Source organism: Gobio gobio (genome assembly GCF_949357685.1).
Source record: "Gobio gobio genome assembly, chromosome: 24".
Lineage (NCBI taxonomy): Eukaryota > Metazoa > Chordata > Actinopteri > Cypriniformes > Gobionidae > Gobio > Gobio gobio.
In genome coordinates, this window is record NC_137120.1 from 37,405,516 (window position 1) to 37,691,367 (window position 285,852).

Consider the following 285,852-nt stretch of genomic DNA (forward strand, 5'->3'; position numbering starts at 1 on the left):
CTCACCACAGTGACTCTACAAAAATTTTACGATGCGACGACAATAGTTTTTGTGCGCAAAAAACATCAAAATAACACCTTTATCCAACTTGTTCTTGTCTTCCGTGTGTGTCTCCACGACGCATGCGCGAGAATATGACGCAGATCCGGCGTTCGGACACATGACCCAGAAGCGATTTGTTTACAAGCAGAGGAAGACGCGCGTGTCTAAGCTGTTGAATTCTACATTGATCGTGCTTTAGGTCTCGGCGTAGTTCTCAAAATGGGGTTAGAGTGTGCATTTCATGGATTCCCGAACCCCGGCGCTACGTCATATTCTCGCGCATGCGTCGTGGAGGCACACACGGAAGACAAGAACAAGTTGGATAAAGGTGTTATTTTGATTTTTTTTTTGCGCACAAAAACTATTGTCGTCGCATCGTAAAATTATTGTAGAGTCACTGTGGTGAGATGGACTTTGTAACGACGTTTTAAGTGCCTTTTATGGGTCTTGTGAGTGTAAATGTACTGAATGCCAATGGAGGCCTATCTGAAGCCTTTCTCAGCCATCAGCTTTCAACAAAAATATCTTCATTTGTGTTCTGAAGATGAACGGAGGTCTTACGGGTGTCGAACGACATGAGGGTGAGTAATTAATGACAGAATTTTCATTTTTGGGTGAACTAACCCTTTAATTTAAGATTCTTTAAAATGATAAATATTATTGTGTGAAGGAAGGCTTTGAAAGTGACCAGATGTGCACAAGTTTTCCTTTCAAGAGCATTTTGTCTTTTGAGGAGCTACTGATAATCTCTGTCCGAATGTCTCAGACAATGTAGTCATAGAGGTTTCAAACGTGGCCTTATCATCCTGCTCGGTCGAGCTGCTGTCCCAGCCCTGTCGAAACAACGTCTGTGCTCAGGGTACCGTGACTCTCACCGCTGTTACTGATTTCACCCGGGACGGGAACCGGGCCAGCTTCCTTTCCACTCAGTCCGCCGAAGGCAGCCCTCGCCTCTGGAGAGGTTACAACCCTCCTGCACTGAAGGTTAGCGAGACTTTAGCGTGCATCTCCAAATGTAATATTAGTTGCTTGAGTGGTTTCGCACTTAATTAATATCTTTAATTTAATAATAAAAACACAAAGTTCTCTTTGAAATGCCCTTCAGGACAATTAAGTGTTTGAGATTACAATATATTTACATCTGTAATGTTTTCAGGGGGACTTGTCAAAGACTTTTCTTGCTTTTTTTGCAACTTGACCCATGATGAACTCATTTTCATGCTTCTTTTCGCCTAAAAAAATCACTTCCTTCCTCAGTGTTTTTCGCTCATTCTCTAGTACAACTATCTAAACATTCTTAAATCAAAATACATTTGCTACAAAAGAAGATATTAAGGGCCAGATTGACTAAAAAAGGGCAAATTAGCGTGAGAGCGCAATTCCGTAAAAGCAGTGTTAATTTTGACAGCAAATTTTGATTTAGTTTTAGTCATAGTCTTTTGACTAAAATGCCATTTAGTTTAAGCCATATTTTAGTCACCTGAATTGTTTTTAGTTTTAGTCTAGTTTTAGTCAACTAAATATCATAAGATTTTAGTCGACTAAATCTACAGTAGATTTAGTCGACTAAAATCTAATGAGTTTAGTTAAATTGTAATACATTAAGCATTTAAGCATTACATAACTGACGGTCACTTGAACTGACATTTTAAAATTAAAAATACACGAAACAGAGCTCATTTCACTATTTTGTTTGTTTTTTAAAAACATCTATATAGTTTTTATAACTTTGTATTTCTGTTTTAGCGAGTAGGCCATATCAGGTTAAGCTAAAGCTTCAAACAAGTTTATTTATTTTTTCAATTTCAGTTAAAATTTATTTAATTTCAAGTAATGAAGATTTTTTTAAAATGGTTTTAGTGAACTATTATAACCCTGATACTTTGACTATGAATTAAATGGGAATTAAATTAAATACAGTTTATATACAACGAATATATAATGCGTGACTTTTAATTACAAACAAGCTCGAAATACACATTGACTTTTATTTTGAAATGTATGTGCCTTACTATTGCAGTTGCAGGAGCTCATTCAAGTTCAGATGAGGGAGATAAAATATGCATTGTTACAACCATCTAAAACATATCATTATCAGTCATTATTCATCAGCATTAGTTCATAAACAATTGCCTGGCATAAATGTGCGCTATTCATTGGTTGTGAGCCGCTCTGGAGCGCTGGATTGGGGATGCGTGAGCCTGTAGAAGCGCAACAGCGGCGTGTTTTCCAGCGGTTAGATCAGCACGTTCAAATCAAATGTGCGCATCTGTTACACAGGATATCCGTTCTGACTGGATCTCTTCCCTAATCGTCCCTCCCTAACATTGTCATCTCGTTTTTATTTGTTGACGAAAATGACAGTTGATTTTCGTCATAGTTTTTGTCATCCAACACTAGTTTTTATTTAGTTATCGTCTCGTTTTCGTCAGTGAAAAAAGGTTGTTGACGAAAATTATGACAAATTATTCGTCAACAAAATTAACACTGCGTAAAAGCACCAATGGGAGTGGACAGATCTGCGCGTGATCTACTGACGACAAGCAAATGAATGAACACAGACGCAGCCGGATCATTTCCATAATGACCAACGCAATCTACCCGTAGCGTCTGGTTTAAGACATGCTTTTTTGGCCGGTAAATAATGGGAACATCAGTAGATTGATGAGCGCAAACCTTTGTAAATAACCTTGCGTGATTCAATTAAATGCTCTCCTCCCATAAATTTTGTGCCTGAAAGGGAAAGTTCAGCCACAAAAATAACCCTGTCCACGCCTTTTCAGCGCTAATTTATCACTGCGCGTCTTTAGTAAATCCTGACCGTAGTTTTTTAAAGGTGCACTATGTAACTTTTCCGTCCACTAGAGGTTGCCTATTCAAAACAAAGGCGTAGTTTAATGACGCCAGGTTCGAGCGCAGAATCTTGGGACATGTGGTCTTCACCTCACAGCCGGTGGGAAAGAATCGGGATAGGACTCGGGCAGAAATCATGTTCATGGATGTGATTATTAACGTTACTGTAGTAGAAGCAGAGCAGGAGCGAGTGTTGTGGAGCTGAGGAACCGCTGGAGCGATTGTTAATAAGATGAACGCAACACATGCCTCACGAGCAGTGGGACTTTTATTATGCCACAGTCGCCGGCGCCATTTCCGCTTTTCCGGTCATGAGTATGAGGTAACGCAGCTCTGTTTATCTTATTACACACATTTGAGTGTGTTTAAAATTATGTTATGACGTTACTTTGTGCGTTCGTTCGGCGGCTGCTATGACACTTGTTCACACTGCAGTGAGAGTAAAGCGTTTCTGCAGAATAAAACCGGAAACCGAGGGGAACGCGGATATGACGCCACTGACAGGCGACTCCCTCACACGTCCCGGTTCCTTGGTTAAAATAGCAATTTTCTCACGATTTACAAATATTTGTAACACTGACTATTTGTAATACAAATATTTGATTTACAAATATATTGTAAGTACTCAACTGAACAAAATATATAACACTGGTCTAGTGGTTTTTGGATATTTTACTAAAAAAATGATACATAGTGCACCTTTAACGCAAAAAAAAGGTTTGCGCTTGCGCAAGCTGTTAGTAAATCTGGCCCTAGGTCTTGTTTCTGTATCAAAATAAATCATATACTTTAAATAAGACAAATTGTCTGCCTGTGAGGTCAGAAAAATGATCTTGTTTTCCCTTATTTTTATTAATTATTGGTCTTAAAACTAGCTTATTTTTGAACAATTCTTCTGAAAATAAAACTTAGTGCCAGATTTGCTAACAGTTTGCACCAACGCAAACCCTCTTTTTGTATAAAAAAAACTACTGTCAGGATTTACAAATGATGCGAATTAGTACCGAAAAGCCGTGGAGAGGGTTATTTTTGCGGCTGACCTTATTGTATATGCATTAATAGGATTTTCCCTTTTCGGGCGCACAATGGGAGGAGAGTAGGGGCGGCATTTACGTATGGCAGTTGCCATACCCTGGCGTTCAGACAAGCAGGGGAAATAAACCGTTTCCTAATCAGACGCGATGCGACAAGATTTTAAGCGGCAAACCAGACTCGACCCGAGATAAATCAGTCAAAAATCACAGCCAATCAGAAGAGCGTGTGGGTGGGCTCTCTCTGCAAGGGCACTGATTGCATTCGCAATTAAATAGATAATATAGAATTCCTAAATCTTACACCATTTTAGCATGATTTTTTTTTTTTTTATCATATAAGAATACACTGGTTTGTTTACCTTGAGTGACATAGTTTTTTCGTTTCATTTATTTTCAAGATCTGAGGTGAATTATCCATTGTTGCGTTCAGTAAGGCTATGTCTATGAAAGTCACGAAAAATGATATTCAAACTCAATTTAAATTCTTTTTACATTAAATAAAGCATATAATCTGCAATTGTCATACTTTGTATGTTGTTCCAGCCACAATGCAGAAATAAAACGGTTTGTAAAATAGAATCGTCGTGAATCGCTGTTGCGGCTGGTTAGTACCAGAAACTCTGATTAACATGGAAAAGATTTCTCACGAATCACACATGGTAGTTTACTAAGGTTTACGCTAGTCAATTTTCTGGTATTTTCGCCATTATTTACTGCCCAAAAAAGCATGTCTTAAACCAGACACCAATTTTGGTGCTCTTGGTAAATTGCGTTGGTCATTGTGGAAATGATCCGGCTGGATCTGTGCTTTAATTTGCGCGTTGTCAATAGATCATGCGCAGAACTGTCGACTCCCTTCGGCGCTTTTTGGGGAATTACGCTCTCACACTGATTTGCAAATCTGGCCCTACATATCTTAAGTAATTTTTCAAAAATACTGAGTAAAAAAATCTTTAAAGTAAAAGTGTAGTGTCCAGCCATGGTTAGCTTTTTTGTAACCCTCAAGATTTGAAGTATACTGTGACTCGACCTTACAGCTCTCATAATTGACCCCTGCTGAAAGAAAGAAAGAGCCTCTAATAAGCCACACACCGAAAGGACAGACAAGAATAGGGTAATTCAGAAGGAAAGAAACGTAAACACACATGGACCGCCAGTCTTCCTAAATAATGTGTCACCACCGGCCCCAGACCACCATCTGTGTTGTCTGTAAACATGAAAGCCGCTCAGTGCCCTTTAATAATGGGAAGAGACTGTACACTTCAGAGTTATAATTAGGCTAGAGCCGGCATAGTTCCTCAATGATTATCCCCATCAATGGCATCTAAATTGCAAATGTTTTGAGAGCATAACACCACTAAGTTAATTCCCTAGTGAAGCGAGTCATTTTCGTACGAAAGCTGTGGATTAATTTGCACTGCAAAAAGCTGCCAGTATGAATGCATCATTAACAATTTCTTCCTTTTTCTGCTTGCAGATCATAGTTCAAGATGTTCCAACAGCGACTTGTTACTCCCTGACTGACCCTCATATCATTACATTTGATGGCAGGTAAAATATTTATGAGTTTTTAGACAGTAAATTCTTTTTTTCTTGTTGCTCAACTGGTAAAGCATTGCGCTAACAATGCCAGGGTCATGGGAGCACAATTAATTTACTGAAAGCTTTTTATTTCGTCATTGGCATTTACTCTGTATGTTTTGAATTATTCTATATTGCCTATGATTATTTTCACATTAGTCATGTGACTTTTACAATACAGATGCTCAAATGGTACATTTTCAGGTAATGAGGCAGGAATGTAAAGGTCATATTGGATTTCTGATTTGTGTGGCTCAGATGTATCGCTTGTTCCCTTTGAATTTGGCTTGGAAAAGAGGGATTTTATGAAAGTGTATCAGAGTTCAAGATGTTCCAACAGCGACTTGTTACTCCCTGACTGACCCTCACTTCATTACATTTGACGACAGGTAAAATATTTAGAAAATTAGTTCCTTTTTTGCTTGTAGCTCAACTGGTAAAGCATTGCACTAGCAATTCCAGGGTCGTGGGTTCGATTCCCAAGGAGCACAATTGATTTACCGAGAGCTTTTTATTTCTTTATTGGCATTTGCGCTGGATGGTTTCGATTATTCTACATTGTCTATGATTATGTTGACATAAGTTGTGTGACTTTTACAATACAGATGCTCAAATGGTACATTTTCAGGTAATGAGGCAGGAATGTAAAGGTCACGTTGGATTTCAGATTTGTGTGGCTCGGATTTATCACTTGTACTCTTTGAATTTGGCTTGGAAAGACAGATCTTTATGAAAGTCTATCACAATTCAAGATGTTCCAACAGCGACCTGTAACTCCCTGATTGACCCTCACTTCCTTTTTTTACTTGTAGATCAACTAGTAAAGCATTGCGCTATGAGCTAACAACGCCATGGTCGTGAGTTCGATTCCCAAGAAACACAATGAATTTACCCAAGGCTTTTTATTTCTTTCTTTGACATTTGCGCTGGACATTTTAAATTGTTCTAGATAGACTATTTCAACATACAGTAAGTTGTGTGACTTTTACATGACAGATGCTCAAATGGTACATTTTCAGGTAATGAGGCAGGAATATAAAGGTCACTTTGAATTTCAGATTTGTGTGGCGCAGATTTAGCACTTGTACTCTTTGAATTTGGCCCAGAAGGAGGGATCTTTATGAAAGTGTACGGGAACTGTCCTCATTAGTGAGTATGTCCTTGACAGATGCCGGCCCTGTGCCACAGTTTCCTCCAGTAGAGAGGCACACATGACCCAAATGGACAATAGATATAGATTTAAACGTACACTCAAGCTAGATGTATTGAGCAATGTGTGTTTACAATGATCCAAACGAATAGAGCAATAACCGCAAAGTATCACGGTCACCATCAAAGTAAATGATGCTGAAACTGTCCTGTGAAAATTACTGCCTCTGTTTCGCTCCCTCAATTTCTTGCTCTTACAGTTCTTTTTAAATAGTCTCTTTCTTCCTGCCTCTCCTCCACTTTGCCATTACGTTCAAGCAGTCCTCTGAGATGTTGTGTTCAGCTACTGTCTTGTATTTAAAGGTTTTTTAAGTGCACACTGAGGTTTCTGAATTTCATCTGTTTTAATCACCAAGACTTTTTAGCACAGCAAAAGAGAACAGAAAAAGAAACAAGATAACTATCAAACTTAGGAGCAATACTGGATGCGGCTGGATGTATCCATCTGTGTATCGTACATCCCCAATATTTACTTTGACGAAATTGAATGTAAGTACTAATCAGTTGTTGTTCCACCCAGGCGCTATGAGAACCAGGAAACGGGCACGTTTTTGCTTTATAAGAGCATGAAGCGTGAGTTCGAGGTCCACACGAGGCAGTGGGATTGTGGGAGCCGACATTACACTGTGGCGTGTACCTGCGGCTTGGCTGCTCGAGAAGGCAACGAGGTTGTGACCTTTGACATGTGCAACGGGCAGCTGCAGGAAACACGCCCGCACTTGTCCGTCAAGGCCTTGGGACCATCCGTGACCAGTCAGATTAAGATCAAGGAGACACATCAAGGGAAGAAAGTCACGGTACGGGTTACATTCCAGTGCTGTGGTAGCTAATGATATTGACTTAATGTGGATAGGTTTTAAAAATAAGAAATGTAAACATACGCTGCAGTTAAATGTCAGACAAAACAATCCCATCAAAGAAAGATTGTGTTTCACTTCTGAACCGAAACTATCGCAGTATTAAATATATTAGATTTATATTAGTGTGAGGACATGACCAGAGAAAAAGGCAGGAGACACTGCTTGTCGTCAGCTTAAAGCTTTTATTTACAGACTTGCCATCACCACATCGTGATGCCGGAACCTTACAGGTGACCTTCCTCACGGAAGTCCCTCACCAGCCCTCTCAGAACAGACAAACTGAATCCTCTTATGCTGCAGGGTTCAACCATTTCACAATAAAGGAATAGACAGTGTATATACACATACACACATAAATACATAAATAAACCTTAACATGTGGAAGTAAAACATCAAAATACAAATAACAAATATTACAAGAACCAAAATACAAATAATAAACAATACAATACATTTAACAACATAAACAACTGGAACAATGAAACAATGACCCCCCCTGCTCCCACTGGACAATAGGCTATGCCTACATTACCCAGAATCCCTCAGAATGGCATAAAATGAGGAACAGGAAGGCCGCACTTCCTCTTAAACCCCACCCCCGGAACCATGCTGCAGCCATGAACCAGGAGACAAAAGGTAAACTTAGAAAATGTCACCATAATGCTAATGTAGCAGTTCTAAATAAAGAAATAAAACAAAAACTCTTGGTGTCTTATCTCTAATCTAAATGTGCACTTTTAGACCAGAAAAAGATAACCACAAATCATATTTGTACAAACAATAAGAAACATAAACATGTATACAAGTAATATAAACCAAACAAACATGGGGCCTATACAAGTATAAGAGGTTACTTATGAGATCCTCACATCTTCCCCCTCCCCCAAACTCTCGCAAGGTAAGCGAGAGAGAAAATCAGCGGTCACGTTTTCCGACCCTGGCCGATGTCGTACTATAAAATGAAAAGGTTGCATAGCCAAACTCCAACGAGTTACACGAGCATTGGTATCTTTCATTTTGTCAATCCATTGAAGCGCTCTATGATCAGTTTCAACTACAAAATCTCGTCCCAACAGGTAGTATTTAAACGAATCAAGAGCCCATTTCAGGGCTAAACACTCTTTTTCAATGACAGAATACCTTGTCTCACGAGGATACAGTTTCCTACTCAAATAAGCAACAGGATGAAACTCACCTCCCTGCTCTTGTTTCAAGACTGCTCCCAATCCCACTTCAGAAGCATCTGTCTGAAGAACAAACATTTTCTCAAAATCAGGACTGTACAGGACAGGATTAGTCACTAGGGCATCCCTCAAATTCTGAAAAGCTAGTCTGGATGGTCCAGTCCACTGGATTTGATTTGGCCCTGCCTTCCGTGTCAAATCTGTTAGGGGAACCGCCCTAGTGGCAAAATGCGGTATAAACCTCCGATACCAACCAGCTAGTCCTAAAAAAGATCTAACCTGTTTTTTCGTACATGGAAGTGGGCAGGTCTGAATAGCCTGTATCTTCTGGACCTGGGGTTTAATAACACCATTACCTAATACATAGCCCAAATACTCAGTCTCACCCTTGGCTATAGAGCACTTGGCAGGATTGATTGTCAAACCAGCATCCTTAATTCGCTGAAACACTGTTGCAAGATGTTGAAGATGCATCTCCCAGCTATCACTGAATATCACAACATCATCAAGATAAGCTGCAGTAAATCCACCTAAATCCTGCAAAACAGTATTCATTAACCTCTGAAAGGTAGGAGGAGCCCCGTGTAGCCCGAAAGGGAGGACACGGAAATGCATCAGACTTGTAGGGGTACGGAAAGCAGTCAATTCTCGGGACTCAGGTGATAAAGGCACCTGCCAGTACCCCTTACATAAGTCTATTGTACTGATAAATTTGGCTTTTCCCAACTTCTCAATAAGCTCCTCAATACGGGGCATGGGAAAGGAATCAAATTTGGACACTGAGTTTAGGTAGCGAAAATCAATACAAAAACGCAGACTCCCGTCCTTTTTCGGGACCAACACCACGGGGTTACACCATTCACTTTGAGAGTGTTCAACAATGCCCATCTCCTGCATTAACCGAACCTCCTCAGTGAATGCTGACACCATCTTTTCGGGAATACGGTAACTCATTCTTTTCACTTGAGCATTCGGTTTCAACACAATTTGATGCTGAATAAGAGGAGTGCAACCAGGGGTACTTTTAAACAATTCCGGATCACATAACTCTTGAATTTGGTTTTTCCTCTCCCCTGATAAGTGCTCAAGATCAACTGAGGAGGTATTCTGACTCACCGTTAAATACTGCTCTTCTATCTCCTCGTCGTCTTCCACTAACCGAATCAAGTTTACACTTGCAGCCTCTTCCTGTGGAAACCATTCCTTCAAGAGATTAATATGCAATGTTCTATGAGAACGTGACCCACCCGGAGTGACAATTTCATAAGTTGTAGGTCCTACCTTCTTAGTAACCTTGAACGGACCCTGCCATTTACCCAACAACTTATTCTCCTCTGTTGGAAGCATGACTAAAACCTGCTGCCCTACCTCAAAGGACCGCTGCCTTGCCTTCCTATCATACCAACATTTCTGCCTACTCTGTGCTTCTCGTAAGTGTTCTGATGCTAACTTTGTCATTTTCTCCAGTTTCTCCCTCATTTGCAACACATAATCAATGACATTCACCTGATTCGATGTCTGTGAACTTTGCTCCCAGGACTCTTTCAACAAAGACAGAGGACCCCGCACATCATGTCCATACATCAATTGAAAGGGAGAAAAACCTGTAGAAGCCTGTGGAACTTCTCTATATGCAAAAAGTAAGTAAGGTAACCACTGGTCCCAATCAGACCCTGTGTCACTTACAAATTTTCGGAGCATTTGTACAAGGGTTTGATTGAATCTTTCTACAAGACCATCGGTTTCGGGATGGTACGGTGTGGTCTTCAAACCTCTTATACTCAACAACTGATAGACCTGTTGCAGTAACTTTGAAGTGAAATTGGTTCCTCTGTCGGTCAGGATCTCTTGGGGGAAACCTACTCTAGAGAAGAATTGAACCAAACAAAAGGCTACAGATTTTGCTTTGATATTCTTTAAAGGGAAAACCTCAGGATATCGACTTGCATAGTCACAAATTACTAGCATGTATTTGTTACCTGCTTTACTCCTCTCTAACGGGCCAACAATATCCATGCCTAGCCGTTGAAAAGGGACCTCTATTATGGGCAAAGGTATCAAGGGAGCTTTTGGAGGAACCCGAGGGGCAGTAAATTGGCATTCTGGACATGTCTTACAAAACACAGCTATATCCTTAGTCATCCCTGGCCAGAAGAAGTGTTTACTGATTCGGTGATACATTTTACGACGGCCCAAATGACCAGCCCAGGGGATAGCATGCCCCATTTTCAACACCATATTGCGTACACTCATGGGAAGAACCATTTGTAGTCTGTTTTGGGTCTTACAATACAGAAGGTCATTCTTTAGACAAAACGTGGAACCCTTAAAGGCCATCTCTCTGCCTTGGTTTGCTATTACTCTAGAATACATGGGACCAATTTCAACATCTGTTTTTTGTAGTTCAGACATATTAGCAGGGATCTGCCACTCCAAATTGAATTTTTGTGAACCTTCCCCCTCTGTGACTTGCACCACGGTTCCTTTGAACTTGTCTACTCTTTTTTTCTACTTTAGACTTTACCGGTTTCACTGGATGGGTTGGAATATCAGAGTCATAAAAAGGAAGGCATGTCAAGGAGTTTGTCTCATTCACCTCCTGGCTCTGTTTAGACTTTGCACGAGTTAACACCATATTACAGGAATTATTTGGCTGCAGTAAGTCCATTAACACAGGAAAATCATGACCAATGATCACAGGATATGGCAGTTTTGGTGCTAGACCCACTTTCATTAGGTAGGATTGCTCATTAACCCCTAAATATACCTCAGTGGTCGGATACGACCGCTCTTCACCATGAATGCATTTAACCATAACAGGGGAATCACTCTCCATAAAACATCCAGATACAAGATCGGTTTCTACCAAAGTTTGGGTGCATCCTGTGTCTACCAAAGCAATCACCTTTTTACCATTCAGTTCTACAGGAATTGTGACATCCCTGGGTATTGGAGTAATGCGAGATTCGGGTATCATTATCCGTGGAACATAACAGACATTGGTAAGCTTTTTATTCAGGTTTGGACACATTGGTTTCTTATGGCCTAACTGGCCACAACTAAAACACCTAATAGTCCCCACTGTAGTTAAGCTAGACATTTCTGTTTGTTTCACCAATCTTTCCCCCACACTCTTACCCTCTTCTAGCAGTGAGGTTGTCTTGCGATAGGAAAGCTTGTCTCTTGCCGTCTTCCAGTGAGCAAAGCTCCAAGGCTCAGTCCTTCGCCTGGCTGCCACAAAGACATCCGCCAGCCTGGCGGCCTCCTCAGCAGAAGATGGATCATGCTCCTTTATCCAGGTTTGTAGTTCAGGACACAACATTCTCAAAAACTGTTCCAAGATGATAGTCTCTGCAAACTGCTGTATGGTCTTCTCTGCAGGTTTCACCCACTTGTAGAGCAAGTCCTTCAACCGGACATACAATTCCTTGGGAGATTCCTCCATCAGCACCTCCGTGGAACGAAACCTCTGTCGATAGGTCTCAGCATTGATAGAATATTTCCTCAGTATTGCCTCTCTCACCTCCACATAGTCACTCGCTTCAGCCACATCCATAGCCACATAGGCCGCCCGGGCCTTGCCAGTGAGTAGAGGAACTAGTCGAATGGCCCAATCCTCTGGAGGCCATTTGCACACGGTAGCAATTCGCTCAAAGGTAGTCAGATAATGCTCGATGTCATCCATCTCACTGAGCTGCTGCATCTTTGGCTCTTTCAATGGACCCCCAGCAATTGGCCGTCGAACTCCATCAGAATTTCTAGACGAAGTGTCTGGACCCTCACTCTCCCCAGGTGGCGGATTTCCCAGTGAGGTATGCTGGCTCACTTCTCCCTGCAGTAAACGAAACTGATGTTGCATGGTCCTCCATCTTGTCTCTTGTCGTGCATTCTCTTGTTCTTGACGATTGGTTTGCTCTTTTTGATCTACCAGAAATTTCTGGAACATATCCTTGAGCTCAGCCATGTCCTTCGAAGAACTCTCAGAGGACATCTGCTCCACAACACCTCCACTAGCCCCATCATCCTCCCCATCTTCTCCGGGGTTTACTCGAGCTAGTGTCTCAGCACGTGCCCGTTTTGGTGCCATCACACCTGTCAATTTGACACAGCAATGCTCCTCTTCTGGATTATCCCACCGCTGCCACCATATTGTGAGGACATGACCAGAGAAAAAGGCAGGAGACACTGCTTGTCGTCAGCTTAAAGCTTTTATTTACAGACTTGCCATCACCACATCGTGATGCCGGAACCTTACAGGTGACCTTCCTCACGGAAGTCCCTCACCAGCCCTCTCAGAACAGACAAACTGAATCCTCTTATGCTGCAGGGTTCAACCATTTCACAATAAAGGAATAGACAGTGTATATACACATACACACATAAATACATAAATAAACCTTAACATGTGGAAGTAAAACATCAAAATACAAATAACAAATATTACAAGAACCAAAATACAAATAATAAACAATACAATACATTTAACAACATAAACAACTGGAACAATGAAACAATGACCCCCCCTGCTCCCACTGGACAATAGGCTATGCCTACATTACCCAGAATCCCTCAGAATGGCATAAAATGAGGAACAGGAAGGCCGCACTTCCTCTTAAACCCCACCCCCGGAACCATGCTGCAGCCATGAACCAGGAGACAAAAGGTAAACTTAGAAAATGTCACCATAATGCTAATGTAGCAGTTCTAAATAAAGAAATAAAACAAAAACTCTTGGTGTCTTATCTCTAATCTAAATGTGCACTTTTAGACCAGAAAAAGATAACCACAAATCATATTTGTACAAACAATAAGAAACATAAACATGTATACAAGTAATATAAACCAAACAAACATGGGGCCTATACAAGTATAAGAGGTTACTTATGAGATCCTCACAATTAGATAGAGTGTATGATCCCTCATTGACATGCAAACTCAGGAAATCTCAGCCATGCTCACTGTGAAATGTATACCGTTCAAGTTTAGAACGGGCAGGTTTTCAATTTCTTGGCGAAACTGTCTGAAAAGGAAACACAGATCTCATCTGTTTTTAAAAGAGGCCTTTTCCCTGCAAAGTTCGGTCTCAACAGACCATCGGTCTGTCATGTGCAGCAGATGTTGTCATTGTTGCATTGCGACACAGTTAGAATGAGCAAGTGTTTTGTGATGGCTTCATTTATTTAGATTTGTAATATTCTGATGTAGACTCTTGACAAATCACCACTAATGTCCTCGCAAACAGCTGGCAGGGAAATGGGATCTTTTACTAACATGTGCATTTAGTTTATGATTGAAGTTGGTGTTAACTGTATTCAGTATTTCAGGGTCTGCATGGCCTGATTTTGGTTTAATGTTTAGCGTTAAATATGTTCAAATTTAAGGGATTTTTGTTTGACCCCTGCAGATCGTTTTTGCCTCAGGGGCATTTGTGCGAGCAGACGTCAGTGATTGGGGAATGAGTCTGTCCGTCAGGGCTCCAAGTCAGGACTTTAATGCCACCAGAGGACTGTGCGGGTTATTTGACCGGAACAGCCACAATGACCTCCATCATCCTGCAGGCACAAGCCACCGTGACAAAGGCCTAGTGGAATTCATTCAGGGCTGGAGGTAATGCTTTAACAGTAACCATATAGTCTCGATTTTCACGAGAAACATATACTTAATTGATCTCTTGAGTTTAAGACGGGTAATAAATCTAGTCAGAACCAGAGCCGTCGTGAAATGGGCTACTAAGGTCCTCTAAGGCAGGGCTCTTCAACTTAGGAGGGTTAGTGTCCTGCAGACTTTAGTACCAATCCCAATTTAACCCACCTGTAATTCTGAACCCCTCCCAGACAGCAACATAGTGTCCCCCCTACATCTGGTACACGTGGATTCCACATGTTGCTGTCTGGGCTTAATTAGCTTGTTTGTTTAGGGTTAGAGCTAAACTCAGCAGGACACTGGCCTTTCGGAACTAGAGTTGAAGAGCCCTGCTTTAGGGTGAACCTGCGGATTTAACTGACGGGCCTGTTCCGAAATATGCTGGTAAGAACTAAGACCTAAAAGACATAAATATATGCAGATATATGTAAGTTTCCAAGCTCAAAACTTCCGTAAAAGATGCCGAACAAGTGGGAGTATTTAGGAGACTTGTTCAGTTTCAGATTAGAGTTTGCATCACCATTTAACCTTGATTTGCTCGTTTTAATGTCAAATATAATTAAAGTAGAGGAAAGCCTCTAATCTAATGGGCTAACCTTTCTCGAACTCTAAATCCTCTTTTGACGCAGTGCTTGAGGGCTTAATTCAAAGGCTGATTTGAGACAGTCATATTTTTGTTTTATTTCTCCGTGTCAGGATCGCGCCTGGGGAGAGCCTGTTTGACAGCACGCCACCTGCCGTGGATGAGGAGATAAAGTGGAATTTCTGTGCTTGTCAAAAGGAATACAGCCTGTCCCTCCATTCAACACGCACCTCTGAAGGCCTATTAAACCCACCTCCCGTCTCTCGCTGCCTATCTCACGACGACACAGATTACATGTCCCTGTTCCCCTTCAAAGATGCCACTGCTGAGTACGCCGTTAAACCCATCTCTGCCCGTAACGTCCAGAAGCGGGAGACGTTGGTTGAAGTGTTAGAGTTTGCCAAGATGAAAGGTGCTAAACTGAAGTCTCAGGTGTCCCAAGGTCAGGCAGACAACTCTCCTTCTGTAGAGGAGTTAGAATTGGACTCATTATTTAAAGTTGACGCTCCTCACTTGAATAAATCTAAGGTGCCCTTACTAAGTTTAGGTGGAAGGCCTAAGAGACAAACACTTGACTTTCTGCCCATTTACAACGTCCAGGCCCTAAGCCAGATCGACCTCGAAAGTTTCGCCTACTTCTTTCCAGATGACCACCGCTCTTCCAGCCGTCCAGCTGCCTACCCTTCCTGGCCGACACCTAGTGGCCTCACTTCTGCCAAAGCTTTGGAGGTCTGCCAATTGGCCTTGGCGAACTCAACTGTGGGCACGGTATGCAAGGGTCTGCTGGGTCGACGCCTGGAAGAAGCTGTGGATCTCTGTATCCTGGATCTTCAGTTGAAAGATGATTTGGCCTGGGAGGACGCACTCGTGCCCTTCCTTGAGAACGAATGTGAGAGAAAGTGGCTGGAGAACCGGACCCATCGTTCCCAAGAAGCTTCCAGACCGTTGGCGGATATTGCAAAGGCCCTACGTTGTCCGAACTTCTGTAATGGGAATGGGCAATGTGAAGAGTGGGGATGTCAGTGTTATCCAGGCTTCAGCTTTTACGACTGCAGTCTCACCATCAGTAAGTGATTGTTTTGATATCCATCTGTTGCTTCAAATGTGGTCCCCAGGGAGCCTCGATTATCAGAAAAACTCCAGGCTTAACGTATGCAAAATATCCATCAATAAACAGCCATATGGGGTATTACAACATGTTTTGTGTGACATACCTGCAGGGGGTTGTGGGGTTTGAGTAGGGACCACATTTGTAGATCAAAGTTGTCTTTGAGGTTCTGTTCAGGTGGCCTAGGGAAAGTCTACATTTGTTCTCACTCTCAATGGACATGATGGAGTCTCATCCATCAATCCTTTATTGTGCATTTGAAAGTTTTCTACAAAGGAAGTGTGCTCCAAGAGGAGTTTTGTTGATCAGAGGTTATTCATTCACAGCCCAGGGGACTTAATGCTAATGCTATGTTTGTTAGGCATCAACTTTAATGTGTTTTCCTAAAGTTTGGTAAAGTTCCTAAAATTTTGTCTTGGAATAATTTGATGAGAAAGGTTTCAGTTCATATTGAGATCTTAGGAATCTCTGTAGATCTGAGCATAGATTTTGAGACGCTTGAAATTATTAAGATATCTCAGGAGAGGTTTCCTTCTCCAAATCCTTGCAATATCACTTCCGGGTGAAATGCAATGCACTGCATTTTAAAGGAAATGATGAACAGATGATTTTTATTGCCTCTGTAGATAACACTAGAGCTTGAAAGTTATGTATTGCATGAATGGAAGTTGACACATTCAGCGATTTATCATTGCATTTACAGGCATTGTTTTGTAAGTGGATGACTGTCTAGCAGTGTTGGGAATAACGGCGTTATAGATAAACGGCGTTACTAACGGAATTACTTTTTTCAGTAACGAGTAATCAAACGAATTACTGTTTCTTCCGTTACAACGCCGTTAGCGTTACTGAGGGAAAAAAAATGCGGCGTTACTATAATTGAGCTCATTGAAGCGGTTTTCATCCGAACAGGCTCTCTGTCAGTCGGACCTGCAACGCGCAACGCGCGCGCGTTGATAGGTTGAGTTCACACACACACACCTATGACGCACACGCATATGCCCAGTCAGCGATGGCAGTCCAACGACTTCAAAGGTAGCTTTCGCAAACTGAAAGTATAAACGCTACTTTTCCCTCGTTGAGGTGAAAGGTAAGAATGTTTATTGTAACGTGCAGCTTATCCCCAAGAAGAAAGAGTCTCTCCTCGTCGGTGGAAAGTAATTCTATTTCTAATCTAATGAAGCCTCACGTCATCACAGCCACAACATTAGTGGCTAAAAACCCAGGTGATAACGTGAGCTCCACTACCAGAGGAGTAGTAAAGAAGTACTGATACTATTTACACAATATTTACACTATAGTAGGTCTACTGATAATATTTACACAATATGTAGGCTACACTATAGTAGGTCTACTGATAATATTTACAATAATATATTGAATTTGACAGGTGTCTCTCACATTGTCCCACAGCAACATTACAATAGTGTACATTAATGTACAATGTTTTATAATAATAATTTATTCTATTTAGTATCCAATTCATTCATTTAACATATTTAATATTGGGGGCATCCAAGTTATTTGACATATTTGAACATTTGAAGGAAAAAAAAAGTAACACATTAGTTACTTTCCCTGGTAATTAGTTACTTTTATAATGATGTAACTCAGTTACTAACTCAGTTACTATTTGTAAGAAGTAACTAGTAACTATAACTAATTACTTTTTTAAAGTAACGTGCCCAACACTGCTGTCTAGTGATGTGATGTTGTATATCTATGGGTCAGTACTTTCACTGCTCTTTTGGCCAAATGTGTGTGTACTTGTGCCAATGTACAGGATTTTAATCAGTGTTCACCGCAGCCGCCATTACCAGATGGTGGCCAATGTGCCAGAGCATTTCTGTGGCATTCGATTTTTTTCCCTGTGCCAGCTCATTTCATCAAGTCATTTTAGTGTCTTGTTGTTTGTGGTACGCTTTCAGTTCCTTTTAATTATGTTTGCTTTGGATGCTGTTGTTCTGTATTCCTTTTCTTTACACTCAGCAAAGAATAATTTCCTAGTCCCTCAAGCATGTCTTCAAAGAAACCGCAGATGGCGTGCGTTCGTGCAAGTGTGTTTTTTATTGATTATATGAATTATTTGAATTGATGTATGGAACAACTTTCGAAATGGCAAAGTCGTTGAGCGTGTCTATCAACTGATTGTTTCTGGCAATAGCGGCGAGGCTCAGAAGTGCAATTAGCTTTCCCAGCCAACCTTCATATCAATGAGATATTGTTATGCAGGTATGCTAACGCCTGGCACTGTGCCAGACGCCCATGCCCGCTCTCTGATTAGCATTGGGATCTTTGCTAAGCCGTTATCTCCCTCGACGTTTTTCGCATGCTCCCTGGGGCTGACTCGGTGACGAAATGGGAGTTTTAACACAAATTAGCGAGCAGATTAGGAGCGCTAGAGAAGGCTGTTTATCACAGACTGATGTTTTTCAACCTCTCCGAGAGCGAGCTCTGATTTATGGTAACCGCGCTAGGATCAACGTGCAAGGTAGCACAGGGAGGACGGCTAGATAAATCTGCTTAATTGCCCAACTGATCATTGGCTGGTGCCTCTTCCACATCTGGGAGCGCCATTCGTTCATTTTTTTTCTGAGGCCCATGACACATTTATGCTTAAGTGTTTTTGGTTGACTTTATTTGCACTTCATCCAGTCAAATGTGGATTTTTGCTGGTCTTCACTTTGTTTGTAGTTAGTGATTTGTGAATATTATGTTAGCATGCTAGCATACTATTATTTCTCCTGTATACTGTGGACTTTATGCTAGTTTTCTGCATACAACATTAATAAAAGAATGCGGTATGCAGAGCACGCTGTATTCCACACTTCATTGGGATCAACCTGGCTTTCCATTTCCAGATTGATGAAGGAACAGGAAGTAATTACTACCGCTATTTTTTCATCTCTCATTATTTGATTGGAAAGCCAAAATGTAAGATGTTTTTACAAGAATCAATTAACATTTTTATCTTGTGATAACTGCATGCCACTGTTTTACTTACAATATATTTTTTAAATACTATACAGTATAGTAACTATATAACTGCGACCCGTACACACATGCGCAAGAAAGGAATGTTATTTCACTATTTAAGATAGCCCGTCGACAGGCCGGGCTTAGGTTTTGGTAGCTCGTCTAAAAAAAAAAACATAGGCCCGGGATGTTGGGCTTTGCAAGCCATAACGTTACAAGTCCGAGTCTGATCCCGAATGAACCAATAACACCTCAAATAAAGAATTCTCCAGCCTGTGATAGCATGCTAAGTTATGTTCAGTAAGACACGTACACATAATCAATACGATCTATAACAATGCAATACTATCACATTTAAAAAAGATGTTTTACTCACATAAGTGTGTTGCACCATTCCTGTCGGATCAAATATAGAAGGCACAGCATTGTGTTTAAATCTCAAAATGTCTGCAAATCCAGTCTCGACCTGTGTCCTGTTTGAATGAAGCGAACAAACGCACAATGTCTTACACACGTGAGCTGGAACCGCATGTTTATGCTCGGTAGCGCGATCCGTTTAGCTCCACGAGTCGGTGGGCGGGGCTACAGAATCAGGCGTACATATTTATCTGTTGAGGTGCCGTTTCTGTATTCTATGACGTCAATGGTCGATATATTCTGAGATTGAGCGTTTTCTGGGCCTGGTGTCAATAAAAGCTTTTCTTTGACTAACAAGGAAGTTTTCAGCTCCGAAACGTACAGGATATTCTTATATCACAATGTACTTTTATATATCAAAGGCTCAAGGGAAAGTTGATTTCTCAATTCATCACCCCTTTAAAGGGTTAGCTCATCCAAAAATGAAAATTCTGTCATTTAGTTACTGACCCTCAAGTTGTTCCAAACCTGTATAAATGCATTTGTACTGCTGAAGATATTTTGAAGAAGATGGGGGGGGGGGGGATTACTATGGAAGCCAATGGGGCCCATCAACTGTTTTGGTTACAAACATACTTGAGGGTGAGTAAATGTTGACAGATTTTCATTTTTGGGTGAACTATCCCTTTAAGTTGGCATAGCAGCACATGTGCTATGGTACATTGAACCGTGATGTTCATTTGGAAAATGTCCCATGACATTAACCGACCACATCCCCCCTCTCATCTTTTCTTTACTATAGGCCTACTACAAATATCCAAAATAGAATATTGTAATAAGAAAATGAATGGTTGGAAATATGAAAGGTATAGCAGGGCTAATGTAGTCCCATGACCCTTTTAAAGGGACAGTGCACCTCAAAATGAAATTTCTGTCATTATTTATGAACTTGCGATGTTCCAAAACATTTTTCCTGCATGTAGAACAGAATAAGGGCCTTTGAAGCCCTTTTCTGTATACTGAGAGAACAACCAAGAACAAATAACACCATATGTGTTTGGAATGGCGTGAGGGAGGGTGAGTAAATAATGACACAATTTTATTTTTTGCTTGAATGATTCCTGTAGTATAAGAATGGTGCATCCTGGGTACATTTTCAGGCTGTGATCGCCATTAGATTCACCTCAAACTTTGATAAGGGGGGGAGAACTAAAGGGATTCCATTTCAATGAAGAAATGAAGGCTCTACTACTCTTTATTTCCCATAATTCCAAGTGGAGTGGAAATCGAGTCTATAGAAAAGGCAATCAGACCAGATTCAATACCTCTGCATATCTGGGTTTCGTTCAATAGTGGAACAATCTGGAAAACCTCACTATTGCTTTCATTCAGTCGTGATATTCAGCAGTGAGGCAGAGGTCGCATTCTGTTGAAAGGACTCTGCATGGATTCATCTCGGACAGTTTTTTTTCTTTTTTTACAGCAGGTTCAGTGAGTCACCCGATCGCTCCTCATTTATCATTTCTCTTCAAACATAAAGCACAAGCATTCGCCCTTGTGGCAGAGATTAAAAACTCCTGAATATCTCTCACGCTCCCTTCCTGGCCGGTCAGGGACAGTGTGTGAGTGTGTGTATGTGTGTGCGCACACTGCGTCAATGCTCGAGGCTTGTCTGGTTCAGAACTGCATTGTAGGAGCTCGGGAACAGAGTGAATCATGGGAAAGTCTGAAAATCACCTCACTGACCTGCTGAGCTGGAATTTTTTGATCTCCGAGGCGATTAGGAAGGTGTATCTGTGGCACTCCTGTAGTGAGGCTTAAGCTTTTTTTAAGGTCCTAGATTTTTTGGTAAAGCCATAATTGTCCTTAGTTCAATTGCTAATAACATTTTAATCGCTTGTTAATTGATGTTAAAGTTAAATAACATGCTAATTGTTGGACTCAGATGTCATAAGTAGCATTCTATAAAACGGGTCTTGTGCAGTTAGAATTTTTTTCGAGTCAACATAAGTATATATATACGTATACATATACATTGCTGTGGGAACTAGGGGTGCTAGAGCCAACAGCATAATTTTCCACCTTTATTCATTATTTTGTTTTTATATGTTGTCGAATATGGTTTTAAGACTTTGAGAAGTGAATATAGGCTTTTTCAAAAGTGAAAAAAAGTGAGTTACATGACTATGCTGGTTGAGGACCAGCATGTCTCAGAACTCATTTGACATGTATGCATGTTCACGCAAACCTCTGTGAAAAAATAAATATAGAGTTCTTGATTAAAACATTAATTTGCAATAGGGGCTGTTCACACAGAACGCGTTTGTTCCATTCGAATGTGCTACTTTTGTGGTAGCTGTGGTACTCACTGCAGAGTCAAATGACATCCAGCTCCTCCTCTCTGGAGGTCGAGTGGGGTGGAGGGGTAGAGTTTTGGGTAGGGTTAAGGCATAGTCTAGCTCCACCCATTAGGCCCCAAATTACATTTGCTTCTCCTCTCTGGACCGATGCGCTCGCATCTCGCGCATAACACAGTATTCCAAAAAATGCGGCGCTCAAGATAAAATAACTTCAGCTTCTAAAATGCGTCTCGAGACCTTGTTTTTTTTAGCCATTCTACTGCCCATTTTTTGTTTTTTTGTTTTAAAAGTTTTGGCTTTCTGTGAGAACCGAACACGAACTCCTGAGCGCCAAACTACATTTGAATATTATAAGGTAAGAAGCAGATTCTTTCTGCTGCCGCCATGTAGTGAGCGTTCTCACATAACTCTGTCCTCATATATATATATATTAGTGCGATAAAAAAAAATAACTAATTAATGGCATTCTTTTCTGCAATTAATCGCGATTAATCGCAAGTTTTTAATATTTTGATATTGTAAAAATGTCAGTTACTCTCCAAATGAATAAAGAAACAATTTAAAGACAGCATATTTTAAATATTTGTTGTAATGGCATCTTTTTATGAATGAAGGCCAGTATCACTGATACTAATGTCTCTATGAAAAATGAATGACATTACATTACAGAATAAATGAAAGCTACCAATTTCAACATTTATTAGGCTTTGAAAAAACTACTTTTAATTTAAGTGAACTTAAAAAAAGCTTTACATAAACCCATTATAATAAATGTTATATTTACCCGTGGCCTTCCCTGTTAGTTATCAACACCATTCTTAAGTGCATAAATAATACATTAAATATAGATTAATCATCTTTTCCCATCTGTTCCCGTTGTTCTTTGATGAACATTAATGACAGACAATATTACTGACTGCTGTGACTTTAAGATCGGCCGCTGCTGAACATGACGCTGATCTGACGTGCTGTCCCGCGCATCTCATTTTCTCACGTTCATTTAAGACGTTATTTAACTCATTCAAGATTCCTAATATGAGAATACTCAACAAAACTGGCATTTTGGTAAAATTCTCTGTTGTTGTTATTGTTTGTTCAAGAGCGAAAGAGAACTCGATGTGTGCACGAGACTGACGCGAGTCCGTCTGTGCGTCAAGTGTGTGTGTGTCAGGGTGTCCCAATGAGCTCACAGACGCACCCACACATACAGGATATTGACATACAGCGCGTTCTGTTCTGTCTTGTCGTGCTTAGATTGTTTAAAAGCATTTACATGAATAAGAGCGTGATCATATAATGTAACGCTAGGCAAAAATGGATATAAAAACGAATGCTGCGTTAAATACTTTTAATGCATTAAAATGAAAAAATGAATCGCCTGTGTTAACGCGTTAATATGCCCAGCACTAAGAGTGAGTGAGTGAGTGAGTGAGTGAGTGAGTGAGTGAGTGAGTGAGTGAGTGAGTGAGTGAGTGAGTGAGTGAGTGAGTGAGTGAGTGAGTGAGTGAGTGAGTGAGTGAGTGAGTGAGTGAGTGAGTGAGTGAGTGAGTGAGTGAGTGAGTGAGTGAGTGAGTGAGTGAGTGAGTGAGTGAGTGAGTGAGTGAGTGAGTGAGTGAGTGAGTGAGTGAGTGAGTGAGTGAGTGAGTGAGTGAGTGAGTGAGTGAGTGAGTGAGTGAGTGAGTGAGTGAGTGAGTGAGTGAGTGAGTGAGTGAGTGAGTTGGGGTAACGCATTAAAAGTAATCAGATTACTTTTTTCAAGTAACTAGTAAAGTTACGCATAACTTTTAAATTTACAACAAAACATCTAAGTTACTTTTTCAAATAAGTAATGCAAGTTACTTTGTTTTCCCATTTATTGACTGACTCCTCTTCTGTCCCCATGTTGAGAGATATCATGAGTAAGTGCAGAGGCGTTGTGTGAACATGCATTTACTCACCTCACTCACAAAAAAACTGATTCAGTATTCCACAAAATGAGTGAAATGCAAACTCAGAATATTACGCAAACCTGCAATAATAAAAAATATGAAATGACACAAATATACTTTATGTATTTAATCTCACTTTATTAACCAATGGTCTTTGCTGCTGACCTTCAATGATCCAATTCAACCATACTAATAATCAAAAATGACTAGATAAACATTACATTTGTTTTTCTTTTCTTTTTTATCCCATTTTTCTTCAATCCTGTATGGCAGCACAGTAGCCTAGAAATCTAGACGCACACTAGCGGCAGCAAATCTAATTTGCAGCCAGGTTCGTCTAGCAACTCTCCGTTGGCTTGCGAGCTGGAAAAACCAAACTCTGGTCAGGCCAATCACATTGTGTATAGAGTCGGTGGGCGGGCTTAACATAATGACGACAGAGTTGCGGCGGTTCCGCGTGCTACTCTTAAACAAAGAAGCTGGCGAACAGCGGTCTTTCGAATCGGCTTTGGCCGATTGTGATTCACTCACAAAAAAAGGAGAAGGAAAACAATAAGAGATAGGAAAGAAAATGGTCCTCAGAGGAGAACAATTAAGCGCAGAAGTGAGCGCTAATGAATTTGAGCCTCATCAAGGAACTTCCTCCAGATGGTCTCATTTGGTGTAATTTTACACTTTAAAAAAGTGCAATAAAATAATTACAAAAACAAATCGCCCCCTAGCACTGTTTAGGAAAGATATACTACCGTCAGAGATGATCAAGTTCATATTAATTATAAGTTCATAAATTATTTTTGAAGACAAATTTGTAAGTCAAGCAGTGACAGTACCACATCTGAAGAAGAAAATCTGATATTAAATGTTTTTTTTTTTTTTTTTTTGCTAGTGTAAAGGTACAGTACAAAAATCTTGTGGAGTGAATTTTTTTGTGAGTGAGGTGAGTAAATGCACTTACACTTACACTCACTGCACTTACTCATGATATCTCTCAACATGGGGACAGAAGAGGAGTCAGTCAATACATGGGAAAACAAAGTAACTTGCATTACTTATTTGAAAAAGTAACTTAGATGTTTTGTTGTAAATTTAAAAGTTATGCGTAACTTTACTAGTTACTTGAAAAAAGTAATCTGATTACTTTTAATGCGTTACCCCCAACACTGTCTGTCCGTCCGTCCGTCCGTCCATCCATCCATCCATCCATCCATCCATCCATCCATCCATCCATCCATCCATCCATACATAGCTTTTCTTTGAGAAAAGAACAAAGAACGGCACTGAAGTCATTCTTAAGAAAGGAAGATGTGTTCTGAGTTTTCCCGACCGGATACAGCGAAAGCTTAATCTATTGACTAGCTCCACTTCACCTTCTCCATTGCTCTGGTTGGTTGTAGCGCTATCCAATTGCGTGCAGAGGGAATTTGAAAGACAACCGTTTATCCCGCCCCTCGGATTGAGCCCTGCCAAAGGTGTGTTCCCAGACCCAACATCTTGATGTGGTTCTGGCTTGTCAGGCTAGCAGCACAGAGATTTTTGTACTGTACCTTTACACTAGCAAAAAAAAACAAAAAAACATTTAATATCAGATTTTCTTCTTCAGATGTGGTACTGTCACTGCTTGACTTACAAATTTGTCTTCAAAAATAATTTATGAACTTATAATTAATATGAACTTGATCATCTCTGACGGTAGTATATCTTTCCTAAACAGTGCTAGGGGGCGATTTGTTTTTGTAATTATTTTATTGCACTTTTTTAAAGTGTAAAATTACACCAAATGAGACCATCTGGAGGAAGTTCCTTGATGAGGCTCAAATTCATTAGCGCTCACTTCTGCGCTTAATTGTTCTCCTCTGAGGACCATTTTCTCTCATATCTCTTATTGTTTTCCTTCTCCTTTTTTTTAGATATTCACCACTTCTGGCTTTGGCATATCGTCCCAGTGCTTTCATTTTCGTTTGAGTCTCAGATAAGAGATTTAAATAGACCTCCACCCTGCGGAGATCCGAACGTAAGGTTATGCTCTGGTAATAAAAACACTGATTTGAAATGAGCCAAGATGGGAGTGATAATGGCATTAAGCAAGCGTAATGCTGCCACGGCACAGTCATTTCAGCCTGTCGCTGAAACTATATTAAATGTTGTTGTGTTTTATAAGGCCTGAGAGACGCCCAAACAAGCTCGTATTTACTCGTTTGCATTATTCAAGAACCTCAATTATTGAGAACGTTATATTCCCCAGATCTAATTATACTGTAATATTTTCCATATGTAAGGTCAGAATCCAGGAGGCTGAATATTTAGTGATGCATTGTATAGCTTAAAGCTGGGATTGTTTGGTTTGTTTGTTTGTTTGTTAGTGGCAATGTACTTGGAAATGACTTTCGTTTTGGTGTCTTTCAAACTGGCAGTATTGCATTTTTCCATTTGAGTCTCGTAAACTTTGTTCACTGGTGGTTTTCGCAAAGGACGGGGCATTTTCGGCAGGCCGCATTTTGAAAGACTTCACATGAATTTACAATTGAGTTTCTGGGTTTAACTAGACTCCCATAGTGCCTTTTCAATGAATCAACAGACTGCAGACTGTCATTTTTGCAGTCTCATTCGACTGAAAACCTCATACAAAACAAGTACAGGAAAAGTCTGAGTTGAGTGACAAATGAACACATTGGTTTTGACCTTGCGACCCACTTCTGTTTACTCCCAAAATTGCTTACTACCAAGAAAGTGTGTATTTATGTGTGTATTCTTGAATGACTGCGATGTTAATACCATAGACTGTAAAAAAAATGGAAGTAGTGTCTGTGACATAACCCTGTGGTGAAGAGCAGTTTTGACGCGGAAAGTAGGGTCGAGCTGGCCGTTGCCATCTTGGCAGCGCGTCATCTCGCGGATAACAGAAAATGGGCAAAAAGGCGGGACGTGGCTGGAGCTGAGGTGACGCGATGACTAACAGACAGCAGACAAATGGCTATCCACCTGTCACTCAAAGTGGCCACGCCCTTAATTATGCAGAACTTTAAAGCTGTATATAATGTAAACGAATGAGTTATAAAAAAAAATCACCCCCCTCACAGTCGTCATGAAGGGCAAAATTATATATATAGACCAAAACCACAATTTGTACCAGACTGTAGACTGTTCTTCTGCTGTAAAGTTGGGCATTTTAACATGGGGCTCAATGATATTCTGCTCCTTCTGGAGCCTGCCTCTAGTGGCCAGTCGATGAATTGCAGTTTAAGTCACTTCCGTATTGGCTTCAAGAGAAACTGGAGGAGGTTGCCGCTTGTTTAAATACCCATCTGTAGGCCACACCCCTCAGGCAGGCCAAGCCCCTAGAGACTTACAAACTATTACTAATGCTCTTCTTAAAGGGATAGTTCACCCTAAAATGAAAATTCTGTCATTTACTCACCCTCAAGTTGTTCCAAACCTGTATGAGATTCTTTGTTCTGCAGAACACAAAAGAAGATATTTTGAAGAAAGTTTATAACCAAGCAAAGAGAGCAACCATTGACTACCATAGTAGGGAAAAAAATACTATGGTAGTCAATAGTTGCTCTATCTTCTTTGTTACAAACGTTCTTCAAAATATATTCTTTTGCGTTCAGTCAAAGAAAGAAACTCATACAGGTTTGGAACAACTTGAGGGTGAGTAAATGATGACAGAATTTTCATTTTTGGGTGAACTATCCCTTTAAGGTAATTTGAAAACAAACCACTAACAATTTAATTATTTGTTCAGATTATGGACTGTAAATTCTCTGTTTCTTTGGTTTCCTCAGGTCAGCCAATAGAAGTCACCGATCTGGAGAACGGCGGCTTGTGTGACGTACGCGAGTTCGACTGTGACAGCGTGAGGGTTTTCGGGCTGGGTTTCATCGACTCACCTGGCCTTGCGTGTCTCGTGATCAGATTAAAGGTGAGACATAAATGATGTCACTTGTGTTTATTAGGCCAATTTTATATATACATACCGATCAGGCATAATATTATGACCTAATATTGCGTTAGTCCCCCTTTGGCTGTGGGGTCAACATGGATCGGACTTGTTTGTTCAGCACATCCCACAGATGCTCGATTGGATTGAGATCTGGGGAATTTAGAGGCCAAGTCAACACCTCAAAGTCGTAGTTGTGCTCCTCAAACCATTCCTGAAGCATTTGTGCTTTGTGGCGGCGCATTATCTGCTGAAAGAGCCACAGCCACCAGGGAATACCGTTTCCATGAAAGGGTGTACATGGTCTCAACAAAGCTTAGGTAGGTGGGACGTGTGAAGTTACATCCACATGGATGGCAGGACCTAAGGTTTCCCAGCAGAACATTGCCCAAAGCATCACTGCCTCCACCGGCTTGCCTTCTTCCCATAGTGCACCTGGTGCCATGTGTTCCCCAGGTAAGCCACGCACACACACCCGGCAATCCACGTGATGTAAAAGAAAACGTGATTCATCAGACCAGGCCACCTTCTCCCATTGCTCCATGGTCCAGTTCTGATGCTCACATGCCACTGTTGGTGCTTTCGGCGGTGGACAGTAGTCAGCATGGGCACCCTGACTGGTCAGCGGCTGTGCCGCCCCATACACAACAAACTGCGATGCTCAGTGTATTCTGACACCTTTCTATCAGAACCAGCATTAAGTTCTTGAGCAATTTGAGCTTGATCGGACCACACGGGCCAGCCTTCGCCCCCCACGTGCATCAATGAGTTTCGGCCGCCCATGACCCTGTCGCCGGTTCTCCACTGTTCCTTCCTTGGAGCACTTTTGATAGAGACTGACCACTGCAGACCGGGAACACCCCACAAGAGCTGCAGTTTTGGAGATGCTCTGACCCAGTCGTCTAGCCATCACATTTTGGCCCTTGTCAAACTCGCTCAAATCCTTACACTTGCCCATTTTCCCAGCTTCTAACACTGCCTTAAATATCCCACCCACTAACAGGTGCTGTGATGAAGAGATAATCAGTGTTATTCACTTCACTTCATGGTCATAATGTTATGCCTGATTGGTGTATACACACACACACACACACACACACACACACTGTAATGGTTTTTATACTCTACAAACTGTATATTCTCTCCCCTTACACTCACCCTACCCCTAAACCTACCCATCACACAAAACTTTCAGATTTTTACATTAAAAAAAAAAAACTAATTCTATATGATTTATAAGCTTGTTTCCTCATGGGGACCTCAATTTAGGTCCAAATGGTGACACGAGTCACATGAGTCAGTGTGCATTCAGGTTGAAGTCCCCACCGGTATAGAAAAACACACACACACACACACGCACGCACACACGCACGCGCGTTGGTATAGAGTTGGTTTATTATAATAGCTAAGATCACGTTTGACTCTTCTAAATCTGTCTTCTTTAATATTTCATCAAAGAGTCTTTATGAATCTTAGCATGGCTTTTTTTTAATACCTTCTTGCCATCTGTTTGTATATTTAATTAGAAGTATGGGGGTAAAGACATAGGGGGACATCTGATGAAATAAAGAAAGCAATAAAAACTGTAATCAGTCAACACAGCACAATAAGACCGGTAAACAACATGCAAAAGCACACATTACGTGCTGTAATTATCGGCTGGTGGCTCTTTTATTAAATTGTCTAAACGTTTGAAGTGCATTTAATGATGTCAAATCGCTGCCCTGCAGGGCTGGCTTTAACCCTCATAATCTGAGAGACCCCAATAGCTCAAAAAGACATTCTTAACCTTGAATAGGTTAGTTCTTCTGAATCTATGAAAAGTGCATACTTTGACTTCAATAACGACAAGCCAGAGGAACATATTAAATGCATGTGATGGTAAATCAAAGGTTAATTTAAAAATAAACATTTTTTATACAGCTTTTGAGTCTCTGGGACCTCGAAACATGTAAATGGGGGAAAGCATTTTTTAAATCTGAATATGTTCCCTGCATGCTTTCTCTCATTTAAATTCTACTGCTTGGATGTTTCCGAACCGCCCCCTATTCTCGCTGTCTTTTCCCAGGGGGCATTTCACCTCCTGTGCGGGGTCATCCCATTTGAACAAATTGATGTGACATTCATTATTCTAGCTGTTCCTGTTTCTCCCAAAGAATGAAGGGTCAGAGGTGAAAATTGCTCTAATTTACAGTTTTGTCTCAAACATCTGAAGCACATATGCCTGTCCTAAAGTTTGAGTGTATCTTCTGATAAATGTTTGTTGAATTTAAAGGAAAAAAGTCACCTAATAATTAACATTTCGGCATTTATGTCCTCTACACTGTAAAAATAATGGGAGTTTATTGGATGTCTTACAAGAAAATACAATTTCAGTATTTTGATCAAAAATGCCATGTTTAATTCAATGTGTTACTTTCTTTTCTTTGTTCGTTATTCTTTGTCAAATTTTGTGTGTGTTTGTGTAATTTTGTTCCAAACCTGTTTGACTTTCATTATATGGAAAAAAGCAGCCAGAACATTCTTCAAAATATCACATTTTGTGTTTCACAAGGAACAAAGTCATACAGGTTGGGAACACATTAGGTAAGTAATTTATGAAAGAATAATCATTTTTAGGTGAAGTATCCCATTCAATTCAGTGCTAAAGCTTTAGGACAGACATTTGCACTTCAGATATTTGAGACTGTTTGAGTTAAAACAAAAAAAAATAGAGATTATCTGCTGTGAAAAAGAAGTGCGCTTAAGCGTATTGAATGTGCACTTGTAGATTATAAAAAATACTCTACTTGCAGAAAATGTAATATTAATGAATTAAAAGGCCACTTAAAGGGTTAGTTCACCCAAAAATGAAAATTAGCCCATAATTTACTCACCCTCAAGTCATCCTAGGTGTATATGACATTCTTCTTTCAGACGAATACAATCAGAGTTATATTAAAAGTAATATTTTTAGCAGTAATAGTTGCTCTGTTTTTTGAAGTCCATAAAAAATGCATCTGTCCGTCAAATAACGTGCTCACGAGGCTCCGGGTGTACTTTATAAAGTAAAGTTTGGGCCGACTCCGTGTTCAATTTATGGAAAAAGTGTTGAAATTTCCTCTGCCGATCGAAAGACTAACGCGACCAGGTCCGCTCGTCATGACGTCACGTACGCATCTTGAGTTTCACTTTCAACACTTTTCCACGGAAGGCGATTGGCTGGAACTTTACTTGATAAAGTTTTAAATATGGATATTTTTCTTACACAAACGCATCGATTCGCTTCAGAAGGCCTTTATTAAAACCCTGGAGCTCTGTGGAGCACGTTATTCAATGGACAGGTGCATTTTTTATGGACTTCAAAAACAGAAAATTCTGTCATTAATTACTTACCCTCATGTCGTTCGACACCCGTAAGACCTCCGTTCATCTTCAGAACACAAATGAAGATATTTTAGTTGAAATCTGATGGCTCTGAAAGGCCTCCATTGGCACAATGCTCGGTTCACTCTCAAGACCCTTAAAAGGTACTAAAGACGTCGTTACAAAGTCCATCTCACTACAGTGGTTCTACAATAACTTTATAAAGCGACGAGAATAGTTTTTGTGCGCAAAAAAACCCTAAATAACGACTTATCTAGTGATGACGATTTCAAAACACGGCATCATGAAGCTTTGAAACGTTATGAATCAGTGAGTCGAATCATGATTCGGATCGCGTGTCAAACCGCCAAACTGCTGACTTTGGCGATCCAAACTGCTGAATCGACTCACTGATTCATAACGCTTCGAAGCTTCATGATGCCGTGTTTTGAAATCGTCATCACTATATAAGTCGTTATTTAGGGGTTTTTTGCGCACAAAAACTATTCTCGTCGCTTCATAAAGTTATTGTAGAAGCACTGTAGTGAGATGGACTTTGTAACGACGTCTTTAGTACCTTTTAAGGGTCTTGAGAGTGAACCGTGCATTGTGCCAATGGAGGCCTTTCAGAGCCATCAGATTTACACTAAAATATCTTCATTTGTGTTCCGAAGATGAACGGAGGTCTTACGGGTGTCGAACGACATGAGGGTAAGTAATTAATGACAGAATTTTCATTTTTGGGTGAACTAACCCTTTAAAGACCCACAAATGGCAGATCACGATTAATCTTTTGACAGCCCTAATAAAAACACATCTTTTTATGTTTTTTAGCACATGAATGGAGTTTGGATACCTGAAGAGGAAGGGACGACCAAAGCGTCCTTCCTGAGCTCCAAAGCGGTGGACTGCTCCGTCCCGCGACTCGGCAACATGGCCGTCGACACGGTGGACTTCACGGCCAGCGAGCAGCCCTATGCCAGATGGGAGATTAAGGTACCTGTCCATCAATCTCAGGGACAGGGATCAGTCCGAGGGTTCCTGTGATTGATTTTCCACTGCCATTTTTTGCAGCGACTGAATGAATCAAAATGTCATCAGCCTGATAAAAGCAGGTCATCTTTTCCGAAACTTTCCATTGTGATCGAAAGATGAAGCACTACCTTCTCTCCATTGGTGAAATGTAATTACGCACAAAGTCTCCTTCACAGTTGTGGGTTTTAACACTTAAAATCCGGCTGAATTTATGCCGGTGGCACGCGCTGTTTGAGGCCAAGCTAAATGATGCGTACCCGGGCGCTTTAAAATATTATATCTCGTCGAAATCATCAAACCATGAGATGGAGGCGAGCTCTTCCGTTCTGAATGACAGCCATAAAGGCAACACAATCATTTTAATCATCTTTATGCTTTGACGGCCCATACAGGAAGCCAACCTTTAGGTATATGGCTAACATAAACATTCAAAAGTTCATAAACTCAATTCAGGTCTTGTGATCATTGACCTCCTCACTTGGTCCCAAAGTGAGCCTTGATCTATGTGTGTGTGTGTGTGTTAATGAGTGTGTTTACTGATGTAAAAAATGGATAGCTCGTGATGAAGGATCATTAACATAAATTTCAATCTTCAAAAAGCCACAGGGTGCCTCAGAAGGTCAGAGCAAAGACATATCCGTGAGGTAATACATCTCGAAATCCACCTAAACTCCTGCCCGCATTAATCTCAAAGGCTTGTGGGATTAACACTCACTGAGTGGTTGAAAAATTAACCTCGCGTTTGGATTTACACAAACTAGTGCTGCTAAAGACGCTCTGAAGTATTACACGAAGACACGCTTTTTTTGCATCACCTGCCAGTGGCGGATGAACGAAGAAGAAAGTTTACAGACCATAAACATTTCTGAATATGCATTTTGCATTATCTTGATGAAAATTCTATTTCACAAACAGTTTTTTATGCAGTTTTATGTCAAATTTACCAAGTAACTTTGGTAAGTAGCCAAGTAATAAACAGCATAATGTGGAATGCTTGTTTTTTATCACAGAATTTCTGCTGTCAGGGTTTATTTTGCGAGAAATAATGGCTGCTTGACTGCACATTACCTTTTTTACTTTCTTTTTGACCTTGAGTACTAGTATATTCACTCACATTCATGTGTATTTAAAGCCCTCTATCTCTCTTTTTCTTCTTCAGGTGACTAATGATGGTCGTCAGTACAGCGAGGGGAAGTTTTTAACCCTTTATGATGGTATTTGCCAGTTGTGTGTGACTTCCTCTGGACTTTGCAAGCTGAAGGTAATGATATGGTCTTAAGCCAATAGATTTTAAATAGTCGTCCATTACGTCCTTATATATTTCGTCAACAATTTGTATAGGAGATGTGAAAAATACACGTACATGCATGTACACAATACACAAGTTATGGGTTGAATTGTGTTGTTTAACATGTTTACATTGGCTGAAGGAAATGGAAATGCAGCCAAAAAAGGCATTCTGCAGTTAATGACGAACATACTGCGTCTTTGCAATTTAAAGTTGATTATACATGGCTAAATAGATGCACAAAATAAATAACAGACTGATCACAGTTTAGTATGCAAATACATTTTTGCAAAAAATAAGACCGATCACAAATCAGTTTGCAAATAAATAGTGACATTACTGCTGACGATTTGATATTGAAATGGTGATAATTTCTAGATTTTCATAAAATGTAATAATACATTTCTTAATAATTATTTTTCTTTGTATAATTAATGAGATGTATTAAAAAATATAATTTTGAATAATATTAACCATTATTATTGATCATTGTAAATATTATTAATATATACAGTATATAGGTGCTGTCAAATCGATTAATCGTGATTAATCGCATCTAAAAGTTTGTATATATGTATGTGTGTGTGTGTGTGTGTATTTTGCCCCCATTTTTCATGAGCTGAACTATGTACACAAAAGGCTTATTTCTCTCAAATATTGTTCACAAGTCTGTCCAAAAACCAGTCAGTATCTGGTGTGATCACCATTTGCCTCGTGCAGTGCACAAACTTTTAAAGGGTTAGTTCACCCAAAAATGAAAATTCTGTCATTAATTACTTGCCCTCATGTCGTTCGACACCCGTAAGACCTCCGTTCATCTTCGGAACACAAATGAAGATATTTTAGTGTAAATCTGATGGCTCTGAAAGGCCTCCATTGGCACAATGCACGGTTCACTCTCAAGACCCTTAAAAGGTACTAAAGACGACGTTACAAAGTCCATCTCACTACAGTGATTCTACGATAACTTTATGGAGTGACGAGAATAGTTTTTGTGCGGAAAAAAAGCCTAAATAACGACTTATATAGTGATGACGATTTCAAAGCACGGCATCATGAAGCTTCGAAGCGTTATGAATCAGTGAGTCGAATCATGATTCGGATCGCGTGTCAAACCGCCAAACTGCTGACTTTGGCGATCCAAACTGCTGAATCGACTCACTGATTCATAACGCTTCGAAGCTTCATGATGCCGTGTTTTGAAATCTTCATCACTATATAAGTCGTTATTTAGGGTTTTTTTGCGCACAAAAACTATTCTCGTCACTCCATAAAGTTATTGTAGAACCACTGTAGTGAGATGGACTTTGTAACGACGTCTTTAGTACCTTTTAAGGGTCTTGAGAGTGAACCGTGCATTGTGCCAATGGAGGCCTTTCAGAGCCATCAGATTTACACTAAAATATCTTCATTTGTGTTCCGAAGATGAACGGAGGTCTTACGGGTGTCGAACGACATGAGGGTAAGTAATTAATGACAGAATTTTCATTTTTGGGTGAACTAACCCTTTAAGTTAGAAACATGTAATCGCGATTAATCGACTTGACAGCACTAATATATATAAGCAATTAAACATATTTATAAATAATCACAAATGCAAGGAAGACGACAATTCACAATTCAGTTTACAAATGAACTGATGATGGTTTGATTTTAAATGGCAAAAAAGATTTTCAGTATTCTTAGTATTATAATTAATTGTATGTATTACATAAATTAAAATGTAATTAAAAATAATATAATTTATTAATAATATTCATTATCGATAAGTCTATATACTTTGATCTGAATTAAAGGGATAGTTCACCCAAAAATGAAAATGATCCCATGATTTACTCACCCTCAAGCCATCATAGGTGTATATGGCTTCTTTCGGAAGCTAGTTATTTTAGTTTAAGTTTTAAATATGGATATTTTCTTACACAAACGCATTGCTTCGCTTCAGAAGGCCTTTATTAGCCCCCCTGGAGCCGAATGGATATCGTTTATGATGGATGGATGCACTTTTTTGGCTTCAAAATCTTGTCCCCCATTCACTGCCATTATAAAGCTTGGAAGAGTCAGGACTTTTTAATATAACTCTGACTGTGTTCGTCTGAAAGAAGAATGTCATACACACCTAGGATGACTTGAGGGTGAGTAAATCATGGGCTAATTTTCATTTTTGGGTGAACTTTGCCTTTAATTACATAAAATTGTATAAAGAAGAGATATTTCAATACTGTAATTGTCCAGAAACCCCTGTTTGATTTAAAACCCGTTTAAACAGATTCTGAATTGCTTTAAAACAAAGAATGTTTCTAGCACTGTGTTAAAACCAACCATGATTGTCTCTGCACAACTTCCCTTGCGGCCCTTCTGTTCATTTATCCATCTGTCCATCATCCTGAACTTTACATTCACTGTGCGCAAAACAACTTCCTACACTACTAATGGCTTGGATTCTCCACCGGAAAATAAGACGCAGAGGATGCGAGTTTATAGACTCAAAAAGCAAAAAGTCTGTCATAGCCGTTTAGTGTCTTAACTGCAACAGGACAACAGCGATACGCGAAGCCACAAGGGTGTGTGTTGGAAAAACCCAGAAAGTGGATGTGGAAAACAGACAATGGCAGATATTATTCACAACATCGAGACCAAAGAGTGACGGTGTAAGCAATCCCTTGAGCCCCTGATGTACTCGCTCGTTCTTGCGTTCCTTCTCTGGGTTTTCGACTGCCACATGTCATGTAATCTCACGGTGAGAGATGATGAGTTATCTAGGTGGATCCGTTTTGGTCTGTGTTTATCTTCTCTGCTTTGCCGGCGATGTCCTCCGGGCGTTGCGACTTACACGTCCCGCTGGATATTAAAAACTTGAAATATAGAGATTCTATCAGTGCCAGGCTTTATGCTTTGCTGATTTATAGCAAAAACGGTTGAGCTTTATCTCAAAGGTTTGACAGGGGAACTGTAACCGTGAGCAGTGGCAAAACATCTCCACGCTGGTGGATACAGCTGGAATCCTCCTTCTTTCTTTCTTTCTTTCTTTCTTTCTTTCTTGCTTTCTTGCTTTTTTGCTTTCTTGCTTTCTTGCTTGCTTGCTTGCTTGCTTGCTTGCTTGCTTACTTACTTACTTACTTACTTATACATTTTAATGCTAACAACAACAAGGTTGTGAGTTCGAATCCCAGGCAGGGGTGCAAGGTCTGTGCAACAAAAGTAAAAAATAGAAGAAAAAAGAGAAATAAAAAGGCAGAATTGTGAAATATAAACTCACAATTTTGAGAAAAAAGACAGAATTATGAGATATAAACCTGCAATTTTGAGAAAAAAGTCAGAATTGAGATATAAACTAGCATTTTTGAGAAAAAAGTCAGAATTATAAGATATAAGCAAAATGTTTAGAAAAAAGGCAGAATTATTAGAGAAACTCACAATTTTGAGGAAAAAGGGCAGAATTATGAGATATAAACTCACAATTTTGAGAAAAAAAGTCTGAATTATGAGATATAAACTCACAATTTTGAGAAAAAATGTCAGAATTATGAGATATAATCACAATTTTTTGAAAAAAGGCAGAATTATGAGAAATAAACTCACAATTTTGAGGAAAAAAGTCTGAATTATGAGATATAAACTCACAATTTTGAGAAAAAATGTCAGAATTATGAGATATAATCACAATTTTTTGAAAAAAGGCAGAATTATGAGAAATAAACTCACAATTTTGAGGAAAAAAGTCAGAAGATAAACTCACAATTTTGAGAAAAGGTCAGAATTATGAGATAAAAACACAATTTTGAGGAAAAAAAAGTCAGAATTATGAGATATAAACTCACAATTTTGAGAAAAAATGTCAGAATTATAAGATATAAACTCGCAATTTTTAGAAAGGCAGAATTATGAGAAACTCACAATTTTTAGAAAAAAAGGCAGAATTATGAGATATAAACCTGCAATTTTGAGAAAAAAGTCAGAATTGAGATATAAACTAGCAATTTTGAGAAAAAAGTCAGAATTATAAGTTATAAACAAAATGTTTAGAAAAAAGGCAGAATTATTAGAGAAACTCACAATTTTGAGGAAAAAGGGCAGAATTATGAGATATAAACTCACAATTTTGAGGAAAAAAGTCTGAATTATGAGATATAAACTCACAATTTTGAGAAAAAATTTCAGAATTATGAGATATGAACACACTTTTGAGAAAAAAGTCAGAATTATGAGATATAAACAAAATTTTTAGAAAAAAGGCAGAATTATTAGAGAAACTCACAATTTTGAGGAAAAAAGGCAGAATTATGAGATATAATCACAATTTTGAGAAAAAAGGCAGAATTATGATATAAAATCACAATTTTGAGGAAAAAGTCATAATTATGAGATATAAAACACAATTTTTTTTTCTACTCTCATTTTATTGAAATTAAATTTAAAAAAGTTTTTATTAATCGAAGTAAAGCTGAAATTTTATACAATTATATTTTTATATAATTAAAATATAATTATTAGAAGTAATAATTATATAAATATTAGAAGTAAAAACTTAAAAAGAAATGTATTGGCAACTGACTGAAAATAAGTTTAATGGCAAATGTTTATAAAATTACTAAAACTTAAAATCAAAATGAAAAATATAATTAAAAAAAAAAAAAAAAAAAAAAAAATATATATATATATATATATATATACTTTAAATAATACTGGGGTTGTAAAGGTTCTTATGTTTTGTAATATGCCATGTATATAGTTATATGTGTAAATTTAAAATGAATTTGTGGATGTTTTAGTTCTACAGTTTAGAGTCTAGAGTTTTCGTCTTATGGTGCGTTCACACCGGACGCGATTCGCGCGAGTGATTTACATGTTAAGTCAATGCAGAGACGCGAAATGGCATTCTGCGGCGCGATTCGCGCGAATGAGGCGGCGAGAAGGACGCGACTTGAGCGTTTTGAACGCGCGATTCGCGCGAAACGCTCAAGTTGAAAAATCTGAACTTTGGCGGATATTTCGCGCCGCGTTAACCAATCAGGAGCTTGCTCTAGTAGTGACAACTAGAGGAGAAAATCTGTATATTAATATCTGGTTCAGACAATATGATTATCACTGTGATAACATTAAATGACATGAAACACAACCCAGTCTCTTTTTGTTAAATGCAAGTTTATGTATGATCAATAATACAAAAGTATAAGTAATGTATAACAAGCTATACATGAAATAAAACAAACAATGCAGTCAAACATTCAAAGTCAGTGCTAGTAGGCTAACGTTACAACTGCAACATACAGTTATAGCCTAAAAATATAAAGTAATGAAACTTATCTTTGCCCTCAGCCTAAACGATTTGCCAGGGAACAAATTATAGATCCATGAGACCAAAGATCGGCCGTTACAAGACGAATTATAGCTCGAGACACACCACAGAGACATCAGAGCCAGCGGTAGACGGCAGAAGGACTGGCCGAGGAAAGGTTGCCCTCGCCGGCTTTCACGTGCGCTGAGCGCGCTGTCCGCTGGAGCTCACAGCTCCGACAACGGCAGATAAAATGTTCAAATAGGCACTGTTTATGTAAATACACCACAGATTTGAGCTTTAAACAACTACATTATCAACTGAAAAAGTCTTAAAACTACGTTTTGTCACACATTAACAGTAGATGAACAAAAAAAAAGACATGTAAACACAGCCCATGTCAGCCATTTCTCAACGAGACGAGCTGCTGGCGGAAGCCCCGCCCATGACGCGAATTCGCATCTGTTGTGCAGTGAATGTCACGCGCGATTCGCGCGAATTTCATGCGCGATTCGCGCGAGTAAACTCAAAATGTACACGCGTCCACCTTCGCGCGATTAGCGCGAATTATTCGCGCGAATCGCGTCCGGTGTGAACGCCACATTAGTCTTGCAAAAGTATTTTAATGTGATTTAGTTCCCTTAATTTTTTTCCCAGTTATTTATTTATCTCTTAAAGAACTTTTTTAATTAGTTTTAATGAGCAATAATCCCACTTCTTCCCTCTATCTGTCTCTCTCAGGAGAGGACGTGTAATATCGATGGGATGTGTTTTGCCGAGGGAGACTCCAGCCCTTCTGTTCCGTGTCTCCTGTGTAACTCCACGGCCTCCAAATACACCTGGTCCATTAATCAAGGTAGACGCAGTCGATCTGAAGTCAGACGGCAATAGCTCACATTATTGAACATTATCTGTACTTGTTACACTCACACAGCTACAAATAAAGCCACAAGTTTAAACGGCCATGGGACGCGACCCAACAACCTCCTGTGGCACAATCCAATTGAATCTAATTTAGTGCAAAACCATTAACATAAAGATCCGAAACACGAGCTGTGGTCTAGTATCTCATGCTACAGGTGCTCTGAGCCATGATGCTCATATGGCAGACGTGGGTTCGAATCCCATCCCTGCTCTTATAAGGCTGACTGAATGTGACTTGAGTATTGTGTGAGGCACTTAGTGTGTCATTCATTATCGAAATATGAAAGGAAGTAGTGAAGATCTGAGAGGATGCGCTGTCTTTCAGTAAGTTAAAAGCTCACTGCTTCACTAACAGACTTTATTACAGCAGCTAAACCCAAACGTTATATGGCGAGTCAGCTGGAATATGCTCGCTGTGAATTTCTATTAGCTGACATTACATTTTCAGATTTTACAGCGCTGCAAAAAAGGAAGTAAAGCATTAGGTCGTAAACTAGTTTTGGTTTTATTATCGCACTGAGAAGACTTTAGGCTTGTGGTGATGTGTAATATTTCATTAGGTTCTTTTAAATACTGTTTTGGTCTGAGCAGACGTGACATTTATAGGACATTGATGAAGTTTTGGACGCAATGTGGCAAACAGAACTGTAGCGGATGAAGAGTTAACAGGCGTTATTGAGCATGAGCTGTGAACCTCAACCAGACTTTACTGTGGTAAAAACACCTTTGTGTGTCTTATTGATTTTATAAAATGGCAATAAACAATTTGACAAAATAATGTTGTTTCTGTATAATAGTTTATGATTAATAATAATAACAATATTTTGTATTATTATATATTATTATAGTATATTCATATTACATATATTTCCTATGTATTAGTTTAGTAATAATAATGGTTATTGTTTTTATTATATAGCACAAACTCTCTTTTCTTCTAATACCACCACCACCACCACCACCACCACTACTACTATTAATAATTAATAATGATAATAATAATTAATAATAATAACGTATTAATAAAAAGTAATATTATATAGTATCAAATAATATGTTATAATACATTGCATTGCATTATGCATTTAATATTAGACATTTTAATATATATTTATATATTTTTTTATAATTATTGTTGTTGTTACTATTATAAATAATACAAAGTTATAATATATTAATAAATAATAATAATAATAATAATAATAATAATGTTATAGTATATATATATATATATATATATATATATATATATAAAATTATTATAGTAATGATTATGGTTGTTGTTTAATATTTTACTGTATAGCACAAACTATCTTCTTCCAATACTACTACAACTAATAATAATAATAATAATAAAGTATTATTAGTATTAGTATTATTATTAATTACATAAAAGTAATATTACATTTTGTTAAAGCAGCACTAGGTAACTTTTCAACCTTCATAATATATTTTCAAAACTCTTGTGATGATACATCGACTTACACTAGGTTGAATGACACGTCTGCCATAGCCTGACGGGGTCTGTATCGTTTTTAATCGTACTTTTAAACTTCGGGTTTCGGGTAGTAACCCGAGAAAAAAAAAGAACTACAGAATTCGACTGCTTTACAGCATATACGTCACTTCCACCACCACCCCCACTTCCTTAAATTCGGACGTGTGAGAAAAACTATCATTTGTTTGCCGAATGTTATAGTCATGGCCGAAGCAGCACAGAAAAATAAGAAAGCAAAGGTTTTGTCGGAGGAAAGCAAAAAGAGGAAACCAGAAAGTGATCGGATTAAAGGCAGGACGAGGATCAACATTGGGCAGCGTTTGCTCGTTGGTGTGAGCTGAAGGAGGAGGGGCTACATTCTTGCAAGAAAATACGTAATACATACAAAATCATATTTTAGGATACCTAACATGTCTGTGATATTGGTTTATTTGTCTTTCCTCAAGCTATAATGCAAATCGATTTTTCAAATTTGCAGATTCATCTATGGTAGCTTGATATTATAATATTGACGATATATGGTTATTATTACCTACCACAAAAACATTGAATTGAAGTATCATATAGATTCTGTAAAACGGGAACCAATAGACTAGGCTACTATAATGACGCTGGCTTGTAAACGTGAGCATCGCGATCATTTGGCGTTTGAAAAAAATAAAACCCATGAAATTGTATTCATACGACATGCTGAAACATATGCCACTGTACCTGGGATGAAGACATTTCACACGCGACGCAAGCAGAACACCTGCATGTGAACTCCGGCAGTGTTCAGCGCTATCATGGTTGTCATGTCAACAAATGCACGTGCGATGCATCCACTGATGTAGAATGACAGTTTATGACAGTAGTAGAGGACAATACTGTTTCACAACTGTAGGGGGAGCCCGAGAGCAAAAACTACCAAGTGCTGCTTTAAATTATATTATTTTTGTTATAATAATTGTTTACATTATACTTTTAGACATTTTAATATTTATTTGTATTAATAATTATTTTTTATAATATTGTTTTAATAAAAATAATAATGATCATTATTATTGTTATTATTATATAGAACAAATTATATTTTAATAACAATAATGATTTGTATATATAAATAATTACAATTTATTTATATTAAGTGTTTATTATTAATATTATTATCTTTGATTAATTACAAATTACATATCATTATCAATAAATATTTTATTATTATTATTATTATTATTATTATTATATAGCACAAACAGTCTTGTCTTCTAATAATAATAATTAGCATTATTATTGTTATTATTATTATATAGATCAAATTATATTTTAATAAAAATAATGATTTGTATGTATAAATAATTACAATTTATTTATATTAATTGTTTATTGTTAATATTATTATCTTTAATTAATTACAAATTACGTATCATTATCAATAAATATTGTATTATTATTATTATTATTATTATTATTATTATTATTATTATTATTATTATTATTATTATAGCACAAACAGTCTTGTCTTCTAATAATAATAATTAGCATTATTATTGTTATTATTATTATATAGATCAAATTATATTTTAATAACAATAATGATTTGTATGTATAAATAATTACAATTTATTTATATTAATTGTTTATTATTAATATTATTATCTTTAATTCATTACAAATTACGTATCATTATCAATAAATATTGTATTATTATTATTATTATTATTATTATTATTATTATTATTATTATTATTATTATTATTATTATATAGCACAAACAGTCTAGTCTTCTAATAATAATAATAATATCATTCTCAATAATTATTACAAATGTAAATATAAATACACTAATTAATAATGTTTATATAGTTTATATAGTCTTTTTTTTTACTTTATTCATATGAAGTTCAGATGATGAATATAAACAATGTCCACAAACATATCTCATCCAATCAGATAATGTTAAACAGAAATGTTTCATAGCATTTTAATGAAGCCTTAATTGAGCCTTTTTTTTAAAAAGACCAACCACTCGTCATATTTAACATGTACATCTAATATAGTGTGTGTGGGGGGGGAAACACACTAAAAGTTCTTTGGGAATCATGTTGCATTTCAGCAAAACCTCCTCCTCTTTATCCACACATTGCAAGCGCACACACTCCTGCCCTGTGTGAGCGAGAACTGACAGTAAACTGTTTGTTTGCCTGCACTGCAAATGAGCGCCGGACTGATGCTATCTGAAGACTCCACACACACGCCACATTCAGCTTGAAGGAAGATTACAACCGTTTCACCTCACACCCACTTATCTTCCTGCCAGTTATTTCCCTTGTGCTTTCTGCCACCATTCACCATTCTGTGGCAAAATGCAGAGTCCATTCACTCAAGCAGACAAATTACATTTAGACGAGATGATCATCAGAGTAAAATCAAGAAATGCCAATGAAGTGCTTCAAATGAGCATTTACCGAGGAAATTGCGAGAAATAGACATTTTTGAAACAATTAGCATTTTTTTTTAACTTGGTTTGCATTCATAGAAATGGCAACAGAATGTTTATCTGTATTGTATTGTGTTATTATGCATTGGGTTTGTTTACTTTATGATGTCAGAACAGATTTATGGATCCGTGTTGTGGTTAGTTGACATTTCCCCGCCAGAAACACACAATCTCATATACGTCATGCTGCTCGCGAATAAGATTTCGAACACGAGTGACATGTTGGTGCAGAAAATGCTTTCATATTCCAAGATCAGGGTTGGTTTGTTTTCCAGGGTTTTGTTGTGGATAATTGCATGTCACTTAAGATGGATATTTTTGCGCCCGTCGTTGCGATTTTTGTTTGTCAAGTTTCACAAGAAACAAGAAGCGGGAAATAACCGTCGGAAATAAACACATGATGCTGTAAATCAGATTTTATCCCACAAATGTCATCATGCCAGATATTACAAAAACAGATTTTCATTTTGTGCCTGTTTGTTCCATGTGAGACATTTCTCATTTTGCTGTCCAAAAGAAAGAAGAAGAAAAAACATGGATCAAAAAAATATTATATTTGTTTTTGTATTAAATTTTTTATATATATTTTTGATGTTTACATAAATACTTATAATAATACAAATTATTAAGTGTTTAACAATATAACATATATATAATTAATAGATGATAACGCTCAATAATAGATTATATATAGTTTAATAAATAGATGAGACATTTATCATTTATTTATTTATTAAATATGTTTGTATTATGGTTTAAAAAGTTTAACAATAAAAAAATTATAGAAAATGTTTTAAAATTATGAAAATTCTATCAAATCTCATTTGGTCTGTTAGTTTGCAGTTAATTAATATTTAATGATAATAAATGTTATTTTAGTCAAATAAAATTTTATTTTTATGTAATGTATATAATGTATATTCTAAATATTATCGAAATTAAAAGGACATTTTCATCATGACTGTAAAGGGCCTTTCACACCAAGGATGGTAACAATAATGATAAATATAACTATACATTTTTAATAATAGTTCAATTCCATAAGAATAGGAAATTTTATACCACAACTATAACAATAACAACATGAGTTACAATATACTGTAGTTGGAATCACTTTTAGAACTATTTGTTTTCCAGCTGATGAACAATAAAAACATTGATAGCTAAACGTAATCAGTCAACTTTAACTTTTTTTTTAAAGAATACAACTTGAATAAGCAATGTTTTTATCGCTTGTTTTTGCTCCTTTTTTCCTGTGTTTTTGTCCGTAGATTCTGTACTCTTTCATAAGTTGCGTTATATCCCCCCAGCCCCTACTGTAAATCAGTGAAAACACGAAAAGCCGGAAAAATCCATCAATGGCGGGGAAAAGAGCTAAAAAGCATTTTCTTAGCTTAGCAACAAGCTAACATAACGCAACTGGATTCTTACCAAAGAATAAAGACTCTTAAAGGAACACTCCACTATTTTTGAAAATAGACTAATTTTCCAACTCCCCTAGAATTAAACAGTTGACTTTTACCGTTTTCGAATCCATTCAGCCGATCTCCGGGTCCGGCGGTGGCACTTTTAGCATAGCTTAGCATAGATCATTGAATCTGATTAGACCGTTAGCATCTCACAAAAAAAAAATAATGACCAACAGGTTTTGATATTTTTCCTATTTAAAGCTTGACTCTTCTGTAGTTAATCGTCGTAAAACCGACGGAAGTTGTGATTTTCTAGACCGATATGGCTAGGAACTATACTCTCATTCCTGCGTAGTAATCAAGGAACTGTGCTGCCGTACGCAATGATATTACGCAGCGCCTGAAAATAGACTAACTTACGTCAACATCACCAACGTGACAACCTGCTTGCATTTTCCGTCGGTCTTAGTACACGATGTAACTACAGAAGAGTCAAGTTTTAAATAGGAAAAATATCGAAACTCTTTAGTCATTTTTGAGTGAGATGCTAACGGTCTAATCAGATTCAATGATCTATGCTAAGCTATGCTAAAAGTGCTACCGTCAGACCCAGAGATCGGCTGAATGGATTCAAAAACGGTAAAACTCAACCGTTTAACTCAACAGGAGTTGGAAAATTAGCCTATTTTCAAAAATAGTGGCATGTTATTTTAGGTTCACAACAAAGAAAATAACAATAAAGTTTTAATAATCGTTAAAATTATAAGAATAGGAAGTCCATAACTATAACGATAACAAAGGAAAGTTATCGTTGGAATCACTTTCAGAACATTTTGTTTTCATCTGATGAAAGACAAAAAAATTAACAGCCAATCAGAATCCATCCTGCTTTAAAGCGCTTAAGCTTTTAAAGCGACAGATGACAAAAACGCAGCGCATGCTTATAATAAACAGAACTTTATCATGCATTTGCCGTGGACTATACTGCCCTACAAAGGCTAAGTGCAGTAACTATGCAAACACTGAAACTGAGAAAAATGGCTTTAAAGTTTTTACACCAGCCACTCAAACATGTTGTGGGTAGATTAGTGGTAATGGATTCATGTATTGCCTTCTTAGGAAGACATTTTTTATAGATAAAAACCATGACCACCGATGTGATCTTTGACCCCCAAAATGCAGATACTGCACTCTGCCTTTGAATGACCTTAAACAACTAAAACACTATTGCAAAGGCAAAGTGCAGTATCTACAAACTAAATGTGTTCATCCAACTTTTTTTCATGCTTCTTAATACATGTTTATAGTAATAATAAACTTTATATAATACAGAATTTTCATTTTCGGTTGAACTATCCCTTTAATATGGCCGTACATAATTTCCTAGAATTAGAGGTTAGAGAGTAAGTTAACTTACATATGCTTCTTCTCCCTTTAGCCTAACTTCTAAGCTTTTCTCAAACATGTACATTTCCTGTTTATGCTATCTACACCCTTAAAGCTATAATTAATCATTAAAATATAATTATTATGTATTCTTAGCTAGCCTATCTGTGAAATCCAAAAAACTGATTGGCACTTTTTTTGTTTTGTTTATTAAGTAGCCTACGAAATTAGTGCGTGAAAATAGAGTACTTTCAGTACATTATGCAAGTGTACTTTCTCACCTAGTGTGCTTGCTGTCGCCCGGCTGGCGTCGCTAACTTTTAGAGTAACTTTGTCTAACAAGATAACTTTACCAGACCCAGCTAACTTTTTAAGGAGTAACCCCTGTCAATACAATTGGATTAGCTGCCTGAAACGGAGAGATGTCCGAATCAACAAACACCAACGTGATTAAATCGGATTATCATTACGTTGTCAGAGGATATTGCCTTTAATAGAGCAGCACAGGTAAATCAAAATTTGCTAGCGGCTGGCTAGTCAATGTTAACTGATTATAAAGCTGTCAGTTGCCTTACTATGAGTTTATATTTTGCTATCTTTCTTACCAGTCTTTGAATATTTGCGTTTTAACGCGAGTTCAACCATCATTTGGCTGCGGGATTGTGCATTGGTTGGCTTGTTGTTTCTGTGAGTTACGATCGGGGCAAACCGCATACAATCCCCATCGTGACAAGGCTGAAACCGCAGTATCTGCGGGGAAACAAAGCTAGAACGCAGTAACATCACTTACTGCGGTTTGCCTTGGTATTGGCTTGGATTTTGTAGTTACTGCAATTTTGACACGCTCGTTTCTCTAAAACTGGACAAAACTGAACCAGCAAACTTTGTCACAAGACAGAACAGATGTCACAAAGCCCATTTCAAGTCTTAACTCAATTTTGACCAAATTTGTAGTTACTGCGCTTTGCCTTTGGACGGCAGTATACAGTTAGCAACCATTTTTATAGTTATCGTTCTTGGTGTGAACTGCCCTTAAAAAATATAATTTGGCAACTGAAGATCAGCTCTGGGAGTCTGCGATTCCTTCACAGTATTGAAATTCCCCTCTCATTTCCGCAGCTAATCGTTCGCCGACCTTCCACGCGCCACGGGACGGCCTGCAGACCTTTGTAGGGGAGAACTTTGTGTACCAATTCACAGCCACGGACCCAGAGGGCTCGGCCCTACTCTTCCAGCTGGAGACGGGGCCCCCCGGGGCCTCAATTTCCCCGGCCGGGCTCCTCATCTGGAAAGTGCACGAGGAGGAAACACACAGTTTTCAATTTACTGTGTCTGATGAGTGTGATGCCCGGAGCAGATTTACCACAGAGGTGAGAGACATTGAGAGATTGATACCTGACGGATTCTTATGTTTAGGACTGATATGAATTTCTATGAAACTTGACGTACACTTTAGTTTTTTTAAATGATAATATTAGTTTTGTAATAATGATTCAAGCCTCTTCTGTCATGAAGAAGCAGTTCTCATAAAAATTAAAATTGTATAATGATTTAATCTCCCTCATGTCGTTCAATAAAATAGAGAACTGGATAAAATAAAATATAAAATAAAATGTAAACAATAAAATAAAATAAAAACAATAAAATAAAATATAAAAAATAAAATAAACAATAAAATAAAAAATAATTAAATTAAATAAAAAAAATAAAAATATACATAAAATAAAATAAAATATAAACAATGAAATAAAATATAAAAAATAAAATAAATAAATAAATAAATAAAAAATTAAATATAAAATAAAATAATTAAAAATAAAATAAAACGTGTATTAAAAATAAAATACAATAATAATATAAAATAAAATGATAAAAAATAAAATTATAAAATAAAATAAAATGTGTATAAAAATAAAATACAATAAAAATATATTATAAAATAAAAGAGTTTTATTCATTTATTAAAACAGAAGTTATTAAAACAAAAAGTTATAAGTAATTTTGAAAGTACATAAATAAAAAGCAGTGACAATACTAGACTAGATTTTCATAGCATACAGTGTTGCATTTTCAGTATCAAGCTACTTTTTCTAATGAGCAGAGTTGTAGTATTACAAAATGTTACATCACTATGTTTTTGTCATTTTATTGTGCGAGTTGAGGCAATAATGAAATATGCTCTCCTAAACTGTTTCCTCCCTAATATGTAGCATTGGGAAATCGGATTCATTTTAGTGAATCAATTTGTTCGTCACTTAGGATAAAAGTGTCTGCTAAATGAATAAATGTAAATGCAAAGCGTGTATATTCACATATCTCATGGCCTCATTCAAAGGCCTCATTTATTCATAGAAAGATCGAATTAATAATTGAAACAGGATTGCATTGTGGTCCTGTTTTCCTTTAAACAACCAGTGATTTGCTTGCGTGACATTAGAAAACTAAAAATGGTGCATTTTGACATATGTCATTCAGTAATACATAGTATATACCCTATACTATATGAATATGGTAATCATTCAGCATCATCGCACTACCTTAATTTGAGTAGATTTTTAGAGTTCCATGTATGTCAACCATTTTTTTAAAATATCACGGCATAAGGACAGCAGAACTCCCGGATTCTCCCGAGTCCTGTCTCACAGCAAGCCGGTGCAACGAAAGACAAGCGTCCTTTCCATATCCTTTGAGGGCTCTAGACGGCTAACAAGCATCTGCTTCCTGCCTGCTAGCGCTTATTAAAGACTGTCTGAGTTTGAGAAATACAGGCGATTGAGGACAGGAGAGAGAGACTGAATGCAATTAGCAACACTTCTGAAAAACAACACACTTTTGCATGAAGTTTGGAGTCAGTATAGGTACTTCAAATATCAGAAAATAGGGGTTGGAAAAAAGTGTAATCAATAAAAACATTTGACTATTTTATATATATATATATATATATATATATATATATATATATATATATATATATATATATATATATATATATATATATATATATATATATATATATATATATTAGTGCTGTCAGTTAAACGCGTTATTAACGACGTTAACGCAAACCTATTTTAACGGCGTCAATTTTTTTATCGCGAGATTAACGTTCTTTTTGGTCTAACAAACTTTGTAGTTTTTTCACATGCTGTTGCAGCAACTAGTAACGTTAGAAAAACTACAACACCACTCCGGATGTAGCTAGACCGGAAACAAAACATCAGGCACGCTGCGGCTGCCCACACTTGTTTGGGCCATTAAAAGAGTAGACGTGGATGGCAAGCGTGAGACGCCGAAATGAGAAACGTATTATGCCATGGTTTAACTCAGTGGTCTTCAACTAAAAGTGCTTGTCTTGAGCGCTGCTTTCTGCTCTGATGGTGCATTCACACCGGACGCGAATGAAGCGTTTTGCGCGAGTGATTTAAGTCAATGCAAAGACGCAAATAGACATTCTGCGGCGCGAATTAAGCGGCGTGCATGTCGCGTCATTCGCGTCCGGTGTGAACGCACCTGCATGCTTGACCGCGCGTCTGGGTCTGAATGTAACAGTGAGCATTGCAACGTTAACTGTTTCATTAGCCTACGTCAAAAGGCTTCGCGGTCCGGATTTGGACCGGAGTCCGCTAGTTGGCGACCCCTGGTTTAACTGCACTATAGGCGGAGTCCTAGTTTACCTTGCATGTGCACTTTGTAATTTTATTTTGTATCACCCTGTTTTGATCCCTTAGAAAGGGCTGTTGAAGGGGCTGTTTGTGCAACAAAGTATTTTTTTTCACCCTTTTATTGATGGACAGTGTTACATTGTGTGAGCGATTATTTGCTCCAAGTGTGAATGACTGCTTCAAGTGAGAATGTTGGTGTGAAATCGAACACTAAAGTATGCCAATGTTGTTTTCAATAAAACAAACATTTGAACAAAGCAAGCCGATCCACTTTTCTATGTTGATAAGAGCATTAAAATAAGAAAAAATAATGGGACAAAAAGAAATCAAGGGACATTTAGAATAAATAAAAATGTGCGATTAATTGTGATTAATTGTGAGTTAACTATGGCATTAATGCGATTAATCGCGATTAAATATTTTAATCGTTTGACAGCACTAATATATATATATATGGCTGTCAAACCGATTAATCGCGTCAAGTTCATGTTTACCTAATGTGTGTGTGTGTGTGTGTGTGTACTGTGTATTATGTATATATAAATACACAAATATGCATGTACAGTTGCAAGAAAAAGTACCACTTGCAGAAAATGTGAATAACTAAATGAAAGAGATCATACAAAATGAATGTTTTTTTTTTTACACTCTAAAAAATGCTGGGTTAAAAACAAACCAAGTTGGGTTGAAAATGGAGAAACCCAGCAATTAGGTTGTTTTAACCCAGCGATTGGGTTGTTTTAAGCAAACATTTAACCCAACCGCTGGGTTAAAACGTCGTATTCACTGGGTTAAAACAACCCAATTGCTGGGTTAAAACAACCCATTTACTAGGTTAAAACAACCCAATTGATGGGTTAAAACAGCCCATTCACTGGGTTAAAAAAAAACATTCACTGGGTTAAAACGACCTATTCACTGGGTTAAAACAACCCAATTGCTGGGTTAAAACAATCTATTCACTGGGTTAAAACAACCCAAAAGCATTTTTTAGAGTGTAGTACTGTCCTGAATGAGATATTTTACATAATTTTTTACATATAGCCCACAAGACAAAAAAAATGCTGAATTTATTAAAATGACCCCGATTAAAAGTTTATTCTGCAAGTGGTTCACATACTTGCCACTGTATATATTTAAGAAAAATAAATTATATTTATATATAAAATATTTTTATTTATATATAATATAAATTATATATACAGTATATACATGCAAATATTTCTTAAATATATAGATGAATGATTGTGTATTTATATATACATAATTATACACAGTACACACACACATTATGTAAACACAAACTTTTATTTTGGATACGATTAATCACGATTAATCGATTCGACAGCACTAATATATATATATAAATATATATACACCTTTATATTTTTTACAATAAGCTATATTATATGGGTCAATGACATGTATTTTTTGCGTCCGAATTCATTATTTTGTCACATATCAAATTGATCGACAATATTTCCTTTATAAGATACTCTTAAAACATTTTTTTAATTCAATTGACTTTTTGAGTTGTGGTGTTTTAAAGACCTAAAATGTCAGGTGGTGCGACCAGCAAATTTACATTTAAAAGTATCAATTCCCACTGCAATTGCAAAATGAAGTAAGAAATATAAATGTAAACCATTATATAATGTATACAAAAAAAAAAAAATACATAAAAACTCACTATGGAAAATTGTGTTCTGAACACATAGAAAAGTGTCAGTTTATATGAATTGGACTAAAAGTGCAATACATAGAAAAGGGAAAGGGAATTTACCATGTGATATGCATTTTACAATGAGTCATATGTATATTGTATATGTATATTATTTTAAATTAATATATGGTCGCACCACCTGACATTTTCTGGATGGTAAAATGAGAAATCTTGTTTAATAATGAATTAATGCTGTCTTAAAAGCTATAAAACCAATATGAATCAACACCATATATTTTTTGGACATAAAAATGCATTTTAAAACTATTTTTCTTAAAAGTATTATTTTTTATCTTAAAAAATATATATTATTATTCTTATTTATCATTGACCCATTGTACTTTTCTAAATTATAAAATTAAGATACTATATTGTAGGGCTCTAGTATATATAATATAATAGTATATGCATTTTTAATGCAATTTTCAAAAATGTGTCTGTGTACAAATAAATGAAATTAAAAAACAGTATTATACTATATACTTATATATAAACATGGTATTTATATATTTATTATTGATTTATTTATTCCAGCTGATGAACCCAAACGCGTATATATTAAATACATAATGTAAATATTGTAGAATAAATATACTGTATATATTTTTGTTAAATTCCTCGACTTATGTTTAATAAACGTTTGAAATCAATATATCATTGTATATTGTAATTATTTGTAATTACTTAAATAATATCTAAATATTGATAATTAATAATGTTAACATGGATAATTAATAAATTAATTTTAAAAAGTTAGTGTTACATACAGTGTGTGTATGTATATGTGTGTGTGTGTATATATATATATATATATATATATATATATATATATATATATATAATATTATAATTATATAGTTTTTGAAACACAAATTTGACTTGATTACAGGTGATCGTACGGCCATGTGGCTGCATGAACGGAGGGACGTGTGTGACTAACATCAGGTATCCAGCGGGCAGCGGCGAGTACCTGTGTGTGTGTCCGGCGGGTTTCCATGGCGACCTGTGCCAGGAAGAGCTGAACGAATGCGGCTCCGGTCCATGTGGAGCAGGAGTGTGTGTAGATCTGCTCGACGGGTTTGAATGCCAGTGTCCTACTGGACTCACAGGTATATCACAAATTATGTTCAAGTATGTCAGATTCCCTTTCCGTAAAAATGTACGCTAATAACTGCTTATTAAAGGGTTAGTTCACCCAAAAATGAAAATTCTGTCATTAATTACTCACCCTCATGTCGTTGGACACCCGTCAGACCTCCGTTCATCTTCGGAACACAAATGAAGATATTTTTGTTGAAAGCTGATGGCTGAGAAAGGCTTCAGGTAGGCCTCCATTGGCATTCAGTACATTCACACTTCCAAGATCCATAAAAGGCACTTAAAACGTCGTTACAAAGTCCATCTCACCACAGTGACTCTACAATAATCTTACGATGCGACGACAATAGTTTTTGTGCGCAAAAAAAAATCAAAATAACACCTTTATCCAACTTGTTCTTGTCTTCCGTGTGTGCCTCCACGACGCATGCGCGAGAATATGACGTAGATCCGCCGTTCGGACAGATGACCCAGAAGCGATTAGTTTACAATCAGAGGAAGACGCGCGTGTCTAAGCTGTTGAATTCTACATTGATCGTGCTTTAGGTCTCGGCGTAGTTCTCAAAATTGGGTTAGAGTGTGCATTTCATGGATTCCCGAACCCCAGCGCTACGTCATATTCTCGCGCATGCGTCGTGGAGGCACACACGGAAGACAAGAACAAGTTGGATAAAGGTGTTATTTTGATTTTTTTTTGCGCACAAAAACTATTGTCGTCGCATCGTAAGATTATTGTAGAGTCACTGTGGTGAGATGGACTTTGTAACGACGTTTTAAGTGCCTTTTATCGGCCTTGTGAGTGTAAATGTACTGAATGCCAATGGAGGCCTATCTGAAGCCTTTCTCAGCATCAGCTTTCAACAAAAATATCTTCATTTGTGTTCCGAATATGACGGGTTACGGGTGTCGAACAACATGAGGGTGAGTAATTAATGACAGAATTTTCATTTTTGGGTGAACTAACCCTTTAATAGTTAGTAAGGTAGTTGCTAAGTTTAGCGATTGTGTAAAAAAAATATGGTCATGAAGAAGAATATTCATGCTATAATAAGCAACTAGTTAATAGTGAGAACTGGACTCTCTTTTTTATTCTCACAATATTGCATTTATACCTCATCCTTGGATCAATGTTTTGTATTTATTAGTGTGTGCATTTTGTTCTTATTGATTATGAAGCAGGTCATCTAAATAAGCACAAACTCTTGGCTCCGTTTCATTTGAGATCCAATTACATTGTCGTATCTTGCCAAAAAAACCCAACCCTAGTTATGACCGGCGAGCTCATTTAGTTTCTCCGAGCTTGAAAGCAGCCGAATATATGTGGGTGAAAACAAAAGGCTCCAAAGCACTCTTGCCTGGAAATTTCAGACAAACGGCATTGATGTTTCCACACAGTGTCTATTCTGAGATTGGCGGTTGAAATCTCTTCACGGGCGATGTGCGAATTAGTATTTCTCGGCTGAATGCAATGACTGTTGTTGCTTGAAGTTGAAATGAAAAGCTTTCCTGTCAGGACTCAAGCTTTTACCTTGGTGTTTTTTTAATATCTAAGGACAGCGCATGTCGAACCAGGCCAGAAGAGCTTGTCCATTTCCGCTAATGGCAATGGATGCGCGAGATGAACCAACACCTCTGATTGGATGAAAGTTTGTGTTTTGCTGCAGCTCGTAACGCTTCGGGCCTTTGCAGATGGTTTGGACATTATTAAACATCCCCTTCAAACACACTTCTAAGAGAAGCCACAAACAACACAAATACAAATGAAAATATGGACGAATGCCCAGCAGCTACTGAACCCACACAGAGTATCTGTATGCTATTCTGCTACTGGGAGTAGTAAACAGGCCAAAACACAGGGATGAATCGGCCCGGAAATGTTTTATCTTTGCTGAAAGCAGTGTTTGGTATGGATGTTTTAGCAGAGGAAAGAAGTGGCGGAAATTATTATCATTCTCTAGAAACACAATGTTAGTGTTTTTCTGGTCATTTGAATTTCAAATGTGCTTCATATTTGGTTAACGTCAACTTCTATATCTGAGAAGTGCGTTTGGCCACATAAAGCTTAACTTTGAATAACAGTTATCGGATAAAAGGCCATTCTTTCAAAGGTCTGAAGTGTAACATTGACTGTAAATGCTATTGTTTTTCACAGTGACAATAATAAACATATCTACGTGCATATGAATCAAGATATGCTAGTCACACTTTATGAGGAAAATGATTGAGTTGTGACTTGCCGTCACAACTCTTATGGTTGCTTGGCAATGGCTTTGCAGGCGCTATATCATAATTTAAAGAACAAGATATTATTAAATAACTTGCATTTTAAATGAACACTCCACTTGTTTTGAAAATAGGCTCATTTTCCAACTCCCCTAGAGTTAAACAGTTGAGTTTTACCGTTTTCGAATCCATTCAGCCGATCTCCTAGCCTGACAAGCCAGGGAAGCTCTGGGAACACACCATTGGCAGGGCTCAATCCGTGGGGCGGGATGAACGGTTGTAGTGCTACAACCAACCTGAGCAATGAGGAAGGTGAAGCAGAGCTAGATTAAACTTTCGCCGTATCCGGTCGGCAAAACTCTGAACACATCTTCCTTTCTTAAGAATGACTTCAGTGCCATTCTTTGTTCTTTTCTCAAAGAAAAGCTGAACTCAAGTCTTCCAGAGTCGCGGCCAAACTCGATTCAAAAGACCGCTGTTCGCCAGCTTCTTTGTTTTCAATTAGCATGCGGAACCTCCACAACTCTGCCGTCATTATGTTAAGCCCGCCCACCGACTCTATACACGATGTGATTGGCCTGACCAGAGTTTGGTTTTTCCAGCTCGCAAGTCTATGGAGAGTTGCTAGACTACCCTGGCTGCAAATTAGATTTGCTGCCGCTAGGGTGCGACTAGATTTCTAGGCTACCGATCTCCGGGTCTGGCAGTAGAACTTTTAGCATAGCATAGCATTTTACGATAATCCGATAGGGGTGTAACGGTACACAAAACTGACGGTTCGGTACGTACCTCGGTTTTGAAGTCACGGTTCGGTACGAGTTCGGTACAGCAGTTAAATTAATTAAATTATAACTAAAAGTTTATTGAAGATATTGCTGTGTAAACTATATAGGGAGCCCTGGCTTGCACATTAATATTTAAGGTTAACAACAGAGCCAAAACTATTAGCCTAAATTCAGTTGCTATTTATTTTTAGGTATAATAATCAACACTCATAAGCTTCACATAAGGCTGTTTTTGCATTCATTTCTAAATCTAATTTCTAAAATTGTGTTTTTTCTCCAATTCGTTGTTGAAATATAGCCTAATCATTTATACACAGTGAGTGTCATTTTCATGACAGGTTTATTTAAACATACATGAAATAATCAAGACATCACTAACAGGTTAAGTAGAATATAATGAATATATAGGCTAATATAGTACATATATTTAGCAAAATAGTTGATTTCTCCAGTGAACTAACAGCCGTGGACACTGAATGACTGCCTGAGGTAAATGTGATGCAACATTAAGAAATTAATTCATGTTTATTCTTTAGGAAGAGATGATCGCGTTCACAGATGATCGCGTTCACACGCGCACGCCGCGGCCGCTTGAGCTGACGTGTCTACAGTGATCAGTCGTCACATTAAAGAGCGTCAAAACGGCATTTATCGGTTGAATCTCATGATAAAATATACTGAATACTTAATATGTTCGTGTGGGAACTAGGACTGAAGTGTGTTCCGCACTTAAAACAAGCCGACTGTTAACTGCTAAAGATTGCAATCGTAACCGTTCGGTACACACGCGCACCGAACCGAAAGCCCTGTACCGAAACGGTTCGGTACGAATATGTGTACCGTTACACCCCTATTATCCGATATGATAAAATTGGGTATCGTATGACTCTGCATCAAATCTAAAGAGACCAGTTCCGTTCAGAAATTATAAGCAAAAAGCTAAACTTTTCATATCTCCTAACCACTAGGTGGCACTGCGTCGAAACTGTGGGTTGTGTTGCAGAGATATAGCCTCACTTTCATTTTGGCGGGCATTTCATCAAATTCGTATGAGTGTTATTCGAGAAACATTTGGCGAACCAACTTAAATTCCATAACTTTTTTTCAGCATGGTCTGAAGATGATATGGTCCAATTTTCGTGAAAATCGGCCTAGGAGTTAGAAAAAGTAGGGTTTTCTGAAAATTCGGAAAAAGATTTGCATGACAGAAAATTACTTCACAGAGTGCAATCATCAAGGAATCGGAGAATTTTGTTTCTAGCCCTTACAGTTCAAAAGTTATTAGCATAAACATGAGTGCAAATTTGGACAGTTGGTGGCACTAGAGGGATTGAGTTAGACTCCAAATTTGCTCTGGTGACAGGTCAGACTGTCCTCCATCTGTGTGCCAAATATCATAACTTTCCCGCAAGCGGTTCTATGGGCTGCAATAGACTCAATAGCGGAAGAAGAAGAAGAAGAAACAGAAGAATAATAAGAACGCCAACGGATACAAAAGGTGCCTACACACCTTCGGAGCTTGGCCCCTAATAACAATCCTTGTTTTCTGTCCATAGGTGTCACATGTCAGGATGATGTGAACGAGTGCGTGACAGGGCCATGTTTTCCTGGAGTCAGATGTGTGAACGGCTTCGGCTCTTTCAGGTGTGGCTCCTGCCCCCGGGGCCTGGAGGGAGATGGGATCTCCTGCAAAGGTAAGAACCCTAAATTTCTGCCTCTGAAGTCTGCCTCTAAAAAAAAGAGTAAGAACCAAGTTAAACAGTGTCAAACAAAATATGACCCCAGCTTTGTTGCACATACAAAAAGGAGGAAAAGAGTTTTCTTTTCTTGTTTAACGGTCACCCACAGAGGCCAAAGCAGCACAATCCTGCAGTTCTACCCAGGGTTTACTTTAGGGAACACAGGGCTTTTCTTTTCAAAGCATCAAAGTCTCAGCTTGAGCGCTTCCCTTTATAATATGCTCACAGAATTGCCAAACAGAAGTCAAAATAGTGTTTTGCAATAAAACAGCTACATATTTTGACTTGACAAAAATGTGTATATTTTTTCAATATTTTTATTATTATAATATTTTTTATTACATTTTTTTATAAGTAAATAAGTACATTTTATTTACTTATTTATTTTTTTGAATTATATTTTTTAAATATGTTTTTAAAATAAAATATATTTAAAGATTATATTACAAAAAATGTGTAATTACTAAAATGGCTACGACATTCACAATACAATTGACTTTTCATTTTCCGTCAGTCCTTAGCACACGATGTAACTACACACATCACAACATGTAAATAGGAAAATGTTGGCGTTATTTTGTCACTTATTGAGCAGTAGGCTGGCTGGAGCTGTTTACCTCCAGTCTTTGTGCTAAGCTAGGCTAGCGGTGTGTGCGTCAGACAGAGTTAAGGCACGCACAGAGATGGGAATGGTGTGAATGGACTTATCTAACTCTGGGGGATACGGCAAATAAGCTAAAGTCCCAAAAAGTCGGCGTGTTCCTTTAAACAGGCAAATCGCTTAAAGGGAACACCCCCAAAACTATTTTTTGTCATTACTTACTTTTTTGTCATGTTATTCCAAAGCCGGATGAGTTTCTTTCTTCTGTTGAACACAAAAGAAGATATTTTGAGGAATGTTGGTAATCAAAGAGTTGACGGCACCCATTGACTTCCATAGGGGAAAAAACACTACGGAAGCCAACTGTCTGGTTACCAACATTCTTCAAAATATCGTCTTTTGTGTTCAGAAGAAAGAAACATGGGGGGTGAGTAAATGATGACACATTTTTCATTTATGGGTGAACTATCCCTTTAAAAACTAAAGTTTATTCACAATGACTACCCGGCATTAGTCTGGATGCTAGCCGAACTTAGTCCTGCCCACAACATTTGAGGTCAGGAAGTTCGGTCTGGACTTGATCCGTTGTGGAGCAACTATGCTCGAACCAGAGCTGTTCGGACCAATCAGATTGTCAGGGCGGGCTTTATACGATGATGGACAGGTGATCAACAGTAACATCATCATGCACGTCACCAAAGAGTGCTTGGGTTGAATTTGTTTACTAAACGGAGAACTTGTTGTACTCTGTGTATCCTTAAATTCTTTTGTACAACACCGGCAAAGCGTGCGTGCGTGCAGTTGAGTTCTGTTGACAACGCGTCGCTCAACGCGTCACTTACTCCGTTGCACTGATTGGTTGTCGGTCTATCCAATTGAGTGCAGAGGCGTTTTCTTTCCTGGTTCGGTTGAAACACCCCATAATCACAGCCCAATGGAGCAGCATCAGACTCATTTTCTGACTAGAATCTGAGTATGACGACGTCAGGCTAGCCTGGCATGAATTTGTCATCTAAAAGCGGGAAAGACACACTGGTTGTACCACTTGACATTTTTAAAGTAATTAAATAAAAACTTTATTTAAAATCCAATGTGTTGAGACCATAAACTAGATATTTACTACCATCTATTGTTATTGAGCCTTTCTGAGCTTAAATCTCAGTTTGATTGGTTGTGTCTGTTTTACGAAAAGATACGTTGAGTTTGTCTCGCACTGTTGCTCAAGGGGCTTCTGACAGCTGTTTTCCATCCTCTTCCATGTGCTTTGACAAAATGCTCTGCAAATGTCTTTTGACTGTAATCTCCAAGCGATAAATCCTCGTTCACAGGAGCCCCGTGTTCACGGTTTCCCCATCAGAGGGACAACGATTTGATGACTTCTTCAACCAGGCCCGGGCCGCTATTACAAACACAATCTGCGTGATTGCAGCATGCAGAAATACAACAGAGCAGCGAGAGCTGGATCTGCCGGCCCGCTTTGATTATGACCAGCTGAACTGCGGGTGGGAGAGCAATACGATCCAGATGGCAAAAGATAGTTATCCTCCCTGCACACACACGGACACTATGCCAGACTCTGCTCTTGTCCAGAGATAATTGGTAAAACATCTCCTCGGTAGTTTCCATGTGGAGAGAGAGAGAGAGATGAAGTTAACTTCTAACGTCTCAGGTGTGCGGCTCCTCTGACAAGCCGAAGAGATGACAGCCTCAGCACTGAAACTCTTCCGTGAGAAACATTTCAGAGCGGTATAAATTGCTAGGCGGTTGTTGGATACGGCACAAGATGTTCAACTAACACAAGGTATCAGTCTTGGAAAATGGGGAAAGAAAAGAGATTTTCAGTCACAATTTTTCATTCTCCATTGGAAAGCGAAGTGAAACTCAAAACACAAGACCATTTTCGGGGATTTCCAAATTGAAAAGCTTCCCATACCCACATACAGTGACTAAATACACAATTTTGGTGTCATTTTAAAGGAAACCCTTTGAAGTTACATAAAACATTGCTAAAAGTGATAAACATGTAAGTATATGTTGTCTGAGCTGTAATAACCAAAAGAGGCGCTTTTTGATTTTTTTGGTTATAAAGTCATTTTTGAGTGTGTAACTCAGGCCCTGTGTGGTCTAGCACCGTGCAGGCAGTTTGGGCTGTTTCCACTAGATTGCAGAAAATACTGCAAAAAGAATTTTGTCTGTATCATGTTGTATGCCAGATTTATTCAAATGGATCTGAATGGAGGAATATTATATGCTGGGAACAGCCTAAACTGTCTGCAGGGTGCTAGAGCACACAGGGCCCGAGTTACACACTTTCAAAAATGGATTTATAACCAAACAATCAAAAAGCGCCTCTTTTTGGGGGGTTTTTATTACAGCTCAGACAACATATATTTAAATGTTTATCACTTTTAGCAGTGGTTTATATAACTGCAAAGGGTTTCCTGTAAAATTACACCAACATTGTGTATTTAGAGACCACTGTGTGTGGGTATGGGAAGCTTTTCAATTTGGATAGGCCAAATCCAGGCGGAAATGATCCCAGAGTACTTCAGTGTAAACAAGTTACTTTGTGTAAAACAAATGCCAAAGTCTCCAGAAAGCTTCCAAATGGTACCACATATGAGGTCAGAGCTCCTCCATAGACATTTCAAATTTAAAGTAAATACTTGATTATGTCATTCCGGACCCTTATCAGGGTCTGCAGTTCACATTAGATTAGTCTTTTCAAAGGTGCAGAATGTTATTCGATTTTGATAAAATATTAGGAAAACCTTTTTTTAACAACAATATGTACAACACACAGAGATGTAATTTGTACCTTTAGGGGTACAACAGCTTGTCGCTGGGGCGGTACCCTTAAAACGACATCTTTGTACCTTTTTTATTCCTAAAAGGTGCATATTAGTACCTTAGAGTACGAATACGTTCCTTAAAGCCACGTTTCCACCGCAGGAACTTTCCCCAGAAACTAGGAACTTTGGGGTGGTACTCGCAGGAACCGAAGTCTAAATGAAGTTCCAGGTAAATATTTCCCCCTCCAAACGGCCCTGCTCCCGAGGTAGTACTTTTTCAAAGTTCAGGAACTTTCGGGGGTGGGACTTGTGCGCTGAACATGCTGATTGGTTGAACTCATGCAGCATTTTATTTCAACCGCCATTTTTAAAAGTCTTGCGAGGTTGGTTCTGTGTTCAGTAAATATCAGTCTTGCTCTTTCTGTCCGATGGCGCCATCTCACGGTCAATGTCCGTAATAGCTGATAATGACATACTTTGTCTTATTCTGAAAGCTCGTAAAGCTAGATTTAAAATAAGTGTCGCTTTAGTGTCAGTGCTTGTCTCTTTTCCGCGGTTTTGTTAATTACATCTTTAGTAAACCAATACATATCTAGCAAAAGCAGCGCTGCTTGCATCTCCTCCATACTTGTTATTGTTGCAGACAGTATCGCACAAAAATGATTACTGTCCGTCGCTGACTGGGAGGAGCAGTCGCGTGCAGTCCCACGTCTCTGGACTAATTTGCCTAATCTTCACGGTACTTTAGACCGCAGTGGAAACACAGACAGTAGCAGGTCTGGGGGGAAAAAAGTTCCTGTAAAAAAAAGTTCCTGGTACAAATTGTTCCGGATAATTTCGGTGGAAACGGGGCTTAAGGTACTGCTATGAACCTTTTTGTGGTAAAAAAGGTACAAATATGTCCTTTTAAGGGTACTGCCCCAGCGACAAGCTCTTGTACCCCTAAAGGTACAATTTTGACAAATTTTTTCTCTGTGTGAATGGAACTATGGACAATATGCACAACTATGGAAGCTTGTTTCCGCCACGGAATGTAAAAGATAATTGCAATTTTTTAAAAAGTCCGACTTTTTTTTTCACAATTGCAAGTTATAAAGTCAGAACTGTGTGATTTAAACAGATTTTTTTCCCCCTCAGAACGTCTTTTGAGAAAAGAAGTCAGGATTATGATATAAACTCGAAATTCTGAGTTTTTTTCTTGCAATTCTGACCTTTTCTCAGGTCAGAGTTTATATCACACAATTCTGACTTTATAACAATTCTGAGGAAAAAAAGTCGAGAAATAAAGTCAGAATTGTGTGATATAAACTCAGATTTTTCACCCCTCAGAATTGGATTTAACTCGCAATTGCGAGTTTATATCACAGTTCTGAGAAAAGAAGTCAGAATTATGCGCTATAAACTCACAATTTTGAGAAAAGGTCAGAATTGCAAGATAAAAAGTCAGAATTTCGAGTTTATATCATAATCCTGACTTCTTTTCTCAGAACTGTGATATAAAAAGTTACAATTACCTTTTTTAATTTTATCAAGTGGCGGAAACCACCTTCCATACCTCACTTTTCGACTAGTAAAACATTTTATACTCTAAATATATGGTGATTTGAGCAAAATTGTCCACAGTTTGCGAGATTAAAGGGACGACACATTTTACCCCACTTTCTGTCCTTTATTCTACGCTTGTGGCATCAGTAACAAAAGCTGTCGAGTTAATTTTGAATCATCATTCTCTCTCTCTCTGTCTCTCTCATCAGCACCAGCAAGACTGGTCACATCTCGTCCCATCACCTCTCACGCTGTCTCCTCATCCACGGCTCCCGCGGTGCGGCCCATCAGCAAAGTGGCCACCCCCCTTCCTAAAACGACCTCCACTCACCTCTCGACGGAGTCCAACGAAGCTCCAAGCAAGACCCCGGTCAGCAAAGCTGCCACCAGCACGAGTCAAAGAACTGGCAAGTAGTTGTTTCCATTGTTCTTTCTCTACATGTCCACAGATGGCCAGGAAACCAAACCGTAAGGGTTTAGTTTGGAGCCAAATCGCCCACTGCTGGTGCCATGACATTGCATAAAACGATTCTTTGTCTTTCCCTGACGCAGCGTGATGTCCCTTCAATCCCCCTAGAGTCATTTCCTGGGCTGTTTTTTGTGTGTGTGTGATGTTCCCAGGAAATGACTTTCCTCCAGCTGCTAAGCACAAAGCAAGACAAGGCCTGCTGGCATGCCTTTGTGCTCGCACCTCTTACCCTCTCGTCTTGGTATAATGCCTGAAATTAGCGATTCTAATTAACCATGCCAGGCATTCATGCTCTCTATGAGACTCGACGGAGCAAGGTTAGGTAAAGGACGTCTCTCACTCACTATTTCGCAGAGTAATAGTCAAGAGGCACGTAGTCAATTCAGTTGTATAATCCTGCAAGAAAGTGAAATCACAAATGAGATCTCTTCAATATACTGTATAATGTGTTTCTTCTGCAATGAGATGCAAATGAGATTTTCCTAGAAGAAGAAGTTCTAAATCTCTCGATTTTAGAGGAGACACTCTAAAAATTATGACTTATGTCTTTTCTCGGGAGAAAATCCAAAACACAAGAGATAAAAACAAATTTCTCCATTTGCTCTCCATCCAATGTCATTGTTCTTTAGAGATGTTAAAGAGAACTCCTGAGAGTTTTGGAAAAGATATAATGTCTCAAAGAGAGTCTGCGGTCAGTATGATCTCCAACATTTCTCAGCAAATTCTTCTTGCAATCTAAAACTCTTTAGGAGACATATTTGAGATTACTGGAGTCTTTTGGGAACTAACATCTCTGTTTGATCCCCTCATTGCTGTCTGAAAGAAACAACGATATTTAAGAGATCTCCAGAGAAAAATACCTTAGTAATCAATACCAATATTTTCTTGAGTATTTGAAAAGAGATCTCAACAATGTCCCAAATTTCCATAACATTTGCCAAGACACAAGTCCGCACTCGAGAGTCAAAGATTTAAATATTTCTCAGCAAATTCTCGTTGGTTCCTTAAACTCTAGAGGAGACACAAGTGAGATTTACTGATAAAAGAAGCAGACGTAAACAAGTCTCCATTGTATCCCTACTGAAATTTTTAATGGATCTCCTGAGGGAAAAAAAGGTCTTCTGAGCTTTGGATGATATCTCAACAATGTCTGAATGTAAAAGTACCAAAGTCTGAAATTATAAGTCAAAGATCTCAATATGAACTCCAACCTCAAATATAAAATGACCAGTTACATTTTTGAGGTTAAACCTGACGTGTTGCATCATTATAAGACATATATAGCGTGAACACGATTGGGAGTGAGATTTACGATTGGAATTTTGGTATTTTCCTCATACAGACCTGTCAAAGACAAAGACACAAGAAATAGAGCTCACAAGTCATAAGACCTATGTTTATGGCACTTTGTTGCAAATAGCTCAGGGGCCTAACGATATTTGCTGGGACTGGCACAACAGGCCCCTGGAGGACATCAGAATGGGGAATGTAAATTGGCTTTATGGCTCCTCATCTTCCCTCTGTTCTCCTTTTCACTCCCTCAGGTTATGTCCTCTGGGAGTAAAATGGAAAGATAGAAAGATGAGACATCAACCACAGAGACTGGACGGGGTTCCCAAAGGGAATATGTGTACTCTAACCAGCTTTGCAAAGACATCTTTGCAGCTTTTTATTTTTATTGTATTACCACAACTTCATCTTTCAACATTTGCCTTAACAAATTTTGTCCGATTTTTTTGCATATGGTAAGCCTCTAGGGCTATAAAATTAACATAATATAGCATAATTTTGAGACAATTTGGTCTTTGAAGAATTTTGCGAGAAATATTGAGATTTTTGATTACTGTGGTATCTGTGAAATTCTCAAAGAGAAAAATATGTGAAGCAGAATATGTAGAAGGTGTCTTAATTTGATCCCTTCTGAATCCCAATTGCAGTCTAAGAGAAACAAAAGAGATATCAAAGAGATCTCATTTGGGATTGTCCTTTCTTACGGAAAGATGTGGATTGTCTATAATTGACCGATTTAGCACAATGTTTCTCTCACTCTATGCAAAGACCATTGTAATTTTACAAACTAAGAGGGTCAATGTAGACGGGGGACCCCTGTAATTGTTTGGAATTGCTGTCTGTATTTTAAAGGTTATTACCAATGTAGAAACATTCATTAATAGGATCCCAAAAGAGACTCTTACATTTGAGTTACTGTGTGCTACAAGCCCAAAGGTTAAATTAATTCTTGTCGTTCTCAGGTACCCTGGTCGTCATTTTGTAACTACTAATTGAAAATTAAATTAGACAGTGTCCCCAATGGCCATTTGTCCCCAGGCAGCACTCGAAGCAATTCTCCTTGTATTTCGTCGAACCCTCGTTTGCACTTACCTTTCTCGTCTATGTCGTAATTAATGCAGCGAAGGAAACAAAAGGATTGAGATGGAGGACAGGGGGGATTTGCAAAGTCCACAAAGATTTGCTATCCCATGAGTCATCTTTCCCGAAAGGTAGTTAAGGCAAGAGTTTGAGGAACGGGGACAAATAGCATACTCTGGAAAGCCGCTATCATCCTTGGGAGCACCTCATCTCTTGCTAATACAGTCTTGCCGGCTTGCAAATTGCCTGCCATCACACTTATGGAGGAAAATGAGATGCCAAGCAGAGGGGATGCAAGCTGTCACCCCCTCGGCCAATAAATCCCGTCGTTGTCTAAGCGATTTGCGCTGACCTTGCGGAAATGGGACAAAAAGCCTGGGCAATAACCCTTGATATGTGTAATCACAGGGCCGATAAATCTATTTTTAATGGAAGACAGCTGCTAACTCTTTCATCTTTCTCTGCTCCGCTGGCAGAGGGCAGGCTTCTTGTTTTATTTGACATGGCACGTGACGCTCGACAGAACAGTTGCACGCGTCTGGGCGATTGTGAGCAAGATGAGGGCGTACTTATTCAATAAAATATGGTGATGTGACCCCCATATACTGCTGCAAAAATCATTTCCCATGCACTCCAAAAGTGCACAGATGGGTCTTGTAACCTCTATGTGGTGGAGTAATAAGGATGCCAGTTTGTTTAGTGGTGTATAAAACTATGAGGTAACTTTTAGTCTCAGGAAATGAGGTAAAAACGTCAGGTTATTGCTTCACACCTACTGACATCAGCACATCTTCCCTAGTGTACGAGCGAGACCTCAATTTCCCTGCATAGCTAATCCTTCACCAGTCTGTTGCGGTTGGGTAACCATTGTAGAATGTGGAGACACGTGAGAATTGTTGGTAGGAGTTGAATTAACGTGAAAGCACTAGAGGATCCAGAACCCAGAGGGGTTCTGACCCTAGATTCACATCAATCTCCATCAATCAAGATGCTAATGAGTAGGAGTAAATGTTGACAGAACTTAATGTCCATGCATTCAAAATTTGTAGCAAGCCTAAAAACCAACCATGCCATGTTTCTCCACTCTCCAGGTTTTCCCAACGGACTAAATGTCACATTCAAGTGTGCAAGTAGGCCGTGTTTTCCAGGTGTTCAGTGCATTGACCTCCGGCCACCCTACACTGGCTATGTCTGCGGACGATGTCCACCAGGTTACCTGGGCAATGGACGTGCATGCTCGAAACAATCAAAGCATAGCAGTAAGTACTTTTTTTTTCAAACATTGCAGCCATTCTTCTAATCAATGGGAAGCCTAAATGACTCAACTGGAATAAATGCTTTTTTTTCCGCATAAATCTAACCTTTCATTGAAGTAAAAGAATTGAAAGTAGGGGGTAAATCACATTATGAAATAAATGCTTTTCGCCATGATTATTGGTACCCTTTTATTAAATACTTTTTGCAACCTCCTTTTTCCAATATAACAGCTCTGAGTCTTCTCCTATAATGTCTGATGAGTTTGGAGAACACCTGATCAGAGACCATTCCTCCAAACAGAATCTCTCCAGATCCTTCAGATTCCCAGATCCATGTTTGTGCGTCTTCTCTTCAGTTCCGCCCACTCATTTTCTATAGGGTCAGGTCAGGGGACTGGGATGGTCATGGCAGAAGCTTCATTTTGTGTTCAGTCACACATTTTTGTGTTGATTTTGATGTTTGTTTTGGATCATTGTTTGGATGGAAGATCCAACCACTGCCCATTATAAGATTTATAGCAGAGGCCATCAGGTTTAGATTTTTTTATCTGTTGGTATTTGATAAAATCCATGATATCATGTATCTGAACAAGATGTCCAGGACCTCCACCAAAAAAAATAGGCCAACATTAAAGATCCAGCTGTATATTTAACCGGGGACATTGGGTACTTTTTAATCCCAACAGGTGGACTTTAATCCCAACTTGCTGCCAAAAAGCTCTTTTTATAGTTTTATTTGACTACTGAACCCGTCCCGTTTGAATTTCCAGTCGTGTCTGACAACTGAATATACAGAATTTGTTTTTGGATGAGCCAGGAAGATTTTTCTTAAAACCCTCCCAAACAACATGTAGTGATGTATGGGTTGTTTTTATTTTTTTTTATTTATTTTTTTTGGCTTTCTGACCCCTTTCTGACCACTCAAACTTTCCTCCTCACCATGCATTAAGACAATAGACACACATCCGCTTCCAGGCAGATTCGTAACATCTTTAGTTGATTGGAACTTCTTAATTATTAAAGGAACATGCCGACTTTTTGGGACTTTATCTTATTCACCGTATCCCCCAGAGTTACACAAGTCCATACATACCATTCTCGTCTCCATGCGTGCCATTACTCTGTCTGACCTGTCCCATTTACATGTTGTGATGTGTATAGTTACATTGTGTATGGAAAGTGAAAAGTTGTGATTTTGAGATAGGAGCTATACTATCATTCCTGCGTAATAATCAAGGAACTTTGCTGCCATGGGTACCATGTGTGCAGCGGTGCAATGATATTACGCAGCACCTGAAAATAGTCCCCAGCACGCTCTCTGTGTAAGCAGGTTGTCACGTTGGTTATGTTGATGGAAGTTAGCCTGTTTTCAGGCGATGTGTAATATCATTGCGCCGCTGCACTCATGGTACGGCACAAAGCTCTTGATTATTACGCAGGAATGAGAGTATAGTTCCTAGTCATATCAGTCTAGAAAATCACAACTTTTCATTTTCCGTCGGTCTTAGTACACGATGTAACTATACACATCACAACATGTAAATAGGAAAATGTTGCTGTTATTTTGTCACTTATTGAGCAGTAGGCTGGCTGGAGCCGTTTACCTCCAGTCTTTGTGCTAAGCTAGGCTAGCGGTGTGTGCGTCAGACAGAGTTAAGACACGCACGGAGATGAGAAAGGTATGTATGGACTTATCTAACTCTGGGGGATACGGCGAATAAAAAAAATCCTCAAAATCCTGTTGATCCCAAAAAGTCATCGTGTTCCTTTAACCTGATGGTGGAAATTGGGATTTTCAATGCTTTAGCTATTTTCTTACAGCCACTTTCTCTTTTGTGAAGCTCAACAATCTTTTGCTTTGGTTTTACTCATTTTGATGAATGATTAAGGGAATTTGGCATTTTGTGTTTCCTCATATGTATACTCCTGTGAAACAAGAAGTCATAGCTGGAAAATTTATTTTTCCTAGTCAACTTGCTAAAAAATGTTTTAATATTAATGGGAATATACACTCACCTAAAGGATTATTAGGAACACCATACTAATACTGTGTTTGACCCCCTTTCGCCAGAACTGCCTTAATTCTAAGTGGCATTGATTCAACAAGGTGCTGAAAGCATTCTTTAGAAATGTTGGCCCATATTGATAGGATTTAATAATGTGATTCTCCCCCCACTTTCAATTCTTTTACTTCAATGAAAGGTTACATTTGAGCACATTTTTGAATGAAAGTTCAAAAGGATAAAGAATGCAGATTTATTTTTACAGCCATCTTTGATCGTATTTACCAGCGGTGCCACTAATTCTGACCACAGCTGTATATAGCTCCTTTAATCAACACAAAACTAAACTATATAACTTTTTCAAAGTTGTTGCATCATTTTACACGTTACATTTTAGCTTTGTTTAAAAAATCATCTGTCACTGTTTTCCTCTTCAATCCATTCTTAATCCTCCTTGTTTCATCTCCCGAAAGCGTAGAGCTCCAGTAATTAGAGAAAAACACAACGAACAGGAAACAAGGCTGTCGTAATCCTCAGAATGCGACAGGTGCTTTGATACGGTTGATAACTAAGACCTGGAAACGTCTAATGCTCAGTCATGCACAGGCTGCGGCACGGTGGTTGCTGACCCACAATGTGTTTTTGGCTGACGGGAATAGGGAACAGAAAGAGAAATTATGGAATTAGGAAAAGAATGTGTAAACTCATTTAGAGAGGGGATGAGGAAAGACAGTAAAGAAGAGTTAGTTAATGTTTTAGTTCTTTGGTCTTTGATTCTCTTTTTATATTTTGAAAAGCAGAACTAGCAGACTGCATCTTATCCCTTCTTATCCCCAGAGTACAGTATGTTACATTTCACTCTATGGAAATGTTGTTAGATTTCTTAATCTGTTCTTTTGCTTGAAAAATCCCTCGAATACATTTTCCTAGGTTGCAGTATCGCAGCACGACTGTAAAAGCCTTCGGAGCTGGGTAATGACTTTTAATGCATTTTTCCTTGTGAATGGGCCACTGCTGGAATCATTCCTAATAGTGCCGTTATCAGGAGTGAATCCATGAGCAGCCACAGTGGGAACTAGAAATGAAACAGCTTCATTTTGCTAATTCCCTCATTGTCGCCACATGCGGCCTAGATTCCTACACACTCAGAAACGGCAGCGTCTCTCTATTGTTAGCATTGCGTCTTTGTTCCTTGCTTGTGGATAGGGGACAGAATAAATCTTGAGCGGCCACAGCGACTATATGTTGTGAATGAGTAAATATACCAGCATCACCAAAGGTTTTAAGCTAGTACTAAGCACTATTGCATCATTACTGCACTTCTGGTGGTCTCATTGTGTAAAATCTTCAAAGGTCTGTTCAAGATCTCCAGAGGATTTTGGTGAATCATAACTGCAGAATACACTGTCAATCTCTTCCTTTCATTTTGGTGTTTTGTTTTTTTTGTGCTTGGTAATGAGCCTTACCGTGCCAAGTAAACTTTTAAAAGTATTTACTGTTCATATGCTTGACAAGTTGCTTGCAATCTTGCGTAATAAGCTTATCTTCTCATCTAGCACCCCGCTACTCACCGCAACTGACCCAAGCCAAGAACAAACTACCCCATGTCTCGCACAGCGTTCCCCATCTGCACCTCCCCGTCCTTCCCTTCAGGCAATCTCAGAGACGCCTATCCTCACCAGTGAGGACCCCACACCATCAGGCCACCTATCACATTCCCCTCCCGCCAACCTTTCCACCTGTCACAGGGAAGGGGGAATTGGCGCTTATGGCGGGACACACACCTGCCTCAACCATCAGCAGGGGTCGACTCCTCCCCCACTCTCACAATCAACTGAATGTTCTTCCAAGTCCAGAGGAGCGAGATGCTTCATTTAAAGTCTCGGCACAAGGATTTGCGGGCGTCACGCCAGGAAAAGTCACTTTACCTCACACTTTGAGGCATGTCGAGGCACTGAGGCAGTCTCCAAAGCAACCTAGTCTGGTCACAATTACTCGATCTCGACCTTGGACACCTCCAGACAACCAGCAACCCCTAACAGCAGCCCTAACCTCCCTATCCTTCTCCTTCTCTGAGTCAGAGTTCTCCGCAGACGGAGGCCTTGGAGCCGGAATCCAAGACCCATATGAGACTCAACCACTGCCTCAGGAGAGCTTCACCTACCTTGGTGAACAAAGCAACACCAAGTCTCTGGACAACCAACCGACTCTTCAGAACCGTAAACACCAAAGCAAGAGCACAAATGTGGTTCTGTTGGAGGAGAGAAGCTTCACCTGTGCAGATGTCCCTTGCTTCCCAGGTGTCCACTGTGAGCTTGCAGGGGACGGGCAACCTAGATGCGGGCGGTGTCCTTTGGGGTACACAGGAGATGGCAGAATTTGCAGAGGTAATTTTAGATGTATAGATGACTTTTCTTCATTATGCAGTCAAAGTTAGAGTTAACGTTAGAGACTTATCCATCACATAAGCCCCGTTTCCACCAAAATTACCCAGAACAGTTTGTCCCAGGAACCCCCTAGACCTGTTGCTGTCTGCGTTTCCATCGCGGTCTAAAGCACCGGGAAGATCAGTCCGGTGGCGTAGGACTCTCCTCACATATTTTAGAGTGGTATTAAAAAGCAACTTCTAATATATAACAAATATTCATGTATAATACAAATTTAAGATGTCTACATGAGTTCTGGGTAGGTCTAACATGGTTGGGTAGTTTGGTCATGTGACCACACACACTTATTTCTTGGTACTGCCATCTTAACATAATGATGACGTGAAAGCTCAGAAATGACAGGCAAATTTTCTAAGTTAATTTTTGAATAGCTCATACATTTTTTTGCACATTAATCATGAAAGGGTTATTTATACATACATATTGAAATTATTTGAATACATGGTTTATTCTGTTGTCAGGCTGCAGATAAATGAAGACGGTCACAATTGTGACCGGTGGTATAACACAGGGAGTCTATGTCCACTATGTCATTCTGTGTTATTCACATGAAATCTCTTTAAGACTGAACTGATATCTATCCATCTGTCCATCCTTCCGTCTGTCTGTCTATCTATACTTCTGTCTGTCTGTCTATCTATGCTTCTGTATGTATATACTTCTGTCTATCTATACTTCTGTCTGTCTCTGTCTATCTATACTTCTGTCTGTCTCTGTCTATCTATACTTCTGTCTGTTTGTCTATCTTTCTCTTTAAGACTGAACTGATATCTATCCATCTGTCCATCCTTCCGTCTGTCTGTCTATCTATACTTCTGTCTGTCTGTCTATCTATGCTTCTGTATGTATATACTTCTGTCTATCTATCTGTCTGTCTGTTTCTGTCTATCTATACTTCTGTCTGTCTCTGTCTATCTATACTTCTGTCTGTTTGTCTATCTTTCTCTTTAAGACTGAACTGATATCTATCCATCTGTCCATCCTTCCGTCTGTCTGTCTATCTATACTTCTGTCTGTCTATCTATGCTTCTGTTTGTCTATCTTTCTGTCTATCTATACTTCTGTCTGTCTCTGTCTATCTATACTTCTGTCTGTCTGTCTGTCTGTCTGTCTATCTATACTTCTATCTGTCTGTCTATATACTTCTATCTGTCTATCTGTACTTCTATCTAGCTATACTTCTGTCTGTCTGTCTGTCTGTCTGTCTGTCTGTCAGTCAGTCTGTCTGTCTATCTATACTTCTTTCTGTCTGTCTGTCTGTCTATCTATACTTCTGTCTGTCTATCTATACTTCTGTCTGTCTATACTTCTGTCTATCTGTACGTCTGTCTGTATATACTTCTGTCTATCTATACTTCTGTCTGTCTGTCTGTCTATCTTTACTTCTGTCTATCTATACTTCTGTCTGTCTGTCTGTCTGTCTGTCTGTCTGTCTGTCTGTCTGTCTGTCTTTCTTTAAACTAATTGATGGAGGTTTGTCATTTTGTAAGTTCATTAACACCATAGACCTTGACTCTGTTCAGCCACTGGTCACAATTGACAAAAAAAAAAAAACATTTTTCATGGACTTTTCAATATTTTTTTTTACATAATTGACATTGATTGTTTAATATCCTTACAAATACCATACAAATTCATACACGTCATCTCTGGGGAAAATTTGGGATTAAATGGGTTATCAAAGCCTGAACCTTGTTGTCGGTCCATCAGTCGTATTTTTTTAACTCAATTGTTGTTTCAAATAGCAAACAACTCACTTACTACTCGCACCCCAACAGACTTTTAAAAATGGTAGTTGAAATAAAATACTGCATTAACTCAAACAATCAGCATGTTCAGCATCCAAGTCCCACCCCCAAAAGTTCCTGAACTTTCAAAAAGTACTACCTCGCGAGCAGGGCCATTTTGAGGGGGAAATATTTACCCGGAACTTAATTTAGACCCTGGTTCCTGTGGTCGAAAAACACAGAGTACCACCCCAAAGTTCCTGGGGAAAGTTAGCATGGGCAAAATTACCTACTTGCACTGTCACTTGGCAGTCCCCTAAATCTTTGTTCCTTATCCACCCCTAAAGGGCACATATTAGTACCTTAGAGTAGTAATATGTACCCTTAAGATACTACTATGAATCTTTTAGGGGTAACTAAGGTAGCCAGTCCAATCTGAACTACCAATATTTGGATAGTAATTGCCAATTTTATATGCTGGTCAGTGAACAAACTGGGCATGAGGTCTAAACTTTGGAAAAGTATGCAGCAGTTGAGTTTAAGACTGACAACTGACAGTAACTGGTGTAAACAATAAGCTCATTCCCCGAGCATGCTCTAGGCATGAGGAATAAATACATTCCTTGAGCTCCATCCCGTGGGTTCGTGAACCTGAGAAAATTAGGAGCAGTGGGGGGAAGAATCTCCAGAAACATGTTTGCTATTGTAACCCCCATGATATTGCATTACTGTCGAAATGTACTCAACACAATGCTTACTTATGCATTCATGAATTTATTTTCAGGCACCGTTTTCAAGGTATGAATATAGTGTAAACAGGTGTCTTGTGTTGAGCTCTAAACATGTGCCGCGAACGTGTGGTGAAAGTTACCCAACTATTCAAATCAGCCCTGTAGTTTTCAGAATGCTCCAAGGAAGAACTTAGGGTGAATCTTAAAAAGCAAGCTAATTATCTAAAAATATCACACTAGCGTCACCTGCACTCTTACAACAACTCGCTTTAATTCAAAGTGAAAGGCACACATTTAAAATAGGTACAGTACATAAAGATTCTCTATATGCTCTTGCTTCCTGTGCTTCAAGCCGCAGATGGAGGCAAATATGTGTTTGCGTGTTGATGGAGTGAATCTGACCATGTGTTATTTGCGTTTGCATGCCATTTGTGCCCTCAGCCGTGTGCAGACATGCCTGCGGTAGAAACATGGAGTGTGCGGCCCCCAACACGTGTCGCTGCAAGAAGGGATACACTGGTCCCAACTGCGAAACAGGTTACGAACACACACTGTTGTTTATAATATTGTGAATATGGTCATAGGGCACCAACACTTGTATGGAAATAACGCAATTGTAGAATAATGTCATTTTGGATTCTCACAGCTATCTGCAGTCCAGCCTGTCTGAACGGAGGAAAATGTGTCGCGCCTGATGTATGCGATTGCATGTCAGGTTACCATGGAGAGACCTGTGAAAGCGGTAAGTGTGTATTAGGGTGACCAAACATCCTGTTTTCCCAGGACATGTCCAGTTTTCAAGTCCTGTCCAGACCCTAATATAACAATTTTCTATCCATACAGAGGGGGCATACTTTAAATGTTTTGAAATTAATAAGGAATCTTTGAGTAAACTTCGAGTATCATTTGAGTATCTCATTGCCGGGCCGAGTGTCCTGGTTTTCGGTAATCAAAATATGGTCACCCTAGTGTAAGGTGACCAGATTTCTGAAATGGAAACCGGGGACATTTCCTATTTGAGTAGTCAAAATATCACAAAAAATCTAATTTGTTATCATCTATTAAAGGGTTAGTTCACCCAAAAATGAAAATTCTGTCATTAATTACTTGCCCTCATGTCGTTCGACACCCGTAAGACCTCCGTTCATCTTCGGAACATAAATGAAGATATTTTAGTTGAAATCTGATGGCTCTGAAAGGCCTCCATTGGCACAATGCACGGTTCACTCTCAAGACCCTTAAAAGGTACTAAAGACGTCGTTACAAAGTCCATCTCACTACAGTGATTCTACTATAACTTTATGAATCTGCGAGAATAGTTTTTGTGCGCAAAAAAAAAAAACTTAAATAACGACTTCTATAGTGATGACGATATCAAAACACGGCATCATGAAGCTTCGAAGCGTTATGAATCAGTGAGTCGATTTAGCAGTTTGGATCACCAAATTTCAGCAGTTTGGTGGTTTGACACGCGATCCGAATCATGATTCGACTCACTGATTCATAACGCTTTGAAGTTCATGATGGCGTGTTTTGAAATCGTCATCACTAGATAAGTCGTTATTTAGGGTTTTTTGCGCACAAAAACTATTCTCGTCACTCCATAAAGTTATCGTAGAACCACTGTAGTGAGATGGACTTTGTAACGACGTCTTTAGTGCCTTTTAAGGGTCTTGAGAGTGTACCGTGCATTGTGCCAATGGAGGCCTTTCAGAGCCATCAGATTTACACTAAAACATCTTCATTTGTGTTCTGAAGATGAACGGAGGTCTTACGGGTGTCGAATGACATGAGGGTAAGTCATTAATGACAGAATTTTCATTTTTGGGTGAATTAACCCTTTAAATAAAAAACGGGGACAATATATATTTTTTGTTTTTTTCCATTGTTGAAAATTTACCATGGTTTTATTATAGTAAAAGTGTAGTAACCATGTTTTTTTGGCTAATTGATTACCATTATTATAACCACAGTTTTACCACAAATACCATGATTAAACTATGGTTAGAGTAGTAAAACCATGGTTCATTTACGTAAGTGTGGGATCCCTATATTATTATTAACATTAATAATTATTCTGATTGAGTTTGATTATTACGATTTTTGGTCTGGTTTCAATACAATTCACTGCACCTGCAAAAAAACAAAACAAAAACAAAACAAACAAACAATGAAAACAGTTAATAGTAACCACTTTAAATCACAAGCCAAAAATACATTACAAAAGTAAAACAACATAAATATGATATGATGAATAAAACTAGGCTACTTAACAAATATAATTGTATTTAATACTTTAAATACAGTATAAACTAGTGAAAATGACATTTTTTTTTACTTCAAATGTTTTGGTTGTGCTTGAAAATAACTTATTTTAAGCATGTGTTTAAGTATGTGTATTCTGCACATGTATTTGTTGCAAGTGTAATTGTTTAATTAAAAAAAAACAAAAAAACATTTATAGGCCTTTAGTTCAGATGTGTGGTAATCACTGCTTTGTGACTGAGGAACTTTTGGGGACAAAACAATCCTGCACCTCTTGAGGCTCTGTTATAAAGCACATACTTACTTACTTTTTGTTTATGAACCATGATTGGCCTCCTTCATTGCTAGTTGGCAGTCAGGTGATATTTACAAATTTAGCAGGAGACGTTTTAAATGTATGTGGGTTAATATTGCGATATTGTGTGAGGTGCAAATCTGTGCTCTTCCCATAAAGAGGCAACCGTGCCAAATAATCCGTGCAGGCTTGATGAGTAATGTGTTAGCTTTGTGTGAAATATGACTGTATTTTGTGTGCATTTGGTCGTATGAATATCCCCGCAGCTCTCTGCAGTTTGCCCTGCCTGTACGGAGGCACCTGTGTGGGTCGAGACACCTGCTCATGTCCCTATGGTTTCGTAGGGCCCAGATGTGAAACCAGTAAGTCCCGATAAATCATGTTTGCTTGGATTGCATGTGGATGCTTACACCCCTAGTGGCCACATGCGGTATCACGTGTGTTTTGCTTTCAATTACACAGTGGTGTGCAACCGTCACTGTCAAAACGGAGGGAAGTGTGCATCACCGGATGAGTGCGAATGTCTGGCGGGGTGGACGGGACCATCGTGTGAGACAGGTGAGAGCGTGTGCGGTTGGCTCCCACTGGGACCAATCTCTTCTCACTAAATCCATCATATATGTGTGTGTGCTGCTTCCTGGTGGCATTTAGCTGATGTAGAACCTCTATCCGTTAATTTTTCATTCCGTTCTGGCGGCTCAGAGAAAACACCAGCCATTATTCCAGCCTGATGATAACTTCCTCTTGTCCACCTGGGAGGATCAGTTACTATCAATTGAGCGGAGAGCCTCAGAGTAACACATTTTGTTTTTTATTCACATTAATAACATTTTCCGGAAACCAATATACATCAACTCAGACTTTCCTAACAAAGCAAAATGGTGATGCAATATAATGTTGCCACAGGCAAATGTTTTAGGAACAAACACAAAGCTCCTGAGCTTTGCATATTGGTTTATAAATGAATTGGTAATGTTTAAAAAGATTACACTTACACTTTCATCTCGTATTTCATTTTTATTTTACTTAAAGGGTTAGTTCATCCAAAAATGAAAATGATCCCCTGATTTACTCGCCCTCAAGCCATCCTAGGTGTATATGAGTTTCTTCTTTCAGCCCAACACAATCGGAGTTATATAAAAATATGGCTCTTCCGAGCTTTATAATGGGAGCGAATGGTTTCTTCGATTTTGAAGCCCAAAAAAACAAATCCATCCATCCATCATAAAAGTAATCCATACGACTCCAGGGGGTTAATGAAGCAGATAAATATCCCAAACTTTATAAACTAGAATCACAGGCTTTCGCTAATGGCCGTACGCGAGTCTAGTTCTGGCTGAAGAGTGAACTCTGACCTGACGCATGATGTAGTGATGTATTTTTAATATAACTCTTATTGTATTCGTCTGAAAGAAGAATGTCATATACACCTAGGATGGCTTGAGGGTGAGTAAATCAAGGGCTAATTTTCATTTTTGGGAGAACTAACCCTTTAAGCTTTATTTCGATGAATTTAATGAATTTTTAATTAACAAGAACACTATTTTTACCTCTAGCACCCCCGTAGAACCGGGCCTGGAACAATAACTTGCATTCTGTCTGGACCACTATCGTCAAAGATGATTAATTGCCTATTAGCATACAGTTTGGATTGGCGGTATGGTTCTGTTCTGATATTATTAAAGGGTTAGTTCACCCAAAAATGAAAATTCTGTCATTAATTACTTACCCTCATGTCGTTCGACACCCGTAAGACCTCCGTTCATCTTCGGAACACAAATGAAGATATTTTAGTTGAAATCTGATGGCTCTGAAAGGCCTCCATTGGCACAATGCACGGTTCACTCTCAAGACCCTTAAAAGGTACTAAAGACGTCGTAACAAAGTCCATCTCACTACAGTGGTTCTACAATAACTTTATGAAGCGACGAGAATAGTTTTTGTGCGCAAAGAAAACCTAAATAACGACTTATATAGAGATGACCGATTTCAAAACAAAGCATCATGAAGCTTCGAAGCGTTATGAATCAGTGAGTCGATTCAGCAGTTTGGATCGTCAAAGTCACGTGATTTCAGCAGTTTGGCGGTTTGACACGTGATCCGAATCATGATTCGACTCGCTGATTCATAACGCTTCGTAGCTTCATGATGCCGTGTTTTGAAATCAGTGATCACTCTAAGTCAGTCCTTCCAGAAAAATTTGGCTTTTGTTAGTGATTGTAGCGGGCAAAAATCCTTGATTTATGCGGCACGTTTTCTTAAAAAATGCGATGGATTATGCCGGATATTTATGCAATTTTATGCAATGAAATTGCGGGAACTTGCAAAAACTGCGGTTAGATGAAAAAGAGAAAAAAAAGTGTTTCCCCCAACACCCTGTTCTCATTAGGGTACTATCTTTATGTAAAGAGTCATTTCTTATTACTTCCTGTGATAAGCAAGCACTACATCACAGAAAGTGCTGGGAATATTTAAGTTCTCATCTTGTTTTATTTCAGACCTTAATAAACACTTGGCTCAAACTTACAAAACATTGATGAGTCAAACAAGTTCGGTAGCTTTACAAAAGGAATATGCTACAACTTCTGTAAAAAAAATAAAATAAAATATATTTAAAAAAAAGTGTGCTTCCTGTTTTACAGACTAGGCTATACAAAACAGACATCTGTTAAAATAAGTGCTTCCAATGCACAAAGTGCAATCTCTTACTGTAACGTAAATGTACATACTACTAATATACTTACAACTGAAAGGTTTGTTCTGCGTTCAGTGAATATCAGTCTTGCTCTTTCTGTCCGATGGTCGTCTCAGCCATCTCACGGTCAATGTCCGTAATAGCTGATAATAACATACGTTGTCTTATTTTAAATCTAGCTTTACGAGCTTTCAGAATACGCTTTAGTGTCAGTGCTCGTCTCTTTTCCGCTGTTTTGTTAATTACCTCTTTAGTAAACCAATACATAACCAGCAAAAGCTGCGCTGCTTGCATCTCCTCCATCTTGTTATTGTTGCAGACAGTATCGTACAAAAATGATTACTGTCCGTCGCTGACTGGGAGGAGCAGTCGCGTGCAGTCCTACATCACCGGACTAATTTGCCTAATCTTCACGGTACTTTAGACCGCAGTGGAAACGCAGACAGTAGCAGATCTGGGGGAAAAAAGTTCCTGTAAAAAAAGTTTCTGGTAAAAATTGTTCCGGGTAATTTCGGTGGAAACGGGGCTTTAAATGTACAAAATAATTCGGGAATCTAGTCTGAAACGAAACAAAAACCAGTATTGGGGGTAACGCATTACAACTTGAGTGACGTAATATTACCTTTTCCAAGTAACGCATTACTTTTCAAATTTACTTTTTCACATTAATTTGACTGACAGCTCTCCTGCCCCCATGTTGAGAAAAATAAGTGCAGAGGCGTTGTGTGTGAACATGATGGTTATTGTACTTCCAGACTAAATGTGAGCATTTATTTATCTCACTTGCACAATAAAGATTCTGTACTCCTCAAAATGAATAAAATCAGTCAAATGCAAAATCAGAGTACTATGCAAACCTCCAATAATTAAATGTTAAATAAAACAACTATTTTTATGCAAAATCTACCTTTATATTTAATTTACCAATGTCTTGCTGCTGATCTTTGATGATGAAAATTACAAAAAAACTTTTTTCTCCTGCATCCTATTCTACCATTATCCAGAATGGCAGCAGAGCTGCGCCCTCTACTGTTCATGCATGAATTTGCATTTTTACCTCAGCCTGGGGCTTATTAATTCTATATTTTGGTATGAAGAGGTCTTTACCGTTGCACAAAAATATAACTTTTTTTGTTTTAAACAAAAAAACAAACAAGCCCTGCCCAGGGGAGAAAAAGTAACGCAAAAGTAACGTAACGCATTACTTTTCTTAAAAAGTAACTAAGTAACTTAGTTACTTTTTAAGGGGATAACGCAATATTGTAATGCATTACTTTTCAAAGTAACTTTCCCCAACACTGCCAAAAACGGGACAGGATATCACAAGATGTGACCCTAAAAAGATAGTCGTGATGTTGCCCATCACAGTTCAGTACAGGCGTCAGAACCGCTTCTCGCTGCAGATCTTCAGTTGTGTGTGTGACGGAGGGATTCTTGACGCTCTTTTGACTCCTTTACACATTTTATAAGCTCTTCACGAGTTCTCAGCTGGTCAAAATATCATCATATGTAGGTTTCGCCCATGCGACAAGTGCATTTATCCACACATAGCATTGTTTTGGATGTTCCGTCACAAAAGATACGTAATAAAAGCCGACCAATCAGGTTGTGAACATATCCCCGTGCCTTAAGGTTCGGTGTCAAAGTGCCAATGTAAACGCTAAGCGGACCAGGACTAAATGTCGTTTTTTTCATTGTAAATCATTGTTTTTCGACAGCAGAGCTTATATTTTGATCTCACAAACACTCACACTTGCGAGATTCGATCAGAAAACAACCGTGTGGGTTTCATTCATGTTTTATTTAATACGTGCATTTGTCTCCAGCTCTTTGTGACCCCGTGTGTCTCAACGGTGGGACCTGCGTACGTCCGAACTCCTGCACCTGCCAACCTGGTTTCTACGGGGCTCGGTGTCAAAACGGTAAAGGCTTTTCTTTTCGAATCAACTATCCTGATGCATTGCCTTGTTTTTTTGAGAGCGTACAGAGGCCAGATATCAATTTCTTAACAGGGTAGGGGTGAAACATGACTGCGCTTTAAAACGATAAAATGGACCAGCCCTAAAAACCATTTGGATTCTATTGAAGTCTTTCGCTCATGTCGTAGCCCCAGATTCAGGATGTTTGATGTGTATATATCGATTCCTCCATAGCAGCTCCGTGTGGTGAGGAATGATTCACTTAATGGCTTGAAACGGTCGTCTGGTAAAGATGTTTTTGATAATAGGGAATGACTCTAATGTCTCTGTTGCTTCAAGTTTGGGTGAAACGTAGAAGCTTTTAGAGTGTGTTTTCATGGTCATGTCAGATTCGCTGTCGTTTCTTTCACCTTCCAGCTGTTTGATGCATCCATCATCTGTTCAAAGAACACCTGTCCGATATTCATTCATCAAATGTACTTCTTTCTTTCAGCCGTGTGCAGTCCACCTTGCAAGAACGGCGGTCGCTGTATACGAAACAACATCTGCTCGTGTGTGGAGGGATACTCTGGGATGACGTGCGAGAAAAGTAAGTGTATAACCACAAACCAAGCTCCAACCGTAAGCTTAAAGTTGTGTGCTTCCCTCATGTGAAACGCATGACACACGACGGGAGGGAAATCAAAGAATTTGGAAGAAAAGCAAGAGTTGTTTTGTTGATCAAAATGGCGCTCTGGGAGCCAAGACCAGACTTCACTCGAAGAGCTTGCATATGGCCTGTCTGATCGAGGAGGAAGAGAGATGAATCTGAGCAAAGATAGTGGGTTACTTAACTGTGAGAATTATGAAACATATGGGATCGGGTCTGGATTCATTAATTTGGTCTCGTTATGTGAATATTCCAATTAAAATAACATTGAAGAACTGTTGGCAATGTCCTTAAGTTGAGGTCAAGTGTACAAGAAAATCCAAATGTACTTCACACTAGAGACAGTAAATGGCAAATTAATTTTTGCTTTTAAATACAGTGGGAATAAAGAAAATGTTTAATAATAATGAGGTAAAGGATTTAAGGGGGGGAAATAAAATAGGAAAAAAACTAATGATTCATTTATTAAGCCATGGATTAAAAAAAAAAAAAAAGTATTTATATTAATATTATTATTATTATTATAGTTATGGTATTATTAATAAAAAATAAAAAAATTGAAGAAATTCATAACATAAACATTTATGGTATTAAGTCATTAAAAACATATAACTTATGAATAATTTATTAATAAAACAGATTAAAAAGTTATTAATAATATTAAAACAAATGTTCTACTGCTTTGCTTTTTTTCATTATTTAATACATAAATGTTTCCAATTGTATGTTTTATTAATAAATTATTCATAAGTTATACGTTTTTTTAATGATTTAATATCATAAACATATTATATATCATATCATATCAATTTATTAATAAAACATAAAATTAGAAACATTTATGGTTTTAAATAATGAAAAAAAAAGCAAAACAACAGAAATTTTGTTTTAATATTATTAATAACTTTTCGTATCTGTTTTGTTAATAAATTATTCATAAGTTATATGTTTTTTTAATGATTTAATACCATAAATGTTTCTAATTTTACATGTTTTATTTAGTCATTTTCATTATTTTTTGTTATTGCTGTCAGGGTTTAAATCAGTTTTTCAGCCCCGAACTCTAAATTATGGATTGGATTATCTGACTTTACCCTGTTGGTCCTAGTAAATCCAAAGCTTTCACCTTCCCATTTCTCCACAGGTGTGTGTGAGCCAGTGTGTATGAACGGAGGTCGATGCGTCGGACCAGATGTGTGCGACTGCGCGTCAGGCTGGAGGGGAAAGAGATGTGATAAACGTGAGTACCAGACCTTATCCTGAAAAAGACCTTGACGTGTCCACCTTACCTCACATTAGCAAATGTTAAAGTGTGAAAAATTCCAGTTTACACATGAGACCCATCAGTCACAGCGATGACCCCGGTGACCCCGGTGACCCTGAGCACATGGTCCACTTTCCAGATGATTTAATTGGCTCTTTAAACATAAACCAGTAGTTATATGACATAGAAATCACACTTTTGATCATGTGTGCCACAGGTTTGAGCCTTGTTTCTCTATCTGTTTCTGTCCCGCCAGCTGTTTGTCTGCAGAAGTGTTTAAACGGAGGTGACTGTGTGGGGCCGAACACCTGCCACTGTAGTCCCGGCTGGAAGGGGACTCTCTGCCAAATCCGTAAGTGAATCCCATCTCAAATGTAATCGATTCACCAGAACCACACTGTGGTTAACCTCCAAACATATGCACTTCACTTGCTTGAGTTCTCGGTAAAAGAATTTAAAGAAACACGCCACTATTTTTGGAAATTGCACTCATGGTACGGCACAAATTTCCTTGATTATTACGCAGGAATGAGAGTATAGTTCCTAGCCATATCGGTCTAGAAAATCACAACTTTTTATTTTCCGTTGGTCTTAGTACACAACGTAACTACAGAAGAGTCAAGTTTTAAATAGGAAGAATATTGAAACTCTTTGGTCATTTTTGAGCGAGATGCTAACGGTCTAATCAGATTCAATGATCTATGCTAAGCTATGCTAAAAGTGATACCGCCAGACCCGGAGATCGGCTGAATGGATTCAAAAACGGTAAAACTCAACTGTTTAACTCTTGGGGAGTTGGAAAATGAGCCTATTTTCAAAAATAGTGGAGTGTTCCTTTAAAAAGCATCTCTTCTGTTCCTGTGCTCAGCGGTTGTTGGTGATAAACGGACAGATCATCTGTGTTTGGCAGGGGAGTAGGAATTCATGTTTACTACTGAATGTAAACCGCGACGAGTGATGTTCTCATGAGGGTAGTAGATGGGGAACAGTTTGAAATGCCTTTTCCTTAAGCTTGACCTGTGTTATTGAATAGATATAGATATAACTTTGATTTTGGGTCTCTTTGGAGTGTATGGGCCCTATCATACACCTGGCGCGAAAGTGTTTTTTGCTAGTTTCAGCCTGACGCAGTTATCATTTTCACATCCAGTGCCACTTTGTTTAACCTTTGTTTAACCTTTGTTTAACCGTTTTGAAATTTTAAAAATCACTGTTTCACCGGAATGATATGAAACTTGGTGACTTCTCTAGCATTAGGTATGTAAACACACAAAAAAATTGGGGTCATGATTCGAGCAGGCTAATTGGTCGTAAAAAAAAAAGTAGCGTTCATTGTCTTCGACCGACCATAGGAAATGAATGGGAAATCGGCAAAAACACAAAAATTATCTGAATATTTGTGTGTACAATCTACAAATCGTCCACGATGCTGAAAAAAAGTACACAGCAGTAAAGGGGTGACACTCTGAAACATCAAGAGTGTGATATTGACACATCTACTCACACACACACACACACACACACCTATGAAAAACTGAACCTATGAACCACATTTAGAATTTTTGTAAACACACAAAAAAATTGAGGGCATGATTCGAGCATGCTAAGTGGTCGTAAAAAAAAAATGCTCCCACTTGTGCTCTTCGGTCAAAAATGACAACATGACAACGAAATTAATGGGAAATCTGCAAAAACACTAGCCTGGGAAAACCCTGACAACTTCCGGCAAATTTAGATTTGCTCTGCAAGTAGTCTGGCAAAGAGTCCATTCAAACCCATTTCTAAACCCCAGAAATCACGGCACCAATCAGAAACGTTGGGGCGGGCTTTACACGATGACGACAGCGCAGCGACGTTGAAGCAGATTTGCAGCTGCTGTGGAGCATCACTCGTTCGAATCAGCTATCGCGTCTGTTTTAAGCGATTTAAACTTCTCCTTTACCCGAGCAAAGAACAACACTCGAAGCCTTTATATCTAAAAAAAGATGTTGTCGCTGTTTTACCGACTGGATTCGGCAAAAGTCGTGTGGAAAAACGAATGGGTCTTAGCAAGAGTCCTCTGGTAGTGTTAATGTTTTACAAAATATAGTTTTAAGTCCTTTTCAGGAGTGAATGAAGTTGTTTAAAGCTCAAATCTGTGGTTTATTTATAAAGAGAGCGCCTTTTTTTAAATTTGATCTGCCGTTTTCGGAGTTGTGAGCTCCAGTGGTTCAGCGGCGCTCAAACGATTATTGAGCCCGCCGAGAGACGCCTTTCCTCGGCCAGTCCTTCTGCCGTCTGCCGCTGGCTCTGATGTCTCTGTAGTGGTTAAACCGTCTCGTCTTGTGTAGATCTAACGGCTGATCTTTGCTCTCATTAATCTATAATTTGTTCCTAGACAGATCGTTTTATCTGAGGGCAAAGTGAAGTTTCATAACTTTATATTTTTAAGATATTAAACTTAACCGTTGTAGTCTCCTGGCGCTGACTTTGACTGAATTGCTTTATTTATTGTATAGCTTCTTACACCTTTTACTTATACTTGTATAATTGCTATTGATGATCACACATAAACTGACATTTAACAAAAAGAGACAGGGTTGTGTTTTGTGTCATATTTAATTTATTACAGTGATAATCATAGCCTATATTATGTGTGTGTGTGTTTTTTTTAATGTAAACGAAACGAGGCTGGGTTTTTTATATCTCGTTTTGTTATAAACATGCATTGAAGATATGCATTGCGTGCACTACATATACAAATATATACTGAGTGATACTGTCAAGAGCATAGTAGGCGGACTAGTGTCCTCCCGTCCTCGGGAGTTCGTTCTCCGGAGTCAAACTTGGTAAGTCACGGACGCAAGTCAGAAGTTCGCGTACGAAATATGTCATAAAACACCACTACCTCATTTTATAAAAAAATAAAAATTAAACATAATAATAATAGCCACACGAATGTGGTTCAGGCAACGCGTAGCTAGGCCTACATTGATTATCTTATATATTTATAATAAAACGAAGTATAAAACACCCTGCCTCTTTTTGTTTACATTTTAAAAATAATATATTAAACATTAATATGTGGTTTAGGTAAGGTGACCAGAATTCTGAAATGGAAACCGGGGACATTTCCTATTTGAGAACACAAGTACAGACAAGAACGCATATTGAGAAACGTCCAGAGTCAGATGTTTCTCCGTCGCTCTGCATACGTCATCTCCCTCATCGCTCTGATTGGTTTTAGGTCTATCCAATTGCGCCGAGAGGCATTTGAGCGACGCCCGTTGGTGACGCCCCTTTGGAAATGATTTGTCTATGAAGCTTTGCCAGACCATAACTCAGTTACTACTGAGAATGGTCTGGTTTTAACCAGGCTACAAAAACACAAATTCACAGAAAAAATCTATTTCTAACAAAACAAAAAAATCTAAAACTTTATAATAAATAGTATTTGAGATTTTTTAAATGTATATATTCAAATCCAAAAAAATCATTAAATGTGTTCAAAAGGGGAATTCTCAAGCCTCTCCTTAGAGACCTCTAGTGATTACAACCATGGTGGCATGATTTCTTAAATAATTCCAAAAGAGGGCGCAAATCTGCCTTCAAAAAAAATATTTTGAAGGCCTAGTCTCTATTTTAACCTGAAATAATGCAATAATCAAAAAAAAAAATTTTTACATTTTTTTTTAAATAATTTTCAATGGCAAAAATAGACCATAATTATTGCATAAATATTAAAAAATACCATCAAATCATCTCAAAATACAAAATTAAAAAGAAAAATAAATTGCATTGGTTTTACTTGGGTGGAGGAAGTTACATTTTTAGGTGTCCGGTCACTTATGGTCGGGAAGACAACCAATGCAACCCCTAAACGAAGAGCGCCAGAGGGTTAAATAGAAAATGCAGTCACACCCATCTGTTCGCCCATTGGCGTGCTGTTCTGAAAACCAGTTGTGTTCAGGCGCATCGTTGGCGTGTTGCTATTTTGAGGAACTGAAAACGACCAACAAAAACCTGCTCTCAAGTCAATAGCGCAGTATTTTTGTGTTTTTTAAATTGCGCGTTAGTAATTATTAGCGTTAGTTGTTATTACACACACAGGGACGCGCAGCAGCACAACAAACATTTAAATATGAAAAATAAAAGATTCCTCTCTGGAGAAGCGTTCAGTCTTTCCGCTCGGAAATTCCTCCATGTAAATAGCGAATCCATCATGGTGTGAGCGCAACTGGCTTTTAAAGGGAAAGGGAGATGAGACTCTGATTGGTTTATTGCACGTTATACCCAAAACACACCCATGACTCATTAAGAGACCAGGTACAACCCTTTTGGACCATGTGCCTGTGCACCGACCGTTTTTTTCCCATTGTTAAATTTTTGGTAAAGTTTGTTGTTAAAACATTATCAAAAACGCTGACGGGGAAAGGGTTAATAAATGGAGAAAAAAAAAATATTTAGGAAAAACATGTACTGAGGAATGATTTACAATCAGACCAGGGTTATTTAAAATATATAATATATTGAGTTTTTTCCAGTATCATTTGCATGTTTTTCATTTCGGCCATCAAATTAGCACATCCCATCAATTTCCATATCTGTACTAAACCTAAAAATGTTATTTATGGATCAAAACATGTATCTATGATCTAAAAAATAACATGATAAACTGTTAATAATGCCATTATTTTTTTTACAGCAATCTGTGAACAGAGGTGTTCGTATGGAAGCCGATGTGTCCGACCAAATGTGTGCGCTTGCAGAAATGGCTACATGGGAACTCTTTGCTCTAGAAAGGTAATTATAAATAAATAAATACATTCTTTGAAAAACATGCATATATACTAGGCCTGTCGCGATTGGTCGATACAATCGACTGCGTCGACGCTGTTAATTAGTTGACTGGGTAAGTTGGGTACGATATGAAATTGTATTAGTAGCGGTACTTTAAAAGCACTCTAATAAGAGCAGTATTTCTCAATTTGCGTTGATGTGTGTCAGCAGGAGTGAGGACGTGTGTGTGACCGTTCACTAAACAATGGAAGCAGAACAGTCAAATATATACGCGCAGCTCAGGGAAAAGAAAGCAACAGAAAAGTGTGGCGCGGCCGGGACGTGCTCGCGCTGCCGAACTCTGACCTGAAGCGCGCACACGCCTTTCACTCAAATAGATCGCAACGCCAGTTTCGCGGATTATTGGGTTTGAATGGTAAAACATCTGTAAAAATGCACGTCCTGGCGAGTATTCGGTTAAACACAGTCGAATATGTCTTTAGTGAACGTATACAGAGCTGAGTGAGAAATCGGGTGTTACAATGAATTTGGTACGTGCAGCTCTTTAAGGGCCAGACCTAATATTCTGTGTGAAGCAGGGCAGGGCAGGAACATGCCGGCCAAGTGAGTTTTTAGGGTTTAGGGTTTTTATAGTACACTACTGAAGGCCAAGTTGCAAGTTAAATGAAATGTTTTTAAGTAAAATTGTTGAAAATTATTGGGATAAATTAGTCGATCGATTAATCGATAAATTAGTCGATCGATTAACCGTCAAACCAGCCGATCGATTAATCAATAAATTAACCGATAGATTAATCGATAAATTAGCCGATAGGTTAATCGATAAATTAGTCGATAGATTAAGCTATAAATTAGCCGACAGATGAATCAATAAATTAGCCTATAGATTAGGGCTGCTCGATTATGGAAAAAATCATAATCACGATTATTTTGGTCAATATTGATATCACGATTATGTAACACGATTATTTCACATGACTTTGGGAATGTGTTGTATTTATTAAAAATACACCTTTCAACAATTCAATTGAAATTGTAACATTTGTTGTACTTTTTGAACTATTAAAATAAATAATATAACATATATTCATATCAAAGTATAAAAGTATTCACGTAAAAATGATCAACAATATGGTTCGGCTAGATATGCTTTTCAGGAACGTCTAACATTAGTTTTCAGGTACAGAAATGTATCAAATGTAAAATAACATTGCATATTTGAGTGCATAAATTAAAGATTAATCCTATTAAACTTACAAAAGCTATTCAATCAAGAGCAGTGAGTGATGTCCTTGTCTTTTGTTGTTTGACATTAAACAGCAGTAAAGGCTACTGCCTCTTTAAGACCTATTGATCGGATATGCGTCGTCTTTATCGACTGTATAAAGTTCACTTAAGGCATATACAGACTATGTCTGCTAGCATACTCATCAAGATGGACATGTTGACATACTTTTTGTGTGAGTTTGACCGTTCAAGAGCAAGACTTGAAAGAGAACTCAATATTTGCGCGCTGTGAGACGTGTGCGCGCTCTCGGATGAGCGCACAGAGACACATTTTCTCACAGCGCGCGCGGCTTCTCATTCGCGTCTTCTGGCACTAAACCCGGGTGATGACGGTGAAAACGACTGGTCATATTCGAAAATTTGGCAGCACTCGCATGCACTGAACAAAGTTTACAAAGAGAGAATAATTTGAAAAATATGAGGGAAAAAAATGACGTTTACACGGCACCCCTGCTCTCGTCAGTTTTTGTTTCTTCATTAGATTGTCATAGGTCACTCTGTTTAATTTTCAAGTGGTTAAACAAATTTGTGGTGTTCCCTTGCGTTGCAGCCACTACATGTAGCAAATCTTGCACGTAGCATGTTTCTGCTCTTCGTCTGATTCCTCGAAGCCAAACTGTTCGCAGACAACGGAGTTGGTTTTGCCTTTTTTGCTCACCAAACGCTGCTGTAACTGCCCTCCTTCTGCCATCTTTACTCGCGCCGAGTTTTTAAATTCCAGCGGATGATATGCACACGAGTTACGAGACTCAGGACCTGAGAGTTTGTGGCTTCGGGAGGGGCGGATGAGCGCGTGCGCGTTTCATTCAGAACACAAGACAAAATAAGAGTGTTCTTGCAAAACTGAACATGGCAAAATAATCGTTTTTTCTCGATTGTACTATTTTGGTGATCGTTGGGAGGCAAAATCGAAATCGAAATCGAATTTCGATTAATTGCACAGCCCTACTATAGATTAATCGATAAATGTGGCAATAGGTTAATCGATAAATTAGCCGATAGATTAATCAATAAAAATGGCAATAGATCCATCAATAAACTAGCCGATAGATGAATCGATAAATTAGCCTATAGATTAATCGATAAATGTGCCAATAGATTAATCGATAAATTAGCCGATAGATGAATCGATAAATTAGCCTATAGATTAATCGATAAATGTGGCAATAGATGAATGGTTAAATTAGCCTATAGATTAATCGATAAATGTGGCAATAGATTAATCGATAAATTAGCCGATAGATTAAGCGATAAATGTGTCAATAGATGATTCGCTAAATTAGCCGATAGATTAATCGCTAAATTTGTCAATAGATTAATCGATAAATTAGCCGATAGATTAAGCAATAAATTAGTCGATAGATTAGCCGATAGATTAATCGATAGATTAATCGATAAATTAGTCGATAGATTAAGCGATAAATTAGCAGATAGATTAATCGATAAATTAGTCGATAGATTAATCAGTAAATTTGTCAATAGATTAATCGATAAATTAGCCGATAGATGAATCGATAAATTAGCCGATAGATTAAGCAATAAATTAGTCGATAGACTAATAAATAAAACTGTCAATAGATTAACTGATAAATTAGTCAATAGATTAATCGATAAATTAGCCGATAGATTAATCAATAAATTAGTCGATAGATTAATGGACAAATTAGCCGAAAAATAGTCGTTAGTAAAATAAAAATAGTCGTTAGTGGCAAGCCTAATAAATACACTCTTAAAAATAGAGGTTCCAAAAGGGGTTTTTCTTTTTTTTGTGTGTGTGTGTGTGTGTGTGTGAAGGACATTTTAATAATTTAATAAACCATTTTTACACTATAAATAACCTTTTATGCTGTGGAAAAGCTCCATAGATGATAAAAGTTCATTATGGAACCATTAATGCCAACAAATAAGCTTTATTTTAAGAGTGTATGTATACATAAAATTCCGTCATGTCTATCTTTTACAGCTTCCTGTCCAGAGAGGATGAGGAAATGACACGAGGTGTCATTGCTGCACTGAGGACACTGGGCCCATATTTTACTACTTATTAACCTGACAGGGTTACAATATCTGTTTCAATTTGTAAATATCATATCTGAAAATATTAATTTATGTATAAGGTATAATATAATGTTTTTTTTTTCACGCTTTTCAAACGTTACTATATTTGGGAAAATGATTCTGAAAATAAATGAGTGTATTTTACGAAACATTTTTTGGGGGGGCTTCATTCCAACATCCACTCACATTTGTGCAATTCGGTTGCAGAAATGACACGCTTCACCTCTAAACGACCTTTGATTTCCGTGGCCGGAAGGTTTTTTTTAATGCATTTCAGTTTAAAGTTAAGTTTGACAGAAAAACGATCTCTCTTGTTATTCAAGCCAAGGCATGGACAATTTAGCATCCTCTGCCATCCTTCCTCCGGCTACGTGGCCTGAAACTCAGTTGCACTCTATTTCTCCGAGGACGTCCCCTTTAATGTGACTGGAATGTTAAAAAAAACACGTAAACATGCTGTTTGTGTCACGCCTGGCGGAGCGTGCAGTGGCTGCAGTTTTACCGCAGATCGCTTGGCAAATACAAACAGACATCTCGGTGACAACACAAACAAGCATCTGAACTAATTAACGGCCATTGATGGCGGCCATTAATGAGTCAGACGCAGATAGTTCCTCTCATGCATAGCTAATAATCCAGCTGTTGTATACGATTACCTGAGGTGCGCAAAAATAGAGAAAAGGACGGTAAACATTAAACAACTCTCTGTTGTTTAACGCAGAGGACAATAAACTGTGGTTTCAAAGGGTTACAAGGAGGCCAATTAGTGTTTGATTTATTATGAATAATTATAAATATATGTAGCCTACATATATGCAGTACATGAACTTTTTCCATTTTTGGAAGACTGTTCATTCAGGAAAGATGAATCAAATTGCTCAAAAGTTACAGTAAAGCATGTATAATGTTAAAAAAAAGACTATTTCATATACATGCTGTTCTTGTTTTCAACATTAGAAATGTTTTTTAGCTGCAAACAAGCATTTTAGAATGATTTCTGTTCAGGATTATGTGACACTGAAGACTGGAGTAATGAGGCTAAAAATTCAGCATTGTACGGAGTCCCTAAACGGACATGGTGGAGGAGAAAAATCTGAGATGGGAGCAGGGGCGTGTCTACGTGGTGGCCAGGGGGGGCACTGGCCCCCCCCGAAATTCGATTGGCCACCCCAGGTGCCCCCCCTATAAGATGTCTTGCGATTGGTTCATTTTACAGCCAATCAGTTTATAGACTCTACTGAAGTTCGCGATTCAAAGAAGTGTAGCGCCAGAGAAAAAACGTTCGTCAACGTCGCGGACTTGGACTTTTCCTTGATCAAGTGTGGGGAAGTCAAGACACCAAACAAAGAGCTGGTAGGTAACCTTTATGTATGGTTTAATATGTTTGTATGGTTTTCTCAGATTCAGATCAATGTTTTTACCCTGTCAGGCTCTGCTCGCGTTGGTCGTGGTTGATGTGGTCAATGTTCAGTCAACGTTTAATAAAATACAATAAAAGTAAAATACGCTGGGCGCTATGTAAGGTATAATGTATAGCGAGGTGGCTGTTATAGCGAATACAACACCGACAGGCTGTTTAGGAGCCCGACGCGAAGCGGAGGGATCTTAAATCAGCCTGAAGGGGTTGTATTCGCTATAACAACCGCCTCGCTATACATTATCCCGCTTATTACATGGCAACCTACCAAATAAATCAATAATTTGACACAAAATATTGATTTAAAAAGGAATTTGTTTATTTAAAAACGATTTGTATTGCTTCCGCTAAAGAAAATAGTCCGTTTCGTCTCTGCGGTTAGAATCCTGCGCCCATAACAACGCGCTGTTTTTCATGCCAACGGTCTGTTATACTAAGCAGCGCATTCTACATTCGAATTCAACCAAGCCATGTAATAACAAACAATAAACACTGTCATGGTGATTTGCATATTTTGTGACAGTGACCACATAGCAAGATTGCACCAAATGACAATATGCACAGAATGTGTAAAAAAAAACACAAAAAACAATAATAACAATTGTCTGGTGACACGTTACTTGTTAATGCATGACAGTAAGTCAGTTAGATAGATAGTCAGTTCAATTGTCAGGCCTAACTTGGTCATTTACACGTGAAATGACATGGATGCATTCTGTGCATTTCATTCACAATTTGAAAATTGTTTTGTTGAGATTGAGAATAACACATAAGTGTTTCTTTTGAAGGCAGGGAAGAGAGCAGTGCCAAGCCATGAAAAGAAGTAAAGATATAGTGAGTTTCTTTCAAAGAAAAAAAAACAAAACAAGTGTAGTAGAGGCAGAAGCAACTGAAGAAAATGTTACTCATCACCAAGAAGAAAATGTCAGGCAGCAAGAAACAGTCACTGTAACAGAATCAGCCAGCAAGGAATCAACAGGCCAGACAGACAGTGATGCCAGTGGACCCAGCCGACAGCAGTGGCCTTCATTTTCCTCTGTGCTTCCTGCAACTTCAAGTATGTGAAGTGTAGAGGGAATTGTAGGGATATTTGAGAAATATTACATTTCATTTGTAAGAAGCAAACTAAAACGGTAGTAATCATTGCATGTACATGAATTTGCCCTAAAAATACCATGAGTGTATTTATTCTGCTATAGTACTCACAGAGCTTGTTTTTTTCTCATTGATGCAACTTGTGACATTTCTCAGGATCAACGTTTGGTGGGGATAAACAAACACCTTCATCCCCAATAGAATGCAAAGGTTTGTACAACTACAGTTGTAGTTAAGACCTGAAAGTTCTTGTGTTTGCACATGTTCAGAAAGTGATGTTTGATGTCTACTCTGTTGATTATTATTTTACTGTATCTGCAGATAATTCAGCTGTAAGTGACCTGTCTGAATTTGAAGACCACGAAGAAACTTTGTGTCAGCATAAGTCAGGGGGTGATGGTGACAGACCTCAGGCACTACATGCCAACATCTCCACGGATCGCATTCTGCCAGGACCACATGGTATGCTCCAGTTTTTTTTTTTACTTACATATTTCTAAAAGGTATTGTCTAAATGGGTGTTAATGATGAGCTTGTGTATTTTAATTAAAATCTTAAAACCTTAAAAATGACTGATTTCCTTCATATTATTGGAGGGTCTATGGTTATGTAACTAACTTTCATTTAAACTTAATTTGCAGAATCAATTGTATGTAATTCTAGGTTGATTTTATTTGACAAACTACACCTTCTGCACTGATAATTATTTTTATTATTACTCATTGTTTAAATTGATTGAGGACCCCTGGTAGGCTAGTCATCCCTATAAGAAGACCATTCTCTTTATTTGCAGACATTTCACATTCTCGGGAAGCAGGACCAACACAGCCGCACTTGAAGGTGTTCCCTCGAACCATGATGGGCGACCGGAAAAGAGCTTTCAACAAAATGTGGTACACACAGCACCAATGGCTGGAGTATTCTGTAAGCCGGGACTCTGCATATTGTTTTCCGTGTCGACACTTTTCTCTCCCTGGTATTCAAGAGACTTCATTCACATCATCACTGGGCTATTCTAACTGGAAGAAGGCAATGTATAAAGATGGAGGTTTCAGGGGACATGAAAAATCTGAAAATCATGTTAATGCCATGATAGCATGGAATGAACACAAAAAAAGAATCTTGACAGACACTTCAATGTTAAATGCCCTCGATAAGAAACACCAAGGAGTAGTCGAACAAAATCGTACCTACATTAAAACAGTTGCTGAGGTACTTTTGTTTACTGCAACGCAAAACATTTCACAAAGGGGACACCTTGAGACTGATGCATCTACAAAAAAAGGGAACTTTTTAGGCATTATGGATTTGATTGCTAAACATAGTCCACTAATTGACAAGAAATTAAAAGCTGTGGGGAATGCAAAATACACAAGTAACACTATCCAAAATGAAATTCTTGAATGTCTGTCAGATATGGTACGGGAAAGCATCATCAGTGAAGTCAAGGAAAACAAATATTTTTCCATCATTGCTGATGAAACCAAGGATTTAAAAAAGAAAGAGCAACTGTCATTAGTACTTAGGTACTATTATAATGGTGCAGTCCATGAAAGCTTCCTTGATTTCAAGCAAGCTACTGAGCTTGATGCAGAGGGACTCACTCAAAAAATAACACAATGCCTGGAGACGTATGGACTTGAGTACAGGTCAAATCTAGTGGGGCAAGGTTACGATGGGGCCTCCGTCATGTCAGGGAGACACTCTGGAGTTGCAGCAAGGATAAAAGCTAAAACAAATCACGCTTTTTATGTGCACTGCAACGCACATTGTCTTAACCTTGTTCTCGTTGACTCAACAAAATCAGTACCTGAGTCTGAAACCTTCTTTTCTTTGCTACAGAAATTGTATGTGTACATGTCAGGCTCCTATGTGCACCAGAAATGGCTCTCTGTACAAAAGGAAATGTATCAAGGTGCCCCAAGAGAGCTACAAAGGCTCAGTGACACCAGGTGGGCATGTCGGTACCAGGCTTGCAAAAACATTAAGGACAGACTGCCTGCTGTATTGCGTGTGCTACATGATATTGATGTGGAGAACAGAGGAGAACGCTCTGTGGAGGCACGGGGTTTACTTGCCCAACTGGATCTTACCTTTATCGGAACACTTGTCATCTTTTCAAAAGTCCTTGGAGAGGCAAAATTCCTTGCAGACATGCTTCAGTCAACGTCTCTTGATTTAGCGAAGGCCGTGGACTTAGTTGAAGCATTTCAAGACACCCTCCAAGACCTAAGAAGTGATTCATCTTTTGATGAAATCTGGAAAGACACTGTAGACACTGGAAAGCAGTGCAATGTTGCAGTAGAAACTCTGGTGAAAAGACCACAAAAAATGAGTTCTAGATTGAGCGGGTCAATTGTTGAATCCACTGTTGGACAGCGGAGGTGTAAGGAAGGAGACATGGAACTGTTCAGAAGTGGTATATTCTTCCCCATTCTGGACTGTCTGAGTGGGGAGATGCAGAGGCGTTTCAGTAAGTCAAACTGCAGTATAATGCAAGGTATACAAGCACTGAACCCTAAAAGCAGAAACTTTTTGGATGAAGAGACCATTTTTAGCTTTGCTGGGATTTATGAATGTGATACTGATGACATAAAACATGAACTGCATCAAGTGAGGAGGGTGTTAGAAAGGAAATTCCAGACTGGAATTGAATTGTCTAGTCTCCTAGAGTTTACCATCTTCCTTGAGCCATTCAAAGAAGTGTTTTATCAGCTTTTTCGTTTGTGCTGCATAGCTGTGGCCTTACCAGTCAGCAGTGCAAGTTGTGAGCGCAGCTTCTCTGCACTTAAGCTCATAAAAACACATTTACGCACTACCATGACTGATGACAGACTCAGTAATCTTGGAGTCTTAAGCATTGAGGTGAGGAGAGCCAAATGTCTTGACTTGGATGATTTTGTTAGACGGTTTGCCAGTCACCACCAGAACAGAAGAATCCAGCTATTCTAGTTGAGGTCTGCCTTTCTTTTTCGACTGTTTTCCTCTCTTTCTTTTCTGTTTTTATTGTTTCTAAACTAAAGACTACTCTTTAATATATTAGCAGAGCACAATGTAATGGTTCCATATTTTATTTTTAAACTGTGGTGTTTTCAGTTGAACTGTTACAGTGCTAAAACTTTAACTCTGTGTTATTCAGCTTTTTTGTAAATTAATCTGAAAGAAATGTTGAATGATGTTTTGGCCAAACCATTTGAATTATTACAGTGGGGGGAATTTTTTATTTATGTATTATTATTATTTGAAAGAGATTGTGAATAAAAGTACTACTGTATATTGTAATGGCCAAACTAATTAAAAGAAAAAGTTAACATCGTTTCTGCTTCTGTGTTTTTAAAATTGCTCATTATTAAAATTGCTTTTATTTTATAAACTTGTTAGTTTTATGAAAACAAAAAAATTATGAACACTGGCTCTCAAATTTAACTTAATGGATACAGGGATGACAAAAAACTAAATTAATCAAAAATGTGCTTTATTCCTACATTTGTTTAACTTTATTCAAGTTAAAAAAAATTATAAAATCAATAGGATTTACGTAATATACTGTAAAATGTAGCTTTTTTTTTGGTCACTGGCGGCCACCCCGTTTGGAGGCAGTGCCCCAGCATGGCCCCCCCACTGAAAATGCTCTAGACACGCCCCTGGATGGGAGGTAAAATATAAGCCCTGTTTCCACTGAAAATTACCCGGAACAATTTATCCCAGGAACTTTTCCACCCCTAGATTCTAGAGAGAATTTGATTGGAATCGAAAATCTGTCATCAAAACCATTGATCCATATTGGCGGAAGTGAGAGATTGTTTTGAATGCTTATAGCTTCTAAATGCGAATTTTGTCATTGTTTTAGAGCACACTAAGATAACAGCAAGTCATTCTAAAAACTTCCATTTTGATTTCATGGGGACTTTAAGGTCTGTCATCCTGCAGGGCTTTCGACTTTTACGAAGTATTATGGAAAGTCATGGGGGATTTTCAGATAACTCTTCAATCAGACATTGAAAATTCCTGCACGTTAAGATAATGCAACAAGTTCACAACTTTAAGCACCTTACAAATGTGTCCGCCCGTGTGTGTGACTGAGTGTGTGTGTGTTTCCACGGAGAGGCGTACTTCCCTGTCTCGTACCTCCCGCTAAGACGGTATGACAAAGAATTTCATCATCTCACTGTCAGACTTACCGCCACAGGTGGTGTGAACTTCTACAGAGTGGGAATGGGAACACGAGGATTACGGGGAAAACGGGAACCTGGATTTTAATCGTAATACTTTAGACTCCATCAAAAGCCAGTCAATTGCTGACATACGGCCGCGCAGATAGTGAGTGAAGCGTGCGCGCGTGCGCGAGTTAAAATAGAGCGCGTGCCTATGCACAAAGTCTGTCACTTTTGCTCTGATATGGGTGGTTATGGAGCTAAACAGTGGAGCGAAAAAGTCGCATGTCGATGAATTTTAATCAGAATTTATTTTTGAATATCTTCAACACGGATGAAAAACGCTGGCCGAGTTGTATTATGATAGTTTGAGTTGTTCGTCTGTGAATTTGAACTACCAAAACACGGTTGTGTCGTATTTCACCCCAAAATAATCAAGGGAAAAACGTATATATGTATTAAATTATATTAGGCTATTCATATTTTACAAATAAGTTGTAAACACCCACTGCAAATACTGATAAATAAATAATAATTTTAAAATAATGTAAAAAATATATATATTACATTTAATTACCTTATTATTATTTCTCCATGAGATAGATAAACTTTTTGTACAGTCTTGACCTAATAAAGGAATATATATATATATATATATATATATATATATATATATATATATATATATATATATATATATATATATATATATATATATATATATATATATATATATATATATATATATATATATATATATATAAGGGATGCAACAATACAGTTAGTCCACGGTTCAATACATACCTCGGTTTTTAACCACGGTGTTCGGTTCGGTTCTGATGGCTTGTCACATCAGTTTTTTGCTATTCTATTCTTAGGCGACAAGAACCGCAAGAGGTTAAGGAGAAAAAATACTATTTTTTAATTGCAATACTCTTTCTTTATTTTACTTAAATGAATTGAAAAACCTTACTTAAACTTAAAACTTTACTTAAAACAACCCTTGTACACATTCCTAGTGTATTGTATAATATAAAATAAATATATACATAAAGATTTACACTGGCAGCTCAGAGCTGTACAGCAGCATTTAAGTATGAAATTGAATGAATAAATGTAAAAATAAAACACTACATAGACTTCACTATAAAATATACACTGATTCTTATTAAAGCTACTGTATTAAAGTTTTTCAGTCAAGAGCAGTGAGTGATTTTCTCTTTGTCTTTTGTTGTTGTATTAACATTAAATGGATAGTTCACTCAAAAATGAGAAATTAATACAGGTTTGGAACAATATTAGAGTGAGTATATAATGACAATTGTATAGGTGAACTGTCCCTTTAAGGACAGCGTGTTCACTACTGCACTGCTTAAAGCAGCACTAGGTAACTTTTCAACCTTCATAATATATTTTCAAAACTCTTGTGATGATACATCGACTTACACTAGGTTGAATGACACGTCTGCCATAGCCTGACGGGGTCTGTATCGTTTTTAATCATACTTTTAAACTTCGGGTTTCGGGTAGTAACCCGAGAAAAAAAAGAACTACAGAATTCGACTGCTTTACAGCATATACGTCACTTCCACCACCACCCCCACTTCCTTAAATTCGGACGTGTGAGCCAAACTATCATTTGTTTGCCAAATGTTATAGTCATGGCCGAAGCAGCACAGAAAAATAAGAAAGCAAAGGTTTTGTCGGAGGAAAGCAAAAAGAAGAAACCAGAAAGTGATCGGATTAAAGGCAGGACGAGGATCAACATTGGGCAGCGTTTGCTCGTTGGCGTGAGCTGAAGGAGGAGGGGCTACATTCTTGCAAGAAAATACGTAATACATACAAAATCATATTTTAGGATACCTAACATGTCTGTGATATTGGTTTATTTGTCTTTCCTCAAGCTACAGGGAGTGCAGAATTATTAGGCACGTTGATTTTCTGATCATATTTTTTTTCCAGGCACATTTGACCAATTCCAAACCACAGTAATCCTAATAACTACTATTGATTTAGTATTTAATAATGTATAAGTGATATATAATTGTTCATGAAGGCTGGAAATGAAAATCACCTTATATTCAGGTGTGCAGAATTATTAGGCATGTTTTCTTTTACAGATAAATTGAGCCAAAAAAGAGATTTAACTCAGACTGAAAAGTCAAAAAGTATTAAATGCCCATGAGAAGGATGCAATACTAATGCAATACTAGACATTGCAGTTAAGGCGTGACCATTGGACAGTGAAATGCTCGTTGGGTCAGCAGGGTCAGACAAAAACAGGTGGTGAAGAAAAGACACCTGTTAACTGCAAAAGAATTAAGAATTAAGGTGAAGAATTAAGGGTGAAACCATCAGGAACCCTTTAGTCTCCAGCGCCACCATTTTCCAAAGCTGCAACCTACCTGGAGTCTCCAGAAGTGCAAGGTGTCAGGATCTCAGAGACTTCAGTTAGGTAAAGAATCCTAAAAAATGACCCCCACTAGATAAGAGTCACAAGCTGACGTGTTGTAAAATACATGAAGAAGGTTTTTTTTATAGGCTTTATGGACAGATAGGTTGAGAGTGACTCTTGAAGGACCAGCACCACATCCTCTAGTACCACTGTTTGAAGAATTCATCTTCCAGAATCTGCCAGTACGTTTTGGGAGTTAATTTTTAGTCCATCTCTGCAAAACGGACTTCAGGATGGACTAAAAATGAACTCCCAAAACGTACTGGCAGATTCTGGAAGATGAATTCTTCAAACAGTGGTACTAGAGGATGTGGTGCTGGTCCTTCAAGAGTCACTCTCAACCTATCTGTCCATAAAGCCTATAAAAAAACCTTCTTCATGTATTTTACAACACGTCAGCTTGTGATTCTTATCTAGTGGGGGTCATTTTTTAGGATTCTTTACCTAACTGAAGTCTCTGAGATCCTGACACCTTGCACTTCTGGAGACTCCAGGTAGGTTGCAGCTTTGGAAAATGGTGGCGCTGGAGACTAAAGGGTTCCTGATGGTTTCACCCTTAATTCTTCACCTTAATTCTTCATTCTTTTGCAGTTAACAGGTGTCTTTTCTTCACCACCTGTTTTTGTCAGATCCTGCTGACCCAACGAGCATTTCACTGTCCAATGGTCACGCCTTAACTGCAATGTCTAGTATTGCATTAGTATTGCATCCTTCTCATGGGCATTTAATACTTTTTGACTTTTCAGTCTGAGTTAAATCTCTTTTTTGGCTCAATTTATCTGTAAAAGAAAACATGCCTAATAATTCTGCACACCTGAATATAAGGTGATTTTCATTTCCAGCCTTCATGAACAATTATATATCACTTATACATTATTAAATACTAAATCAATAGTAGTTATTAGGATTACTGTGGTTTGGAATTGGTCAAATGTGCCTGGAAAAAAAATATGATCAGAAAATCAACGTGCCTAATAATTCTGCACTCCCTGTATAATGCAAATCGATTTTTCAAATTTGCAGATTCATCTAGGGTAGCTTGATATTATAATATTGACGATATATGGTTATTACCTACCACTCAAACATTGAACTGAAGTATCATATAGATTCTGTAAAACGGGAACCAATAGACTAGGCTACTATAATGACGCTGGCTTGTAAACGTGAGCATCGCGATCATTTGGCATTTGACAAAAATAAAACCCATGAAATTATATTCATACGACATGCTGAAACATATGCCACTGTACCTGGGATGAAGACATTTCACACGTGACGCAAGCAGAACACCTGCATGTGAACTCCGGCAGTGTTCAGCGCTATCATGGTTGTCATGTCAACAAATGCACGTGCGATGCATCCACTGATGTAGAATGACAGTTTACGACAGTAGTAGAGGACAATACTGTTTCACAACTGTAGGGGGAGCCCGAGAGCAAAAGTTACCTAGTGCTGCTTTAAGAGCTCCGTGCATCTAATATACAGACACACGCCGATTTTACTTTCACTTTAGACATAACCGACTGTGTTTATGTTAACCTTGTGCGTATTTGACAGTATTAGCGCAGTAAGACTACTTAGTCCAGTAATCACGTGTTTGACATGCGTTTAGTGCGCGCGCTCGGAAAAGCGCATGTTTAAAACCGCGCACGCGAATGAGCCGGCAAGGATTTAAAACGCATGCAAATAATGAACTTTCGTGATTGTGAATACATTCACATCACATGTCAGTGTTAGAGTTATACTCACGGGACACTAGTTATTCACAATCACGAAAGTTCATTATTTGCATGCGTGAATTGCAGGGCTTTAAAACGCATGCAAATAATGAACGTTCGTGATTGTGAATAACTATAGTGTTCCGTGAGTATAACTCTAACACTAACGTGCGATGTGAATCTATGTCGCGTTGTTCAGTATATTGGGATGGAGGCAAATTATAGAATTTGTAGAAAAAGACTTAATTAAATGCAAAACCGAAAAAACGCCGTACCGAACGGTTCTATATTATATTGAGAATTGTGGCATCCCTAATATATATATATATATAAATTCCAGTTAACGTTCAACAGATTGCTCACACTCTGTTCTTTAGATCTTGGAAATGTCTAATTATAATATGACCTTGAGAAAGGAACTTATAGCTTTAAAGTCTTCAATCTTGTAAATATCCTCTGGGTAATGCATCTAATTTGCGATTAATCAGTCATGTGCATAAATCATGCGCGTAATTATAATCTCAGTACACATATGTTTTAAGAGCAACCATTGAACTGTGGTTCTCCGGTTCATTCTTAGAAAATGAATAGTAAATAATTAGGCTAATGTACTTTATTACTTGGCATTAGAATATTGCCATTATTAATTATTCAAAACTGCATGGTGTCTTTTATGATACTCCCCTTGCAGGCATTTATTAATTGAAATATGACACGAGAGGCTGTACATTATAGTGATTTAACAATAGACAAGGGGGTTTTAGGTAATCAGCTTCACTTTGTATTGCAGAACGCACTCATTTTTACTTTAATAATCATGTGTCTCAAGGTCTCTTTACACATATGGGGTCACAGAGGAAGATTAAGCCATATATTTGCGTTCTTACCTCCGTCAGTGTTGTTATTTAGCACGCTGAGATGTGTTAATTATGGCGAGGAGGATGTTGACAGCTTTCTGACATCTTATTGTCAAGCTGTGATTCTCACGTCATGTGTTATAATTAAACCTCTTGGGGATTGTCCTGTTAACGCTAAACACTCTCTCCACTCACATTTTCCATGTCTAGAGGTCATATTGAAGGATTATTGATCTATCGTTTGAACATGACTTGAACCATGAGGTGAGATATTTTATTCAGTAGTACCAAGACTGTTTTCTATGGACTTGATGGATTAGCGGTAGCTAGTAGCATTATGACTCGAAGCAGTTGCAGATTGCAGTAAAAACGGCCTCAATGTTGTTTGGAAGAACAAGAAAATGGTAAGAAATGGACTTAAAATGGATGTCGTGTTCCCTTGCAGCTAAATATGCTATCTTAGATTGCAGATTAGCATAAGCATTAAGCTAATCTAAACAATTGTATTGTTGTTGTTTCCCTCAAGTCAATTTGGATAAAAGTGTCTGCTACATGAATAAATGTAAATGTTGTTTGATTAGCTTATCTAAAAAGCGAAATTAGTTACGTGACTATTCGTTTATTTATTCATTTGGCAAGGCCTTTTCATTTAGCGAGCAATGTATGGTACGCCGCTGATAAAAGAGCTGTCTGCTTCATGTAAAGATCTTTATCACCGTGTCTGGCTATATCTTGCAGTAATAACTGTACATTATCCCTGATTTATGGTGGATAAATGATGGCTAAATGTGAGATCAGATTAGCAGCATTTAAGATGCTGTTAGTGTATAGGTACAGGTTTTTCAGCTAAAACTGAAATGCTATAGTCCATGTGGTCTCTGAAGACCAGAAAAGGGAAACGCTGAGAAGAAAGGAAAGCAGTTTTCTGGCCACAGATCAAATCTCTCAAGCATGATGACTCGAGAGTAAACCATATCTCCCAGAATCCCATCACCTCAGACTTTTCCCCCTTTCCTTTTTCCTTCTCTTCCTTGAGTTTGAGTAGCAAGAAGGTACCTGGTGGAGTGTGGTCCAAAACTGCAGTAGTATTTACTTTTCCCCCCCTGAGAGATCTTCTTATGGGAACTCTTTGAGAGGTTTCTCTCTGAGCTGTCTCTCCCTGGGCTCCAATTAGTTGCCTTTAATGGTCAGCGAGGGCACTAGAGTGACCCTCATACGGTTCTCCTGCCGAGCAGGAGAAATGAAAGCATGAAGTGTGTCTCTCATCTGGGCTGGACTGTCATATGTTTCTTTACCTTATTATATGGTGTTCTCACTGTCTCTTCCACTCTCTCTTTCAGTCTTTTGTTCTGTTTAATGGGTCGTTCCTGTTACACCGTTGGTTTTGAACTCTATAACTTTAGAGTGACTCAAACTAAATTAAAACCATAAAACATCACAGAATTCATTAAATCCTTCGTCAATATTGTCTGTTTTTACTTCCAAAATGATGCTGGAAGATGATGTTGTTAAAGTCGGCATGGATCTATTTTCTAATAGCGAACTTATTCATGTTTAATTTTTTTAAGCTCAATTTTTAATTAAAACTTCATAACTCAATCTTCCAGTGAAATTCCAGAATTCTCTCTGGTGACTAGGGTTGCCAAGTCTGCAGAACAAAACCCACCCAATTGCTAATCAAAACCATAGACTGTAAAAAAAATATGGACGTCGTGTCCGTGACGTCACCCATAGGATTCTGAAGAGCAGTTTTGAAGCGTAAAGTAAAAAAGCGTAAAAAATGAGCAAAAAGGCGGGACGTGGGCGGAGCTGAGATGACGCGATGACTAACAGACAGCAGATAAATGGCTATCCACCTGTCACTCAAAGTGGCCACGCCCTTAATTATGCAGAACTTTAAGGCTTTATATAATGTAAACGAATGAGTTATAAAAAAAATCACCCCCCTCACAGTCGTCTTGAAGGGCAAAATTAGCCGTATTAACCAAAACCACAATTTGTACCAGACTGTAAACATGTTTTTTTCTGCTGTAAAGTTGTGCATTTTAACATGGGGCTCAATGAGATTCTGCTCCTTCTGGAGTCGGTTCTCTAGTGGTCAGTCGATGAATTGCAGTTTAAGTCACTCCGTTTTGGCTTCAAGAGAAACTGCGGGAGTTTGCCGCTTGATCAAAACTCGCCAAATCACGGCCAAAACTAGCCCAATCGCATTTCGAAGGGTCCCTCAGTAAAAATATCGCTTCAACCTGCGGACTACAAAAACTACCCGTGGCAGCAATAGCGTAAAAGTTGCCCAATTCCACAAGAAAACCATGGACCTGTCAACACTGCTGGTGACGTATGTTAAACATTTCCAATTATTTATGCTGCATTCACATGCTCTATGAATTATCGTAAATATGAGTTTCCTAGGTAAAAAATTGCACATGAACGCCCTCTGATGTCGCGTAAAGTTCGGAAATAATTTGGAGACCCAAAATTCCAGAGATGGCCGTGCCATAAACTTTAAACATGTTGGAGAACTACTGCTGTGACAGATAGGATTTATTCGTTCCTCAAACTCGTTCCTGGAGGGCCACTGTCCTGCAGAGTTTAGCTCCAACCCTGATCAAACACACCAGAGCAAGCTAATCAATGTCTATCCTGGATCAATAGAAAATCACAGGTAGGTGAGTTTGATCAGGATTGGAGGGAAACTCTACAGGACAGTGGCCCTCCAAGACCGAGTTTGAGGAACCCTAGGCTATTGTATGTTTTATACACAGAGAAAATAGCCTGCATTTGACTGAAATCGAGATAGCATCATAAATGTGTATATGGTTGTCAGTGCATGTGACTACATATAATGCTGTTTTTAAAAATATTTTCCCAATAAATAGGCAAGAATAGTGTCCTCCTAGCCTGACGTCGTCATAGTCAGATTCTAGTCAGAATATGAGTCTGATGCTGCTCCATTGGGCTGTGATTATGGGGTCTTTCAACCGAACCAGGAAAGGAAACGCCTCTGCACTCAATTGGACAGACCTACAACCAATCAGAGCAACGGAGTAAGTGACGCGTTGAGCGACGCATAGTTGTCAACGGAACTCAACTGCACACACACTGGACGAAGTAGAAGAAGATGATGAGTGTAAACGGCCTTTGCCGGTGTTGTAAAAAATAATTTAAGGATATACGGAGCCTACTTACCAACACGATCATCATTTTTGAGAGAAATAGTAAAGGTGAACGCATATACGAACAAGTTCTCCGTTTAGTAAACAAATTCAACCCAAGCGCTCTTTGGTGATGTGGATGATTACGTTACTGTTGATCATCTGTCCATCATCGTATAAAGCCCGCCCTGACAATCTGATTGGTCTGAACAGCTCTGGTTCGAGCATAGTTGCTCCACAACGGATCAAGTCCAGACCGAACTTCCCGACCTCAAATGTTGTGGGCGGGGCTAAGTTCGGCTGGCATCCAGGCTAGTGTCCTCCATGATTCCTGTTCATTCCGACAACAAAGCACTTGAATGAGTCAAGCTCGTAATCACGAATTGTGAAATTTCCGATAGCATGCGAAGGCAGCATTAGTCCGCTTAAACCACGGCCCTTTCTTACATTCAACTGCAAGCTCAAATTCAGTTCCGCCTTTATCCATTCAACAACTGATGAGTAGAACCAAGTCCCGTCCCACAGTTTTTATTTTTTCGATGATACATTTCACTCAGATGTACATCACGATATGGAAGATATGATGCTACTTCCGTTACATTGCGTCTTTAAAGAACTGGATTTTGCAAAAGGCTAACATGACGGAAAGCATTTTTGGGGATTGGGGAATAAGGAAAGCTCTTTTATCTGAAAACTAAGTTCGCATAGCACAACTAGTAAAAATGGCAATATCCACCCAAACCCTATTTTTTCACTTAAAGGGTTAGTTCACCCAAAAATGAAAATTCTGTCATTAATTACTCACCCTCATGTCGTTCGACACCCGTAAGACCTCCGTTCATCTTCGGAACACAACTGAAGATATTTTTGTTGAAAGCTGATGCTGAGAAAGGCTTCAGATAGGCCTCCATTGGCATTCAGTACATTCACACTTCCAAGACCCATAAAAGGCACTTAAAACGTTGTTACAAAGTCCATCTCACCACAGTGACTCTACAATAATTTTACGATGCAACGACAATAGTTTTTGTGCGTCGTGGAGGCACACACGGAAGACAAGAACAAGTTGGATAAAGGTTGATTTCGATTTTTTTTTTGCGGACAAAAACTATTGTCGTCGCATCGTAAAATGATTGACTTTGTAACGACGTTTTAAGTGCCTTTTATGGGTCTTGTGAGTGTAAATGTACTGAATGCCAATGGAGGCCTATCTGAAGCCTTTCTCAGCCATCAGCTTTCAACAAAAATATCTTCATTTGTGTTCCGAATATGAACGGAGGTCTTACGGGTGTCGAACGACATGAGGGTGAGGAATTAATGACAGAATTTTCATTTTTGGGTGAACTAACCCTTTAACTGGGTGGTTTACATTTTTAAAAAGTGTGAATTTAGTATCTTATTTATTATACATTCTGAGGACATGAAAATGTAGGGGAGAGCGGGGCACAACCTAACGCTTTTCGACTTTCTCAGTTTGTGTAAACCCACTTGGGGTTCAGAGTTTTTTTTCCCCCACATTAATTTCACACGTCTAGTACAATTGTGGTTTTGTTTCATTAATACAGTGTATACTTTTTTCTTGATATACCCCAAAAGAATGGAAGTGAAATGCGACAACATGCCCCATAGGTGGGGTACATTGTAACATGTGAGGGGCACAAAGAAACATGACCAAATGACAGCTTAAAAAAACATGAATCATTAAAAATATACAATTTTTTTAGTTTGACAACAAACACAGTTAAAAACATAATAATAATGAATCATTTCTGAACATTGACTGTCTTTATTCAACTTTTTCTCATGGTTTCTCAATAGAATTCATAAAAGTATAGAATATAATAGCGTAGTTCTTATAGGGGCTTATTGTAACGCAGTGTGACAACATGCCCCACCTGCGCAACTGGGATTTAAACCCGGCTCGTTAGATCTGCATTAAAGAACGATCTCAACTGTTAAATAACAGATATAAGATTAAAATAATATCTTTAAATAAACTTAAGAAATCTATTTTTTCTATGGTTAAATAAATGTTCAGTGATATCTTCCAAAGATATTTTCATTTTTGCACAATTTTTCCTCTATTTAATGTTGATATGGCAACTAGTAAATACACTAAGTTCCGTCATCCTGGCATGTGTGGAAAGTTTTAAACCATGTGTGTTACAACTAACCCCGCGTTAGGTTGTGCCCCGCTCACCCCTACTGCATAACAAGATGCTAATGGTCTCTCGGTGCTTCTGTGCAGTAGACCAGCAACTCACAGATATGATTTGCAATTGCCCTTAGCACTTGGATTATGTTTTATGGCATGGTTTCAAAATAGATTAGTTACTTTCAAAGTGTGCGAATTTGTGTAGGTGGACGGGGTGTCCTTTGAACGATGACCTGTATTTAAGAGCACTCCAAAACCACAGAGAGAAGACTGTGCAGTTTTTGTTTGATGCTTTGAAAGTCTAATTTGGAAATCTAATCACACTCTTTCCAACAGAGTTTTAAAACAGGTGTTTAAAAGGTGTGCACAGAGCTTTATAATCTTGCTCCACAGGAAATTAGGCCTTTAAAATGCTAATTGGCACTCACCTTCGCTCAACTGGAACTGGAGTGTAAACTATGTCATATTGTCTATGTAAACTTAGAGCTGTAAAACCGTTCAATGAAAATATGAATTGTTTCATGCTCCGCTTGCTTCCTAGTATCCGGGAAACCATTGCAATAAGCCAATGCCTGACTGCAACTTACCAGGAGCTTTCACCTGCAAATTTAAGTGCCAAGCAAACTCTCAGAGGATTATAATGGCGTATCTTTGTTTTGCATCCCAGCAGGCACTCTTAAAGATTAGAGGCGATGCTGTCAGGATAAACAACAAACCAGTCGGAGCGTATGTTTGGGCCACGGGCGGCTCATTGAGGATGCGGCGCGCGTATTGCGTTAGCATGCGCGCATGGACTTTGGAGGAATGTTGTAAATAAGCTCTGAAAGAAGAGCTTAAAGGGTCAAACAAATTAGTAAAGAGTTGTCATGTGAATGGATAAGAGTAAAGATTTAACCGTAAACTAATTTGGACAAATTTAGCAAGTGGCTGAATCACGTTGGACAAGCCCCAATCCTCCCCCCAATAATTAGAAATGGCCAAATTGTACTCTCGAGGCGATATATTTGACGCAAACGAATGCAAATATTATTTGTAAATAGTCCCAAAATGATTATTTCCCATCTAGAATTAGACCTAGAATTTCGTTCACTGTTCTGTTTCTTTCTGTTTTATAAAAATATAACCCCCCACCCAATGTTCAAGACATGGTTAAGGCCTTGGGAATGAGAATTTAGATTTAAATGAAGCCCTCACGAGGTGCATACATTAAGATTTGACTGTTCATAAAACAATTTTCACACTAGAACTTTAAATCTTTAATGTGGCAACACCACACTAGAATTTATTTTTGTTTTCATGCCCTATTAGTTCACTTATATTCTTAAACACTAACATGTACACACTACCTGTGCTTCTTGCCTTAAACTGGAATACCAATCTCAAGTGGTGTGCTACTGACATCTAGTGGTCATTACATACAAATATGAGCCTGGTGTCCTACTACTGAGTGTAACTAAATCAGGGGTGTCCAATTCTGCTCCTGAAGGGCCACTGTCCTGCAGAGTTTAGCTCCAACCCCAATTAAACACGCCTGAACCAGCTAATTATGGTCTCACTGGGCATACTAGAAACTTCCTGGCAGGTGTGTTGGAGCTGAACTCTGCATGGCAGGAACAACTGCAATAAACCATTGAATATGACTAATGATAAAAATGATCAGTGTAACTAAATGTAATAAACCAAAAACTAGCAACTAGCTTAGAAAAAAAAGAAGCAGTGCAATATAGTTATGGTAAACACTGATATTTTTACTGCCTCTAAAGATGGAACACAGAACGTGCTTGCGAGAGACAGGGACACACCTGGACTGTTCAGTCAGAGAGGGCATTAAAGAGAAATCGAGAGCACCCTTATACAGTGCTAATTCTGTGAGCTTCATGCTAGCAGTAACTGCAGCTACTGGTGAAAAGACTTTTAGGGTACATTTACATGCAACGATGTACTAAAAACGGACACGTTTTTCATTAGCATTTTTTGTGTACTGGCGACAACGTTGTCAAAATGATCCCCGTACACATGGATCTGCGAAAATGACTAAAAACGCTGTATTATTCATGCCAGGCCAGTAGTTGGCAATGTCACTTTATAAAGAAACACTACACGCCTATATAGACTGAACTAGTGTTGTCACCATAGATATACATAATAAAGGCTAGATGTCTCGTCCACGCTACTGGCCAATGAAGGGACGACGTCCGCACATGGCGGCCATCTTGTCACAGTCAGCTCGCGCACTCGTAACATTGTGTTTTAATGGTGCATGTACTTTTTAAATAACCCAAACTTGCTAAATTTTCTACCGATTTTCTAACAGTTTGGTTTGTTATAAACGTCAGAGATGTAGTTATGACACTGCATACTTATGAATAATTATTCATAATTTGTTCAAGCATCCAGAATTATAGCCACGTTAATAACGTTTGTAAGAAAACAAATCATTTGTAAATCCGTCAAGATTTCAGCGAGATAAGAGTATTTGTGTTTGTGCAGATCACTCGCCTTACATCAGGTACCACAGAGCCCGCCAGAAAGCTTGCCTGTCACAAGATGGCCGCAGGTGATGTTAGAGACTCCGCCGTAAGACATCTCCCAAATCTGCGAGATGTCAGCGCCATATTCGGACCTCCAGAGGCTTCACTTCTCTTCAGCGGAAGCGAATGAAGTCACGTCGTCCATATTTTTTTACGGTCTTCGATACTAGTATTTCTAACTTCGATACGAACGTACGAAAGTATCGATATTTGATACCATTTACGATACCATGGGGAAATATTTTCTATATTATTTACTATTGAAAGTCTAGGCAATCAAACATTTCTTCTGAAGAGATCCCTTTATATGATACATTTCATATATAAACGTTAATCAATTACCATTAAAATTATCTCACAAATATTTGCTAACTCTATGTATTTTTTTAACAATGGGGTAATTTTGTTGCAATAGCTTACACAGCACAAAGAAAGCTTGATTTCATATGGTAAATATATAATTTAAAAAGACGACTCTGACTGGCCACCCTGGGTGCCACCCCAAAAATTAGATCGCTACTTCCATTTCACCTCCTATTGAAAAAAGCATTTATTTTGATGTGCGCCAGCGTGGCACATTGTTATACAGCACATATGCGCAGTTGTTCAAAAACCTGTCGCGCCATTCACATTGTTTTCCATTAAACGACACTGGTATCTACAATTTTGGTAGCTTATTTATTAGAATACAATGTTACATCAGTCAAAACAATGAAAACAAATAAGTATTACACATAATATTCTTTCACGGTCTATGGACCCCCTAAAGTAGCCTTGGCCACCCCGCGTATAAAAGTCTAGTTCCGCTACTGACAATAACACAAATAAATACAATAGAATAAAGATACAAATAGACTGCTTTATTTTTTCAGGTAGGTCTAACAGTAGAATTCAGGTAAGAATCTGAATTAAAAAAACAAAGTAATCAGCATTTTAGGATAACACATAAAAGACGTATGCGCTCAATTGAGTCGGATACAGTTTAATCCAATAAGAAAACATTCACATAAACTACAATGGAAACACATTTAGCGAATAAATTCCTCGATGTCCATCAAAAAAGTAGATGGGACGGCATAACCGGACCAATCAGCAGACGGATCTCGTCGCACAGCATCTAAAATGCTGTTTTGGTCATTCTGAAAAGCTTTAGAAAAGTCTGTTGTCAAAGTTCTTCGGTATAATTACCTCCCAGAACTGTTTTGTTCTATTCAAATCACGGGAGTGCTTAATTCGGAAATGTTTTATGCGATATTCCTATGCAACATTGGATGGAAACGTTGCTATTGCTAGCATGTCAAACAGGTGTCCTGAATTACATTCTGTCAGATTTGAAACACTGCCCCCTATGTGCAGTACTAACCCAACTGTGTCTCTCCTTTTGGACCTGAAGTGACCCACAGCACATGTGATACGAATTTTACAGGCAACGACAACAGTCTCTGTCTGTAAACGTTTCTGAGCTAAATTTAGCACTGGGTCAAACAACAAGGCTGCTAAGCTATTGCATATATAGTATGCAAAGACATTTGTAAGCCATAGAGAACATGAAATGTTACGCAAACAATATCAGGAGCGAGAGATGAATGGACTGGAATGAAGGGACAAAACAGAGGAGGGTCTTCTCAGGGAAAGTACGGCAGATCCTGACTTCCACAAGGTCACCCAGAAGACCAGGTACTTGCAGTCCAAAGGTGTCCAAATCCCTGTATGTGTGTTAGTGCGTGCATTTATTTATATATCTTCAAACGTCCTCCTTCTTTGGGCCATGACAGGTGCCCCTCAGCTCCACCTGTCCATCCTTTTCCACAGCCACATGGTGGCGGACAAATCCAGAAAGGGATCAGTCATTCAAGAAATGGCATGCTGAAGTGCCACGGGGCCACGGAAGACCTCTGGACACCGGATCAGACGCAGCTGCCCCCCGGCTGCTATTTTCACTCAGCTTAAAGCACCATGGGCAGCCAGCATCTACGCCATGGACTACCCACAACAACCAGTCTGTCTGTGTACGCCATGAAGTCCACCGCAGGCGAGCAAGGGCTAACTCATGCACATCCTGCACACGATACCCAGAGCTTGCCCTCCGACCCTGATGAACTCGACAGCGGCAGCGACAGCTCGGAGAAATCCACCGGAGCAGGGAGCCCCGCGCGGGGCCACAGGGAGGCGGGGAGACACCGAGGGGGCCGTAGACTCTCTGGGGTGAGTAAACAACGGCAGGCAGCTAATGCTCGGGAGCGAGACCGCACACACAGCGTCAACACCGCCTTCACGGCTCTACGCACCCTCATCCCCACCGAGCCGGCCGACAGGAAGTTGTCGAAAATCGAGACTCTGCGATTGGCATCGAGCTACATTTCACACCTGGCCAACGTGCTTCTGCTAGGGGAGGACTGCCTGGACGGGCAACCGTGTCTGAAATATCAAAACATCTTACAAAGCAACACCAACCTCAAAACCCCACCAGTACGACCCATCTGCACCTTCTGCCTGAGTAACCAAAGGAAAATGGTGAGTCCTTGAAAGTGGCGAAACTATCAACTGCTACCTGTTGAGGTGGGACTTGTCCAGAAATTGACCTATTTGGTAATATAATAACTCGATTGGATGTCATGTTACTTGCCAGCAGCATTGCAGCTACCTTTTCTTGAATTGTTCTCTTATCTGTTTAACAGCAATAACGCATGCCTGTGTATTTCACACAGAATTGTAAACTGATAAGATAAAAATAGTGCACGTGTGATCTCTAACACCTTTCAATTATCATCTACTTCTGCAGCTTAGAGACGGGGAAAAGCACACAACTGCGTGACAGCAGAAGTTCTCTGACTGACTGCTGCTACGTTTGAGCTCTCAACTTCTGAATGTTTACATGTAAAGAGACATCGCCTTGCACAGAGACAAGACGTTCTGCTGTATGTGTTTTTTTTCTTTCTTTTTTTTGGAATCTCTGAGGACATACAAAATGAGCGACAAGAAGAGAGATGAATCTGCACTTTTTCTGCGTTTCCTATAAAATGTGTTGCCTCTGCATGTGTGGCCACCTTATCAACTGTGTTTTGGTTGATGTAACCGGAGAATATGTGTAATGTTGCACCTGGTGGGAGGCTATTTCAGTATCAGATATAGTAAGCTACACTATCCCTTGCCTTAAAAAACAGTCTTGTGTCTGCCTCTTGCACGTCACATGATGGTAATTGAAACCTTGCGGTTTGCAGTGGTCGCTGTCAGTACAACGGCAGGCAAAATCTCATCCCCTCCCTCTTGTCTCCACATCTAAGCTTGGACCCTGATCCCAACATGGCTCTCAAGAGACTGTACACGAGATTTGAACCTCAGCATGAGAATTTGGGTTGGGCAAAGCATGCTAAATATTTATTAGAAAGTTCAAGTGGCACTTGACCGAATGCTAAAGGTGGAAGTATTTCATAACGCAAACATAATCGTTCATGTCTTGGGAACAAGGTACATGATCCCTAACACGAGCCTTGGGTCATGACCTTGACCTCAAATGTTATATAGTCTTGTCTCAAATGCTACCCTCAGTCCTTGCTGTCTTTCTTGAGTCCGCTGCATAGACTGTCGAGTAGTAGCGTGCACCAGTGCAGGCTCAGGAAAAGGGTACGACAAGGTCGCACTGCAACCCCAAAGGAGATGCTTGTGCTTCTGAAGCAAATTCGGTCTTTTGGATTTCATTGAAATTGCGTGAGGGATGTTAACTCAAGTCCAAATCACAAGCATACACATCTTGGGCACGCTACAAGACAGAGGCTTGTTGCATTGCATGCATTTCAAATCTTCAAAGACTGTTGTTGTCTATGTTATAGTGTGCACTCTGGGCCTCATTTATAAAACGTGCATAACCAAATATTTGAAGTTAAGGGGTTTTCGCACCAGGTAGTTCTAGGAACTAGCCACCATGGGTGGTTCCCCGAGAACTAAAAGATCCCCTAGCCTCCTTAGCTCTGGGACAATTTTTGGCGATTTGCCTGGATTTGGCCTCCACAAATTGAAAAGCTTCCCATACCCACATACAGTGGTCTCTAAATACACAATTTTGGTGTTGTTTTACAGGAAACCCTTTGAAGTAACATAAAACACTGCTAAAAGAGATAAACGTTTAAGTATATGTTGTCTGAGCTGTAATAAACCCCCACAAAAAAGAGGCGCTTTTAGATTTTTTGGTTATAAATTAACCATAACTCAGGCCATGTGGGCTCTAGCACCCTGCAGACAGTTGTGGCTGTTTCCACTAGATGGCAGCAAATACTGAAAAGAAGAATTTTGTCTGTATCGTGTCGTATGCAAGATTTATTCAAATGGATCTGAAGGGAGGAATTTTATCTTTTTTTATGTAGGGTGTATTCAGGGTGATTGGGACACTTTTTGCCATTGAGATGACTTGGAAAAAGTGTGTCCCAATCACCCTGAATTCACACTAATTTCCGCCTACCCAAATCTCCCCATATACAGTGGTATAAATGCAATATCTCAGTGTCACAAAATTCTTTTTTTTTCCCAGTAATTGCTGCAATCTAGTGGAAACAGCCCAAACTGTCTGCAGGGTGCTAGAGCACACAGGGCCTGAGATATACACTTTCAAAAATGAATTTATAACCAAACAATCAAAAAGCGCCTCTTTTTTGGGGGGGGTTATTACAGCTCAGACAACATATACTTAAACGTTTATCACTTTTAGCAGTGGTTCATGTAACTGCAAAGGGTTTCCTGTAAAATGAAACCAAAATTGTGTATTTAGAGACCACTGTGTGTGAATATGGGAAGCTTTTCAATTTGGGTAGGCCAAATCCAGACGGAGTCATTTAGTGTAAATAAGTTACTTTGTGTAAAACAAATGCCAAAGCAATGCATGTCTCCAGAAAGCTTTCAAATGGTACCACATATGAGGTCAGAGCTCCTCCACAGACATTTACAATTTAAAGTATATACTGTACAGGGTCCTTAGAGTTTAAGAGGCTAGGAACATTTTCCTGGTTGCTTTCGCACCGCCAGTAGGAGCTCTGAAGTGACGTAAGCCGTGCTTGTTTTTGTGATTTATTTTGACGGCGCCGAGATTGAGTCTGAGCCAGTGTTGCTACTTTAAAGGTCCTGTTCTTCGTGATCCCATTTTTCAAACTTTAGTTTGTGTGTAATGTTGCTGTTTGAGCTTTATAATTTTACAGGTATTGTAAATGCTCTAAGTTCAATGCCAAGCGAGATATTTTATTTAACAGAAGTTCCCTTTCAAAGCCTACAGCGAACGGCTGGTTAGGACTACATCCTGGTATTTCCTGCTTTAATTACGTCAGTAGAGCAGTATGTCGACTAACCTCCGCCCACAAGAACGCGCGAAAAAGGGGGCGTGGTCTTGTTGCTCCCGCGTGGAGAATAGGAAGTGTTGCGTTCGGTTGCGTTCGTATAGTTTGTTTGTTGCCATGTCGTCGAGACGCTGTTATTTTCATCCCGGAGTCAAGTCACCTTTGTTTGGCTTTCCCAGGGACGCTGTACTTAGAGATCATTGAGCGCATGCATCCCCGTTATGGTGAGAGGCGTGACCTTTCCGGTAACGTGCGCTCTGCGTGTGCTAAGCTGCTGTCCAATCACAACACGGGAACTGCTGGCACAATCAGAACTCGTTACGTATTTCTGAAGGAGGGACTTCATAGAACAGGGAAATCTTTCAAGCCGTTTTGAGGACAGTGAAAACAGCGGTATACAGATAAGTAAATTGTGTGAAAAATACTGGGTTTTTTTACACGCGAAACATGAACACATGTTATATTGCACACTGTAAACACAATCAAAGCTTCAAAAAAACACGAAAAACGGGACCTTTAACACTGTTGCCATGGGCTGTTTTTCATGTCTGTGGGTTGAAGCGATCCCAATAATGTGATATTTAGCCCCAGTTATGCGAATTTTAGCAGGGGCACCCCGCTAAAAAACACAGATTTTACCCCCCGGAAGGCATTTTTGCGCAATTGGGCTAGTTTTGAGTAGCAATTCGGTGGGTTTTGTTGTGAAAATTGAAACACTGGTCTGAGCACACAGCATTCTCACATTCATCAGTTAACAAACTGTTTACCAGTCCTGTCTAACACTTTATTAGATAGAACTGTTATACAAAGAAAGTGGACAGTATATGAAAAAGTATTAGCGTTTGCCGTGTGGTTGATGTCCAAAAGCGTTAGCTTAGCATAAATACATGTTTCGCTCGGTCCCCTCAAAGTCACGTTGGATTTTCTCTTTAGCGTAAAGGTTGAGAGGTCCATCTGTCACTGTTTCCATGTTCGTAGAGTTAGTTAGTGCAGTAAATAGCTATACTCTCTGTGTATAGACAATTTTTTTCAAAATGGCGGGTGCTGGTGTTCCGCATATGTTCGGCGAATCAGCCTACACTTACGTCACTGGTAGTTCCTATTGTGTTGGGTTAGACTCTGAACATAGGGTTTTTACAAGGCAGAGATTTCAAAATCATGTGCGGTTTATAGATTTCACATCTGGAAGATGTGTTCAGTTCTCTGAATCATGACCGTAAGATCATCAGGACGGTTTCTACGCAACATTTTATAAATGATCGAGGCCCTTCATGCATCAATTACACAAACATTCTCCACAACAGTATCTCTTACAAACACATGCTAATAGCTATATGAGAATTTGCACCAAACGGACATTTTAGCGGCATCTAGTGGTGAGGTTGTGAATTACAGACGGCCACCCCTCCCTTTCGAAGCACTTAGAGAAGCTACGGTGGCTGACACAGGACAAAAAATGTCGTCGTCGGAGAGAGCAGAGAGTAGCTAGCGCTCTGTAGAGAAGTTTGTCCATTTGGGGCTACTGTAGAAACATGGCGGCGTAAAATGGCGATTTCACTGTAAGGGGACCCGCGGTGTGTGTAAATGGCTCATTCTAAGGTAATAAAAACATAACAGTTCATTATTTAAGGTCTTCATACGCCACTGAAAACATAGTTATGTATATTATATTGCATTTCTGTCAATAGATCCTCATATATACTACACACTGCACCTTTAAGGGGCAGTTGGGAAAGGTCAACAAGCTTCTGTCTTGTAGCATGCGCTAGGCTCACTAAATCTTCACATGTGCTGAAACTTGTGTTGTATTGTTTACATTAACAGAATAGGAATCACACATTTGAGCCTAACATTTACTGTGATTATAATTTAGTTTGTCAGATTTTGCACCTGCGAAGGTAGTTTTACATCAGTAAAAGCATCAAGATGTAGAGCATAGCCATTTTTATCCAAAATGTTTACCTGCGTGTCTTGCACGTCATGACTTCAGCTTGTAGGTTTTTCATTAATCTCTAGCGACTGTGCATAACTTTCTTGCATTCACTTTGTGAAAATGGAGGTTTTTTTTTTGTCCTTTTACTAAAGATGTGCACAACCACACACGAAAAAGTGCTATGAAAGTACCACATATTGTACTGGAAATACTGTGACACGGCTTTTGTCAATCATTTGTTATTGTATCAAAATGCGTACCAATTTGGCCTACCTCTAAAACACTTTACACACTAGCCTGTCATATTCTAATACTTGAATTGTCTTCTCTTCTAAAAGTGGTCCTTTGCACATGCCAACCATCAAACAAGCTGCTATTTAATGATCAAATATTTTTGTACAAGAAAACAGTCTGTTCTTGTGACTTTTTCAAACCATTAAATTATTTTTGAAAAATGTGTTGTGAATGTGGTTTATCCTGCAGTGCCCTCTGGTGGAAGACATATTACACACCCCTTTTAAAACAGTGGCCTCAGATCTCATGGGTTCATACATGGATGGATGTTCATGACTTGAGGCAAATATTCATACATTCCATGAAACGTCTGTGTACACATGTAAAATAAGAATACAAATCCATGTTCAAATCACAGCAGAAGCTATTTGGTTGAATACAAAACAAACCTTATTGAAATAACGCTGACACAGCAGTCATGTCTGACCCTCAGAATTCTCATTTATGTTGGTGACAAGATGTTTTATCTGCTTTTCATTATTGTGATTTCAAGCATTCATGTCCTCGTAAACTCGGCCTTTACCACAGACTGATGGCGCGTTTTAACGGTCATCAATATCGTAAATCCTGCAACGTTTTGTCATTTCATTTAAAAAAAATATGTATACACTTATAACACTTTGTATTTTATTACTTTTGCATCAAATTACAAACAAGTTACCGCTGCTGTGAGTGTTTCTAATACAGCGTCTATGGGAGTGATGGTAAAAATAAAAATTTCTCTCTTGATTGCCGTTATCAATCTCACTATTTTTTCCCCTCTTTTTGAAAGTTGTGAAATCACTATTGTGGCGTTTTTCTTTTGCTATTTGAGCAAATCGACGCAATCGATTTAATGTATTCTCTCATTCACAGCTATAATATTTAACCAACTACGACTAAAACCCGGAAATGTGAAAAGGGTCCATTAGAGTTTGTAACCCATCAAACAATTTTTAGTTCCCAGAATGTCATTTTTTAAAGGTTTGTTTTAGTTTAGCCAGTAATGTTTTCTTAACGAAAATAGAAGCGTTTTTGGTTAGTAGAACGTTATTCTAATGTTCCCTAATGTTATCCTCTAACCTTATATCTAACCAGGGTTCATACACATTTCTACCAATACATTTCAAAGACTTTCCAGCAAATATACCATAACCTATCATTCCATACAACACTGTATACATGTAAAAAAAAAATAATAATAAAAACACATGAAGATCCTGTGTGATGGTTATAAAGCTCAATTAATAAACGGACAGAATGAATATTAACCAATATCACTTAAACATTGTATTACCAGTATATAAATATTTTGAAACCAATTTCCACAACTTTTCCAAGGCCATTTTAAAACTCCCATGACTATATGAACCCTGAATGATTCAAAAATAAGCCAATTTAAAAATAAAAAAAAGCAAGGACCACACAAAGTATATACTTCTAGGTCTTTATTTCTTAAAAAAAGTCAATTAGTCATTTCCGATTTAAAGAAATTGGTGACAAATAAGATGGAGATACATCATAGAAGTGGTTGGGAGTCATTTAAGGGTCTTTACAGGGTGATCAGCATTGGTTTTCAGCGCTGTACAGTTTCATAGGCAGGGAACAGAACGCTGATGGATGTTATGGGAGAAGGACTTAACCCTTTGGCAATAACATCACAATGAGACAAGCTGACCGTTCTTCCCTTTGAGGACACTGATCATGACGGGGCATGAAGGCATCAATACCATATATAGAAAAGGGCATCTAAAAAGAAAACAAGGCAGCCTGATCTAAATAAATGGAATGTCAATTCATAAAGGAATCATAATTTAAGATGTCCAAACTGTGGCGTCGACACTTAAAAGTTCCTTGAGTAAATAATTACAAAGGTTGACCACAACTTTTGTGCTATTTAAGTGTAAACCTTTATAATAGAAAAATCTGTTAAAATTAACCATTTGTTATAAAGCCCTTAAATTACATCTAAATGTTATGGTTTGAAAAAACAGGAGGTAGAATCAAAAAAAAAAAAAAAAAAAAAAAGCCCAAAAGAAAATAGATAGACAAGCACTTCTGTAACAAAACATTCTGCTGACTTTGTGTTTTAGTCTCCCTCCTCTTCCTCAGATTCAGACTCTGAAAGACAGATTAATTATTATCAGCATGAGAACCATTTTAAGCTCAGTTTCAAATACCCCTTTTCCACCGGGTGCTAGTTCAGAGCCAGTGCGGAGTTGGTTTGACTGACGAGCCTTCTAAGAACCGGTTTGCCTTTCCACATGCTAGAGAGCCACCACAGAGCCTTACACACTGTATACGTTTCTTCTTTCTCAGCAACGCTAGCGAGGCAGTGGGAAACAAACACACCAGGCTTGTTCGTTTCTATTGATGCACATGGCTTTACGATCCTACATCGCCATCAAAGCACAGCGAATCCAATGCATTCGTGCAGCTCGCCGTAATTTGTATTGACAGATTACAATCGAGCCGCTATTAGCTCCATTAGCTGCTATTTCAAAAATGGCGGATCTCAAGTTTCTGTTGGTCTTGGTCACGGTAACCCTGACGCAAGCGGTTCTTACTTCTAGACCAGCAATGTTTTGGTGCTACTTAAAGGACTAGATAAATAAACTTTTGCTGATAATTTACTAACCCCCATGTCATCCAAGTCTTTCTTTCTGCAGTCAAAAAGAAATTAAGGTTTTTGATGAAAACATTCCCAGGGCTCTACATAGCGACCATTTTGGGCGCATTTGCACCTGAAAATTAATGCGTGCGACTGCGAAAATATATTTAGGCACACTGGAGCGAGTGACCCGATCGATTCTCATGAATAGATGTATAATACAATCGGAATAAAAACTAAAACACTGACTGATTGAGCAACTGTTATGTTTCGTGCTGCAATCAACTGCTTTTCATGCCTTCTGTCAGCAGAGCATGTGCAAAAAATGTGTGCGAAGGAATAACACTTCACCGATTGAAACCACGGTCTATGGGTGAAACGGGTGTGACGCGGCCATGCACTTACCAGACGCCTCGCGCTGAAGTTTCTTTGCAGCCAAAATTAACTAGAAATACCACATTTGGATTATCATAAACAAGGTCGGAAATTAACAGGGGCTTGGGGAAAAAATGCCACCAAAAATGAATTAAGAGAAAATAATTTAAAAACGCTCCTGTATGAGTTCTTGATTTAATCTTTATCAGCTGCAGTCCATAACATTTATTGTGTTTAAAAATGACTAGATGCATATGAGTGAGTGCATCATAAATCCATTTTCCAAACCGTGTTTTTATCTTACCCTGAATCACTACGGTACACATACAATAAGTGTTTATATTCTGACTATTCAATTCCAGTTTGGTTCGCAGCGCTGCGGAGGAGCACAGTCCCTGTGAGCAGTAGCTCCGGCTGCAGTGTTCTTCCGCGAGACGCCTGCAGTTCTGTTTATTAAGCTCCAGAGCCCCTTAAGTCACGGACAGCTATTGCGCCGAATATTGGAATGATTGCAAATGTGATACTGATCTTGTAAAAAAGTCCAATAAACAAGTTGATATTAAGTAACAACGTTTTAGCCACAATACTGTTTATTTCGTGAAAATCAAAACTACATCAGAACTGTTGCGCATCTCCAAGCGCTTCGATTTAATGAACGACTCGCACAGACTTGACGCCACCTACTGGCTGTTTTATTTTCATATTTATACTTTGCATGAACTTTTTATTTAAAATAGAAATCTTTTAACTAAGTTTAAGTTTAACTTGTACATAGCCTATTTATAAATTCAAAAACTTATATTTAAAACATTCATACAACATTATTTACCCATGAGCTGCATTAAATCTATGTAAATGTGTCTAAACAGCACTTCAGATAGAGCTGCTGTGCCACTTCTACAGTGTAAAGATTGATCTTTTGATGCTGATTTAATTAGATTGGTTACAGCCTGATTGTGTCTTATTGCTCTAACTGAATTTATTGTTTAAATTAACATTTTAAAAACAACTTTTCTATTTTAATTTACGAAATTGACAAGAGATGATGCATACATTTAATAAGATTAGAAAACATTGCTCTTAAAATGGTAAAAATGCCCCTGGACATTAATTTAAAGGGACAAAGATCATCCTGTAATGGGTAAGTTATAATTGGAATGCGTGTTATTGATCAGAAAGTGCTCCTAAATTTTTGACTGTGCTCCTATTTTTTTTTTATTAGGAGCACAAGTGCTCCTCAAGAAAAATGTTAGCGTAGAGCCCTGATTCCCCAGATTTTTCTCCATATAATGGACTTCAATGGGCTCCAAATGACAGTTTCAGTGCAGCTTAAAAAGGCTTTAAACGGTACCAGACGATGAATAAGGGTCTCATCTAGCGAAACAGTTTTAAGCGAGAAACTGAGCAGTATTTATGCTATTTTGCCTCTTATCAGACGAACGTGATCATCTGAGCTCTGCCATAACTTCCGCCAAGTGAGGTCAAAATACGAGATTGGTCATAGATGTATACGTAGATGCCTCATTAGCGCCTGCACAGATCAGTAGAATGAGGCATCTACATCTATGACCAGGCTCGTATTTTGACCTCACTTGGAAGTTATGGCTGAGCTCAGAGATGATCACGTTCGTCTGATAAGAAGAAAAATAGCATAAATACTGCTCGGTTTCTCGCAGTAACTGATCGTTTCACTAGATAAGACCCTTATTCATCGTCTGGTATCGTTTAAAGCTGCACTGAAACGGTAATTTGGACCTTGAACCGTTTGGAGCCCATTGAAGTCCATTATATGGAGAAAAATCCCGGAAGGTTTTCATAAAAATTTCTTTTCGACTGAAGAAAGAAAGGTTTAAGACATGGACATCTTGGATGACATGGGGGTGAGTAAATTCAGCAAAAGTTTATTCATAAGTGAACTAATCCTTTAAGAACCACTTTTCCTGGTTCGGAGCTGGTGCTTTGGGTGTGGAAAGACAAAGAACCGATTTGAAACTAGACTCTGGCTCCAAACAAGCTCTAGTTTCCTCACTGGAAAAGGGGTAAAGGAAAAAAAATCTGCTTACCCTCCTCAGCATTTTTCAGCCATTCTACAAACTTCTTCATCTGCTCCAGGAAGACACTCTTTCCCTTGGCCACGTGGGCTTCTGTGTACCACTTCAGAATAACCTCCTCACTCAAAACATCAGCTACAGGCAGACAAAACAAGAAAAAAAAAGCTTTAAAAACACTGATATAACCTCTGTACAGTATTCCACTAGCTAGGTAACGTTTTTGTAAATCTACCATAGTTCAAGACAGAAGACACACCTTTGTAAAGCAGCACCACAATCTTCTGGAAGGCCTTCATGAAGTGGATATTGTCGTAGCAGTACTCCTGGATCTTCAGCAGGAGGGTGAGCTCAGACAGGCCTTGGGAGGTGAAGGCCTTCAGCAGTGGGCTGTATTGCTGCAAAACAAGATGGCAGGAAATATTACTCCAGGTAATTAGGGATGAAACTATTACCGGTTTCACGATAAAATTTAGTGACGGTTAGTAATATCGTATAAAATTTAACTATCATTAAAACCGCGTGTGATTATCACGATTGTGAAAACTTGCGGTAAATCTTGTACAGTCAGCGTCAGTCTGGCGCAGCGCACAACACTTTTTTGAATGAGAAGAAATGGCAGAAGGCAGTGACAGCGCCGGGAGATTTTTCAGACTTCTAAAAGGACCAAATCTGAGGTGTGGTCATATTTTGGCTTTTACAAGAGTTCTGAGGGAAACTTAATCAAAGATGGTCACCCTGTCAGCAGAACATGCCAGAAGAAAGTCACTGTAATAGGGGAAACACTTCAAATCTGCGAACGCAAGGCAAGTGGACTTTGACCTCAACGTGAAGCAAACGAACAAATTCAGACAAGACTAGGGTGACATTCAAGGGATAATCAGGGCTTGACATTAACAACCACCATTAGCGGGTATAACGTTATTTCGGCTGCATACTATTGCCACTCTGGTGGTTGAACTTATTATAGTCTTCTCAAAAGCTATCTGTTATAATCGCGTTGCGCATTAACCACTTACACGTGTTTCTATTGAGTTTATGAATGCAATGTCTCATAATCAGAGGCGTTCAGATCAGCCAGAGTTTTGTTCAGAGCGCGCGCCGCTCACTCGCGGAAATCTGAACTTAAAGCGGCGATAAACGTGCGATGTACGCAGGAGATTCACTCATCATACTGTGGTTGACTGTTTTTGTTCTATTTCAGCAGCGAAAATGGTTTCAAACAAACACAGCAGAACCACAGCGCATCTGATATGACTGGCATAACGCTGGCGAATTAAGGGACCGTCTCTAAAGTTACACACAACACTGGTAACTTTATACGTGTTTCTGACTTCAATAGCATTTGAAGAGAATGAGTCATAAAACTGACTGTAAAGTGTTCATCTAGGTGTCAGGTATGATGCACACCTTTTGATATTTAATAAAATAAACTGTCAAATCATATGGAAATATGGATATGCATTATTTCACTAGGATACTGTTTGGGCTCTAACACAATATGCTGATTTAAATGCATCATTGCTGAACACTGTAAATATATTCTCAAGCAATATTCTCAGAGATATTAGAGATTATATTTACGACAAATTATTATTTATGCGTTATGCGTTGCTATTGACGACGACCATTATAAGGAAGGAAATCCCACAGAATAGAATCTAGCTTAAAAAAGTGCATAGAGCTGTTAATTTATTTTGTTGTTTGTTGATTTTCAAATATAAAACTTGTTGAAAAGTTTTAAGTGTGTGCATCTGTTCTTTTTGAACACTTTCATCTCATTTGAACAAAACCGTGATAATATGGGTCACTATAATCGTGATGTTAAATTTCCATACGGTTTCATCCCTACAGGTAATAATAAAAGCAAGCAATGCCGTTTCCATGGGCGGTGTAGATACCTTCAAGTGTTTGATGGCTTGCTCTGTGACGAGCTCCTCCTTTTTATTCCACTCGACGGCGCTCATGACACTGGTCCACACGATGCCGATCATTGTCTGCTCAGAGATGCTCGTTTTCTTCATCTCCTCACGAACGTAGGCAATGATCTGGGGAACAAAAACACATTAGCCAAATACGGGCCAAAATTGACGATAAAGTTACCCGAAATCATAGTATTTGGGTTTTGAATCTATAGATTGAAAGTGGCCCAGTTGTTGACGAGGCACAAACTCACGTCTTTGAGGGTCTCGCCGCGGGACATCTGCTCTTGCAGCTCTTTCTGAAGCTCTTTGCGCGCTCCAATGGACTGCTGGTTGCGAGCGAAGTCCGAGAGCTCCTTCAGCCCGGCGTCGGTGAAATATTTTGAGAAGTGTTCGCAGCTGCGCTTGTTGGCAGGGAACAGCTCCTGTTTTGGGCAAGAGGATGACCGGTTTTATATAAAAAATAAAAAAAGGGGGTCCACTTGGATCCAAAACTTTGACAAGTACCTCAGACATGAGTAGGTATGATAATAGCCTCGGGTAACTTAAAGCTACACTGTGAGATATACCTTTTCACCGCTAGATGGGGGATAATATGACCATCCAGTGAATATTAGTTTCTTTTCCTCTCAATTCCGATTTAGTTTTAACTCCTACGGTGGCCGATTTAGTCCAAGATTAATATGGCTTCCAGTTCGACCTCGTCCACATTCGACACGGTGCCATCGAGTGATAAAACGCGAAAGGTGAAGCTTGAATTCACGGTTATGTCCCTCTTTGGCTGATGTACTTTCAAGATGGAGGGGCAACATGTCGACCCGCATTCGAACCCATTACCGTATGTATTTTCAATGGCATATTATAAACTTACGAGAATACTTTATTACTTGAAAGTAGTAAATATACATTAATGAGCACATTTTTCAAAGAACTAAGTGTTTTTAGCTAAGAATAAACTAAAAAAAGTTACACAGTGTAGCTTTAATGAATGCTTTTACCGAATTGTCACAAGACTTGAATTCTTTTAAAATACACCAATTACCATTATTTGTTTCAGGCGTTAAATATTCGTATTTAAAACAAGTCAACCCTCTACAATGCGATTAATCATTCGCATGTGACTAAATCTATCACTAGCCCATGGCTAATCATTTCTTAGATGTTACTCAGTGTGTGTTAGAGGCTAAAGTTTAACAGATATATTTTCAAATGCTGAGTTTTGCAGTCAAGGGATCTGTACGGATTTCAATTCCGCTCAACAGATGCAGTGTACCTGTATTTGATGTACCGTAAACTAGTATGAAGGAGCACGACTCACTGCCACTTTGCTGAGCAGGTAAGGGGCGGAACTAATGCGCAAACAGCAATCTCATTGGCTGGCGCTCATCTATTACGGTCCCTGTTTTGAGTTCAGAAAATCAGTTCGAGAAAACGCTGACAATGTGATTAAAGATTGACGAGCTGCTGGGTTCATGAATATTAGTGCGTTATATATTGTTATTATTAGTAGAATGAGTAGTACTATCATCTTTTAATAATATTACAATTATCAGTTTGTTTTTACAGAAACACTGAAATGACCAACAATATCTTAAGCACCACCACCAGTCCAAAGTTTAGTTAAAATTACAAATATGCATTCATAAACGGCTACCAAGTTTTAATTCTAATTACTAAAGTTAATTACATTTATGCATTTGGCTGACGCTTTTATCCCAAGCGACTTACATTGCATTCAAGGTACACATTTTACATTTTGTCAGTTCTTGCTTTCCCTGGGAATCGAACCAATGACCTTGGCGTTGCTAGCGCCACCCTCTACTGTTTGAGCAACAGGAAAGTAGTCATTTGACTACAAGTAGTAGTTATATGAATTTAACTTCATTAAATAGTGCTTATAATATGATATAAAGCTTGACTGACTGATGTTAAGAGCGTACATTCAGATATTTAAAAAGCTATGCCATTTTACAAAGATAAGCTGATTTGTTGGAATCATATATTCATATTTGTATACACACTGTTGACAGGGAACATATGTACAGTCTCAATATGGCGAATATAATGCCAAGGTGTGCGTAGAGGGTTGCGAATTAAATTTTATGTTTCTATGCGTAAATTACTAAAACCTCCAAAATACTGGTGTGTGACTAGTGGCTCACTCTTCAAACTGCAATAAGTCATTGAGAATGAGTGCGACAATTTGCATCTGCATATTGAAAATATCAATTTCCTTATCATTTAAGGTGCACCAAAGCTTGAGCAGTTTATCTACTTAGAATTGCTCGCCCGAGTGCTGTTGTCAGATATCGATTACAGAAAATCATCTAAATGCAGTTAAGAACAAACTAATCAATTAAATCAAATTAGCAAAGTAAACCTAAGCAACTATGTGTTTCCCCCTCAAAAAAAAAAAACTCCAAATATTAAATGGATAGTTTACCCAAAACGTTGTCATTTACTCACCCTCAAGTGGTTCCAAACCTGTATGAATTTCTTCTGTCAAACAAATTATATTTTCAAGAATGTTGGAAACCAAACAGTTGATTGGCTTCAATAGCATTTTTTCCCCGTACTATGGAAGTAAACGGGGCACATCAACTGTCTGGTTACCCATACACTTCTCGTGTTCAGCAGAAGAAAGAAATTAGAGGTTTGGGACAACTTGAGGATGAGTAAATGACAAATTTCATTTTTGGATTAACTACATTTCAGATTTTTCCTTGAATTTAAGTGTTGCATTCCAAGTGGAGTCTGCAGTACGAGATTTACCATCAGCCTGTTGTCCATGCCAACTTTACGCAGCATAGCAGCAACTGAGTTGATGTCTTTTTCGTTGATCCAAGATTTGAAGAGTTTCACCGCGAAGGCGGCAGACACACCTGCAATAAAACCCAGACGACGAGTTAAGTTTACAAATTCTTCACTCGGAAAGTGCTGTCGTTAATAAAGTCGGTCTTTACCTTCCTTGACCAAGTTCTCATTAAAGAGGCTGTTCAGGATGGAGGCTGATATATTGCCATTGGCCAGCAGGATTCCGGTAAGCATGGCCAATTTATTCCTCTCCGACTCGGTGAACCCTTTTAAAAACAGCAGCAGCTGTGAAAGAAAAAACACGAAATTATGGGACTTTCCAGATGCACAATGACACGGTCTTTGTTTAAAGGGGTGGTAAACCATGATTTCACTATTCTAACTTTAGCTAGCGTGTAATGTTGCTGCTTGAGCATAAACAACATCTGCAAAGTTACAACGTTCAAAGTTTAAAGCAAAGGGAGATATTTGCTTTTAAAGAAATCCATTTCTAAGGACTACAGCAAACGGCCGCTAGGCGACTACAGACATTCCTCCAGCAGGGTTCTTGCAGGTTTCAGTGAGTCAAATTTAAGACCTTTTTAAGACATTTTAAGACCATAAAGATTGAAATTTAAGACCTATACGATGCATTACCAAAATTATTTAAATCAAAGAAATAAATTTAAATCATTTTATTATTTCAATGAATTCAGTCATTGAAAAAGCATTCATTTAATTTAGATAAAGCAATGACATTAGTAACCCTCCACTGCCAACAAGGTGCCAAATGCCCAAAACCTTAGGCGCAAAATGAAAATAGGAAAAACAAACTTGCCCTCAAATAGAATAGATTACAAAACAAAATATTAATAGCCTAATTGAGATTGAACAGGCTATTCCAAACTAGGGATGCACGATTTGGGGAAGATATCTAATTGCGATTATTCTGGTTAAAATGCGTTTTTTATTTTTTTTTACAAATGAAAAGTGTATGCATATAACATTTTATATATTAAATGTTTATATATTAATGAGACTAAAATTTATTATATTCGATAAATACAAATATTGAACAATTAGAAATATTACTATTACAATAACATTTAAATTAAAAATAGAGAATTTAAGAATAAATATAACAATATAATAATACTACTAATAATAACATTTATATTTTACAGAAAACTTATTTTACAAAAAAACTGCTGGGTTACCTGTTAATATGCAGACAGCCCATGACTAAAAATCATTAGAAAGTTCTAAAGATTTATTGTAAAAAAAAAAATTGATAAAAAGCACAGATTTTCTTTTTTTTATTGTGATATCAATTTCTTAAAGTCTATGTATTTAATATGAAATATGAGCCTCTTATGCATCCACTGTGGGGGAAAAACTGTACATTGGAGAAAAACATATGTATTGTCATATACATTTATTTAGAGAAAAGTATTATTTTTCATATTTGTTACCCAAACGTTTCATTCACACTGGAAGCCAGAGGGCGCCCTCGAGCAGAAACTCCACATTTCCCTCAGAGAAGTAATCCTTAGCCCTAATGTGAAGCTAGCCATGTAGGATAAACAGAAGAAACGCTTTGACTGATGAAACGAAGACCATAAACACGACTGCATCAAGATATGGTGTATTTGAGTTCTTCAAGCCTTCACTATTTTCATAATTATACAGGCATGCAGTGCTGATTGAGTGCAGACTTTATCACTGTATAGAATAATATAAAACAATGCATGTCTGCCTCATTCTGTCCAGAAAAATACAACGTTATTAAACGTAGACATATTTTGTGGGCAGGTAATTGCATTGATCACGGGATTTGTAGTTTTATCACCGCGTACGTGTACCAACACCAATATCCCCCAGAAAAAACTACAACACACCTAACGAACCTTCTGAGGGCGGCGTAGCAAAGACTCTAGAGCTCCGCTTTGTAGTCTACGATTCAATACTTTTTTGCTACTGTGTAACGTTAATAACTTTCTGCGGCCAGCGTTTCTGGAAATTCACGAGGATAAAACCTTTTTTTTTTTAGACCTAACTAAATGAAATTTAAGACCTCGGATGAAAATCTGGGCGTTTTTAAGATGTTTAAAGGCCTTAAATTATTTGTTTTTTATTTTAGACATTTTAAGACTTTAATACCCCGCGGGAACCCTGTCCAGGGTTGGTGACATCACCAGCCTCAATATTTACATAAACCCCTCCTCCGAGAATATTAAATAAGGGGGGGGGTGAGGCCATTTCGCTGTTGTTGTGGTATAGTTAGGCTGGAGTTGTGTTGCTGCAATGCCGACGTTACGGGCCACAACCTGTAAGTCTGATTTATTTTTCATCGATGCGTTTTCCTGTAATAGGTTAATTGTACTGTAGTAAGGAAGTAAAAAGATGACAACGCTGTTCTGCAAACCAGTCTGTTAAATGCTCATTCATACTTAACGTTATCCGACGAACACCTAACGTTACAAACACTAACGTTAAAATCTCAACAGCGAACTTGGCATTAGTGTGAATGATTCTTTGATTAGAGCTTTTATGTATTGTTTATCTTCAGGCTTGCTAAACATGGTTCTGTGCGTGATTTGGCTAACTTACTAGTAAAGCCAGTGTTTAGTGTTCGTTTTGGGTTAATAGTTCTTGCAACAGATATTTGGCTATAATCGTTCTAAAAATACAAAAGTAACAGTGCCATTCAGTAGCGATCACTATAGATCCGCCGTCTTTACTCTTGAGGACTGAACAGGTTCTGCTCGATCATCTTCACTAAAATGTTCTGGGTCTGATTCGGGCTCATATTGGTATGGTTTTATTGACGCCATCGTTTCTAATACTGACCAAAGCACAGTCTACCGGTAAAGGTAAGGGGCGTGGCGTTTCTGATAAACGTGCACTGCGGTTAGCGAATCACAACACACTGGGCCAGCTAACCAATCTGAGCCCATTGCGTATTTGAGGGACTGGCTTCATAGAACCCGGAAACCATCAGACCGTTTTACAAGGAGGGACAGAGCAGTGTAGAATAAAGGTCAAATATATGAAACAGTGTTATATAAAAAATTTTTTTTTTTTTTTAAACGAAGCATGAACACGTTACAGTGCACCCCACAAACACAATCAAGCCTTCAAAAGAATGTGTTTTACCACCCCTTTAACAAATATTTGATAAACGTAATTTAGCTTACCTTCTTAATCTCCTCTTCAAACCCTTTCTCCAGGTACTTGTAACGCCTGATCAGCTTGTTAAAAACCTACAGCACAAGGGGAACGTGTTGAAACATGTAAAGAGTAAAGCAAAAAGTACCATTTATAACCCACGCGGCAACAGTGCAAGCTCTGAAACGGGAGACTGTTCGCGAGTATATAACGGTGAATACCTGAGCGTACGCCTGCATGGTCTCCAGGTCTTCACTTGCCGTGAAGAGGCAGAACTCCGTACGGGTCAAGTCATCAGACAGAGTCCCTCCTGGGGCTGAGAAAAAGATGCACGCAAGATTCAGTTAAGATTGTTTATTCCAATTTCAGGCCACTGAACTAGCCATAAATGGCTGCTTACCCAGCATTCCTCCAGCCACCAGGATGTCGAAGAGAGTCTCAGCATACCGGCGGTAATCGAGCTTGGCGCCAGAGGCATCAAGGAACTTTGCAACCGCTTCCAAGTCAGTGCCAGTTTGGTTCAAGCCTTGAACAATACTTTCTTGAAACTGAGTAGGGTCAAATCTCTCCTTTTCATCTGCAGGGAAATGAGGGTTTTAAAATAGGCAGCACTTCAAAAAAAACAAAAAAAAGACAATGCTGTTCTTAGGCCAGGGGTCTCAGATGCCATGGACCTCCAAATATGAACATCCTCATGTGAAGGAACCCTCATCCTAAAATGTAACGGGATAGTTCACCCAAAAAGGATCCCATAATTTACGCACCCTAAAGCCATCCAAGGTGTATGACTTTCTTCTCAGACGAATACAATCAGAGTTATATTAAAAATATCCTGGCTAATCCAAGCCAAAATTTGAATCCGAAAAAGGTGCATCCACCCATTATAGAAGTAATCCACACAGCTCTGGGGGGGTTAATAAAGGCCTTCTGAAGTTAATCTATGGGTTTGTGTAAGACAAATATCCATAGTTCACATGTTATAAAGTAAAATTTCTAGCTTCCGGCACTGACTTACGTTTGGACGTAGCGTAATAGTGGCGCTTTTTTCGTAAATTGAATGCGGTCCGCCGGAGACTAGATATTTTATAACATGTTAACTATGGATATTTCTTACATAAATGCATTGAATCACTTCACTAGGCCTTTATTAACCCCACCGGAGCCGCATGGATTACTTTTATAAGAGGTGGATGGACGCAATGCTTGAAAATTGGGTGAACTAACCCTTTATGTGGCAGTTATATACTAGGCATGGGGAAAAATGTATTCTTAGGGCGTTTTCACACCTGAAGTTCATGTTTTGATACTTTCGGTTAGTTTTGGTTTGGTTTCACATTGCAGTTATGTGAGCGCACTAAAGAACATTACATGACACACTGGCGTCCACTCGTCATCATCTTTGTGGGCGGCATCTGGACATTGATTGGTTTGTAAACGGACGTGCGTCTGACGTCAGCGTCTTTGACAAGAATGAATCGATAACGCATATCGTTGCCACTATTGAACAGTGCGTAATTGCTTGACTATTTTCTTTTCGTTATGTTTAAAAGTGGATTGATTCGCTTTGTATACACACATTTCTCATGTTTGTTAGACAAGTGGCTGCTGAGTTTCGGTTTGAGACGCGCTCAAGTTCATGTGCAAAGCATGTGATCGCTCCCGCGATTATTGTCTGCTTTTGACCATTTGCTTCTTATTTATTAAATCCAGGCAGTTATCTGATTAAAATTAAGATACAATTTATACAAAACAATTCACATTAAAGAAAGGCTTTCTAAGCAAAATCATAAAAAATTTCTTTCAAAATCAATTCTGACCTTCTGACATATTGTGCATCTTTTCACTTTTCATAATCAATGTAGCCTAGATGAAATTTAAAAATAACATTACATTTAAACATAAACTTCCTGTAAATGGTCTGAAAGTCCAAACCAAACAGAAAATGCTTTCACACTAGAAACGAACCTTTGTTCAGTTTGATCCGAACCGAGACTACCTCTTTTCATCTGACCAAATTTGATCTGTTTGGTCCGGCGGAGGTTTCACATCTGTAATTTTGATTCGGACCAAACTGAAAAGTCCAAAAATCCGGACCAAACAAGGTAGGTGTGAAAGCGCCCTTAGATGTATCGCGATGTGGACGATTCTGAATCGATTCACAAATGTCAAAAAAAAAAAAATCGAAATGTTGATAACAATGTCGACGCAAAATGTGTTTTTTATACCCTATTCATTAACATGTATTCTTATTTCTGTGCCATAATTATTATATTGATTAATAATAGATAGTTAGCTAATCTTTGTGCTTTGTATATGTGCAATTCTGAAATGCATAACATGTACAAATCAATTTAAATTGTAATAGATGCATTTTCTGTGAAGCTGCATTGAAGCGATATGCATCGTGAAAAGCGCTAAACAAATCAATTTGAATTGAATAGGCGCAACTTCTATGAAGTGAATTGAAGGGGAAAATGACAGGGACAAGAGCCACATTATATACAAATTATGTCAAACTAAACCAATATTTTTTCGAAACCATATTACACGTTTTGGTTGTACTGGTAGTCGCTGCCAACCAGAGGACCACGAACTCTATCACAAATTTGATGGTCAAGGATTTGCGTCCGCATTCTCTGCAGATGTTAATTTCATAAAAGCTTGATTGTGGTATACAGCAAAAATGTAGCTTTAAATCATAAGTCTTGTGTATAAGAGCAGCTGTATGTTACTAGTCATTCAGAATATGCCGAAGTCCACAAGCACTATTGTATGAGAGATGCTGGTACAAAATACTATACTATAACGAAATAAGACAACAAAAACCCTCTCTCCACAAGGCAAGATATTAAATAATCATACAAATAGAAATAAACAGTAATAAGCATATATTTACATCTAGTCTGTCTACATTTGTTGTTTCTACATTTTCATATAATTGTAACTAATTACTTTTATTTAAAATTGATAAAAAAAAATTAAAGTATAAGAAAAAATGAGAATCGTGTAAGAGAATCGTGATCTCAATTCCCATGGAGAAAAATCGTGATTCACATTTTAGCAAGAATCGTGCAGCCCTAATCACTTCCATTAGTTTTATTAACAAAAGATACTGGAAGTAAACTCATTATGGGTCATTACAAATACTTTGCTTTAAAAGTGAGAAAAAAAAGAAAATCTGATAAATACATAAAGATCTAATTAAAAAGTTCAATTAGAAAAAAAAACACGTGAAATAGATACATTTTACTAAGTAGCATTTAGTTAGTTAAGTCTCACTAAAAGATATTATCTTAGTAAAATATTTTATCATCCAGGACCCAGTTGGAAAACCCCTAGTGTTAGGCTACTTACCTCTTTTCCTAGTTTTAAAACGCTGGCCGGTAAGCGTTGGCTTTTGCTGCTTTTGATTATTCATAAAAGACACCTATGAAGAAAAAAATAAAATAAATAAATAAATATTAGAGAACATATTGAAGAACACAAAGAAACCGCATGTAGATGTGACAGTACATTTCCAAAACCATCAACAAGATTCCAATAGAAAGTGCTCAAGATAACACTCTTAATACTTTATAAGCGATTTAAACGTTTAATAATTAACTGGTTTAGTTCATAATTCCAGTTAAACCTGTAGTTATTAATCCAACGTGTAAGCATTCAGTCACGTTGTTAAGTGGGCAAATTATACATAGTTTATTATTGCTCAGATAATATTCGATTCTTACTTTTATATGATATGTCGCTGTATAAAGGTATTAAACTGCATTTATGTGTCATTTTTTTTCTGAAATGCAACTCACGCGCCGGTCTCGGGCTAAAGCTAACCGGCTAAAATAAGGCCTAACCCATGCAAACAGTGTTTTGTAGCCACTTATAGTCACCATTTACACGCATTTCAGACACAAACAAGCGCAAAGCCAATATTTTACAGAATTAACATTAAACACCTGAAACTACTAAAGGTAATATTGTTTATATTTAATTGCCATCATGTCGCGAGCTCCGCCATCATGATTTATACAGCTGACCACTAACGTTAGCCCAAAAAAACGGCCATCCTTTTAAAACGCGGATGTACAACAACTCAAAATGAAGCTGTATAAGCTTATTATACGTATATAAAATATATGGTGGGCTTACCGAAATGAATTCAGATAAAAAACGGCTTTTTGAACCCAAGAACAAAGCAAGACAATGGCAGGTCCAAACTGAACACACAAAAACCTCCCAGATGGCAAGAAACTGCTGCGCCTGCGCAGAAGAAAAACGGGGGGGATACAATGGATCCCTCCATTATAGGGGAGTGCGGGTTTTGGGGTGTTCATTTATATATAAATTATTGCTAATTATACATTTACAACTACTTTTTGTTAATTAAACCAGTTAAATATCATAAAAATGTTCGTATAGAGAAAAATATACTCGCGGTACTAATATATTTGAAAATTAATTAAATAAAACATCACCCCTCCCAGCTGGCAGTGATTCGCAAGCCCAATGTGGGTCATACCATTGTAATTGAGGGGTGTGATTTCTTCTTTCTCGCCAAGGGCAACCCATAAAAAGCATGGGGACAGCACGCAAAGCTTTGATTTATTTTTGCATTATTGTCATTTTCTTGTAAATGACATTTTAGATTTTAAGCTGAATATGAAAGATTTTTTTTTATAAATCAAATAAGTGTCCATTTATTTCGTTGGTAATTAGCCATGTAATATGTGGGATAATAATATTATTGCAGAATAAAACCATTCATGTTGTAATAAAGACAAGTTCACTATTTATTTTCTATGCTTTTTGTTGTTGTTTTTTACATTTGGAATATTATATTTCCAACATCGACACCCTGAGGATCAACAAGCTGTGTAGATGCTGAAGATGAGGCATAGTTGAATAATTTGTCTGTATATGACAGATTGTTGTCTTTGCTTGGTGGTGTTTAAGTTCTGAATCATGTGATTGTGTTGGGAAAAATAATGCCAATCAAAGCACAAAACCTAGTGTTGTAGTCAAGACCACCTAAACCGAGACCAAGTCGAGTTCAAGACCAGCGAGCTGAGACCAAGACAAGACTAAGGCTGGGCGAAACCGAGTCAAGACAAGACCAGATCAGCACTCCTCAAATTCATCTAAAAGATCTACATCTACTGTCTGAGAAATGTCTTATATTTAATGAATAAATACAATTAGAATAGTAGCACTGTTACCTATCAAATCACTGACAATAAAATTCATGGCACAGAAGTTGCATATGAATTGGTACAATTACACCTACATAAATAATGTTCAGATTAATTTAAGATTAAAACATTAACATTATTTAACAGTCACATTTGTTCAAAGCAGCTGATTCATTTATTAACGAAATGTTGCAGAATTAGCAAAGACACCGTTTAAAATGTGTCATTTAATATTAACTTCTTGTTTATTGAACGTTTGTATACATAATATAATTTGCAATCACGCTTTTATTCATGAAAACAGCTCTCTTGCTCTTGTGATATTGTTTAATTATATATATATATATATATATATATATATATATATATATATATATATATATATATATATATATATATATATATGTATATATATATATATATATATATATATATATATATATGTATATATATATATATATATATATATATATATATATGTATATATATATATATATATATATATATATATATATATATGTATATATATATATATATATATATGTATATATATATATATATATATATATATATATATATACGTATATATATATATATATATATACGTATATGTATATATATATATATGTATATATATATATATATATATATGTATATGTATATATATATATATATATATATATATATATATGTATGTATATATATATATATATATATATATATATATATATATATATATATATATATATATATATATATATATATATATATATATATATATATATATATATATAAAATAAATCTCAGAATTTTGTGGGCATTTATATTAATTTTGGGCATTTTTGAGACAATGTATTGATTTTGAACCCGGCAGCACAGTAACAAAAGAAATTAAAGCTGCAAGCAGCATTTAGCGGGGTTCAAGCCTTTAAGGCCTTTAAGCACACAAGCATCAAAAGACATTAGGTTTTATTTAGCAAGATTTTAAACACTGAAATAATAGATGGAAAACTTAAATTACAGGCAATTTACCATAGGAAACATATGGTTTTTAACAGTTATAGCGCCACCTATGGTCCGATCTCTGTAAAGCTTTGCATGCTTGTTAAGGATCTAATGTCACACATGCCCACCAATTTTCGTGAAGTTTTGAGTTGTCCCTTAGAATTTATAGGCTTTTGAGTGTATTTTGCCACGTCTCTTTTCTAAATGACCCTTTTATAGCCATCCAAATGCAAAAGTTCAACTTTCTTTTGATAATTATTGATCTAGAGAGTCCAGAGAATTGTCCTAGACTGGTTTGGTTCCAATCGGGCAAAAAAACAGGGACTAGTTTGCAAAATTTGTGAAAATTGTGAATATTTAATGAACGATTTGATTGACAGCAATGATTCTAGAGGCAAAGTTGTTTAGTATGAGGAGACCTATCAAATGATATCAATATTGTGGGAATATGTGAAACATGACGTGATTACAGAGCCATAAAACTCGTTAGCGCCTGCTAGTGGCCAATTTCTTTAAATTCTTATTGACCTCTAGGGCAATGAGTCAAACATGCCCATCAAGTTTTGTTCCGATCGGCCTCCGTTAACCTTGTCTAATAGGTTCTCAAATTTCATTGGCCAATAGCGGCCATGTTTTTTGAGTTACACCATATTCCTCATAGACATGCATGGTACCTTGGACCAAGACACTGCATACCAACTTTCAAGTCAATCGGACTAGCAGTCGGGTGGTTATAGCCCTTTTCATGTTTCCTTCATGTTATAGCGCCACCAAGTGTTCAATCCTCACAATTATTTTTACTGTGACCAAAGACTGAGCCCATGCACATGTGTACAAAGTTTGGTGAAGATATCTCATTTCGTTCTTGAGTTATAGCCCTTTTAGTAAAATAGGCTCTGAAACAGGCTTCAAACCAGTTGTTCCATTATGCATGCTTACACACACACACACACACACACACACACACACACACACACACACACACACACATTTTTTTTAATGCTATGGTCTATGATCATTTCACATAGATCTTTGTAACTATTAATCAGATTATTAAAAGTGTATTCAGAAACATTGGACTACACACAAATTATGTTGTAGATACAGACATTATAACTATATGATGTTGCAGTAAACATAACAAAATTCCTGCAAGTCTCCTTCAAGATTCACATTTCTCAATGTGACACAATTGTCAGTAGTAATACTTAATAGATTAATTTTGACTACATGTGATGTAAATGTTTAAATAGTGATTTTTTTAAAGTCTAAATATGACTTATAGATCAATTTTTTTGTGTGTAGTACAATAAAATGAACAGCGGGGGGCAGCAAACGACCACTTATTGGCTTATTATAACCAAGACTAAGCCCATACACATGTGTACCAAGTTTGGTTAAGATATCTCATTTTGTTCTTGAGTTATAGCCATTTTAGTAAAATAGGCTCCTCCCACAACATTCGTTTAACATATTAGTTTTGTTCATCATGGACTCACCTTTCTAATGATACAAGACACTTGAGTCTACGACATACGGTTTAGGAGTTATGAGCAGTTAAATATGACTTAGAGATCAATTATTTTGTGTGTAGTACAATAAAATGAACAGCGGGGGGCAGCAAACGACCACTTATTGGCTTAATATACCATTATTTTGATATGAACTCTGTAATTTTCACCTTTTTAACTGTTATAGAGGCAAATATTGTCCGATCTGTCTGAAATTTTTCATGCTTGTTAAGAGGCATAGGATACATGTACTGACTTGTTTTTAAGTAGATCTGAGCATTCATTGAATAGATATAGGCATTTGGAGACACTTGGTCAAGGCCACATCTTGAAATTACACTGTTATAACCATTCAGATGCAAAAGTTTAACTTTTTTTATAATTATTGCTCTAAAGAGTCCAGAGAATTGTACTGCACTGGTTTGGTTCTGATCAGGTCGAAAAATCTATTACTAGTTTGCAAAAAGAGGTTTTTAACATAATCGTTAATATTTAATGAACGATTTGATTGACAGTATTGGTTCTTGAGGCAAAGTTGTTTAGCATGAGGAGATCTATCATAATATATGCATATTATGTGGATGTTTTTAACCCCACCTGATTACAGAGATGGAAAATACCATTTACAGCCAATACAGGCAATTCATCATAGGGAATACATGGTTTTCAAAGCTTTTTAACAGTTATAGCGCCACCTATGGTCCAATCTCCATGAAACTTTGCACACTTCTTCAGCATGTTATGTCACATATACATAACAATTTTAGTGACGTTTTGAGTTTTCCATTAAGATTTATAGGCTATTGAGTGTATTTTGCTACATCACTCTTCTAAATGACACTGTTATAGCCATTTAAATGCAAAAGTTGGACTTTTTTTTGATAATTATTGATCTAGAGAGTCCAAAGAATTGTCCTAGACTGGTTTGGTTCTGATCGGGCAAAAAACCAGGGACTAGTTTGCAAAAGTAGGTTTTTAACATAATTGCAAATATTTAATGAACAATTGGATTGACAGCAATGGTTCCAGAGGCAAAGTTGTTCAATATGAGGAGGTCTATCAAACGATATGCATATTTCGTGGATGTGTTAAACACCACGTGATTACAGTGCCATAAAACTTGTTAGCGCCAACTAGTGGCCGATTTCTTTCAAAATTCTTACAGACCTCTAGGGCCATGAGTCAAACATGCCCACCGAGTTTCATTCCGATCAGCTTCCGTTAACCTTGTCTTAGATGTACTCAAAATTCATTGGCCGATAGCGGCCATGTTTTTTAAGATACGCCAATGTCCTCATAGACATATATGGCACCTTGGATCAAGACACTGCATACCAATTTTCAAGTCAATCGGACTAGCGGTCGGGTGGTTATAGCCATTTTCATGTTTTTTTTGTGTTATAGCGCCACCAAGTGTTCAATCGTCGCGATTGTTTTATCGTGACCAAACACTCAGCCCATACATATGTGTACCAAGGTTGGTAAAGATATCTCATTTTGTTCTTGAGTTATAGCCATTTTAGTAAAATAGGCTCCTCCCACAACATTCGTTTTCTGAACCTTAGCAACCGTGAATCGAAATTTCAACTTTTTTTCGATAATTATTGATATTCAGACTCCAGAGAACATTTCTGCACTGGTTTGGTTCCGATCGGGTTAAAATCCAGGGACTAGTTCGCAAAAGTAGTTTTTCAACAAAATTCAAAATGACGGAAAAATTTGCATACCGGAAATGAAATCGGAGATATACATTATTTACGTCAGGTATTCAGCTTTCCAATGATATAAGACACTTGAGTCTATGACATACGGTTTAGGAGTTATGAGCAGTTTCGCACAATTGATTGCTATAGCGCCACCTATAGGCCAATTTGGCTCATAATTTGATAACCTCTCCTCGATTTTTGGGCTACCATCTGACAAAGTTTCAACGCTCCAGCCCTTACGGTTTGGGCTGCACGATGCGTTTTAGCGGAGAATAATAATAATAAAAACCCTTACAATTACAATAGGGTTTCAGCACTTCGTGCTTGAACCCCTAATAACATAAAGAAGTTGTTGATTGCATTTTAAGCAGTACGTTTTATAACAAATCACATTTAAGCCCACCGGCAACTATAGTTGCCGCAGTGTATAGTTGTAATTTTCCTTCTATATGTTTTTTTTCGAGATATTGTCCATGTTTTATATCTTAATGACACGCTAGCAAACAACCAAATAAAGGATTTCAAGCGGGAAAAAAAGGTATATTAACTTCCTTCCTGTCACATGAGGCTGCCAACTTCCTACTTCCAGGAAGCATAGCAAAGGTAAACCCTCCCAAAGACAGGTTATTTTCATGTTACTAATAAGTATTTTTTGTTGACATATACAGTGAGGAAAATAAGTATTTGAACACCCTGCTATTTTGCACGTTCTCCCACTGTCACATGGTGTTTTGGTGTTGGTTCATGTTCATTGTTCATTGTTCATGGTTTAGTTTTATCTTGTTTTTGGTTACATTTAGTTTATCATGTTATGTTTGAGTGTCATGTTCTCTGTCTTGTTTCCTGGTCTTGTCATGTGACTCCCATGCCCTCATGTGATCTTGTGTTGTCATGTCATTGGTTCATTGTCTCATCACTGTTCACAGGTGTCACTTGTCTTGTCATTAGTCTGTGTGTGTATTTAAGCCCTCATGTTTGCCATGTGTCTTTGTCAAGTATTGAATGTTGTAACCCGCTGTAGGTGAGTGTTTGTCTAATAGGTCCAAGTCCAAGTCCAAGTCCAAGTCCAAGTCCAAGTCCAAGTCAAGATTAAATAAAGAACTGCATTTGGGTCCTTCAACTTGCCTCCAGTGGATACCGTTACAGAATACTTGACCACCATTATGGACCCAGCAGTTGCCCGCCTTTGTCAAGGCCAGCGTCCCATAGAGGACTATATCAAGGACTTTTTATGTTTCTTGGATTTTGAAGGTTTCCAGGATGAGACCATATGGAAAGGGCGCTTTTGTTATGGTTTGGACTCTGACTTTTCAGCCCTCATGCCCCAAAAGGAACACCCTTGCACGTTTTGGCAATGCATTGATTTTATTTTGTTTCTAAGTGGCTCAGATTGGACGGTAGGAGAGGCAAAGGACTATTATAGCCACGTCCACGCTCCAGCCCACGTCCATGCTCCAGCCCACGTCCATGCTCCAGCCCACGTCCATGCTCCAGCCCACGTCCATGCTCCAGCCCACGTCCATGCTCCAGCCCACGTCCAGGCTCCAGCCCACGTCCAGGCTCCAGCCCACGTCCAGGCTCCAGCCCACGTCCAGGTCCAGGCTCCAGCCCACGGCCCCGTCCAGGCTCCAGCCCACGGCCCCATCCAGGCTCCAGCCCACGGCCCCGTCCAGGCTCCAGCCCACGGCCCCGTCCAGGCTCCAGCCCACGGCCCCGCTGTCCCGCCCAAGAAAATTTTGGGGGGGGGGGGCAGGGGGTACATGGAGGCCATGAAGGCCACGCCTCTGTGGGCCCCTGAACCGCCATTACCGCCATGGCCTGATGAACTGCCGTTACCGCCATGGCCTGATGAACTGCCGTTGCCGCCATGGCCTCCCACGCCTGAGGGTCCAGGTCCTCCCACGCCTGAGGGTCCAGGTCCTCCTACGCCACAGGGTCCAGGTCCGCCCACGCCACAGGGTCCAGGTCCGCCCACGCCACAGGGTCCTGGTCCGCCCACGCCACAGGGTCCTGGTCCGCCCACGCCACAGGGTCCAGGTCCGCCCACGCCACAGGGTCCAGGTCCGCCCACGCCACAGGGTCCAGGTCCGCCCACGCCACAGGGTCCAGGTCCGCCCACGCCACAGGGTCCAGGTCCGCCCACGCCACAGGGTCCAGGTCCGCCCACGCCACAGGGTCCAGGTCCGCCCACGCCACAGGGTCCAGGTCCGCCCACGCTCCCAGGCCCGTCCAGGTCATGTCTGGGTCCGGTGCCCCTGCACGGGCCTGGCCCACCATCCCTCCCCCAAGACCGCCCCCCAAGACTTTTTGTTAGGACTCTTTATTATTAGGCCATTGAAGTGTTGGTGTTGTTTGGGCGTCAGGGGCCGCCCATAGAGGGGGGGATCTGTCACATGGTGTTTTGGTGTTGGTTCATGTTCATTGTTCATTGTTCATTGTTCATGGTTTAGTTTTATCTTGTTTTTGGTTACATTTAGTTTATCATGTTATGTTTGAGTGTCATGTTCTCTGTCTTGTTTCCTGGTCTTGTCATGTGACTCCCATGCCCTCATGTGATCTTGTGTTGTCATGTCATTGGTTCATTGTCTCATCACTGTTCACAGGTGTCACTTGTCTTGTCATTAGTCTGTGTGTGTATTTAAGCCCTCATGTTTGCCATGTGTCTTTGTCAAGTATTGAATGTTGTAACCCGCTGTAGGTGAGTGTTTCTCAAGTCTTTGTTTTATGTTTGATTAAATAAAGAACTGCATTTGGGTCCTTCAACTTGCCTCCAGTGGATACCGTTACACCCACTTAGAAATCATGGAGGGGTCTGATATTGTCATCGTAGGTGCATATCAAATCAAATCACTTTATTGTCACACAGCCATGTACACAAGTGCAACAGCAGGTGAAATTCTTGGTGCAGTTCCGAGCAACATAGCAGTCATGACATGTACAACATTTAAAGCAGCATCAGATTACACATCTGATGCGCCCACAATTACTCACAGCACAGTAAACACTACAATAAATAATTTACACAATGTGAGTGTAGTTCTCACAGCTTTAACCAATATACACATACTTACAATATACATATACTTTAAACAATATACACTAAACATACATTAAACAGTATACATTAAGCTATAATAATAATAATATACAATGTACAGTATCCATTATTATTCACAGTAGAGATCCAATGTACATAGGTGCTATATGATAAATGATAAATAATAAATTATAATAAATGTGTATATAATGTGTGTGTATCTACAGTGGGTTGTGCTGAGTGATATTCTGTCCAGTGTGTGTTATGATCCTGATGGGTCAAGAGTTAAGGAGTCTGATTGTTTGTGGGAAGAAGCTGTTCTGGAGTCGGCTGGTGCGTGTTCTGATGCTGCGGTACCGTCTGCCTGATTGCAGCAGTGAGAGCAGCCCATGGCTCGGGTGGCTAGAGTCTCTGATGATCCTCTGAGCTCTCTTCACACATCGCCTGGCGTAAATGTCCTGGAGGGAGGGAAGCTCACCTCCGATGATGCAGCTGGCCGTGCGCACTACCCTTTGCAGGGCTTTGCGGCTGCGGGCGGTACTGTTGCCGTACCAGGTGGTGATGCAGCCAGTCAGCAGGCTCTCTATGGTGCTGCTGTAGAACCGTGTGAGGATGTGGCGGCTCATTCCAAACCTCCTCAGCCGTCGCAGAAAGAAAAGGCGCTGATGAGCCTTCTTCACAACGGCCTCGGAGTGGACGGACCATGAGAGTTCCTCTGTGATGTGGACACCGAGGAACTTGAAGCTGCTGATCCACTGTGAGAGACATAATCTAAAAAAAAAAATCCAGAAATCACAATGTATGATTTTTTTACTATTTATTTGTATGATACAGCTGCAAATAAGTATTTGAACACCTGAGAAAATCAATGTTAATATTTGGTACAGTAGCCTTTGTTTTCAATTACAGAGGTCAAACGTTTCCTGTAGTTTTTCACCAGGTTTGCACTGCAGGAGGAATTTTGGCCCACTCCTCCACACAGATCTTCTCTAGATCAGTCAGGTTTCTGGCCTGTCGCTGAGAAACACGGAGTTTGAGCTCCTCCAAAGATTCTCTATTGGGTTTAGGTCTGGAGACTGGCTAGGCCACGCCAGAACCTTGATATGCTTCTTACAGAGCCACTCCTTGGTTATCCTGGCTGTGTGCTTCGGGTCATTGTCATGTTGGAAGACCCAGCCTCGACCCATCTTCAATGCTCTAACTGAGGGAAGGAGGTTGTTCCCCAAAATCTCGCAATACATGGCCCCGGTCATCCTCACCTTAATACAGTGCAGTCGCCCTGTCCCATGTGCAGAAAAACACCCCCAAAGCATGATGCTACCACCCCCATGCTTCACAGTAGGGATGGTGTTCTTGGGATGGTACTCATCATTCTTCTTCCTCCAAACACGTTTAGTGGAATTATGACCATAAAGTTCTATTTTGGTCTCATCTGACCACATGACTTTCTCCCATGACTCCTCTGGATCATCCAAATGGTCATTGGCAAACTTAAGACGGGCATGGACATGTGCTGGTTTAAGCAGGGGAACCTTCCGTGCCATGCATGATTTCAAACCATGACGTATTAGTTTATTACCAACAGTAACCTTGGAAACGGTGGTCCCAGCTCTTTTCAGGTCATTGACCAGCTCCTCCCGTGTAGTTCTGGGCTGATTTCTCACCTTTCTTAGGATCATTGAGACCCCACGAGGTGAGATCTTGCATGGAGCCCCAGTCCGAGGGAGATTTACAGTCATATTTAGCTACTTACATTTTCTAATGATTTCTCCAACAGTGGACCTTTTTTCACCAAGCTGCTTGGCAATTTCCCCATAGCCCTTTCCAGTCTTGTGGAGGTGTACAATTTTGTCTCTAGTGTCTTTGGACAGCTCTTTGGTCTTGGCCATGTTAGTAGTTGGATTCTTACTGATTGTATGGGGTGGACAGGTGTCATTATGCAGCTAACGACCTCAAACAGGTGCATCTAATTTAGGATAATAAATGGAGTGGAGGTGGACATTTTAAAGGCAGACTAACAGGTCTTTAAGGGTCAGAATTCTAGCTGATAGTGAGGTGTTCAAATACTGATATGTGTATTTATATACAAATATATAAATAAATAGTTAAAAAATCATACATTGTAATTTCTGGATTTTTTTTTTTAGATTATGTCTCTCACAGTGGACATGCACCTACGATGACAATTTCAGACCCCTCCATGATTTCTAAGTGGGAGAACTTGCAAAATAGCAGGGTGTTCAAATACTTATTTTCCTCACTGTATATATCTACATAATCATGAAGGTCTCTCGAATCATCCAAACAAAACAATTCTTACAACAGATCTATAGTTTTTTGTATACTTAGTCAAAAGTCCAAGCGGCAACTATAGTTGCCGGTGGGCAAATGACTTGTAAGTATATAATGGGGAAATGGGGTATACTGTGTTAACAGGTTGATAAATCAAGATTTTTGGTCTTGTTTAGTGCTTTTTGCTTTCATAATATCCCACCTAAAACATTAACCCTTTAACTGAGATATCTACTGTACAGTAGACCTTATTTTCGATAGGGTAAAAATTTCATCTTTTATGATATTATGTCTTGTAAGAGGCCAAAATATTGAGGACCCTTCATCCAGTTTGGAATGGATGCGTTTCATTCTAATCGGCCAAGGACCCTAATTCTTTTTATGACAAGTAGCTTATGATTCCATTATAACGTGGAAATGAATGAGTTTACATTAAAGGGTTAGTTCACCCAAAAATGAAAATTCTGTCATTAATTACTTACCCTCATGTCGTTTGTGCGCAAAAAAACCCTAAATAACGACTTATATAGTGATGACGATTTCAAAACACGGCATCATGAAGCTTCGAAGCGTTATGAATCAGTGAGTCGATTCAGCAGTTTAGATCGCCAAATTTCAGCAGTTTGGCGGTTTGACACGCGATCCGAATCATGATTCATGTGACTTCATGTGATTGGAACGAGTCTGCACTCGTCGCTCGGTTCCTGGAGGGGTTAGGTGCAGACATCAAGGAGGTGCTCGCTCGGGAAACACCCACTCGTCTCGACTCCCTGATCGGGTGGAGAAATGCTTCGACCTGCGCCACCGCACCCGCAAGCTGGAGAGATCACTCCTTTCCACTCCCCCACTCTCCGCCACTCTGCCGGTGTGCGCTCATCCTGAGCCTAGGCAGCTGGGAGGTATTCGCATCGATGCCGCTGAACATCTTCGGCGAATCACGAACCGCCTCTGCTTGTACTGTGGTGCGGTGGGTCACTTCGTTTCTGCGTGTGAAGTAAGGAGCCAGAGCTCACCAGTAGAGAGAGGGATACTGGTGAGCGCTTCAGTTCAGACTCCTTCGTCACGTTCCCGCACTACTTTCCCTGTCCACCTCCGCTGGCCGGGTTCGGCTGTCTCTTGTCAGGCTTTGATCGACTCGGGAGCGGAGGGGAATTTCGTTGACGAATCCTGGGCTCTCGACCAGGGCATCCCCCTCATCGACCTTAAAGACGCTACTCCTGTTTTTGCCCTTGATGGTAGCACTCTTGCCAATGTTCGCCGTGTCACCATTCCGGTGAGTTTCACCGTCTCTGGCAATCATCGAGAGACTATTTATTTTTTTATTTTTCAATCTCCCTTTACCCCTGTGGTTTTGGGCCATCCTTGGCTTGTTGACCCAAACCCTCAAATAGACTGGTGCACAGGAACTATCCTCTCTTGGAATTTGTCGTGTCATGTTAAGTGTTAAGTATCTGCTGTTCCCCCTGTGTCTTCTGTCTCTGTGTTTCAGGAGGAGCCAGGTGATTTGTCAGGGGGGCCTGAGGAGTATCACGATTTGCGGGCGGTTTTCAGTCGTTCCCGGGCATCTTCTCTTCCTCCTCATCGACCTTATGACTGCGCTATTGATCTCCTTCCCGAGACCACGCCCCCTGGCGGGAGACTTTACTCCCCGTCGGCGCCTGAGCGCAAGGCGCTTGAGGATTACCTTTCCGAAGCATTGAATGCGGGCACTATAGTTCTGTCCTCCTCTCCGGCCGGTGCTGGGTTCTTCTTTGTGAAGAAGAAGAATGGGTCCTTGCGTCCTTGCATAGATTATAGAGGGTTGAACGACATAACTGTGAAGAATCGCTACTCGCTACTCTTTCACTTATGTCGTCAGCTTTTGAGATCTTGCAGGGAGCTAAGGTCTTCACAAAGTTAGATCTTCGCAACGCTTATAATTTGATTCGTATCAGAGAGGGGGACGAGTGGAAGACGGCGTTTAACACACCCCTAGGGCCCTTTGAGTATCGCGTGCTTCCGTTCGGATTGGTCAACGCTCCAGCCATTTTTCAGGCGTTGGTCAATGACGTATTACGTGACATGCTTAATATCTTCGTTTTCGTGTACCTCGATGACATGATCTTCTCTCCCTCTCTCCAGGTGCATACTCAGCAAGTTCGGCGCATCTTACAACGCCTGTTGGAGAATCGCCTGTTTGTGAAGGCTGAGAAGTGTACTTTCCACGCTCAGTCGGTCACATTCTTGGGTTCGGTCGTTTTGGCGGAGGGGATCAGCATGGATTCTGCCAAGATCCGTGCTGTCACCGAGTGGCCCATTCCGGACTCCCGCGTTGCGCTCCAACGTTTTCTAGGATTCGCACATTTTTTTCGCCGCTTTATTAATAATTTAAGCCAAGTCGCGGCTCCGCTAACTGCTCTCACGTCTGACAAGACCCGTTTTGTTTGGTCCCCGGCCGCTCAGACGGCGTTTGATCGATTAAAGTATCTTTTTACGTCTGCCCCTATTCTCTCTACCCCTGATGTCACTAAGCAATTTATCGTTGAGGTCGACTCCTTGGAGGTGGGCGTGGGGGCCATCCTTTCCCAAAGTTCCGCGTCCGATGATAAGGTTCATCCCTGTGCGTATTTCTTTCATCGTCTCACACCCGTGGAACGTAATTACGATGTCGGTAACCGCGAGCTGCTGGCTGTCCACCTGGCTTTGGGTGAGTGGCGCCAGTGGTTGGAGGGAGCCCCGGTTCCATTCATAGTCTGGACAGATCACCGTAATCTTGAGTATATTCGTTCGGTTAAGAGGCTTAACGCTCGTCAGGCCCAGTGGGCACTTTTTTTCGCTCGGTTCAATTTTACCATCTCGTTCCGACCGGGTGCTAAGAATGTCAAGCCCGACGCTCTCTCGCATCAATTCGTGTACCCGGAGATGGTGCCAACCTCTGAGGCTGTCCTTCCGCAGGGCTATGTGGCTGGTGCCGCGGTTTGGGGAATCGAATGTCTTGTCAGACGCGCTCTTTCTCACTGCGTCACACCGCGCAGGTGCCCTCAGGGACGTGGAGTTTTGTCGACTTATCGGCGCGTCCGCTAGCCTCTCCTCTGGGTTTCATCCCCAGACTAATGGCCAAGCCGAGCGGGCTAACCAGATTATCGGTCGCATCCTTCGCAGCCTTGCCTTCCGTAACCCCACCTCTTGGGCCGAGCAGCTTCCTTGGGCTGAATATGCCCACAATTCGGCTACGTCCTCCGGTCTGTCCCCGTTTCACTGCTGCTTAGGGTACCAGCCTCCTCTTTTTTCCGCTCAGGATTCGGAGTCTAACGTCCCGTCAGCTGAGGCTTTTATCCAACGCTGTAAACGCACCTGGAGAGGGGTGAGGTCTGCCCTTCTTAAGTCCCGTGCTCGCTTTCGCCGAGCCGCAAATAGGCGTCGTATTAAGAGTCCTCGTTATGTCTGTGGTCAAAGAGTGTGGTTTTCCACTCTTAACCTTCCTCTCCATTCCGTCTCACGCAAATTAGCCCCTAAATTCATCGGACCCTTCCGCGTTATTAAGGTCCTTAGCCCGGTCTCTGTCAAACTCAAATTGCCGTCTCATTTGCGCCGCATCCATCCTGTCTTTCATGTTTCGTGCCTTAAGCCCGAAGTTAGCGCTCCCCTGCACCCCTCCCATACGCGTCGAGGGCTCTCCTGTGTATACTGTCCCCAGGTTGTTGGACGTTCGTCCTCGTGGGCGTGGTCATCAGTTTCTGGTCGATTGGGAGGGATACGGTCCCGAGGAGAGGAGTTGGATCCCCGCCCGGGACGTCTTGGACCGCTCGCTCATCAATGACTTCTATCGCACCTGCCAGGCCCCTTACTCAGGAGCGCCAGGAGGCGCTCGTTGAGGGAGGGGTACTGTCATGATCCTGTCTCTCCCTCTCTTTCCCCCTCTGCTGGTAATCTCACACTCACGCTTCCCTCCGGGCACTTGCACGCATACACTTAGACTCAGCTGTTCCTCGTTACTACTGCTAGGCTCATTCATTACACACCTGTCCCTCCTTTCCCCTCTGATTTGTGTCTCTATTTCTAGTTCTTGTCTTTCCTTTGTTCTCTGCCAGATTATTAATTATGTTTGCAGATGTGTCGTCGCTATCACCTCTCGTATCCTGTATTGTCCCCGCTGTCTACGGCCGGCAGCCAGTCTCCTTTGTCTATTCTACGGACTGGTCATCTACCTGGGTCTACAGCCTCTTTTGCATTGTTTGAGAGAGACTTTATGTTTGATGGCTCAGCGGCCGTATTGCTTGTTCTCAATTAAAGACTGTTCAACTTGGCTTCGCCTTTTGGGTCCTCTCTCTCACCTCCTGACACTATGGGACTATTTTTTTAGTTTTTTTTTTTTTTTTGCGTTTTTGTTACATAGATGTATTTTTTTTTCTTCAATCTATTTATTTATTTTCATTTAACTTTTTGATACACAATGCCCTGTTGGGCCAACTTAACTTAACTATGTTCCACCACTTTAAGACTTTTTTTTAAGATATTTGTTGTTTGTTGTGTTTTTATATTCAAAAGATTATAAGATAGAAGCAGCTTTTTTGAGTTTGCATCGAATGTTCTTCAACTTTTATATATAATAATTTTGATTATGAATAAAGATTGATCTGTTGAAAGAAGTTATTTTGAGATAGATGGCAAATGTTCTCCTCCTATTCAAATTTGACATTGAAGGGGTGCATACAACATATTTGCCAACCGGCAACTAGTTGCCGCACATTGAAATACGATTTTCAAGAAAAAACTAAAAACATGGGGAAAATAAATGCAGAACATGTTCACTTAGGACACTATTAACATGACTATATACATGAAACCATTCAGAAATATTTGGCCACAAATGGGTTAATGATGTTAAATCAGACAATGCACCGGCAATTTAGTGATATCCTTGCAGTTGTGGTCTCGACTGTGGTTTTGAGATAAAATCTCGAGTCCTCCAAGTCTGAGACCAAGACAAGACTGAGGAGAAATGCAGTCGAGACTGAGACAAGACCAAGACCTTCAAAAAATGGTCTTAAGACTGGTCTCGAGAACAAGACCGGTCTTAAGTACAAAACCACTTAAGTTTATATTGTGTTTATATGTGTATAGTGTTTATAAATTTTATGTTTCATCACAAATAATGAAAGACTAAGGTTTCCCCAGAATGATCAGGGCTCAACAGATTTTTCTGCTGGCCGGTCAAACACATTATTGAATTTTACTTGCCGTGCCAAAAATTGATTTGAGCAATTTCTATGGCAGCAAAAGCATTAAAAGTAATGAAATATTACGTTTTTCACACAAAACAATCAAATGAACTCTAATTAAAAGAAAATTCTGAATTTTTCCAATAAAAAGTGAACTGCTAATATTGTACTATGTTAGTTTCATTTATCAGCTGAGTGTATGTAAATTATGTGTTTTTTTTCCCATCATTATTTAAAATTTTGTATTTACTGTCCCACACCGACATAAGGTCAGTAAAACAAATATTTATATCTGAGCCGTAATGAGTTCACTTTGGTACCTCAATTTCAATATAAGATGCCAAAAGACTGAACATTTTTAAATTATTCTCACTGTATATTAGGGTGCATGTAGAATTAAACATTATTTAGATAGATCTCCAATCTAGAGAAGTCAATTGTACAACTGACACATAACTTTCAAAAGACTAAATGATCAGAGTAGTTGGTTTAGATCGAGTAAATCTACAGTAGACATAAGGGTGATCATATGAATAACAGCTTGAGCCAAAGATCTCACGATGTTTTGTGCAACTATTTGGCAGCATCATGAAAACCGACTTGGACTACACAGCAAAGTATACAGTTCTTAATAATTTGTTTTTAAACACTTAAAGTTCTGTGGACACTCCCTGTTTTGAGGCACTCAGTAAAACAAGAATTGCAGCATTAAGTGTTAAACCAATAAATTACTTAAACTTAACTGTATTGTCTGTTTCAGCAAGATTTTGGACCAACAAGCGGGGTCAGAGTTTCCTCCCTGTAGGTACACATTTTAGTCTCTGGACACTAAGACTCTACCCATAATCCCCTAGTAGACCCACCTACTCAGGTGACTATAAAGTCCAGACAGAACAGCTCACAGGCATCAAACCTCAGCACAGGAGCATCCTGAACATCTCCACACACTGAGACAACATGGACACAAGAGCTTCCCTCTCCATTCTGCTGCTGCTGTTTGGCGTCTCCCAGGCGTCTCCTCTCATGGTAAGACCCTGTCTAGTCTCTCTCTTAAATGATTTAAAGTCCTCAAATGCGTCATTTTAAACATCTCCATTTCTTCCACCAGGAGGAGAGGTTTGACGGTGTGTTTGAATCAGAGCCTGAAACTGTGGACATCACTACAAGGATTTTGGAGTCCAACAATGGTCAGGCGCCTTGATATCTAGATCTACTGTAGTCAAGATGTATAAATATGTTGTTATTTCATCAATATGTTTCTTTTTAAATACAGGATCTTCCGAACTCTTGATTGAAGGAGATCTGGTGTTTCCCAAAACCAGAAATGCTCTCTACTGCCTCAACAACAACTGTTTCTGGAAGAAAAACTCTAACAACATAGTGGAGGTCCCTTTCATAGTGAGCGGTGAATTCTGTACGTGAATCTGCTTCATTCATTGAACATATCTATGATTCATTTAGATGCCATTTTAAACCTGTGGCTCCTTTTTGTAGCCAATTATGACAGATCAGTGATTGCGAACGCCATGTCGACCTTTCACACCAAAACCTGCATCCGCTTTGTGGCTAGATCAACTCAGACCGACTACATCAGTATTGAGAACAAAGATGGGTGAGAACAATCACACAATACCAACAAGAAACATTTAACTGGCTTTAGTCCCAAAAATAATCAATATTCAAGCCCATTTATTTCCTCTCTCCTCTCAGGTGCTTCTCTTCTCTAGGAAGAACTGGTGGCAGACAGGTGGTCTCCCTCAGCAGGGGCGGCTGTATGTACAGTGGCATCGTACAGCATGAGCTCAATCATGCCCTGGGCTTCTACCACGAGCAAACCAGGAGCGATCGTGACAAGTATGTCAGAATCAACTGGCAGAACATCTCTCCTGAAATGGCCTACAACTTCCAGAAACAGAACACCAACAACCAAAATACTCCATACGACTACAACTCCATCATGCACTATGAACACACGGCCTTCGCCATCCAGCCCTGGCTGGAAACCATCACTCCCATTCCTGATGAGTCTGTGCAAATCGGACAAAGGCAGGGAATGTCCAGAGTTGACATCCTGAGGATCAACAAGCTGTATGGATGCTGAAGATGAGGCTGATAGTCATTACTTGAATCAGTTCATGTCTGTAGATGAATAGTGGGATGAGGTGATGGTCTTTGCTTTCTAATGGTGTTGGATTTCTGAAATGTGTGAAGGAAAATTTGAATAAACATAGAACAAATGTGAACCTTTTTGTGAACTGTCTTTACATCTAATAGTTTTTCCTCTTGAACGAAGGAAAGAATTTCCAAAGCGATACATAAATATATATACAGTATATATCTACATAATCATGAAGGTCTCTAGAATCATCCAAACAAAACAATTCTTATAACAGATCTATAGTTTTTTGTTTTGTTAGTTCCATTTATCAGCTGAGTGTATGTAAATTATGTGGGTTTTTTCCGTCATTATTTAAAATTTAGTATTTACTGTCCCACACCGACATTAGGTCAGTAAAACATATATTTACACACACCTAAAGGATTATTAGGAACACCTGTTCAATTTCTCATTAATGCAATTATCTAATCAACCAATCACATGGCAGTTGCTTCAATGCATTTAGGGGTGTGGTCCTGGTCAAGACAATCTCCTGAACTCCAAACTGAATGTCAGAATGGGAAAGAAAGGTGATTTAAGCAATTTTGAGCGTGGCATGGTTGTTGGTGCCAGACGGGCCGGTCTGAGTATTTCACAATCTGCTCAGTTACTGGGATTTTCACACACAACCATTTCTAGGGTTTACAAAGAATGGTGAGAAAAGGGAAAAACATCCAGTATGCGGCAGTCCTGTGGGCGAAAATGCCTTGTTGATGCTAGAGGTCAGAGGAGAATGGGCCGACTGATTCAAGCTGATAGAAGAGCAACTTTGACTGAAATAACCACTCGTTACAACCGAGGTATGCAGCAAAGCATTTGTGAAGCCACAACACGCACAACCTTGAGGCGGATGGGCTACAACAGCAGAAGACCCCACCGGGTACCACTCATCTCCACTAAAAATAGGAAAAAGAGGCTACAATTTGCTCGAGCTCACCAAAATTGGACAGTAGAAGACTGGAAAAATGTTGCCTGGTCTGATGAGTCTCGATTTCTTTTGAGACATTCAGATGGTAGAGTCAGAATTTGGCGTAAACAGAAAGAGAACATGGATCCATCTTGCCTTGTTACCACTGTGCAGGCTGCTGGTGGTGGTGTAATGGTGTGGGGGATGTTTTCTTGGCACACTTTAGGCCCTTTAGTGTCTATTAGGCATCGTTTAAATGCCACAGCCTACCTGAGCATTGTTTCTGACCATGTCCATCCCTTTATGACCACCATGTCCCCATCCTCTGATGGCTACTTCCAGCAGGATAATGCACATGTCACAAAGCTCCAATCATTTCAAATTGGTTTCTTGAACATGACAATGAGTTCACTGTACTAAAATAGCCCCACAGTCACCAGATCTCAACCCAATAGAGCATCTTTGGGATGTGGTGGAACGGGAGCTTCGTGCCCTGGATGTGCATTCCACAAATCTCCATCAACTGCAAGATGCTATCCTATCAATATGGGCCAACATTTCAAAAGAATGCTTTCAGCACCTTGTTGAATCAATGCCACGTAGAATTAAGGCCGTTCTGAAGGCGAAAGGGGCTCAAACACAGTATTATTATGGTGTTCCTAATAATCCTTTAGGTGAGTGTATATCTGAGCCGTAATGAGTTCACTTTGGTACCTCAATTTCAATATAAGATGCCAAAAGACTAAACATTTTTAAATTATTCTCACTGTATATTAGGGTGCATGTAGAATTAAACATTATTTAGATAGATCTCCAATCTAGAGAAGTCAATTGTGCAACTGACACGTAACTTTCAAAAGACTAAATGATCAGAGTAGTTGGTTTAGATCAAGTAAATCTACAGTAGACATAAGGGAGATCATATGAAGAACAGCTTGAGCCAAAGATCTCACGATGTTTAGTGCAACTAATTGGCAGCATCATGAAAACCGACTTGGACTACACAGCAAAGTATACAGTTCTTAATAATTTGTTTTTAAACACTTAAAGTTCTGTGGACACTCCCTGTTTTGAGGCACTCAGTAAAACAAGAATTACAGCATTAAGTGTTAAACCAATAAATTACTTAAACTTAACTGTATTGTCTGTTTCAGCAAGATTTTGGACCAACAGGCGAGGTCAGAGTTTCCTCCCTGTAGGTACACATTTTAGTCTCTGGGCACTAAGACTCTACCCATAATCCCCTAGTAGACCCACCTACTCAGGTGACTATAAAGTCCAGACAGAACAGCTCACAGGCATCAAACCTCAGCACAGGAGCATCCTGAACATCTCCACACACTGAGACAACATGGACACAAGAGCTTCCCTCTCCATTCTGCTGCTGCTGTTTGGCGTCTCCCAGGCGTCTCCTCTCATGGTAAGACCCTGTCTAGTCTCTCCCTTAAATGATTTAAAGTCCTCAAATGCGTCATTTTAAACATCTCCATTTCTTCCACCAGGAGCAGAGGTTTGACGGTGTGTTTGAATCAGAGCCTGAAACTGTGGACATCACTACAAGGATTTTGGAGTCCAACAATGGTCAGGCGCCTTGATATCTAGATCTACTGTAGTCAAGATGTATAAATATGTTGTTATTTCATTAATATGTTTCTTTTTAAATACAGGATCTTCGGAACTCTTGATTGAAGGAGATCTGGTGTTTCCCAAAACCAGAAATGCTCTCTACTGCCTCAACAACAACTGTTTCTGGAAGAAAAACTCTAACAACATAGTGGAGGTCCCTTTCATAGTGAGCGGTGAATTCTGTACGTGAATCTGCTTCATTCATTGAACATATCTATGATTCATTTAGATGCCATTTTAAACCTGTGGCTCCTTTTTGCAGCCAATTATGACAAATCAGTGATTGCGAACGCCATGTCGACCTTTCACACCAAAACCTGCATCCGCTTTGTGGCTAGATCAACTCAGACCGACTACATCAGTATTGAGAACAAAGATGGGTGAGAACAATCACACAATACCAACAAGAAACATTTAACTGGCTTTAGTCCAAAAAATAATCAATATTCAAGCCCATTTATTTCCTCTCTCCTTTCAGGTGCTTCTCTTCTCTAGGAAGAACTGGTGGCAGACAGGTGGTCTCCCTCAGCAGGGGCGGCTGTATGTACAGTGGCATCGTACAGCATGAGCTCAATCATGCCCTGGGCTTCTACCACGAGCAAACCAGGAGCGATCGTGACAAGTATGTCAGAATCAACTGGCAGAACATCTCTCCTGAAATGGCCTACAACTTCCAGAAACAGAACACCAACAACCAAAATACTCCATACGACTACAACTCCATCATGCACTATGAAAACACGGCCTTCGCCATCCAGCCCTGGCTGGAAACCATCACTCCCATTCCTGATGAGTCTGTGCAAATCGGACAAAGGCAGGGAATGTCCAGAGTTGACATCCTGAGGATCAACAAGCTGTATGGATGCTGAAGATTAGGCTGATAGCCATTACTTGAATCAGTTCATGTCTGTAGATGAATAGTGGGATGAGGTGATGGTCTTTGCTTTCTAATGGTGTTGGATTTCTGAAATGTGTGAAGGAAAATTTTAATAAACATTGAACAAATGTGAACCTTTTTGTGAACTGTCTTTACATCTAATAGTTTTTCCTCTTGAACGAAGGAAAGAATTTCCAAAGCGATACATAAATATATATACAGTATATATCTACATAATCATGAAGGTCTCTAGAATCATCCAAACAAAACAATTCTTATAACAGATCTATAGTTTTTTGTTTTGTTAGTTTCATTTATCAGCTGAGTGTATGTAAATTATGTGGGTTTTTTCCGTCATTATTTAAAATCTAGTATTTACTGTCCCACACCGACATTAGGTCAGTAAAACATATATTTACACTCACCTAAAGGATTATTAGGAACACCTGTTCAATTTCTCATTAATGCAATTATCTAATCAACCAATCACATGGCAGTTGCTTCAATGCATTTAGGGGTGTGGTCCTGGTCAAGACAATCTCCTGAACTCCAAACTGAATGTCAGAATGGGAAAGAAAGGTGATTTAAGTTATTTTGAGCGTGGCATGGTTGTTGGTGCCAGACGGGCCGGTCTGAGTATTTCACAATCTGCTCAGTTACTGGGATTTTCACGCACAACCATTTCTAGGGTTTACAAAGAATGGTGTGAAAAGGGAAAAACATTCAGTATGTGGGAGTCCTGTGGGCGAAAATGCCTTGTTGATGCTAGAGGTCAGAGGAGAATGGGCCGACTGATTCAAGCTGATAGAAGAGCAACTTTGACTGAAATAACCACTCGTTACAACCGAGGTATGCAGCAAAGCATTTGTGAAGCCACAACACGCACAACCTTGAGGCGGATGGGCTACAACAGCAGAAGACCCCACCGGGTACCACTCATCTCCACTACAAATAGGAAAAAGAGGCTACAATTTGCTCAAGCTCATCAAAATTGGACAGTTGAAGACTGGAAAAATGTTGCCTGGTCTGATGAGTCTCGATTTCTGTTGAGACATTCAGATGGTAGAGTCAGAATTTGGCGTAAACAGAAAGAGAACATGGATCCGTCTTGCCTTGTTACCACTGTGCAGGCTGGTGGTGGTGGTGTAATGGTGTGGGGGATGTTTTCTTGGCACACTTTAGGCCCCTTATACCCCTTTTCCACCAAGACAGAGCTAGAGCTAGATCTGAGCCAGAGCCTAGTTTCAAATCGGTTCTTTATGTTTCCACACCCAAAGCCCCAGCTCCGAGCCAGGAAAAGTGGTTCTTAAGTAGCACCAAAACATTGCTGGGCTAGAACAGGGCTAGAAGTAAGAACCGATTATGTCAGGCGCTGGGGGCGGGGTCAACAAGACCAACACAAACTTGAGATCCACCATTGTTGAAATAGCAGCTAATGGAGCTAACAGCTGCTGCTCGTTTGTAATCTCCGTCTATACAAATTACGGCGAACTGCATGAATGCGTTGGATCTGCTGTGTTTTCGTTGTGTTTTGATGCCGATGTAGGATCGTAAAGCCATGTGAATCAACAGTAACGCAACGTTTGCATTGTTGATGGAAGGCTTGTTCGCAGCGGTGCTGTGCAGACCGATTGGCATATGATAACGAGTCCAGCGAGAGCATACGACTCCTTATGCTTTTGATTCACTCATGTGTTTTTTATCATACATGGATCGGTGTGCGCAGCGCCGATGCATCTCGAACAAGCCTGGGGTGTTTGTGTTTCCCGCTGCCCAGGGTTGCCAGGTTTTCACAACCAATCCCGCCCAATTGCTACTCAAAACAAGCCCAATCGCGTTTCAGGGGGGCTTCCCCGGCAAAAATCACATTTGGGGGTAAAATATGTGTTTTTTTGGCATGGTTGCCTACTAATATTCGCATTCCCGGGGCTAAATATTACATAATTGGGGTCGCTTCAAGCCGCGGTCATGAAAAAAGCCTGCGGCATAACCGCAGACATGGCAACACTGCCGCTGCCTCTCTAGCGTTGCTGAGAAAGATGAGACGTACACACAGTGACGTAAGACCTGGCTCTGTTGTGGCTCTCAGCCCACAAGCAAACGGTTCTTAGAAGGCTCCTCAGTCGAACCAACTATGAACTGGGACTAGCTCTGGCTCTGGACTAGCTCTAGCACTGCCTTGGTGGAAAAGGGGTATGTGTGCAAATTGGGCATCGTTTAAATGCCACGGCCTACCTGAGCATTGTTTCTGACCATGTCCATCCCTTTATGACCACCATGTACCCATCCTCTGATGGCTACTTCCAGCAGGATAATGCACATGTCACAAAGCTCGAATCATTTCAAATTGGTTTCTTGAACATGACAATGAGTTCACTGTACTAAAATGGCCCCCACAGTCACCAGATCTCAACCCAATAGAGCATCTTTGGGATGTGGTGGACTTTTGACTAAGTGTATACTTAGTCAAAAGTCCAAGCGGCAACTATAGTTGCCGGTGGGCAAATGACTTGTAAGTGTAATGGGGAAATGGGGTATACTGTGTTAACAGGTTGATAAATCAAGATTTTTGGTCTTGTTTAGTGCTTTTTGCTTTCATAATATCCCACCTAAAATATATACCCTTTAACTGAGATCTCTACTGTAGAGTAGACCTTATTTTCGATAGGGAAAAATATCATATTTTATGATATTATGTCTTACGCCAAGGACCCTAATTCGTTTTATGACTAGTAGCTTATGATTCCATTATGATGTGGAAATTAATGAGTTTACATTAACATTATTATATGAAATCACCTACTACAGTCAGCCATTGAATACTATTGGACAATTTTGTTAGTTTTTTTTTTTTTTGCTGTTTTGTTATATAGATTTTTTTTCTTCAATCTATTTATTTATTTTCATTTAACTTTTTGATACACAATGCCCTGTTGGGCCAACTTAATGGCTGCACTTTATTCTGCACTATGTTCCACCACTTTAAGACTTTTTTTATTTTTTTTTAGATATTTGTTGTTTGTTGTGTTTTTATATTCAAAAGATTATAAGATAGAAGCAGCTTTTTTGAGTTTGCATCGAATATTCTTCGACTTTTTTATATAATAATTTTGATTATGAATAAAGATTGATCTGTTGAAAGAAGTTATTTTGAGTTAGATGGCAAATGTTCTCCTCCTATTCAAATTTGACATTGAAGGGGTGCATGCACAGCAGTAATGACTTTATGAACTTCTTCACATGTAAGATTGATAATATTAGGAAAAATGTTTTAACCATGCAGCCGTCTATTACAGTATCACTTCAGACAGAGCATTGTAGTGTCACTGAGGAAAAATTACACTCATTCACTGCTATAGGAGAAGAAGAATTGGCTAAACTCGTTAAATCATCAAAATCAACAACATGTATGCTCGACCCTATACCGACTAGGCTATTAAAAGAGATGCTACCAGAGGTCATAGATCCTCTTCTTAATATCATTAATTCCATATCATAATCATAAATACCGAAAACTTTTAAGTTGGCTATTATTAAACCACATATTAAAAAAACGCAACTTGATCCTACAGAATTAGTCAATTATAGACCAATCTCAAATCTACCCTTTCTGTCAAAAATACTTGAAAAGGCAGTGTCTTCACAATTATGTTCCTTTTTAGAAAGAAATGGTATCTGTGAGGATTTAAAATGGATATAAATTACGGCACATGCTCTCAATGCAAAATGCTGAACAGTTAGTTCATGCGTTCATGACCTCGAGGCTAGATTATTGTAATGCTCTACTGGGTGGTTGCCCTGCTCGCTTAATAAATAAACTCCAGCTGGTCCAAAACGCAGCAGCTCGAGTTCTTACTAGAACCAGGAAATATGACCATATTAGCCCAGTTCTGTCAACACTGCACTGGCTGCCTATTAAACATCGCATACATTTTAAAATCTTGCTTATTACTTACAAAGCACTAAATGGTTTAGCTCCCCAATACTTGAGCGAGCTCTTAACATATTATACTCCATCACGTCTACTGCGGTCTCAAAATTCTGGCCAGTTGATAATACTGAGAATATCCAAATCAACTGCAGGCGGTCGATCCTTTTCCTATTTAGCACCTAATCTCTGGATTAGTCTTCCTAACATTGTTCGGGAAGCAGACACACTCTGTCAGTTTAAAACTAGACTAAAAACACATCTCTTTACTGTGGCATACACAAAAAACACTTTTTCAATGAAATGATTGTTGATGAACAACATGAAATGAATGACCGGGAACACTTCCCATAACACCTGATGTACTCGTTACATCATCAGAAGAATGACATCTACGCTAATGATAGTCTCTCTGTTTTATCCCGAGGTTTACTGCAGTCAGCCGGATCCGGGCCGGATCCAGTTCAGATGGTGGACCTGCGCCCAGAGAAGACCAATACAGAACCCCGAAGTGTCTGCAGAGACCGTGATTAGACTCCCCCTGTAACTGCCTCATCGACACGGCATCTCAATAAACCCGTCTCCGGCGTGTTGACTCCGATTGTTCGAATATTACAATTAAATAATACTTAAATCGATATGTCATCCTCAATTAACCCGTCTCCAGCGTGTTGCCTCCGATCATTCGAATATTGCACTTTAATAATTATTTAATCAACATCATCCTCAATAAACCCGTCTCCAGCATGTTGTCCCCGGTCCATCGAATATTCCGATCTATTATGACCTCTGAGCTGTAAAGCTGCCAGAATAATAATAATAATAATAATAATACGCTGTTTGTTAATTGGGTTTTGGTTTCCTTGCCACTGTTGCCTCTGGCTTGGCGTGCTCAGTTGGGGACAGTACATTTTTCAAATAAACATCGAAATAAATCTAATTAATAAACTAAATTAACCATTTAAACTAAATTACTGATCTAATTATTGATCCAAAGCCCACACTGTCACTGTATGATAATTGAAATGAACTGATGACATCAGCGTTTTTTCCAGAATGGCAATACAGCTGAATAAAATTATGCTGCATTATTTTCCTGTTTAACACTGTAAAGCTGCTTTGAAACAATCTACATTGTTAAAAGCGCTATATAAATAAAGATGACTTGACTTGACTTTAGTGCAACTATTTGGCAGCATCATGAAAACCGACTTGGACTACACAGCAAAGTATACAGTTCTTAATAATTTGTTTTTAAACACTTAAAGTTCTGTGGACACTCCCTATTTTGAGGCACTCAGTAAAACAAGAATTACAGCATTAAGTGTTAAACCAATAAATTACTTAAACTTAACTGTATTGTCTGTTTCAGCAAGATTTTGGACCAACAAGCGGGGTCAGAGTTTCCTCCCTGTAGGTACACATTTTAGTCTCTGGACACTAAGACTCAACCCATAATCCCCTAGTAGACCCACCTACTCAGGTGACTATAAAGTCCAGACAGAACAGCTCACAGGCATCAAACCTCAGCACAGGAGCATCCTGAACATCTCCACACACTGAGACAACATGGACACAAGAGCATCCCTCTCCATTCTGCTGCTGCTGTTTGGCGTCTCCCAGGCGTCTCCTCTCATGGTAAGACCCTGTCTAGTCTCTCCCTTAAGTGATTTAAAGTCCTCAAATGCGTCATTTTAAAACATCTCCGTTTCTTCCACCAGGAGGAGAGGTTTGACGGTGTTTTTGAATCAGAGAATGAAACTGTGCACATCACTACAAGGATTTTGGAGTCCAACAATGGTCAGGCGCCTTGATATCTAGATAGTTTAGGTTTCACAAAATAGTGGTACAATGTAGTCAAGATGTATAAATATGTTGTTATTTCATCAATATGTTTCTTTTTAAATACAGGATCTTCGGAACTCTTGATTGAAGGAGATCTGGTGTTTCCCAAAACCAGAAATGCTCTCTACTGCTTCAACAACAACTGTTTCTGGAAGAAAAACTCTAACAACATAGTGGAGGTCCCTTTCATAGTGAGCGGTGAATTCTGTACGTGAATCTCCTTCATTCATTGAACATATCTATGATTCATTTAGATGCCATTTTAAACTTGTGGCTCCTTTTTGCAGCCAATTATGACAAATCAGTGATTGCGAACGCCATGTCGACCTTTCACACCAAAACCTGCATCCGCTTTGTGGCTAGATCAACTCAGACCGACTACATCAGTATTGAGAACAAAGATGGGTGAGAACAATCACACAATACCAACAAGAAACATTTAACAGGCTTTAGTCACAAAATAATCAATATTCAACCCCATTTATTTCCTCTCTCCTCTCAGGTGCTTCTCTGATCTGGGAAGAACTGGTGGCAGACAGGTGGTCTCCCTCAGCAGGGGCGGCTGTATGTACAGTGGCATCGTACAGCATGAGCTCAATCATGCCCTGGGCTTCTACCACGAGCAAACCAGGAGCGATCGTGACAAGTATGTCAGAATCAACTGGCAGAACATCTCTCCTGAAACGGCCTACAACTTCGAGAAACAGAAAACCAACAACCAAAACACTCCATACGACTACAACTCCATCATGCACTATGACAACACGGCCTTCGCCATCCAGCCCTGGCTGGAAACCATCACTCCCATTCCTGATGCGTCTGTGCAAATCGGACAAAGGCAGGGAATGTCCAGAATTGACATCCTGAGGATCAACAAGCTGTATGGATGCTGAAGATTAGGCTGATAGTCATTACTTGAATCAGTTCATGTCTGTAGATGAATAGTGGGATGAGGTGATGGTCTTTGCTTTCTAATGGTGTTGGATTTCTGAAATGTGTGAAGGAAAATTTGAATAAACATTGAACAAATGTGAACCTTTTCGTGAACTGTCTTTACATCTAATAGTTTTTCCTCTTGAACGAAGGAAAGAATTTCCAAAGCGATACATAAATATATATACAGTGAGGAAAATAAGTATTTGAACACCCTGCTATTTTGCAAGTTCTCCCACTTAGAAATCATGGAGGGGTCTGAAATTGTCATCGTAGGTGCATGTCCACTCTGAGAGATATAATCTACAAGAAATATCCAGAAATCATAATGTATGATTTTTTAACTATTTATTTGTATGATACAGCTGCAAATAAGTATTTGAACACCTGTCTATCAGCTAGGGGAAATTGCCAAGCAGCTTGGTGAAAAAAGGTCCACTGTTGGCGCAATCATTAGAAAATGGAAGTAGCTAAATTTGACAGTCAATCTCTCTCGGACTGGGGCTCCATGCAAGATCTCACCTCGTGGGGTCTCAATGATCCTAAGAAAGGTGAGAAATCAGCCCAGAACTACACGGGAGGAGCTGGTCAATGACCTGAAAAGAGCTGGGACCACCGTTTCCAAGGTTACTGTTGGTAATAAACTAAGACGTCATGGTTTGAAATCATGCATGGCACGGAAGGTTCCCCTGCTTAAACCAGCACATGTCCAGGCCCGTCTTAAGTTTGCCAATGACCATTTGGATGATGAGTCATGTGGTCAGATGAGACCAAAATAGAACTTTATGGTCATAATTCCACTAAATGTGTTTGGAGGAAGAAGAATGATGAGTACCATCCCAAGAACACCATCCCTACTGTGAAGCATGGGGGTGGTAGCATCATGCTTTGGGGGTGTTTTTCTGCACATGGGACAGGGCGACTGCACTGTATTAAGGTGAGGATGACCGGGGCCATGTATTGCGAGATTTTGGGGAACAACCTCCTTCCCTCAGTTAGAGCATTGAAGATGGGTCGAGGCTGGGTCTTCCAACATGACAATGACCCGAAGCACACAGCCAGGATAACCAAGGAGTGGCTCTGTAAGAAGCATATCAAGGTTCTGGCGTGGCCTAGCCAGTCTCCAGACCTAAACCCAATAGAGAATCTTTGGAGGGAGCTCAAACTCCGTGTTTCTCAGCGACAGGCCAGAAACCTGACTGATCTAGAGAAGATCTGTGTGGAGGAGTGGGCCAAAATCCCTCCTGCAGTGCAAACCTGGTGAAAAACTACAGGAAATGTTTGACCTCTGTAATTGCAAACAAAGGCTACTGTACCAAATATTAACATTGATTTTCTCAGGTGTTCAAATACTTATTTGCAGCTGTATCATACAAATAAATAGTAAAAAAAATCACACATTGTGATTTCTGGATTTTTTTTTATAGATTATGTCTCTCACAGGGCACATGCACCTACGATGACAATTTCAGACCCCTCCATGATTTCTAAGTGGGAGAACTTGAAAAATAGCAGGGTGTTCAAATACTTATTTTCCTCACTGTATATATCTACATAATCATGAAGGTCTCTAGAATCATCCAAACAAAACAATTCTTACAACAGATCTATAGTTTTTTGTATACTTAGTCAAAAGTCCAAGCGGCAACTATAGTTGCCGGTGGGCAAATGACTTGTAAGTATATAATGGGGAAATGGGGTATACTGTGTTAACAGGTTGATAAATCAAGATTTTTGGTCTTGTTTAGTGCTTTTTGCTTTCATAATATCCCACCTAAAATATTAACCCTTTAACTGAGATCTCTACTGTACAGTAGACCTTATTTTCGATAGGGAAAAATATCATATTTTATGATATTATGTCTTGTAAGAGGCCAAAATATTGAGGACCCTTCATCCAGTTTGGAATGGATGCGTTTCATTCTAATCGGCCAAGGACCCTAATTCTTTTTATGACTAGTAGCTTATGATTCCATTATAATGTGGAAATTAATGAGTTTACATTAACATTATTATATGAAATCACCTACTACAGTCAGCCATTGAATACTATGGGACTATTTGTTTAGGTTTTTTTTTTTTTTGCTGTTTTGTTATATAGATGTATTTTTTTTCTTCAATCTATTTATTTATTTTCATTTAACTTTTTGATACACAATGCCCTGTTGGGCCAACTTAACTTAACTATGTTCTACCACTTTAAGACTTTTTTTTAAGATATTTGTTGTTTGTTGTGTTTTTATATTCAAAAGATTATAAGATAGAAGCAGCTTTTTTGAGTTTGCATCGAATGTTCTTCGACTTTTATATATAATAATTTTGATTATGAATAAAGATTGATCTGTTGAAAGAAGTTATTTTGAGTTAGATGGCAAATGTTCTCCTCCTATTCAAATTTGACATTGAAGGGGTGCATAGAACATATTTGCCAACCGGCAACTAGTTGCCGCACATTGAAATACGATTTTCAAGAAAAAACTAAAAACATGGGGAAAATAAATGCAGAACATGTTCACTTAGGACACTATTAACATGACTATATACATGAAACCATTCAGAAATATTTGGCCACAAATGGGTTAATGATGTTAAATCAGATAATGCACCGGCAATTTAGTGATATCCTTGCAGTTGTGGTCTCGACTGTGGTTTTGAGATAAAATCTCGGGTCCTCCAAGTCTGAGACCAAGACAAGACCGAGGAGAAATGCAGTCGAGACTGAGACAAGACCAAGACCTTCAAAAAATGGTCTTAAGACTGGTCTCGAGAACAAGACCGGTCTTAAGTACAAAATCACTTAAGTTTATATTGTGTTTATATGTGTATAGTGTTTATAAGTTTTATGTTTCATCACAAATAATGAAAGACTAAGGTTTCCCCAGAATGATCAGGGCTCAACAGATTTTTCTGCTGGCCGGTCAAAACACATTATTGAATTTTACTTGCCGTGCCAAAAATTTATTTGAGCAATTTCTATGGCAGCAAAAGCATTAAAAGTAATGAAATATTACGTTTTTCACACAAAACAATCAAATGAACTCTAATTAAAAGAAAATTCTGAATTTTTCCAATAAAAAGTGAACCGCTAATATTGTACTATGTTAGATTCATTTATCAGCTGAGTGTATGTAAATTATGTGTTTTTTTTCCGTCATTATTTAAAATTTAGTATTTACTGTCCCACACCGACATTAGGTCAGTAAAACATATATTTACACTCACCTAAAGGATTATTAGGAACACCTGTTCAATTTCTCATTAATGCAATTATCTAATCAACCAATCACATGGCAGTTGCTTCAATGCATTTAGGGGTGTGGTCCTGGTCAAGACAATCTCCTGAACTCCAAACTGAATGTCAGAATGGGAAAGAAAGGTGATTTAAGCAATTTTGAGCGTGGCATGGTTGTTGGTGCCAGACGGGCCGGTCTGAATATTTCACAATCTGCTCAGTTACTGGGATTTTCACACACAACCATTTCTAGGGTTTACAAAGAATGGTGAGAAAAGGGAAAAACATCCAGTATGCGGCAGTCCTGTGGGCGAAAATGCCTTGTTGATGCTAGAGGTCTGAGGAGAATGGGCCGACTGATTCAAGCTGATAGAAGAGCAACTTTGACTGAAATAACCACTCGTTACAACCGAGGTATGCAGCAAAGCATTTGTGAAGCCACAACACGCACAACCTTGAGGCGGATGGGCTACAACAGCAGAAGACCCCACCGGGTACCACTCATCTCCACTACAAATAGGAAAAAGAGGCTACAATTTGCTCGAGCTCACCAAAATTGGACAGTTGAAGACTGGAAAAATGTTGCCTGGTCTGATGAGTCTCGATTTCTGTTGAGACATTCAGATGGTAGAGTCGGAATTTGGCGTAAACAGAAAGAGAACATGGATCCATCTTGCCTTGTTACCACTGTGCAGGCTGCTGGTGGTGGTGTAATGGTGTGGGGGATGTTTTCTTGGCACACTTTAGGCCCTTTAGTGCCAATTGGGCATCGTTTAAATGCCACAGCCTACCTGAGCATTGTTTCTGACCATGTCCATCCCTTTATGACCACCATGTCCCCATCCTCTGATGGCTACTTCCAGCAGGATAATGCACATGTCACAAAGCTCCAATCATTTCAAATTGGTTTCTTGAACATGACAATGAGTTCACTGTACTAAAATGGCCCCACAGTCACCAGATCTCAACCCAATAGAGCCTCTTTGGGATGTGGTGGAACGGGAGCTTCGTGCCCTGGATGTGCATCCCACAAATCTCCATCAACTGCAAGATGCTATCCTATCAATATGGGCCAACATTTCAAAAGAATGCTTTCAGCACCTTGTTGAATCAATGCCACGTAGAATTAAGGCAGTTCTGAAGGCGAAAGGGGCTCAAACACAGTATTATTATGGTGTTCCTAATAATCCTTTAGGTGAGTGTATATCTGAGCCGTAATGAGTTCACTTTGGTACCTCAATTTCAATATTAGATGCCAAAAGACTGAACATTTTTAAATTATTCTCACTGTATATTAGGGTGCATGTAGAATTAAACATTATTTAGATAGATCTCCAATCTAGAGAAGTCAATTGTGCAACTGACACGTAACTTTCAAAAGACTAAATGATCAGAGTAGTTGGTTTAGATCAAGTAAATCTACAGTAGACATAAGGGTGATCATATGAAGAACAGCTTGAGCCAAAGATCTCACGATGTTTAGTGCAACTATTTGGCAGTATCATGAAAACCGACTTGGACTACACAGCAAAGTATACAGTTCTTAATAATTTGTTTTTAAACACTTAAAGTTCTGTGGACACTCCCTGTTTTGAGGCACTCAGTAAAACAAGAATTACAGCATTAAGTGTTGAACCAATAAATTACTTAAACTTAACTGTATTGTCTGTTTCAGCAAGATTTTGGACCAACAGGCGAGGTCAGAGTTTCCTCCCTGTAGGTACACATTTTAGTCTCTGGACACTAAGACTCAACCCATAATCCCCTAGTAGACCCACCTACTCAGGTGACTATAAAGTCCAGACAGAACAGCTCACAGGCATCAAACCTCAGCACAGGAGCATCCTGAACATCTCCACACACTGAGACAACATGGACACAAGAGCTTCCCTCTCCATTCTGCTGCTGCTGTTTGGCGTCTCCCAGGCGTCTCCTCTCATGGTAAGATCCTGTCTAGTCTCTCCCTTAAATGATTTAAAGTCCTCAAATGCGTCATTTTAAACATCTCCATTTCTTCCACCAGGAGGAGAGGTTTGACGGTGTGTTTGAATCAGAGAATGAAACTGTGCACATCACTACAAGGATTTTGGAGTCCAACAATGGTCAGGCGCCTTGATATCTAGATAGTTTAGGTTTCACAAGATAGTGGTACAATGTAGTCAAGATGTATAAATATGTTGTTATTTCATCAATATGTTTCTTTTTAAATACAGGATCTTCAGAACTCTTGATTGAAGGAGATCTGGTGTTTCCCAAAACCAGAAATGCTCTCTACTGCTTCAACAACAACTGTTTCTGGAAGAAAAACTCTAACAACATAGTGGAGGTCCCTTTCATAGTGAGCGGTGAATTCTGTACGTGAATCTCCTTCATTCATTGAACATATCTATGATTCATTTAGATGCCATTTTAAACCTATGGCTCCTTTTTGCAGCCAATTATGACAAATCAGTGATTGCGAACGCCATGTCGACCTTTCACACCAAAACCTGCATCCGCTTTGTGGCTAGATCAAATCAGATTGACTACATCAGTATTGAGAACAAAGATGGGTGAGAACAATCACACAATACCAACAAGAAACATTTAACAGGCTTTAGTCCAAAAAATAATCAATATTCAACCCCATTTATTTCCTCTCTCCTCTCAGGTGCTTCTCTGATCTTGGAAGAACTGGTGGCAGACAGGTGGTCTCCCTCAGCAGGGGCGGCTGTATGTACAGTGGCATCGTACAGCATGAGCTCAATCATGCCCTGGGCTTCTACCACGAGCAAACCAGGAGCGATCGTGACAAGTATGTCAGAATCAACTGGCAGAACATCTCTCCTGAAACGGCCTACAACTTCGAGAAACAGAAAACCAACAACCAAAACACTCCATACGACTACAACTCCATCATGCACTATGACAACACGGCCTTCGCCATCCAGCCCTGGCTGGAAACCATCACTCCCATTCCTGATGCGTCTGTGCAAATCGGACAAAGGCAGGGAATGTCCAGAATTGACATCCTGAGGATCAACAAGCTGTATGGATGCTGAAGATTAGGCTGATAGTCATTACTTGAATCAGTTCATGTCTGTAGATGAATAGTGGGATGAGGTGATGGTCTTTGCTTTCTAATGGTGTTGGATTTCTGAAATGTGTGAAGGAAAATTTTAATAAACATTGAACAAATGTGAACCTTTTCGTGAACTGTCTTTACATCTAATAGTTTTTCCTCTTGAACGAAGGAAATAATTTCCAAAGCGATACATAAATATATATACAGTAAAAAAGAAGGAAAAACGCATGTCTTCTTCACGCATTCCTGTATTTTAACCATGAAAGGCAGAGCAAAGCCTTTAACATGTGATGTCAGTCAGTCAGTCGCTCATTCAGCTGATGGTCAGTAAAGCAGGAGCATCTCCGGAGAAAGAGCACAGCGATCCTTCTCAACTCATCATGTCATCTCTATCTGTGAACAGTGAGCTTGTCTTCTATGTTAATGGCAAGAAGGTATGATGAAATTACAGATATTGATTTGAAATGTTTATAGATCTGAAAATATAAGGCACAGGCATTTCATTCGTGCAACATGTGGTGGACTTTTAGTTTTCTTAAACGTTTTTGGCTCATAAAATTGTTAATGGGTCAATGACATGACGTGTATGCTTTTGTGTCCAAGTGCATTATTTCCTTTTAAAAATAATTTGATCAATTCATGACATATATATATATACTTTATTCTAATATTTAGTTTGAATTTATTATACATTTAAATAATACATATTATTTTATGTTTTGTTATCTTAAAAACCCAAAATGTCAAGTGGTGCAATTGTCCAAAATGATGTCTTGATAATAATAATAATAATAACTATGTCATCATTTCTAGGTTTGAAACCTTTCATATAAACAAATTTGATAAGTATCAGTAGTTTTAAAACGGTTGAGATTATTGAAAAACTTTTGTCCAGCTTTTTGTTTATTCTCAGATGTCAGGGTGGCACAACTGCAAACATGGCTCTTTTATTATGAATTGATAAGGTAATAAGTAAGCATGACAATGCATCATCCAGAGGAGCCAAACTGAGTGAAATGGTTTGTAGATCTCTCTCAAATACTGGTAAAAACTGATAATTTCAAGTATGGGTTGGTTCACTTTCCATGTGAGGAGGTGCAACTACAGTATACACACAATTATTTGGTTGTACTGCCCGGCATAAAAACAGGGAAAAAATTTATTTAAACGGTTTGAAATGTTATTTAATAACTGAAACTTGTTTAAACATTGTTCGTGGCTCAAAAATATAGGCCTACATTACATCAGTTTAAAAAAGTAAAAGAAACTTTTTTTGAGCTTTATTTGTCAATGACCCTGGCTTTTATATTGCATTAGCTCATAAATAAAAGGTTACCATATTCAATTATTTTCAATTACAAGTTGCTACTCTCACAAAAGAAGGAAAGCTGTGATTCTACTGTCTGGTAGTCTAGTATTATTACTTCTACTGTGATGAATATTAACATTTGTATTGCTAGTCTTCTCATATTAAACTAGAACATAACCAGCAGGAAATGGCGTGACTAAACGTGCATGTCTGAATCGTGGCACATGACAGTCAGCCAGCAGCCCAAAATTAATCTATTCCTGTCATGTATGATACCATGAAAATGATTTTCTACGCTATACACACGGTCCATCATGTGTTTGCCCTTCTCACACACATACACGTTCTAAAGGCCCGTTCACACCAATAACACAGGGTTGTCAACTCTCACGCATTTGACGCTTAAATCTCACGCCACATTGGCAACTTTGCTTTTCATATGAAACAAAGTATCAGCCTTCAAATTTGGTAAGCTTTAATACGAAATTCATACAATAAATATAATTTTAACGCCCTTAATATCGCATAACAGATCGCTGTAGCAAAACAGAGTTGCGACCGACATGCTCTGATCTCGCCGGCGTCGGTGCGTCGCCGCCCGCCACGCGCTCACGTGATTCACGGAGCTCCCAATAATTCCAAACAAACCAGCACTGTCAATACATTTAAATGGCTTTCAGCAGGATAGATAGACAACCGCTAGCTTCACTTTACAGGTAAACACTATAACCTCGACAATATTCACAGTATTTTATGCTGGAAAGGCAACATTAATGCAAATGTTTTTCTTGTAGGCTATTTAAACCTCGGATATTCCTTACTAATTGGTCACACTCATGCTCATTAGTGGTGAAATGTGACCACCTGAACTATTTTTCACTTTAAAGGTGCTGTATGTAAGTTTTTTACTTTACTAAAGCATAAAAAACACAATGCTTGCAGATATGTAGGACACATGCTAAATTCACCTTGTTTCTCAGAAAAACAATGCTACAGCCAGTTATTCTAGTTTGAAATGTGCGTTCTGTGTCAGAATGACTGTTTTTCCGCCATACCAATAGTATTTGGACACCTCTGGGGGTATTCCAGAAAGCAGGCTATGTGACATACCCGGGTATGTTTAAGCTGATAACCTAAACGTTCGGTTCCAAAAACGGAGGGAACTTTAAGAGCAGGTTATGTTCCAGGGTTAGTTTGCTTAAGAGGGATTCAGATGTGTTTTATAAAATTAATATAGTTATTAATATAACCAGATTTGTTTCAGTTATATATACAATATTATATATTCATTCTGAAGGTTTAAAATGTTAATTCAATTCAAATATATTTATTATTTATTTTATTGTCATCTCACATATGGATCTGCATTCAATTAGCATCACACAAACAATATAATCCTTATTCTCAGTGAATAAAGATTACTTATTGAACGAAGACACTGAAAAAAATGATTGCATAACCACTAAATAGGTGGCAATGTGCACTAAGTAGGTTATGTAAATCGCCATTAAACAAAAGAACAAGAGGAAGTAGAATGGCGTCTGTTTCCATGGTGAATCATCGATTCGTCTCTCTGTTGAGAATGTCTTGTGTGTTAACCGAGAACATACACTGAGTTGTCTGAACTCACTCCCGGACTCATTTTTGGAACCAGCATACCTCGAGTAAGCAAGGTTTGGGTTAATCAACCGAGAGTTCAAGGTATATGGGACCGATAGGTTAACCTTGTTTTCTGGAATACCCCCCAGTTTGCCAGTTGGCGGAAAACACGGCATATTGCTGCCATGGAAGCCAGCAAACAAACTGGGTCAGGGATTGCAGATTCTACCCAACCTAAAAAGCCTCAACATGTGTATCCACCAATTTCTGTTTGTTAAATGCCATTGTATGTTTAAAAAACAAAACAAAACTCAGCATCCATCGAAAAAAACGTTATTAACGAGAGCATATTAAAACGCGGATAAATCAACTCATCAACTTACAGGGTGGCTTTAAGATCTTTTGGTACTAAATACTATTTTGAGCAATAATTATGGTCCATTAATGACCACTTCAAATCATATTTATTTTCTAATATTTTTTTTATCATTTATATTACAATTAGTGTAGCCTATTTAAAAGGGTTTTAAATCCCAATGCAAAGAGGAAAATTAGAGTCATTTTGTGGCAGGAAAAATAATAATTTTCATTTGTAATGCCATGGTTTGCCCACTAGGTGCCTGTATGGCTCTTTAACAAAAATGCACGTCATAAAGCTTACTTGTTTTTAGGTTTTGCATTTGAATAAATATTTATACATGATCAAATATGAATGTGAAATTTAAGAAAGTTAATAATATAAACATATGAATTGATACTGAATCAAGATCAAAATCAATATTTGTCAATACCATAGACTGTAAAAAAAACGTCACCCATAGGATTCTGAAGAGCAGTTTTGAAGCGTAAAGTAGGGTCGAGCTGGCCGTCGCCATCTTGGCAGCGCGTCATCGCGCTTCACTCCCGGATAATAGAAAATGGGCAAAGAGGCGGGACGTGGGCGGAGCTGAAGTGACGCGATGACTAACAGACAGCAGATAAATGGCTATCCACCTGTCACTCAAAGTGGCCACGCCCTTAATTATGCAGAACTTTAAGGCTTTATATAATGTAAACAAAAGAGTTATAAAAATAATTCACCCCCCTCACAGTTGTCATGAAGGGCAAAATTAGCCATATAGACCAAAACCACAATTTGTCCCAGACTGTAAACATGTGTTCTTCTGCTGTAAAGTTGGGCATTTTAACATGAGCTCAATGAGATTCTGCTCCTTCTGGAGTCTGTCCCTAGTGGCCAGTCGATGAATTGCAGTTTTAGTCACTTCCGTATTGGCTTCAAGAGAAAATGTGGGAGGTTGCCGCTTGGTCAATACCCACCAACATCATCCTGTCAATACCCACAAAACCACCCCCAAACCTCACTCCAACCTGAACTTAAAAATTGGCAACCCTGTATAAAGATAACGATAAAGTTCTTAAAATCGTTCTCAATATTAAAGAATAGCAGAGTCCACACCACAGCTATAATGATAACGGAACAGAGAAACGATAACGATTTTTGACAGCCAATCAGAATCCATCCTGCTGTAATGAGCTGGAGCATTTAAAGCGGCAGACAAGCATGCGCATAGAATTGTTGTAGTGGACGCTAATATAGTTATATTTATAGTTATCGTTCTTGGTGTGACAACTATGAATGTTGTTTGTCTATCCTAATATGTTTCCAGTTTCCACATTCCTCTCAGAATTCCACTTAAAACAAGTAACATTATATAGATGGTGACATTACTTGAATGGCGTGTGTGTGTGTGTGTGATAGTTGTCTCAGAAATCCAATCCTGTCACGTGACATACATTGCGCATACCAAAAGGTGTTTGACTTTATAGCTATCACCTGAAGATAAATATTAAGCAATGCCAGTCATTTAAAGTTTTTTGCTGTATTTATGTAAAGATAATAGAGAAGAATGCTGATCCAGAAGAGATGCTATTGGCTTACCTGCGACGTAAAGGTATGGTAATTGCCATTTGACAAACATTCTTCAAATAATGGTGTTTACCTAGCCAAGTATATTGATTAAATATATTTTATTTTATGTTTTTTTTGTGTTTAGTGGGTCTGACGGGCACAAAGTATGGCTGTGGTGGAGGGGGATGTGGGGCTTGCACTGTGATGCTGTCCAGATATGACCCTATCCAGGACACTGTGCTGTATCTTTTACTCATATAACAAAACTAGCAGTATAAAACCTTTATATGAAACAAACGTAAGGCATGTTTGTTCGCAGCTTTTGTCCAAATCAATATTTCAGTTTGCAAGAACGTTGGCTGCAACTGAATTTACATTCTAAAATACATCAATAAATTTGATAGTTTCACAATCCTTAATCCGTTCTTCAGACACTGGTCAGTAAATGCGTGTCTGCAGCCGATTTGTTCTCTTCACGGTGCGGCGGTGGTGACCGTCGAGGGCATTGGAAGTACTAAGACTAAACTACATCCTGTTCAGGTACCTGATTCTCCCCCAGAGGCAAACTACAAATCAAAATTTCGGTTCTTTGAATAGAACAAGCCATGTTTTTTTTGTTCATCAGGAACGTATAGCAAAGGCTCATGGGTCTCAGTGTGGGTTCTGTACTCCTGGGATGGTGATGTCCATGTACACATTACTGAGAAACAACCCACGTCCCAACATGGAGGACATTCGAGAGACACTGGGAGGTGACACAAATACGTATACTCACAAATTTAATTACATTTTTGAATACTAAGTATTTAAACACAAGGGTTGCACTTTATTTTACATTATGTGCACTAGGTCATATAAGGAGTAAAATTGATTAAGGTTAGATTTAGGGGTAGATTCAGGGTTAGTAGTTATTACCCAGTTATTGCAGTTTTAAGTACATGTACATGGGGAACAGGACTGTAAAATAAAGTGCTACCAACACAAGAATTGAAACACATTTAACATTGCGTTTTCTCTCTTCCAAGGGAACCTGTGTCGTTGCACTGGATATCGACCAATAATTGATGGATTTAAAACATTCTGTGATGTAATGGCTTTTAATACAAAATCAACAAATATGTGAAAATCAGTAAAAAATTTGTAAAACACTTTGAATGAAGGAAACAAACATGCTCATAATGGGATCCATATTTTTCCAGGCTCCAATATGTTGCCAAAATGGTGACAGAAATGGAAAATGTTGCATGGAAAGCAGCAATTCCCACAACAACGAATCTGATGTAAGACAATATGAGACTCAGAAATTCTTACAAATGTGACTATTTTTATTAGTGGAACAGCACAACAGGACACCCTTTACTTTTTGGCACTAATTAGAGTAGTACACATAATTATAGTAATTCTTCTAATACTGGTATTTTTGGTAGATATCTGGAGATCTTTTCAGCATGGATGATGTCTTGCCCCTCGACCCAACTCAGGATCTGATCTTTCCCCCAGAGTTACTGGTAAGCAAACCGTTTGTGTTCTCGTGGTAGCTAATAAGAACATGGATATTTCAGGCCACTAATCTCTGTTGTATCCCTTCTTTCTATCAGATTATGGGGAAGAAAAAAGCTGAACAACTTTGTTTCCAGGGCGAAAAGGTCAGGTGGATTTCCCCTGCAGATCTGAAAGATTTAATCAGGCTGAAAACTGAATACCCCAATGCACCCCTGTTGGTTGGGAACACAACCATAGGTTGGTTTCAAGAGGAATTAATCCATTTATCCATCCATCTCCAATCCAATCCATCCATCCATCCATCCATCCATCCATTTCCACTCCATCCATCCATCCATCCATTTCCAATCCAATCCATCCAATTCCAATCCCAATCCCAATCCCAATCCCAATCCATCCATCCATCCATCGCCAATCCATCCATTTCCAATCCATCCATCCAATTTCCATCCATCCATCCATCCATCCATTGCCAATTCAATCCATCCATCCATCGCCAATCCATCTATTTCGAATCCAATCCATCCATCCATCTCCAATCCATCCATCCATCCAATCCCAATCCCAAACCATCCATCCATCCATCCATTGCCAATTCAATCCATCCATCCATCGCCAATCCATATATTTTGAATCCAATCCATCCATCCATCTCCAATCCATCCATCCATCCAATTCCAATCCAATCCATCCATCCATCCATCGCCAATCCAATCCATCCATTTTGAATCCAATCCATCTATCCATCCATCTCCAGTCCAATCCATCCATCCATCCATCGCCAATCCATCCATTTAGAATCCAATCCATCCATCCATCCAATTCCAATCCATCCACCCACCCATTTCCAATTCAATCCATTCATCCATCCATCACCAATCCAATCCATCCATTTAGAATCCAATCCATCCATCTCCAATCCAATCCATCCAATTCCAATCCATCCATCCATCCATCCAACCATCCATCCATCGCCAGTCTAATCCATCCATCCATTTCGAATCAAATCCACCCATCCATCCAAACTGATTTTGTTTTCTTACAGGGCCGAAGATGAATCTGAAGGGAACTGTCAATCCTTTAGTGATCTATGGTGGAAGCCTTCCAGAACTTCGAGCTATCAAATGGCGAAACAATAGTAAATCACAAACAAACAATGCCATTTCATATGGTTATTTAGTGAATATTACAGGCCGAAGTAAATTCAATAACACGTTTTTTATTTGATTTTATTTAGGAGTAACTGTAGGAGCAGGATGCAGTTTGTCTCTTTTGAAGGACGTCCTCCTGCAAGGAATTGAGGAACTCGGCCCAGAAAAGAGCAGGGTTTACCAGGCCCTTGTTCAGACTCTACAGTGCTTGGCCGGCAAACAAATCCGCAACATGGCTGTGAGTAACAAAAACGAATCACTATGAGAAATTAAGAACAACAGTTGTCTACATGTTACAATTTTGTTTATGTTGGAATTTCAAGAGCATTGGTGGAAATATCCTGAGCGCCAACCCCAAATATGACCTGAGCAGCATTCTCGCAGCAGCAGAGTGTACGTTACACATTGTTTCCAAAGGTAATGTCAGTATATTTGGACTTCATTTGTAAATGTAGCATTTACATACTTTTCTATAACTGGCTTTTTGTATTATTTCTCAGTTGCCAATATATTAAATTTGGAAAGTAACCATGACATTTTTGTTTCTTTGTTCTTAAATAGATGGTGCTCGAGAGATTTGCCTAAGTGAGGAGTTTTTCACAGACTTTGGTAAAACAGCTCTACGACCAGATGAGCTTCTGCTGGCTGTTGACATTCCTCACTCGACACCGGTATATACTTCAAAATGGAGGAAGGCAGCTAAGCCTACTTAAAGGAACACTCCACTTTTTTTGAAAATAGGCTAATTTTCCCACTGCCCTAGAGTTAAACAGTTGAGTCTAACCGTTTTCGAATCCGTTAAGCCAATCTCTGGGTCTGGTGGTAGCACTTTTAGCATAGATCATTAAATCTGATTACCAAAGAGATTTCGATATTTTTCCTATTTAAAACTTGACACTTTTGTAGTTACATTGTGTACTAAGACCGACGGAAAATGAAAAGTTGCGATTTTCTTTGAGCGAGACGCTAACGGTCTAATCAGATTCAATGATCTATGCTAAAAGTGCCACCGCCAGATCCGGAGATCGGCTGAATGGATTCGTAAACGGTAAAACTCAACTGTTTAACTCAAGGGGAGTTGGAAAATGAGCCTATTTTCAAAATAAAGTTCCTTTAATATTACAAAACTTTGTTTCAACAAATGGACTTGGCCCTAAAATACTATTATTATTTGCTATTTCCATCTATTGTCGTTTGTTTAAAACCACAAATACACTACGAATTCACTTGCCATTTTGAAAAGCTAACTGCTAATCCCCATGTTTTTCAGTGGGAGTTTGTGTCAACATTTCGCCAGGCACAGCGCAGAGAGTTCGCCTTCTCCATAGTAAATGCTGGCATGAGGGTGGCGTTCAGTCATGACTCAAATGTGGTGGAGCATCTGGATATTTTTTATGGAGGTGTGGGACCCACTCTGGTAAAAGCCAGACATACCTGTAAAGAGCTGATGGGAAGGTACAGTCATCGCAAGGCCTACATCATTTGTAAAAGACTGTATTAACAAATACATTGGCTAGAAAAGAAAAGCTAACATCGCAAAATCTGAATCTTAGTTGCATTGTATACATTCCAGTCAATGAACATTGCTTTTTGTTTGGTAGAAAATGGGATGAGAAACTTCTAGTAGAGGGAACACAGCTCTTAGAAGAAGAAATCTCTGTGCCCCCTACTGCCCCTGGTGGACGGGAGGAGTATCGTAAGGCGCTAGTACTCAGCTTCTTTTTCAAGTTTTACATGCAAGTGCTGCTGGAACTCCAACAAAGGGTATGATGATGATAATTTTTAGTTTAAAAGTGGGATAATTTACTTACATAATGCTTATTTTTTTCCTAAAGGAGGTTACTGTGAATGATTTGCCATTAGAGTATCTCAGCGCACTAAAACCCTTCAAAAATGAGGTACCTCAAGGAAACCACTCTTTTCAGGTGAGCAGACCTGAGTCAAGCCTGAGTTTTCATATCAAGTTTAGCTGATAAAAAAAAAAACATTCTCCATACCAATTCAATTTCAGCTTGTACCAGAGACTCAGTCTTCTGGTGACCCAGTGGGACGTCCCAATGTTCACCAGGCCGCCCTTCAACAGGCCACAGGAGAAGCTGTGTATTATGATGATATCCCTTCTGTTAAAGGAGAACTCTTTGCTTCCATGGTAACCAGCACTAGGGCTCATGCAAACATCATGTAAGTGGAAGGAAATTAATTTATTATTTATGAATAATACATTTAAAACCAAAATTCCGATCAATTAGATTAATTAGATTTTTTTCTGACACTCACGCATTTCAGAAATTGAACACCACCACAAGACAAAATATCACCTCATTATATTATTCATCTACAGACACATGAACTATATTAAATGATGTGTGCAAGCCTCATCTTCAGCATCCATACAGCTTGTTGATCCTCAGGATGTCAATTCTGGACATTCCCTGCCTTTGTCCGATTTGCACAGACTCATCAGGAATGGGAGTGATGGTTTCCAGCCAGGGCTGGATGGCGAAGGCCGTGTTTCCATAGTGCATGATGGAGTTGTAGTCGTATGGAGTGTTTTGGTTGTTGGTTTTCTGTTTCTCGAAGTTGTAGGCCATTTCAGGAGAGATGTTCTCCCAGTTGATTTGGACATACTTGTCACGATCGCTCCTGGTTTGCTCGTGGTAGAAGCCCAGGGCATGATTGAGCTCATGCTGTACGATGCCACTGTACATACAGCCGCCCCTGTTGAGGGAGACCACCTGTCTGCCACCAGTTCTTCCTAGAGAAGAGAAGCACCTGAGAGAGAGGAAATAAATGGGGTTGAATATTGATTTTTTTTTTTAACTAAAGCCTGTTAAATATTTCTTGTTGGTATTGTGTGATTGTTCTCACCCATCTTTGTTCTCAATACTGATGTAGTCAATCTGAGTTGATCTAGCCACAAAGCGGATGCAGGTTTTGGCGTGAAAGTTTGAAATGGCGTTCGCAATCACTGATTTGTCATAATTGGCTGCAAAAAGGAGCCACAGGTTTAAAATGGCATCTAAATGAATCATAGATATGTTCAATGAATGAAGGAGATTCACGTACAGAATTCACCGCTCACTATGTAAGGGACCTCCACTATGTTGTTAGAGTTTTTCTTCCAGAAACAGTTGTTGTTGAGGCAGTAGAGAGCATTTCTGGTTTTGGGAAACACCAGATCTCCTTCAATCAGGACTTCCGAAGATCCTGTATTTAAAAAGAAACATATTGATGAAATAATGCAATATATTCATAAATCCCGATCACTTTTTAGAAATGTGACCCATTGTCGGCTTTATCTACAAGATGCCTCACCATTGTTGGACTCCAAAATCCTTGTAGTGATGTCCACAGTTTCAGGCTCTGATTCAAACACACCGTCAAACCTCTGCTCCTGGTGGTAGAAATAGATGTTTAAAATGACTTTGAGGACTGCTAATTATTTAAGGGAGAGACAGGGAATCAAATTTTTGCATCCTTGTTTTCTTCCCTTGCTTCCTTTCCCTGCGTCACATCTCCACCCCCCTAAGGATGTGAGGAAAGGCTGCACGAAAAAAAAAAGAGGACGGAGGAATCGAAGGAAATTTTATATGTTATTCTTATTTGTCATCTGAATATTCTTGACCACTCAAGCATCACTTCAATCATTAGATGCACACAAGTGATTTGCCCTTATTTTGTTAAAGTTTGGTTATTGAAAAAAATCATAAATAATAATAATAAAGCGAGATGCCCTGTTGAAATAAATGGTGAGATAAATGGTTTATTTGAACTACAAAGTTAAATCATACATTAAAATGATTGTGACAAATGTGAAGGGGGAGGACATTTTATAAGTGCATTAGGTTTCTCAACAAGAAAGACTTCTGCATAAATAAGATCTTCTCTGGAAGCTTCCTCACTCCTCGTTCCTTGCCTCTCATGGTGCAATTAGAGAATTGAGATGTCCTTCAAAATGTCAACTTCGATCGGTTTCCAGGTCACAGGACGGAGGAGCGAGGAAACAAGGAAGCATCAATTTGAGTATTGAGAAGCATTTGGGGTCTTACCATGAGAGGAGACGCCTGGGAGACGCCAAACAGCATCAGCAGAATGGAGAGGGAAGCTCTTGTGTCCATGTTGTCTCAGTGTGTGGAGATGTTCAGGATGCTCCTGTGCTGAGGTTTGATGCCTGTGAGCTGTTCTGTCGGGACTTTATATTCACCTGAGTAGGTGGGTCTATTGGGGGATTATGTGTAGGATCTTAGTGTCCAGTTTGTAATGTGTGTAACTAAAGGGTGGAAACTCTGACCTCTCCTGTTTTGCAAACAACTTTGCAGAATCAGAGAAGGTTGTAATCCACTGTAATGGACATGCTGAAATTCTGGAATTTTGTGTCCCAAGACAGTGGTATACAGGGAGTGTCCACAACACAGTGTTTTTTAAGACACATTTTTTTAAACAAAGCTTATTTGTGAACTTCTCATTTGACATCCAAAATATGCATCATTTTTTCTTGAGTTCAAATAATACTCTGATTTCGAAATTCTGAAGTTATGTTCAGTGAGGCAACGTTTCCCTTTTAGTCAGAAATACTAACAGATATTTTCCATGTTAAATGGAGAAAAGACTGTCTGTAGAAGCAAAGACACATATAAATTAAAAAGAAAAACATTCCATTCAATTCACATTTATTTATATAGCGCTTTTCGTAATACATATCGTCTCAAAGCAGCTTTAAAGAAAACACATGTATCTGCATTACAATTTAGAGGGATTTGCTATCAGAGGAGACTCTGTCCAAGTTATGGTATCAGAAAATATTCAATCACACAGCTAGCTAACAATGTATTCATAAACAATGTAATAATTTCAGGCAGAAACAATGGGCTCATCGAAGTAAAGAATACATGTTGTTAACAATGATTAGGGTACAGGAAAAGGTTTGTTGAAATAGATTTTTCCACAAGCCAACAATGAACCACTGAACAGTTACATAGCAAAATCTGATGTGTTAGTTGTATTATCTTATGTTGCTGCATTATATACATTGCAGTCAGTTGCCGTGTTTCCATTACAGACTTGTGCAAAACTTTTGCGATATGTCGATAAAAAACTATTGTAAAATGACAGCGTTTCCATTAACCGATGTTATGCGACTAAAACTTATTTTTTTCCTCTCGTGATAAGTCATTCCAAAATTATGCCACGTATGTTGGTAGGTTTATGTATAACCCAGTCACCGCGCTAGCCATTATTTTTAATCGAAGGAGACGTAGGCGTGTTATTCAAGCATTAATGGCAAGGAAAGCCCCTTATACTTGGGAGCAGCCACGGATAGGCGTTTGTGGGTGTTTCTTCCTCATATCTGCTTCAAGGTCTTCATGATAATTTGTGGCATTTCTTTGTTGTTTAGAATCCAGTATTTCTATTGTCTTTTATAAGTTTAATAAAGAACTCTGTCTTGTCTTCTGTCCGACATATGGCATCATCTTTAAAGAATGATTGTCTTCTACGTACTCCGTACTCCAGGTGACCTGTAAATGCAAAAAAAAAACGTTTCCATTGCAGTTTTGGGAAAATTTCCTTTTTCGAATTGCCTGAAAAACCACCTCATGCGAGCGTAAAAACTTTTTTGCGATATATGGGAGTTTTTGCGAAATTGACGCGTTTCCATTGGCCGTATTTTCGATTGGCAATCTCAATTTGCGCACTTTGAAGGGTAATGGAAACGTGGCTTTGGTGGTATAGGACAGTGTTTCCCAACCTTTTTTCAGTCATGGCACCCTTTGAAAATGTTCTCCATTTTGTGGCACCCCCTCGCATACGTTACGCTAGGGGTATAACGGTACAGATTGCTCATGGTTCGGTTTATATCACGGTTTTAGGTTCACGGTTTCAGTACGGTTCAGTATTTGCTACGTTCAGGGAAAAAAGGACTACTATCAAATAAAAATAAAGAAAATAATAAGAACAAATAATTTAAATACAAACAGCAGCACAAATAAATACTATTGAGCAAACTATGCTTTTCAGGTTTTTCAGGTACTACGTCTAACATTAGTTTTCAGGTACAGAAATTGATCAAATGTAAAATAACTGCATATTTGAGCGTATAAATTAAAGATGAATCCTATTAAACTTACAAAAGCTATTAAATCAAGAGCAGTGAGTGATGTCCTTGTCTTTTGTTGTTTGACATTAAACAGACAGCAGTAAAGGCTACTGCCCCTTTAAGACCTAATGCACGGATATGCGTTGTCTTTCTCGACTGTATAAAGTTTACTTAAGGCATATACAGACTATGTCTGCTAGAATACTCAAGATGGACATGTTGACATACTTTTTGTGTGAGTTTGTCCGTTCAAGAGCAAGATTTGAAAGAGAACTCAATATTTGCGTGCTGTGAGACGTGTGCACGCTTTCGGATGAGTGCACAGGGACAAATTTTCTCACATCGCGCGCGACTTCTCATTCGCGTCTTCTGGCACTACACCCGGGTGATGACGGCGAAAATGATTGGTCATATTCGAACATCCGGCAGCACTCGCATACATTGAACAAAGTTTACAAAGAGAGAATTATTTGAAAAATGTGAAGGAAAACAAAATTTATTTGAAGGACTTTTACACGGCACCCCTGCTCTCGTCAGACGGCACCCCGGTTGGGAAACACTGGTATAGGATACAAAACTTCTAGTATAGAAGAAACAGAAGAGTAGGGAGGTGTCAACATTCTGTTCAGTTTTTTTTTCGTTTTCATGGATTTTCAGTTTGTTTTCATTTATCACGTCGTCTTTGTTCTAGTTTCCCGCCACTCATCAGTCACCATGGACACTACACACTCCTTCACAGCTGTTCGTCTTTTATTTAATCATCACTGTGTATTTAGTGCCCCGTGCTCTGTTCAGTGTGTGTCGGTTATTGCTAGTGTTTGACACGTCACGCATGTTGGCTTGTCATTTTGAGTTTATTATAAATCCTGTTATTTTACTATCATCTTCGTCTTCCGTGGAGTTTAGCGTTACAGGAGGAGTATCACAGTTCTACCATTGGTTCTAGTTCGTCGTGATGTAATTATGCTTGTCTACTGAGGGTCAAAACGGTCCAGTTTTGTAATCAGTAAATATTTTGATACTTTGCAGACATCACGGCTCTAACCTTAACATGATTATTTTTTTTGCTACTAAATGACTTCAAATTCTTTGATCATTTATGAAATAATATTTTGAACTGCAAGAAGTATGAGACCCATGTTTCATCTTGAAGTTTAATTAGCTTTATTTCCCACCACAAGATCAAACATTTTGGAAATGTAAAATCACCAAAATACAAAGACCATCACCTCATTACATTATTCATCTGTGTATGGATAAACCATATTAAATGATCAAACAACACATCCATACAGCTTGTTGATCCTCAGGATGTCGATGTCAGACATATCCTGCCTCTGTCCGATTTGCACCGTCGCAACAGGAATGGGAGTGATGGTGTCCTTTCCAGTCTGGTTGGTGAAGGCCGTTCTTCCATAATGCATGATGGAGCCGTAGTCGTATGTGGTGTTTTGGTTGTTAGTGTTCTGTATTTGGAAGTTGGAGGCCTTATTGGCAGGGATGTACTCCCAGTTGATTTTGACATACTTATCACGATCACTCCTGGATTGCTCGTGGTAGAAGCCCAGGGCATGATTGAGCTCATGTTGAATGATGCCATGATACACACAACCAGTTCTTTTGAAGGAGACCAGCTGTTTGCCACCAATTCTACCCAGATAAGAGTAGCACCTGAGAGAAAAAGAGAATAAAAAATCGTACACATTGTAAAAGAGTTTCTGCTAAGGCCAGTTAAATGTTTCTCACTTACAGTATATTGTATGATTGTTCTCACCCATCTTTGTTCTCAATACTGATGTAGTCGGTCTGAGTTGATCTTGCCACAAAGCGGATGCAGGTTTTGTTGTGAAAGGTGGACATGGCGTTTTGAATAACTGAGATGTCACTAGAGGCTGCAAACAAAAAGTACCACATGTTTTTACATATGATTGACACACATATGCAAGATGAATGAAGATGATTCACTTACAGTATTCACTGCTCACTATGAAAGGGACCTCCACTATGTTGTTAGAGTTTTTCTTCCAGAAACAGTTGTTGTTGAGGCAGTAGAGAGCATTTTTGGTTTTGGGAAACAGCAAATCTGCTTCCATCAGGTGTTCAGTTGATGCTGTATTTAAAGAAAAATATTTTGATGACATTTCTTAGAATGTGTACGTTCAACCACATTTACGACATATTAAATATAATGAAAATAGAAAATATGCTTCACAGGAATCTACAAGATGCCTGACCTTTGTTGGACTCCAAAATCTTTGTTGTGATGTCCACATTTCCTGGTATGGGTATGAACCCAAGGTTAGGCATCTGATTATGAAAGAAGAAAAGTTCAATATTACTCTTGCTAGGAAAGTTCATCATCTAGGTGCACTGGGAGACTTGGAAAAAGTCTTACCCGGACAGGAGACGTCTGGGCGATGCCAAAGAAAAGCAGCAGAATAGAGAGGGAGGCTTTTGGATCCATGTTGTCTCAGTGTAGAGATGTTCAGGATGCTCCTGTGCTGAATTTTGGTGTCTGCAAGCTGTTGGACCTGAACTTTATATTCACCTGTTAGGTGGGTCAACAGGGGTGAGCCTTAATGTCCAAAGGGAGGTAACTAAGAAACTCACCTGTTAATCCAAAACCTTGCACAACCAGAGAATTCACTGATTGTTTCGCTAATCCACTTAAATAAAATGTAATTTTTGGATTGTATTAAGAGCCTCTAAACTGTTTTAAACAGGGAGTGTCCCAAACACTTTAAATGGTTTCTTGAGACAGATCTACAACATACATTTTGGAGTAGAGGTCATAGTCAAGCTCATCATGATTTAGAATTTTCTTTACAATTTAAGTATATTTCATTTCATAACTTACTTTACCCAATTTTCCTTTAGTCCTATCCACTTTAATGTCTTTTTCAGGCAACAAGTATAGGAGCTCAATTCTTGGTAAATTTTTTGTGTTGAAGTTCCTTTTGCAAAATAGTAACAATCGTTACTTTCCTACAAGCTGATGTATGCATGGGTATGACAGTATTTTACAGTGGGGCAAAAAAGTATTTAGTCAGCCACCAATTGTGCAAGTTCTCCCACTTAAAAAGATGAGAGAGGCCTATCATTTTCATCATAGGTACACTTCAACTATGAGAGACAGAATGAGAAAAAAAATCCAGAAAATCACATTGTCTGATTTTTAAAGAATTTATTTGCAAATTATGGTGGAAAATAAGTATTTGGTCACCTACAAAAAAGCAAGATTTCTGGCTCTCACAGACCTGTAACTTATTTAATAAGCTCCTCTGTTCTCTACTCGTTACCTGTATTAATGGCACCTGTTTGCGGAGAAAGAATGCTGAGAAAGGAGAAATAATGCTGAGTTGCATCCAAAGAACACCATGACTACTGTGAAGCATGGGGGTGGAAACATCATGCTTTGGGGCTGTTTTTCTGCAAAGGGACCAGGACGACTGATCTGTGTAAAGGAAAGAATGAATGGGGCCATGTATCGTGAGATTTTGAGTAAAAACCTCCTTCCATCAGCAAGGCCATTGAAGATGAAACGTGGCTGGGTCTTTCAGCCCGGGCAACGAAGGAGTGGCTTCGTAAGAAGCATTTCAAGGTCCTGGAGTGGCCTAGCCAGTCTCCAGATCTCTACCCCATAGAAAATCTTTGGAGGGAATTGAAAATCTGTAATGCCCAGCGACAGCCCCAAAACATCACTGCTCAAGAGGAGATCTGCATGGAGGAATGGGCCAAACTACCAGCAACAGTGTGTAAAAACCTTGTGGAGACTTACAGAAAATGTTTGACCTCTGTCATTGTCAACAAAGGGCCAAGTATATAACCAAGTATTGAGATGAACTTTTGTTATTGACCAAATACTTATTTTCCACCATAATTTGCAAATAAATTGTTTAAAAATCAGAAAATGTGAAAAATTCTGTCTTTCATAGTTGAAGTGTACCTATGATGAAAATTACAGGCCTCTCTCATCTTTTTAAGTGGGAGAACTTGCACAATTGGTGGCTGACAGCCCACTCCAAGAAAACTTCATAATACCATCTGATTTAGCATGCAGTTGCACTTGTTATTTGTGACAAAATAAGAGAATTTGGGTGTTGACCAAGAGTAGGCGAGGATTTGCTCTGCCCTGTAGCTTAAATGTACATCTGTCTTAAGCTTTGCCTTTGTTATGTCAATCAACGTACACTTTTTTTTTAGGCTAGCATGTGGCATTGCATCCAAACTATGTCAGCAGACTTAGGAAAGATAAAAACATCCACATTTTTACTGTGTGTTAGGAATTTTTATTATCTTGATTTTTTCCCCCTACTTAGCCACACATTACAGCAATTCAACACAATTAAAAGAAAAAGACCATCATCTCATTAGATTATTCAAAAATGGGAACTTGGAAAGTTCATTAGATTATATGACACACCATGTACACATAAAACTCATCTTCAGCATCCATACAGCTTGTTGATCCTCAGAATGTCAATTCTGGACATTCCCTGCCTTTGTCCGATTTCCACAGACTCATCAGGAATGGGAGTGATGGTTTCCAGCCAGGGCTGGATGGCGAAGGCCGTGTTGTCATAGTGCATGATGGAGTTGTAGTCGTATGGAGTGTTTTGGTTGTTGGTTTTCTGTTTCTCGAAGTTGTAGGCCATTTCAGGAGAGATGTTCTGCCAGTTGATTTGGACATACTTGTCACGATCGCTTCTGGTTTGCTTGTGATAGAAGCCCAGGGCATGATTGAGCTCATGCTGTACGATGCCACTGTACATACAGCCGCCCCTGCTGAGGGAGACCACTTGTTTGCCACCAGTTCTTCCTAGAGCAGAGAAGCACCTGAAAGGAGAGAGGAAATAAATGGGGTTACATATTGATAATTTTTTGGACTAAAGCCTGTTAAATATTTCTTGTTGGTATTGTGTGATTGTTCTCACCCATCTTTGTTCTCAATACTGATGTAGTCGGTCTGAGTTGATCTAGCCACAAAGCGGATGCAGGTTTTGGCGTGAAAGTTCGACATGGCGTTCGCAATCACTGATTTGTCATAATTGGCTGCAAAAAGGAGCCACAGGTTTAAAATGTCATCTAAATGAATCATAGATATGTTCAATGAATGAAGGAGATTCACGTACAGAATTCACCGCTCACTATGTAAGGGACCTCCACTATGTTGTTAGAGTTTTTCTTCCAGAAACAGTTGTTGTTGAGGCAGTAGAGAGCATTTCTGGTTTTGGGAAACACCAGATCTCCTTCAATCAAGAGTTCCGAAGATCCTGTATTTAAAAAGAAACATTGATGAAATAATGCAATATATTCATAAATCCCGATCACTTTTTAGAAATGTGACCCATTGCTGGCTTTATCTACAAGATGCCTCACCATGGACTCCAAAATCCTTGTAGTGATGTCCACAATTTCAGGCTCCTGGTGGTAGAAATAGAGATGTTTAAAATGACGCATTTGAGGACTGTTAATCATTTAAGGGAGAGACTAGACAGGATCTTACCATGAGAGGAGACGCCTGGGAGACGCCAAACAGCAGCAGCAGAATGGAGAGGGATGCTCTTGTGTCCATGTTGTCTCAGTGTGTGGAGATGTTCAGGATGCTCCTGTGCTGAGGTTTGATGCCTGTGAGCTGTTCTGTCTGGACTTTTTAGTCACCTGAGTAGGTGGGTCTACTGGAGGATTATGGGTAGAGTCTTAGTGTCCAGAGTCTAAAATGTGTACCTACAGGGAGGAAACTCTGACCTCGCCTGTTGGTCCAAAACTTTGCACAATCATAGAATATGCCTCAGTTTGTTTAACTAATTCACTAAAATGGACATGCTGTAGCTTTTGGACTTTACCACATGCCCTTAGACAGTGGTGTACAGGGATGGTCCTCAATACCTTAAATGTGCTCTCTAGGTAGATTACCATTAGCTATGTTTCCATCATCCAGTTTTTATGTGCATTTTAAAGTATCGTATCAGAAACGAGTGATGGAAATGCCAAATTTAGAAAAAAATCCCTTAATTCACAAAAGTTTTTACGCTCGCTTGAGGTGGTTTTTGACTTGTACGAAAACGAGTATATGGGAATAATGGGAGATGGAAACGCATTTGCCGAATAAATTCTGATGTAGCGAACATTAAACCCACGTGACTAATCGACTCTCTCCACTGATGGTGTTTTATTTACTGTTGGTTACTAGGTTACCAATACCTCTGTCAGCCGCTCAAACAACTTGATGGAAACGGCGAAACGCCCTAATTCACATTTGTTTTTTTTTTGCGAACTTTAAAAAGATTTGCTTGTGAATAGACAGCTAATGAATCCTTATCTGTGAGAACATCTCAATTTACTATAGACATTACTAAACAACTCCAAAAATAGTAGCAAGATGGACAACTAGTAATTTTATAGAAAAATTTGCTTATAGCTAAGCTAAAAGCTTCTGATTTAACTGGGAATATCAGACACAGAATATCAGCTACTTCCAGCAGGATAATGCACATGTCACAAAGCTTAAATCATTTAAAATTGGTTTCTTGAACATGACAATGAGTTCACTGTACTAAAATGGCCCCCCAGATCTCAACCCAATAGAGCATTTTTGGGATTTGGTGGAACGGGAGCTTCGTGCCCTGGATGTGCATCCCACAAATCTCCATCAACTGCAAGATGCTATCCTATCAATATGGGCCAACATTTCTAAAGAATGCATTCAGCACCTTGTTGAATCAATGCCACATAGAATTAAGGCAGTTCTGAAGGCGAAAGGGGGTCAAACACAGTATTAGTGTGGTGTTCCTAATAATCCTTTAGGTGAGTGTATACGTTGAAAAGTTCCGCTCTTATAATTTTGTTATCCCCGCAAACAATAACATTGTGTATGGTATCATTATGCATCTGGTTCTTTTTGTCACCTCCATTGATGGGAAGTAGATCCCGATATCACTCTTGTTTGTACTGTAGATATTTTTATTTCCTTTCTTGCATCTTTGTCTATATGCACATTTTTGCATGGTTCTTCCCCAAGTCAAACAGTTACACAATAACTAACATCATCACTGCAACACAAACCCAACACGGCAACGTCTCTGGCTCTTTTCACACTGATATTTTCCACAATTTATCCGGTAATATTACTAGGATCTTGTATGAGGAGCGAATTTTCCAGCATTCTGGCTCTGGAAGAATGCTCTCAAACTACATTTTACATGTATGCATTTGGCAGACGCTTTTATCCAAACAATCCCAGGGACAATCTCCCTGGAGTAACATGGAGAAACGTGCCCTGCTCAAGGACACGCAGGTGGTGGCGACTGCTGGGATCGAACCAGCAACCTTTTGCATATCAGTTCAGAGGATTAACCCACTAAACATTTGGTTCAATCTCCATATTTTCTGGAACCAAAGTCCATTGTGAACACAGCCCTTATTTTCACCAGAACTTCACATCATGTCTAGAACTGCATCTTTGGCGCACTCTGTTCTTCAGGTGATCACACTTATGTCTGCTGGGGACTTTATCAATATTTGGTGATTTTAAAAGTTGAATTTGTTTTATTAGAGGATGCAAGAGCGACTGACTCCAGAAGAGGCTATAAATAAAAGTAAAAGTCTTTAAAATTGAGGTATCAAATGGGAAACCTTTCCTTTCAGGTGTGAACAAATGATTACACCAGAACTAAATCTAAAAAAAAATGTAATCTACATTATACATTTAACAGGTTATCTATTTTTGCAAAATGCTATAAATCATATACTGTGCCGTCCACCAGTTCTCCTAAGGTTAAACCAGGTTTACTGCTATAATCAAGCACTTTCTTAATCTTGACATTGAAATACAAATAGAGTTTGAGTTTGTCTTGCAGTTCAGCTTTATTTTTCCCAACCCCAAACAATCACACATTTCAGAAATCCAACACCATTAAAAGACAGAAACATCACCTCATTACATTATTCATCTACTACAGACACATGAACTATATTAAATGATGTGTGCAAGCCTCATCTTCAGCATCCATACAGCTTGTTGATCCTCAGAATGTCAATTCGGGACATTCCCTGCCTTTGTCCGATTTGCACAGACTCATCAGGAATGGGAGTGATGGTTTCCAGCCAGGGCTGGATGGCGAAGGCCGTGTTTCCATAGTGCATGATGGAGTTGTAGTCGTATGGAGTGTTTTGGTTGTTGGTGTTCTGTTTCTGGAAGTTGTAGGCCATTGCAGGAGAGATGTTCTCCCAGTTGATTTGGACATACTTGTCACGATCGCTCCTGGTTTGCTCGTGGTAGAAGCCCAGGGCATGATTGAGCTCATGCTGTACGATGCCACTGTACATACAGCCGCCCCTGCTGAGGGAGACCACCTGTCTGCCACCAGTTCTTCCCAGATCAGAGAAGCACCTGAGAGGAGAGAGGAAATAAATAGGGTTACATATTGATTTTTTTTTTAACTAAAGCCTGTTAAATATTTCTTGTTGGTATTGTGTGATTGTTCTCACCCATCTTTGTTCTCAATACTGATGTAGTCAATCTGATTTGATCTAGCCACAAAGCGGATGCAGGTTTTGGCGTGAAAGGTCGACATGGCGTTCGCAATCACTGATTTGTCATAATTGGCTGTAAAAAGGAGCCACAGGTTTAAAATGGAATCTACATGAATCATAGATATGTTCAATGAATGAAGGAGATTCACGTACAGAATTCACCGCTCACTATGAAAGGGACCTCCACTATGTTGTTAGAGTTTTTCTTCCAGAAACAGTTGTTGTTGAAGCAGTAGAGAGCATTTCTGGTTTTGGGAAACACCAGATCTCCTTCAATCAAGATTTCCGAAGATCCTGTATTTAAAAAGAAACATATTGATGAAATAATGCAATATATTCATAAATCCCGATCACTTTTTAGAAAAGTGACCCATTGCTGGCTTTATCTACAAGATGCCTCACCATTGTTGGACTCCAAAATCCTTGTAGTGATGTCCACAAATTCAGGCTCTGATTCAAACACACCGTCAAACCTCTCCTCCTGGTGGAAGAAATCGAGATGTTTAAAATGACTCATTTGAGGACTGTTAATTATTTAAGGGAAAGACTAGACAGGATCTTACCATGACGGAAAATTCCTGGGAGACGCCAAACAGCAGCAGCAGAATGGAGAGGGATGCTCTTGTGTCCATGTTGTCTCAGTGTGTGGAGATGTTCAGGATGTTCCTGTGCTGATGTTTGATGCCTGTGAGCTGTTCTGTCTGGACTTTATATTCACCTGAGTAGGTGGGTCTACTGGAGGATTATGTGTAGGGTCTTAGTGTCCAGAGACTTATGTGTTTAACTTAAGGGAGTGCACTCTATGTTAAGTACAAAGCTTTGCAAAAACAAGGGAGGTACCCAAACTTGTCTAACTAATTAATTCATCAAGTGGATGGGCTTCAATTTTTTTTAAACTTCTTTGTGAATCAAAATCTTGTCTTAACCTTATCATCACATCAGCTCTATAGATGCATCAGTGGCTTTAGCCATGCCTGGAGTGGTCACCTTCATCTCTGCTAAGGATGTTCCTGGTCAGAATCGAAGACTGTGGTTCAACAACCCAGAGGAGCTTTTTGCAGAAGAGGAGGTACCACAATAAATATTCTCTGGTTCAGCAATACATCTGAATACTAAATTATTCCTACCTCAGATGAGATGTTTCAAGCTTTAATATCCATCAACAGTGATGTTTTTGCATTTCAGGTACATTGTAATGCTGTGTCTCATCTGTTTGCCCTTTCCAGGTCATCTGTGTGGGGCAGATTATTGGCGCCATTGTGGCTGAGACCAGAGAACAAGCTAAAAGAGCAGCTGAACAGGTGGCCATCACTTACCAGGACATCCAACCTATCTTTTTCACTATAGAGGTATTTCTAAACAAAATTACATTAATAAAACACAATGTAGTGCTAAAGTTCAGGAGTAGCACTTACATTTTCTCCTGCTAATCACAACACCACAACATCTTTGTGTTTATTAAGGAGGCCATAGAACACCAGTCCTTTTTTGACCCCAAGAGAAAACTGGAAAGAGGAAATGTCGAAGAAGCATTTGAGAAAGCTGACCACATACTGGAGGGTTTGTACAATTAAATATGAATGAATCAGATTCAAATCTGAATCTGTTTATATAGAAATCTTTTTATAGAAATCCTTTCTCACAGGTGAGATGTATATGGGGGGCCAGGAACATTTCTACATGGAAACTCAGGGATTGATTGCGATTCCTAAGGGAGAGGCAAGTGAAATGGAGCTCTTTGTTGCCAGTCAGCATGCAGCTTATACTCAGGTCTGTATTACCCCAATGACATACATTGATGAATATGATTCAATATAAAGATATACATTTTTTAAAATGTAAATCTGCCTGATTCAAACTAATTAAATACATCTGAAATGTGAAATTGTGAAATAAGATGGATACTATTTACATAATCTCACCCCAGTATTGGCATAATTTCCTTTTTTAAACAACAGGAAGTGGTGGGTATCACGCTTGGCATTGACTCCAATAAGATCACATGTCATGTGAAGAGGCTGGGAGGTGGATTTGGTGGTAAAGTCATGAAGATTGCATCATTATCCGCCATCGCTGCTACGGCCGCTCACAAGTATGGCAAAATGAAACTCATACTTTTTAGAGAATGGCACTTGCTTAAGTGTATTTGCTTTTAATTAAGTACATTCGCTCTACAGGACTGGCCGTGCTGTGCGATGTGTACTAGAACGTGGAGATGACATGCTCATCACCAGTGGCAGGTCCCCTTTCTTGGGGAAGTACAAGGTAATTTGGCATTATGGGTAATAGTATTTTTGACATCACTGGACAACAGCTTAAGTCCCACCTTTTTCCTTCAGGTTGGATACATGAATGATGGAACAATCCTGGCTGCTGACATCACATACTACAGTAATGGAGGATGCACTCTGGACGAATCCTCATTTGTATGTTGGTTTTTCAGACTTTTTCAGACAAATTTAACATTTATAAACAGGCAATCCCTGATGATATTCTGAAATTCAAAGTTAATCGTAATAATGAACTGTGAGCAAGGCTTGCAAAGACAAACACTATCATGGATCCAAGTTAACCTTGAATTCCCATACAGGTTAGTCTCCAAGTAACACACGGTTTACCATTTGTAATTTCCGACCAGATCATGGAGAAAGCGCTCCTTCACATGGATAATGGTTACAAGATCCCTCATCTACGTGGACGTGGACTGGTGTGCAAGACCTACTTACCCTCATATACAGCCTTCCGAGGCTTTGGAGGACCTCAAGGTTTGACCATCATCGAAAGCGTGCTACATGAGGTGGCTGTCAAGTGTGGCTTGCCTACACATCAGGTGGGACCTTTTTGAAAACAGAACAAGTTGGTTAAACATACTTCAAATGGTGTTGATTCAAGGTGTTATTGAGTTGTTGACGTTGCTTCTCAGGGATAATCCTTGTAATAAGTGTCAGTTCTATTTCAAAATTCTACTTTACAGGTGAGAGACATTAACTTGTACAAGGACGAGAAATGCTACACCCACCACAAGCAGCTCTTTTCCCCGCATGACATGGTGCGGTGCTGGAATGAGTGTCTGGAGAAATCCGACTATACCCATCGATGCCTGTCCATCGGGCAGTTTAACGCCCACAACCACTGGAAGAAGCGAGGGATCTCCATTGTCCCACTGAAGTTTGGAATCGGATTCTCCAAGGGCTTCTATAACCAGGTGGGTGAAAACTTGTGAGATTGCTCATAAAATGGTGCGGTTTGGTTTGAAGCTTCACACAACAACTTTAAATGTTTTATTTGGTATTAGTCAACACTAGACTGGGTAAACCCAGCCTGATCTGCTGGCAATTTGATTTCGCCCTGCAGCTCAGGCTGGAAACCTGTACATTAGGGCTGTCACTTTTGTAAAAAAATCCTGTTCGATTTTTGAGACACAAGTGTTCATTGAATCGATTCTAAAATCGATTTTAAATGACGTTTTCATTTTCAACGCTATTCCTACGCCAATCCACGGACAACTAACAGGCATTAGGATGAAAGTAAAGAGGGCGCTTGAGACGCACGCACAAGTCAGCAATATTTCTGATGATTTATTTTGTGCACAATGACTGAATGTGAAGTTCGTGTGGATCATAATTTAACGTAATTATTCAACCGTTCAAAATGAAACTTTGAATGAACTTAGCTTGCGAACAGGCCATGTGTTTTTTTTAATTGAACGTAACCGACACTTATGCGGGCGTTACTGATGAAACGTGCAAATAAGGCTCTATTACAAATTATTGGACAGGAAAACAAGTCTATCAACATTTTCGGGGTCCAGAGCAGAGCGTTTTTTATTCACTATATGCCCAGCTGTTGCGAAGACGCGCTCCGACCGCACTGATGTTCCAGGGACACTCAGATACTTCACTGCCAGCTGCGCAAGGTGGTGGTATTTGGAACTGCCAATCTTCCACCACAAAAGCGGGTCGCTGTCAGATGGCAAAGGTGGTTCCTTTTCATAAATCGAATTTTGTTTTATATAAATTGTTTCTTAATTTTAATCAATTGTTTTATCGACTAATATTGCATTGATTTAATAAATAATAAGAAAATATAGCATACAATGACATGGAGGCGCTGGCTCCGCGTGAACAACAGCTTAAATGAACAACTACCCTACTAGGAAAAAAGCTTTAGTTGGGGCAGCCCTATAGCCATTTATTTAATTTCAGATAGACATTTATTTGTTCCAGCATGTCAAAAAGGGCATTTCGGGTTGAGCGAGCGGCGCTGAGAGAAAGCTGCTCTCCATTCTGGAGGAAATAGCGCTCATTCTTTTCTACGCACACAGCATTGTCACAATATGACCTCATGCAAGTTTTAAAAACATATTTCAACATATTAATAATACCTGTTAATAACTTTTTTATTTGTTTAATTCAAAAAAATATAATAGTGTACATATTTGGTTAAAATCGATTCCCTATTTTCGTTTTCGAAACTTGTGTTGGTTGGTCCGATCGATTGTGCAATCGATTTTCGAACGTAAAGTGACAGCCCTACTGTACATTCTCTTTTGCGGGAACCAATCCATCTGGCGCGCTATTAGTGGGTTTAACACGACGACGGAAGTGTCTGTAGAGACCGTGTCAATTAGACTCCCCCTGAAATTGCCTCATTGACACGGCATCCTCAATAAACCCGTCTCCAGCGCGATGACTCTGATTGTTCGAATATTCCTATTTAATAATTGTTAAATCGATATGTCATCCTCAATAAACCCGTCTCTGGCCTGACGGCTCCGATATTTCACATATTGCACTTTAATAATTGTTTAATCAATACATCATCCTCAATAAACCGTCTCTGGCATGTTGCCTCAGATCTTTTGAATATTCCGATCTATTATGACCTGTGACCTGTAAAGTTGCCAGAATAATAATCATACGCTGTTTGTTAATTGGCCAGAGGAAAACTGGCACCCCGACTGAGCCTGGTTTCTCCCAAGGTTTATTTTTCTCCATTAGGTCACCTGATGGAGTTTTGGTTTCCTTGCCACTGTTGCCTCTGGCTTGGCTTGCTAGCCAAAAACACTTTATTTATGTATAAATAAATAAATTTTTCAACTAAATATCCAAATAAATCTAATTATTAAACTAAATTAACCATATAAATTACTGATCTAATTACTTATCTAATGCCCACATTGCCACTGTATGATAATTGAAATGAGCGGATGACATCACCGTTTTCTCCGGAACGGGTACACGGCTGAATACAATTCTGTTGCATTATTTTCCTGTTTAACACTGTGAAGCTGCTTTGAAACAATCTGCATTGTTAAAAGCGCTATATAAATAAAGTTGACTTGACGGATAGAGAAGCGATGGATCGATGCCCGTTTATCACGCCACTTGAGGTCTCATTGGTTGAAGGACTATCCAATTGAATACAGAGTCTAGGGCTGTAATCAACCAAAGAAAATCTTGGTCGACTGAAGTCCTGAAATTTTCGACTAAAATGACGTTAAAAAAAAAAACGTTAACGAATAAGCTGCGCACTGTGCGCAGTACTTGGTAGCCTTGTTGTCTGCCTAAATTAATTATAAATAAACATAAAAAACTAGTAGGCTATTTGCAGAATATTAAATAGTTTTTGAGCTGATTATTTTGCACTGAAATGAGTCTGACACACGAGTCTGTCGCCTCTGACAGCGGTGCATCACGTGCACCTGCGCAATATCATAGCCTATGATTTCCGAAAATATAGTACTATGTGTTGTCAACTAGATATCATCACAAGAACTTTTGAGGAATATGGAACATAATTTAGACAATTGTTTTTGTCATATGTATTATAATAACTGACAGACGCTATCATTTCAGCCTCTCTGTGAACATAGGATCAGCTCAGCTTCACGGCTGAGACACGAATAGACTATTAACTTAAAGCTTTTACTCTTAAACACAAAAGGCACGTCCACTTTAATAAAAAAGGAATATTTATTAAACAAGCCAGATCAAGAGCAGAAAAAAAGCTCTCACAATTAAATAAATAATATACAAGAAAACTAGCCTTCTTCAATCTGTCTCTCTTCTCCAGTGGGTTGGACTAATCCAAAAGAAGTGGAAACAATGGGGGTGTTCTGAAGACAGTCTGTTACCTGTGAAACAGGGCTGCTCTGAAAACATTAGCAATTAGTGCTTTCCACCTGATGAAAATGAACGCGGCGCGGCAAAACTGATGAAATGAAACGCAAAAAATCGACCAATCAGAATTTTGGTCGAGCCAGAACGTATTGACTAATAATCGACTAATCGACTGGGAGATTACAGCCCTAACAGAGTCATTTGAATTATGCTCGTTTATCATGCCTCTTGTGCAGTAGAAAATACATAGCAGACTCCCCAGACCAATGTTCAATCTTAAATTGAGCTTGGTCTGGTGATAGCCAGAAAAAGTCAACACTACTATGAAGAATATCCAATCTTGGAACATTTTCTTGGTATTCTCTTCAGGGAGCAGCATCGGTGAACATCTACAAAGATGGATCGGTTCTCATCTCTCATGGGGGAACCGAGATGGGTCAAGGTATCAACACCAAAGCCACACAGGTACGATGAGTCTCAGTGTCAAACAATGGATCCAAATATATACATCACATGAAATATTCCAGCCACAAGATCACGTTAATCTTCGTCAAATTGCAGATTGCCAGTCGCATTTTGAAGGTTCCAATGTCTTCGATTCACATCAAGGAGACCTGTACGGGAAATGTGCCCAATGCTGCACCATCCGCTGCGTCCTTTGGCACGGATGCTGTTGGGATGGCGGTCAAGGTATACAGTCATCCATTTACTTTATGTATGTTCTTTTTCATGCCTGAAATTGTAATATTTTGCATGTAGAATGGTTGTGAGAAACTAATGAGACGTCTGGAGCCACTAATTAAGAAACATCCAGACTACACCTGGCAGCAACTGGTTAGTAATAGTGACATCCAAATACTCAATTGTATAATACAAAGTGAATTAAAGATGACAGCCAAATGAGAATCACTTGTCTGCCATGTTTCCAGGTGGTGGAAGCATATTGCCAGAAGATCAGTTTGTCAGCAACAGGTTTCTTTATGTAAGTGTTCGACCTTGCGGTAGCATAACATAGTCAGTGTTCTGTCGATTTGTCCTACCTTGTCAGATTTTGCTACCTCCCATTAATACAGTCGGTAGCACAAATCAACACCTATCAGATTGTGCTACCAGCAATATATTCATGCGATTTGAGGCTTTATTAATATCTATACCAACCCCTACCCTTAAAACTATGTAAATATTTAAAAAAAAAATATTAAAGGTCCTGTTTTTCCTGTTTTTTTTAAAGCTTTGATTGTGTTTACAGTGTTCAATATAACATGTGTTCATGTTTCGCGTGTAAAAAAACTGTATTTTTCACACAATTTACTTATCTGTTGCCTCTGGCTTGGCGTGCTCATTTGGGGACACTAAATTTTTCAACTAAACATCGAAATAAATCTAATTAAACTAAATTAACCATTTAAACTAAATTACTGATCTAATTATTGATCTAAAGCCCACACTGTTACTGTATGATAATTGAAATGAACTGATGGCATCAGCGTTTTTTCCAGAATGGCTATACAGCTGAATAAAATTATGCTGCATTATTTTCCTGTTTAACACTGTAAAGCTGCTTTGAAACAATCTACATTGTTAAAAGCGCTATATAAATAAAGTTGACTTGACTTATCTGTATACCGCCGTTTTCACGGTCCTAAAAACGGCTTGAGGATTTCCCTGTTCTATGAAGTCCCTCCTTCAGAAATACGTAATGAGTTCTGATTGTGCCAGCGGTTCCCGTTTTGTGATTCGACATCAGCTTAGCGCACGTTGCAAGGAAAGGTCACGCCTCTCACCATAACGGGGAGATGAACGCGCTCAAAGTACAGCGTCACTGAAGGCCAAACAAAGGGGATTTGACTCTGGGATGAAAATAACAGCGTCTCGACGACATGGCGACAAACACACTCTACGAACGCAACACTTCCTCTTCTCCACGTGGGAGAGCAACAAAACCACGCCCCCTTTTTTGCGTATTCTTGTGGGCGGAGGTTAGTCTGTTCTACTGACGTCATTAAAGCAGGATGTACAGGGATGTCGTCCAAACCGGCCGTTCGCTGTAGGTTTTGAAAGGGAACTTCTGTTAAATAAAATACCTCGCTTGGCATTGAACTTTGAGCTTTATAATTTTACAGGTATTATTTATGCTCTAACAGCAACATTACACACTAACTAAAGTTTGAAAAATGGGATCACGAAGAACAGGACCTTTAAATATTGATGTGCGCATGCGCAGTAAGTCCTGGTAGGACAATCTGATGGGTAGAATGAGATGTCAGGACACCGGCATGATAAAATGTTGAGCATCCAATTGTTTGAGATTAGATATTTTGATAAAGAGTTGATTGAATGTGTCTTAGTAAATACAAAATAAATAAATGACTAATAACAAATAAATGATATTCTTATAACAGGGGGCCCCACACCAGTGTTGACTGGGAGAAGAGTGAGGGCAACGCATACTATTACTTTACTTTCGGTGCCTGTTGCTCAGAGGTGGAAATTGACTGCTTGACAGGAGATCACAAGGTGCTTGTCTTTTTTTATTCAAATGTATAAAAAAAATAATAAATAAAAAAAATGAACATAATTTCGCTATGGAATGCATTGTGATATGTTATATTAAATATTCATAAGCAGTTATTTATTTGTCAGTGGCCTAGATTCTTAAGGCTGACATTTTTTCAGGTTACGTGTATACATATCAGAGGTCGCGTTAGACTAAAAGTCCCAAAAAGTCGGCGTGTTCCTTTATCTTATTCACCATATCCCCTTAGAGAAGTCCATACATACCATTCTCATCTCCATGCGTTCCATAACTCTGTCTGACGCACCCACGCTAACGCCTGAAAATGGGCTAACTTCTGTCAACATAACCAACGTGACAACATGCTTGCATAGAGAGCGCTAGGGACTATTTTCAGGCGCTGCGTAATATCATTGCGCCGCTGCACCCATGGTACAGCAGAAAAGTTCCTTGATTATTACGCAGGAATGAGAGTATAGATTTTAGCCATATCGGCCTAGAAAATCACAACTTTTTATTTTCCGTAGGTCTTAGTACATGATGTGACTATACACATCACAACATGTAAATAGGAAAATGTTGGCGTTATTTTGTCACTTATTGAGCAGTAGGCTAACAGGAGCCGTTTACCTCCAGTCTTTGTGCTATAAGCTAGGCTAGCAGTGAGTGCATCAGACAGAGTTATGGCACACACGGAGATGAGAATGGTATGTATGGACTTATCTAACTCTGGAGGATACGGTGAATATGTCCCAAAAAGTCAGCGTGTTCCTTTAAGCAGTCCGGACAGGGTTGTATAAATTCCATCATAATCTATTCCCACATGAAAAAATACTATAGTATATTATAGTAAAATTACTCAAGTAAATACTATAGTGTTTTTGAACCGTACTATAGTATATATACTACAGTAAATTAACAAAGTGTAGTAAATACTATTATATACTACAATTTACTGTAGTATCTTTACTATAGTATAGTTCAAAAACACTATAGTATTTACTTGAGTAATTTTACTATATACTATAGTATTTTTTCATGTGGGTTATTATCCCTCATTTTCATTTTAATAATAATAAGTCATTTAATAGGTTCTGTTTTTGTTCACATCTTCGTTTTTATATTCACGAATTTACAGGGCAAGCATAGGCTAGATTATGCATTTATTTATTTATGAAGAGAAAGTTGAACAGACTGTGGGTCAGTTTTCATCTAGATTGTTTGTACAATAAACCGCCATAAGCTTTGTGCTTTGTTACTTTTAACATATTAAACAAAGTCTCAGCTTTCAATTTCTGTCCATTTTATCACAAAATTCAAACAAAAAATACCGTTTTGGCGCTCTTTAATGTGGCGCGAGAGATCACTGTAGCACCTCAGTGCAAGTGAACGCAATCATCTCTTCCACTTTACCAAGTCAAAGAATGAAACAAACATCAGAAAATAAGTTGAAAGATACAGTCCAACTTACCGAAATCCGAATCATGTCTCATGTAAATGGTTCAATCAGTGTTTCAACCAAAAAGACGTTAATAGCTTGTATACATGTCACAGAAAAGCCATTCTTTGACCAATAACTTGATAAGTCATCAAGAGCGCCCTCGCCACCAAGTGGACAGGAGTGTGAATTACAGTTACAAATTAGATCAAATTTTTCTGTCACTGCTAAAAATAAAACAATTCAGTCAATGACGGAATTTTTTGGTGTACATTCACAATTTGAAAATCTTGTGACCTGTGAAAATATTTTACAGAACATTAGGACTGATATTGTGATGGATGTTGGTCGGAGCATAAACCCTGCTCTGGATGTTGGACAGGTACGAAAGTTATGTTATTATTGTACCTTAGCCTATATGCAAACATAGTAAATTAGGGTGTAAAAGTGTAAAACCAAACTGCACAGAATATGAATATTTCAAAATTTCTTCTGAAAAAAACAATGAAATAGTAAAACAGTGTGTTTACAGGTCGAGGGTGGTTTCGTCCAGGGAATTGGGCTCTACACTATAGAAGAGCTACATTTTTCCCCTGAAGGCGTGTTGTTGACCAGGGGTCCCTCTCAGTATAAAATCCCAGCTCTGTGTGACATCCCTCCTCAGCTCAACGTGCATCTGCTGAGCAACGCTGACAATCCTCACGCCATCTACTCCTCAAAGGTAAGACAAACCCCCCTGAATGTCAAAGTTGTTTAACCCTCTGGGGTTCTTCGGTCATTTCTGGCGCGATTTTTTTTTTTTAAATGTTAAAAATCATAGCTTCATCGGAATGGTCCAAAACTTGGTGACTTTATTGGTTCTTGGTATAAAAACACCCCCAAAAATTGGGGACAGGATTTGAAAAGTCTAACTGGTCGTAAAAAAAATTGTCACACTTAGGACCACACTTCGAGTCAAAAATGACCCCCATAGGAAATGAATGGGAAATTGGCAAAAATATGAAAATACAGAGTTTTTTTTTGTGCATACAATCTACAAATCAGCCAGGATGCAGAAAAAAGGACTCAGCAATGAAGAGGTGAATCTCTAAAACATCAAGAGTGCAAAACAGACAAAAAAAACTCACACACACACACACACACACACACACACACACACACACACACAAAAACACAATTAGCTTTTGGAATGGCAATTGGAATCGTTCATTTGTGTGTGCATGTGTTTTTGTGTGTATAAGTGTGTGTGTGTGTGTGTGTGTGTGTGTGTGTGTGTGTGTGTGTGTGTGTGTGTGTGTGTGTGTGTGTGTGTGTGTGTGTGTGAGTCTATTTTGCACTCTTGATGTTTTAGAGATTCACCCCTTCACTGTTGAGTCCTTTTTTTCTGCATCCTGGCTGATTTGTAGATTGTATGCACAAAAAACAAATTTCCCATTAATTTCCTATGGGGGTCATTTTTGACCCGAAGGTCCTGAGTGTGACTTTTTTTTTTTTTACGACCACTTAGGCTTTTCAAATCCTGTCCCCAATTTTTTGGGGTGTTCAAGTACCAATAAATAAGCACCACGTTTTGGACCATTCTGATGAAGCTACGATTTTTTACATTTTTTTTATAAAACGCAAGATCCACTATAGTGTTAAAAATGTGCTATTGTGTGATAAAAATGCTCAATGTGTCCACCGGATGGCACCGATCTCATTTAAAAAATTGCTTTCATGAGGCCTAGGCTTGACTCTAAAATGAAATACAGCTTTAATTAAAAAAAAGAAATATATATATATGTATAATTTTTGTATTATATTCAATGGGAAACAATGGGTCATTATTATTGCATAAATATTAATTATAAATCATATAATTAATAGTATAATAGTATAATCACAGAAATTATCTCAAAACATCCAAAAATAAAAGAAAAAATATTATTGAACAAAAATATATTTAATTGATTTTACTCAAATCTTTTTTATCTTAATCCTGCCCTCCGGGTCATTTTTGACCCGAAGGTCCTGAGTGTGACCCATAAATGAAGAACCCCAGAAGGTTAAATAAAAATATATGGTAAATAACTAGTCATATTTACCTCTCAGTGATAATTGCAGACAAAACAAACACCAAAAGTTGTGTCTAGGCTTCTGTGATGGCAAACCTCTTCAGGTCAAACTGGTTCACAGCAGACTTCAATCGTTTAAGCAGATAAACACTGTTTGCATCCTAGTATACCTCTGTAATCTGATACATTTCCATGGAAAACAGGATATTTATGCAGAGTGGAAAATTTAATTCATGAAATATTGGTTGAAAAGTTTGTTTTTAAAATTTTAGGGGATCGGGGAGCCTCCTGTGTTTTTCGGCTGCACTTTATTCTTCGCCATTAAAGAAGCAATTGCGGCTGCACGAAGGGAGAGAGGCCTGAGCGACAGTTTCCCTTTCTCTTCCCCTGCTACTGCGGAGAAGATACGCATGGCCTGTGAAGACTGCTTTACCAGGATGGTGGGTGAACAGTGTGAAAATTCATATAAATAAAAAAACTGTTAAATTGTGTATATACTTACTGGTGCTGGTTTTATTTCACTAATTCCATTCAAAAAGTGAAACTTGCATATTATATTCATTCATTACACACAGACTGATATATTTCAAATGATTATTTCTTTTAATTTTGATGATTATAATCCCAAATTCAGTATCTCAGAAAATTAGAATATTACTTATGACAAATACAAAGAAAGGATTTTTAGAAATCTTGGCCAACTGAAAAGTATGAACATGAAAAGTATGAGCATGTCCAGCACTCAATACTTAGTTGGGGCTCCTTTTGCCTGAATTACTGCAGCAATGCGGCGTGGCATGAGGAGATCAGTCTGTGGCTCTGCTCAGGTGTTATGAGAGCCCAGGTTGCTCTGATAGTGGCCTTCAGCTCTTCTGCATTGTTGGGTCTGGCATATCGCATCTTCCTCTTCACAATACCCCATAGATTTTCTTTTTGGAAAATGAAATCTGCATCTCCATAAAGTTGGTCAGCAGCAGGAAGTATGAAGTGCTCTAAAACTTCCTGGTATACGGCTGCGTTGACCTTGGACCTTTAGAAAACACAGTGGACCAACACCAGCAGATGACATGGCACCCCAAACCATCACTGACTGTGGAAACTTTACACTGGACCTCAAGCAACGTGGATTGTGTGCCTCTCCTCTCTTCCTCCAGACTCTGGGACCCTGATTTCCAAAAGAAATGCAAAATGTACTTTCATCAGAGAACATAACTTTGGAGCACTCAGCAGCAGTCCAGTCCTTTTTGTCTTTGGCCCAGGCAAGACGCTTCTGACGCTGTCTGTTGTTCAAGAGTGGCTTGACACAAGGATTGCGACAGCTGAAACCCATGTCTTGCATACGTCTGTGCGTAGTGGTTCTTGAAGCACTGACTCCAGCTGCAGTCCACTCTTTGTGAATCTCCCCCACATTTTTGAATGGGTTTTGTTTCACAATCCTCTCCAGTGTGCGGTTATCCCTATTGCTTGTACACTTTTTTCTACCACATCTTTTCCTTCCCTTCGCCGCTCTATTAATGTTCTTGGACACAGAGCTCTATGAACTGCCAGTTTATTTTGCAATGACCTTTTGTGTCTTGCCCTCCTTGTGCAAGATGTCAATGGTCGTCTTTTGGACTGTCAAGTCAGCAGTCTTCCCCATGATTGTGTAGCCTACAGAACTAGACTGAGAGACCATTTAAAGGCCTTTGCAGGTGTTTTGAGTTAATTAGCTGATTAGAGTGTAGCACCAGGTGTCTTCAATATTGAACCTTTTCACAATATTCTAATTTTCTGAGATACTGAATTTGGGATTTTCCTTAGTTGTCAGTTGTAATCATCAAAATTAAAAGAAATAAACATTTGAAATATATCAGTCTGTGTGTAATGAATGAATATAATATACACGTTTCACTTTTTGAATGGAATTAGTTAAATAAATCAACTTTTTGATGATATTCTAATTATATGACCAGCACCTGTATATAATATATAAACGTGCCCACTGTTGGTGCTTTCGGCCGTGGACAGGGGTCAGCATGGGCACCTGACTGGTCAGCGGCTATGCCGCCCCATACACAACAAACTGCGGTGCTCTGTGTATTCTGACACCTTTCTATCAGAACCAGCATTAACTTCTTGAGCAATTTGAGCTCCAGTAGCTCGTCTATTTGATCGGACCACACGGGCCAGCCTTCGCTCCCCACGTGCATCAATGACCCTGTCGCCGGTTCACCACTGTGCCTTCCTTGGAGCACTTTTGATAGAGACTGACCACTGCAGACCGGGAACACCCCACAAGAGCTGCAGTTTTGGAGATGCTCTGACCCAGTCGTCTAGCCATCACAATCTGGCCCTTGTCAAACTCGCTCAAATCCTTACACTTGCCCATTTTCCCTGCTTCTAACACATCAACTCTGAGGACAAAATGTTCACTTTGTGTTATTCACTTCATCTGTCAGTGGTCATAATGTTATGCCTGATCTGTGGTATGTATGTATACATATATAGTAGTATAAATTATATAATATTAACATCTTATATAAAGTAATTAATATATTTTTTTAAATGTATACTTATATATAATAATTTGACTAATACATTTTATATATTATTTCAAGTTTATCTGTTTTGGCTCTTGATGATAATCTTAAACAATCACTTTTTGTTCTTTTCTTTTTTTTACAGAATCCAGTGGACAAGAAAGTACAAATCAAACCCTGGGCTATTAATGTGTGAAGAAAAACATCCAAATTCAAACGTTTTAATGCCTCACCGCAAGCTGTCACTTCCTTTTCACTGTTGGAAACTCTCATAAACTGGTTATCAAGTCAAAATATTAACCTTAGATAACATGTAAGGGACTATATCTTCTAGTGTCCTTAATATTTTTATTGTGCAGTTAATGTTTTATAAAAGCAATACATAACATGCTTAAATAACCAATAGTAGGATGAGTAATAAATCAATTCACAGATGTGTTAATAAACATAACTATACATTGGTCTTGTGATGTGATTACATACAGAGCATCTTTTGTCTGTTTTTTGCTTTAGTATATTAGTTTCGGCTAACAGCTGATAAGTCAAGTGACTGTGAAATCATAAATGTCTGATAAGAACAACACAGCCTTGAGTGAGATACAAATATAATAATAGGATGATGATGCAGTTTTCATATGTCCAGAGCCCATGGCTGAGCTGGTCCAGAAGTTGATCCAGGTTGACTTTGTGCGACCTACCGAAAACAAACCATATTTATCTTCAAGGGTTTGTTTAATAGAGATTTGGAGCACAAATGGGTTACTGCAATTCTCATACCATCTTTGTGAAGCGTGTGGCACAGGCCAGACATGCCCGCTCTGGGGTGGCAGGGCTGTTTAGCTGGAAGGGGCCGGTTAAACCTGCATCTTTTCGGGCTGCAGTCACAGCGTCTTTAATAGCAAAGAATACAGAGCTGCCCAGGAACACTGTCGGTTCTCCGATCCCCTAAAACAAGAGGGAAAGTCCACCACAATACGAAAGCTTCAATTTGCAAAGATTTCACATCTACACCGAACAAAATTATAAAGCGACCCTTGTTTTGGCCCCCATTTTTCATGAGCTGAACTCAAAGATCTAAGACGTTTTCTATGTACACAAAAGGTCTATTTCTCTCAAATATTGTTCACAAATCTGTCTAAATCTGTGTTAGTGAGCACTTCTCCTTTTCTTTGGTTTTTGCCCCCATGAGCTGAACTCAAAGTGTTGCGTTTATATTAGGGCTGTCAAAAGATTAATCGCGATTAATCGCATCAAAAAATAAAAGTTTGTGTTTACATAATATATGTGTGTGTACTCTGTTAATTATTATTTATATATAAATAAACACAAACACGTATATATTTAAGAAAAAAATATTATTTTTATATATAAAACATTTATATTCATATATATTATAGATTATATAAATGTATATACATGCAAATATTTCTTAAATATATACATGAATGTGTGTGTATTTATATATAAATAATAATTAACAGAGTACACACACATATATTATGTAAACACAAACTTTTATTTTGGATGCGATTAATCGCGATTAATCTTTTGACAGCCCTAGTTTATGATTTTGTTCAGTGTAGAGCAGATTTAGATATTGGTACAAAATCGCACAAATCTAAATTAGGCACTTAGACGTGAAGTGAACCCCAATGGCTCCACAAAATCAAAATAAATTTAAGTGAACTCTCGGAGCACAGGCATCCGTAGGAGAAGATGAGTGAGAGTGAATCACCTTTGATGAATAGATGGCGTGAGGGTTGGATGAGCCGGCTAAAAGGTAGACGTTAAACTTCAGAGGGACGTCACAAAAGGCCGGGATCTTGTACTGGCCTGGTCCACGTGTGTACAGAACACCAGATGGAGAAAACTTGAGCTCCTCCATGGTGTAGAGACCCAGACCTTGCATGAACGCTCCCTCAATCTAACACAGACGTATTACATGAATAAATACATATGTATTCTAGTGGAGTCTCTTCTGCTCACCAAGGCTGCGTTTATTTGATCGGAAATACAGCAAAAACAGTAATATAGTGAAATATTGCCTTTTAAAATAGCTGTTTTCTATTTTAATATACTTTATACATGGCAAAGCTCAATTTTTTAAACATCCAGTCTTCAGTTTCACATGATCCTTCAGAAGTCATTCTAATATGATGATTTTATGCCCAAGAAACATTTCTTCTTATTATCAATGTTTTAACCAGCTTCATATTTTTGTGGAAACGGTGAGACATTTTTTTATTTGATCAAACTGGTGGTGATTATGAACTACATTATTAAAATTATTGGAAAAAAAAAATGTATTCTTGGACCTGACACAAGGGTGCGCTAACACTTGGTGGTATATACATAAACAAATATATACATAAATATATATGTATGTATGTATGCATGCATGTATTACTGTATCAAAGGATAAATGAATGACAATCAATAAATAAATATTAATTAATTTCCAAATCAGCAAAGACTATATTCATGACAATCAATCAATCAATAAATATAAAATCACCTGAGACTATTATGGAGGATGATAAATTACTTAAGTATAAATAAATAAATTAATAAATACGTAAATGCAGAATTAAAAATAAATGTAGAAATATATAAATAAATAATGAATAAATAATAAATCTGACTGGTTTGCCTAATTGACCAATCCTGCATTGGGAGAGGTTAGGACCGCCTACCTTATTAACATACGTACACATAAATAAATAAATGTAGAAATATTATAGTATAACATAAATGATACAAAAATAGCACAATTATAAATTATACTTTTGACAAAATTATTTATTTATGTATTCATCATTTATGCATATCTGCGTTTATTTACTTATTTCACAATTGAATTATTTAATTATCCATTTATTTCTATATTTCTGTATTTATTTCTATATTTATTTCTTCATACATATACATATATACATATATATATATATATATATATATATATATATATATATATATATATATATATATATATATATATATATATATATATATATATATATTTATGTACTTCTACATTTATTTATTTAATTCTGCATTTACATATTTATTTATTTATACTTAAATAATTTCTTGTCCTCCATAGACTATACTCATGACAATAAAAAAAAAAAATAATAATAATATATATATAATTATATATTATAATATATATATATATATATGTATATGTATGTATGAGGTAAACAGAAATTATAGTCTCCATAGACTATATTCATGACAGTAAAAAAAAAAGAAGATTTTTTTAATTAAATAAAGTTATATATATACATATATATATGTATGAGGTAAACAGAAATTATTCAAATGTTTAAATTTGATAAAATGATAAACTACATTATTAAAATGATTTTTAAAAAATATATTTTTCTCAATTTACTCTTGGACCTGGCACAAGGGGGCGCTAACACTTCTGCTATTTTAGTACAGTTACTGGACAAAGGTGTTAATCTCAAAATATGACCAATATTGCTAATTAATCAGATATATCTATTAACCACTTCTGTTTAAATGATATATTCTGGTATTTAATAAAGGTCCATTTCTAGTAAGCAAAGGAAAATCATCTTACCTGACCGATGTCAATGGACGGATTTATACTTCTGCCGATGTCAACTACAATATCCGTCCTCAAGGTCTATGAGGAAAAGATCCAGCATGTCAGATGAATTTTCCAGTGATAGATAAACTGCCTCAAATCTTCAGCAGCATCTGGATTTACCCTGTACTCTCCGGTCAAACAGTCCAGCTCCACCTCACTGCAGCACACGGCGTATGTGAAGTAAGCGTACGGCCTGCCTTCCTGCTTCTCCCAGTCCATGTCCAGATCCTGACCTCTGAAAGCAGACCAAACGCTAAAGCTTCAAACGACACGCCATGTTTTGTCTAGTTTTAAGCCTTTGTTCTCGTCTTTGATGATGCGCTGAAGATCACGCTGTTGAAAAACACTCTCAGCTAACACTTTTAATGTCTCAAAGCACATTTGAGAAACAAAACTGCTCCTTTTAAATGAAATGTGGATGCTTTACCTGAAGTATCCAGTGGCTGACAGACTGATCTTCTCCAAAAATGCTGTCATTATCTTTAAAAGACATCATTTAAAGCAAATGAGTACAAAAATAAAATATAACAAAATTAGTGATGGCAATAAAAAATAACAGTGTCCCTGTAACACGTAACCATAACATTATGACCACCTTCCTAATATTGTGTTGGTCCCCCTTTTTCTGCCAAAACAGCCCTGACCCGTGGAGGCATGGACTCCACAAGACCATAATTTTTTTTTCTTCAAATTTTTCAAATTATTCTCTCTTTGTAAACTTTGTTCAATGCATGCTAGTGCTGCCGTATGTTCGAATATGATCAGTCATTTTCGCCGTCATCACCCGGGTGTAGTGCCAGAAGACGCGAATGAGAAGTCGCGCGCGCTGTGAGAAAATGTGTCTCTGTGCACTCATCCGAAAGCGCGCACACGTCTCTCAGCGCGCAGATATTGAGTTCTCTTTCAAGTCTCGCTCTTGAACGGACAAACTCACACAAAAAGTATGTCAACATGTCCATCTTGAGTATTCTAGCAGACATAGTCTGTATATGCCTTAAGTAAACTTTATACAGTCGCGAAAGACGACGCATATCCGATTAGGTCTTAAAGGGGCAGTAGCCTTTACTGCTGTCTGTTTAATGTCAAACAACAAAAGACAAGGACATCACTCACTGCTCTTGATTGAATAGCTTTTGTAAGTTTAATAGGATTAATCTTTAATTTATAGACTCAAATATGCAATGTTATTTTACATTTGATCAATTTCTGTACCTGAAAACTAATGTTAGACGTAGGTCTACCTGAAAAACCTGAAAAGCATAGTTTATTTTATTAGTATCTTAGCTCAATAGTATTTATTTGTGCTGCTGCTTGTATTTAAATTATTTGTTCTTATTAGTTTCTTTATTTTTATTTGACAGTAGTCCCTTTTTTCCCTGAACATAGCAAATACTGAACCGTACCGAAACCGTGAACCTAAAACCGTGATACAAACCGAACCGTGAGCAATCTGTACCGTTACACCTAGTGTAACGTATGCGAGGGGGTGCCACAAAATGGAGAACATTTTCAAAGGGTGCCATGACCGAAAAAAGGTTGGGAAACACTGCACTAGACCCCTGAAGGTGTGGTATCTGGCACCAAGATGTTAGCAGCAGATCCTTTAAGTCCTGTAAGTTACGAGGTGGGGCCTCCATGGATCGGACTTGTTTGTTCAGCACATCCCACAGATGCTCGATTGGATTGAGATCTGGGGAATTTGAAGGCTGAGTCAACACCTCAAACTCGTTGTTGTGCTCCTCAAACCATTCCTGAAGCATTTTTGCTTTGTTGCGGCGCATTATCTGCTGAAAGAGCCACAGCCACCAGGGAATACCGTTTCCATGAAAGGGTGTACATGGTCTGCAGCAATGCTTAGGTAGGTGGTACGTGTCAAAGTAACATCCACATGGATGGCAGGACTCAAGGTTTCCCAGCAGAACATTGCCCAAAGCATCACTGCCTCCGCCGGCTTGCCTTCTTCCCATAGTGCACCTGGTGCCATGTGTTCCCCAGGTAAGCCACGCACACACACCCGGCAATCCACGTGATGTAGAAGAACACGTGATTCATCAGACCAGGCCACCTTCTCCCATTGCCCCCAGTGGTCCAGTTCTGATGCTCACGTGCCACTGTTGGTGCTTTGGGTGGGGTCAGGGGTCAGCATGGGCACCCTCACTGGTCAGCGGCTGTGCCGCCCCATACGCAACAAACTGATGCTCTGTGTATTCTGACACCTTTCTATCAGAACCAGCATTAACTTCTTGAGTAATTTGAGCTCCAGTAGCTCGTCTGTTTGATCGGACCACACAGGCCAGCCTTCGCTCCCCACTAGGGATGGCTAGATACCACAATTTTGGCTTCGGTATGGTACCACAATCTAATACCGAAGTACCGATATTAAATCGATACCATACAGGGTCTGAATTTTGGTATTGCGGATCATTTTACTCACTCTCGCAAGTTTGGGGTTTTATGAAGCGGGAAATTACCGCAAATGTTTATTATTAAATTAATCAACAAAGATTAATCACATCAAATCAGGCATTTGTTAACTATTTTGTAAGAAGTAATTTCAGCAATACTTCTCTAGCTCTCAAAATGAGCAAATTGCTTCTGGCTTTAAAAGACATCATACCTACACTAAAGCAATCTGCGCGCTCAGATTCAACACTTTGACGTCGTTTCGGGAGCTGACGGAAATCACTTGCCCACGTCTTTTTAAACCTTGCCAATTTGAACATGCAAGCGATTTTATAGAATTTCATAATACATGGTATGGGAGCTCTTTGAGAGAGTTTTCTTTGCGCTCATACCAGCAACAAACACACAAGCCTAAAGAGCTTGCGCATTCCAAATTAAGTAGTTTTTCCTTAGTCAAATAGACACACAATGATGTCAAAAATATCCATCTTTAGTGAGCAGTCACATAAACGCAGTTGGTTATGTCTTTCGCGAATGTAAATAGTGCAATAGTATGCGTGCAAATATGAAATCTAAACATCACTGGTTGAAACGAAAGCTGGAGATTTCATGATATTTAAACAATAAGATCTTATGTGCGTTGACGAGTGTTAAAAGAAAATAAATGTCCAACTTAATTAGATCGTTTGAATTATGCACTCACCTGTCGATCTCTTAATGTCTTATACAAGACAGGAATGGCAAGTGGCAGATGCTTGGCAAGGTTTGATGGTTCTTCAGCAGTTTTATAAGCAAAGTAATTCCAAATTTCACGTCTAATCCTCTCTTTATTAATTAGTTTTGGGCGTGTTGAGTGAGAATCAACTGCTGTATTCATTTTGTTCCTCTATGGCACCACATTTGCCGGTTTCTCGTCAGTTTGGGTTGTGCACTGCCATTTAGCGGTGAACTTCGGAAAAGCAGCATATACCGAAATGAGCAAAATCATGATATTATACCATTTGAAATAAAATATATACCGGTAATTTCCCAGTACTTTTCCCATTATCCCATTGCATCCCTACTCCCCACATGCATCAACGAGCCTCGGCCGCCCATGACCCTGTCGCCGGTTCTCCACTGTTCCTTCCTTGGAGCACTTTTGATAGAGACTGACCACTGCAGACCGGGAACACCCCACAAGAGCTGCAGTTTTGGAGATGCTCTGACCCAGTCGTCTAGCCATCAAAATGGCCCTTGTCAAACTCGCTCAAATCCTTACGTTTGCCCATTTTTCCTGCTTCTAACAGATCAACTTTGAGGACAAAATGTTCACTTGCTGCCTAATATATCGCACCTGTTCACCTGTCAGTGGTCATAATGTTATGCCCGATCGGTGTGTGTATAGTATAGATTACAGATTACAGGCTATTTTACAATGGCTTTGAACGTGGCTGATTCAATCAGATTTTAAAGTCCAAACGTTGGGACTTTATAGAATTTATTAATTATTCAAAAACAAAAATTTTTAATGGTTTGTCAACTTTACCCAGTTCTGCCATGTTCCCTCAGGATCCTTCTTTCTGATTGGCTCGAGTCTTTTGTACAGTATTTGGCAGGCATCCTGCAAAAAAATTATTTTACCAATCCAAAAACAGACGTTAAAAGCATAAAAAGGCATTCAGAATGCATTCATTTAATGATTTCTTCAAAACCTCCTACAGACAGAAGACATAAATCCTTTAAGATCAATAAATGATGTTGATCTGATCTGGTGCTTCACAATCTGGTGTCCCATACCTGCACAGCCATCCCGTTGGCGTCGGTACCAAAGGACGCAGCGGACGGGCAGGTATTCGGGACGCATTGTGTGCTGGTTTCAGAGATGTGGATGAGAGAAGTAGGAATATTCAGCTCTCGACTCGCCACCTGTGAGAAAACCCATGAGATCAGCCCAAAAACTCTGAAATGGTTGCAGATCAGCGCAGAAAGCGGTACCTGTTGGACTTTAGTGTGTAAGCCTTGACCCATCTCCGCCCCACCGTGGCTCACCAGCACAGATCCATCCTTATAAATATGCACGAGAGCTGCAGCCTTTGTTATAAACACACAAAAGATCATTTGGAGTTCATTTCAAATAACTGCAAAAAGCTCAGCTGCATGTTTTCAGTCACAGTGACCTGGTTGAGGAAGCTCTCTGCAAAGCCAATGCCGTATTTAATGGGTATAATGGCGATTCCTCTCTTGTTGAACTGGTTCTGCTGGTTGAAGAGATCGATGGCCTGCCGCCGCCGCCTGAAGGCAGATTTCTCCATACACTCGCTCCAGCAGAGGACGAGGTTCTCTGGGTCAAACTCCATCTTATAGTGAGTGAGGGACACTTCCTTATACATGTTTATCTCCCTGATCTGCAACAGTAAAATGATGAACGATTAAAAATAAATCAATTCATATCAGCAAAGGCTATATTCATGACAAACAAACAATACATAAATACATATTTATTGCCATATCATCAAAGGCTAAATTAATAACAATAAACAAACAATAAATATCAATTGCCAAATCAGCAGACTATATTTATGAAAGATAGATAGACAGACAGACAGACAGACAGACAGACAGATAGAAAGATAGACAGATAGTCTTTATATCTCTCTGTCTGTCCGTCTATCTATCTATCTGTCTGTCTCTATCTATCTATCAAACAGACAGAGACAGACAGACAGACAGACAGACAGACAGACAGACAGACAGACAGACAGACAGACAGACAGACAGACAGACAGACAGACAGACAGACAGACAGACAGACAGACAGATAGATAGATAGATAGATAGATAGATAGATAGATAGATAGATAGATAGATAGATAGATAGATAGATAGATAGATAGATAGATAGATAGATAGATAGATAGATAGATAGTAAGACGGATAGACATACAGGCAGACAGATAAATAGACATACAGACAGACAGATAAATAGACATACAGACAGACATAAATAGACAGACAGATAGAGACAGACAGATAGAGACAGACAGACAGACAGAGACAGGCAGACAGATAGATAGACAGACAGAGAGACACACAGATAGATAGATAGACAGACATACATACATACAGACAGACAGACAGACAGACAGACAGACAGACAGACAGACAGACAGACAGACAGACAGATAGATAGATAGATAGATAGATAGATAGATAGATAGATAGATAGACAGATAGACAGACAGACAGCTAGACATACAGACAGACAGACAGACAGCTAGACATACAGCTAGACAGACAGACAGACAGACAGACAGACACAGACAGACAGACAGACAGACAGATAGATAGATAGATAGATAGATAGAGACAAACAGAGACAGACAGAGAGATAGATAGACAGACAGACAGACAGACAGACAGACAGACAGATAGACAGATAGACAGATAGATAGATAGATAGATAGATAGATAGATAGATAGATAGATAGATAGATAGATAGATAGATAGATAGATAGATAGATAGATAGATAGACAGAGAGACAGATAGACAGACAGACAGACAGACAGATAGACAGATAGATAGACAGACAGACAGACAGACAGACAGACAGACAGACAGACAGACAGACAGATAGACAGACAGACAGACAGACAGACTGATGAAAATGCATTGCTATATCAGAATCAAAGGCTATTTTCATGCCAGTAAACAAATAAATACATATTCATTAACATATCAGTATTAAAGGCTCTATTTATGACAGACAATAAATAAATAAATAACAGATGGTCTCAGAATCAAAGGATATTTTCATGCCAGCAAATAAATGATAAAAGAAAATATACATAAATATTTGAAAAAGATACTGTATATTCCCCATATATTAACACCAACAGCTCATCAGCTGGATCAACAGTAATATATGACGTGTCATGATGTAAACAGGCCAGTCGCAGAACATCTTATTGAGACTGCATGACACCGACCTCTTCAGACAGACGGCCGAGTTTAAGAGCAACATCATCGATCATACTCTCAATGACCAGCATGCACTGGGGCACACCGAACCCTCGGAATGCAGTGTTGGAGGGCAGGTTGGTCTTGCAGGCCGCCGATCGACCCCGCAGGTTGGGAATGTTATAGGCGTTATCGAGATGTAGGAGGATCTTCTCTGCAACCTGGCAGAGTACAACGTAAGAATAATGATACTGTAAAATTTCGGTAATATATATTCTCCAACATTTTTCATGTTTTGATCTTCAGCAGGAAGTCATCTCACCAGTACGGACTCATCTACTGTGTTTCCGGAGTTGGCGTAGTACTGGAAATCAGCCGCTGTTATCCTCCCGTTCTTCATGAATCCCACCTAAACATGCCAACATACAAATACATTACAGAAATAAAGAGGAGCTGATATACATTACAATCATTTTATAATATAAATAAGTGTTAGGAAAACCACTAGCCTTATATTTTCCCCACACCGGGTGGCGCCCTCCGGTTATCAGCATGTCCTCTCCTCGCTCTAAAACACATCGGACTGGCCGTCCAGTCCTGGAGAGAGAGAGAGAGAGAGAGAGAGAGAGAGAGAGAGAGAGGGAGAGGGAGGGAGAGAGAGAGAGGGAGAGGGAGAGGGAGAGGGAGAGGGAGAGGGAGAGAGAGATTATAGTTATACTTGCCAAACTCCTACATATCAAAACTATTCATATGGTACATACTCATTTATATATAATGTATCTTTAATATCTAATTTAAATAATTATAATGATTCTTTCATTCTGATGTTTGGGTTCGACTCACTTCCAAGCAGCCACCGCAGTGATGGAGGCCAAAATGGCGGTTTTGGTGACCTTGCCTCCGAAAGCTCCGCCCAGTCGCTTAATGTGACAAGAAACACGATTGGACGGAATTCCCAACGTCTCAGCTACGGACGCCTACAACGAATTGGAACAAACTAACTTTATTGTACATGTTTATCTCCCTGGTTTGCAAAAATTAAAATAATTTTTTTTTTAATAAAATAATAAAATTAAATGTAAAATAAAAGGAAATTAATAAAATATCAATTAAATAAAGTCTCAGCTACTCGCTCCTACAATGAAATGGAATAAACAAACTTTTTTGTACATGCTTATATCGCTGATTTGCAAAAACAAAGTAAAATCAAATCAAATTTAATAAAATATAACTAATATTTTAGTTATTAGTTTATTTTATTAGATTTGATTTTATTTTTCTTCATTAAAAATATAAAAAATATAATAAACAAAATAAAACAATAAGAATAAACAAACTTTCTTGTATGTTTATCTCCATTATCTGCAAAAATAAAAATAAATATGTAATATATACACAATTAAGTATATAATATAATACATATAATATTATAATATAATATAATAATAAGTCTCAGCTACTGCAACTTAGTCTCCTACAAATTATAGGAACAAACAAAATATAAAAAATAATATAATATAATTAATATAATATAATAATAAGTCTCAGCTACTGCAGCTAAGTCTCCTACAAATAATAGGAACAAACTAAATATAAAAATGAATTAATATCAATTAATAAAAAAATAATATAATATAATTAAAGGGGTACTTCAGCACTGGGAAGATTAATCTGTATTTAAATTGGGTCATTTATGTAGTAGAAATGTGAAATTATTTTAAAAGTTGGTGCCTTCTAGACTGAGAAAAGCCAGAAAATGTGTTTTTGGCTCATGTGGATGAAAGACAACAACTCCCAGAATGCACTTGCTTCGCTGCCCTACGAGGCCACTCCCAAAGCCACGGCTACTGGTTCTAACGTTAGTTGACTAGAAAATAAAAGGCGTAGTTTGATGACGCCACGTTTGAGTGCAGAATCTTGGGACATGTGGTCTTCACCTCACAGCCAGTGGAGAAGAATCGGGATAGGACTCGGGCAGAAATCATGTTGATGGATGTGATTATTAACGTTACTGTAGTCTGAAGCAGAGCAGGGCCGAGTGTTGTGGAGCTGAGGAACCGCTGGAGCGATTGTTAATGAGAAGAGCAGCGGGACTTTTATTATGACACAGTCGCCGGCGCCACTTCCAGTTTTCATGAGTATGAGGTAACGCAGCTCTGTTTATCATTTTAGACACATCTGAGTGTGTTGAAAATGATGTTATGATGTTACTCGGTGCGTTCTCTCGGTGAGAGTAAAGCATTTCTACAGAATAAAACCGAGGGGAACGCAGATATGACGCAATTGACAGGCGACTCCCTCACACGTCCCGGTTCCTTGGTTAAAGGAGCAATTTTCTCACGATTTACAAACAGTTGGAAACATTTGGGATATTGTAAGTACTCAACTGAACACAATATATAACACTGGCCTAGTGGTTTTTGGATATTTTACTGAAAATGTTTACATAGTGCACCTTTAAGCTTTGTATCAGTAAAAACCCGGTAGTGTATCCTGAAAAAAAACATTTTTTTGTCCAGAGGCTAGAGACTCCAGCCAGTAGAAGGAGCTAGTTCCGCTCATAGGGGTGGGATCTCACTCACAGAATGTAAATGCACACGACCGCTCGGGCATTCATAACGCAGCGGTGCAGAGCAAAGCGAGTGTTCTCAATGAATTCCTATGAAAGTTATGCTTCCATATAGCCTGGATGCCAGCCGAACTTAGCCCCGCCCACAACATTTTAACTCGGGCAAGTTCGGTCTGGACTTGATCCGTAGAGAAGTAATTATGCCCGAACAGAAACAGTTCGGACCAATGAAATTGTCGGGGCGGGCTTTAGACGATGATGGACAGATGATCAACAGTAACGTAATCATCCACGTCATCAAAGGCGCTTTGGTTGAATTTGTTCTAATCCTAAACGGAGAACTTGTTCGTATATCCGTTCAACTTTACTATTTCTCTTAGAAATGATGATCGTGATGGTAAATACTCTGTGTATCCGTAAATTCTTTTTTTGCAACACCGGCAAAGATCGTTTACACTCATCTTTTTCTTCTAATGTTACTTATTCCAGCGTGCGTGCAGACAGGGTTGCCAAGTTTTTACAACAAAACCCGCCCAATTGCTAACGTTCCTCAAAACTAGCCAAAAACAAGCCCAGTAGCTTTCCGGGGGGGTTCTCCGGGGGGAAAAAAGGCATTTGGGGGGTAAAATATGTGTTATTTTGGCAGGGCTGCCTGCTAAAATTCGCATTCCTGAGTCTGTATATCACATAATTGGGGTCGCTTCAACCTGCGGACTTGGCAACACTGTGCAGTTGAGTTCTGTTGACATTTGACGACTAACGTTATGCGTCGCTCCGTTGCTCTGATTGGTTGTAGGTCTATCCAATTGAGGTCTTTTCTGGTTCGGTTGAAACACGCCCCATAATCACAGCCCAACGGAGCAGTATCAGACTCATAATCTGACTAGAATTGAGTATGACGACATCAGGCTAGCTTCCATAGGCATGAACTGAAAACACGCCAGACTGGACACGCACTGAATGAGATCTGACTCCTGCTGTGTTTGTGCAGCGACTCTCGTTCGGCTCGTGCTGTATTGAGCAGACACGTTCAGTTTTTAATTGTAGTGTCTGTTCTCTAACTGAACGAAATTAATTTATTACTATAAAAATGAACATGACAGTGGGGGTGAAGCTGCGGTGGGCAAGTGATGTAACCAGTAGGCGTGGCCTCGTAGGGCACGAAGCAAGTGCATTCTGGGAGTTGTTGTCTTTCATCCACATGAGACAAAAATACATTTTCTGGCTTTTCTCAGTCTAAAAGGCACCAACTTCTAAAATAATTTCACATTTCTACTACATAAATGACCCAATTCAAATACACATTCATCTTTCCAGCGCTGAAGTGCCTCTTCAATATAATATAATTCAAAATAACAAAACAAAATAAAGTCTCAACTACTGACTTAATCATGACATAATGATTTTTATATTTAACTGATTATACACAACATACTTGCGTGAATGCAGGATGCTGAGTGGACACATAAACTTTCATCTCCTCCTCTTCCCCAACTGGAATGACCAGAAAACTCTGTGTTTCCATGTAGAAATGCTCCTGTCCTCCGATCCGAATCTCTCCTGTGAAACACAAAGTTATAAAACATGAATCAGCTGATCAGAGAGGAAGTGTGCTTGATCATGGCAGCACAATCTAACCTTCATACACTTGTTCAGCCTCTCTCAAAGCCTTTTCTACATCTCCTCGCTCAATCTGTCTTCTAGGTGGAAAGAAAGACTCTTTCTCGATGGCCTCCTGAAAACAAGAAGATTGATCTTGTTAGACGGGAATAAAAATGAGGCGATTATTTCAGATTTGGTTCTTCTCACCTCCACAGTGAAGATGCGATCCTGCAGATCTTCATAGCCGATCTTCACCGCAGCCGCCCCGCGTTTAGCATGCGCTTTGGAATCTGCGACCACGGCGCAAACCATCTGACCCACACAGGTCACCTAAGATTGCAAATGTTGTCTTACTTTGAACAACTTTAATATGTAATACCTTACCTAAGTAATAATACACACACCTCATCTTCAGCCAGCAGTTCTTCATCAATGCCTGTGAAGGTTCTGAACTTTTTCCCTGGTATGTCTTTAGCGGTGATCACATCCACCACACCGGGAAGCTTTAGAGCTTCACTGAAGTCAATATGACTGTGACGGTAAGACAATACAATCATTTAGATGTGAAGTTATTGACTTTTACTCAAGTACACATTGCCCTCTTAAGATCACAAGTTATTTTTTACCATAACTTATGGCAGTTAGCATGAGATTATATAATTAGTTGATAGTTGATGCTCAAGTCGGATGGATGGATGGATGGATAATATTCATAAATAAATCAATCAATCATAAAAATAAATAGTAATTGAAATAGCTTCAAAGGCTATATTTATGACAATAAATAATTAAATATCCATTGCCACATTAGCATAAAAGGCTATATTTATGACAATAGATACATAAATAAATAAATAATTAATTATAGTCATTTCAGCTTCAAAGGCTATATTTATGGCAATAAATAAATAATACAAATAAATACAAATATCCATTGCATATCAGCTTCAAGGGCTATATTTATGACAATAAATAAATGACACATTCATTGCCACATTAGCATAAAAGGCTATAATTATGACGATAGATGGAGATAGATAGATAGATAGATAGATAGATAGATAGATAGATAGATAGATAGATAGATAGATAGATAGATAGATAGATAGATAGATAGATAGATAGATAGATAGATAGATAGATAGATAGATAGATAGATAGATAGATAGATAGATAGATAGATAGATAGATAGATAGATAGATAGATAGATAGATAGATCTTCACTGACATGTCAGCTTCAAAGGGTATATGTATGATAATAAAAAAATTAAATATCCAGTGCCACATTAGCACAAAAGACTATATTTATGACAATAGATAGATAAATAAATTAAGTATCCATTGTCATTTCTGCTTCAAAGGCTATATTTATGACCATCAATAAAATAAAAAAATCAATCAATTAATAAATAAATATTCATTGACATATCAGCATTAAATGCTATATTTATGGCAATAAATAAATACAATATCTATTGCATATCAGCTTCAAAGGCTATATTTATGACAATAAATAATTACACATGCATTGCCACATTAGCATAAAAGGCTATATTATTGACAATAGATAAATAAATAAAGTATATATTGTCATTTCAGCATCAAATGCTATACTTATGGCAATAAATAAATAAATAACACAAATAAATAAAAATATCCATTGCATATCATCTTCAAAGGCTATATTTATGATAATAAATAATTACAGATTCATTGCCACGTTAGCATAAAAGGCTATATTCATGACGATAGATAGATAAATAAATAATTCATTGTCATTTCAGCTTCAAAGGCTATATTTATGACAATCAATAAAACATTTTTAAAAAATCAATCAATAAATATTCACTGACATGTATGACAATAAATTCTTAAAGAAATATTCATCACCATATTAATTTGCTTATATGGAAATGAAAATTCATTCATTCGTTCGTTCATTCATTCAAATGATTTTTAACAATTTTTTAGTTGTTTGAATAATTCAGCGCTTGTAAGGGATTCCCAGACTGTGCAAACTGTCTGAATGCATCTTACGTGATTTTGGCATGTGGTCTGGAGCTTGTCACGATTGTGAGGAAAAGTTCTCCATCGGTGTGCGGTAGGTCATCACAGTACACAGCCTCTCCAGTAGCCTGACTCAACGCCGACCGGTGCATCATGGGTCGGCCCACAGGATCTTCAGCTGGCTGACCCTCTAAGACATTCTGTACACAAAAACACACACAGTCCACCGTTGATCTTCTAGAAGTCAGTGCTTTTGCTTTTTACAGACTTTTAATAGAAACATTTCTCATTTAAACTGAAAAGTGAGCAGATAAGACAATAAATGATGTGTAGAGGGAAAGGAAGCAGAAACAGGAATGTTGCAAGCTGGATTCGAACACAAATTTCCCATATGAGCACCATGAGACCATGGCTTTGCCCAGTACATTGCTTTTATGGAAAACACACATCAGAGGATCGTTTAGTGTTAGCTAACTTTATTTATGACAATATACAACTAAATATTCATTGCCATATCAGCATCAAAGGCTATATTTATGACCAGTGTTGGGGGAAGTTTGCATACTGTTGCCCTTGACTGTTCTAGTTGCTTCTTTTGCTCTCATTTGTAAGTCGCTTTGGATAAAAGCGTCTGCTAAATGACTAAATGTAAATGTAAAATGTAAATGTAAGTTACTTTGAAAAGTAATGTATTTCAATATTGCGTTACTCCCGTAAAAAGTAACTACCGGTAATTAAGTTACTTAGTTACTTTTTAAGAAAATGAATGTGTTACGTTACTTTTGCGTTACTTTTTCTCACCTGGGCTGGGCTTGTTTTTGTTTTTGTTTATAACAAAAAAGTAATATTTTTCTGCAACGGTAAAGACCTCTTCATACCAAAATTTAAATAATAAGCCCCAGGCTGAGGTAAAAATGCAAATTGACGATGGAACAGTAGAGGGCGCAGCTCTGGACAATGGTATAATAGGATGCAGGAGAAAAAAGTTTTACCAATAAAAACAAAAAATCTAGTAATTTTCATCATCAAAGATCAGCCGCAAGACATTGGTAAATTAAATATAAAGGTAGATTATGCATAAAAATAGTTGTTTTATTTAACATTTAATTATTGGAGGTTTGCATAGTACTCTGATTTTGCATTTGACTGATTTTATTCATTTTGAGGAGTACAGAATCTTTATTGTGCAAGTGAGATAAAATAAATTTAGTCTGGAACTACAATAACCATCATGTTTACACACAACGCTTCTGCACTTATTTTTCTCAACATGGGGGCAGGAGAGCTGTCAGTCAAATTAATGTGAAAAAGTAACTCAGACATTTTGTTGTAAATTTGAAAAGTACTGCGTTACTTTACTAGTTACTTGGAAAAAGTAATATTATTACGTAACTCAAGTTACTTGTAATGCGTTACCCCCAATACTGTTTATGACAATAAATAATTAAAAAAATATTCATCAGCATAAAAACACACATCGGAGGACTGTATAGCGTTACCTGAAACTCTTGGTATCCGGGCTGAATGTGTTTAGGAAGAGGCTGAATTGCACTTTGCATCTCTTGAGGAATCTCCCTCTGAGTTACATCCTGTAAAAAATAAAATAAATGCATTTTCAAAAAGCCGTAATAAACTATGTCCATTTGACAACCATCTCCAAAAGCCATACATACCTTTTCCTTTAGGTAATGGAGGACGAGCAGGTTGAACTTAAAAAGCAAACTCAAGGTCAGGGATCTGCGGAAATCCACCTTCCCGCCTGGAGCCGACGGACCAAGTTTGATCTCATCAACCAGTGCGCTGTACGCATCACTTAGCGTTGCCTCCTCCCAAGACCTTAAAAAAAACACTGCAAAGTTTTAGGCAACTTAAAGAGGTTGTCTAAACATATTTAGTGTGTAAAGTTGCTGTTTGAGCATGAAAAAGGTCTGCAAATTTACAAAGCAAAGAGTTATTCTGTATATCATCAAGCACTGTTTCTGAACTCCCTGAAATGCCTTGATTGTAGACTTGTGATTTCTTTTGGGAACAGGAATATGCGTGTCACAATATTTCTCATTTAACCCTTCTAGGGTCTTCGGGGTCTTTTCTGACCCCAAAGGACGTTTGCTCAAATAAAAATAAAAAGTTCCCTTTGTCCAAATGGCATGAGACTTTGTACGGTTGTCAACACTCTAGATCTACAAATAAAACGACTTGGGCGCCGATTCGGGGTCTTCGGGGTCTCTGGAGACCCCGCTTAGAAAATGGACAAAATTCATCCTCAAAAACAGAAACAACACCGAACACGCATACAGAAATGAAGTGGCACACTTCCAACAATGCATAAAACATCCACAATGCATCATGCTCACTCACACACACACACACACACACACACACACACACACACACACGAGTACATTTGTTATTGCTGTTCAGTTCATTGCATTTTGATGTTCATGTTATGTATTTTTTACTCAATATGTAATATGACTGTTCATTTCTGTTCATTTTTGTTCTTTTACAGTTAGTAACTGAAGTGGAGAATAAATTTGTAGAATTATAAGAAAATCTACAAATAAATGATAAACTCTAAAGACTCCAACTTTTCTCTTGTTCAGGTTTGATTGGAATCATAATGTAACATCATTTAAAAAATATTTTTTCAGTATAAAAAAAATGCTAAACTTTGATTAAATGAATTCATTTTAATTGTTATAATTGTGATTCCATAACATTTAGATATGAATCCAACTAAAAAATACTTGTGAAAAGATGTCTTTCAATCAGTCAAATAGCACATAGCAAATAGTGGAGCTCTGCAGCCATTTACTGGTAAAGGTCATTTTTTATTTTAAAACTGTATTTTCCAAAAAATGGGCAAAAATCTTACACTAAACCATGTCAAATTATCCATGTTATCCCCACGAATGAAAGTTAGAAATGTGGGTCTTTTATAAAGTGAATTTTACATTAAAAAAATGATTTTGTAAGAAAATTCATAAAAAATTTTTTTAAATGTATTTAAATAAATTTAAAAATTCTTATAAATACTCCAAAATCTGCACAGATGTTGACTAAAAACATTAATAAACAGAGTAAAATTACATTTGTTCTAAAAAAAAAAAACTATTGTTTTGTTACAAAATTACATTTTGTTGCCTGGGGTCTTTGGAGACCCCAAAGACCCTGAGTGTAATTCCCAAACGAAGACCATACAAGGGTTAAATAATTCCCACCCAAGGCATAAGCAAAAAAAATGGGACAAGGCCTGGTTGAGTTGCGTCAGTAATGTGTTGAAACTCGCAGTTATGGTAAAGGTCGTGACATTTCCAAAACACACTTAAGCAGTTGACCAAACACAACACACTGGTCTAGCCGACCAATCAGAGAACATTGCACTTTTCAGAAGGAGGGGCTTCATAGAGACGGGAACTAAACAGAGCATTACTGACAGATTGGGAAGAGAGGTGCTGCAACAATATCAAATATGTAAAAGCATAACGTGTTTCAACATTCTAGCATAAATACCAATTCAGCTAAATTATTAGTGGCGGCTACATTGCCATGTCTGTATTGCAAACCCTTCCATGTAGCAGTTGCTGTCGTATTGGCGTATACCTACAAACTCAACGTCATTGCCATAGAAACCAAAGATATTCCATAAATCAAAGAGCGGCAAGAGACACACAAATTGGATCTCAACAGTTGAGATTCACAATGTGGATAGTCAACCATTTTAGATTGGGTACACAAATAATCGGATTTGGACTGACAGTGGGAACGTAGCACGAGTCCAGTGTTGCCACAGTTACTTTGAAAAAGTAATCTGATTACTGATTACTCCTTTAAAAAGTAACTTAGTTACTTTACAGATTACTTGATTTTAAAAGTAACTAAGTTAGATTACACGTTACTTTATTAGTTACATTCAGCAGTTGCCGACAACACCCCTGCCGCCTCAACATAAAAATGACAACCATTTTTGCCAACACTCACTTTATTGGAAGTGCATTTTTAACAGTAACGTTCAAAAATTTATCTCCTGACATTTTAAGTTGAAATTAAAATATATTTCCTGAAAAAAAAAACATGTTTTAATAAAACATTTAATAAAGACAGTCTTTCTTGACTTCACTTAACATAAATACTCTCCCCGAGACGCAAGAAGAAAGCAAAAATATATATTTTTACTAAGGAAAATGACAAAAATAGTAACTCACAGTGACTTGGATAAATTACTTGAATCTGATTACTGGTTTGGAAATAGTAACGCGTTAGATTACTCGCTACTGTAAAAAAAGTAGTCAGATTAGAGTAACTGGCATCACTGCATGAGTCCCATCCTAGAGGAAATGCAACTCAAAAAGATGTACATTTGTGTCCTACCTTCCTACAATCTGTTTGCACACATTGTCAGCGCTGAGGATGGTGGCTCCCACTCCTCCGTAATAAATACTGATCTCCTTCACTACATCGGAGTTCTCGTTGAACCAAACGCGCATCCCAGCGTTCACCGTAGCTAGCGCGTTCTCCTTGCGCGGGGCGTGTCGGAAGGCATGGATGATCTCATTCTGCCAAAAAAACATTATCCTTTAGCAAACAATGCCCAAAAAAACTAGCCGATGGTTAATTTCTTACCTGTCTTGTAGCTGGAATGAAAACGGACAACACTATCTCGTCTGGCTTTAGAGCTGTCTTTGCAAATCCCAGGAAAAAATCTTTATCGATAGGCACCCTCCTTCGTCCTTCTGTATTCGATATTCGGTAGAGAATTGAGACGCAAGTCAAAACAACATACTTGAGGAACTACTTTCAGAATTAATGCAAAATATGAAATTTCTGTGGTGTGAAATATTAGACATCATATGTGTTTCCACTTGATCTCGAAAGTCTACATTAGACATTCTACTTACTCTCATTAGTAGACTGTTAGATTAGGGTTAGGGCTAATAGATTAAGTTGACATGTACTTGAAAAGTTACTTATAGTCAGTGAAATGTCTGATGGCGGATGTGGCTAGCAAGGCGGGACCAAGAGCCATGGGAACGGAGCGAGGCCGGTGTAACCGGTCCAACTCAACGCGCTTCAAGCCGGATTCAAACCAATGTCTTCAGAATGGCAGGCGGGTGTGCTAACCCAGCGTGCCACACGAGTCCTGAAAAGTGAAGCCAAAGCGTCTTGACCACCCCCCCAGGTGGCTGGATGCAGTATAGGTCATAAACCTCACCCTCTCCATGTAATCCAATGGGACGCGAGACAAACTAAACATTATTAATTTTTTTCCAAAAGATGGGTTCAGTCAGTTTAAGCAGTTCAAGTGTTCGTTCTTTAAATTTTAAATTTCCATTTACATAACTGTTTATTAAAAAAACAAATTCAGTGCCGTGTGATTGATTAGGTAGGACCTTGATATCACAGCTCCACTTTGTGCTCACTACTGCGCAGACTTGGGCGCCAAGTTGCAACTGCGCAGACTCGACTCCCAAGATGTCAGCGCGATATTTGGACACTGGCGGCTTCACTTACTTCAATGGAAGAGAGAATGTGGTCATCCATCATTTACAGTCTATGGTGCTAACAAGGTCGCTAAAGATTGCAGTCGCTAGCACCAGTCGCTAGTGTGCCTTCTTAGGCCAAGGGAATGAAGTTTACTCTCACAGCTCTAAGTAGCTGGCCTCTGTTACACTCATCTGGGTCACGGCACCAAACGGAATCGGTCCAACTTAACCTACTTCGAGCGGGATTCAAACTCTCGTCTTTGGCATGAGAGGCAGGCGCACTAACAAGGACGCTAAAGATTGCCGTCTCTAGAATCAGTCGCTAGTGCACCTCTTGAGGCCAGGGGAGTGAGGTTTACTCTCACAGCTTTTTAATAGCTGGCCTCTGTTACTCTCATCCCCTTAAATGTCACTCCCATCCGGATAACGGCACCAAATGTAACCAGTCCTACTCAACCCGCTCAGAGCGGGATTCAAACTCTCGTCTTTGACATGGGAGGCAGGCGCACTAACAAGGACGCTAAAGATTGCCGTCTCTAGAATCAGTCGCGAGTGTATCTCTTGAGGCCAGGGGAGTGAGGTTTACTCTCACAGCTTTCTACTAGCTGGCCTCTGTTACACTCACCCCCTTAAATCTCACTCCCATCCGGATAATGGCACCAAATGTAACCGGTCCTACTCAATCCCGTCTTTGGCATGAGAGGCAGGCGCACTAACAAGGACGCTAAAGATCGCAGTCTCTAGCATCAATCACTAGTGCCCCTCTCGAGGCCAGGGGAGTGAGGTTTACTCTCACAGCTTTTTACAAGCTGGCCTCTGTTACTCTCACCCCCTTAAATCTCACTCTCATCCGTATCACGGCACCAAATGTAACCGGTCCTACTCAACCCGCTCAGAGCGGGATTCAAACTCTCGTCTTTGGCATGAGAGACAGGCGCACTAGCGAGGACGCTAAAGATCGCAGTCTCTAGCATCAGTCTCTAGTGCACCTCTCGAGGCCAGGGGAGTGAGGTTTACTCTCACAGCTTTTTACAAGCTGGCCTCTGTTACTCTCACCCCCTTAAATCTCACTCTCATCCGTATCACGGCACCAAATGTAACCGGTCCTACTCAACCCGCTCAGAGCGGGATTCAAACTCTCGTCTTTGGCATGAGAGGCAGGCGCACTAGCGAGGATGCTAAAGATCGCAGTCTCTAGCATCAGTCTCTAGTGCACCTCTTGAGGCCAGGGGAGTGAGGTTTACTCTCACAGCTTTTTACTAACTGGCCTCTGTTACTCTCACCCCCTTAAATCTCACTCCCATCCGGGTCACGGCACCAAATGTAACTGGTCCTACTCAACCCGCTCAGAGTGGGATTCGAACCGGCATCTCTGGCAGGGGAGGCGGGCACGCTAAAGATTGCAGTCTCTAGCGTCATTTGTAACTATGCCTCTTGAGGCCAAGGGAGTGAGGTTTACTCGCACAGAGTAACTAGCTGGCCTAGCTCTTACTAGCTGGCCTCCGTTACTCAAGTGTTAATGAGCATCACCTGTGTGCCACATCGGTCTCGAGTCTCATGGAGGAGCTCTCCGGAAGGATAAAAGTGAAGTGACGAAGTGAAGTGACGTGATGTGTGGCCAAGTATGGTGACCCATACTTGGAATTTGTGCTCTGCATTTAACCCATCCAAGTGCACACACACAGTAGTGAACACACACACACACCCGGAGCAGTGGCCAGCCATATTGCTGCGGTGCCTGGGGAGCAGTTGGGGGTTCGGTGCCTTGCTCAAGGGTCTCACCTCAGTCGTGGTATTGAGGGTGGAGGAGGGCACTGGTTATTCACTCCCCCAAACCGACAATTCCTGCCGGACCTGAGACTCCTGAGACTCCTCTTAACACAAAGGAGTGACGATAGTGAAGGATGAGAGAGGACCAGGCCTGGACTTTGCGTTGGTGTTTTGTTTTAGTTTATTGGGCAGACTTCTACGAAGGGTTGCGTTTTACTTTCGTTTGGTTGTTTATTGTTTATGCTTATTATCAAAGATGAGTTGAAAGTTTGCCGGTTCCCGCCTTCTTCCCCGCGCCTTTAACTTCGTTACAACAGAATATCAGAACAAAGTGTCAGCATATAATAAGCAGACTAATCTAATGATTGTTAGTTGACATGTAGTTGCAAAATAGTAGAATGTCTAAAGTGGACTATCGAAATAAAGGGTTACCTTACACTACTTTTAAATGATTTAGGAAGTTGGGTCACCTTTAGAAAGTGCCACTAAAGTGCATCTCCCAGCAGCTAAGACAGGGGTCAGGTCAGAGTTCGGATATGCACTTGCGATATTGCCACCCAGTGTCTAGATATTTCAGCAAACATAAAAAATAAATAATATAAATACAAATTGTTCATTTTTGATGGCGTACATTCAAATAAGTTTACACTTACAGCCACGTTTCGGATCTGCTGTCCGCCCACAAGGTTTATCTGCTGCAGAAGAGCCTGAAACAAGTGTGTGTTCTCCAAAGGGAAATCCTTTATACTTCTCTCCAACACGCTCTTTAAAACAGACATACTGCACCCTGCTCCAACACACACACCTACACATACAAGAATCCATTAATGGTACATAAAGATGAAGTAAGATTTTTTTAAGGTTAAATTACATTGATTCTCTTAATCCATCTTATTGCTCATTGACTACAATTAGTATGCCATTCGTGGCTTTATCTTCCCCAGAAGTGTAAACAATAAGCCTTCCAGGCACATCAAAACATTGAAAGCACTCTGCTCAGATGTAATCTCTTTCACCTTAACCTATCCACCTTTTTTCTACGCCTCATCATGCTTTGCGCAAATTATGGGAGTAACTTCCACTAAAAAAACAGAAAAAGGCACTCTATAAATGTTGCCTTAATCAAACATGTTCATTAACTGGAACACTGAGTGATAATATTTCAAATGACTTCCATCATTTTGACAGACAAGGAACATTTGCTTTAGAGTTTTGTTTAGTTTTCTTCCCTTAGATGTATGGGTTTAGTTTTTCAGTCACATAACTCTAGTGTTTGTCCTGCCCTGTACTTTGTGCTGTGCGTCTGTTGGCCCTTTTCCACCAAGTTTGAATGCTGGTTCAGAGCCAGAGCCTAGTTTCAAATCAGTTCTTTGTCTTTCGACAGCCAAAGCACAAGCTCATTACCAGGAAAAGTGGTTCTTAAGTAGCACCAAAACATTGCTGGTCTAGAAGTAAGAACCGCTTGCTTCAGAGGCTGGGTTACCGTGACCAACAAGACCAACAGAAACCTGTGACCGCCATTTTTGAAATAGCAGCTAATCGAGCGAATAGCAGCTTGATTGTAATCTCCGTCTATACAAATTGCGGCGAGCTGCACAAACGCGTTGGATTGGCTGTATTGGATGCCGATGTAGGATTGTAAAGCCATGTGCATAAATGGCAAGTCCGTGAGAGATTTTGGAGAGTGTGTTTCTCGCTGCCTTGCTAACATTGCTGGGAAAGATGAGACGTATACAGTGACTGTGGTGGCTCTCTAGCCTTTGGAAAAGCAAACCGGTTCTTAGAAGGCTCGTCAGTCGAACCAACTCCAAACCGGCAATAGTACTAGCTTTGAACTAGCAACCGGTTCATGCCGGTGGAAAAGAGGTATGTGTTTGAGTCCTGTCTTGCCCAGCCTGAGACTTCACTGACTGCTGGTTCCCAGGTTGCTCAATCCTGTGCCCAAGTCTCCTGTCTAGACCTCTACTGTATTTAACTGTTACACATTGTTCCCTTTATTGTTACACATCGTTCCCTTTACTGTTAATAAATCACTAGTCTCAGACGTCATGCCCACGGACCGTTAGCTGAACGTCTGATGCATTTGTCACTTATCTGGAAACACTTCAGGAGTTTCGAAGTCGTCATCTGATTGGTTGAATTCTACAGGATGTCCGCGAGATGTGTGTGTTATGTTCTTTTTACCGGTCCGCCAAGAAACAAATGTTGTGACGCCAGACTCCCTCGTGGAAGAAGAACGCTGTTGTGCCGGTAAACGGTAATACAATATACCGCAATAATGAACATGCACAATATTGTTATCGTGGGCACTTCAAAATACCGTGAATAATTATTTATTACGAATTATTCAGATTTTTAGAATATATTTTAAGAATACTTTACCCATCAACCGTTTAAAATGAACAACGCGTCAAAGAGGAACGCGCACTGATGTAAACAGACCGTTCATGAGCCGAGCACATGGCGGAAGGCGTGAAGACGCACTGAAGTGCACATTCACCTTCAGACAGCAGAGGGCGCTGATGGAACACCAGAAATACAGCCGTTTCCCCAGTAACTACAATCCGGTGCTCATCATCACATAACCTAATACTTAAAGACTTAAAAGTCATTTTCAAACTTAAAATTTTTTTTAAGTTTTAAATGACATGCCCTAGATATTGTTTGAATATGTTCTGACTGTTGTTCAATCACACACTTTACAATATGGCTCCATTATTTAACATTAGTTCATTTATTAATAAACTGACAATGAAAAATACTTCTAAAGCATGTATTAATCTTAGTTAAATGTACATTTCAGCATTTAATAACACATTATTAAAATCAAAAGTTGTAACTGTATTATTTAATGGACCTGAGCTTACACTAACAGTTGCTTTTTTAAACTAACATTATCAAAGAAGAATAACTTCTGTAAAAATGTAGCTCTTCGCTCTTTGTTAATGTTAATGCATTAACTGCCGAGACATTATTGTAAAGTGTTACCTATTGTTCTTTATAATTCTTTAGCACTTTAATCTGTTTTAAATATTTGTTTACTTTATACATTTTTGTGTATTGCTTTATTGTATCTAAATGTTTGGTTCTTGTGTTATAAGACATTTTTTAAACCTGTTATAGTACCAACACTTTTTTTGCAACTTTTTTTTAAAATATCGTGATAATACCGTATACCGTGATAAAAGCTTCAGCAATTAATCGCAACATGAAAATGTGATACCGGCACATGCCTAGTTTACAATAGTGTTGTCAAAAATATTGATATTTCGATATGTATCGATACTGAAATATCTGAAACGATACGATACTCCTTTTCTACAGTATCGATACTAGCCGCGCTCTCCTCTCCTCTCCGGCCGACAGCGAGTTGACACGCACCCGCTTCCTCTCATTCAGTCCGGTTAACCCTCTCAACACGGCGAACGGGTTCGGCTGGATTTTTCCTCATGACAGCCTGTTAGTGTTGGTATGACCGGTCTGAATCTCGCGCGGTTAATTCTACTAATTCCCACGGATTTCAAAAAAACCCTAAATAACGACTTATATCATGATGACCGATTTCAAAACACTGCATCATGAAGCTTCGAAGCGTTATGAATCAGTGAGTCGATTGAGCAGTTTGAATCGCCAAAGTCACGTGATTTCAGCAGTTTGGCGGTTTGACACGCGATCCGAATCATGATTCGACAATGGAGGCCTTTCAGAGCCATCAGATTTCAACAAAAATATCTTCATTTGTGTTCTGAAGATGAACGGAGGTCTTACGGGTGTCGAACGACATGAGGGTAAGTAATTAATGACAGAATTTTCATTTTTGGGTGAAATAATCCTTTAACTTTAGTTAACTGTACATGGTTAAGCTCATATGAGCTCAGCTCAGTTAAATAATATTAAATAATATTAACAGATACAACTTTGGATTTTAATAAATGTATTAACTAAGATTAATAAATGCTTTGGAAATATTTTTTCCTTGCTAGTTCATGTTAAATGACGTAGTTAACTAATGTTAAACACCTGAAACCTTACAATAAAACTAACTAACTGAAATAAGGCTTATGTTGAAGTACTAAATCGCACATACCCTCTGATCTCTGGGTAACGTTGAATAGTTCTGGCACTCGTGTTGGTGATATTATTACAGGATGGAAGATACCCTTGAACTTCATGTCCAGACCTGAATAGAATAGACTGTCAGTGACCTGATAATGCTGAATTAGCAAACAAAAATCCATTAGAGTTTATTATGTTTGGCCACAGTTTGCCCGTATGCAACCTATATTGGTGTTGCCCATGACAAGAGGGGCTTGTGGGTAATCAGTCTTCAGCTGGAGCAGCTCATCTAGAGATCCAGGGCTGATCCAGGTCATTCTCTCCCCGCAAAACTTCTGAGTGGTTTGGTCCTTGATCTCCGCCATTCTCTAAATGGAGAAAATAGACCATGAATTTTTGGCTTTTATGTTTAAAATGTGTTGTTTGGGAACCACATTTGAACTTCTGACAGGCAGCTCAGCTCGGCAAAGCCTAGAATCGAATGAATCATTGACTAGAGCTGAATGGCGACCTTGTTAAAGCTTAAGCATTAAAATAACCTTTTATTTAAAACCGTTTAGTCATAGTTGCATAACCTCCTTTATAGTGAAGACGAATGAAGAATGAAGGGTTTAAACACGTCTGACAAACCATGAGCTCAGGGGGGAAGATCAGATCCTGGGTGGGGTCGAGGGGGAGCAGGTCCTCTTTACGAAAGAGCTCTGGATGACCCTGTTAAGCACAAAAATAATATTTATTAAACTTTTTTAATGAGGGGCTGGTGAAAAAAAAATGAAACAAAAAACTTTTTTTTACACAATAGGTTTAAAAGCATCCTAGGTCAAAAAACACTTTAATTTTCAAATTTCTTTTCTCAGCGTGTGTAAGAAACCCCTCCTTTCCGAGAGCATCCTCTGCTCTGATTGGTCAGATGGCCCAGTCTGTTGTGATTGGTCTACTCTGCTCTGATTGGTCAGATGGCCCAGTCTGTTGTGATTGGTCTACTCTGCTCTGATTGGTCAGATGACCCAGTCTGTTGTGATTGGTCTACTCTGCTCTGATTGGTCAGATGGCCCAGTCTGTTGTGATTGGTCTACTCTGCTCTGATTGGTCAGATGGCCCAGTCTGTTGTGATTGGTCTACTCTGCTCTGATTGGTCAGATGGCCCAGTCTGTTGTGATTGGTCTACTCTGCTCTGATTGGTCAGATGGCCCAGTCTGTTGTGATTGGTCTACTCTGCTCTGATTGGTCAGATGGCCCAGTCTGTTGTGATTGGTCTACTCTGCTCTGATTGGTCAGATGGCCCAGTCTGTTGTGATTGGTCTACTCTGCTCTGATTGGTCAGATGGCCCAGTCTGTTGTGATTGGTCTACTCTGCTCTGATTGGTCAGATGACCCAGTCTGTTGTGATTGGTCTACTCTGCTCTGATTGGTCAGATGGCCCAGTCTGTTGTGATTGGTCTACTCTGCTCTGATTGGTCAGATGGCCCAGTCTGTTGTGATTGGTCTACTCTGCTCTGACTGGTCAGATGGCCCAGTCTGTTGTGATTGGTCTACTCTGCTCTGATTGGTCAGATGGCCCAGTCTGTTGTGATTGGTCTACTCTGCTCTGATTGGTCAGATAGCCCAGTCTGTTGTGAGTGGTCTACTCTGCTCTGATTGGTCAGATGGCCCAGTCTGTTGTGATTGGTCTACTCTGCTCTGACTGGTCAGATGGCCCAGTCTGTTGTGATTGGTCTACTCTGCTCTGATTGGTCAGATGGCCCAGTCTGTTGTGATTGGTCTACTCTGCTCTGATTGGTCAGATGGCCCAGTCTGTTGTGATTGGTCTACTCTGCTCTGATTGGTCAGATGGCCCAGTCTGTTGTGAGTGGTCTACTCTGCTCTGATTGGTCAGATGACCCAGTCTGTTGTGATTGGTCTACTCTGCTCTGATTGGTCAGATGGCCCAGTCTGTTGTGATTGGTCTACTCTGCTCTGATTGGTCAGATGGCCCAGTCTGTTGTGATAGGTCTACTCTGCTCTGATTGGTCAGATGGCCCAGTCTGTTGTGATAGGTCTACCGGGTATAATGTGTCTCTGAAACTAAACACCCATTACAATTTCTGAATTTCAGCTCTGATACGAACAATAATGATGGTTTACCATATTCATTTGAGCATGAGTCCTTACTGAAGTACAAGCAAAGTAGATTTTCTTTCGCAGAAAACACAAGATCTTCACAATTTAACATTGCTAAGGCCTTAAGATTAGACTGACCAAATATGATTTAGGCCTTAATCACAGAGTAAAACAAGGCACTTCCTGTTGCCCAATGGTGGCGCTATGACTATAACTGTATATTGGAGTGTAGATGTCTTCAGGTCAGGACTAATAAAACGTGAAGTTTGTGGCAGATCGGACATTGTAAGCCCGAGTTACAACAGCTTCCTGTGTCATGGCGAAACATCGAACTTTGCGAGGCCGTCACGGACACGCCCTTCAGGGAAATCTCAAGATCTTCACAATTTAACGTCACAAATGCCGTTAAGATTAGACCGACCAAATATGATGTTGATCTGATTAAATCTTTAGGAGTTCGTTAAAGTACGTCTGGAAATGGCAAAAACTGCAAAAATGTAGTTTTGTCCAACTTCCTGTTGGGTTTTCAGATTTTTCTCCCAGGGACTTTTTTGTTGGTATTGGGCTGTTACATGTGTCTACCAAATTTCATACTTGAAATTCTGAAGGTGGCGCTATCGAGTCCTTTTGCCACACCTAATTTTGAAACCTATATCAGACGTAAATTTTCACCACTTCTGACGTGTGTGCAAAGTTTCATGAGTTTTCTAGCATGTTTAGGCCCTCAAAAACACGATTCATTTCAGAGAATAATAATAGACTGAGCAATTCCAATAGGTTACTCGTGCCCTAATTATAACTGTCAGTTTGTGGCCCAAATGAAACATTAACAAAAGAATTACACAGGTCAAGGCTAAATGTTATTAAAGGGCCCAGTTGTATTTTGGACGATATGCTTTTACTGCAACTAAAAAGTCAAAGTACAAGAGTACACTAAAATAGGACAAAAGTGAGTGCAATATTCAAGATCAGTGTTATTTTAGTATAGTTTTTTATGAATATTTTCAATATAGTATATATAGTTTTAGTTGACTAAAATAGCCCTGGTCAAGATGAAAATACTCACATTCTCTATGGGCTCCACAGCTCCATTTCCATTGGCCAAACTGCATGTGGTGCCATTTAACTGACAACAGTTTTCACTCTATTAAAAAAAACAGAAAAAGGTTTTTTTTAATGTTATTTTATGTGATTCCTTAAGAATTGTAAATGCACATAACGCAACACACAAATGTCACTTATACTTCAAGCATAAAAAAACGAATAAAACAAAAACAATGTTTAACTGACTGTCACATTGGTTACATTTTAATGGATGATTAACATGCCGTTACCAGAATGCTGATCACTAAATGTCAACCATTGTCCAAAATGTAAAAAATAAATAAATACATAAATAAAAAACATTGCATCCAAAAATGTGGAGTCATAATGGGTCGCTTTGAGATGAATCAAGAATATTAGACACGGACAGAAACGGGAACATTTGGGCAGCTCGGAACGAATCCATAAAGGATCTGGAATGTCAAGTAACATGAGTGCCACATGATTTAGCAGCTGAAACGGATCATATAAAGGATGAATCTGGGCACCGGCGCCATTCACCTCACAGAAGGTCCTGTAGCCATCAACGATTGGACGGTACCCCGTGCACCTGCACAAATTACCTGCAATAGGAACACTCGTGATTGGTCAAAGTGTGAAGGATTTTGTAGATTTGAAATAGTGTTTGTGTCACTGTACCAGCGAGACCCTCCATTACGTCTTCCAAAGTGGGATGTGGGTTGTTTCTCAGTAATGTGTACATGGACATCGCCATCCCAGGAGTACAGAACCCACACTGAGACCCATGAGCCTTTGCTATACGCTCCTGATGAACCAAACACACAGATTCATTTGTATTAATTAAAGTAATACATAATTGTCTATATATTAATAAATAAAAATATGTATTTAGTCATATTTATTATATTTGTGTGTATGTATTCATATTTATATATATATATATAAAATAATTAACAGAGTACACAGACATATATTATGTAAACACAAACTTTTATTTTGGATGCGATTAATCGCGATTAATCTTTTGACAGCCCTAATATGTATATATATCTTAGTGTTGAGGAAAAATTTCATTGTGATTAATCGCATCCAAAATAAAATAAAATATATATATATATATATATATATATATATATATATAAAAATAATATTTTTTTCTTAAATATATACATGCTTTTATATATATATATATATATAAATACACACACAAGCATGAATATATTAAAGAAAAAAATATTATTTTTATATACAAAACATTTATATTTATATATATATTATAGATTATATAAATGTATATACAGTATATTAGGGCTGCAACGACGCGTCGACGTCGTCGATGACGTCGACTACGAAAATACGTCGACGTGCGTGAAATGCGTCGACGGCACAATATTTACGTTCTAGAATGGAACAGAAGATCTAGAATAATGGCAGCTTCTGCTCCCGGGCATAGTGAAAATGATCATTTATCATATAAAGCCAGACCGCGACATTCAAAAGTGTGGGAGTACTTTAAACAGAAGCCGAATAAAACTGTGCTTTGTTCGCTCTGTAACGCCGGTTTCACACTGCGCGCGCAGGCAGAGCAGAAGCTGTGCGCGTGGAGAGCGGGAGCTTTCACACTGCCAGTCAGTGTTGCCAAGTCCGCTTTTTTCCGCGGAATTGGGCTACTTCTACACTGTTGCCGCGGGCTGCGTCTCATGTCCGCGGGTTGAATAAAAAAAACACACATATTTAACCCCCCGAACGCGATGTTTACCAAAGAACCTCCCCGAAACGCGATTGAGCTTGTTTTGGGCTAGTTTTAAGTAACGAATGGGTGGGTTTTGTTGTGTAAACCTGGCAACCCTGCTGCCAGTGTTCTTCTCCATGGTTCTCTCGCGCAGCTGAACGCGCCACGCGTGTATTGCAACAGACGGTCACATTTTCCTGGGTTCTTCTCCGACCCCAGTACGTCTCGTGCTTTTATTTATTATGGGCTGCATATATCTGCTGTAAATGCGACCTGGTTCCGCTCTGTCCCAAACACATATGCATAATAACATGCTGTATATAGGTAGTTTACATGATTAAAGTAACATTAAAGTTAAGATATGCCTCTAGCTTTAATCATTTAAATGTGTCTTTGAAGTTTGGGCAAAAACTTCTGGCACCTTTAGTCGTTGTTTATGCACATGTATCTTCAAAATAGACGACTAGTTATACATTAACACTATGCTGAAAGCTCCTGTATGTGAACCTTTTGCAGATAAATACAAGTGCATTTTCGTTTACTATTGACAAAAATCAATAAGTAAATCATACTCAACTACTATAGTAAACAACTTTTCCTAATTAGGCCTACTCTGTATACATTTTATGATGAATAGTATCATTATATATTATGTTTAAAAAGCTTCTTGTGTTCATATATTTCATTATAAAATGGCATACTATGTACACTACCCTTCCTGAAATACAATTAATATTGTCATCATTCATTGATTTCATGTTAAAATAATATACAAATTCACTACCCTCTTTGAAATACAATAATCAGTAAAAAAGAATAATAAGATTAATCTGGAAAAATAATCGTTAGATTAGTCGACTAATCGAAAAAATAATCGTTAGATTAGTCGACAGAAAAAATAATCGTTAGTTGCAGCTCTACAGTATATACATGCAAATATTTCTAAAAAATATATACATGAATGTGTGTGTATTTATATATAAATAATAATTAACAGAGTACACACACATATATTATGTAAACACAAACTTTTATTTTGGATGCGATTAATCGCGATTAATCCTTTGACAGCCCTAATATATATATATAACAAAAAAGAAGAGGTTCACTTAAATCAGTAAATGCAATATCAATTGCATTTTAATGTTTTTTTTTTCCATTATTATTAAAAGATGAGAAAAAATTAAGTGTCACGTCACTGACCTAAACACAATCTAGGATGAAAATCAAGTTATGATCAGATGATATTTCAACAGTAATTTAATCTCATAATCAGGACTGTGTGTAATCTATATTCTATAATGATATTTGAACTGGCAGTAATCTAATATATAAATGTGGATTATAATCTGTCTGCATACTAATCTCATGATCTGGATCTCATAAAATGGATCGGGCATAATATAGATTATAATGTGAATCTGATACCTGGACCGGGTGTAGTTTGGTTTTGGTGCTTCCGATGCCTTCAACGGTCGTCACTGCCGATCCATGAAGTTGGCACACAGGAAGCAGACAAGCATTGACCGACGAATGACTGGCCAGTGAAGAAAAAAATTGCTTTTTACATGCACTCAGAGATTTAAGTAACAAACACTCATTTATATTTAAACGCATACAAATACTAGCAGCAGGTCAATCTTCCTAGAGAAATAAAAAGGAATAAAAGCATAGAATTTGAGTTGAGTGTGAGGTTGAATCTTGATTTACAATCTTTTCCCCCAAAAAGTGGAGGAAAAGAGTACCATCATGGGTCAGACATTAATAAAAAACGTGTGATGAAAAGAGAAAAGTAGAGAGACTGAATGAAATACTTGATGCTCTTGGTCTGAGGGTCGTATCTGGACACCATGACGGTACAGGCTCCACATCCACCGCCACCACAGCCGTACTTACTGCCTGTTAACCGCACTGAACACACACAAAGAGTGCAAAACTAAAAGATAAAATAACAAATAACATCTCCTCTAAAAATGATCCACAGTATCACTTCATAATTAACATCAAAACCTTATTATGTTACAAAAATGTGACCCATACCAGTCATGCGTCGCATGGGTATATTTGTGGCAACAGCCAACAATACATTTGTATGGGTCAAAATTATTGATTTTTCTTTTATGGCAAAATGAATTAGGATAATAGGTAAAGATCATGTTCTATTAAGATATTTTGTAAATTTCCTATGGTAAATATATCAAAAAAATGTATTATTAGTAGTAATATGCATTGCTAAGGACTTCATTCTGACAACTTTAAAGGCAGATTTTCTCAATATTTAGACTTTTTTGCATCCTCAGATTTCAGATTTTCATATTATCTCGACCAAATATCCCTAACAGACCATAAATCAATGGAGCGCTTATTTGTTCAGCTTTCAGATGGTGTATAAATCTCAATTTTAAAAAATTACCCGTTTTGTGGTCCAGGGTGACAAAAATAACATATAATATAAATATTGTCATATTTAATACACACACACACACATATACATATATATACATATATATATATATATATATATATATATATATATATATATATACACACAATACTAATAACATTAACACGCTTTACAAAAATAAAATGTAGCCTACAGTATAAATGTAGCTATATAATCGTATAATTATAATACATATCCAACATAATTTTACAATATATTATACAAACATAAATATATTAAATAGTTAGAAATGTCATAAAAGTATAGGTTATTAATAATAGTATAAATATATATATATATATATATATATATATATATATATATATATATATATATATATATATATATATATATATATATATATATATATATATATATATATATATAAAATGCATGAGCGACAGCTCTCGAGTTGGTGGGCAAGAAAGAAATATTCTTTTTACCTGCATCAACAAATTATTGGCAGAAATTTTTATCCTGCTTGTTACATATTTATTTACCTTCTTGTTTATTTAACCATTTATTTAATAATTTACTTTATTATCTAAGAACTAATTTTATTATAACGGGAAATGACGCACGCACGAAATGTGAATCATTGTCTATCATTTTGCGAGCCACTGAGTGATAAAGAAAAATGCCACGTCATAAAATGTTAAATATTTCCATTTCCATACCATGTAGCTGAGCCAGTGGATATATCACATAAGCAATGTGAGAGTTATGAATGTGAAGGAGTCTATGCCAGTCAATTATTCACTGCAGAAACCGAAAGCAAAAACTAACCGAGCCTTGACATCTATTTTCCTAATATTTCTCTTGTGGTCCCCCCCACATATATATCTATATGTCTGCCTCAGATAAGAAGGTCTGTGTTATTAATAGGCGCACAAAATATGAATACCATTTTATGCACATTTATTAAAACATACATTTCTGCCTCACATAAGACAGCAACGTAGTCTCAGGGTCTAGGTTCTTCTCCATTATCTGTCAACAAGAAGCATAAACATGCATATTATCAGTTGCAGATTATATTCACTGCATTCTAAAAAAATACTGTTAAAATCAACACAAATCCTATTTTAGTAACTCAGCGCTGGGTACGTTCCTTTTTGACCCAGCATGCTAGGTTGTTTTTTTAACCTAAATTTTGGTACATTTAACCTAAATAACTACATTGCTGGATTAAAATGAACCCAAAATAGATTTGAAATTAAAAATTTAAATCACTTTTACACACAAAGAATGACTATGAAAGGAGAACATGGTCAAAAGTAAAGTGCATGTGAGAAGAAAATCTGAAAATAATTGCAAATCAACATAGTTAAATTAAATTGTTTTTAACAGGTCATAGAACATTGAGGAATAACTTGTCTCTAGACATGTTAGTTTAATGCCTAAATTCAGATTATGTTTGTCTTTATATGCATTATTACACGGATTGAACTTGACAACAGGTTCACAACCAAACAAGTCTTATGATCAGAAATTATGGGTAAACAAAAATTTGATCTAAGATATGCTTAAGAAATAAGCACCTTTTTCCCGTTGACATAGAAAAGCAAGCCATCGTTCCTGGTTTGTTCAGCCATTTCCTCAAAGTGTATGCCCGATACAATCAAACAGAAGCAGCTCTGCTGACTGGGATCTCCAACGGGGGGGGGAATGCTAAAGTAATCGCTCGAGTTTTCTGCAAGCTGCAAGGTATCAGAGCAGAAAGGTTAGCAAAGGCGGAGCTTATCTGGTGTTATTCAAGTTATAATTGATTTATGTCATGAAATACGATGAGCTTAAATAATATTTATCGTGTTTAAACTCTTATTTGAGTATTTTTGTAATTCAATGCTGTAAACTCAGCTGTCCCAATATTTACGCTACTGTTACTTTTCTCAGCGCTGACTGGTTGAACCAATAACAGTAGTTTGATTAATGTTTGCTGACGTTAGAGTTCCCCAGGGTACAAATTAGTGAAATTAGTAGATTTAAACAATGATACGTTTTCTTTAGTAGTTACAAAAAACACCTCCACTAAGACGAAACCCGTTCTGAGATTTGAATACGTATTAATGCGTTTGAATTATGCTAAACTTATACAACACATTTCTCACTAGCAAAGCAGAGAAAAGATACATGGTATTAGACATCATGTAAACTACATATGCAAGCTAATAGTAAGTGAGGCGTGACCATATAGCTTTTCTCTGCTTTGCTAGTGAGATATAAAACTCAGTAACAATATTAACACTGAAACATAAATTATATATTATTTATTCATGTTACGTTTCAAGTCAACTGAACCCTATTACTTTACCGAATGCACGGAGCATTTGCAATGTGCAAAACGACTCACGCAATGTGTGGACTTTACGTGAACATTAAGAATGTTTTATTTTATTTTATTAACGACTACACTTTCCCCATAACCTACCCTGAGTGATAGTGCATATAATCGTTATGAGTCCCTGGGCTCGAACCCACGATCGCATGATCACATGATGGCATATTTGTCTGTACATTTCATCACTCATTTGAATAAAATCAGGTATTTAATTTATTTTACAATAATTATTATTAAAGTTATTAATAGCTATACTGTAACTGTTAGTTGCAAGTTTAATTAGAAAATGAATCAGCTGTATGTCAGTACTCTTTCTCATAGCTTTTTTGGACCCCAGTTTCTCTTTTAATAAAGCAACTCAAATATCTGTACAAATACAATTATGCAAAGAAAAAAATCAGGCCTATAACAAAAGCTGGAAAAGAGCAAAACGATCAGTCAACAGATGCAGAATCTTTCTAGTCCAAAGACTGCATGAGGTATTGAGAAGATGCAGTGTACTGTACTTACTGTATGCTTGGTCTTCATTTATTGTTAATAATAATTTATTGTATCTTTGCTGGATTTTAAGATGCCCGTCTCGAACACACACCGAGGCGCTGGAATAAGTAATTGAGGACTTCATATCAGAAACACTGAAGTTTGCTCCACACAGAGATAAGGGAAGGCTTTTGTAGTTTGTAAAAAAAAAATTAATAAAGAAAACACAACAAATTATATACTAATGCTATGTTGTGTTCCCAGAGACTTCTGGAGAAGAGGACACACACTTCTTTAGTGTGTATTTGTACAACTCAATGGATAACTTGAACCAATTCAAAACACTTCTTTTACTCATTTCTCTGACCCTGAAGTTCTGTTTTAGATTGGTTTTGTTTTATTTTACCGACAAAATTACTGTAGTTGGCAGTATTTTAAATGTTTGTGTATGCTAACCACCGGATGTCGCCAGAGGCATAGGCTAAATCCGACTACAAGATGGCGTCACACGCCAGGCGTAATTAAAGCATCTGAACACTAGATGTCGATAGAAACAAGAATAAAAGGACTACAAAATATGAATAAATATCACTACCAGAATCATCCAGACTAATATAATGTTTTTCAATGTGGATTTTCCTCTAGTAGGCTCCATATTTTTAGTTAATCAGATATTTTCCTGTTTTAAACTGTACGAAAACATAATAGTTGCCCATATTCACAGCAGTTTCCCCTCAGGGCTATAGATAGAAATGCATTTTCACTGTTAATGAGTCTCTAACAGCTGAAAAACTTGTCAATAAATTGTGTTTGCCCACTGTGTCGTCTGGAGCAGTTGATATAGAAAAAAAAAAACCAAAAGAGAAACCCTGCTGCGATCCCCTGTGAAGCGTGATCAGGGAACCCCTACAGAGATTATAGCAAGTTAATACCCTACACAGTCAGAAATCTCTCCCCACAAGCGTTTTAGGATTAGCTAACACGCTAACACACATACAAAACATGCACATGTGCACTTAGGAGCAAGAGACCACGCTGAGAAATAAACTCAAAGTCTTAACACACACATTAAATGCAAAATGGTATTAGTCAGACACATGCAGTTTAAACGTCTCTTTTGAGAGAAGGTCCACAACCATATAATCGCCAACTGGCCATCACGTGCTATCGGAATTTCTGACTTCCCACTTCTGAAGTCGTGATGAGACCCTAGGTTTATTTGTGCTTATTTATTGGGAAAATCTTATTAAATCCAAAATGACATTTACCATCCCGTTCATTGAAAAGTTGCTGCCTTAAAATTAAGTACAATCAACTTGGATGTTTAAGTCATTTCAACTTAAAGGGTTAGTTCACCCAAAAATGAAAATTCTGTCATTAATTACTCACCCTCATGTCGTTCGAGATCCATAAGACCTCCGTTCATATTCGGAACACAAATGAAGATATTTTAGTGTAAAGCTGATGCTGAGAAAGGCTTCAGAAAGGCCTCCATTGGCATTCAGTACATTCACACTTCCAAGATCCATAAAAGGCACTTAAAACGTCGTTACAAAGTCCATCTCACCACAGTGACTCTACAATAATCTTACGATGCGACGACAATAGTTTTTGTGTGCAAAAAAAAATCAAAATAACACCTTTATCCAACTTGTTACTGCCTTCCGTGTGTGCCTCCACGACGCATGCGCGAGAATATGACGCAGATCCGGCGTTCGGACACATGACCCAGAAGCGATTAGTTTACAATCAGAGGAAGACGCGCGTGTCTAAGCTGTTGGATTCTACATTGATCGTGCTTTAGGTCTCGGCGTAGTTCTCAAAATGGGGTTAAAGTGTGCATTTCATGGATTCCCGAACCCCGGCGCTACGTCATATTCTCGCGCATGCGTCGTGGAGGCACACACGGAAGACAGTAACAAGCTGGATAAAGGTGTTATTTTGATTTTTTTTTGCGCACAAAAACTATTGTCGTCGCATCGTAAGATTATTGTAGAGTCACTGTGGTGAGATGGACTTTGTAATGATATTTTAAGTGCCTTTTATCGGCCTTGGGAGTATAAGTGTCCTGAATGCCAATGGAGGCCTATCTGAAGCCTTTCTAAGCCATCAGCTTTCAACAAAAATATCTTCATTTGTGTTCCGAATATGAACGGAGGTCTTACGGGTGTCGAACGACATGAGGGTGAGTAATTAATGACAGAATTTTCATTTTTGGGTGAACTAACCCTTTAAAACGCATGCGCAAGAATATGACGTAGCGCCAGCGTTCGGGAATCCATGAAATGCACACTTTAACCCCATTTTGAGAACTACGCCGAGACCTAAAGCACGATCAATGTAGAATTCAACAGCTGAGATACGCGCGTCTTCCTCTGCTTGTAAACAAATCGCTTCTGGGTCATGTGTCCGAACGCCGGATTTGCGTAATATTCTCGCGCATGCGTCGTGGAGGCACACACGGAAGACAAGAACAAGTTGGATAAAGGTGTTATTTAGATTTTTTTTTGCGCACAAAAACTATTGTCGTCGCATCGTAAAATTATTGTAGAGTCACTGTGGTGAGATGGACTTTGTAACAACGTTTTAAGTGCCTTTTATGGGTCTTGTGAGTGTAAATGTACTGAATGCCAATGGAGGCCTATCTGAAGCCTTTCTCAGCCATCAGCTTTCAACAAAAATATCTTCATTTGTGTTCTGAAGATGAACAGAGGTCTTACGGGTGTCGAACGACATGAGGGTGAGTAATTAATGACAGAATTTTCATTTTTGGGTGAACTAACCCTTTAAATTACATTAAACTGACTTAAAGTTGAATCTTGTATATCTTATAAAAAAAAAGTTGAAAATTGCATAACTTATTTTTATGCGTTAAAGCAACGTAAAAACCTATGCTGACAACTTAATGATCGTCTCATTTTTTACAGTGTATAAACATTCACCTTCTCAGGTGTATGCTGGTCTCTGCAGGTCCCTTAATACTAACGTATTATAGCCTCACCCCAAGAACGGCTCTATAGTCTTCCAACACTATCACTGTCTCTGCTGGGATCTTTTGAGCGCAGAATCTTTAGTACTTCTATTCCTCAGCTGCACAGCATATAGCCTATACCTGACACCGCTCCCAAGTTGCTCTTTGCTGAAATGAAGAGCCGGGAGATCACAGGTCACAACAACCAAATGAGTCTCCTGAACAGAAAGATGCATGTACATGTATGTTTCTACAGTTGATTGCAAATCAATGTCACTCAAGCCTTCTTCACTGTGATTGGTTCTGGTGATTGGTTTATAATGATCTAAGGTAATCATGTTCTCATCATGTGTGTTTGGCACCTTTTTGGTTAAGTCTACATGGTCTTTGACCTGAACATCCTTAGTATGCATTTTTTTAGTTAAATAACCTTTTTGCCACTTCTGAGGCCATTATATATAAAATCTTTCAATCAAAAAGATAAAGGAGCATATTTTGAAGAATAACCGTACTTAAACTAAACTATAGATCATGGGTCTTCAACCGGGGGTCCGCAGTATAAAACAAAGTCATATTAAAATATAAGCACCCTGAAACAAAAGCAGAGCACCCTCCGCTGATTGTGTAATAGTATAATATTATTGGCGAAACAGATTTGGCAAACATTGCGTTTGAGTTTGCTCTCTGGAGAACCTGAAATGTTCCAATTACAGCACGTTTTGCAGCGGTGAGAAATGTAGCCAATCATAGACATGCCTGATGATCTCTGGAACGCAATGGCCAATCAGAGGTGTTTAAGTTAGAATCATCACCCATCAAAACACCAGAGTTTTTATTCAGTGCTGAGTTCTGCTGGATTTCGTGGATTCTCTCTTTAACATGATGGAAGTAAGAGATTCATACGGTGGCCCAGTAGTGCACAACACAACCAAATTTTAAAAGCATACAGAAGTTCACAACACAACGGAAACAAGACACAACACAACAAAAACAAGCCACAACACAACGGAAACAGGCCACAACACAACGAAAAAGCCACAACACAACGAAAAAGCCACAACACAACGGAAACAGGCCACAACACAACGAAAAAGCCACAACACAACGAAAAAGCCACAATACAACGAAAAAGCCACAATACAACGGAAACAGGCCACAACACAACGAAAAAGCCACAACACAACGGAAACAGGCCACAACACAACGAAAAAGCCACAATACAACGGAATCAAGCCACAACACAACGAAAAAGCCACAACACAACGAAAAAGCCACAGCACAACGGAAACAGGCCACAACACAACGAAAAAGCCACAACACAACGAAAAAGCCACAGCACAACGGAAACAGGCCACAACACAACGAAAAAGCCACAACACAACGAAAAAGCCACAATACAACGGAATCAAGCCACAACACAACGAAAAAGCCACAACACAGAATCAAGCCACAACACAACGAAAACAAGCCACAACACAACGAAAACAGGCCACAACACAACGAAAAAGCCACAATACAACGGAATCAAGCCACAACACAACGGAAACAGGCCACAACACAACGAAAAAGCCACAACACAACAGAATCAAGCCACAACACAAAGAAATCAAGCCACAACACAACGAGAACAAGCCACATCACAACGAAATCCAGCCACAACACAACGAAATCCAGCCACAACACAACAAAATCCAGCCACAACACAACAAAATCCAGCCACAACACAACGAAAACAAGCCACAACACAACGAAAACAAGCCACAACACAACGAAAACAAGCCACAACACAACGGAAATCAAGGCTCAACACAATGAAATCAAGCCACAACACAACGTACTCAAGCCACAACACAACGGAAAAAAGCCACAACACAACGGAATCAAGCCACAACACAACGGAAACAAGCCACAACACAATGTAATCAAGCCACAACACAACTAAATCAAGCCACAACACAACGAAATCAGGCCACAACACAAAAGAAAACAAGCCACAACACAACGTAATCAAGCCACAACACAATGAAATCAAGCCAAGCTAACGTATTATAGCCTCACCCCAAGAACGGCTCTATAGTCTTCCAACACTATCACTGTCTCTGCTGGGATCTTTTGAGCGCAGAATCTTTAGTACTTCTATTCCTCAGCTGCACAGCATATAGCCTATACCTGACACCGCTCCCAAGTTGCTCTTTGCTGAAATGAAGAGCCGGGAGATCACAGGTCACAACAACCAAATGAGTCTCCTGAACAGAAAGATGCATGTACATGTATGTTTCTACAGTTGATTGCAAATCAATGTCACTCAAGCCTTCTTCACTGTGATTGGTTCTGGTGATTGGTTTATAATGATCTAAGGTAATCATGTTCTCATCATGTGTGTTTGGCACCTTTTTGGTTAAGTCTACATGGTCTTTGACCTGAACATCCTTAGTATGCATTTTTTTAGTTAAATAACCTTTTTGCCACTTCTGAGGCCATTATATATAAAATATTTCAATCAAAAAGATAAAGGAGCATATTTTGAAGAATAACCGTACTTAAACTAAACTATAGATCATGGGTCTTCAACCGGGGGTCCGCAGTATAAAACAAAGTCATATTAAAATATAAGCACCCTGAAACAAAAGCAGAGAACCCTCCGCTGATTGTGTAATAGTATAATATTATTGGCGAAACAGATTTGGCAAACATTGCGTTTGAGTTTGCTCTCTGGAGAACCTGAAATGTTCCAATTACAGCACGTTTTGCAGCGGTGAGAAATGTAGCCAATCATAGACATGCCTGATGATCTCTGGAACGCAATGGCCAATCAGAGGTGTTTAAGTTAGAATCATCACCCATCAAAACACCAGAGTTTTTATTCAGTGCTGAGTTCTGCTGGATTTCGTGGATTCTCTCTTTAACATGATGGAAGTAAGAGATTCATACGGTGGCCCAGTAGTGCACAACACAACCAAATTTTAAAAGCATACAGAAGTTCACAACACAACGAAAAAGCCACAACACAACGAAAAAGCCACAGCACAACGGAAACAGGCCACAACACAACGAAAAAGCCACAACACAACGAAAAAGCCACAATACAACGAAAAAGCCACAATACAACGGAAACAGGCCACAACACAACGAAAAAACCACAACACAACGAAAAAGCCACAATACAACGAAAAAGCCACAATACAACGGAATCAAGCCACAACACAACGAAAAAACCACAACACAACGAAAAAGCCACAATACAACGGAATCAAGCCACAACACAACGAAAAAGCCACAACACAACGGAAACAAGCCACAACACAACGAAAACAGGCCACAACACAACGAAAAAGCCACAACACAATGGAAACAGGGCACAACACAACGAAAAAGCCACAATACAACGGAATCAAGCCACAACACAACGAAAAAGCCACAATACAACGGAATCAAGCCACAACACAACGAAAAAGCCACAACTAGGGTTGGGTATCGTTTGGGTTTTTTTCGATTCCGGTGCCAAACCGATACTTTTAAAACGGTTCCGGTGCCTAAACGGTGCCTGAACCGATACTTTTTTTTTTTTTAAAGGCCACCAAACGAGGTGGAGGACATTAAATGCCTTTTTATTTATTTATTTATTATTTAAATTGAACCATTTATTAAAAGTTTAATGTATACTTAAATGTATGAATATAAATAAATACTAAACACAATTTACTCATTTACAAATTATAATTGACATATTTACAAATTCACAGTAAAACCTAAGCCACCTAACTACAACAAGCCTAATTTAACTCTAAATAACAGTTACAGTAATAACAGCAGTCGTCTGTATTCTTGCTCTGCTACAAACCAGCTTCGAGCTTCAGCTTTATTTTGAAATATGATCATATTCTCTGGCTAAATATTTTAGAACACATCGCCTTAATGTTTCCATGGTGACGCGTCATGTTTCTCACATGACACAGCAGCCGCAATAGCGCTGACAGCTCAGCTGTATCGGGTTTATTTCGTTTTTTCTTTTTATTCAAAATATTCACAAACTTCTTAACTGTGTCACGAACTATCTGATGTTCAAATGTGTGAGTGAATGTGTGTTAGTTTATCTATAAAGCGCAATGGGCGGCGCCATGTTAGTTTGCGCCTCAGAATCGGATCTGTCGGATTTACAACACTTGAGTTCATTCTCGTCTCACGAAATACATGAAAGTAAGTGACCAGTGAACTGGAAGAAGAATAGAGTAAACTATATAGTTACTATATAATGTGCATTTATCTGATGTGAATAAAACACGTAACGTTAGTCAAATTATAACCGTCTGAAAGGATTGTCATTGCCGCTTTCATAGACATCAGTGTGTGTTTTTTGCTAGTAGCCTACTTATGAACATTTAAATGTCTGAAACCTGAAATAAACATGATGTGGTTGAAAACACTGAATAGTTGTCATGAGTTGTGATGTGACCAGCGCTGAGCGTCTGTCTCTGGCTCAGCCAAAGCGCGAAAGCACGTTTGAATTTTGGCACCGAAATGAGGAACCGAAATCTGCGTTCTGATTCGGTCCGGTACATACCGGTTATATAAGTACCGGTGCCATATTGGAACCGGATTTCGGTACCCAACCCTAGCCACAACACAACGGAAACAGGCCACAACACAACGAAATCAAGCCACAACACAATGTAATCAAGCCACAACACAACGGAAACAGGCCACAACACAACGAAATCAAGCCACAACACAATGTAATCAAGCCACAACACAACAAAATCCAGCCACAACACAACAAAATCCAGCCACAACACAACGAAAACTAGCCACAACACAACGAAAACAAGCCACAACACAATGAAATCCAGCCACAACACAACAAAATCCAGCCACAACACAACGAAAACAAGCCACAAGACAACGAAATCCAGCCACAGCACAACAAAATCCAGCCACAACACAACGAAAACAAGCCACAACACAACGGAAATCAAGGCTCAACACAATGAAATCAAGCCACAACACAACGTACTCAAGCCACAACACAACGGAAAAGCCACAACACAACGGAAACAAGCCACAACACAACGAAAAAGTCACAACACAACGGAATCAAGCCACAACACAACGGAATCAAGCCACAACACAACGGAAACAAGCCACAACACAACAAAATCCAGCCACAACACAACGAAATCCAGCCACAACACAACAAAATCCAGCCACAACACAACGAAAACAAGCCACAACACAACGTAATACAATAGAAATGCTCCCAACCACTAGGGGGCTCTCAGAGTGCGGTAAAGTTATTTTTCTTTGCCATTGTTCTATAGATTCGCTGTTGTTTCGAGATTGTGTGTTGTGGCTTGATTCCGTTATGTTGTGGCCTTTTCGTTGTGGCTTTTTCGTTATCCTGTGGCTTGATTTCGTTGTGTTGTGAACTTATGTATGCTTTTTCAATTTCGTTGTGTTGTGAACTACTGGGCCATCGTAGATTCATTATTCAGTGCAGACAACTTTACTGATTTTGATGGAACGCTGTAAGATCGCGAACTGAAATGAGTGACAGCTTAATTGTGATTGAAAAGTGAGCGCTCTTTCGAGGCTATATAGCTATAATCCAATGAATAAAAGTATTGTTTTTAGTCTACTTATAGAAGAAAATGCGTGATTAACTCACTCTCGAAATTGCAGTAAAAAAGTTTAGTAAAAAAAAAGATGCCCATCTGACAGTAAAATTAAAATGTGAATTTTTTATAAACTTGTAGCTTAGGTTCAGGTAAATATTTAATTGTCCATCTGATTAGTAAAATAAATGTATGACTCAGCTGCAAACAACTAATGAATTCATCGCAGCATGCTGTTTATTATAACACATCAATCTCAATAATGTGCATAGTTCTGATCCACTGTCTTAACATAAAATAACTTATTCTTAATCATAATATAGTTAGTTTCTATTAATATTGAAGGCTATATGCTTAATATGTAGCTCTGTTTGACATATTTTGTATCGGGGGTCCCTGCTCCAGGTCTCTATATCGTCTAAGGGGTCCAATTGCCCCGAAAAACGTTGAAGACCCCTGCTCCATCATTCCAAAATATCTTATTTTGTTTTCAGCAGAACTCATACAGGTTTGGAACAACTTGAGGGTGAGTAAATGAAAGAATTTTCATTTTCGAACTACCCCTTTAAGAGATATGTGAGTGTTGTATCAGTCTAAATCAGTTAATGAGTAGTTCTTCACTAAGGTATTGACTTCAGCTGGTGAATTTTGAGGGACAGTGGCAAAGGTTAGGCTCAGACGCAAGGTTACACATTGCTAATCATGGTAATGGAATGTTTACTTTCACTGAACATGACCAAGAGTCTTCGATTTCTTGCCAATCATGGCAAATGGCTCTCACTTCAGCAGCGTTTACTAGCGTGGAGCTTTAGCCGCTGCACAATGCCACCTAGCTAGTACAGCTAACCTCGCTAAAATATATCTCCAAATCTGCGCCCCAAGTACAGAGTTTAAACTTAATTATATATTTTTAGAATTATATTCACATGACAAAGCTGTTTTGATGACAGATTACACATTACATCAATTCAGTGTACATAGTTAAGCAAGCATATAACAAATAAGCTAACAATGTATATCAATAATACATAATTATAAAAAGTGCTAGCACATATTTGTGTACAAACAATCTGATTAGCATCTTTAAAAGAACAGATTCACATACATTCATTACATAAACGGCACAAAACATCTGCTGAAAGTCTTTTTTAAAGTCATCAGGAAACATATTAGCAACATGTTGCGGCCGGCCAAAAAACTAGCTTACTCACCGCTGCTATTTTCTTCGCTGGTTAGCATGTTAAATGCAAGGAGGTTCGTAATATTTGAAGCTATCCATTCACATTCATAAGTTTTGATGTTGAATCTGCCATCTTTGCTCATGGCAACACCAAACATTTTTAACCAATCACCTGATGAGGTGTAAAAGCCATGTGACTGATCCTTCTGAAGCCACAGGAAATAGACAACAGTGAATGACTGATGGAATCGGGCATTGGTAAAACATCTACTTTAATAGGCTACAACAAAATATTTGTGATTCATATATTGCATGGCTAATTTTGAATGTCTGTCAGTGGAGAAAAATGCTAATCATACACTCTAAAAAATGCTAGGTTAAAAACAACCCAAGTTGGATTGAAAATGGACTAACCCAGCAATTGAGTTGTTTTAACCCAGCGATTGGGTTGTTTTAAGCAAACATTTAACCCAATCGCTGGGTTAAAACGACCCATTCACTGGGTTAAAACAACCCAATTGCTGGGTTAGTCCATTTTCAACCCAACTTGGGTTGTTTTTAACCCAGCATTTTTTAGAGTGTACTAAAGATAGCCAGCAAAACATTGGCCTACTGGGCCGAGCTCATGAAACATGACCAGGGGCCTGTACCATAGTTTTACAAACTCAGGGTTACAGGATTAGTTTTGAGTTGACAAAACCAAACCAAACCAAACCAAACCAATCTATTCAGGCTTTGTTGGTGCCATGATGCTAATCATCAGCTTTCTCTGTCAACTCAGGCTATGATCCTGAGTTTAGGAGTTTAGCTGTGACATCAGTAGTGAACAGCCAATCACATGCTGTGGATCAGTGGAAAATTGATTTCCCTCTTCTGCAGAATATTACATGATATTAAGAATTATGAAAAGAGAGGAAGAAGAAAAGAGCTGTCTATGAAAGAGGACAATCTTACTATGGCAATGCAAGTAAAAGTTATGAAGATAGTTTAGTTGAAATATAGAGAGAATTGAACTTTTAAGCTCACATGTAGTCATTTTTTATAGCTTTGTTTATTGATTTTAAAGCTTATTTGTATGACCTAGGCTATATATATTCATTTTAAATAAGTGCCTATTAATGATTGATTCACTAAAATGATACATGTAATTGATTATGGGTATAATAATTACATAAGTGATATCTAAATCATTCAAAATGATTATTATTATTATAAATAAGCATTGTTTAAAGCCAGACGCTTAAGTCTTTAAAACTAATTTGCTATGTAGTGACCTTTAATTTGGAGTAGAAACAGGGGGAGTGGCTTTATTACATCAGAGGTGTGTCACTTTGCTCACAGCTGATTGGTCCAATTTCAGTTTGAGATCTCTTATCCAGAACATAACCTGCCCTGAAGCTATGGAGATGAACACTGATAAAAGCCAAATGACTTTAATGGGTCCTAAAATCCAGGATAAACCAGCTAAACCGGCTTCATGGTATAGGCCCCAGAATAAATGAGTATGTCATCTATAAATTAATTTGTATGCAATTTGTCCTATTAAACTGAACGCTTAAACATAGTTTTACCAACTATTTACCCAGATGTACACAGACACAAATTGTGTGCATGTTTTATGAATGTACACTGCAAAAATACTTTTCATAATCAGTATTTTTGCTGTTTTATATTTTATGTTTACATTTTGTTAATTCTTATAAAATAGAATAAAATCTAAATATATAGTTTAAATTCATGCTTAAATAAAACTACAACAATATATACACATTTTCCTTGTTTATTTGGTATTTTTTTACTGGAAAACAAGACAAAACATTTCGAATTGTATTTGTGTAACCATAATAAAATGCAAATGCATGTTTTACTGTCCAGACACATGTAGGAGAGGATATGTGGAGAGAGGTTAACATTTCTCTTCCAAGTTCAAATCCATATTTGGTCACTGCCTAGATGTGTTTGTAGGTGTAGGGTTTTGAATGCGTTCATGAACTGTTCCTCCTCTTTGTTTTTCTCCACCCCATCCCCCTCTTTTATGAAAAGAAAGACACACATCTGCTTTCCATCACACCTTTACAACCATGACTCCCTCTCTCTTTTTTGTCTCATGCTTCTTTCATCTCTGTCCATTTTCTTCACTCACTATCTTCCTTACCTTTTGCTCTTTGTTCATCATCTTTCCTATAATCTCTTTCTGTGTGACGTGAACCACGTAACTACAGGTCTGGATCGGTTAACTGTGTTTAAGCCTGTTTGCTTACTTTGTATTTACGTCTCTCTCTCTCTCTCTCTCTCTCTCTCTCTCTCTCTCTCTCTCTCTCTCTGTGTGTGTGTGTGTGTGTGTGTGTGTGTGTGTGTGTGTGTGTGTGTGTGTGTGTGTGTGTGTGTGTGTGTGTGTGTGTGTGTGTGTGTGTGTGTGTGTGTGTGTGTGTGTGTGTGTGTGTGTGTGTGTGTTCTTATAAATCACAGACCAAAGCATTGGAGATGCTGACAGAAGCAAACTACTGTTCAGCTAATCACAGTCTAGCATAGGACCTTTGTGAGCACCGTTACAGTGGATTCTGTCAATATAGATTAAGAAATAACCTCTCCACCAGTCTTTTGATATGTCATTTGGTTGGGTTGAATGTACCGTAACATCTTCTCTATTTGGTCAACCGTTCGCTGCCGTTTGTAGTGCATAAAACTGCACACTTTAACTTTATTTATCTCTGTTTTTCACAAAACGTGTTTAGCGCATTTACAACCACATGCTTCAGTCCGTTATTATCCGAGATACAGCTGCCTATTAGTCATGATGGAGCGAAACAAAGAAGTTCTGTTTATAGGCTGATCAATTCGTCACGCAGACGATTTGCTCTGCTGAAAAATCCAACAAGTGGCGTTTAAAATAGACTCATAAAGGCCATGTATGCTCATCCACGGTACATCATTAGAATACTTTTAAATCAATATACACACACACACACATACATTTAGTATCATTGAGATAATATAGTTTTTATTAATATTTTGAATCACATTTTACTTGTAAACTTGTAATTTCTGAAAAAGCTCCTACTTGTACCATGTGACTAGCCTGGATGGCAGCCGAGTTTAGCCCCGCCCACAACATTTGAGGTCAGGAAGTTCGGTCTGGACTTGATCCGTTGTGGAGCAACTATGCCCGAACCAGAGCTGTTCCGACCATTCAAATTGTCAGGGCGGGCTTTATACGATGATGGACAGATGATCAACAGTAGCGTCATCATGCACGTCACCAAAGAGCGCTTGGGTTGAATTCGTTCTAATCCTAAACCGAGAACTTGTTCGTATATGCGTTCACCTTTACTATTTCTCTCAAAAATATGATTGTGTTGGTAAGTACTCCGTGTATCCTTAAATTCTTTTTACAACACCGGCAGAGATCGTTCACACTCATCTTCTTCTTCTACTTCTTCGAGCGTGCGAGCAGTTGAGTTCTGTTCACAATTATGCCTCGCTCCGTTGCTCTGATTGGTTGTAGGTCTATCCAATTGAGGTCTTTGCTGGTTCGGTTGAAACATGCCCCATAATCACAGCCCAATGGAGCAGTATCAGACTCATAATCTGACTAGAATTGAGTATAGCGATGTCAGGCTACCATGTGACCGTTGTACCACCTGACGGCTGCAGGTTAATTTGGGCGTTGATAGTGTTGCCATACAAAGGCATAATTCCCAGTCCGAGAACGGCACATGTTGTCTTCTTGAAATTACGGTAATTACAACATGCCGTGAATGCAGTTTAAGACTAGATTAAATTAGTCATGTGACAAATTGTTATGTAAAAATTATTAAATGTAGGCCTATTATTGAACACTTTCGGTAATTACCGTAATTACGAGATACAACTTGTAAAAAGCGTTCAGGTCCACATAGAACTCATAATTACAGCTAGTAAACTGGGAAATTTCTGAGAACTCCTACTTAATAATAATAATAATAATAATACCTTTTATTTAAAGGCACCTTTCAAGGTACTCAAGGACACCGTACAAATAGGATAAAAAATAAGAAGCAAACAAAACACAAACTCACACATCAATCAATCAATCAATCAATCAATCAATCAATCAATCAATCAATCATATCGCTTGTACCACATGACTGGTGTACCACCTGACTGCTGCAGATTAATTTGGGCGTTGATATTGTTGCCATACAAAGGCATAATTCCCAGTCCGAGGACGTAAACAGCTTTGAGTAAACGTAAACAGCTTTGAGTAAACGTCATGTGTTGTCAACTCAAAATTACGGTAATTACAACATGGTGTGATCGCAGCTAAAAGGGACAGCTCACCCAAAAATTTAAATTCGGTCATCATTTACTAGCCCTCAAGTTGTCCCAAACCTGTATGAATTTCTTTGTTCTGCTAAACACAAAAGAAGACATTTTGAAGAATATGGGTAACCAAACAGTTGATGGGCCCCATTGACTCAAAATATCTTCTTTTGTGTTAGACTATATTAAATTAGTCATTTCTACACTGAAATTGGTAACAGTAAATGCTTTTGTGTGATGCCACATCCACACCAGTGTTAATTTTGACAGCAAATTTTGATTTAGTTTTAGTCATAGTCTTTTGACTAAAATGCCATTTAGTTTTAATCATATTTTAGTCACCTGAATTGTTTTTAGTTTTAGTCTAGTTTTAGTTGACTAAATATCATATGATTTTAGTCGACTAAATCTACAATGGATTAAGTATCCTAAAATCTAATGAGTTTAGTTCAATTGTAATACATTAAGCGTTTAAGCATTACATAATGGTCACTTGAACTGACATTTTGACATAATTTTGTTTTTGACATAAAAAATACACGAAATAGAGCTCAATTCACTTTTTTATATCTATATAGTTTTTATAACTTTGTATTTCTGTTTTAGTTAGTAGACCAAATCAGGTTAAGCTTAAGCTTCAAATAAGTGTTTTTTTATTTCAGTTAACATTTATTTAATTTAAATGGTTTATTTTTTTTTAATGGTTTTAGTTAACTATTATAACCCTGATACTTTGATACTTTATTGAATATGTGTCAAATACTGGTCTTTCCTCCTGACTATGAATTAAATGGGAATAGTTTATTGTGTAACCAAAAACGAATATATAATGCGTGACTTTTAATTAAAAACAAGCTCATTGACTCTTATTTTGAAATGTCTGTGCCTCTGTTGCAGTTGCACGAGCTCATTCAAGTTCAGGAGATAAAATATGCGTTGTTACAACCGTCTAAAACATATTACTATATAAACATCGTAAAGTAAACATTGTCATTATTCGTCAGCATTAGTTCATAAACAATTGCCTGGCATAAATGTGCGCTATTCATTGATTGTGAGCCGCTCTGGAGCGCTGGATTGGGGATGCGTGAGCCTGTAGAAGCGCAACAGCGCCGTGTTTTCCAGCGGTTAGATCAGTACGCTCAAATCAAATGTGCGCATCTGTTACACAGGATATCAGTTCTGACTGGATCTCTTCCCTAATCGTCCCTCCTTAACATTTTCGTCTCGTTTTTATTGGCTGACGAAAATGACTTGATTTTCGTCATAGTTTTTGTCATCCAACACTAGTTTTTATTTAGTTAACGTCTCGTTTTCGTCAGTGAAAAAAGGTGGTTGACGAAAATTATGACGAAAATTATTAATTATTAAATTATTGACGAATTTCATTCATATAACTTTTTTTTGAACAGTTATGAAGTAAATTCAAATTAAAGTGTAGTACCTCAGAGAGTGTAATATTATGTGTTGTTTTCATGAGTGAACTATTTAGTAGAAACTCGACATATGCTAAAATGTTGCTAGTTTTCAGTGGGTGTTTACGGAATTGCTATGTGTTTTAGCGCATTGCTACACAGGTTTTAGGTGTTATGTGTGGTTGCTAGTAAGTTTAGCTCATCCTTAAGTCTAAAGTCAAAAAGCTGCGTGATTCAAGGAGCAATGTCTGTAGCACAAATGGTGCTGACAACCCAAAGTTTAATACCTCTTAGCTCTCTAAGTATTAGCAACCACAGAAATGTTTAACTTAGCAAACACCAATTAAAAGATGTTAGCATTGCTGGTCTTTGTCAGAAAATTTCAGTCATACAAAGGGCACCAAATTGAGCTTGTTTACTCCGGTAAGCAAATGAGGGCTCTTGGCCATTGTCAGCAGTGCGGCAAACGGCCGGCTCGGGACTGTCCCGAGGGAGCTAACATTTGCAGTAGCCTTTGAAAGGTCCTGCAGAGAGAGGTTTCTCTTTAGCTAATGAAAGAGAGGATCGCTAGGGGGACACTTAGCTTCCATTACTTTCCTGAGAGAGCTTAATGCACTTCAATGTTGCATAAACGTCCTCAGGGGCATCTTCTAAGTATAACACGTCACTTTAATAAAGAAAAGGTTTGAATAGTACGAAAGGAAACCCATATGTGTTTTAGTGCAGTTAGGCTGATGGCTTGATAAGACTTGTGGGTCTCTATTAAAGTGCCTTGATGTGCTAGCTTTTGTTTGTAAGTGTGTGGTGTTAAGTGGTTTTAAACATAGCTCAAACCGTAGTGCATTGCATTAGCAATGCCAAGAATATGGGTTCGATTCCCAGGGAAAGCATGAATTGATCAAATGTATACCTTGAATACAGAGTTTCTTTGGATGAAAACATCTGCCAAATGCATAAATATAAATGTAAACAGAGTTCCCACATCTTTTGAATGATACATTTATAACCCTAGAATTCACATTCCTCGATGTTTTCAAATCAAATGTTATATTTAGGCCTATGTAAATAATATTAAACATGAAAAAAAATTGTTGTTTATATATATTATTAATATGTAATATCCCAAAATGTACCCATTCTTCCTGCTGATGCTTCACATCTTCACATGTATCCTCTTTTGTCTCCTTAAACGCTCGTTTTTTGGGGGGTCGACAGCTTATAAAAACTTAGTTCTGCGTTTTTTAGCTTGTTTGCTGTACACCTTGTCACTTTTAGACATTCTGGTCTGGTGATAGCCAGACAACTATTTAGTAGAAACTCGACATATGCTAAGATTATGCTAGTTCTCTATGGTTGTTTACAGAATTGCTATGTGTTATGTAATATTTATCATAATAACAAACATTTTAATGTTTATATATAAATGTAAATCTATTATACATATAATAAAAATATAATATTAATTACAATTTTAAAACGTTTAAAGGAACACACTGAACTTTTGGGACTTTAGCTTATTCACCGTATCCCGCAGAGTTAGATAAGTCCATACATACCATTCTCATCTCCGTGCCATAACTCTGTCTGACACACCCACAGCTAGCCTAGCTTAGCACAAAGACTGGAGGTAAATGGCTCCAGCTAGCCTACTGCTCAATAAGTGACAAAATAACGCCAACATTTTCCTATTTGCATGTTGTACGCAGCGCTTAAAAATAGGCTAACTTCCGTCAACATAACCAACGTGACAACCTGCTTGCACAGGGAGCATTCTGGGGACTATTTTCAGGCGCTGTGCAATATCATTGCGCCACTGCACTCATGGTACGGCACAAAGCTCTTGATTATTAAGCAGGAATGAGAGTATAGTTCCTAGCCATATCGGTCTAGAAAATCGCAACTTTTCATTTTCCGTCGGTCTTAATACACAATGTAACTACACACATCACAACATGTAAATAGGAAAATGTTGGTGTTATTTTGTCACTTATTGAGCAGTAGGCTAGCTGGAGCCATTTACCTCCAGTCTTTGTGCTAAGCTAGGCTAGCGGTGGGTGTGTCAGACAGAGTTATGGCACGCACGGAGATGAGAATGGTGTGTTTGGACTTATCTAACTCTGGGGGATACGGTGAATAAGATAAAGTCCCAAAAAGTCGACGTGTTCCTTTAACATTAAAATGCTTTATTTCAATAAATATTAAACAATAAAAAATGCTTTCCCCCATTTTCCCAAATTTTTCTGAAGAATAATATAACTTTCACTAGCTCTGAAATTACGTTTTGCAAATAATTTTGATTATTCATATTCATACTTCATATAACCTAGTGTTTATTTTCCCTCTGAAATATGGCACATTATGGATGTTAAATGTTAATGTTCCCAATGCTATATTTTCTCACACATTTCATGCTGTTGAACCTATAACCCTTAAAAGACACACATACACCCACCTGCGCATGGAAATCACTTTGCTCTCTTTCTTGCATTTATTTAGGTCAGAAGAAAGAAGCAGCCAGAGTATATAAGCTTGTTACGAGTTGCTCTGAAGAACCGTGTACATGTGAAGCCCCAAAGCGCAGCTCTTCTGGGGAACTCAATGTATGTGCTTTCTGGCAGACTCGTTAATCTATAGAGCCGCTCTGTACGGTTAAGAAATAGGTCAGAGCTGAGACTAGGGTTTTATATGAGTATGAGTGTGTAATATGTGTGAGAGTGTGTTTCACCTGATTCTGTCTGCGCTGTGGTTGCCATTACAGAAGATAAGATGATTTTATGGAGACATAACTAATTTGTTCTGTTGGTCCAAACATCCCATTATGTGAGTTGTGCTCTTTTAAAGATTCAGACTGGGAATTATGCATGGTGCGATATTGTATTTCAGTCATGACAACTCTCAGAGTGGATTATTTCAACCAGCATTTATTGGCAAGGGAATGGGAGCTTGATTTTGGCCGAAGAGATCTGGTACGCTGCTGAGCAAATACAAGAATTTGTTCAGCTTGGTCAAAATAAACAAAAAGCACAGGCTGCTGCAAGAAAATAGTAGAGCCCTCATAGCAGATTTCTACAGGTGGGGAGGAGGAGGGATAGACAGAAGTTTTCACAATCGTGCAGCAGGGCGACCGCAGGCTAGGGTACAAAATATAAGGTTATGTGGATTAGGAAGTACTTCTGATTGGCTGATGCCTCTGCATTGGAAGAACCAATCAGCACTCGGTTAGAGTTTTATGCCTGAATTATGTATATATATATATATATATATATATATATATATATACAAACAAGGAATGTGACACTATTTACATGTGACAAATATAAACTAACGAAGGCAAACAAATATAAATACCAACAACAAACATGATTCAAAAAAAAAAAAAATGTGATTTAAACAAAGTCTGAACTATGTATTTAAGAGCCTGACGTGTTTGGAACTAGCATTTAGAATTTAGCTAGCTAGAAATTAGCTAGACACAAAAAAGGTATTTTTTGTTAAAGGTCCCATGGCATGGCATTTTTCTATTATTTTATAGTGTTTTCTGAGGTGTACTTATATTATTAGTATGATTTTTACATCATAAAATGTCATAATTTAGAAATAAAAGGCATTTTTTCTATACTGCTGTTTGCCCTGTGGCTGAATGCCCTGCTTCAAGAGGCGTGTCTGCTGTGAGACTTCAGTAAAAACGCCCACTGTTGTGATTGGCTGACATCTTTGCATTTTAAATGAGCGGAGGGGGCGTCGTTTAACGAGGCACGAGCAGGCACGAGTCTGCCAGAGAGACGGATGGACCTGAGTTCACTTCTCATCAGTTCTCTCAGCATGTCTCAGTTCAGGGTGAACTGTTGTAGTTACTAGCATATACTTCAGGTTATTAGTTTATTTCTAGTCGGAGGGGCTGTCACTCATGTCAGAAAGTTAGTAACTTTAGTAAATTATGGATCAGCGCTGACTCGAGACGCGAACCGTTCAGAACGATTTGGTGAACTGGTTCGGTTCACTAAAAAGAACCGATTCAAAAGAATGATTCGTTCGCGAACCGGACATCACGGAGACGAAGCGATTGCTAACAAAGTTATTTATAGTAACTACTGAGCAGTGTTGCCAACTTAGCGATTTTGTCGCTATATTTAGCGATTTTGTCGCTATATTTAGCGATTTTTCAGACCCCTTTGGCGACTTATTTTCAAAAAAGCGACTATAGCGACAAATCTAGCGACTTTTTGGACAAACATCAGCTACTTTATTTTACAAATGTCGCCAGTAGCCTACTGTTCTGCGAGCGCGAGGTCTTGCTTTCTCCCTGTCGTCACACCTCTCTCTGCGTTTACCCCGTTCAGTGAGTGGCTGTGGCTGAGAGGAGCAGCGCGTGCCGTTGAACACACACAGCAGCTGACAGACGTGAATGAGCGAGCTACACGCGAGCACACAGTTTTGCCACGGACCAATCACCATATCTGCTTCCTTTGTTTTATATTTAAAGAATTTAGTTTGACCCGTTATGATTTCCATTATTCTCTTGTGCTTATCACTTATATTACTCACTCTCACAGAGCTTTAGTTCATCCAGTTTCAGACATCTCTCAGATTGTAAAAAAAAAAAAATGTAATTCACTATATGATACTCGTTCTACTGTATGAAAAAAAGATATAGGAAATGAGAACATATTTATTAGACAGTTGGCTGTATTGTATTCTTTTAAAATACAGTGAGCACGGATTAAGAGAAAACACATTAGGCAGGCAGAACGCAAGGACGACGCGGTGACGTCACGGATATGCTAATTGACGCATGACGTCATCTAGCGACATTTAGCGACTTTTTGGGCTGGCTTTAGCTACTTTCCTTGGAAAATAGTTGGCAACACTGCTACTGAGTTATGAGAGTGCTGTCAGTCAGCGCGAGTTTATTGTGTTTGTATCTAAGAGTTCTGAATAAACACGAGTCCCAGTCACACCGAGTCCTCTTCATCATTATTCTACCAACTTTGTAACACATGCAATGTACCATTACAGCAAGATGAACGAGTTAGTAAGTGTTGAGTATAGCATTATTTCTAGATATGTTCCAATCATATGAATAGCGTCATTGACGCGCATTGAGTAACGTTACACAGCGCAAACAAAGACACAACAGCTGTAATCGAATGTAATCCAGTTTATTGTGGGGAAAGCTGGCTAGCCTAGCCGGATACCCTCACGCTTACCCCCCTTCTGCTTAATCTCACGCCGCGTTTGGTGCCTCCGCTGTGGGCCAGATGCAGTACTGGGGGTCGGGGATGTTGGAGGCCGAGCTTCGGCGTGCGTGAAGTTTATCTCTAAAGATGTGACTGCTGATGTTTTAACAGAAAAGACTGTATGCACATTTTAGAACAGATAGACGCGACAAGGACGTACAAAAACACTGACTCACAAGATAGAAAACACGAAAACACCGTTCTGTCGGGAGAGAGAGAAGCCGCTGCGTGTCCACAAATAATAAATAAGCTACACATAAGAAATCAATGATCACAGATCAGAAGGAACTGAAGAAAGACTTCTGTTTTCATTTGTACATCCAAACACTGAGAAACTGCCAGTGTTCACTCGTTCACAAGTAACGTTAATGATCTTGAGTGTTTGCATGGGTGTGGCAGATTCTCTGGGTGGAGGAAAGGGAGGTAACCGTTCCTGCTTGGACGTCAAACCAGGAGACTTCAGGATTGGCTCGTCTGGCCTGTCATTTTCTCAAAGGCAGAGAGAGACAGCCAGAACTCGGGTTTACACCGATCAACATTTCTATCCACTTGGGGACAATATTCAGGCTAGGGGAACTCATATTAATGTTGAAATACCGCATAAAATGAAAATTTCATGCCATGGGACCTTTAATGTGAATTGCCTGTGCAGAAGACACTGCCATGTTGCTATGTGGTTGTTAGGGTGTTGCTAAGGTGTTCTTGGTTAAAAGAGTTTGCTCTTTTAAAGATTCAGACTGTGACTTATGTGGGGTTGGATATTGAATTTAAGAGCCTGGCATGTTTGGACCAAGCAGCAGCTATCTAGAACTTAGCTAGAAATTGTAGCTAGGCCTATCTACTGTATATCCCACACAAAAAAAGTATTTTGTGAATGTGAATGAAACTTGCCTGTGCTAAAATCACTGCCATGTTGCTAGGGTGTTGCTAAGGTGTTCTGGGTCAAAAGAGTTTGCTCTTTTATAGATTCAGACTGTGAATTAAATTAATTGTAAATTAATTGTAATTTAAATAAATTGTAGTTAGCTAGACCCCCAAAAAGTTTTTTTTGTTCATGTGAATTGCCTGTGCAGAAGACACTGCCATGTTGCTAGGTGGTTTTTAGGGTGTTGCTAAGGTGTTCTTGATTAAAAGATTCAGACTGTGACTTACGCAGGTGTGATATTGTATTTAAGAGCCTAGCATGTTTGGAGCTAGCAGCAGCTAGCTATCTGTACCCCCCCCAAAAAAAGAAAGTATTTTGTGAATGTGAATGAAACTTGCCTGTTCATAAAGTAACTACCATGTTGCTAGGGTGTTGCTAAGATGTTCTGGGTCAAAATAGTTTGCTCTTCTATAGATTCAGACTGTGAATTATACACCATGTGATAAGAGCCTAATGTTTTTGGAAATAGCAGCAATAAATTGTAGTTAGGTAGACACAAAAAAGTATTTTTTTTGTTCATGTGAATTGCCTGTGCAGAAGACACTGCCATGTTTACTAGGTGGTTGTTAGGGTGTTGCTAAGGTGTTCTTGGTTAAAAGATTCAGACTGGGACTTATGTGGGGTTGGATATTGAATTTAAGAGCCTGGCATGTTTGGACCTAGCAGCAGATTGCAAGCACTTAGCTATAAATTGTAGCTAGGCCTATCTACTGTATATCCCCTACTGTATATGCTAAAGTCACTACCATGTTGTTAAGGTGTTGCTAAGGTGTTCTGGGTCAAAAAATAGTTTGTTCTTCTATAGATTCAGACTGTGAATTAAAAAACAGGGGATAAGAGGCTAATGTTTTTGGAACTAGCAGCTAGAAATTGTAGTTAGCTAGACCAAACAAAATTTATTTTTTTGTTCATGTGAATTGCCTGTGCAGAAGACACTGCCATGTTGCTAGGTGGTTGTTAGGGTGTTCCTAAGGTGTTCTTGGTTAAAAGAGTTTGCCCTTTCCAGCAAATTGTAGCTAGGCCTATCTACTGTATTTCCTACAAAACAAAAAAAATATTTTGTGAATGTGAATGAAACTTGCCTGTGCTAAAGTCACTACCATGTTGCTAGGGTGTTGCTGAGGTGTTCTGGGTCAAGAGTTTGCTCTTTTAAAGATTCAGACTGTGACTTACAGTATGTACAGCGATATTGAATTTAAGAGTCTGGCATGTTTGGAACTAGCTGCAGCTAGCTAGAACTTAGCTACAATTGCTAGCTTTCTATATCTAAAAATCTACTTTTGCTGTGCAAAAGTCACTGTCATGTTACTAGGGTTGTTACTATGTGATTGCTAGGGTGTGAGTCTCTACGACAATCTGGTCTTGAGAAATGGCTAAGATTCTTAAATGTTTTTCTGCAGTATAAAAGATAATTTAATGCCTGGTCCATAGACTGTTTATAGGTCAAACTATGCACTCAATTTTAAAATAGGGTTAGGAGTTTCTTCAAAACACAAACCCTAAGTATGAGCGACAAGAGAGAAAGAAAAGTTGTTATGATACAGAGTGCACGAAAGGGCACCTTTGATCAGCAGGAAGTCCTTTTATAATTGAGATTGTAAGTCTGGAAAATATAGCGGCTGTCTTCCATGGTGTATGTGTGGTTTAAGTACGCCTGAGAGGCCAGACTGCTGTTGACGCGACAGTGTTTTAAAGATCAAACGCCATAAGCAAACACAGAGCTTGATAGTCCACGATCAAAGCGCACCCCAGTCGACATCGTAAACACACACACACACACACACGTTTGCGCTCACACTCATATTCCTACTGAGATGCTCTGGATCGTGTGGTTGTGATAAAACACTTCACTGATAAAATATTTGCAAGCGCTTTGATGCATAATTCTATTGTTCTGCCTCTTTTGTAAATTGTACAGGCTCTTCCACGCATACGGTTCTGAAGGAATGTTCTGCATTCAATAGAAGTCTTTTATCAATATCATTCGTGGCATGCACTTGATTGCGCTAAACGATAATTGTCTTGGCTGTCAGTTTGCAAAATAAGGCAAGAAGAAAATCTAGATAATTAAATTAAAAGTAAACAGTGTTTGGAAATCAGTGTCACATGCAGTTTTTTTTTTATTTTTGTTTGGACCTGAAAGGGAACAGTTCCTGTCAACTCTCTGAGACTTCAAAAGACAACTTGTACTACTTGTTTTGTAGTCATGAATCACGTGATTGACTGTTGCTCTTAGAGGCACGTAAAAGGGGTCCCAGTTGACCTCAAGGTCAAGACCCATTTGATCCGGGATTAAGTGATATCATATCGCCCCTTTTATGATAAAGCGAAAACCATTATTATTTGAAGAAAATGATATGAGAGCATACAAATAAGGTAGTGATGGCAGAATAAGATTTTTTTTGTAAGGTTATGGATTGTGTCCAAAATCAGCAAAGGCACATGAACCAAAGTCCATAATCTGCTGGTCTCCACCAAGACGTCTGGCATCTGAACGAGGATTATACTGACTAGCCGATCTGCTTAAATAAACGTGGTCACTAAATCAACTTTGTCTCGGTCTTGGGAGCAGAACCGAAGAGTTCCAGACAGCGCTGTAAATATTTAACAAATGTTAACCTAACAACCTTGAGTGTAACCTAACCTAAAGCAAACAAAAGGGTAGCCTTCTTTTATGCAAAGTAAAGTTATTTACAAAAATTACCATTGTGTTTAACCTCTTAAACTCTGCGGACCCTGTACCGCCTGGATTTGACCTACCCAAATTGAAAAGCTTCCCATACCCACATACAGTGGTCTAAATACACAATGTTGGTGTCATTTTACAGGAAACTCAGACCATGTGTGCTCTAGCACCCTGCAGACAGTTTGGGCTGTTTCCACTAGATTCCAGAAAATATTAATTTCCAGGTATTTCTACTAAGTAGTTGTCTGGCTATCACCAGACCAAGCTCAATCTTTTTTTTAAAAAATGAACAATGTCTAAAAGCTGCTATGTGACAAGGTGTACAACAAACAAGCTAAAAAACACAGAGTTACACACTTTCAAAACTGAATTCATAACCAAAAAAATCAACCGCTTTTAGCAGTGTTTTATGTAACTGTAAAGGGTTTCCTGTAAAATGACACCAACATTGTGTATTCAGGGGGCGGGTACATTGTGTCTCTAAATACACAATGTTGGTGTCATTTTACAAACATTATGGGAATGTTACTTTTGAATGTTTTGAAGCAAGCAGCAACATTTAAACCATGTTAGATATGGTTTTAAAAAGTTCAATGAACGATGTATAAATAATGTTTTTGTGCTAACGTTTTGAGAACAATATTAAAGACCAGATAGTATTGAATGAATGTTCTATTAAAATTCCATGTTAGCTAGGTACTTTTTTAGCTTGTGTTATGATTCTTAATCGGTATATTGTCTGTAGAAGTTCCCCTCTAAAACCAGCCTGAAAAACCAGTTATAACCAGGCTGGGAGACCAGCTAAAACCAGCCTGACCAGCTAAGACCATCTTAGGCTGGTTTTAGCTGGATTTTGCAGCAGGGTTATTCTGTTTCTATGCCAAACTTAAATTATTTGAAATGTTTCTTTCATGTTAAATGCTGTGCAACACATATTAATAGGGTTTTGTGCAGCTGTTAGCTTGTGATGCGGTTGATGTGAATGTGATGAATTTGTTTGACCTCATCAAACCCTAGAGATCAGCGTAAAATTCATTCAAAATTGACTGAACTGCTTTACAAGATGTTTGCGTGTACCCCCACCCACCAATGATCCACAGCTCCAGGTGTTCCTGGTGTTTGCAAAGCCAAGGAGGGTGATCCCTTTGTGGTCAGAGGTGAACACGGAGGTCATCTGCTGAACATTCACAGTCCAGATGAACTGTTTATAGAGATATGGAGGTTTTATCACCAAGGTATTTGAAAGAAACCCAGGCACATTTTGAATTGGAGAAGGAAAAACATGTGCACATGGAGCTGTTTGTGTTCTTATCCTTGCAAAAGTTGATAAGACCCGTGTGCTTTGATTTGGACTAGTAATTCGAGCATGAACTGAACATGGTGTTTGTGTTTTCAATTGGTTGTTATACAGCAATTGACTTGGCCTATTTTAGCAGTTTGTCAATGGTAGAATGATCAGGCGACAGTTACTGAACACATTAGTGTGTCAGAAGAGAAACTCACAGAGTGCTGAAGCGTGAAAAATGTCCTCTTTCAGCCTAAGGCTGTGACACTCACCAATATTCAGACCTTAAATGTGAATGCGTTTCTTTGGTGGTTCCTCTGTATCGCATTTCAAACGAGCTAAAGACGTGCACGGGACAGTCCTGCTGAAGATTTTATCATTTACCATCCAGCTATGCTCACAGGCTTAGATGAATTCGCACACATACAAGCTCACAGCCGAATTGGGAGTTCTTGGCACTGGTAGCTGACCAAACTCAGTTGCCTAGCAACCAGGTGGCTCATTGAATGAGGGATGTCAGGATTGTGCTCTATCTGTGTGTGTGTGTCTATAAGAGTACACAGCCCGCACTATATTCCACAAGAATGCTTCACAATCAACGTCTTTCCGGCCAATTGTAACAAGCTAGTACGTGCCAATCCGGGTCACGGCACCAAATGTTACCGGTTCTACTCAATTCTACTCGACTCGACACTCGAACCGGTGTCTCCAGACGCACAAGGACGCTAAAGACCGGCATTCTTATTCTCCTCGTCTTTCACTCTAGAGCTTAAAGCATGTACGTACAGTTCTTGTTTGGCAGAGAGAAGCCCCTCTCGTTTCACACCCAGTCTTTCAATCGTCTGCTCTCCTCCCCCAGGAGGGAGAAAGATCTGAGTCCCAAATTCACTCTGGTGGGACTTCACACCAGGAAACTCTTGCGGCTCCCGCCTCCTCAAGCAGCCAAATGATATGCTTGGCTTTTACAACTGCATCAACAGCCTGTCCTGATGTCTGTCATTAAGCACCATAAATTCTTCACGAACAACAAGAGCAGGGCAGTACATGTTTACTGTAGATGATTCAGCTCTGCCTCTAACAGAAGACTGCAGATTTGTGTGTGTTACTCAATTGTACCTTTCAAACTTTAGGAGATGCCTAAGCATGTTCACGTTCTTGGCAGCATTGACGTGTTCAGCAGCATTAGCATTGCCTGTGATTTAGTGTTCACTAAACCCAAAGCAAGGGCGTGTTGTGTGTCTTTCTGAGAAAATGACAAGCTATGTTCCCCTTCTAATCTAGTCAGTGCCACCTGAGAAGGACTCTGCTTATCAGGATATGACCCATCTTGGGTTTCTCTTGTCTCTGATTTTCTCTTTTGAAGGCAACAGATGGGAACTATTTTAGAGTACATAATAGAGGGTGAGGATGTCTGTTTTTGTTGAATAATAGATTGAATATGTTTTGCATTCTCAGTGTTGCCACAAGGGGCGCTGTAGTACGCATTAACGCAAATTGTCTTCTCTCGTCATGGCAGAGCAAAAATTTGGAGAGTGTCCCAATTCAAAGGCTGCATCCTATAAAGGACTCAGACTTCAAAAGGCCACACCTTCGAAGGCTGTGAAGGAGCATTGTTAAATGGGACGGTCTAGCCTACCGAGGACTGTTCTTCTCGTAATTAATTCACCTAATTATGTAACTGTATGTTAGTTTTTGACTGTACTAATGCATCAAAATCCCACAATATGTTTGCAGATATTTCAGTTCACATACTTGTTCCTCTGAAAAACAATACTACAGAGTAGGGCTGTCAAAATGGCTGAAAAGCTAAATTCGAAATTCTTTCTTATATATTATCAAAATTCGAATAATATTCTAATTCTAAAGGCAATACTTAATGTTAGAGGGGGAAAGTACTGTATTGTCTCCTATGCCCACAAGCGAGCGCAACAAGCAAATGTAAACCAAATCAAGCATCATTGAAATGAAATTCCATTCACATTTTAAAGTGCATTAACTTTTCAAACAATTGTTATTAAATAAAATATAATTTCATTACTGAGCATGTAAGGAAAATTAGGTAACAAAAGTGCATAAAACAAGCCAGGCCCACATCAAGATGTTGGGTCTGGGAACTCACCATTGGCAGGGCTCAATCCGAGGGGCGGAACAAACGGTTGTCTTTCAAATTCCCTCTGCACGCAATTGGATAGCGCTACAACCAACCAGAGAGCAACGTGAAGTGGAGCTAGTTGATATATTAAAGTTTCGCTGTATCCGGTCAGCAAAACTCAGAACGCATCTTCCTTTTTTAAGAATGACTTCAGTGCCTTTCTTTGTTCTTTTCTCAAAGAAAAGCTTAACTCAAGTCTTCTAGAGTCACGGCCAAAGCCGATTCGAAAGGCCGCCATTCGCCAGCTTCTTTGTTTACGAGTAGCACGCAGAACTGCTGCAACTCTGCCGTGACGTGCCGTCATTATGTTAAGCCCGCCCACTGACTCTATACACGATGTGATTGGCCTGACCAGAGCTTGGTTTTTCCAGCTCGCAGGTCTACCGAGAGTTGCTAGACTACACTCGCGGCAAATTAGATTTGCTACCGCTAGTGTGCGCCGAGATTTCTAGGCTAGCATAAAACTGCAATTGCATCAGTAACCTGAGAAAACACGCTTCAACAGACAACCTAATGTGAACACAAAATAGCAAACGGATATTCAGAAACAATCCATTTCCACTCACTAAACATCTACATATTGTTCGTCAAAAACACCAAACAGTCAACTTGACCTGCAGCGAGTGCTGAGCATTTTTTCTGAGGTATGATCAAGTATGTCTTTGCCAGCTGCGCAATATGTGGATACATATAACGTTATACCACATGATTTTGCCACCGAGAGGATTTTTGTCAGCAGGTAGCGCATCTTCTCTTTCGTTTATATCCATCTCATGCTCCAAAGCTCTGATTGCCTTCTTCTGCACTGCTCTGTGTCTGATTGTATACGCTGTCAAACAGGTTGCCCATTTTTTTCTCTGACTCCGAGTCCTCACTGTTTTTTCGCCTTTTTTCAAATTAACAACACAGCTGCACCGCGCTGTACTGGATAAACAAACCGCATCAGTTACGTCATCGGCATGTCTCCCGTGCCTCTACCAAAAATTCGAATGCACAGTTTTTGCATTCGAATGTGCATTTTTTTTGTAAATTCGACGAATATTCGAAATTCGAATTTAGATTTTAACACCGCGCATTGCTGCCATGGAAGCCAGCAAACAAACTGGGCCAGAGATCGCAGATTCTACCCGACCTAAAAAGCCTCAGCATCCATCTAAAAATCTCCATGAATGGAAGCACATTAAAACGCGGATAAATCAACCCATCAACCTACAGTGTGTAAGTCTCCTCACCTTCCATTGTCAATTGCTGTCGTTCCTGTTGCGTGTCCTCAAACTGGCAACCTGCGTGAGTGTCAAGTCTGAGAAAGTGGGGGCGGGCAAACAATATATTGAATTTGGACTGCAGTACCCATTTCAACCACTAGCTGTCATTCTTACATAAAGCACCTTTAATTTGGGTCCACAATTATTATTATTTTAATTTTGTTCATATATATATATATATATATATATATATATATATATATATATATATATATATATATATATATATATATATATATATATATATATATATATATATATATATATATATATATATATATATATATATATATAGCTAAACTGTAAAAAAAACTTTTTAGGAAAATTTGTGAAAATTGATCATTACATATTGGCCCAATAAATTACTTCCAAATAATTATCCCCATGCAAAAATTGCATTGTACTAATCTTAGCTTAAGGTCTTCACTCAAAATTAAAATTGTATATTCACCGAACATATTTAATTGTGCTCAGTCAGTCTATGAATTCAAAGTGAAAAATCCATGTTGGATGAACAAGTCCTATGTCCGAAAATCTGAATACGCATGCGCAAAATGCGCTCCAGGAAAACTGTTCCTGTGGAGATTTCAAATGCGGATGCGCGGAAGCGCGAGCGGAGCCGAACCAGCCGGTGCTGAAGACCGAAGCAAACATTCCCAAGAGAATAGAGATATTCATCGTCACAAGACGTTGGTGAGTATTGAGCACTAACATTATTCTCCAGAGTTTTGCTTCATGACCCGGTATGAAATTTAAGACATATTTTATAATCAGTTTATAGAGTTCATGCATTCATTGGTTTCATGAGTGTGTTCTCGTTTACCACATAATTATCTAATGGTAGCCAATAGTTTTATTTTCCTCATGTCTTATATGTCTAAAATAATAGGTAGTAAGTAAATTAAGTCATTTGTGTGATATGTGCGCCATATGCGACCATGTCGGCCTCTTTCAGGGCTTAAGTTATTGCCTTTTAATATCAAACACGTCAAACTCGTGATTTTCTTATTCGTCCATTCATTCATCTCATCCTCATTATATAATAAAGTAACTTCTGTTCTGCCATTTGCCAGATGTGATGCAGGGGAACTTTGTCATTAATGTTAGTTTTTATTTTTATTTGCAGGTTTTTAGCCTATGCAGTGCCGCGTTTTCTTCACCACATTAAGACATCCTGTTATGCAGAAGACTTCTTGAATGCATGTAAGGTATTTTCACCAAATATCCTGTGTTGGAATTGACTTGTTAATAAAGTAATGTGATAAAATGTCAACCCTGTTGTCTGTGTTAATTTTGCCTAATATGTTTTTAGTCATTTTTGTCTTTTGAGACAGTGAGAAATAAAAAATTGTTACTACAATTTAAAATATTTAATTGGACCAACCTCACAGTTTCACTGTAAAACATTTCTCCAATTTAAAATGTTCTAGTGACTGGTCACATCTAAATATTTTAGTTGGCCAAATTGAATTTCTGTGAATTAAATTGTATCAATTCACAGAAATTCAATTTGGCCAACTGAAAAATTTAGATGTGACCAGTCACTAGAAAATTTTAAATTGGAGAGGCCTGACATTTTTTACATTGTTGGTAAATTAAATTTTTTCCATTGGCTAACCATACAATTCAATTCACAGAAATTCAATTTGGAAATTCAAAAATTCAACTGAAAAATGTAGATGTGATCAGTCACTAGAAAATTTTGAAATTGGAGAGGCCTTCATTTTTTTTACAGTGTAGCTATATTGGTAAAAATGCCAAATTTATGGCACAAATATTTGAAGGAAGTTCTATGACCCGCTTGAGTACTGAGGTTCATTACCAAACTTTTTTTGGAATTTTTTATCTGTGTTTGCATACTTACCTAGTGCATTTTTGGTCTAACAATGTGCGCAAAAGGCTACGGCTAAAATGTAGTATCGTTCATCGCTGTCCTGACTAGAATTTAGCTAAGAGACTAGCATTTAGCTAAGAGACATTTAGCTAAGAGCACATTGTTAAGTGCTCAGGACAAAGATAAACTCTTCGATTGCAACATGCCAATATGCTAAACCACCATTTAGTAGTAGATTAGTAGATTAAGTAGATTAAGCTCTGAGCGTGGGAAAAAGATATCGCTTTGCCAGCAGTTATCTGGCAGGATTGCGATTAAAATTATTTAATGGGTGAAAATGAAGACACACTCACACATAGGCTTATGGTGCAGTATTGCTGTGGCGCTATAGTTTTACTGTTTTATTTCCTAGCTTCTAGCATTACGCATTGTGCTGGAGGGAACACATTCCACACAACATTGTGTCTGGGCACATCCATCACGTGCCAAATTACTTCTGTATTCTCTTGCTAGCACTCTAACCTGAGGGCTTCGTTAGGGAGGAATACCAGTGTACTCTGATTAGCACGCTAGTTTTGGTGCAGCTACCTGTAATTCAGTTCACCTCACACATGTCAGAACACGAAGACCACAAACACACACTCTTTTCAATAATCTTTAACAGCACATAGTTACTGCTTTTTGCTCTGGAAATCAACTATTCATTTTAATCTTTCCGTGATACAGAAGCTATATTTGGAATACTAGCATTATGCTAATGGATCAATATACACTGTATATACTGCCTACTATTTAATGGGGACCTATTATGCAAAATTCACTTTTATAAGTTAAATGTCGGTAAAATGTTATATATTTGCGCAAATAATTTTATGCATGACTGCTTCACCAACGAGGATCAGTACATAGCTGGATTTGCGAAAAAGTTGTTTCTGAAGGATGGGTCAAATACCAGCGCTTTGTGCATTAACTTCATATCCAGCACAAGGATGGCACTTCATATGTGTGCAAATTTCCTTTCTGAATGAGCTTTCTAGAATGCTGTACGGCTAATATGGCTAAAGTTGCCATAGTCTCTGACTGTATTCATAGAGACTAGAGATATGTTGTTAGTTTCATCCCGAAAACGCTCATCGTCTGCGTAATTAATAAACGGTCGCACATTTATTATGCATTGTATAGTCAGCTGACAGACTTTTTTAAGTTCCCACATGAGCACCTACACAACAATTTATAGATTAGCATGACGGTACATGCTATTTAGTGAGTTGAATCTCCACAACAACTATCGCTACATAAATGTATCAACTAACCATTCAGAAATGTCCAGGTAAAGTCTAAAAGTTGCAAGCTCTTCCTGAGTCTCTCCATCTGTGTGTGTCTGTAAGGCTGCACTCCACAACTGGTTATTTCGGACATTTTTGGCTGAGTGAGATTCGCCTGTTTTGTTTTTGACAGAGTATCTGAAGCTTGTGTAAAGGATACGCACTCTTCTCGAAGGGGGGCGGGAGCAGCAGCTCATTTGCATTTAAAGGGACACACACAAAAACGGCACATTTTTGATCAGACCCAAATAGGGGCAAATTTGACAAGCTATAATAAATTATCTGGGGGGTATTTTTAGCTGAAACATCACAGCCACATTCTGGGGACACCAGAGATTTCATCTTGTGAAAAGGGTGCAAAAATAAACATGCAAAGTAACGAGGTCAAGTGACAATGTGTTAATGAAGTTTAATTTAGCGAATGGTGCCTAGTTCGAAAATAAATACTGTTATTTGTTTAATTTTGTGTAAAAATGTCTTGACGGTCAAGAAAGAAAAATAGATTGTAGAAAAGTAGATTGTGGACTATATTCCAGATTATTCATTAAAAGGAAATAAAAGCTTAAGTGAAATGCATTGCATTGGGGGATACAATATTTATAATCTTAATTTATAATCTCAATATTTATATTATATAATATTTTTACTTGTTTCCTGGTAGAAATATCTAACTACCAAATATCCAATTTTCACGTTTTTAGCTGGATAGTTAAAAGTAAAAAGAAAATACACGGACACGGACCAAGTATTTCAGGCACTTGTTGCGCTCACTCGACTCTTCACGACCAATCGCTTATTGTACCCCCAAGTTGTAAGTCGCTTTGGATAAAAGCGTCTGCTAAATGCATAAATGTAAATGTAAAATGCCAGTACATTAAAACAAAATACACTTGAATTACAGATACAATCTACGAAGAAAAAAAAGTGTTGCTTCTCAAGTGAATTTCAATCACTTTAGATTTTGTAACTGGAAAATAAGGCAAAAACGCTTATGAAAATGATTTCTTCAAGTGTGCTCTTGCACCCAAAGGGCACATCAACATGTTTCTATTAACGTCAGTGTGGTGTGTCATTGTTTCCTGAATGACGCAGAACACCTACTATTGTGACCCCAGGCCATTTTTCCAAAAGCCAATTTGAAGCGCTTTATGCAACAACACAGAACTGCTGTCCCATCAGTTGAGGTAAAACTTGTTAATCAACATATTTGCAGTTGGTTGAAAAAGAGGCTTCAGTTGTTTAGGACTCAGCACTGACAGAATTATGACTTTTAAGAAGTATAAGATTGCATAGGGTTCTTTACAAAAACATTATTTTAAATTGAGTATTCAACATGAATCAATATTTCCCGCCACCCATAAATAGCCACCCTGGATTAGTGTCCTCATAAAAGGCAATTCATCATTTTTATTCTTTGTTAAGAGCCTTGTGGAAGGAACCTTCATGGAGGAATTCGGTTGCTCACTTTCAATTGTATTCGCTTAAGCTATATAATGAGACGTCGCCTTGGATTCCATAAATGTTTGGAACTTTAATACTTGATATTGAAGGTTCTAGAACTATGCAAACCCGTTACCATAATGTAGGATTATCACAATTATGAGTTTCCAATAAAATTGTCAATGTAGAACAAATACTGTAATTACAAGTTAAATTGTTTTCCTGTTTTTAATAATATTTCATTATCAAGTGTTACTTGATGTATTTTTTGAGGTCCCTAAATTTACACAATTGGTTGAGTCTGTTGCTTTCGGTATTGTCGGGAAGTTGGCGGGACTTGTTTTCCTGTCAAAATTCTTAACAAGATTTACTTTGTATATTCAATACTAGCGCATTAGTTCATTTTTTCATTTATTTTAAGTACAAACAAGTTAAAGGAGCTGTATGTAATTTTCACTCTACTAAAGGATAAAAATACCATAATATGTTTGCAGATATTTAGGAAACAGCCAGTTTATCTACTTTGAAATGTGCGTTCTGTGTCGGAATGTCTGTACTTTTGGTCTGTGAGGTTCCGCCCAATGTCAAATTAGCCAAAAGTATTTTGACACCTCAGGTTGCCAGTTTGGCGGAAAACACTGCGTATTGTAGCCATGGAAGCCAAACAAACTGGGTCAGAGATCGCAGATTCTACCTGACCTAAAAATCCTCGGCATCCTTCTAAAAATCTCTATGAACGAGAGCATATTAAAACGTGGATAAATCAAATAAGTCTGCTCGGCTTTCATTGTCACATTGTCATTGTCGCAAGCTGTTATTTATGTGTACATTTATATTCCAAATCTGCGAAAACAAGTCTTAATATCTTATACAGTGTTACTTCTCAAATGAAGTTATCTTTTGACAATTTTTAAAAAAAATATTTATTAGGAATATAGTCTTAGACGTGTGTTTACTGCAAGTTAAATTAACTTACAGATGACTAACTTTAGCATACTTTAGCACATGGCTAACATTTAAAGTTGTTCCTCATTGGCGATAGCCAAGTTGTCATTGCACTAATTCTGACTTTAACGCAGCATTAGCACATTGGGATCCAAGTCAAACGTTAAATCAAAATTCCATTGAATCATTTCCAATTTCATTACAAGTAAACTCGGACCAAAGAATACCCACTGAGATTAAGGCAACTTGCGATTTCTTGCCTGAACTAATCCACTTTGAAGAAATTAGACCATCTGTCGAATTGAATCAAGCCTTCATGGTAAGACTGACCAAATGCCCCATTTGCCTTTCTGATCTCTGCTGGATTGCATGTCTTTTTAATATTTTCGCTACCAGAGATGAAGTCTCGGCCAACGAAGGCTCTGGACTCTAACTGGTCTTGCTGAGGTTCAAAGGGAACTTCGGTCAAGACCCATAACCCTGTCTCCTCTGATTAGCTAATTGGTGGTCAGAACTGTATCTGGTTGACTGGACTGCATGGATTTGAAAAGTGTAATCTCACTCACCCATCTATCGTCTTGATAACTGGCCAGTTAGCTTGTGGAGACATGCTTTGATGTTAACAGGTACAGCTCTCGTGACTGGTTAAAACAAGCCTAACACCATTACAATTTTTTTGTTATTTTGATGATATTTTAGATGTAGGGAAAGGGGATTTCGCCAACAACATGGATCAATGTCCTTGTTGATTCTTGAACAACATTACAATTAACCAATCAGATTTGAGGGACACTTTTACAGCCTGTAGCCGCGGTTCTACCGCAGGAACTTTCCCCAGGACTTTGGGGTGGTACTCTGTGTTTTTCGACCGCAGGAACCAGGGTCTAAATGAAGTTCTGGGTAAATATTTCCCCCTCAAAAAGTCCCTGGTCACGAGATAGTACTTTTTCAAAGTTCAGGAACTTTCAGGGGTGGTTGATTGGTTCACGCAGCATTTTGATTGACTGACTCCATGCATTTTATTTCAATCACCATTTATTAAGCTTATATGTGTGGAGGCTGAAATCCAGCGGAAACTGGAAAGTCACGGTCCTACACCACCGGACTAATTTTCACGGTACTTTAGACCGCGATGGAAATGCAGACAGCAACAGGTCTGAGGGAAAAAAAAGTTCCTGGGACATATTGTTCCTGGTAATTTCGGTGGAAACTGGGCTTTTGTCAACTGGGCTTACAACCAGGGTTTGGTGCTTGGGGTGCCAGGGATAGGTTATGGGTAGGGATAGGGTTAGGACTACATTTTCACACAGAAATGATTTGCTTGGAAAAATCACGGGGACCAAGTGAAAATGGTAACGTTTTTCAGAGTGATATGACACCGTCTCAAAGTTCCCTTTGTCAGAGTAACTTAAATTCTTGCAGAGATCAATTCGGTTAAAGCTTTTATTTTTGTACATTTCCTGTCATCTCAACATAGAGGTCGCTTCTTCAGAGTGCCACTGGATTCTGTCAGCATCAGCATGCGAATCTCTTCTCCTTCCTTTCATTGGCCTCTTTCCCGGGTCTCATATCAGAAATAATTGACAGGGATGGAGAGACAGTGATAGTAAGAAAAACAGCGAGATAAACTAGGGGAAAACAGGGTTCCATGGTAATTGACATATCTAAGCTTTGCGATCTGCTGGTTGTTTCCGTTCGGTGTGATTTGTCATGGTGGGAGATACGGTGGCATCTGTGAATGTGTGAAAAGGAAGGAACAGATGCCAGGAGCAATAGCTTTTTAGCTGTTCTAGGCCGGTTTTTATTGTTGGCAAAAGAACAGAGGAGAAGCTTGATGTGCCATATTCTTAATCTTGTACAGACCAGTTATAAATCACTTGACTTCAGGGAATCTATAAATCACTTTTTGCTGACTGCCATAGATCTGACATTTAGTTGGGATAATGTTATAAAAGTTGCATTATTTCTTTTTTGAAGCAAAAGGTAATCTCTGAGGTAATCAAAACTTGCTTTCCCTATTACTGCAAGTGAACACTTAGGGTCTGTTTTCCACTGAAAACTTGACGTGTTTTGGCCGTTCATTTACACAACAGCGGCATTTTGGCGTAGGTGTTCGTGGGATGTTTCTTGACAAAGCGACAAAATAATCCCAACCGGGAAACCACTAAAAACACTGTGCAATGCATGTCAGGCCAGTAGTTGGCGATGTCACTTTGTAAAGAAATATGACGTCCCTATAGACTGAACACATATTACGCATTCTGTTTATTTAGGGCTACTATTGACTGGCCATTGGGCTACTTTTGTGGCACAGACCTGGCCACCCTGCATTCGGGTATGTTTACGCGACAACAATATACTAAAAACGGAAAAGCTTTTCCTTTGAAATTTTCGCTTGCATTCGACAATGTTGTCAAAATGATCTCCGTTCACAAAGATTGACGAAAACGACTAAAAACGCTGTATTCTGCTAACAGGCCAGTAGTTGGCAATGTCACTTTGTAAAGAAACACTACGCGCCTATAGATTGAACACGTAATGCGCATGCACAAATTTGTGTTTTTGAAGTTTAAACGGAGATGATAAGTGCATAATTTTCAAAAACGTACACTTTGAAACCAGTTTTCAAAAGTTAGCGTTTTCAGATCCCAAAAACGCCATTGTCAGGTAAATGAACGGCCAAAGGATTAAGGGGGTGTTTACACACCATTTTCAACTTGAAAACAGTGTGTAAACATCCACTTAATGCGCATTTCCAGTTAAAATACTTTAAAATCTATAAAACAAGATAACATGTACTGTGTACTAGAGAAGCAACTTATTAAACTTAAATTCAAGATACTCTACACTCAAGATATTAGGTCTTAATATCGTATGTAGCATTGCTTCTCAAGTAAATGTATCCTGATTTTTAGGTGTTTCAAATGAAAACAGTCGAAATAGACAAGTTAAAAATTAAGAAGCTATTTTTACAGTGTGCTATAGTTTCATGAATGACTCAGTCATCGCTATCGTCAGGAGAAATATCAGCGTATGTCTCAATTCAAAGGCTGATTTGACAATGCTGTGCATATTAACTAAAAATAATGAGATGTAAAACATAATATGCTACATTTGGTCTGTCTAATATCTGTACTGCAGTAGTTGAGACTGTAGTTTGGGATCTTTCTGTACGTTTGATCTAACAGGTTCGACTTACATCAAGAGCAAAACATTGGGTCTCATTCACTAAGCATGCGTACCCATTGATACTACTTACATAACAGTTCATTTATTTGAGAGATTAATTGATTCCTCTTGTTCACATAGACCATCCTGCCCTTCTACATTCCAGACAGTTATACACATACACTACAGTCTCTCCTGACCTCACCTGGGATAGTCTATAGTGTCCCGTTGACACACACACACACACACACACACACACACACACACACACACACACACACACACACACACACACACACACACACACACACACACACACACACACACTCTCTCTCTCTTGCTCTAGCTCTCTCTCTCGCTCTAAACAGATGATCAATTGTTCCCTCATTCCCTGGCCAGTGAAAGACATATTGTCTCGTTTTATCAGCTCAAATTCTTGTAAATGTGTGATCCACCTGGTGCTGTCCATATCTCATGAAATGGTACATTGAAACACACTGACAGACATCTGAAGTTTAAAGAGCTACTTTAGATCTCTTCTTGGACACCACAGAATCACAAAGTGTCCTTCCTTTCGATTTGTGGTCTCTTGGTCTCGCTATTATCTAATGAAATGCTTCTTTTCAGGCTGAGTCAACATTTTTCCCTATCAGAGATGCCATAAATTCCTGTTTGGCTCTGCTCCCAATGATAGCGATTCTCAGTGATTTCTTTGCAGGATGCAGCGACAACCAATGGAAATGCACTTGGCTAATGCAGTCAGGTGGAAATGCCTACTAGAAACCAACAACATGGTTCAATCGCTGTCATTGTAAACACTTTCACACTTTGTTCAGTTGCTTCCAGGTTCAATTCCACAGCTCTCCTCTTCTACAAGTTAGTCCAGATAACTTTCACATCCGTTGCAAACAATACTTGAACTGTGTTCCAGTTATTTCAACTGGACTCATGGTTTATAAAACAGCTGGGTTGTACAGCAAAACTTATAGAGTGAAAGTCACCTTAGTAGCAAATATAATTGGTCCTACTCACTCAAAGTGGGATTCGAACTGGCGTCTCTGGCACTCGCGCCCTAAATCCCTAGCTTGCATCTGTTACACTCGCCCTCTTAAATCTCACTTCCATCCGGGTCACAGCACCAAATGTAACCGGTCGTGCTCGACTCACTCTGAGCCGGATTCTAACCAATGTCTCCTGCATGGGAGGCAGGTGCTAACAAAGACGCTAAAGACCGCAGTCTCTAGTGTGCCTCTTGAGGCCTGGGGAGTGAGGTTTACAAGCACAGCTCTTACTAGCTTGCCTCTGTTACACTTGCCCCCTTAAATCTCATTCCCAACCGGGTCACGGCACCAAAGATAACTGGTCCTACTTGACCCACTCTGAGTGGGATTCAAAACGGCATCTCCGGCATGGGAGGCAGGTGCGCTTACAAGGACGCTATGGATTGCAGTCTCTGTCGTCAGTCCCTAGTGCTCCTCTTGAGGCCAGGGAAGTGGGTTTTACACACACAGCTCTTACTAGCTTGCCTCTGTTACACTTGCCCTCTTAAATCTCACTCCCATCCGGGTCACAGCATCAAATGTAACCGGTCCTACTTGACCCGCTCCGAGTGGGATTCGAACCAATGTCTCCGGCATTGAAGGCAGATGCTAACAAAGATGCTAAAGACTACAGTCTCTAACGTACCACTTGAGGCCTGGGGAGTGAGGTTTACAAGCACAGCTCTTACTAGCTTGCCTCTGTTACACTTGCCCCCTTAAATCTCACTCCCATCCGGGTCACAGCATCAAATGTAACCGGTCCTACTTGACCCGCTCCGAGCGAGATTCAAACCAATGTCTCCGGCATGGGAGGCAGGCGCTAACAAAGCGATAAAGACTGTACCACTTGAGGCCTGGGGAGTGAGGTTTACAAGCACAGCTCTTACTAGCTTGCCTCTGTTACACTTGCCCCCTTAAATCTCATTCCCAACCGGGTCACGGCACCAAATATAACTGGTCCTACTTGACCCACTCTGAGCGGGATTCAAAACGGCATCTCCGGCATGGGAGGCAGGTGCGCTTACAAGGACGCTATGGATTGCCATCTCTGTCGTCATTCCCTAGTGCTCCTCTTGAGGCCAGGGAAGTGAGTTTTACACACGCAGCTCTTACTAGCTTGCCTCTGTTACACTCGTCCTCTTAAATCTCACTCCCATCCGGGTCACAGCATCAAATGTAACCGGTCCTACTTGACCAGCTCCGAGCGGGATTCGAACCAATGTCTCCGGCATGGGAGGCAGGTGCTAACAAAGACGCTAAAGACTGCAGTCTCTAACGTACCACTTGAGGCTTGGGGAGTGAGGTTTACAAGCACAGCTCTTACTAGCTTGCCTCTGTTACACTTGCCCCCTTAAATCTCACTCCCAACCGGGTCACAGCATGAAATGTAACCGGTCCTACTTGACCAGCTCCGAGCGGGATTCGAACCAATGTCTCCGCATTGGGATGCAGGTGTTAACAAAGACCACTTGAGGCCTGGGGAGTGAGGTTTACAAGCACAGCTCTTACTAGCTTGCCTGTGTTACACTTGCCCCCTTAAATCTCTCACTCCCATCCAGGTCACGACACCAAACATAACCAGTCCTACTCTACCTGCTCAGAACGGGATTCAAAACGTGTCTCCGGCATGGGAGGCGGGTGCGCTAACAAGGACGCTATGGATTGCAGTCTCTGTTGTCAGTCCCTAGTGCACCTCTTGAGGCCAGGGTAGTGAGTTTTACACACACAGCTCTTACTAGCTTGCCTCCGTTACACAAGTAAGTAAGATATTTGCTCTCATGGTTATATTTGAATTCACATACACCTAAAACCACAAAAAATTCAAATTTACATCTTGGCCAGGCAAACCCTTTCTGTCTAAGTAGATAATTATTGGTCAGAATAAGCTAGACTAGACTTTACACAGACTCAGCAAAATGACTAATGTGAAACCAGTGAAATGTCCCACAGAAATCTATGGAGAGCAGTAAACTCTTCCATCTCCAGCAGACTCCTCACAGAGCGTCTGGATGGTGAGGCAACAAACCCCTTTAGTGAAGAAAACCCTTAAATAAACTCACCTGTCATGATACCCTTCCAATAATAAAAAGGGTTGACTTAACCTAATGGGTTGGTTGCAACTGGACACTGAACTTTACAGAGCAGGCCTGGAGAGAAGTTTTGCTTGCCAACAAGAATCTACAGTGTTGTTGGTCTCTCCCAGAATCCATTGTTGAGTGAATGAGATGGCACGCATCCAGACTATAGCTAAAAATCTTTCTCCTTCGCTTAGAGCTTTGCTTCTCAACAGCTTCCGGAAAGCCCAACGTCTGTCACCAGGCTAATATTGATCTAGGGGCTGGAAAGAGCTGTCATATTTGTTTTGACAGGAAGTATAGCAAAATAGATGTGCCATTTAAGTCATTGTTTACTTTCAAACTCACTGACCTTGGTAAATGAGATACAGTATTTACCATAGTTTAACTGCATATATGTGTGTGTGCTTATGTGTGTTTAAAATATTTTAATGCCTGCTATATGTGTTTAATCTGTGAATATGGTCACCACATGGGTGCTGGCACCAGCGCCAAACCTTTTCAGACACTCAGCCAGGAGCATGCATGAACGAACCCACATCAGAAACAACAGCTGCACGTCCCCACCGTTTTCCCGGAATTTACCAGCAAAGCTGCTCTGAGGGTCCTTGAGTGTAACACGCAACTACAAATTGAGACCGGAGGAACATGTTCACAGATTGTCGTTGTTATGCAACGCTTTGGGCTTTGATGGTGTATCGGACAAATTATATACATCAGTAGTTGGCAGGGTTGAGTGTGTCTTCTGCACCTAGGGACTATTTCATGGAAAAGATGCTCTTTTGTAAAAATTGGTTGATGGTCTATGCGGACATAATCAAATGTTTAAATGACAAAGCTGTGCCATAATTTCACTCAGATTAACTAGATGCCAAAGTCATTCAGATATCATCGTTATTTAAAAAAAAAAATCTGGACAAATTACTATATAAATGTTTTAAACCATTTGGCTTAAGAAAATATATTTTTTGTTTGTTACCAAATGTACGTCAAGGGGAATGAAAATTAATTTACATTCTTAATATACATAATTGTACTACATATACACATGAGCAAATATAAGTAAAACTTTTTTATATTTATATATAAATCTATTTTAGAATCTATTTCCTTGTGTGTGTGCGTGGCTTACCTGGGGAACACATGGCACCAGGTGCACTATGGGAAGAAGGCAAGCCGGTGGAGGCCGTGATGCTTTGGGCAATGTTCTGCTGGGAAACCTTGGGTCCTGCCATCCATATGGATGTTACTTCACACGTCCCACCTACCTAAGCATTGTTGCAGACCATGTACAGCCTTTCCTGGAAACGGTATTCCCTGGTGGCTGTGGCTCTTTCAGCAGATAATGCGCCGCCACAAAGCACAAATGGTTCAGGAATGATTTGAGGAGCACAACTACGAGTTTGAGGTGTTGACTCGGCCTCCAAGTTCCCCAGATCTCAATCCAATCGATCATCTGTGGGATGTGCT

The 285,852-nt window shown here is 38.8% G+C and overlaps 13 protein-coding genes across 15 annotated transcripts in view; 7 read left to right on the forward strand and 6 right to left on the reverse strand.

Moving 5' to 3' along the window:
• The window catches only part of LOC307120651 (von Willebrand factor D and EGF domain-containing protein), a 114,599-nt gene extending 23,774 nt beyond the window's left edge, over positions 1–90,825 (forward strand). Inside the window, exons 8-32 of the mRNA XM_079807769.1 lie at positions 809–1,026; positions 5,407–5,480; positions 7,240–7,516; positions 14,168–14,370; positions 15,103–16,055; positions 27,504–27,640; positions 31,838–31,999; positions 33,198–33,299; positions 39,346–39,460; positions 47,417–47,667; positions 52,572–52,791; positions 57,345–57,482; positions 62,675–62,872; positions 66,396–66,563; positions 70,120–70,950; positions 73,910–74,005; positions 74,115–74,210; positions 76,295–76,390; positions 76,491–76,586; positions 80,550–80,645; positions 81,136–81,231; positions 82,436–82,531; positions 82,812–82,907; positions 87,240–87,337; positions 90,585–90,825. Coding sequence (XP_079663895.1) covers positions 809–1,026; positions 5,407–5,480; positions 7,240–7,516; positions 14,168–14,370; positions 15,103–16,055; positions 27,504–27,640; positions 31,838–31,999; positions 33,198–33,299; positions 39,346–39,460; positions 47,417–47,667; positions 52,572–52,791; positions 57,345–57,482; positions 62,675–62,872; positions 66,396–66,563; positions 70,120–70,950; positions 73,910–74,005; positions 74,115–74,210; positions 76,295–76,390; positions 76,491–76,586; positions 80,550–80,645; positions 81,136–81,231; positions 82,436–82,531; positions 82,812–82,907; positions 87,240–87,337; positions 90,585–90,605 — 4,934 coding nt within the window. The 3' untranslated portion in view covers positions 90,606–90,825. The remainder of the gene's footprint in view (positions 1–808; positions 1,027–5,406; positions 5,481–7,239; positions 7,517–14,167; positions 14,371–15,102; positions 16,056–27,503; positions 27,641–31,837; positions 32,000–33,197; positions 33,300–39,345; positions 39,461–47,416; positions 47,668–52,571; positions 52,792–57,344; positions 57,483–62,674; positions 62,873–66,395; positions 66,564–70,119; positions 70,951–73,909; positions 74,006–74,114; positions 74,211–76,294; positions 76,391–76,490; positions 76,587–80,549; positions 80,646–81,135; positions 81,232–82,435; positions 82,532–82,811; positions 82,908–87,239; positions 87,338–90,584) is intronic.
• Positions 90,826–110,359: 19,534 nt separating this feature from the next.
• Positions 110,360–114,429, forward strand: LOC307120783 (transcription factor 15). 2 transcript variants are annotated; one of them, XM_079807960.1, is made up of 3 exons: positions 110,360–111,896; positions 111,995–112,733; positions 113,002–114,429. In XM_079807960.1, the coding sequence occupies exons 2-3, from the start codon at positions 112,176–112,178 to the stop codon at positions 113,032–113,034; spliced, it is 591 nt and encodes a 196-aa protein (XP_079664086.1). In that variant the 5' UTR covers positions 110,360–111,896; positions 111,995–112,175; the 3' UTR covers positions 113,035–114,429. The 2 variants fall into 2 exon arrangements, with proteins under 2 accessions (XP_079664086.1, XP_079664085.1); XM_079807959.1 differs by having other exon boundaries at positions 110,886–112,733.
• Positions 114,430–118,374: 3,945 nt separating this feature from the next.
• On the reverse strand, positions 118,375–134,915 carry bzw1a (basic leucine zipper and W2 domains 1a). Its single transcript, XM_079807958.1, has 12 exons — positions 134,807–134,915; positions 134,018–134,090; positions 131,064–131,240; positions 130,885–130,979; positions 130,693–130,758; positions 127,666–127,801; positions 127,475–127,584; positions 124,957–125,127; positions 124,682–124,828; positions 123,040–123,178; positions 122,796–122,918; positions 118,375–119,867 (listed from the first exon to the last, which is right to left on the reverse strand). Exons 2-12 carry the CDS (start codon positions 134,079–134,081, stop codon positions 119,836–119,838), a joined length of 1,260 nt encoding a protein of 419 aa, XP_079664084.1. The 5' UTR covers positions 134,082–134,090; positions 134,807–134,915; the 3' UTR covers positions 118,375–119,835.
• Positions 134,916–151,555: 16,640 nt separating this feature from the next.
• LOC307120664 (hatching enzyme 1.2-like) lies at positions 151,556–152,699 on the forward strand (the record flags this gene model as incomplete). The annotated part of the gene is made up of 5 exons (XM_079807787.1): positions 151,556–151,624; positions 151,713–151,785; positions 151,872–152,012; positions 152,093–152,210; positions 152,309–152,699. 5 exons carry the CDS (start codon positions 151,556–151,558, stop codon positions 152,697–152,699), a joined length of 792 nt encoding a protein of 263 aa, XP_079663913.1.
• Positions 152,700–155,014: 2,315 nt separating this feature from the next.
• LOC307120109 (hatching enzyme 1.2-like) lies at positions 155,015–156,158 on the forward strand (the record flags this gene model as incomplete). The annotated part of the gene is made up of 5 exons (XM_079806976.1): positions 155,015–155,083; positions 155,172–155,244; positions 155,331–155,471; positions 155,552–155,669; positions 155,768–156,158. 5 exons carry the CDS (start codon positions 155,015–155,017, stop codon positions 156,156–156,158), a joined length of 792 nt encoding a protein of 263 aa, XP_079663102.1.
• Positions 156,159–161,663: 5,505 nt separating this feature from the next.
• On the forward strand, positions 161,664–162,832 carry LOC307121014 (hatching enzyme 1.2-like; the record flags this gene model as incomplete). The annotated part of the gene is made up of 5 exons (XM_079808384.1): positions 161,664–161,732; positions 161,822–161,894; positions 162,006–162,146; positions 162,227–162,344; positions 162,442–162,832. The coding sequence occupies 5 exons, from the start codon at positions 161,664–161,666 to the stop codon at positions 162,830–162,832; spliced, it is 792 nt and encodes a 263-aa protein (XP_079664510.1).
• Positions 162,833–167,976: 5,144 nt separating this feature from the next.
• On the forward strand, positions 167,977–169,145 carry LOC307120147 (hatching enzyme 1.2-like; the record flags this gene model as incomplete). Its single annotated transcript, XM_079807035.1, has 5 exons — positions 167,977–168,045; positions 168,134–168,206; positions 168,318–168,458; positions 168,539–168,656; positions 168,755–169,145. 5 exons carry the CDS (start codon positions 167,977–167,979, stop codon positions 169,143–169,145), a joined length of 792 nt encoding a protein of 263 aa, XP_079663161.1.
• A 403-nt stretch (positions 169,146–169,548) lies between these two features.
• On the forward strand, positions 169,549–206,112 carry aox5 (aldehyde oxidase 5; the record flags this gene model as incomplete). Its single annotated transcript, XM_079807089.1, has 35 exons — positions 169,549–169,602; positions 173,971–174,028; positions 174,131–174,227; positions 174,417–174,525; positions 174,611–174,737; positions 175,011–175,072; positions 175,185–175,265; positions 175,413–175,493; positions 175,584–175,725; positions 176,534–176,626; positions 176,726–176,877; positions 176,963–177,056; positions 177,201–177,310; positions 177,910–178,094; positions 178,241–178,403; positions 178,475–178,564; positions 178,651–178,820; positions 192,211–192,337; positions 192,495–192,617; positions 192,732–192,828; positions 192,914–193,038; positions 193,227–193,360; positions 193,446–193,533; positions 193,608–193,694; positions 193,907–194,098; positions 194,243–194,473; positions 197,760–197,855; positions 197,952–198,080; positions 198,150–198,224; positions 198,320–198,372; positions 199,793–199,907; positions 201,660–201,725; positions 201,876–202,064; positions 203,670–203,837; positions 206,062–206,112. 35 exons carry the CDS (start codon positions 169,549–169,551, stop codon positions 206,110–206,112), a joined length of 4,014 nt encoding a protein of 1,337 aa, XP_079663215.1.
• Positions 179,021–180,757, reverse strand: LOC307120488 (hatching enzyme 1.2-like; the record flags this gene model as incomplete). The annotated part of the gene is made up of 5 exons (XM_079807532.1): positions 179,021–179,411; positions 179,508–179,625; positions 179,706–179,846; positions 179,955–180,027; positions 180,689–180,757. The coding sequence occupies 5 exons, from the start codon at positions 180,755–180,757 to the stop codon at positions 179,021–179,023; spliced, it is 792 nt and encodes a 263-aa protein (XP_079663658.1).
• Positions 184,008–185,197, reverse strand: LOC307120796 (hatching enzyme 1.2-like; the record flags this gene model as incomplete). Its single annotated transcript, XM_079807972.1, has 5 exons — positions 184,008–184,404; positions 184,508–184,625; positions 184,703–184,843; positions 184,968–185,040; positions 185,129–185,197. 5 exons carry the CDS (start codon positions 185,195–185,197, stop codon positions 184,008–184,010), a joined length of 798 nt encoding a protein of 265 aa, XP_079664098.1.
• LOC307120797 (hatching enzyme 1.2-like) lies at positions 187,179–188,308 on the reverse strand (the record flags this gene model as incomplete). Its single annotated transcript, XM_079807973.1, has 5 exons — positions 187,179–187,569; positions 187,668–187,785; positions 187,866–188,006; positions 188,088–188,157; positions 188,240–188,308. 5 exons carry the CDS (start codon positions 188,306–188,308, stop codon positions 187,179–187,181), a joined length of 789 nt encoding a protein of 262 aa, XP_079664099.1.
• Positions 190,735–191,900, reverse strand: LOC307120487 (hatching enzyme 1.2-like; the record flags this gene model as incomplete). The annotated part of the gene is made up of 5 exons (XM_079807531.1): positions 190,735–191,125; positions 191,224–191,341; positions 191,422–191,562; positions 191,671–191,743; positions 191,832–191,900. The coding sequence occupies 5 exons, from the start codon at positions 191,898–191,900 to the stop codon at positions 190,735–190,737; spliced, it is 792 nt and encodes a 263-aa protein (XP_079663657.1).
• aox6 (aldehyde oxidase 6) lies at positions 206,107–242,453 on the reverse strand. Of its 2 annotated transcripts, XM_079807529.1 has the most exons (35): positions 242,249–242,453; positions 241,640–241,697; positions 240,079–240,175; positions 239,693–239,801; positions 237,211–237,337; positions 237,073–237,134; positions 236,534–236,611; positions 233,998–234,078; positions 233,591–233,735; positions 233,399–233,491; positions 229,965–230,116; positions 229,782–229,875; positions 226,682–226,791; positions 226,430–226,614; positions 223,732–223,894; positions 223,558–223,647; positions 222,089–222,258; positions 220,455–220,581; positions 220,258–220,380; positions 220,087–220,183; positions 219,884–220,008; positions 216,723–216,856; positions 216,389–216,476; positions 216,202–216,288; positions 215,909–216,100; positions 214,098–214,325; positions 213,916–214,011; positions 213,718–213,846; positions 213,467–213,541; positions 209,963–210,015; positions 209,656–209,770; positions 209,506–209,571; positions 207,652–207,840; positions 206,694–206,861; positions 206,107–206,610 (listed from the first exon to the last, which is right to left on the reverse strand). In XM_079807529.1, the coding sequence occupies exons 1-35, from the start codon at positions 242,300–242,302 to the stop codon at positions 206,548–206,550; spliced, it is 4,023 nt and encodes a 1,340-aa protein (XP_079663655.1). In that variant the 5' UTR covers positions 242,303–242,453; the 3' UTR covers positions 206,107–206,547. The 2 variants fall into 2 exon arrangements, with proteins under 2 accessions (XP_079663655.1, XP_079663654.1); XM_079807528.1 differs by having other exon boundaries at positions 206,240–206,610; positions 213,718–214,011; positions 242,249–242,383.
• Between the last annotated feature and the right edge of the window lie 43,399 nt (positions 242,454–285,852).

Coding starts and splice junctions, on each gene's coding strand:
- LOC307120783 (XM_079807960.1), top strand. CDS start 112,176: ATGGGCAGCCAGCATCTACGCCATGGACTACCCACAACAACCAGTCTG. Junction 112,734..113,001: donor TGAGTAACCAAAGGAAAATG/GTGAGTCCTTGA, acceptor CTACTTCTGCAG/CTTAGAGACGGGGAAAAGCA.
- bzw1a (XM_079807958.1), bottom strand. CDS start 134,081: ATGAATAATCAAAAGCAGCAAAAGCCAACGCTTACCGGCCAGCGTTTT. Junction 131,241..134,017: donor TTTTAAAACTAGGAAAAGAG/GTAAGTAGCCTA, acceptor ATTTCCCTGCAG/ATGAAAAGGAGAGATTTGAC. Junction 127,585..127,665: donor TGAGAACTTGGTCAAGGAAG/GTAAAGACCGAC, acceptor GTTTTATTGCAG/GTGTGTCTGCCGCCTTCGCG.
- aox6 (XM_079807528.1), bottom strand. CDS start 242,302: ATGGCTGAACAAACCAGGAACGATGGCTTGCTTTTCTATGTCAACGGG. Junction 229,876..229,964: donor AGCAGATCCGAAACGTGGCT/GTAAGTGTAAAC, acceptor TGAAATATCTAG/ACACTGGGTGGCAATATCGC. Junction 226,615..226,681: donor TCATTCCAGCTACAAGACAG/GTAAGAAATTAA, acceptor TTTTTTTGGCAG/AATGAGATCATCCATGCCTT.